The sequence below is a fragment of the Anguilla anguilla genome, chromosome 1, assembly GCF_013347855.1.
Source record: "Anguilla anguilla isolate fAngAng1 chromosome 1, fAngAng1.pri, whole genome shotgun sequence".
NCBI classification, from domain to species: domain Eukaryota; kingdom Metazoa; phylum Chordata; class Actinopteri; order Anguilliformes; family Anguillidae; genus Anguilla; species Anguilla anguilla.
In genome coordinates, this window is record NC_049201.1 from 8,862,722 (window position 1) to 9,144,521 (window position 281,800).

At 45.7% G+C, this 281,800-nt stretch overlaps 17 protein-coding genes and 1 long non-coding RNA gene across 37 annotated transcripts in view; 6 read left to right on the forward strand and 12 right to left on the reverse strand.

Moving 5' to 3' along the window:
* Positions 1-4,635: 4,635 nt before the first annotated feature.
* Positions 4,636-10,880, reverse strand: srsf5a (serine and arginine rich splicing factor 5a). The gene is made up of 8 exons (XM_035403374.1): positions 10,781-10,880; positions 9,534-9,689; positions 9,370-9,440; positions 9,082-9,213; positions 8,713-8,782; positions 6,782-6,855; positions 6,471-6,578; positions 4,636-6,325 (listed from the first exon to the last, which is right to left on the reverse strand). Exons 2-8 carry the CDS (start codon positions 9,657-9,659, stop codon positions 6,034-6,036), a joined length of 873 nt encoding a protein of 290 aa, XP_035259265.1. The 5' UTR covers positions 9,660-9,689; positions 10,781-10,880; the 3' UTR covers positions 4,636-6,033.
* Positions 10,881-13,508: 2,628 nt separating this feature from the next.
* Positions 13,509-31,635, reverse strand: LOC118219877 (deubiquitinase DESI2). Its single transcript, XM_035403383.1, has 5 exons — positions 29,930-31,635; positions 18,880-18,952; positions 17,360-17,453; positions 16,738-16,879; positions 13,509-14,878 (listed from the first exon to the last, which is right to left on the reverse strand). Exons 1-5 carry the CDS (start codon positions 29,966-29,968, stop codon positions 14,630-14,632), a joined length of 597 nt encoding a protein of 198 aa, XP_035259274.1. The 5' UTR covers positions 29,969-31,635; the 3' UTR covers positions 13,509-14,629.
* Positions 19,901-21,808, forward strand: LOC118219910. Its single transcript, XR_004763884.1, has 3 exons — positions 19,901-19,987; positions 20,385-20,468; positions 21,528-21,808. It is a non-coding gene; the product is annotated as an uncharacterized LOC118219910 (long non-coding RNA).
* A 4,052-nt stretch (positions 31,636-35,687) lies between the features above and the next one.
* synj2bp (synaptojanin 2 binding protein) lies at positions 35,688-41,462 on the reverse strand. The gene is made up of 4 exons (XM_035403384.1): positions 40,908-41,462; positions 38,684-38,820; positions 37,567-37,659; positions 35,688-36,752 (listed from the first exon to the last, which is right to left on the reverse strand). The coding sequence occupies exons 1-4, from the start codon at positions 40,969-40,971 to the stop codon at positions 36,609-36,611; spliced, it is 438 nt and encodes a 145-aa protein (XP_035259275.1). The 5' UTR covers positions 40,972-41,462; the 3' UTR covers positions 35,688-36,608.
* Positions 41,463-42,260: 798 nt separating this feature from the next.
* On the reverse strand, positions 42,261-52,304 carry lgals3a (lectin, galactoside binding soluble 3a). Of its 4 annotated transcripts, none has more exons than XM_035407607.1 (6): positions 52,172-52,304; positions 51,163-51,180; positions 50,122-51,000; positions 44,503-44,591; positions 44,007-44,163; positions 42,261-43,323 (listed from the first exon to the last, which is right to left on the reverse strand). In XM_035407607.1, exons 2-6 carry the CDS (start codon positions 51,175-51,177, stop codon positions 43,159-43,161), a joined length of 1,305 nt encoding a protein of 434 aa, XP_035263498.1. In that variant the 5' UTR covers positions 51,178-51,180; positions 52,172-52,304; the 3' UTR covers positions 42,261-43,158. The 4 variants fall into 4 exon arrangements, with proteins under 4 accessions (XP_035263498.1, XP_035263490.1, XP_035263514.1 ...); XM_035407599.1 differs by lacking the exon at positions 52,172-52,304 and adding an exon at positions 51,827-52,053; XM_035407623.1 differs by lacking the exons at positions 42,261-43,323; positions 44,007-44,163; positions 44,503-44,591 and adding an exon at positions 49,134-49,664 and having other exon boundaries at positions 52,172-52,303.
* On the forward strand, positions 51,952-61,542 carry gmfb (glia maturation factor, beta). 2 transcript variants are annotated; one of them, XM_035407644.1, is made up of 7 exons: positions 51,952-52,062; positions 55,268-55,364; positions 55,716-55,765; positions 56,059-56,108; positions 56,275-56,357; positions 57,243-57,316; positions 57,417-61,542. In XM_035407644.1, exons 1-7 carry the CDS (start codon positions 52,060-52,062, stop codon positions 57,486-57,488), a joined length of 429 nt encoding a protein of 142 aa, XP_035263535.1. In that variant the 5' UTR covers positions 51,952-52,059; the 3' UTR covers positions 57,489-61,542. The 2 variants fall into 2 exon arrangements, with proteins under 2 accessions (XP_035263535.1, XP_035263527.1); XM_035407636.1 differs by lacking the exon at positions 51,952-52,062 and adding an exon at positions 53,509-53,652.
* Positions 61,543-62,062: 520 nt separating this feature from the next.
* Positions 62,063-73,060, forward strand: cnih1 (cornichon family AMPA receptor auxiliary protein 1). 2 transcript variants are annotated; one of them, XM_035380001.1, is made up of 6 exons: positions 62,063-62,264; positions 64,083-64,151; positions 64,383-64,430; positions 70,292-70,404; positions 70,815-70,958; positions 71,356-73,060. In XM_035380001.1, the coding sequence occupies exons 1-6, from the start codon at positions 62,184-62,186 to the stop codon at positions 71,381-71,383; spliced, it is 483 nt and encodes a 160-aa protein (XP_035235892.1). In that variant the 5' UTR covers positions 62,063-62,183; the 3' UTR covers positions 71,384-73,060. The 2 variants fall into 2 exon arrangements, with proteins under 2 accessions (XP_035235892.1, XP_035235899.1); XM_035380008.1 differs by lacking the exon at positions 64,383-64,430 and having other exon boundaries at positions 62,069-62,264.
* Positions 73,061-73,410: 350 nt separating this feature from the next.
* On the reverse strand, positions 73,411-77,664 carry cdkn3 (cyclin-dependent kinase inhibitor 3). Of its 2 annotated transcripts, none has more exons than XM_035415852.1 (8): positions 77,543-77,664; positions 76,090-76,175; positions 75,614-75,669; positions 75,479-75,523; positions 74,913-75,135; positions 74,692-74,723; positions 74,366-74,469; positions 73,411-74,213 (listed from the first exon to the last, which is right to left on the reverse strand). In XM_035415852.1, the coding sequence occupies exons 1-8, from the start codon at positions 77,570-77,572 to the stop codon at positions 74,124-74,126; spliced, it is 666 nt and encodes a 221-aa protein (XP_035271743.1). In that variant the 5' UTR covers positions 77,573-77,664; the 3' UTR covers positions 73,411-74,123. The 2 variants fall into 2 exon arrangements, with proteins under 2 accessions (XP_035271743.1, XP_035271747.1); XM_035415856.1 differs by lacking the exon at positions 77,543-77,664 and adding an exon at positions 76,763-76,893 and having other exon boundaries at positions 73,415-74,213.
* A 6-nt stretch (positions 77,665-77,670) lies between these two features.
* On the forward strand, positions 77,671-85,990 carry LOC118226292. 4 transcript variants are annotated; one of them, XM_035415826.1, is made up of 17 exons: positions 77,671-77,783; positions 78,171-78,345; positions 78,462-78,524; positions 78,904-78,953; positions 79,489-79,653; positions 80,050-80,162; positions 80,300-80,424; positions 80,882-80,983; positions 81,554-81,674; positions 81,817-81,955; positions 82,072-82,167; positions 82,794-82,880; positions 83,357-83,502; positions 83,801-83,908; positions 84,301-85,030; positions 85,472-85,551; positions 85,663-85,990. In XM_035415826.1, exons 2-17 carry the CDS (start codon positions 78,255-78,257, stop codon positions 85,775-85,777), a joined length of 2,331 nt encoding a protein of 776 aa, XP_035271717.1. In that variant the 5' UTR covers positions 77,671-77,783; positions 78,171-78,254; the 3' UTR covers positions 85,778-85,990. The 4 variants fall into 4 exon arrangements, with proteins under 4 accessions (XP_035271717.1, XP_035271711.1, XP_035271732.1 ...); XM_035415820.1 differs by having other exon boundaries at positions 77,686-77,794; XM_035415841.1 differs by having other exon boundaries at positions 77,686-77,794; positions 84,304-85,030.
* Positions 85,991-86,060: 70 nt separating this feature from the next.
* Positions 86,061-129,630, reverse strand: sos2 (son of sevenless homolog 2 (Drosophila)). 2 transcript variants are annotated; one of them, XR_004765009.1, is made up of 24 exons: positions 128,510-128,593; positions 113,560-113,685; positions 112,823-112,954; positions 111,556-111,720; positions 110,160-110,366; positions 106,753-106,896; positions 105,789-105,899; positions 101,620-101,718; positions 99,068-99,195; positions 97,895-98,547; positions 97,292-97,373; positions 96,879-97,001; positions 96,298-96,410; positions 95,563-95,785; positions 95,035-95,154; positions 94,788-94,950; positions 94,545-94,662; positions 94,222-94,394; positions 94,010-94,126; positions 91,403-91,658; positions 90,979-91,017; positions 90,739-90,842; positions 89,198-90,129; positions 86,061-88,180 (listed from the first exon to the last, which is right to left on the reverse strand). XR_004765009.1 is itself a non-coding variant. In XM_035415804.1 (23 exons), exons 1-23 carry the CDS (start codon positions 128,591-128,593, stop codon positions 89,632-89,634), a joined length of 3,978 nt encoding a protein of 1,325 aa, XP_035271695.1. In that variant the 5' UTR covers positions 128,594-129,630; the 3' UTR covers positions 89,321-89,631. The 2 variants fall into 2 exon arrangements, 1 of the variants encoding a protein (XP_035271695.1); XM_035415804.1 differs by lacking the exon at positions 86,061-88,180 and having other exon boundaries at positions 89,321-90,129; positions 128,510-129,630.
* Positions 129,631-131,188: 1,558 nt separating this feature from the next.
* l2hgdh (L-2-hydroxyglutarate dehydrogenase) lies at positions 131,189-138,621 on the reverse strand. The gene is made up of 10 exons (XM_035428514.1): positions 138,489-138,621; positions 136,913-137,028; positions 136,307-136,458; positions 135,588-135,719; positions 134,789-134,951; positions 134,599-134,633; positions 133,984-134,151; positions 133,526-133,683; positions 133,050-133,181; positions 131,189-132,640 (listed from the first exon to the last, which is right to left on the reverse strand). Exons 1-10 carry the CDS (start codon positions 138,590-138,592, stop codon positions 132,445-132,447), a joined length of 1,356 nt encoding a protein of 451 aa, XP_035284405.1. The 5' UTR covers positions 138,593-138,621; the 3' UTR covers positions 131,189-132,444.
* On the forward strand, positions 136,956-141,608 carry dmac2l (distal membrane arm assembly complex 2 like). Of its 5 annotated transcripts, none has more exons than XM_035428558.1 (5): positions 136,956-137,142; positions 139,529-139,644; positions 140,024-140,232; positions 140,888-141,059; positions 141,193-141,525. In XM_035428558.1, the coding sequence occupies exons 2-5, from the start codon at positions 139,538-139,540 to the stop codon at positions 141,305-141,307; spliced, it is 603 nt and encodes a 200-aa protein (XP_035284449.1). In that variant the 5' UTR covers positions 136,956-137,142; positions 139,529-139,537; the 3' UTR covers positions 141,308-141,525. The 5 variants fall into 5 exon arrangements, with proteins under 5 accessions (XP_035284449.1, XP_035284435.1, XP_035284441.1 ...); XM_035428544.1 differs by lacking the exon at positions 136,956-137,142 and adding an exon at positions 138,732-138,867; XM_035428550.1 differs by lacking the exon at positions 136,956-137,142 and adding an exon at positions 138,926-138,947.
* A 471-nt stretch (positions 141,609-142,079) lies between these two features.
* On the reverse strand, positions 142,080-154,299 carry cdkl1 (cyclin-dependent kinase-like 1 (CDC2-related kinase)). The gene is made up of 10 exons (XM_035428520.1): positions 154,045-154,299; positions 152,280-152,514; positions 149,035-149,156; positions 146,410-146,482; positions 145,700-145,790; positions 144,971-145,171; positions 144,341-144,423; positions 143,746-143,802; positions 143,404-143,565; positions 142,080-142,843 (listed from the first exon to the last, which is right to left on the reverse strand). The coding sequence occupies exons 2-10, from the start codon at positions 152,478-152,480 to the stop codon at positions 142,742-142,744; spliced, it is 1,092 nt and encodes a 363-aa protein (XP_035284411.1). The 5' UTR covers positions 152,481-152,514; positions 154,045-154,299; the 3' UTR covers positions 142,080-142,741.
* A 2,942-nt stretch (positions 154,300-157,241) lies between these two features.
* map4k5 (mitogen-activated protein kinase kinase kinase kinase 5) lies at positions 157,242-209,133 on the reverse strand. 3 transcript variants are annotated; one of them, XM_035428573.1, is made up of 34 exons: positions 208,596-209,133; positions 207,285-207,533; positions 199,613-199,670; positions 188,045-188,135; positions 186,634-186,698; positions 185,849-185,904; positions 185,704-185,751; positions 184,648-184,690; positions 184,469-184,541; positions 183,254-183,385; positions 182,863-182,925; positions 182,188-182,269; positions 180,460-180,576; positions 177,805-177,883; positions 175,014-175,072; positions 174,537-174,604; positions 172,048-172,092; positions 171,924-171,966; positions 171,544-171,754; positions 169,701-169,789; positions 169,120-169,161; positions 168,763-168,847; positions 168,496-168,575; positions 168,147-168,207; positions 167,358-167,360; positions 166,737-166,851; positions 165,579-165,637; positions 165,316-165,419; positions 164,318-164,495; positions 164,146-164,214; positions 163,239-163,331; positions 162,644-162,714; positions 160,385-160,440; positions 157,242-158,549 (listed from the first exon to the last, which is right to left on the reverse strand). In XM_035428573.1, the coding sequence occupies exons 2-34, from the start codon at positions 207,390-207,392 to the stop codon at positions 158,462-158,464; spliced, it is 2,634 nt and encodes an 877-aa protein (XP_035284464.1). In that variant the 5' UTR covers positions 207,393-207,533; positions 208,596-209,133; the 3' UTR covers positions 157,242-158,461. The 3 variants fall into 3 exon arrangements, with proteins under 3 accessions (XP_035284464.1, XP_035284470.1, XP_035284480.1); XM_035428579.1 differs by having other exon boundaries at positions 207,285-207,536; XM_035428589.1 differs by lacking the exon at positions 167,358-167,360.
* A 351-nt stretch (positions 209,134-209,484) lies between these two features.
* atl1 (atlastin GTPase 1) lies at positions 209,485-223,414 on the forward strand. Of its 2 annotated transcripts, none has more exons than XM_035420997.1 (14): positions 209,485-209,686; positions 214,745-214,989; positions 215,318-215,452; positions 215,593-215,697; positions 215,901-215,951; positions 216,075-216,131; positions 216,305-216,397; positions 216,721-216,859; positions 217,473-217,600; positions 218,255-218,311; positions 218,598-218,669; positions 218,973-219,404; positions 220,259-220,273; positions 221,132-223,414. In XM_035420997.1, the coding sequence occupies exons 1-14, from the start codon at positions 209,653-209,655 to the stop codon at positions 221,258-221,260; spliced, it is 1,692 nt and encodes a 563-aa protein (XP_035276888.1). In that variant the 5' UTR covers positions 209,485-209,652; the 3' UTR covers positions 221,261-223,414. The 2 variants fall into 2 exon arrangements, with proteins under 2 accessions (XP_035276888.1, XP_035276964.1); XM_035421073.1 differs by having other exon boundaries at positions 209,486-209,686; positions 221,150-223,414.
* Positions 223,415-226,503: 3,089 nt separating this feature from the next.
* sav1 (salvador family WW domain containing protein 1) lies at positions 226,504-240,404 on the reverse strand. Its single transcript, XM_035406487.1, has 5 exons — positions 239,875-240,404; positions 235,875-236,360; positions 228,616-228,886; positions 228,211-228,366; positions 226,504-227,275 (listed from the first exon to the last, which is right to left on the reverse strand). Exons 1-5 carry the CDS (start codon positions 239,966-239,968, stop codon positions 227,062-227,064), a joined length of 1,221 nt encoding a protein of 406 aa, XP_035262378.1. The 5' UTR covers positions 239,969-240,404; the 3' UTR covers positions 226,504-227,061.
* Positions 240,405-241,575: 1,171 nt separating this feature from the next.
* Positions 241,576-276,370, reverse strand: nin (ninein (GSK3B interacting protein)). Of its 3 annotated transcripts, XM_035380169.1 has the most exons (30): positions 276,011-276,370; positions 270,803-271,011; positions 268,959-269,052; positions 266,577-266,749; positions 262,185-262,230; positions 261,650-261,825; positions 261,087-261,233; positions 260,682-260,849; positions 260,408-260,544; positions 259,984-260,124; positions 259,721-259,895; positions 259,070-259,180; positions 258,605-258,694; positions 257,774-257,912; positions 257,319-257,440; positions 256,022-257,136; positions 253,841-255,640; positions 253,170-253,268; positions 252,994-253,063; positions 252,590-252,808; positions 252,123-252,239; positions 251,736-251,849; positions 251,259-251,372; positions 250,926-251,072; positions 250,649-250,828; positions 250,189-250,338; positions 249,880-249,981; positions 249,490-249,609; positions 244,266-244,379; positions 241,576-243,678 (listed from the first exon to the last, which is right to left on the reverse strand). In XM_035380169.1, the coding sequence occupies exons 2-30, from the start codon at positions 270,989-270,991 to the stop codon at positions 243,463-243,465; spliced, it is 6,585 nt and encodes a 2,194-aa protein (XP_035236060.1). In that variant the 5' UTR covers positions 270,992-271,011; positions 276,011-276,370; the 3' UTR covers positions 241,576-243,462. The 3 variants fall into 3 exon arrangements, with proteins under 3 accessions (XP_035236060.1, XP_035236079.1, XP_035236068.1); XM_035380188.1 differs by lacking the exon at positions 253,841-255,640 and having other exon boundaries at positions 276,011-276,366; XM_035380177.1 differs by lacking the exons at positions 241,576-243,678; positions 244,266-244,379 and adding an exon at positions 247,400-247,478.
* A 3,293-nt stretch (positions 276,371-279,663) lies between these two features.
* pygl (phosphorylase, glycogen, liver) overlaps positions 279,664-281,800 on the reverse strand; it is an 11,023-nt gene continuing 8,886 nt past the window's right edge. The window contains exons 18-20 of the mRNA XM_035415018.1: positions 281,382-281,516; positions 281,196-281,262; positions 279,664-281,073 (exon numbers count right to left, since the gene is read on the reverse strand). Of these exons, the coding sequence (XP_035270909.1) occupies positions 280,885-281,073; positions 281,196-281,262; positions 281,382-281,516 (391 nt within the window). The 3' untranslated portion in view covers positions 279,664-280,884. The remainder of the gene's footprint in view (positions 281,074-281,195; positions 281,263-281,381; positions 281,517-281,800) is intronic.

Below are 281,800 nucleotides of genomic sequence, written 5' to 3' on the forward strand. Positions count from 1 at the left end.
AAAACTAATTTGTAAAATACTTAACAGCCTATGTATATCCCATGTTTGGGTGATTTTTTTCTCTGAAACAAATCTGAAAAATGGTCCGAGAGAAGCAGCACATTAATTTCCTGGTTTGTCATTGAAAAACAGATGTGGTTTCATAACTATGCTTTATGAATTTCATGAAAGAATAAGAAACGGCTTGTCCTTGAGGAGATAGACAAAAGAGTGAAGGCAGCTTTTTCATCTTATTGGAAGTGCTATGCTGTTGTCAAGGGGAACATAATTGCAACTCAAATCTGATAATGCTTGCGGCCCAAAAACATTACATCAGATGTTACATATATGAAGGTGTTCCTCTGTCAGTATCCCAGTGAACATCTTTGTGTTGAGAAGTCGGTGCTAAGTCGATAAAATGCCATCCAAGTGTTCAGGTGAAAATCCGGCTACATCTGGCTGAAAAATGAAAGTTTTCTAACCGAGTAGGACACAGCCAGGCTACATCCGGGTGAAACCTGAGCTATACTGGGGTTGACCTAGTCTGTTTACATCAAAACTTCTCTCAGCCTAGATTTCCTAGAAGTCTAGATTCTGGCCTTGCTTACTCGGGATATACCATTGTTCCTTCTTTTTATCTTCTGTTTTGCTTTTCCCCCATTATTGTTGCTGCTGATGGTTCTTTCAGAAAACCCACGGAGGTCATCTGACAATGGTTAACCTGTAGCTCCTCCTACACTAATACAGTGCTCATGCAGGGATAGTTATACAGATACTCACAAATAAAAGATTAACCTTTCCCACAAATTACTAGATGGAATAGGAAGTTATTGTTCCCTCTGAAAACCTTCCAAAGACCAAAGTGCAGCATTCACTAATTGCATTGTCAGCAGTTTGGCTTTTACTACCCTTGTGCCCCAGTTTAAGGATTTACATGCAAATTCTAAATTTAAAGCAGTGATCTTACCTAAAAAGAATTGACTACATTAACATTAATATGGAATATATGTATATACTTTTCTGCAATTATATCCAGGAATTTCCTAATCAATCCAGGGACACATCTACAACAATGGGGCCTCTAATATATGCAACAAAATTACAAAGCTGTGCAAAAAGCAAATTAGTTCATTTGGTGAAGAGACAAAATATCTTGCAGAAGCGAGGGAAGATGCATTGATCATGAAAACAAGTTAATCAGCTACAAGACAAGTCACAAATGAGCATTCTAACACATTTGAAGAAACCCAGTTCCTTTGTATACAATATTGTATACAATACATTGATCCTAGCATACCAGACAGTCAAGAGATCAGCCCCAGCATACCTCCACAAGATCTTCAAACCCTACATGCCAGCCAGACCCCTCTGTTCTGCTACCTCAGGACGCCTGGCACCTCCCCCTCTTCGCACCTGCGTTTCCCAAACACGTCTCCTGTCTGTTCTGGCCCCACGATGGTGGAATGACCTCCCCGTGGAGGTCAGAACAGCTGAGACACTGACCCACTTCAAGCGACGACTGAAGACTCACCTCTTCAGGCTGCACCTCCCCCCATCCCTCCCTACCTCCCTGTAATCTCTTAATTGACTAAGTTTAGGGTTGTAACTAGGTAGCTGTTTCGTAGGTGACTTAGTTAATGCACTTGTCTTAACGACTGCTTGTATTTGTGCATAGACTGTGTTGTTAATGTTCTCGTTTGTGTTAGTGTTAATCAGTTTAACCTTCAGGGTCCAAGTTGAACTATGCGGTTGTTCCCTGCCCTGAACGGTACTTCTCTCTAGGGTTTTCGACATACTTGTTCCTGGTTATGGTTATACACTTTGTTGTACGTCGCTCTGTATAAGAGCGTCTGCCAAATGCCTGTAATGTAATGTAATGTAATATATTCATTTTTGTTTTTGTTTGGTGGACAATCGTTCCCTAGCAAATACCAGATACCATAACCAGAATTTTACATAGACATCTGTGATTGACTGATGTCACTGAGGGAATATTTTGCATAAAAAAATAAATCCATGCAAATGCATCTCCTCATCACCTGTATAGGCAGAAACAAGTTCATAGATCGTGTCTGGACTGTGGCTGAATTGAGGAATGTTTGAAATAACGTGAAAAACAAATCTGCAGCATTAATCAAAATGTGAAGCATTGCCACTCAGAGCATACCTTTAATTAGTCCTCTAGTTTTATTTTCCTCTCAAATGTGTACAACGTGAAATGCTAAGAGATTATTTACTCACACATTAAAGAATATTTAAGGTTCTCCCACAAATTGTGCATTGAATCCAATAACATACATTCTGAGGCTCAACTTCCCACAAAAGCACACCACTTACATCCACATCACGTGGCATCGTATTTAAAAGGTAGTTTTAACATACTTATTTTGCAAAGTAAGACAAAATGGACCAAAGTGTCACTGCTCACAGTACACAAGTAGCGAAATCACTTGGACTTCCGAGTGGTGGAGCTGATTAAAGCGCCCGACATGAAAGACAAGCCCTATAGCACAGCCCCCACAGGTCTGAGCCTGGACCATGATGTCATCGGCCAAGAACGAGTGGGAGCTCGCAGTAACGCAACAGAACTGGCGCCATCCCACCAGGTTTCAGTTGGCCAGGGCTGCTGAATGCACTCCTGCATTAGCGGCTCCTAACTGCACGCCGGACTCTGACAGGCTTACAGTTGTATCCAATAAGAAACGCTCCTCTCCTTCAATTCTCTCTCTCTCTCCCCCATATGACAGCAGACATCGAGGGATTATTGAAAAGGCAGAATGTTCTTACGTTTCAAACATTCCGTTTATTGGACAGAACGTTTGCACTTGAACGGTTGGCTGTGTTTTGTAACACTCCCACGGGGAGATGTCTTTGGGCACGGCGTAGGGGTGGGAATGTTGGCTCCATTAGGTTGGTAGCAGGGTAATGTATAGCGGGGAGCTGACGTGTGCAATTGGCCACAGTAATCGCCCTCTCATTGGTCATACCTGGAACATTCCTCAACGACAGTGCACCCATTTTGTGGGTGCGCTAACTGTAGATATCGTTTAGGAGCACGTCTAATTGTGATGCATTAACGTGCTTTTGAATTTTTTCGACTTCAGAGCACATGTGCCCCTTGGTAGAAATGTTGGCACAGAGCCCTGGGATGTTCAGTTTAGTACTTTTTTTTTTTTTTTTTGGACGCTACTGAGAAAGCCCTGGTGCGGAACAGTACGAGCGCACAGGAGAACAGTGGGAGTGCAACGCTTCCGCTGCAGGGCTCCACACGCAGCTGCCAGCAGCACGGAGGTAATTACATTCCCATCTGAGGAGTCAATGTCTCACCCTTTAAATAGGTTTCTTCAAACGAAGGACGAACCCACTGCTACCCGACAGCCAAAGGTCTGGACTGGAGTATTATCTGCAGACACTGAGCAGAAACCACTGTAGCCTAGCCATCCATTCTATCTCAGAAAAATCCTGCAATCCAGCTAAACCCAGAAATAGCGCTTTGTGATACAGGCCTATGGAGGAGACGAGCTGTTTTCAGCCATGTCAAACTCAAAATGGAGGAAAGAATACACGTAGATGGATCAGTGGCACGGTGTAAGCAATAGACGCTGTAATATTAAAGTAAAAATTCAAATTGTGGGACTTTAATACAACACAAGACATTGCTGCCTGAAGTACCGTTTCAGGCTCATGTGATGTTCAGATTATCTTCTGTACAATAGGTGGAATTCAATCAACATTTGCTAAAGGCAAGAATTTTTTTTTTGGCAAGTTCAGCAATCACTAAAATAAACTTACCAAAGTTCGTGAAGAAGTTTCAGAGTCACATTTAGAAGTCAAAGCCAAGACAAAGATATATGTTGATTGAATACAGACCAATGTGTTTGGAATAAGTTTTCTTCAATTTTGCAAGAACTATTCATACAAAAAAAATTCAGTTCATGTATGTGAAACAGACTTGAGTGTTGTGTAATAAACCCTTTAATACTTGTTTATTGAAAGGTAGTTTGTTCATCTAGATTTGGACCACATCCAAACAATTAGATTCTGATTAAAGGTCAGACACCATCAAACTTGCCTGGTCAGCTAAATGGAATATATAGTCTGGGAAGCTGCAAAACAGATTATTTCACTGCATGGAGAGGGATCTAGACTCATCCTATACAGAGTATGCACAGGGGTGTAGGCCCATATTAAAGCCGAGTGTGGGATATGGTAGAGAGAGTATTTTACTATAAAGCCTTACCACTGCTACCCACAAGCATTCAACAGTTGTTCAAAAGTTAATATTTGATGTGCATCAACCTCGTATCAAAGGTGTTAACTGACCGTAGGCAGATAAGGATTGTGCAGAATTGCTACATTATTTATACGCGTCGGGGGAACAGTGGCTCCATCTTATGGCATCATGCAGAGTCCGGTGAAAGTAACCATGAACAGATTGAGACAGACAATGGTTTAAAAAGTACCCAAGCTCAGTATTTTCTCCTGAGGGAAACGCAAACCCTTTAATATAGTACACACGAATCGGTAAAAGCCACCAAGACCCAGTCTTCAGCTGTCGTCGTTGGCTGACAAATCAAGCGAGTCTGGATTGCGCTACATTTCAAAGCACAGAGCGCCACCTACAGGACACTACAAAAAGAAAAAAGGCAACAAAACTTCTGTAGGATCAGTTTTAATTTTCTGTAGCAAATCGCCTCCACAATCGACAGTTTTAACATCTGACATTTCACTCGCCGTTACCCACACTCGCAAGGCTCCCCCAGTCGAGCGTCTCCGTAAACACAGACGGACTGTTCCTGAAACCGAGCTGCACGGGAGAGGACAGCGCAGATGGCATTCTTGCTTTGGTGCAGGGGTGGGGGTGGGGGGTGGGGGGCAGTCGTTGCCAGGCTGTGGAAACGGCGTAGAACTCTGCTCGGGCCACCAAACGGGTCCTAAACATGGGCCACGAGTGCCCCCCCCCCCCACCCCCTGCTGCGACTACAGGGCACAGAAGCATGTTGCACTCCTTGCACCAAACCAGGTCAGAATCTGCAAACAAGTCCATCTCCAAATAAAAAAATTCAGAAAAAAATCAACAAACAAAACTGGAACCACATGCACATTACAACCATGTCCTAGACCTCTGTGTGTGTAAAACAGCACACAAAAAGTTGAGGTGAGGGACTAAACAGAACACTATGTACACGCACCCACTTTAAAGATTAATCAAGTGCATAATCGCCCATCTCACTTTGCCCTATTCGCTCTCATTCTCTAACATATTTATGCTTCCAGAGGAAGAGGGGAGAAAAACAAAACAAAAAAAACAATGACCAAGCAGTAGAGCTCGGTCTGCAAATCAGCCATTAAATATTAAATAGTCATGTGCTTTTGTTGCCAAGGCTCTCTGTACTCTGGAACAATGAAAGCCATGACAAAATAAACACCCTTTTTAAAAAAAAAAAAAAAAATGGGCAGAAACTAGGGGGAGGAGTCAACACTTGTGAGATTATGGCCAGAGAATACTAGTCGCATACACAGGATCCACATCAGTCCGACAGTCTGGGAAAGCGACCGTTTTTCCGGTCACTCTCCCCTGCCTCTACGCTTGAAACTAAATTTGATTACGATCAAACTATCACCAACATGGAAAGCTGCATTAACAAGACATCTGGACACTGTATACGTTTCAGTGAGTTCAATAAAAAGCTTACGTTTTTCTTAATAAAAATTAATAGAAGCCCAGGGGAAAATGGGCTACTTCATTTTCTTTTTTTTCCTTTTTTTTTTTTTAAAATGAAGAATCCCCCAATCCAGGCATACAAAAGAACAAAAAGCTAAATCTAACTGCAGGGATAGAAAACAGTTCTGGACTGTAGCTGGCGCAATTACATGCCAGCAGAGGCAAAAGGAATAGTTTTAAAAGGTTCTCAGATTTCTCTGAGCATCCCACCCCAACAGTCTTCAAACAACCAATGGCAGCAAGGTTGTCTCGAGCCCTACGCTGGCGGCCACACCCACATCAGTGGTCATGGCAGTCGTGACTCCGCCTCTTTTCTTTTAAGCCCGCCCTCAGTGCTGACTCTCAGCAGAGGGGGAGCGGGAGCGGGACTGGGACTGCTTCCTCTGGGGGGGCGGGGTCGGGGAACGGGACCGGGACCTAGAGCGGGACGGGGAGCGGGACGGCGAGCGCGGGGCGGGCCTGCCGGGGACCTTTTTCTCCGGGGTTCGGCTCACGGAGCGGGACCGGCTCCTGGAGTTGTTGCGGCTGCGGCTGCGGCTCAGGGACTTGGAGCGGGACCGGGAGCGGGAGCGGCTGCGGGAGCGGGAATAGCTGCGGGACCGGGAGCGGCTCCTGCTGCGGCTAGAGGAGGGAGAGAGAGGACGCCGCCATTTTAAAACATCAAACAGACGGCAACAACAAACCTCACCCCCCAAAATGTCAGCTTCTCCTGTATACCAAGACTTTAACCAGAACAACCCCTAGGCAATGCGACAAGTATACGTACTTCCTCTTGCGATCTTCAAACAACTTCAGCTTGCGTCCATTCAGTTCGGTCCCATCCAGTTTATCAATAGCATTCTTCACGTCCCCGTGGGATGCAAACTCAACCACCCTGGGAGAAGGGAAAGGGGGGGGCAAAAAGCATAAAGAACCTGGAAGTACAGTAAAGGTCCAAGCAAAGAACTACATGTCAGGTCTGGGAAACAAGCCAAGGGCAGATAAATCTACCCAGGCTCCCACGCCACGTACACTCCATTCACGGCAAATTTCCCCAAAAGCATCGCCAAGCTGGGAAACGCAGGAAGAGCAACCTACCCTTCGTTCTTGTTGGTTCTGTGGGCGTCCACAAAAGTGACCTCGCCAACTTTCCTCATCAGATCTTTCAGATCCTGCGTCATAAATTAAACACGGAGTAAGTCCGCAGGTAGCATCGCAGCAGTTCATAAAAACAAAAAACGTTCACAACCTAGAACAAGAGAAGCACTGCACAGAGCAAGACATCAAATATAAAACGCTAATATTAATTCTAAAAATACATTCTAGAATTCTGCAAGAAAAAGTCACTGGAAAGGGAATGGCTCAAATGGTTAAGGGGTGAAAATATTAGTGGCCCTGCAGATTGGCTTCACAAGGCATGTTGGGCGAAGTGTCGTCTCACCCAGTGGACAGAGGGTTGGGGTTCTTTGTCCTATCAGAACCAATTTGCTCCTGTGGCCACTAACTGGGCTAATCAGTTGGCTAGATCTTGAGACGAGACTGGGTCAATGTCCAATCACAAATTGCGGAAGCCCTGTGGCACTGATTAATATACAGAGCCCCGCCTTCCTGCCAAAGTACATGCAGGAGAAAGGGGCGGGGACAAAGTTTGTGTTCCTTGGAATAGCAACTGATTTCAGACGGGAGAGCTTCATGGGCAAAATTTTGCGTTTTGAATTTAACCAAATGAAACTCCGCAAATATTTTAGATTACCTTGCAAGGACTGTTGAGGTGCCTTAAATCCTTTTGGATTTAGACAGCACCTTCGTCAAAAAGGTGGCCATTTCATGCAATTACACAGGAGGACACCAAGAGGTGTTCATTCTGGATGCATGAAAAATTTAATTTATTATGGAATGCATTCATTCTGTAAAACTCTGTGTACTTTTATCATCTACAATCTGTAGTATGTTCTTTAAAGGTGTTCCTTCTCAGTTTGAAAATGTGCCAGTCACTGAATGATCCTAATTCTCACACTAGAAAGGAATCTAGATTTGTGAAAACTAGAATGCAGTCCCCATTAAAGCTACCCCTTCCCCATCTCTCCTACATAAACCCTCTTTTCCTCCCATCCCTTTACAAAAACCCAATCACGTGAGTGATGTACTACTTACCGTTCCATACCCAGGAAGACATTAGCAAAGAGCCACTTGTCCAAATAGCAAATCGGAACCAATGCAGTGTTAAGCCCTCGAGAAACGACCTTGGCCTTGTCTCGGAATCCGACCTCCACAAGTAAGGAACCACCAGAGAGCAAGTAGGGGGGGGTTGCGCCCAACTGTCAACACCCCCGCTCCGTCAGCAACAGAAAATGACCCAAACGGTAGAGTGTGGGGGACGTGGGGTAAACAGCAGGCGGGGATGCCAGACCACAGACCCTCCAGACTGTGGCTACAGCCCTCCTAAGGCTATCCTGTGCTAGACCACTTTCACCCGCTATGGGGCCCAGCCAAGATATAGACCACCGGCAACTGCGTGTAGGGAGAGGCACCAAATGGACACTATTCAGAACACAACCAGGAGGAGGCGCTGTGCACATCAGACACCGCCCCTCCCCTGCCAGTGCCTGGCCTCAGCAGGAGAGGGGGGGCTGTGCAAGCAACTCCGTAACAAGAAACCACACAAGAGCAGCTGTTTAAAAAAAAAAAAGGTTTAAGATGTTCTTGATTAGCCTTTAATACATAATCAACTTTTTGTATTTTTGCATTCAAATATGGTACATATGAAAATAGAAAAGGCTATCTATGCCAAAGATAAAACATTTTGAAAGTTGATACAATTTCAATTAAGTAATAAAAGGGGCTTACCATATTGACTATTAAAAATGCTTGAAAAAAACAGACAATGAAAACAGACCACTCTTGAAAAAGAAAATATTTTCACATTAAACAAGGCTGGCTTTAACATTCATATTTAATGGCATAATGTCCTTTATACAAACACACTTAAGAGGGACAGTTCTGATATCTAGAGTTGGCACATCGCTCACCTGCCAGCTGATCCGGGACGACAGATTTTCCACAATGATTCTGTGTTCTGTGCGTACAGGTGGGCCATATCTGGAGCACAGCACAACCATTCAGGTTATTAACGTACATGGTACTGCGTGTACAAGCACCTAATGAGAAGTACATACCACTCAAAAACCAAATAAAATACCATCAGAACTGACAACTTGGATGTGCTACTTAACAAATGCAACCTGATACTTTGTGCTTACTCATTTACTCTTGTTCTGGTACTATGCAAAACAACTCATTTTCCACTGACAAACGGCCCACAAATTTGCTTTAAGGGTATTCTGTGTTGTACAGCAGTTCTCAGATTATCAGCAACTGTGCAGGTATTCATTTCCTACCTGGAACTTCCACTGCGAGACTGGCGGTAGCCACTGAAACGAGGAGAGAATCGTCCACCACCACCACCGCCGCCGGCTCCTCCAGGTCCACCACCCCTTCCTCTACGTGAGCGAGCATGCTCAATAGTCACCCTGCAAGCAAACAAGTGCACTGTACTGTGAACCACAGCCCGGGACCCAGTCTTAGGCCCACCACGTTAAACCTTCAACGACCATTTTAAAACTAGCTATCAGAAGAACGCATTGTGTGCACTGCCGTACACGTTCAAATGTTCAGCGTATGAATACCTTTCACTGCAGAGCTCCTTGCCGTTCAGCTCATAAACCGCATCGTCGGCATCCCTATGGTCATCAAACTCCTGAAAAAAATAACAGCAAAATTACACATTTTCAGTCAATAAATCCACTCCACAACGCCTGTTTGACGTTCACCGTATGACTTCCAGACTTACCACGAAACCAAACCCGTTTTTCAGGTTTATCTCCCGAATCCGTCCATATCCCTTGAAGAATTTCTCCACATCCCTCTCGCGAGCATGGGGGCTCAGGCGACCGATGAAAACCCGGCATCCACTCATGGTTTCTTTCTTGCTGAAGAAAAGCACGACCTAAGTAGAGAAGGTTTGTTACAAGGGTTATTTTTTAACCCGACCAACATGACGTACGTGGGTGAATGTTTAAAGAGAGTCCTCGCTAACGGCAAAACAATACTGACCTCAAGGACAAACAATAGATTACGAATTAACAGGTCTGGTAGATCATAGCGAGCCAAAAGAACACCAAAGCGCCTGCTTGTTGCGACTATCTAGCGAAATATTTAGATAAAATATTTTAATAGTACATAATCGATTTCATATTAGGCATCTTAGCTGCTTGGAGTCTGTGAATCAAAACTGATTAAATCAAATCAAAATATATGTATATATCGCATTTCACAAACTATTGTCACAATATGCTTCACAGACAAACCCCCACAAGAGCAAGCCTGAAGCAACAAGTTTTAATGATCACCCACTTTAGCAAAGTCAGCAAACTAGCTAATCAAACGCCCAAAACAAGGCCTCGGTTCCAGTCCAGAGTTCATTCGGTCAAACTGGTCTAACGTTACAGAGTTTCCTTCCGGATTAAAATTGAACAGACGTCGTTTAAATTAGATTGTACAGCTACTGCAGTGTATATTAAAACATAACGCACGTTAACCAATTAAATACTCCGACATCGCCGCAACGGACTAGATAATAAATTACGTTAGGAGGCGAATTTAGCTACGATAGGCCTCGTTACAGGCCTACGCCACCGAAACTAGACCATTTATCGGGTAATCACAGCTGGAGATACGACGTTCATGTATAAACCGTCGCATGTACATTCAAATACCTCATATATCGTCAGGTTGTAGAGAGAAAAAAATCGTATAAATACGAAAGCATGGACTTGCTAGTTTATTGCTAATTTAAGAAGCTAGCAAGCATGTGTGGCTTCATTTTGTAGCTTTACCATTAGCTACCTAGCAGAAACACGTCGCTTATTAGTGAACTTTCTTACCATCGGCATCACATCACTTAGCAAAGGAATAATGTTTAGCTAATTAGTGAGAAAACTCAGCTTTAACGTACATACAAAAACTTGTTAATGTGGCGACGGATACTAACGGAATACGCTCGAATATGTATGCGCAAAATGGGCCCATTACTCTTACCTGCTTCTTGTTAGACGTCTGCTGGAAAATGGCGACCACAGCAGCGAGGCTTGCTTAAAACCGGAAATGTGGAGTAGGGAAATGCATGCTGTTTTATCCTCCCCGATTCTCTATGGCCGAACCACTGATCGTCAGTTCATCGAGCCAATGACACAGCTTTCTTTTTTTACAATTTGGTATGTCTAGTAGTGATAGGTGCAGCCGATGCCGCTCCAACAAAAAGTAATCCCACAATAATCTATATTTCTTGATCGTGAAGTGCAAGTAACGCATCTCAGTTTTAACAAAAATAAGGAAGAGGCAATACACAGTTTAATTCTAAGTGATTCGAATGCAGTCACATCATTATTACTTCATTAACAAAGAAAAATATCTTTGCTAGCGTTCTCTATAGACAAGCTTACAACCTCGATTTCTTTATGCATTAGGCCTATAAATTTGTATTGCCGTGTAAACATATTTCACCTCAATTTTTTTACTCACGACCCCGTTTTATTAATGGTAGGGAGTGAGGAAGTCATACAAGAAGAAATATCTCTTTTAGACCAGAAGTAATGGTGTCACTGTTACAGGAGTTACGAGTTATTTTACGCGACTTAAATTCTGTATATACCCAGTTTCTGAGTAAGGGCGAATATCAATCAAAATAAATAGCAGTTGTAATAAACGGGGTAATGGCAAATGTGTTCTTCTTCCACTTCCTTACTTCCTTAGTATGTGTAGCGGTAGCCAAGAGAAAGAGGAAAACCTGCAACAGTTTACGATCTTCGTGAAAGATGGCTGTGTACTGTCACGGAGTTTTGTAAATGGATTCGTAGGTCAAGCAAACTAGACACCATCTAATATGGGGACTCATAGAATAGTGTTACACAGCGTTTTTTATGCTTGATATCAAATGCATCAGAAAGATACCTTTGCAACTGAATTAGGGGTGAGGTTAGGTTTAAGTGTAAATTAACGTGTGGCAGTGGAGGTGAGTGTGGAACAGCAGACACAGGGCAAGGATATGCAAGTTGTTTTATTACTGTCCTTATAATGTTCAAAAAGATATGTCAGACAAAACCCAACAGGCACAAATAAGTCAGGAATAGTGGTACAAATCCTGTATTTCATCACACCAGACTCATAGGAAATGCCTTTCTAGATAACTTGGTAGGAAAATCTGTGAAGAGGCTTTATAATGAAAATACTTCTGGCTCCGATAGCTCATCGAAACAGACAGGGTGCATTTGGTGGTTGGGAGCATCTGATAAACAGAAGTTTTTAGTTATTGTAGTCACCAACCCCATTACATGAAAATTTAGATAGACTGTCATTTCAGATATATGCAGGTATCTGTTAATATTTCACTGGAATTACAGTAGTCCCGCAGTTATGAGCCACCATTTAATGTAATAAAAAATAACTGAGGGCAACTGTTATGGGACTCGGTCTTTCTACCAAGAAAAGGCACAAAATTCAGGCTGCACTAAGATATGAACAGAACACAGAAAAGAATGTACCCATACCCTCGGTACCAGAATACTATAACATTTGTGACCTTCACATGCGGAGTTATTTGCAGAGGGCAAAAAAATCCATACATCATGATGTCTTTAGGAGTAGAAATCCCACTGGCTTGGTTTGTGGCGTACCTTAGAGTCCTTTAGTTTATCAGTGGTCATGTACCAGCAGCAACAGAAACGAACAAAATCAGACTGTAATTCTGACTTCTAACTTAGCGACAATGGGGATTGTATTCACAATGAATATGTGCGTTTGTGTAGCACATTTCACTATTTGATCTGCTGATACTGTAACAAAGCTTAAGACAAAATTAACACATCATCATAGTTTTCATTTTTATTCTGGATCCATTCTTAAAACTTGGTGCCATTGTCTTTTAACTCAGAAAAGGATACCAATTACGGTAAAATTGACACATTACAATAGAAAAAGTCATCTTACTGAAATCAGCAGTAGAAAGTGCCAACATTTTTCAGTAGTGAACATGGAGCACTGGCCTTCATCCATCATCAACAAATAAAAAAAATAATAAATAATTTAAATAATCACAACAGCAGTGATACTGTCAGTAACCCTGTTAGATAATACAGCACATAAAAACTAAATAAATTGTACACACAGAAAGAAAAAAAACCCCGCAATACCCTTGAACAACTTCCATTCCTTCACCAGAGAGAAGGACGGCACGTCACTCAATTTAGTATGAGTTTTTAAAAGTATGATATTTTAAAAGGTAAGACAAAATGGAGGTAAACAGCATAGAAGTATGTGGTCGTGTGAAATTCTAAGCAGGAAATTCAGATTGCTGTATTCCAGAAGCAACATTTTAAAAAGGCAACTTACTGCACACATTTTGGTTAAAAAAAACAAACAAAAAAAAACAAAACAATACAAAGGATACAAAGAAAATTAGATTAGCACATCTGCTATGTCACGGAGGGCAAGGCAAGATGAATACTTAACACCCCTATGGGCCACAGCAAAACAGTAACAGTGTAGTACGTTTGGATGGATTCACGGTTCAAAGGCAAGTCATTGTTGGCTGACATTCCCTTCCCCTCCTCCCCACGACATAACTGAAAATCCACAGCAAAATAGGAGGCGTTCCAGGGCCACGGGAAATACGACATACGTCCCCCCCCCCCCCAAACTCAAAGACGTTTCTGCACAAACCTTTCATTAAGCCTTCCCCCCCCTCCCACCCTCCCATCCCCACCCACACATCAATTCAATCATTGTGTTCAAGGAGAGAGAAAAAAAAAAAAAAAACACAAAGGCATTGTTATCTCTAAAGCCCATTAGTCCAAAGCTCAGGGGAAATTTGAAAGTGGTTTGGTGGGTGTATGCTCATCAGTATTCCCCCCTGAATTACTATACTCAGGAGCAGATACCAACTGTACACTTCTCGTAGTTTCACCCTGTACAGATACCTGATCGACGCACACCTGTAGCTACCTGTTGACGTGCCTTTGCTCAAGCTGTGTTCGGATTTGAACGATAAAAGCTCAAATCCCACAACAAACAGCAACAAGAGTAGAGGGGGAAAAAAATACTGCACAATTCTGAAGGACTTGAAACGTGAACGGAGGGTTTCATTTGGAACACAATTAAATGCATTCCAATATAAAAGTAAGTCACTGTTAAGATAAGCTTGGCACATTTGTTTTTAGTTCTGCAAATTGAGAAAACAATAAAAGCCTTGCTAAAAACAACCCCTCCCACAAAACCTAAAGTCCAAAATACTAGCCTGCCCAATTAAAAGACAAGGCACAGCCATGACAATGTTCATTATTCTGTAGTTTTTATAATGTAGTTCTTTGTTGAACGTGTACTTCTAAACAGAAACAAATACAGTCTCTGTCTATCTTCACTACCAGGGGCATCAGACGTCCAGCTAAACTACACTGACAACTTTGAAAAATGGGGAGAGGGAAGGCTGACTGAGGTTACAAAGAAGTTCCATGACAAAAAAAAACAAAATCCAAGAAGAGGGACTCAACAGTGGTCAGTCTGTGCTGTCCATCACTCGCTTGGCAACTCTTTTAAAAAACAGAAAATGAAAAATGACTTTGAAACTTTCCTCTGCAGGTAGGAGGAAGATCAAAAGTCTAAACACTTCTGTGAAGTTTTTTTATTTATGTTTTCATAAGTAGAGATAGAGCAGAAGTTTTAAAGGGCGGTGTGGAGGGTGTCCCTGGGATATTCTGAGGTGCCTGTTCCTGCCTCTTCATTTTCGGGCACAAGGTTTCATCCAAGGGGTCATCCAAGCCTAGCGGTGGCGCTGTGTCCCCTGAAAGGTGTCTGGGTCCGGAAGGCGGGGGGGGGAGTCCGCGGCGCGGCGGCTCAGACCCGCGTGTGGCGGCAGCTGTGCGAGGATCCCGGGCCGCCGGTGGCTCCCGCAGCGGCGGAGGAGGGGGACTCCTCGTCGCTGGACTCCTCCTGCTCCTCCTTGTGGAGGCCCAGGCTGATGTGGCTCTGCAGGGCCGCGGGGGTGAGCCACTCCTTGGGCAGGCAGCTCTGCAGGAAGGGGATGCAGGAGCTGAAGTAGGCCAGCCGGTTCACCCAGCGCGGGATCTCCCGCCCGCACAGCAGCTGGAAGCCAAAAAAAAGACAAACGGTTACGAAAAAAGAACGCCCCTGTGACTGTTTTTTGTAAACACTGGATGATAAGGTGTATTTTTACAGGGGGGGGGGGGGTTGGGCAGACACCAAAGTGCACAAATTTGAAATCTGCACCCGTCCATTTGCGGATGCGAGTCAATGTCGGAAACTGACGAAATATTGTGCACAGTGGGGTTCTTGTCCAGACAATTTAATTACCAGATATGGCTGTACACCTCTCAGGACACGCCGTGAAATTTCGGTGCAGGGAGAGAATTAATTAATCAATCCACAATATCGCAGTCCAGAAATCCCAAATCACAGACATGGCTCGGGACGGCAGTGTAGCACAGTGGGTAAGGATCTGGGCTTGTAACCAAAAGGTCATATGTTCGATTCCTGGATAGGACACTGCGGTTGTACCCTTGAGCAAGGTACTTAACCTGAGTTGCTTCAGTATATATCCAGCTGTATAAATGGATGCAATGTAAATGCTATGTAAAAAATTGTGTAAGTCGCTCTGGATAAGAGCGTCTGCTAAATGCCTGTAATGTAATGTAATGGGACGGAGCATGCAGAAGTTGGAAAATGCAGATGTTCACAAGAGAAATTACCGTTCATGACCGACACACCCCAAATTTCACTGAAATTTAACAGGTTGGATAACTTCCAGAACCTTTTCATGCAGTTTAAGTTTCTGCGACGTGAATGGAAAAGTGAAATCACTGCGATAAATGATTTAGACTCGAATAGATTTAGATTCAAATTTTCTAGAATTCTGAAGCAGAGAATTTAACTGAAACCAACAGAAACCATTCTATGGCGTTTAGCAGATGATTGAGCTTGCGTTAGCGGCCCAATTAGCACCTGAAATGGGTTGACGACTCCACCCCATACACAGCAACACTAATGGCCCTCTGTTTTCCAAACTGAAAGCAGTACTTTGGATCAATGAGTATGTACGCTTCTTACTTAAGTTTTTCAGATTCATTTATAGGACAGGATGAAAGAAGATCTAAATTCAAAAGAAAAATCAATCCGCTACTTAATTCTAAAGTAACACTGCCAAATATTGTGACTTTGCAGCAGTAATTACGTCCGAGTCCATTCCCGTGTATAAACACTGTCTGGCCACAATAACTCTGTTTGCCAGTGTGTGTAAACAGAACAGAGAGAGAGAGTTCCTTCATCCTAAAGTTGTCCTGCTCACTAATGACAGATGACGGTTTCTGCAGGAACTGACACTAAAACTCTTAACAAATAATAATGTCAGAGGTGAAGAATACACAGTATTTTTATAAATGTAATGTACATTTATGTATTGATTTAATAAAAGCAGAGCTGCATTCAGTGTATATACATTTCCTTCTTTATGTACTTGCCTCCCCATACTGCCTACTTACTATTATTAGATATAGTTACATTTAGATATGTTGCTATTAGGATATTCAAAGACAGCAGTCGATGCCAGTATTTATGCAGATGCCATGTATTTGCAATTTAATCTGAACAAACAAACTGAAAGCGCTCTTGTGCCTTTAAAGCACGGTGAAATGATGCTTTAATATACAAAGCAGAAATGTCAGGCTACAGCACAGCTTTAATACAGCCCATATCAGGGCTGCGTAACCTTGTTCCTGTAGATCTACTGTCCTGTGGGTTTTCACTCCACCCCTAACAAAGCACAGCTCATTCAATGGCTAGAAACCTCGCCGAGCTGATACTTAATAGCGCCGAATCGGGTGTGCCAAATTAGGGCTGAAATGAAAACCCTGTTCCAGGGGAGTAGATCTCCAGGAACAGGGTAGGGAAGCCCCCCGGCCCGTATCACCACCCGTGTGCACACTGACCTCGGAGAGCGAGGAGGAGAAGTGGTTGCAGTTCTTGTGCATCAGGTGATAGGCGTTTCCCTTGAACTCCTTCCCCAGCTCCTCCATGATTTTGTCCACGTCTTCCTCCGTGAAGTCTGTGGTGCCCAAGGCGATGGCCTCCCTGCACGGGGCAGAGAGAGAAAGCTCAGCCCCGTCCCGTCCACGCTCACAGATCACAGCTCAGCTCAATTCAGTTCACACCCCAGCTGCCTGATACTCCACACAGCGCCTCATCACAAAAAAACTCCAAATCTTACACACACTCCAGTGGCCAGCATGCATTTGATTACATTTACACATTTAGGCCTATTCTGTATGTACAAATTTATATATATTTATTAAGAAAAAATGTGAGAAAAAAAGTGAGTTTTTCCTGCCTCCCTTTCAGCTTGTTAGTTATCAACAGCTGAAGTCACATTCACACACAGAGGGGAGAGTGCACAGAGACGGCGATAGAGGGAGAGGCTTTACCGAAGAATGAAAGAGGAGAGTGAATGTACGAGGAAGAGTTTCCTCACTTTTCTCTGATAACTTCTGACCCCTGACCCCTGACCCTTGGCCAAGGTGAACAGCATTGCTCTGGGAGGGATGTGACACTCACTTGAATTTGAAGGTTTCCCCCAGCTCAGCGGCGTTGCCAGGGGTGATCTCGAAGATTCCACTGAAAGGGTACGGATGACCCCCGTATGCAAACTCTGAAGAGAGAGGAGTGGGCATACGTTCAGTGAAACAGACTTTTAAGATTCACCTTAAAGACACAAAAAGTAGCTGAAACTTTTGCTAGAAACATTTTAACACTGAGTGTTCTCAAAACAAAAACAGTTCTTCAAGGCTGAAATAACTGAAAGGTCATTCTTTTTTTTTTTTTTTTTTTTTTTAAATCAAAGCATCTGAAGATAAGTTTTTGAGTCGAAGGGGGAGTCATTTCCATTTTATTCCAGTCTCGGTTTGTGGATTGTTACTCCCAGCTCTGGGTTCAAGGTGGTGTGGCAGATGGTGCATTTTGCTTTTCATTTCATTCAACTACATTTCAAAAGGGAAGAACACCAGCAGCATCCACAATCCCACAAGAGACGCATTGAAACATACTACAGTGGAAATTGTTTGCCAAAGGAAACCTAACATACTGAAAAATACTACAATGGAAATGGTTAGCTACTAACCTTTCATGTGCCCCGATTAGGATCTTACACACATTTCCTTGCATAAATGTTTGCCTTACAGAATAAGAATAATGAGTGAATCATGGCATTTATCTAGGTAAGTGGCAATTGTACACCATATAACACTAAAGAGAATCTATCATTTATTCTTGCTGCAAACATTGATGTGTACATTTTTTAGATAAAGAGATTCAGTTATGTATTATTAAAGTATGTTCACATTTTTCATCCAGTTTGGTTAGCTGTGATCACTTCACAGCCCATTCTCACTGCTTGTCTCCAACGACCGCATGACATCACCGTATGACATATCCCACATGCACACCATACTGTGACATGGGCATGAAAGGCATGGATGTGTGATTGTCTTTTTTAAATTTCTTATTCAAGAGAGCGAGAGCACCGTATGACTCAAAGAAGGCGGCAGAGTGACAGATGAACTGCTGCTAGCTGCTTGTGTCAGACATCTGCTGATCGGGGGGGTAAGGGAGGGTGGGGGGGGGGGGGGGGGGAGAGAGCTGTGGAGCTGTGCCTGTGCCAGGCACACGAAGCAGGACTGTAATCCCTGGCAGGCAGACCGTGCCGCTGTCACGGTGCCGATGAGCACATTCTGATGACTCAAACGATGACTCAGTGCTGAGGGAGGGAGGGAGGAAGGAATGTGTAGGGTAGCACAACTGAGCACCAACAGCCACTGGATGACAGGAACGAGGCAAGCACATTCCCCCCCACTATTCCGCCAGTGTTGAGGTTGTATGCAAGGGTCATCACTTGGAGGGGGGGGGGGGGGCAGGCTGTGGGTTTTAATTTGTGGCAGGATGCTTACTCTTCCTTCTGTTCAATCAGGGTCTTCGCTAAAATCCAGCACAGGAGCAGAGAGCCTGCAGAACATGCACTTTCATTTGAATAACCCCAGATTATAAATTATAATTGCACAGCGACACCGAGTGGTCCGTACCTCTGCCGTAGATCTCGATGCCTGAGTGGAAGACTCCAATACCCAGAGTGGAGGTGTACTCGTTGATCCAGTACTGCAAAAAGAGAGAGAGAGAGAGAGAGAGAGGGGGCGTGTTCAGCAGATGAGTACCACCAAGACGTTGCACAGCAACAGAAAAAATTAACCTGTGAAACAGTAGGTACTGATGCAAATTCACCAACATCTATGTTTCGGTCAATTTTTTATTAATATATATACACACTTTTGTTATTTTTACCCCCTGAAACCATTCTGAACAGGTATAGGTTAGGGTAAATTTGTTTAGCTAGGGTTGACCAGGGATATGCCTTTTCCTGTACGGTGTGGCAGCAAACCTCACAACCCGCACTGCACTGTAAATATATTTACACTCCAGCACACAACGGACAAAACCTGAATGTTGCAGGAAATGCATTGGTTTCTCTCATAATCAATAATCAGCTCATACATTCTCACACACGTGTGGGCTACACACAAAATCAATTAGCCTCTCCATTTACACCAGACGGATAACGCATTAATGTTTTTCATGCAAACGCAGCAAATGAAAGAGGGAAAGGAACAGCAACAAGCTTTTAAGAAAAGAAAAAAGAACCAATCAGGACAGATGAGATGAATCTCACCAGGCAGAAACACAGACACCCTCTCCAGAAGGATAAGGGGAGGGTGAAATTAATGCAAGTTAGCTCGCCTCAAAGAAGAAAAAATAGCAGATATTGATCGAGTTGAATGTAAATGGACCGGTGCCGGGGAGGAGAGTGCTGAATGGAAATCCAGCACCAGGCTTAATAACTGCCGGCAGCTACAGTGAACACCCGGGGAATCTAATGGCCACGATAATGATGTACTCTGGGCGGAAATAATCACGGATTCTCGGGGGAACAGCCTCAGAAAAGAGGCTACGCAATCCTCGGATCACACGAGGACATGACGGAAGAACGAGGGAGCGCTTTCAAAGTCGCGCGTGCCGCTCTTTCATAAACCCGCTTCTCCGGGAATCATCGCAGCTGAGACGAACGCAAGCCGCGATTGTCTGCGCAGATCTCCACGAAGGGCCCTGTTCCCGCGGACGCGCCGTTCAGCAGCACCGGTAATGCAACGCCGAATGCTTTCCACAGTCAGCATCTCGCGCAGGCATTTGACAAATGTACTTTTCCCCCTCTCAACGAGATATTGATGTTGTCAGGGATGGAGACGATAATGGGGAGCCGGGCCACCAATCTCTCTCTGCCGCCGAATGAAATACGTTAAGTATGACACGTGTTTGCCAGAAAACCTAAGTGCAAAGATGAAAAAAAACGATTGAATTTGTGATGAGAAATGAATACTAGCACGTCCCAGGGTTGCTACAAAAAGGCTCTGACTGTAATTTATAGGCCGTCTCACTAGTAGCGTTTGTTGTAATCTGTGTTTTCTTTTTTTCTCCCCTCCGCTATTGATTCAGTACCTTCCATGTTTCACATAAAACCCCGCCATTTGCATTTCAGCAAATGATCCCAGCTTTGATTACCACGTGGATCCCTTAACGAGCGGCTGGTTGCCAGAGCCACGCTTATAAATCAAAGCAGAAGGTGAGCGAATTCCCCGCACAGCTTGAGAGAAACCAGCTGGGCAGAGACCCTGCGTGGATATCAAGGCTACCGAGCGAAAGCACATAAAATAATACTGCAGATATCAATGGCGCTGACAGAAAATAAAAAAAACACTCTTTCATCACTGATGCTGTATTAACAGAGTTACAACACAGGGGTGGTAAATTCAACCTGTAGGATAAAGAGACTTCCCTTCTCGCTTTTAACTGCACAGACGTGTCCCATAAAAATAAAAATAAAAACAATGGGTCAATGCGGGCATGTGAGGCCTACAACACAAGCACAAGCCACAAAGCAGGTTTTCAGATGGGGTACATTCGGTGATGCTCAACAGACAGGTGGACTATCTGCTCTGCTTTTAAAAGTAGACAAGGTCAACTTTATGTGGTTTTTTAACAATGTGAAGGTAAATAATATACACTGACACACCTGGAAAGCCGTTCCATGTTCATTGTACCCTTTCCTTCCTGTCAAGACCGTCAGACATTTTCAGACACTGACTAAGATTCCTTTAAGGTTTAAATATAAGCTTGAGTTCAAATCACACAACACGCAGATTGGAAATGATAAAAAATGTCAAACAACATGCTGCCGTTTTCACTCACAAATGTTCTCTTTAATCACCCAATCCACTGTTTCCATATCACCATATTTTTATTCCACACTGTTTTATTCACATTTCAGGTACACCCATTCAGACTGACTTGCGCCGCTCACACTTTTGGGTTTTGAAAAAGGTGTTTGAGAATTCAGGTAACTGGTTCAGCTGGTTTGCAACTGGTTCAAGCTGGCAACAAGATGGTTGAGATTGCAACCATGCTGGCAAGACCATGTCCAGCTGGTGGGCCATCTTGGTACAGACAACAGACCAACAGCAAATTCCAGACGGTATCCTGCTGGAGCAGAAGCTGGTTCCAGCTCGATTCCCTCTTGGGCTGGGAGCTGGAATTTCCACAACGAAACCCACGGCTCTGACAGCACTTCTTAGATTTATCACTCCTTTCATTACAATTATGAAAATAAAATTTATTTTTCCAGGTTCTCTAATAACGGAGGAAACCCAGGAGCACAGGACTGTGCTACCAGCACACCATGGAGTAGTGTGGAGTAGTCCTATATCCAGATTTTCCTTTTTTCATCCTTTTTCTGGAGTCCTGCACTTTTTCTGAGTTCTTTCTGATCAGGTGTCAGGTAACAGAAACATTTTCTTAGGGTTTCTTTCATTGGCATAGTATATTGATCCTAATATACTATGGCTTGTGGAGGGGAAAATACATGAAAAAAAATGTACTACACCAAATAAATATTACACCAATCACTGAGTTTAAAATCTAACACGATACATAACATATGTAACATAAGAGGAAAATACTATTTGTAAGAGATGGTCTGCGCAGACTGAGTACGAACCATGCATTCATCGGTTGAAGTCTTTAAAATGCGACCACGCAACCATCTGCAATCACCTGCTCAAATCCAGCCGGGTTTGCAGCCGCTGAGCTGGGGATCAGAGCAGAGCAGTGAAGCCAGGCAGGCTGGAGGCTGGGGCCTGCTGTGTCTGATCATTCAGCAGCAGTGGGAACCGTGACCCTGGCTATGGATCACTACGGGAAAATCATTTCTTAAGCACTGGAATGGTCTGACAGAGCGGTCTGAAAGGCTTCCATACAGAGAACGTGTGATCAGAGCCCTCTTATCTGCGTAAAGGCAATTAACTAGTGGTGTGCACACACACACACTATCACACACACTCACACACTCACGCATGCGGGCACGTACACGCACGTGCGCTCGCACACACACTATCACACACACACACACATTATCACACACACACATTACATTCATTTGGCAGACCCTTTTATCCAAAGCGACGTACAATAAGTGCATACCGAAGGTCATTGGAACAACTACAGAACACAGGTCCGATAAGGTACAATACTCACTTTGTAACAGTTATTCATAGCCATGAACACGTTCCAGGTCCAGTTCACACAGTTACTCTCTGACCTAACCTATGCTAAGACAAACTAGGAGGCATGACAAGCTACAACATCAAGATAATGATACAAAGTACAATACAAGTGCTGGATGGAGGTACATGAAAAACGCAAGCATGCGCACACGCACACACACGTTATTTTTGTAATCAAATGTCAGTGCGGCACAAGCAGAAGGGAAACACCTGCATTCATAGCAGTGTTATTATTAATCTGAGGTCATGCAAACCTCTCGACTCAACAGAGCTTCAGCTGCCTTTCCGCAGGCTACAGCACTCTAGAGTTACTTAGTCATTACTGTCATTACCGAAATTGACCTACCATCCAGCAGATCAATAAGCAGCTCTTGAGTTTATTATATATAGCTTCTTGATTCGTTTTGCCTCGACAAACCTTTTTGACACAGGGAAACACACCAGTTTCAAGTTCAAGTCAAGCAACTACAAAAAGTGGACCCTCAGAAACACTGGAAGCAAGATTAATTCAATATTTCAATATTAATTCAATATTTAATTCAATAAGACATTCTAGACCCTTCAATCAACAGTATACAAAATCACTACATGGATACTTTTCTGAATAAGTAATAAGGTAAATTTAAGAATGAGGGAAAACTGAATAAAGAGACAGGTCTATATTTTTGGTAACCTCTGTGAGTATTTGCCTGTACTCATGTGTCGTCACCTTGGACAAACTGGCAAATTCATCGGATCCATTAAGCTCTTTTTATTCTTGGAAGAAACACAGTGGAGGAGGGGACAAAGCTAATCTCCCAACACACACACACACTCCACCCAACTCCCCACACCCACAATCAGGTCTAAAACACAGTCTTGAGAGAGTGTTTTAGAGGCCATTCCGACCAGACCAGCCCAGCTGTCCCTCATTAATATTTGAGCATGTTTCCCGATGCACTGATGTTGTACAATGAGCATTGTGGGGGTATTCTTTTACACAAGAAATGCACACTGTGTAATAATTTTTATTGCGAATCACCTAAAAAACCTATTAAGAATATATAGCCTATACATACACACATATACACATAGGCCTACTTGTCATACAATGTCGCAAGAATGGATTTAAACAATATTCAAATCATTGGACTCATCCTCATGGTGAGCCGATATAATCAAAAGGCTCAACTGCCCTATGAAGCACCATAAAAAAAATTCAAATGGATTCAAATGTGATCTTTTTGCATATTGTATTGCTCAAGTCGTACAGTGTACACAGTAGAGATGGGAAACGCTGGCAGAGGTCAGTATTTCCCCCACTCCCAACCACTCAGGCTCAGGCTCCATGTCATGCTCGGTCACATTTAGTATCAGGATCAAAACTCCGGTGACCCTAAAATGGACGACTCCTTTCCACTTACCCCACTACCCTCAACTGGACCCCCGCACACGCGGAGCAGGAAACAGGACACCGACGTGTGGCCGAACAGCAGCTGCTCAAGCAACTGATATCCCCAGCATAAAGCCAAGGGCTGTGTATCAGGCGAACAGCGCTACGCCCACGCGTGTCACAGAAAAGCGCCCGTCTGCACCAAACGGACAGCGACACAAGTGGAAAGAATCGGCCTTTGTGGGCTCTCGCCCCGCTGCATGCTGGGTAATGTACAACAGCCATGCAAGCGGGCGGTGTAGCGGCGGTTCGCGAACACTGCGGCATCGGCCAGGGCGACCGATTTAAAGAGACCCCTGGCCATACTTCGAGAGCCACCCAAAACAGGTCAGAAGCTGAACAGTTCGGGACAAATGTCATGATTTATTAATTTGGCACACTCTTATCTCGAGGAAGGCTGTCACAGCAAGACACATTAAGTGCACATCACAGGAGCTGCAGAAACAAAGGCAGGGGTACACATTAACGAACACATAAAGCATCAAGCTGAAAAAAACAACTGGCAGGAATGAGGATTTGCATACGACCACAGTGGTACAGGGTAAACACAGGCCTTAAATCCATTATAAATGCTCGTTGTATCATGGCATACAAAATGGCAGACAAATCACTGTAAGGGAAGCCATCTCAGCTATAGCTGAGTTACATGTGTAGGGCTACCTTACATAGGCTAGCACAGCACTCAACCGCAGATAACGGTTTAGAATGTTTAGAGAGCGAGTACTGGAAAACAATCAAACTCTTAACACGTCGCTTTACAGGATACAGTAGGATGCCACATCTTATTGCTAGCTAGTCCATCAGCTAAATAGCTAAATAGCTAGCCAGACATTTTGAAAATGCTCTTGTCCATATAATACTGCCAAGTGTTCACTTTAGATTACATTACAGGTATTTAGCAGACACTCTTATCCAGAGCGACTTACACAACTTTTTACACTGCATTTACATTGCATCCATTTATACAGCTGGATATATACTGAAGCAATGCAGGTTAAGTACCCTGCTCAAGGCTACAAGGGTACAGTGTCCAACCCAGGAATCGAACCCGTGACCTTTCCGTTACAAGCCCAGGTCCTTCCCCATTATACTACACTTTGTCCAGAGTGTATACAACACACAACCGAGGGTAAAAAAAAAATAAAATAAAAAAAAACTGTAAGCTACCAAACCGTGAAGTCAAAAATTTCTGTACCATTACACCCCTAGTCCTGATCACACTATTTTCATCCCTCAAAATGAGAAGCGATGGTCTGAGTCTGGAGGGTACTAGCTGCTGTCACAGACCACTTACGTTATAACCATCCGTCCCTGTATCTTCATGCTGAAACCCACACCCTGGTGTGTGCATTTGCTGCTGAGGATCACTGGCTGGCCAGAGGTTACAGAGTCTGGCCCTTTGAGTGGGGTCTGATAATGACCTGAAAGCTGAGAGAGGCTGCATTTCCAAAATGCAAGTCCATACAGCATCTTCACACACAATTTTGCTGATAAATTGGGCCACACGGAATTGCCCAGCACTGCTCTTAATCCCAGAATGCCACTGTTCAATGGACCCACTCCAGTTACTGCAGCTCTTCCCTAAGAAAATGAACAGACCAAGCACCTGCATCCTCAGTCGCATTTACTGCGCTTCCGCGCCTTCAAAGAGACACGTTACCGCCCCCCTGTCAGCGTTTCGGACTCGGGCCGCTCGCCCCGGCCGGCTATTCTGGAGCCTTAATAGAATTTTGGATTTTAGTGCAATCGGCCCCCCAGGAGCCCCGAGGCCTCGTTGGTCACGGCACCGACCGTTTGTGACCGAGAGCTCTCCGCAGGCTAGGAGCGGCGCAGAGGGACGAGCAGAACAATAATTCAGCTCCCTCTCTCTCGCTCTCCCTCTCTCTCTCTCTCTCTGCTGGACGCGCCGCCACAGAGGCAATGATTGCTTTGCCACTGGCAAAAAAAAAACGCAAGATGTGAAATAAGACCTGGAGTCCTTTGCTGAAGTCAGGAAGGGTTCACGAGCTAATTAATAAACTTATGACATCCCGCTGTAGTCAAAGGTTCATAAGTGATGGAAAAACAACAGCGAACTGCAACTCGTGCCGATAATGAGCAGTGCACAGCTCTAATAAATGTAGTGAGAGCATCCACTTGAGAGGGCGCGTGTACACTGTGTACGAGACCCATTTATTGAATTCATAACATTATGCTCTATTGTTATTTTGTACTGTGCAGAAATCGTTCCCGGAGCCTTTCAGACAATGCCGCTGCTCTGCAGCCGTTATGTAACTCAGGCTGCATGCTGTTGTTCCAGCAATGCTGTCGGGCTCAGACAGGTCTCCCTCTACCTGCTGCAGTTCAGACAGCAGTCCCGCAAATGAAGCCACAGGCACACAGCGGAGGATGCGCTATTTTCAGTTATTTAGCGCCCATTGTGATGTCACTGAAAGCACACAAACCCACAGGGACCTGAAGGACATCACATTTGTGAGAGTTCATATAGAGGTCATACCACAAAGAAGCCATCTTTGTGTCATCTAATCGTACAGACTGACTAGGCTCAGTCCAAATTTCCAGAGCAGTTCCTTATTTTTCACACCATTTCATCGATTTTTCCGTTATTGTTGCGAAGTTGTTTTTTCTTCCCTTCGACAAAGGAGAATCGTGCCTTTTCATTCCTTACAAATCCATAGGGGCGTGGGTTCATTTTCTACCCCCCCCCCCCCCGCCCTTTTGTGTAGGTGACAGCCACCACTTACTGAGTGAGTTGGGCAGAACGTGGCAGAGCTCAGCGAGAGCTCTGTCCATAGCAGAAATAGTACCAGCACGCCCCCAACCCCCCTCCCCTCCCCCTCCCCACGCTTGGGCATTCAAAAAAAGAAAAAAAAAGTGTTGATGAGGCCCAGCGGGTGACGAGAAACACTTAGCTTTGAAAGCATTCTGCCGTTCTGCGCTGAAGTACGCTACGCTAAGAGCCCAAATTATTCTCCCCGTTATTCTGCCCGTGCTAAACACATCCTCTCACCCAGACATGCCTTTCATTCCCATCACATAGCGCTGACATGGCGGAGACAGCACCGCACCTTGTGCCCAGGAGATAAGGCAGGTGAACCGGGGCCCGGCAAGTGAACAGGTATGTGGAAGCAGGTGACACACACGAATAGAGACGATCACCCCCATAAGGCCTTGAACGCAACACTATTCATCCATCCAGGTACAGCCCTGGGCGTCGGCAGATGGAAGGAGAAGGTTTTAGCTTTTAATCCCCCTCAAGGCCATCCTTAATGTGCGCGATTTCTCTTTCTTTTGCTTCACCAAAACACCCTCAGCATTTCTGATGGTCTTTAATCCTTTAATGCTGGTACAGGACAAACTGCATAATGCATGAAGCAAAAATAAACAAATAAATAAATAAATAAACACGGCCATGCTTTCACCAGTGTAAATCACCTGACTGCGTTCGGTGTACCAGAAGACTGAGAGTTCCTAGAGATGCCCGAGAGCTTGCTATACCCACCATTCTTTCCGCAAACCAATTTAAGTTTTAGACAGCAGCAGCGTTTAAAGCTGCCCTAGACTGCCACTATAAAACCCACGACCCTGCTGAAAAATACCAAACCCGAGAGCAGTTTGGTTGGACCGCGGGTCACACGGTAATGTATTTAAACTTCAGATTTTGTCCCTCAATTCCGCAAATACCCACCCTGCCAGAAAGAGACACTTGTGTTTACGCTCCAAGAGAACTCTTTTGAGTTTGCTACTCAAACAACTACTTCATAAGACAGCTCCCTGTGGGTCTGGCTCTTACATTGTGAATGGTCTTGTATTTTCCAAAATATCAGAGGTTGCAGGACACCTGAGGTCATTACAGGTTTATTCAACTTGACAACATGTGAATAAGTGAGCCACAGACCTGGTTGGTTGTATCGTCCTATCATTTAAGCCCATAATAGCGCTGTTTCTCTGTTCATAAAATAACAATTAACAGTTTGTTCAAAGATCTACAATGACACACAGAAACAAAATGTAAGTTACATTTAGATTATTTGTCTGCAGTTAAAGCAAAAGTAACACACACACACACATTTCCCCTCAGGATGAAGGTGATGGACAACTGCTTAAAATAATGTCAGCAAGCTAGATACTTTGCCTGATGAAGACTACAAGGATGAACTTTGTTTCTCTGTAGTTCTGAAAAATAATATTTAATCAGCATTGGGAACTATGTTAGTGTACTACCACGGATACTATCATTATTTTACCTGATTTGTCAACAGAACATCCCAGAGGATAGGAAAAAACACTAATGAGAGCACTGCTATATTTTGTACTGTTGCAACTGCTTTGCACTGGCCCAAGATATATGACAGTGTCTCGTGTTTCACAGGTATATCTCTGGGGAAATTACAATGGAAATCTCAGTTTGGACTCTCACTGGGATCTAAATAAGAGTCCTCTACAGTGTCTTTCAAACAACTCACTCCATCAATGGTGTAAATACCAGCCTTCTCACAATCCAAGAAGAAAACAAGTGCTGAAAAAATCTGAACGTACCATTTAATGAGCACTAAAAGACAAGGATTCCATCTGTCCAATTCTCATTTGTTTCAAAGGCATCTCACTGATTTTTTTTTTCTTCCATCATTTCTTTTTGTATTGATCCTGTGTGGATTTTCAGAGGATCAATCTAGACACTGATGAGCCTTCTATGATAATACGAGAAATAATAATAATTCTAAAGCATTGAGAAACACATTTTCCCTTTGGGTTTCCACTTTATGCAGTCTGAAATTATCAGCAATCATGGTGAGGAAACAAAAAAAAAAAAACTCTCCTCTCAAGCCACTTCAAGTCCAATTACTTTGCGGGAATACACTAGCATTCTATATACCCAGAGCTCTACAGAGCTCCCATTTTGGGAGCATTTGCTCCTGGCAACTGATGTGTGCTAACTGGAAAAGTCATTTAGGAGCACATCTGCTAATTGGGATGCATTAGTGAGCTCCTAAATTTTTCAACTTCAGATCAAATGGATCTGGAAAAGCATGGAGCCCTGACATACCTACCTATTTAATACAAATCAACATTCATCTGTATTATTATCTTCACTGGTTTTAGGTCAATCTGACCTTCATGATAGCCACACATGGAATAAACTAATTAACCAACAGGATGCTTGCTGCTTTTTTCGTCACTGGTATGGCCGTGTGGGCGTGAACCTGTTTGCTGGTTCACCTTTCAAGGCACCTGCCTATAGCCCCTCACAAATACTAAATTATCTGTCTGAATTATAAATATTCAAAGAACACTATAGCCAGCCCCCAACTAATAAATCAATTAAGAAAAACATTTGGGTGAAATCAAACATTTTTATTTTATTTTATTCTTTTATTTTATGTTACGTACTTATTTGTATATTTGTGCTGTTTGCGGTTTGCCAAAAGCATCAAAATTTCGGCCAACAGCTCCGGGCCCACCAACCTGCTTGGAACTTGTTGTTTCAAGTTTCACTGAAATTTCAATAATAGTTCGACTATAGCATGACTTCTGCCAATTACATTTTTATTTTCTTTCATATGTTGCACAGTTATGAGAGCTACAAGTTAATATAAAAAATTATTGATTATTCGCTTGAAAATCTGAAGCACCTCAGAAAACCTCAGAATGTCGGGGAAGTTTTCAGAGCTGAAAGTATACTATCTGGTAGTGTGTAAGGGTAAATGGCTTTACACCCAAGTGCACATACGTTGCGTTAGTGATATAAATATGGTCGTGGGGCACATTTATCACCATTGGATCAAAGATCAAATCAAGTTAAGTTAGTCACCACACATAATTTTACACAAACCAGCAATATTTCGCATTTTATGGTTGCGTATAAATAACCACCGTGGTGGACAAATCGGACAGTGTTGGACATTTACAACACATATGTGGGATACCGTATAAAGTCCACGAGGAATGATACAACCACCACCTGAGTACAATTCCAAATTATGCATGGACTAGAGGAAAGATAAGAGATAAGATTAGATGGACGTCTCTTACCATATCATAAACGTTAAGGATGACAGGTTCATTGGCCATGGTTTTAGTCCTGAGATCGAAAGGCCAGTGTCCAGTCCCTTCTATTGCCCTTATTGCTCTGGGAATAGCAGCACTTCGAGCTCTCGTGCTCCAGGAGCGCACGCAGAGTGGTATTCTGTTTGAAGTCCGTAATAAATAAACATAGAAGACTGATTTCAGCTCTGCTTTTCCAGGTTTACTCCGCCGATTTGATACAGCACTCAAAGGGTACGGTGGGAGTTCTTCCACATTCCCCTCAATGTATAATCAACGTGGGTTCACGAATGAGAAAAAAATATAATGCAACTTAATCCTCCGTTTTGTCATTCTCCCGTAACATGAAACAAGTAAGTCGACGATCTTGGTCATTCACCGTGAAAGGCTTTCTACGGTTGAAAAAGCAACAAAATTCCAGAGGTAGATCATTCAAGGGGAGGCAGTAGGACATCGATTCAGTAGCTAGCCATCCAGCTAGCAGGCTAGATAGTCTAAATAATTGGTTTCCTAGCAGACAACAGGCACATATTGGCCTCCATATATTAACAGTATATAAGCTAGCAAGTTGACGTTGAAGATGAAATTAAGTACAAAACACCACTGTAGTTATTTAAGTTAGTTATGTTGTTCAGCTAGTTTAGGATGCCGGCTAACGAACACGTCGCGATTCGTTTTATCAAACAGAGGTTCGAATTCACCTGTTCCCGTTACAGCGCATCCCATATCGGACAGTGTTAACGTGTTGGTATGTTAGCTAGATAGCTACTCTACCGTTAACTAAGTGGCTAACCAGCGGACAATACAACAGTAATGTTCGACTGCTAGCAAAATAAGAAGAGGTTTGAATGATAAGCGGAAACTAGCTATTGTTTTGCAGAGCGCAAAGAAAACTGCCTTGCTTGCAAGCTAACAACGGCCATGAGATGCGTATAAAGAAAATCATTGAAATGTCACTCGCATGGATACTTCACGACCCGAGGACACGCGGAACCACTCGTACAACCGTCGTATACGGTTGACTGCAGGCACTTAGCTCAGGCAAGCAAGCTCGTTATTACTAGCTAGGATTCCAGCGAGTTCGCTATCAATATGAGTACATGTGGAGAAAATGAACAGATATTGCTATCTAGCGAATATATCAATATCTAATAGATTACATCTAGAAAGGCAGCTGGCTAACTAACGGCACCCTCCTCAGTTAACGGGTTCAACAGCGGATGCCCTCTGCTAAACGTCAACATGAAATATAGCTAGCTAAATAACTCGCATAGATAGCTGACAAGCCAGAAAACTAGCAAGGTAAAGGTCGGTTTGAAAATGGTTGATGCTGGTGCAATCGGTTCTTCCCGCATCAGTTTGTGTGTAATCCTCAACTGAAGAAGGAGAGAAGGACGACAGGTCAGTTCCTCTTGTTTCCTCACACAGCAGCCCCGGCAGAAGCGCCGAGTCGGGCTTCCTGGGACTCGCGTCTGATTGCCTCCAAAACTCTTATCACGGAACGACGGATGACATCACCCAAACCAATGGCGCTCTCTTGCTGCTTAAAGCTCCGTCCACCAGCTCTGAATGAGAGTGAGTGCGGAGAGATTTGATTACATCATCAGGCAGCCTGCTAGCATCCCCCTCGGGTGTGGGGGTAGATGGAAGTAGTATGTTGAAGCCTTTATCATCACTGCTTAAAGCTGTATACATTCGTTGTCTAATTATGAATAAACGTTCATTGTTGTTGTTGTTGTTGTTATAATTATTATACAACAATGACGCGAAGAAGGATACAGGTTCCTCATAAACAGGTTTCTGTTCCAAGAATAGAGCTATGAGGACTGTGTGTGTGACCGTGTGTGTGTGTATGCATGCAAGTTCTAATGTCAGTTTCATTGTGTCCTAGCTAACTGTGCTATAATGGGAACTGATTGCTTTGACCTCACTGCGAGCCGCAGAAACTGCCGTTAGCAAGCAAATAGAAAGTAGAAGGGAAAAAATACTCTAAATCAGACATTAATAACCTGTGATTCTTGCTTTAGGATATGACAGTTATCTATAAAACACTTTCATGTCAAGTAAGTCTAGTAAGTCTTTTAAAAGATCAGTTTATTTGAGGTGATTTTGTTTCTACTGCTTCATTTAGTGGTACCGAGCTTCTTGTTTATCTCTAAAAACTTAATACCCCCAGAGTGCTCATTGAGAGGTCTCGTTGGGACTCTAAATTTGGCTAAAGGATTTCCCCATGTCCTTATCTTGTACCCAGTGTGTGAAATACTGTATTTTCTGCTTCAATACTTGGAGTGCATAGTCATGAGTGTTGCCCACTGATGTCCACAGACAAAAGGCACAATTTTTGTCCTGATTTTTAGAACATCATTTACTCCCCACCTGCTGTGATGCGATTGCTTTTATTGTTTGGAAATTACTCATGTTTTTAAAAAAGTAATTAAATTAACTGGAGAGAGAGACATGTGCATTCTTGTGCCTGACTCTTAAGGTTTAAGAATATAAAGCTGTCACCATGTCCTCAATGGAAATATGATGGCAGCTTTAAAGCTGTCATATAACAATAGGTCAGGCAAGCAATACTGCTTTGCTTGATTTTACATCCCAGGGAACACTTCTTGTCATTTACAATGCATTCCTGTGATGAGCTGATAAAATGTTTAGGGAACCAATGGGAGACTAGTATCATAATAATGGAATGTATGTATCTCCTCATTCCATAACAAATTAAATTACATAACAGTCGTCAAAAACAAAAAGTATCCTCTGTTGTCCATCAAAAGAAATTTAAATTACATTTTGATCTCAAAGAACAACTCAATTTGACACAGTCACTCCAAAAGCTTTCAGTGAATTAAGTCTTCCATCTTTTTTTTCTCCATGTGACCTTCAAACGGCATCCCTCTGTACAGATGGACTGCATCATTGACTGGATGTATTGATTTTTATAAGACACTGGAGCGCACACATCTGCTTGCAGAGCAGATTGCCTCCAGAGGACTGGAGGGAGAAAGGACCCACGGTTCTGCATGGCCTCATTACAAACACCCCTGCACCTCGGTGAGCTCATAAATCTATTAAGAAGTCTGATCAGAGGCTACGCGGCTTGACGTATTTCACAGGTATCAACTTTCACCAGGCAAGCCAAGACTTAAGGGTCAGGATCATTGCCCAAGCGTTGAGCCACCGTGGGCCACCTATGTGTTGAACTCAAGATGTAGCAAAGTTACGTAACTCAATGTTTCCCTTAGCGAGAGGCTGTTGTTCTGGCATTGGGCTACAGGGAGAAGACTTTCACAGCTATGGTTTCGGTCATGCTCATCGGAACATTGGAAATGACAAGCACCAGTGCCACTTCAGTGCCAGCAAGGAGAGAAGCATTAGTTGCCCATTAAAAGCCATCTTAAGAGACCAACACCAGTGGTGTGGGAAATGCTAATAACCGATCGATTCCTACTCTTTTTTTAATGCGTAGGAAATATAGTCTAAGAATAGAATCTTTATTAAGCAGCTACAGATTTTCCACTGTAAATTGTTTTTGGCATTGTGCTAGCATTCTGGACATGTTCTGGAAGGACAATGGGGGGAATTGTGAGCCAGTTGTCATAGGGGGTAGAGTACATACAGCCTTCATTCATGCCACCATAGTAAAATTATATATTTGTTTATTTACATATTATTACTCTCCTCATGTTTAGTTGATACAAAAGGTGAGTTCATATTATGATGTCATATCACGTCATTATGATGTCAGAATGATGTCATTTAAATGCTAACACCTAAGGAGTGTGGAAGTTATCAGTTTATGCAAAACACACCTGCTTGTATTGAAGAACACTATTTGAAGAGCCAAAACACCCAGCCACTGATAGTATAAGAGTAAAAGTGTTGGAAACATGGAAACCTTTTGATCAAGCATTTGTTTTCAGTCTGGTAGGACTGAACTGGCATGTCAGGATGTAGATGAGGTCCACACTTTTTAAGAAAGTGTGCCAAATCACATCAAGAAGTTTCTCACAAAGCAAAAACACAGGAACACGTTTTTGTTTTCAACATTGTCAGGTTTATTGTTGATTGCTTTTTAAGTTTGTAAAAATAACTTCATTTTAAGGCAAGAATTTACACATATTTCTCATACTAATATTTAGGACACAGACAGACATAAAAGCTGTATACACAACAGTTACATAGACTTGGTTTCCTTTTGTGTGTTTATATTTTATGTAATTTGATAGAAGACTAGTTTTCCATTGTTTAAGAGTCTGACATTCTTACCTCACTGGCTCTCTCTTTCTTTGGCATATGCACAGCGTAACGTTTCCATCTACTTAACAGAATAACAAACCCTGCTCCATCTTCAGGCTTTGTCCTGTCCACACAGTGAACCAGAACTGGAAACTGTGTGCAATAATTTCAGTTATATCAGAGAACGTAAATCACCCTCTTCCTGTGTGACAGGCCTGAATGTAAAACGGCTAACTGCTTGTTTCCCCGGTACCTTCCCATCCTCAGAAATGGCATCATTGGCCTTCACTTCAATCAGCTACTGCACCTCTCTGAATATCCAATGCTGTTGAAGAGCTGATTTAATGAAGCTTTTTGAGGTTGAAGAAATCACACATATTTATATGTATATGCAAATTAAGGCAACACCAACGCCACATGGATTACAATTCCAATTTAAGGCTCTCATTTTATTGAATGTGATCGAGCCACAGTGCATATTACCGTGGATAATGTCTTCTTGTCCCTTTCTTTATGGTCCAACAAGGACAACACACATTAAAGACAAACATTACAATGCCGCACTTAGAATTGAAGTTGTTTAGGTGGAAAATATGTTTTAAAAAAAGAAGAAAAAAATCAACAACTTCACACATGCAATTTTATAATTTCAACTGTTAGTGACAACTTGCCATTCCCTTTCACAACCCAACCGACTAACGTGCTTATGCACGCATGCATGCACACACACACACATTCCATTTTTATTTGCATGGGCAAACTACAAACACATGTCAGCATCCTGTGCCTATCTCCACTTTCAAGATTACCATTTTACAGTTCATTGCACATTTTAATTGAACTGAAAATCCTGCTAGAAATTCACAGTAAAGCTCAACAGACCAACAAGCTTTAATAATGGTAGTTATTACAGTGCCGTGATTTAACAGTTAATCTCCGATATGTCCAAAATATCATTACATCAACCCCAGTGTAATTCCTTAGATTCTTTGGGATGTCAACCACATGTCTACAAACTCCGACAAGCCAATCAGGCACATTGATGGAGGAAGACAAATCACGGAGTATCAGATTGTGTGAATTTATCTACAATTACCTAAATTGAGAACAGTGATTTGTGCATAAGGCATAGAATTTCAACCTGAATCTGACCCAAAAAATACACTGGTCACATTGCATACACACTGATTATTATCAAGTGTTAAAAACTCTATGATGATATGTCTCATATCAAGACATCGCTTAATGACAACAGACAAAACTATACAGGATGACTTATTTCTAGATACATGCAGAGAGAGAAAAACCTTCCAACAGGGAAACCTAAATCCAACGCAAATTTGTTGTGCAAAGTGTTGACTTAAAAAAACCTGTGGACTGTTAAAGGCCTTCGCCTTCGCCCCCCCCCCCCCCCCCCCCCCCCGACCCCCCCAGAGTGCATCTCGGCAAACAAATCACCAGGTAGCAAGGACAGGTGATCAAGACAAGGACTCAAACAGCTTACCGGTCATGCATATTTAGAATTTTTTTTCCCACTTGCCTGAAATCAGTTCAGTTTTACTTGTCAAGTACATATATGCATTTCGTTTCCAAAGCCTGCTGTCACTGATATGGTTGGAAAAAATAAAATGTATAAACTAGGTTTTTATAATATATTAGAAGTTGTAATGCAAGCACAAAAACAACAACAAAAAAAAAAAAAACACTGAGAAACTACTAAGCCAATCTCTACATAACGTTAAAATCCCCTTTATCTTTACCCAGGTGTCTAATGAACCCCTTCAAAACAACCGTTCACACTGACCCTTGCAGAAAGCAACACAACGGGCAAAGTTTTTGACTGTTTGCACATAATTTTACACCTTTTCATGGGGAAATACAGCACTAGAAACAAAAATAAACACAAAATGTAAAGAGCTTCTGTGCAGAACACCAGACAAAAAGCTGCAAGTTCAAAACTCACCACGGAACACATCTGCTGAGGAGAATTCGAACTGAGTTCCAGAACACACTCCAACTGACACAGAAAACTGGAGTGGAAATGCTGAGTCCTGATTTTCTGAGCCCCTTTTCCTGTTGACCCCGCTCCAAATATTCCCCAGAGACACACAACTACCCAGCCTGTATAAAGACCTTTCACGGAAAGAGGACATGTGTTGTCTCTCTTATTTTCTCAAATCTTTAACCTTACTCCTACCATTTGCAAGGTAAAATAAACACTTTAAAAAAAAATATGAGTTAAGCAGCTATGATTATCACAACATTATTAATTATATAATAATAATAATAATAATAATATGAACAACAGTGACGTAAGGAAAAATGGCTTGGTTTGTTTCAACTCTCTTTTTTTTGGCCCTAAGCAAAATTATTCTGCCTTTTTTTTTTGTCCATAAAAAAAAGGGAATGAAGAGGGAGGGGATATGTACTAACGCTTCCACATAGAGTGTCGGAAGCGTATGTAGATCGCCGCGATCACGGCGGTTGCCAGGACGAAACCCACTCCAATGGCGAAGGCAGATGATTCGTTGTCAGGCCGGGGTTTCGAGGGACTGATCATGGGCGCCATGCCCTGTACAAGAGAAAGACACGGGAGGAGGCTGAATGGGAGATGCCTTCTACCTCACTCCCCAAATATTTCCAATGTCTCTGTACCCTAGATGACCAGTGCTTTCAACAGGGTGACCTGAAGTGCCCCATAGGTCACACACTAACATGTCCCTGGGAATAAGGCCAACAATAAGGCTTCTAGAACCAAAATCATTGGCTGCACTATTTTTTATTGCGTCATGTTTGTTTTTTTATTATTTTTTAGTTTTATCTGACCTTTCATATATCCGCTTCCCCTCTGGTTCCATTAAGGCAGATTACGCTGAATTTAACTGTACAGGCACGAATTGTTTTGCACATCATTTACTGAATATAACATCAGGAAAAAGGTGTGCAGTGTTTTTCCACTGTGAAATTATTATTAAATTCTTGTTACTATTTCATCATCCACGACTCTGTAATTGCCTGGTACGCTCACATTATACACTCAAGACACTGGGCCAAACCTTGGGACCTATGGACAACTCCTAAGTAAATGTATTAAATTCTACTAAATAAATCTTAGAAGCCTTCCTGAACCCTTACACTGGCGCTCTTCCCCAATTATTGTGCTGCACACTTAACCCTTTAAAAATTAGTGTTTTTCAAAATTCAGTGTTCTAGAACTCCATTGCTTCCAATTACCGGTAGTGATCGTTACATCAGCATTAGAATGTTCAGTTGCGAACATTCTAAATCACATATTTACATATATTACATCTTCAAGATTGTGATGTCATGCCCGAGGTCCGGGCCCCCAGTTCTAACACGCCCATAGCCGCTGCAGACACACCCACCTTCAGCACTAGGAGCCGCACGTCTTCACCAGCCGTTCGGAAGAGGTCCACCGCGTCGCTGTGCGACAGGTTCTCCAGCTTATGCCCATTAATCTGTGCAACAGAATGGCCGCTTTATTTATCATGCAAATTTACAGCTGGTACAGAGGAGAAAAAAAAAACCAAACTCACAAATCTGCTCAGACATGACAGAGAACAGTTCTGAGACCCCGTGGAGCACACATTGAAGAAACCTGTATCTCCATCTACAGGAAATTAGTTATTCCTTTTCCATTATTTTGTTCCATTAATAGGGAAGCCTTCCATTTCCCAAAGTCCTCAGTATAATGCAATCAAAGTTAATTTCCCCCTAAATCTGTCACCTATTAAATGATCTCCACAAACCCACCCCTCCCCTTGTATTTCCCAGTGGTCCTGTAACTGTCCTTCCTCCTCCTCCTCCTCCTCCTCCTCCTACTCTTAGCTGTAGTTGGTGGGTGACAAGGCCCTTGCTTGTTACACGCGTACACAATGAAAAAGCCTCCCATCTCAGCTTAGAAGTAAGCAGTCATTACCAATTTTGAATCTAAAGCTTTTTGAGGGAGCACGCAACGAAAGTGAAGTCTTGCTATAGGAAAAATGGCAATAACAGCTGTCTACTGGCTAGCACAGGACTATCTCTGATGAGGTTCCATATACACCCATGTCACAAGAAAAACATTTTAAATGAGAAAATCCAGTAAATTAACAATGAAGTATTGCACCTAAAACCTTATTTTCTACAAGGCATGAATGATCCTTGTGTTGCTCAATATCAATATCAATTTAGTCGTTAAAATCCAACTGAATGAAACGGAATCCTTAAATGAAATCAAGTATGAAACTTCACAGTATTGTTGGAACCTGTGGGTGGTATGTGCCAATTTCTATGCCAATATATCAAATGACTCCTTAGACTCTGGGTTTAGCAGCTTGCAACTACTAAGATTATTACCTTGTTGACACTTCCTGCGCTAACTATGTTCACCAGACACGAAAGTGCTCTTGCCAATTTTCCCGAAACGCCATATTGTAAATTTGCTACTGTTTTCAAGCACCTTATAATTTCCAAAAAAAGCAAACCCTGACAGCCCCTTACCTCCAGGATCTTGTCACCCTCTTGCAGTCTTCCATCCAGTGCAGCTGCTCCATTCTCCTTAATTTTGGCTACATAGATCCCAGTGTCATTCAGCACGCACTGCTGGTCTGCACCTCCCACAATGTTGAACCCTAGGCCTTAAAACGCAGATGCAGAGCTTGTTATGGCTGTAAACGACTAATTATTGTAACTTATTGAATTAACTTAATTAGTTGTTGGGTGTACTGGATGTCTTACAAATATTCACACAGAATGAATAAATTAAAAAGGCACAACTCAATTCATGTACAATCCAAATTTTTCATGAAAAAATATTATAGAATCACATACAGTATTAAAAATAACACAAGAGACTCAAACCGGAGACTCTTGTTGATCCTTTCTTGTAAAGCACCTGGTAATACTGGTAATTTCCCTGTAGAAGGTATCGAAAGATACAACCATTACTATCCAAATGCACTATCTGATTTACTTTACTCAATATTTAACTAGATGAAGAAACTTTGACCTCTGCTCTCTGTGAAATGTTTCCAGGGTGACATCAAAACTGGGTGCTCATAACATCAGTCAGGTATTCATTGCACTTCTGAAATGTCTGTAGACCCACAGGCCAAGCATCAGCTGATGGCTAGCCTTATGGGGCCACAATACCAGCATTCAAGGTACTCAGCCCCCTGTTAGCTTGTACAACCCTGCATATATAATCACTTGCAGGCTCAGTCCTAGTGCAAGAACTGTAGAACAAGCAGGTTTTGCTAGGGTATCAGAATAACACGGACGAGAACCCTGTGCCCGAGGGTCTACTGACATGCCATACTGCTATCATATGTCTATTACTGTATGTGTCAACCAGTCAGCCAGGTCTATCATTGTTGATACAGGAGCAATCGCGTGTTTGTGGCGATTACATCATACTGTAGCGCCAGCAGATCGTCAGAACCATATGCAAATATCTAAAATATCTGCCATGGCAAACATAGCTATTTTGGCCCATCGATAACAAGCATAAAAACTGAAACAATATTTTAAAACCACGAAAAGTGAACAATCCATTTAACTGCAAAAGCGAAGTCAGCAATCTGCAACTAACAAACCAGACTAAACAGCGACATCAGATTTAGACGCATCATATTTTGAGAACTCATATTTCTAACGTTAAAACCAGCTGCCAGATAAATCGGAGAGCAGCACTCCCGTATCATCATGACTAATCCAATAATTCGGAGCCATTATATCGGGTAGCGCTGAGTTCAAAGGTTGCACATACTGTAACACTAACAGTGGTTGGGCAGTAACAACGTATTTGAAAAGGACTCATCCACAGTAGTTCGTCGCGAGCTAGTTAGTTAATTCCAGCACCATGCCCACATGCATTCGACCTAGAATTAGTCATCATCAAGTATCAAGTACAACCGAGCAATGTGAATTGCCCACGAGAGTGACTGGCTGACCGTGTTAACGAATTACAAGTTACTTATCAGCACAGCGTTAGCCTATCTGGCAAACACTCGTAACACAAATTACTTTCACTTTCATAGTGTGTCGGCTGACAAACTATGTGCTATACACAGTAAGCTTGCAAACATGAAAATACATTTAACTATTCGTCACAATATTCATCATCTGGCAACACTGCCCTCAAGCTCAGTAGTACTTTGCACTAAAATTACTATCCTATTTAACGGAACATTTTGTTAAAGAAATATGTTCCGCCTTAAGTTACAAAATGCAGCTAGCTAGCTTGGTGATGACGTTAATAGGCTACGAGGACAACCTGACATTGCAAAATTTTGAATGAAGAGAAATGTTCACTTTTCATATTCCACTCAGTGTGAAAACATACAACGTTGGCTAGTCTGCTAAAAGTGAAGATTCTATTCAGAAGTGAAGTGGTTAGCAAACTAGTAAGCAACATACAGCATGAGGTTCAATGCACTCCCAAATATGGGTAGCTAACATAAGCATATGTCTATCATTACAAAGACGTCGCGTTATGTCGTTGTTTCCCTACCCTGAAATATTAATGGTGTCTTGCCAGCTAACAAGTTTTCCAGCCATTTACGCAGATAATCACTGCGGGAGGTCCGATCAGCAAGTTCGCAGGCCCCATGGTGGCAGTAGCTCCTAGCTAGTTGGTAACGTTAAGTTCAACGCGGATGAGCTATATATATCTAGCTCGTCGTGTGGTTGTACAGAGTAGGCTAAAAAAATCATATCGTCTTACCTGCTGGTCCTCTTTTCAATGTGATCTCTGTTGCAGTGGGTGCGCCGTGTATAATCCCGTTCATAATGACCAAGAAATTAACTCTATACACAAATAATGTTTTCAGAAAACTGAGCTGAAGGTGAATTACTTGTGCAGCTTCTTGTCCCGCATCCCGCAGTAGCCCATGGGAAATGTCGTTTTACTGCCCTCTAATGGGACAAAAGTTTTCCCCAGAATGCTCTTGACTCGCGATCCAACGTGACACGTCACGTAGTCACACGGTATACTGCAAACAAATATAGGGATTTTGTTGGGTTTAAAACATTCAATCGAGGTTCATTGTTGCAACTGATGTCTTCCGTTCTAGACCATCCGATTTTCCATCTGTGCGCTAAATCTGGTCTTTTCTTGCTTTGCCAATGTCTACCTTGCCAAAAAAGGAATCCATTTGGCAACAAAACAGATCAACTCCTGTTCCAAGAGTGCATGCTGCAATCCAACTGTGGAAGCACAAAGCCACAGTCTCAGCTATTATAATGCAATTATGGCCCGCAAAACTGTAACTTCTGAGACAAACGGGTAATATTAGACCACTTTAGGTTGATAGGCGGGCCTGTGTTGACCAATCTCCGCTCAGATCTACATCATGTGTTCTAAACTGAAACCATCATATGACTAATCTTGATCCTCATGATTATTGAAACATCTGTTAAGAGTCACTGTGGAAACTTTTAATTACGTTTTAACATTTTCAGTAAAATATTATTTTCATAATGGAAACTATATGTCCCTGAATTTGGCTGTTGTTCAAACAAAGGTGAGATTATTAACAGAAAAGCACACCACTGTTGCAAAAAAGAGCTAATTTTACCAGGTGCTTTCAGTTTCTATTCAAGGGGAGGGGAATAATCTTGTCAATACAGAGAATCTACGGGTTCTGTATAACATATTTTATAAAATGTGGGCAAAATTACCTTTCATTTTGTTTTAAAAGATGGGTATTTTGTACACACCGACCACCACCCCTTGTTCAAAACAAGATGACAGCATCAGAACAATCATCCTGAGAACAATTCTATTTTTCACCTGTAGAGGGCAGAAGTGAAAGTGTAACAATAATTTTGAGCAGAGGTTCATTTTATGAGATGGATATTTTAGAATTATTCAATTTACTTCACACATGTATTTTTATGTTTAAATGTGGGTTTGGGTTATTATTATTTTGTACATTATGATAATGTACTTCCCAAAAATTGTGATCTCCTTCACCCTCCAGTACAGTATTAGCCCAATAGTTAAACAAAATCAGGCAGCATTTTCCAAAAAGTGTTATTACATGTGGACTGTTATTTATTATTAAAAAATACACAATTACACAAACTCTTCAGTTTTTTATTATCTTTGAAAAAAAGGGCATTACACTGACTCCAGATGGAGATCAACATAATTGCTCCACTCTTTCCATATTAGTATGATACCCATTTCATGCTAAATAAAAGCACAAGAGCTCCCATTTGCATCCCCGATGGGGGGTGGGGGGTTAGGGGTGTCATCAACAACCCACACCTTTATCTAGGCTTCTGATATTGTTATACACCACTGAGAAACAATTGCAGCCATTTATGGATCAAGAAAGCTACAGCATTAGATTTTCTGGGTCAGAGGGCAATCGGTCTCACAGATAACAAGACTCCGTGGGTGCAGGGGGTGGTGACAGCATTACACACTGCAAGTAGAGAGAAGCCCATCTGACCCAAGTTCCTGGTGCCTGGTTATGTCAAGTCATGTTTCAGTCATACAGCAACAAAAAATAAAACAGTATTCTGTGGTTTTTCCAGTCGTATCCTGTCCGGTATACTGAAATGAGACCCCATTATCTGTTTTGCTACGTTACACATCTGTCATATGCTAAGGAATATGCTAGACAGTGTAAATATACTATTTGATAAGTGAAAGTAGGGCACAGCACACTGACAGAAAGGGAGAAAAAAAAACAAACGCAGTGGACAATGTATACACGTCCACTGCTATTTTCATGCAGTCAGATATGAACATAATGAATGGATTTATTATGCCCTCCCCCCAACCCTCTGATTGCCATATGACACATGCAGCATTTGAAGGTCATATGACACATAATCTAAAGCTGGGAACCCAGAGAACACCGTTGTGGTGGAAGCTATGCAGTGTTTGTACGTCGAGTGCTCTGTTGAGTCCAGGGGAGGAGTAGGTGGGTGACCGTAGCATCAAGGGGAGGTAGGCTCTCTGGCTATTGGTTAGTGACCATGGTGGGGGCCACACTGTAGAGGATGATGTCACCCATGATACGGAGCAGGTTCACCTGTTCTAGCCCTCCAACCCGATAATCGTATTCCAGGAGATGGACATCATTCAGTGCTACTTTAAAAAAGTCTTCCTCGACCAGGATCTTGAGCTGCAGGGAACCAGGAGAGATTACTGAAGGCACTTTTGATGCTACACATATTTACAGCAGTTAAAATGACACTGGAAACATAGAAACCTCCCAACAGCCAACATTAAGGAGCAGTAATAGGAAGCAATGGGATTGGAATCTGACACCGAGGGTTGTGGCTTGGGATGTGGTGAACAATGTAAATTTAGCCAGGCAGTAAATGGGCTAAACAAATGTGTGACCCAATCAGTGTACTCCGAACAATGCAATATGAAATAAACACAAACCAATGGTCATTCATGTTGGTGTAGTTTGCTGTGAATACATAATGCTTACTCAAGGCTAATGGTTATTTGTGATGCTTGACAGAAAATCCTGAAGGGATGTTTCTAGAAGTTTGAATGGAACAACAAATCCTCATATACTGTATGACCTTTCCAACGAGAGAGGTCGGACATAACGGAAACACACACAGAGCAACCACGGGCTAAGAATAATTGAGAACGCTAAATCCACTGCACGATTTAGTACACAATAAACTTGTCAAAAAATGACATCCTGTTATAAACACCAATAACACCCGAAATACAGAGAGTCAGATGAGTGCACGGAATGCGCCACATTTAAATCTTGACCCTGACAGCACAGGCCCTGGGACAGGAGGTTGAAATAAGTCGCACCACTCCCTCTCCTCCGCACCGTACCTCAAAACGGTTCCCGTAAACGAAGGGGAACCCTCCGTCCCGTTCCTCAGGACCCCAGCATCCCCCCAGGCAGGAGTTACGGATGATGGCCTGCTCGTGGAAGCGAGGGTTCAAGTGGAAAACGACATCTGGGCCTTTAATCAAATCAACTTCAAACCTGAAAAGAGCACAAAGGGGGACGAAAAGGTGAAGGGGCTAACGCCAGGTGCTTATTGGACGCCACTTCTTAAAAGAAAAATAAATAGATAGACAGTCACACTGAAAATAGCGTGGGAATGGAATAGTGTTCAAGATCTGTATATTTCTCTCAGGGTGAAGTGCACAGAAGGCAGACACGCTGCTCCAGCAGAGCAGCTTGCTTCCATACTGCTCCTCATTCACACTACCTGTGCAGCACCATAATTAATGTTGCGTGACCTTGACCAGTTTAAAAATGATTTTTGGCATTTCCAGTACTCCAGATCTCAGAAACATTCACAGGTTTGTTGTGAATTACCTGTCTGCTCCTGGCGTGGGTTCACCCACAATGGTAATCAGGAGCCCTGGCATCATCCCAGAATGTAAGGGAAGGTCATATGGCACAGGCTGAAAAGCACACAAGACGTTTCCCATTAAAGAGAGACGTCTGCTTACCTCTTAAATAATAATTATAACGTTTAAAGAAGACAAATGTGATAACAGGACGAAGTAACATCAATAAAAAAGGGACAGCACAATTGTTAAGTTCTTTCTTTCCCCTTTCACTTTACAAAATATGCTGCATCCAAACCTTTTTAGTAAACATTTATGTTTTTCCATCTCCTTGAAGGTTCTGTATGAACATACTTCTTCATTTACAGTTCACCATCAGCACATTAAAAAATTATGTATCACCAAGCCTTGGCCATATTCATAAAATCTCTCAGATTAAAAGTGCTGATCTAGGATCAGCTTTACCTGGTCCCAAAAAAAAGAAATCCATTATTAGCTAAAAGGAAAAACTTATCTCCGATCAGCTACTGTACTCAGAAAATGTTTTATGACCATAGGCCCTTTTACAAAGATCATGCAAATGAAACATTTCTCATATTTTATTGTATGGGTGAATAAAAGTAACTTCCAACAGTCAGTTGCTATACGAGCAGATACACAATTTGGAAAAGACAAAAAAGGATATTGAAGAACACAAAGCTGCTTCATTAATATAATACAGAGAATTTAATGCAGTAAGTCAGGTACGTATACATTTATTTGCATCAAAGTCACAGACATGGTATGTTACCATCCATACTGCAAAAAAATTGAAAGCATGAAGTACAAAATATCAGTTGAAGGAGAACTATAATTAAACAAGCAAAAACCTTTTATTTGAAAAAATATATATAATGAGTATCTGTGACCTTGTGCTTGAAATTTGGAACTTTAACCTGAGGATCAATAGCTTCAGGAAACAAAGAACATCACTATGTAAAGCTAATAATACAAGTGCCAGAGGCTGGAAACTGCATCAGGAACCTTTGTAATCTTGTTCACACACTACGTAATTGAAAACTTGAAAGGCTTTTTTTGTACGTCGCTTTGGATAAAAGCGTCTGCCAAACGAATGTAATGTAATGTAATGTAATGCTTCAAGAAGAAACAATAATAACATTTGTCTCATGCTTGGGGAAAAAGGTAGAGACCAGAAACGACTTTCCTGACAGGAGGGCACAGAATTACCTCATAAAATGACAACCCAAAAACAATGCGCCTCTTGACAACTGACAACTTTCTCCTCTTGAGGTTCATACAACCAGGAGAAAGACCTGACAGTAATGTTTAAGTAAAATATAACAAAAAAAGTATTGAAAATAATCTGAAAAAAAAACAGCAAAAGTCATTATTTTAATAATCAAATAGTCATTATTTAAATAATCAAATACGATCATATGATCTCCCATTATGGTTAGGTAATTGTGTTTAAACTGAACATTAAAGAAAAGCTTCAACCTGCACATCCTCTCTGATGTTCATTTGTATATCAGTATAATTGATCAATGAGGAAAATAATGGAATAACGATTTGATATATAGGGTAAATATATACAAATTGTTTCTTTTAAACTATGGATATGATGTGAGCACAACTTTGAAGTGTTATTTACCATCTAGTGAGTTCAAGTTGAACTAGCAATATATATATATACACTGCCTGGCCAAAAAAAAAGTCACCGTTTGGATTTTTTTGGACAGTGCCCACTGTACAAGCCTCTGGAGGCAGTGTTATGATCTGGGGTTGCTTCAATTGGTCAGGTCTAGGCTCAGCAACGTTATGCACCAATAAAATGAAGTCAGCTGAGTACCTGAATGTACTGAATGACCAGGTTATCCCATCAATGGATTTTTTCTTCCCTGACGGCACAGGCATATTCCAGGACGACAATGCCAAGATTCATTGGGCTCAAATTGTGAAAGAGTGGTTCTGGGAACATGAGGAATCATTTTCACACATGAATTGGCCACCACAGAGTCCTGACCTTAACCCGATTGAAAGTCTTTGGGATGTGCTGGAAAAGACTTTACTGGGTGGTTCGACTTTCCCGTCGTCAATACAAGATGCAATTCTGGACGGAAAAAAATGTTCTGACGTTGCATAAGGTTATCAAAACAATGTCACGACGAATGCGCCCCGTAATCAAAGCTAAAGGCGGTCCAACAAAAAATTAGAGTGTGCGACTTTTTTTTTTGGCCAGGCAGCGTATATATAAATTTTTCTTTGTCCTACTAAACAAAACATTTTGCACCCTAATGACATCACTGTAATAATCCGTCAAGCATTTCTGTGTGAATTACAACATGGCGGTAACTGCTGAAGGCCGGCCTCGCCCAGATTCCAATCTCCAGCCTTGCCCAATGACTCAGCTCCACAAGGCTCTGCTGAAGTGGCCAAGTTCAAAATTAACTCATGGAAATGAAACAACTGCCATACAGTTATTTTAGATTTTAGTTTGAATGACATGACACTAGCTGTTACTTTTGAAATATAAACTTGAAATAGATTTTAGTGAACAACAGGAAAAATTCAGAAAATGAAAGCTCATAGAATAGTTCTTCACAAATTATTCTACGAGCTCTGACTGAGCTAAAATGTACTGATTAGACAAATAAGATATTTATATCTTTAGGATGGCATTGAGCAAACATTTCTAAACAATGACTAGTAAAACCAGCTTATTTGAATGAAACTCATAGTTTAGCAAAAATGGAGAGAACATGACGATAGAAAATGGAGGACATGATGTCCCAGGATGCCCAAAATGCACCCTGGTTGTGACTGTACATTTTCAAAGAGAGGGACATACTGAAAATAACTTTCCGCTCACTTCTCTTTCCAGTTTGGCTGTTGTGTGGGGTTAGAACCAGGCCTGACCAGCAACACAGGCACAGCTAAGAGTTTCCACTGCACAAGTGACAGTGGGGAAACACCCATGGAAGGGAACACAAAATGGCAGCCCAGAAACGTGTCTGAATTCTGCTTTGTTCCCATCCAGCCCCATTTAACCAACACAAACACAGAGAAGGCTCGACGTTTTAAAAGCTTTTTTTTATATAGACCAGAGCAGAAATAATATCATTTACTGTAAAATAAAAAGGCTTTAGTGAATAATGTAAACTGTGCTAATGTTTGGTCACATGATAATCAGTTTCAACTATATACTAACAATATCAAAAAACCCATGGACGTGATCTATACCTTTAAAGATCATTGCACTTAAGTGTATTTTTCGTACACGAGAGCACATGTTCATATACGTCTTGTAAATCGCTGCAATACCTCCTGTCAAGCAATGTCTCAGACCGCACCGGCTGAAATGACAAGATCTGCAGCGCAGAGAAGATCCCGGGCTCACGGACTCACAGAGACGGGTTGCATTTCCCCTGTAAAATGGCATGACATCTTCACAAAGATAGACACGTCATTCAACGCGAGTTAAAAGTAAAGGAGATGCCATGTTTAAAAATACCTCCCCATCTTTTCAAATCACTGAGTGGGTGTACTGAGTGAGTGACCCTCCTACAAGTTACGAGTGAACTACTGCAAAATTTGGGAGAGTTGATCGCATACACAGATTAATAGTTTATTATTTTGGAGCCACATAGTGCTGCCCATGGTTCATGTTTTCTGTCCTATAAACGGCAGAAATGCTCTTAATATGTCTACAGGGTCACACAAAGGCACAAATTGATTCCTCAGGAATTTCACTTATCGCGCTTTCGTTGTTTGCGTTGGTAGTAGTTTGCCAACAGGTTAAATAAACCTTCAGGCGCTTGGCAGAGCAACACTGTGTATTATGAACTCTGCTTGGACCCCACTAGTTTTCCTTTGCCGCTTTCTTAATGCGTAGCTCTCAGGTTGCTTTTTGCAGTGGTTCCATCAGAGACCCTAATGGTTTACAGCAGGGATCTCTAACTGAAATCCTGGAGGGCCACTGCGTCTTCTGGTGTTTGATGGGGTCCTGCACTTAAATTCTTAACTCATTGATTGGCTAAAGAGTCTGTACACCTCATTTCCACAGGCTGCTGATTTAAAGGAAATCACAAAAACCAGCAGACTACGGCTCTCCAGACTGGAGTTTGAAACCACTGGTTCGCAGAAAACTGTTGTTTGTTCTTGGCAGATGCATTGCTGGTCTTTTTTTTTTTGTTTTATTGGCCTTTGGCATTCACTCATTGCCTGCGACAGCAGACACTGAACAGAAACCAGTCAACAGTGTAAGAACAGCTCGATTCCCCCCAACTGCACCGGTGCTGACTGCAGCTGGGAGCCCTACACTACCGCTAACACAAGGGGGGGGGGGGGGGCGCGGGGGGGAGGAAGTGCTTCCGCCAGCTTCCTGCAATAACGGTTCCTCGGGCCAGCCCTGCACCTGCAGTCTGCCTACAGACGCGTCGCAGGAAATGCAGCGCTGCAGCGCGCCAACTGCGGAGCCCGGCAGCGGGACAGGGGCGCGGCTGCCTGCGCACACTTCAGAGGACACTAGACTGCGCTCTCCCAAATTGGCACAAGGACCCTGTAGTGATGAGACAGGCCTGCGGTCTCTACAAAAATTCACTAAAACCGAATAGATCCAAACCACATTACTTGTAACACAGAAGCATTCACAGCAAATAAGACAACAGTGATCAGGCAGTGTATTTGATATATATATCAACAATCAACATAATTACGGATTTGAAAACAGCATTTAAGAGCATTTGTGTACAACATGTACATGGGGAAAAAAATAATAAAAATCAAAACCAAAACGTTATGGCACAGAGAGCATTGGATATATAAAACTTAAGATTCATAACACAAACACATGGTCACCGGCAAAATGTTTGGCTTTCTCAAAGAAATCAATACATAGCAGTGTGCCAATATATTAGAATGTGTCTTTCACTATAACAGCAGTGGAGTAACATAAATGCAAATATGGCTAAATAATGCAAGATTGAAATTGAAAGCAAATGTTCCCAGTTATTATGGGCCATGATTGTGTGAGAGCTTGGCTATACTTTCCAGCTTGCTCAGTTCATTATTAGATTTAACTGAATATAATGCGCTTCAATATATAGCAACGGCAGTGAAGTGATGTCGTCATCCAACAAAAATCTGAAGATACCACTGCGCTCAAAAGTATGGTGGGTTATTTCTGGGCTGAAAGACAAGAATACACATTTTTTTTTATTTGTTACAGTTCAAGTGTAATTCCTTCACCAATAAAAAAAAAAACAGATCGGTAGACCCCAAACGCAACCAACATCCAAAAACTTCCCTGCAATAACGCCCAGCCCCTCTCCACAGAACACCCTTCAAAAGCCCTGAAGCAAGCTCCGAAAGACTGCAGATGCGTGAAATCGGCCCAGAACCAACCAGACTGAAAGCAGGGATGTATAAGCGACAGTCCCATTCGGCAGCCGTCTGCTCCATTCCAGGTTTTACAAGATACTTGAAAGAGAAGTGGCTGGAACCGGCCTAGCAATGGTTTCCAACCAGTACACTAGCATTTTTACAGTAAAACCTAGAATGGCTCAGTGTTTCATACATTGGGACTGGAGTGCAGTTTACATCGCTGGAAAGTGTGAAGAATTGAGCAGGATCTCGGCGTACTCACCAGTGAACCTCCAGGAGCGGCGGGTCCCCCAAATGGCGGGTTGGGGTACGGTCCCATGGGATTCATGCCGAAGGAGCCTGGCTGGCCGGGCTGACCGGGGAAGGCGCCACCGGCGGGTGGCCCCCAGCCACCAGAGGGGATTGGGGGGTAGCCTCCACCGGGGAACCCTGAATAGCTGCCGGAGTTTGAGGGAGGAGGAAAGGCACCGGGAGCTCCTGGTCCATAGGGGCCTGGGGCAGGCTGTCCCCCAGGGTATGGCATGTTAGGGTACTGTCCTGGTGGAGCATTGGGACCAGAGGGAAACTGTCCAGGGACTCCAGATGGGAAGGGTTGGGGGGCACCTCCTCCAGGAGGATACGGTCCTGGTGCAGAGGGAAACTGACCAGGGCCTCCAGGTCCCCCTGGAAACTGCCCGGGGGCTCCAGGTCCCCCTGGAAACTGCCCGGGGGCTCCAGGTCCCCCTGGAAACTGCCCGGGGGCTCCAGGTCCCCCTGGAAACTGCCCTGGGGCTCCAGGTCCCCCTGGAAACTGTCCCGGTGCTCCAGGTCCTCCTGGAAACTGCCCAGGGGCTCCCTGCCCTGGGGGAAAGGGCCCAGGGACTCCCGGAGCAGAAGGAAACCCCCCAGGAGCAGAAGGTGCACCAGGATATTGCCCAGGTGCCCCAGGGCCTGATGGGAACTGTCCAGGACCAGCAGGACCTCCGGGGTAAGGGCCAGGTGCCCCTGGACCAGAAGGCTGGGCTGGACTGGAGGAAGGGGGAAAGCCAGGAGCTCCAGGGGCTGCTCCAGGCCAGCCGGGGTTAGTGGCAGGAGGAGCAGGGTTGGTGTTCCCAATTTTGGGAGCTTTGCCAGGGACATCGTCCGCTATGGCATCAGCAAGCTAAGCGCAAAACAGAGGTACATGTTACAACCAGGAGAATGACTCAATGATTTTAATCACATACAAATAAGTGCTCTAGCAATCTTGCTTTTGTCATCACAACTATATGAACTTTTGTAACCTAGAATAGAATCAAGGCTAAAGTCAGCAGAGAATACTCACAGAAAAGTCATCCATATCCTGGAAGACAAATTGAAAGAAAGTTGAGTTAATCACCATTAATGCCCTTTACAAAGCTGAGTCATAGTGACTGAAAAATATCAGAAACAGAAAGGATAGCTCACAGATCGAATAGAGTTTGATTATTCTTATTCAAGAATATAATTTGTTGCTAGCTACTAAGCAAAAGCAAATTATACGCCACCTCTAGCTGTCTAACAGCTATCTAAAGTCCGAATGAATAAGTGAGAAAATATTACATGAACGATCATTATGAATAAAATACTTACAATTCTACTGGGCTTATTCAATTTAGATTGTAACCAATAGCAATGTAGTTAGCATACCTCTCACACAATGCAACGTTACATTTGCTAGCATGATAACAAGTCAGGTTTTAGACTTCCCAATGATTCCTGGGCAGTTAGGTAAGATAGCCGCCACTTGGTGGGACATTTTGTCGTATACACATACACATTCACAGTAGCTAACGCCAGATATCTGGCTGGCTTGAACTTGAGCAAGTTATGCACTTGAATTAGAAATTAGCCAATACATTTCCAGCATTTAGGCAGCTATGTAGCTACCAAACCAGCAAACTGCTTCCAAACCATATATTAGGTAAATATCCATGATGCCGTCAGTTGGGTAACGATAGCTACATTACCTAGTAAAAAAGTGATCCGCCTTTAAAAATGCAAAGTCCTGTACAAACTCCCCCAAGACAAAAATGACAGCAAGTTGGGTAACGTTCTGTCTATGTAGCTAACAGGAAGTGTTAGCCTCACTGCGTCACGCAAGTGGCGTTCTTTCCTGGTCCGGTTACGAGGTCCGCGATAGCTAATGAAACTGTTCAACACTAAAAAGTTCCGATAAAGACAAACCACCATCTTCGATGAAATGATGAGTAACTTTATCACGCCTCAAGAAAACCTCATAACTTGTCTAATCCCTTCCAGTAAAAGATAAACAAACACAATAATATCTGAATAAACCAAACTGTGTCGCATACCTGTTACCTGATGTCGTCAAGTCTCGAAAACGTGGTCAAATTTAAAACAGTAGATATGTTTGGGCGTCAATTTTTCAGATTTATCAATCTATATAGCATATGGATTGGCTAATGTACGAGGTGAACCAATCAGATGATTTTTAATACTGTTGAATCAGTGCAGAACACTTCGGTCCCTAGTGCCCCACCCACTTATTCACACCATGCTACACGAAGTTGACTCTATAATGGACCGTTCACAATATGTATGATATAGCATTATTATTTGAGTATGGGTTACGACCAGGTTACGACAGAATATTTCATCTTGCAGCAGATGACAGGTGGGCAAATGACCCAATATTTACTACGCGTACTGGTCTAAGGAATTAGGAGAAATATTTACCGCTGGCGCCATCTTGAGGGGAAATTATTTTCCTGCATATATACAAAATTATATCAGATGTGGTCGAGAAAACCCCAAAGTGAATGCGACCATTTAAAATTATGCGGTTTTTTGCCTTGCTAAACTTTCTACCGAGGTAGTGGGTTTTATGTTTGATTGAATAATTAATATTTTGTGCATAAGGTAGGCCTACATAAAAGGTACTATCAATATGACATTAAACCTCATTGTGTTGCATAACACAGGTTAGATTGAGATTGGTTGAAATACAAGCACGTCAGTATAATTGGCGTATTTTAAATGAATACATTTTATTTTTTGTAATAAAATCTGATATCTCTCCTACATTTTCGGGAAAAGTGGCACTTTCACACTTACTTCACATGGATTGATCAGTTGTCCACACTTCACTGGTGTGTGTGTCCAGTTGTACAAGTTAATACAATTGTGTTAGTAGTTCTGGATAATAGTGTTAACTAAATGCCAGTAATGTCTCATCATCAAGGTATAAATATTAATATTTCAGTGGTACAGGACAGCATGGCAAGTGCAAACCTATAGCGAATCAGTTTTATTAAACCAATTCAAAAGGAAAAACACATTTCTATAAGTATTTAAAGTGGTTCTACTATTGATGAAATCCCCAGCAAACCTTTTTAAACCTTCGTTATATGTAAACTTCTGACAGTTTGTGAAGGCGTAAACTAGAATTGTCTCTAGGTGCAACAAAACACTTTTTACCTACGATAAGTGTATAAGCAAAACGTTTATTAAGCTTAATCAAATATCCACATGCAGGCATATTTAGCAAACCAAAGCGTCCGTAATGCATTTTATTTGAGTGAATATTGGATAAGAACGGGAAGTTGTAAACTGGGAAAACACCTCAGTGCGGCTAATAGGCTCAATTGAAAAATGTTCCTGTTTCTAAGGAGGAGCCAGTTCCGATCCTTTCATTTATGTTGCACTTGGTGGTGCTTCCAAGGGATGGGGGTAGGTCGAGTGATTGGATTGGGCAGATTAGAGTCACAAGACCGAAGGGAAAATAAACTGTACAGCTGTACAGACAATCTGAGTCTGCGCTTCGGAGAAAATGGTGAGTTTGGTATGAGGCGGGGTAGCAAAATGCAACAAAAGTGAAATTATTTTGGTCATATTTTCAAAGAGAATATTTATAATGCATTTAGTGTAACAAACCTACGGGTCTGTATCTTTTTAGGGGCAGATTCTTCCATCGAACATTGTATTGTTCAGTGCAGTGCAAAAGGCAAAAATGCAGTTCCACCCATTCCATTGTGATGTGCTGCAACATGTCAATACATAGTACGGGGCAATCTACCTAGCTAGCTCGGTAGCTGACTAGCCAATGGAACAATTTTAGGTTATACAAATGTCCCATTAAAATACAACTGTATGGTATTAAACCCATCAGTAATACAACGCATGCCAAGTTGTGTACTGCGTTGTCATTTATTAAGCTAACCAGCTGACTTGTATTTTACTGTATGGTAGGGCTATGTCACCCAGGTACTGTAGCTAACTGTTAGCTTACTAGCATTCAATAGCTAGCAAGCTAGCTAAGGAATTCGCATTTCCTGTGTAGCCAGCTGGCTGTCTCATCCAAAAATATCTAGCTAGCTTGCATGCTGGCTTATCCTATTTAACAGCTATGTTGCCAGGCTACTTTGATCTTGCTAGGCTAACTTATTGTTTATGTCCAGAGGTTTGTTCTAATCAGCCATAGCTTGTCAGTTAGGTTGAGGATAATCAAAGAAAATGAATCCCTAGGACACGAATAATTCTGTTTCAGTATCCTCAGCTTTCAACAGCATGAGTTCAAATTTTTTTAATTTAACTTTACAAGCTGTTCACCTATGTCGTACGGTTGGTCACTCATTGTACTTTGCTATTCCATTTTCGAAAGCAACAGAAGTTTTGTGTATTAAGTTAAGAGGCTAATGCATTGAATTAAAACCGGTGTTCAGGAGCCCGATGTAATTTAGCCTGTGTTTTTTATGCGCTTAATTACTATAACAATTTATTACATAAACCATTTGGCTTTTGCCCCTGTAGGTATAGTATTTCAGTGTATATGGATTAATAAGATCAGTGTTGGATAGCTTAGACATAAACTTCATGGCCAAAAGTATGTGGACACCTGACATTCAACATCTCACCCAAAATTATGGGCAATAATATGGAGTTGGTCCACCCTTTGCAGCTACAACAACCTCCACTCTTCTGGGAAGGCTTTATACTAGATGTTGGAGCGTTGCTGCAGGGATTTTCTTCCATTCAGTCAGAAGAGCATTAGTGAGGTTGGGAAATTAAGGCCTGGGTCTCAGTTGACTTTCCAATTGATCCCAAAGGTGTTGGATGGGGTTGAGGCTAGGGCTCTGTGCAGGCCAATCAAGTTCTTCCACACCATTCTCGACAAAAGTATTTCTATATGGACCTCGCTGCATGCCTGGGGGCACTGTCATGCTGTAACAGGAAGGGGCCTTCCCCAAACTGTTGGGAGAAGCACAGAATCGTCAAGAATGTGCTTGTATGCTGTAACACTAAGATTAGCCTTCACTGGAACTAAGGGGCCTAGCCCAAACCATGAAAAACACCCCCAGACCAAAGAGTGTCGAGATACTTTTGGTCATATTGTGTAAGTGCACATTTCTGCATGTATTGAAATGTTTTTTTTTCTTCTCCTGTTGCAGAGTGAATCATTAGTAGTATGTGAGGTCGATGAGGATTTGGTCAAAAGGTTACGAGAGTTCCGATTCCGGAAGGAAACCAACAATGCGGCCATTATCAGTAAGTGGAGTATTCAGCATTCAGTCAGATTCCATGTGTCTGTGTTGTCGATGGAAATTGTTTTGAGGGTCTTGTAGTTAATACTTTTGATTACATTTTTTGGAAGTGACCGTATCTAATAAAACCGTATTGTACGCTTGCCCGGGTGGCGGAGAGAGGCATTTTAGAACGTCTCCCCGATGGTGCCTTCAACTAAAGCACAACAATACTTAATTGGTGGTGTAACAGTAAGATCTAATCACGAGGGTTCTAGCGCGGACTGTGAGCGAGTATGGCAAGCTCATTCTGCCGCTTGGCTGTAGTCGTCCATGAAGTGAAGTTCTAAGCCGGCTATTCTCTCTCCCCATTCAGTGAAAATTGACATGAAGCGACAGCTTGTGGTCCTTGATGAGGAACATGAGGCAAGTAGTCAATGTGGCTTATTTATTTGTTATTTTATGAATATATTTATTAATGGAGAGCATGGTGGAGTAATGATTGGGTAAGCAATATTATTTGCATTCATTGTGGAGAAAGAGCTGTTGTCAATATTTGTATTTAATTACCACTAAATAGATTCAGGAGGGAATAGAAATAGGCTTGTGAAGTGCTGAAACATGTTGAAATCTAAAACTATTGTGGGAGATCCCAGATTTAGAACTAACTGTTTATGATACGTATTTAATCATGTTTACACTTATTTTTCTTCTCTTAGGATATATCTCCTGATAATCTGAAAGATGAATTGCCTGAATGTCAACCAAGATATCCTTTTACCAATTTTACCTTTCACGCAGTGGACCAACACGGATTGATTTGGAATTGTTGGACTGGATTATTTCAACCTCAAATTGTTTGTCTGAAGTGCATTTATTTATAATGAATTGTTTTGCTTATTCACATGGACCCAGTTATCCTTAACCAGAGACACATTTTTGGTCTATAGTTATAAGTACCTGCATGATGACGGCCGAGTTTCCTACCCACTGTGCTTCATCTTCTCTAGCCCACTCGGTAAACACCATCACCATTTAATTGCCCTAAAAAACACAAGAATGAAACTGTTCTTTGACTGATACTTTTTTGTGCGTGCTGGTGCAGTATTACAACTTAAGGTTAAATTAGCATTAGATGGCAAACAAATGGGGTTCGAAAGCATATAACCTGATTGAAACTAGAATGTGTAAATATCCATTTTGAGCATTAGTCCTTGGTGCGGCATAGCACCTCAGATTAAATCATGACTGTGCCGGTGGCATCTGTGTGGTCCAGCGTGGCATAGCGTGATTGGTGTTGCCCTGGGAGACAGGGTTTCAGTTGGCACGGTCAAACCTGCATCATTTCCCTAGAGCAGGGGTGGACAGTTCCAGTTCTGGAGGTCTGGTGTGTATGCAGGTTTTTGTTTCCACCAGTTACCCTGGCTAAATGAGCTAATTGTGTGCACCAACACTGGTTCACTCGTAGATTCAATCAGTTCAACATTTATTTGACTGTCGTTCAAGCGCTTATCAAGAAAAAGTGTCAGATGCCGTAGATGTTAGGGCTAATTAAGTAATGAAAACCAAAAATGGATGCGGCCCTCGATGCCCACCTCTGCACAATAGGGGTTTCTCCTTCTCATCAGGTACCTGAAGTCTGCTTGTACAAACTGCTGTAATATACGCTCTTCTGAATTGACAAAGGATATTGTAACAATATGTATATGAATAAGAAAATAGAAGAATAAAAAAAAATGTAAAAATACAAATTCTTTTTCGTCACATATAGTGACTGCCACAGACTGATAAATGGTGTAAGGCCATTTCATTCATAACCCTTGTGATATCTAAAGGTAATTTCACGGTTGTTCTTATGTGCAGTGTACGATGGAGTGAAGTTCTAGACTGTGGTCTTTTTCAGGGTGCAAACCTGAGCAGCAGATGATGTATGCAGGCAGTAAAAACAAGCTTGTGCATACTGTGGAAGTGAGCAAGGTTTGTGTTGTTTATTTACTAAAAATGTTTGCACTGTTACTGTTTCATTGTAAAAAAAAAAAAATTTAAAAAAGACATAAAAAATACCCTTCACCCTCAGGTGTTTGAGGTCAGGAATACTGAGGACTTGACAGAGGAGTGGCTTCGGGAGAAACTGGGATTCTTCCGTTAGGCGCCTCTAGTCTGACTGGATGAAGATGTTGGGGAGATGACCAAGACAGCATGTGATGTTAATTAGGGGAGAAAATGCCATGGTCTGGCTGTGTCTTTTCCATTGTCTGTGTCTAACCAAGGCTGTCACCCCACCCCCTCACCCCCAGGCCCCCAGCCCTTTCCCCATATGATAGCTTTCCAGAAAGTATGTTTGTACTCCCAAGAGTTAAGTGAGAGGGAAAAAAAACACTAAGCTTTGTTTTATTATTCTTATAAAAGAGCACATTTTTCAACAAACTGAAGAGTTATGTTAGGAATCAATGACTAAGGCACATTCCAAATATTTTTATTAGTAAGGCACTGCCGATTGCCTATGTAGATGTACCTAACCAAATGTGCTTAAAATACTATTTCCACAGCATTTGTGCTGTTTCACCTCATCTTAACTTGTGGTGTTGACATACGAAATTCACTGGCGTGGTTGTACTTCTCTAGTTTTTTTTTTAATTTTTCCCCCCTGTTCTACATGATACTCAACTACTTTGTTTTTTTTATTTTTTAAACTTGTGACTCAAACCACTTAATATGTAGTCTTAACAATTTATTACATTTTTTTCCATGATCAAGTACTAGTTACATTATGAATAAAGTGTTTCCGTCAAAGCCTTTGGGAGAAAAGTGCAGCTAAAATACCCTTTTTGCCATTTCCAGGAATTTTTTTGGTTTCACAGTTTTTGGATGGCTTTTGTATTTTTGATAATTGGTTGGGCCTGGGAATGGGCCCACTCCCTTGTCCATCTGATTGGGATCACCAGAATATGAGGTTTACACAAAGGATCCAAAGATCTAATGAAATAGGTACATACGTATGTGCACATACTTAATGGAAATATCGACCCTGGTTTTCATACAATTGATCACAGATTTAATGTAATTGACCTTTCTCTTCCAAAGATTGATCAGCTAATTAAAAATTCACTGACACAGAATCCAGTATCCATTATATATAGTTTAAAAAAATCAAATTTATATTTGATAGTAGTCTGTGATGGGCATGGAGATTTTATTGTACTCTGTCTTTTGATTGGAAACAAAATGTATAAATAAACAATATTTGTCGCACCATCTGCACTCTTATTAAGTAACTGTGAGACCATGAAAATTTCAGTACTGAGTTTGCATTTTAATTTTGTATTTAATAAAACACTCCATTGCTGTCCATATATCTGTCAAAACTGCTGGTAATTACAGTAAGGTGTATTGGGATGATGTTTAGCAAATCACTCTTTTACAACCACATAGCTGCAGCATCCCAGATTTCCTCAGTTAAACATTTGTTATTGCTTATCCATCTCAATCTGGTAAACACTGGATAACTGTTCTACTGCCTCATAATCATAAACATCAAAATGACTCATGCCAGTTTAAGTGATTAATACAGAATTTTTCAGTTCAAATTTATTCAAATTTACATGTAATATATTTTCTGAGTTTCTGTCAAACTTAATAGTATGAAGGGAAACGTCTCAGTATTTTTTGGAACGCTCCTTTTATTTTGTTTTGTTCTTGTTAAAATGGATAGATATGAATAAATACCGTTTGTCTTTTTAATTCTATACTAATGCCTAATAATTGTTGGGATCTAAAATAATGTGGGAGTAGAAAATAATAATTTTATAGCCATTTCCAGCAAAATGTATATTTTACTTCCTTTTTCATTTATTCCCTTTTTGAAGTCTCATACTTCATCAGTTTGCATTACTGGAAATAATGGTTCTGTGCCTGAGGTTGTAATTTTAATGGGAGGAGAATTTAAATGTGATACTGTTTCAGAAAATATGCTTTATCATCAGCGATGCTGAGTTTACTTTGACAATCTTGGTTTGTTTGACAAATCAACCTAATGTCCTAATGTGAACTACTACAATAAAAGGCTTATTTGGTTGTTGATCATCAAAAACACTGGAAGCACCAATTTAGGCCTAAAGTACTTTCATTACAGTGCTACATGGGACAAATGCCCATTAGCTGACAGATGCTAATGCATTTTATAAAAGTGGGACCAATTTACCAAACAAGGAACAAGCACTTTTAAACGGTACTTAATATCTCTTTTTTACTAATTCCATAACCAAGATTCAACAGAACAGAGTTTCTGGTTTGTTGTTTATACTGTAAATTAACATCCTAAACTTGTTTGCTATTGCTTTGATGGGCTAGATAAGCAAAGCTTTTTATATGGCCATGTATACATATATACACGTTTCATGGGGGGAGAAAACGCTTTAAATCAGATTGAAATAAACATAATGTTGAGGTAATGTGTCCATCTATATCTGAAAATACTAAATATCTACTTTTGTGTGGTGTTCAAAACAATTAATTCTTTGCACAAAATTTTAACTTTGTCCATATAAGACAATTTTATGAGTTTGCTAGAACTCTTCTGAATGGTAAAAGTTCCTCTCCTCTGTTTGATGCCCAGGACTATCCAGTGCATTTATATGTGAATTTTTGAGCATCACAAAACTTTGCTTCATATATTCTTCTGAACATTTTACTTATGTTCAGATTATTTTGGTATAACTGGGAGAAAATGAAAAAAACCATAGTTTTACACTGTGCAGAGTGGTGGAATGCATGTATGAAAGCATGCTGTTTATTTTGAGGGTAAAACTGTGACCTTTTACTTGGTTTCTGTTTTCTACTGAAAATAAACAGCAAATGTCTCAATGCTTGATATTTGATCAGAGATATGTTTCTTTGATAAAAGAGACAGTATGGACCAAATGATAATTGCTCTCAGAAATTTTGAATCCAAATTACAGTCTAAAAAACTAAAATGGGAGTTCCAGGAACTTTAAAACTTCATAAACAAGAATGTATATTTTGAGTAGAAATAAGTTAGGCATTGAGGTTCAGTCAGTTGGCAAGCATGAATATTTTAAGGTAATTATGGGTGGGTGATAACATCTTGACAATAAAACTGTTATTTTGAAATAATGTTGGAGATTCTTGTTCATCATATTAATAATATTTGTAAAGCTTTGAACGATCACATTAACTAATGACAGTGAATTTCAAGTAATTTGAAACCTGTTTCTTTGTGGACTTACTCTTTTCAGTCAGCATGAATTATAGCCATGATTTTGTTTTATTCTGCCTTGTACAACTAACAGGTCTAAATGTGAGATCCAGTTAACATTTTTGCTAATGTCCTGTGGATTATCTGAAAGCTATACTTAATAAATATATTTTGTTTTGCAGTAATTTGTGTGTGTGTGTGTGCGTGCGCACGTGCCTGTGTTTTCGCTTTCCCAGCTGTACTGTACTTCATTGACTAAAAATTCACGACATAGGTAATGTATGAGCTTTGACAGTCAGTTCTTGTTACGCATTTACACAGCAAATGCATTTACGGTATACTTCCAAAAAATCTTAATGTTTTTGTTTTTATTGATACAAGCAATAATTTGCTAAATATGTTGGGTGTTTATGAAATCAATGTGTTTCTTCTAGTATATTTAGTTGCATTGGATCTAAACACTGTTTTTACTGAAGTCATTTTTGAGGGCATGGGTCACTGGTTTGTGCGGATTTCTTTTTTTCCCCTTTTCTTTTATCTAGTTTGATTTCAGATTTCCTCCAGAAGAATGAATAGAATGACATTGCCAATATAATGTCCTGTTATTAAATTTGCCTGAAAGGAAATAATTGAAAATGAAACTGAATTACCTTATTGTGTGGTTATACCTTCAACAGTGAATTCCTGAAATGGCATCATCTACATTCATTATAAACTGAGCAGCTTTCTTACCTTTGTGGTATTGTACTAATGCGTGGCCTATTGAGTCTGTGTTTTAATATCTCTTTCTGAATATTTTTCTTACATTAGAGGAGTTACTTCCAAAATCAAATGCTAAATTACTTTTTTAAAAGTAGCATTATATCAGACACCCTTCCTTTGACCTTTGAACTTTCAGTCTGTGAATTGATTGTGAAATATCTGTACTTAGTCTTGTTCTGTACAATGTAACTGAATGCAGAAATTCCAATAAAAGTGAGAAAATGTCTGCCTCTTGTGTATTGTGTAGTCAATATTTATTTTGTGTTTACGTGGACATACTCTGTTACTTTGTGCTTGGAATTCCATGTGCTGAAGAGAAAACATATGGCAACTACCCTCCCGCCCCCCCCACCCCAGCCCCACACATGGTCATGTCTATGGGTCACAGACTTCAAGCAGTAATTGCATTCAAAGAATATGCGACTAAGTACTACATGGCTACTTTCATGTACATAACATTAATATGTCCCAAACATGATGTTGCCCTGAAATGGGGACTACATATAAAAAGTAATAATTTCTGTAATTTCTGCATGGTGAAACCAAAAGTCCTACGGATTTTACTGTTCTCCAGTACAGGAATCGCCCAGCATATAGTTCATAGAGCTGCCAGAAATTAAAACTAAGGCCATTGGTTGGAACGAAAACCAGCACGCAGATTATCCCTCCAGGATCGGAGTTGTGCGCCACTGCTTTTTTTGCGGACAACAGACATGACAGTGCGCATGCTCAAATACCCTCTTCCTAACCAGCACCAGTTTACAGCGTTTAGCATTGCTCAGTGATTCCCTCATTTGCCTGGCGAGCTGTGAGTCGCGCTTCCCTTATCGGGTGACGGGTCTCTAGGCTACATTAGCAAAATAAAAAATGGCGTTCACATTCGCGGCCTTTTGTTATATGCTAGCATTGCTCCTAACTGCAGCTCTCATTTTCTTCGCTATTTGGCACGTAAGTGAAAATCTATGTTTTTGCACTGCAAATTTTTTATTTTTATTTGGGTAGATTATGGATAAAGATGCCAACTAGGTTGGTTTTAGCGACATAACTAACCGTACATGATGTAATGAAGTCCCGTGAACCGAATACTGGAATGAATGGAAAGCACCTACACGCATCACGATTGCCATCGTGGTTTGTAGATGTGTCAGCCAGACAAATGTTTTGATTAACTTGTGTTTGTGTTGCTGTATGTATGACATGAACAGATCTCGCAAGGCTAGAGTTTCTGGTACGCATGTGAGCATGTCCTTTCTCGTCAGGATTAGCTAGCTTAGCAGGGAGCAAGCTAAATTGGCTAGCGCTGTCGTTGCCACGCTCGGGTTGGCTTGACAAGAGGCCTTGTGTCGCTAGCTACTGAATGAACAGTCAGAAGCAGCTGATGTTTGTGGTTCCCTTAGACAGAGGGTTGCTGCGATGTCAGTCACAGGTCTCTAGCCAAGACAGATCGTACTGGACGCAAAATACAAGGTATTCAGACAGCAACTAAGTTATTTAACATTTTTAGTGCTCGTTAGCTAGCCTAGCTACGCCCATTCGTCAAAGTCTGGTTCAACGGGCAGCCACACGGCCTGGCCGGTACATCAGACGTTAGTTAGCGCCAACAACGCCAAGTTGGCTTCTCAGTTAGCTAGTAAGTTAGGCCCTATATTGCTTGACACGATTTCAGCCAACCAGCTAATATAAAAGCTTTATAAGAAAGCCTCGTGTTCGTTTATGCAAGTGCAGACCAGATCGTTGATATTAAAGTTATCTTTACCTGGAGAAAAAAATAAGGTGTTTGACAGTTGGCGCTAGCTAGCTCATGTTCGCCTTTGACGTAACGATGGATAACGTTAGATCTCTGCACTACCCAGTTAGACTAGCGGTGATGTGTTATGATCGGTTGGGCTGTTGACAAAGCTTTCATCGAGCTGGACGTACGGTTTTCATCTAGCTAGCTACTCAGTCGTTGTATACATTGTAAACGGGAAGATATCAAACTATCAAGTATGTGAGAACAAAAAGCTAGCTAACGGAATCCTGTGGTATCGACGACAGGTAGACAGGTTATATCGGTAGCTGTAGTTAGCCAAAGTTAGAGCAAGATGTATGGGACGAGCCTGAAATATTAAACTGGTTCGTTTTAGCTAGAAGCTTCAAGGAATACACCATCAGATTAAGCTGTGTGCGGGATGCTGCGGTATGTTCAGCAACTGTAACTGAATATTTGGTGCCTGAAATCAGGCCCAATTCTGTCTATTTTGTAATTTATATGAAGGCACATGCCTCCTTGACTCCAATTTCCATCCACAGAAATGACTTTCATTGCAAGAAATTCTGTTTAGGCAGTGCTTTACACTTAGCTCATTAAACGGTTAGTATGGAAATGTATTGGTTTACAAATAGAAAATCCAGCAAAATGTCCATTACATAAAAAGTTATCCTGAATTGATAACTGAAGTCAGCGTTCCTGATAGTGATAGTTTCTCACAGGTATGTTGGGGAAAAATTATCTAAATCCACCTTATGTTTGTATCCAGTAACCCAATGGTTATTGAGGTAAACCTCAAAAGCAGTTGTTGAACATTTGCAAAATAAGAAGTGCAGATGGTGCTTGTTGGCACCAAATTTTCAAGCCTTAGCCTGTTCATTCAAATTTATTAATCTTTAAGTGTCTTTACAAACAAGTTACTTGTTAAGTGGGAACAAAAAATGTATTTATCTGGAATGAATATATATCACATAAAAACGTAAACATATGTATGTATGTAAACATTTTATTTACAGATAATTGCATTTGATGAACTGAAGACAGACTACAAGAATCCGATAGATCAGTGTAACACATTGAATCCGGTAAGCTATTGCAATGGAGTGTGTGTTTTTTAAAAGCATGCTGATTTGCTGTTTTATTTCTCAAGACTGTTTCTCTGTCCTTTTGCCCTCCTTTTAGTTGCATTTTGGACTTCTCTGCACTGTAATGCTTGATATTCGGACTGTTATTAATCTAATGTGATCTTGTCAGCTGTCCAACACTAACTGTTCTTCCTCAATCTGCTTTTTACATCTTTGTTTTACGGCACAAAGACAGTTGAAAAGTTCAAAAAGATTAAAAGAGTCAAAATTGCATTAAAGGTTTGTACCAGTTTTTAGTTAAATGCCCGTTCAGTTCAGTTCAGTCTCCAGTCTGTCATTTGCACGGGGGAGTGTTTGCAACTGTTTTTTCAGTTAACTAATCAGAAAAAAATTATTTCCGTGAAATCCTTTGGCATGCTTCATACAGTTATGTACTAGGGCTGTGGGCTTTAGAAAACTTAAAGTGTAGTGTTTGCACCAATCAGCTGCTACAGAGCAGAACCTGTCCACACAGAGTACTACCTCGGTTTGTGCAGGGCTGACCCGAAGTCTTCGAACCTTCACTTGGTAGCTATTCCTCTGTAGTAGTTTCAAAAATACAGTATTTGATTTTCACAAGGCAGTTAACCTTATGCTGCTTTAGTTTTAACATTTAATGCAGTGGGACAAATGCATTTTCATGTGTGTGGTAACTAGAAGCTCAGTCCATTTGTGTGATCATCTCCTGCATTGCTACATGGAATTAGGCTCGTGCAGCTCAGTGGAACTTGCATGAAAGTTCTTGCATGTTCTTGCATGTCTGCAGAGTAGGTTTTAGTATTCAGCGGCCAGTCCAAACGCTGATTTATTTATTTTTTTGCCATGTGGTCAGTGCTTTCTCTCCTCTTGGAACACCAGGCAAACATTAATAGCTTTTAACTTCAATGCATCAGTCATCAGCTTGTCACATGCATTTATTCTCTCTGCATAACTGGGCTTCTTTGTCTCAGTTGCATTTAGTTATGATTGAGAGGAGCTTCTACTGTAGTTTTATAGTCTGTGATGTCCACTGCTTGTAATTATTATTGAACAGCCATTTAAGTGTTTTTCATAATTATTTTTGTTTGTTTGGGGGGCAGGGGGATGGGTAGAGAAGTGAGGTTCATTTATCTGCACATTAATGCAATTGTCTTGGAAAACTGTTAGACCTGAGTCTTTTCTAATTTAGGAAGGTTCGAAGCTCGGTTCAAATGAAAGAAGTGTTAGAAGTGTTAAAATTTTCCCTTTGGAACTGCCCTATTTTTGTTCATGAAGCTCTTGGAATTAAGTTCAAGATTTAAATTAAATAAGCAGTGTTTGAACGCTTAAGAAACTTGATGAAAGCTGACTTGTGTTTTCTTGGGGCAGGACATTGATAGAGTTTGTTTTTAGGATTCTCCTAAAGTGTGCTGCACCCTTCTGCAATTTTTTCATACCATTTTTCTATTTGTGGTAATGTAGTTTCCAGAATGAATGACTGTTAACTGAAAAGACTTGCAAATGCTCGGAGCATGCATGATTTCTAATAACCTCCCCTTTGTTTGTATACAGTGTTATCTTACGGTCCACATACAAAATTTTAGCCCTGTCAAGCTAGGTGTTTCAGGATTCTGTAAGGCAATTAGTACAAATCTTTTGGACATGTTATAGGTCTGCACATGAAGAGCCTATATACTATAATTCTCATAATCAGATATAGCTGAATAGTGCACATGTTATCAACCACAATAGTGACATGTAATTATCACTTTTCCTGACAAACAGAAGCCTAGCTGCAGATGTGCAGCAAGGAAGTATTTTGACATTGCTGATAAGAACTGCAGTAGGATCTTTCAAACTAAAGCAAAGTTTCACAAGCTTAGCGTCAGATGACCCAGTGGACGCTGCTTAGCTGGACAAAAGCACTGAGAAAAATGCGCAATGAGCATTTGCACAGGAACACTAACAGAGTTATGTGGAGTTTATATACATTAACTCGCACCACAAAACACAGAATTGATAAATGAACTTGAAAAGTATGTGCAATGTTTAAACTAGACCATGGCTTAGTTTAGGTTATTTTATGAAAGAGAGAAAAGCTAAGCTAAAAGAAACTTTTGAATATATGCTTGTGGGCTGGGGGCAAGAACCCATAACTCAGCTGGGAGGAACATAAGGATATGGCAGTAGATGTATTTTAGAAAAATGAGCATTGTTCTCCCCTCAAAAAAAAAGGATTATTAACGTGTGGCAAATATAGGATATCGGTAATATAAAGTGTGTATTCAAATGTTCAGTCACATTTATAAAATGCAACTGCTCTTTAAAACATAGGCTAGTTTTAGAGACAAGTCGTGCTGGTTACCACAGCATTTAAAGAGGAATTGTTATTTCAGGGGAATCTCTTAACCTAGATTTAGAAGTGTAGGCCTACTGGATTACATGGTTGTGCTTACACTGTCTGAACTGTGGTGCAATCATTGCTTAATCCTGAATTGTAAGCCTGTTTCACCACTTGGGATCGCCATAGAAATAAGTGTTTACAAGGGCAGGCTGGAGGGTTGTTTATATTATCCCCCAAATGTACATAGTTAGACCAGTATTGTTGCTTTCAGGTGTTTTGCATATAGGATGTGTGTAGGGAAATTAGGCCGAGAGCCTTCACTCTCTCTGAGATGTGCAAACCTTAGAAAATCTGATGATCAGCACCATCAGGGACGCATGAATTGCAGCCGCAAGATGCTTACACAGGTGAATACTTTATGTCCACGTTTCATAACGTTTGAAACGGACGCGGTGTGTGTCTTTTGAAATGAATAGTTTTGACGTTTAGTTTGTCCTAAACATGCTAACAACACGGTGGATTTAGCGGTAAGGAAAGGCTCTGAATGTAAAGCCGGGCCTCAGCTTAAATCTGTATCAGCGAGGGGCTCGGGACAGATGGCTGGGCTACACTTCGGTGCTCAGTGCTCTTAAAGGGGCCACCTGATCGGATGGCAAAGATGAGGAGGGACAGCCTGGCTGCGTATCAGTGGCTGAAAAGGTTTCCTAAACCTACTTCCGCTTTAAAATATTTGCATATGAGGAATTAGATTTTGAGACATGGGTTTACAAAATAATAATAATAATAATAATACAATAATTATAATAATAATTGTGCATAGAACTGCCCTGATTCACTCGAATTGAAGGAGTTGATCTCTTTGTCCTTGGGGTGTTTTATATGAAGTTTAAAAAAAAACTATTGTATTTGTCCAAAAATGTTTCAGTATAAATATAAATGCTGTAAATATAAAATTCTGAACTTGTTTGATGAAAACAGAATAGCTCTTCATTTCTAATGGGTTTTTAAGGTCAAAATTTCCCAGGCTCAATACATATAATGATAAACGTTCTTTTTCTTCTGTTATTCTCAGTAGTGGCAGTAGTTAAATTTACTTAAAAATTATTTATTTTTCAGGAGTGTAAACTACGTTTTATAACTAGAAATACATTCGACACTTGCATTCCCAATGTGTACCTTTCCCCTCAGATTGTGATCTGGAGTGATGTGTTCAACCCCCTTTTAGAAACTGCAGAGCAGGGCTGTAGAATCCCCCCCCCCCCCCCCACGCCCTCCCCTCCGACCCCCCCACGAGTCCCACACATTTCCCATGTAGAGCTGCATCCAGGGCTGCCGGTGGTCCTCACTGTTCAGTGCATGGCTTTCACATGGTGACTCCATCTGCCGCCGAAACACCGTCCCAGTCTCCATGCCGACGGTCCGAGCTTCTCGCCCAGTCTGAACATCGCACATAGCATGGCGTCCCCCTGAGTGTGTGCTCCGTGCGTCGCCCATCTCTCACACTGTGGGCGGGGGGGGTGGGGTCGTTTTTCTAATTCTGACTGTTAAAACCCGCCTTACCTGCTGGGGGGAGGGAGGACGGCTGTGTCTCTGATGCTTTCTGATATATTGTGCGTTTTTATGCATCAGATATGTGCTGAGAGGTCCTGCCAGTGCACAGTAAGCTTCAGAATTTAGTCACACCGGTTTGCTTTTTAAACCTCAACAACACATTTTATTCATCTAGAGCAGAGCTGCCCCACTGTCCTGTAGGTTTTCATTTCAATCCTAATTTGGCACCCCTGATTCTACTGATTAGCAGCTCGATGAGATCTCCAGCTGTGGAATGAGGTGTGCTTTGTTAGGGTTTTCGTGGAAACCTACAGGACGGTAGATCTCCTGGAACAGGACTGGTCAGTCCTGATCTAGAGTACTCTGCTGTTGTGGTGGTTACATGGGGGAAGGGTTCACCACCAAAGCTCTTTAGACCTTTGCTTTTTATTGGTTTCTGGAGCTTACTGCATTACTGGTCTGCCACAGTTGTAGACTAAATGTCTAAAGTTAACATTGGGTAAGACTTTTTAAAGTAGTTTTTAAATAATATTGTAATTCCAGTAGATATATATTTTTGAAATTACTAAATGATAATCAGACTAACTGTTGCAGTACAATCATTCCATAGCTTTGATGTTATTGTCCAAATGTACTTTTCTCTCCTGACTAGTGGTGGGAGGGTTGGTGGATTGGTTATTATAATGGAATGTAAAATAACTGAAACGGTGAGGTTCTGCCTGGTCTATGGCTACCAGCGATGTTTATTCCGATAAAATGTATGTAATACCCAGTACTAATAGAATTTATGTCAAGTCATTTTACGGTATAAATATTTTATTAATGAATTAAAATGGCCGCGCTCTTTTAAATTGAGGCCATGATTGACGATCAGTGGCATTACTAAATTAATTATCTGAGATAGGGAAAATGCTGCCTTTGTGTAATGGCTAGAAGCCAGACAGGTGCATATTACCTGCATCTATGATTTGTTTTTTATCTACTTTTACTACTGTGGATTACACCATTGAACCATGGCTTTTTAGCATGGTTTGCCATGATTTTAGCTGTTGGGAGTCATAAGCAAATAGGACATGCATGAAACACAGAAGTTGGGAGTTGAGTTATTCTAAACTAAAAATAATGATGAAAAATGACAAGTGGATATTCTCATCTCGGAAGTAAAGTTAAAAACTGTTCCGTAGTCATGTCTATCATGGTAACGACCATTACCAGCATTACCAATAAAGAGAACACCCCTGTGTTCAGTGATGAGAGTGGAGATGTAGTAATATTTTACTCCTTTTTGTTGATTGTTGCTTAGATTTCTGCCCAATAAAGTAGCATCATTCTTAGTCAAACTGTTTTGAACAGCTAATAAATATAAATCTGCCCCTCTGTTGCATCACCTTGTACTTTATTGCACCTGCTTACATTTTTAAAGTACATGGACAAGTTTTAACAGTGAACAGCTTGATATACGTGCCCAAACCAAGCTTTTAATTTAGGTATCTTGGTATATACGTATACCTCAAAAATATGTGGAGCTCTTTGGTCAGAACTTTTTATTTTTCCTATATACAGTGGCAGTTCAAGGACGATTAACAGCAGCATTACAACAAAGCATTTTATTTATTTATTTATTTTCTTTAAAGCACGCTGATTGACAGTACAGTGCTACCATTTTCTAGTGCAAGCCTGTTGTACTACAAAGTACTGTTCCACAGCAGGTGGTGTACTTGTGTACGTGCACACATTATAATTGGCTTGTAAGATGTACTGTTAGATACAGCAGTGGTCTCAAACAAGAGCTAGACAATGAAGAACATTTGAAATAGGAAATTGGTTGCGAGCGATTTAAACAGACAGCTGATAATGAATTTTCCTGCACATGCATCTACACTGAATTTCAATGTAGCTTGTGTCTAATGGAAACAGTGCTGCTGTTAGTGGTGTGTAATTAATAATGGTCACAGGACTTATTGGAATACAGAAAATATACATGTAGGCATAGTATATCCATCTAAATTATATTTCTCATAATAAAATAATACATTTTAAAAATATGATGCGTAGAATCTTAATTTGTCATAATTTGCACCTGACATTTAAAATAATTTTTCCCCTCAGTTTGGCTTTGGAAATTGAGTGGCTTGGCTGAGAGTGAGCCAGATTAATTTCTAAGTGCACATGCACTTGAGGGAGGGGCTCTGGTGGGACCTCATGTTCTGGGTGTGACACACTAATGTATGCGGGCTGGATTTTTCAGCTGGTGCTCCCGGAGTACCTCATCCACGTGTTCTTCTGCGTGATGTTCCTGTGTGCGGCCGAGTGGCTCACCCTGGGGCTCAACATGCCGCTGCTGGCCTATCACGTGTGGAGGTAGGTGTCGTGCTCGGCCAATCAGCCTGCCGATATCAGACCCCGCCCACTCCAGCTGCCACCTGTCACCGTGTCGGTGTGTGCTGATTGGTGGAGGCGGTTGTCTGGTACCACTGCTCTGTACCACACTGTTGCTCTCGACTTAAATCTACCTTAGCATACCTATACAAGTATATTTTCAAAAGCCTGTCACTAAAATAATTTGGGGGTACATTTGCAGATGCAAGTCCAAAGGGGGGGGAGGGGAGGGGTTACAAAACAATTACATTTGTTCCAACACATTTAGAAAATTATATTTTTCAACAAAGTTAGAATGATGCTGTCACTTATCTGGCATTTGATAAAGTTGTGAAACCATCCAAATCCAAAATCTTGACTTTTAAAAAAATTTAAATGTGTTGCCCACTCAGATACACGAGCAGGCCTGTGATGAGTGGTCCGGGACTCTACGACCCAACTACGATCATGAACGCCGACATCCTGGCATACTGTCAAAAAGAGGGCTGGTGCAAGCTGGCTTTCTACCTCCTTTCCTTCTTCTATTATCTCTATGGGTAAGTCTGGTTTCGCACGTCTGTCTTAAGAAGGCAGTCCACTCAGGCACCTGGCGCGTTAAAGAACCTCCATGCACTCCGTAGAACAGCTGTGTTTTGTGTCTTTCTTAATCTCAAATCGTATGGTATTAATGCGAGAATTTCAGTGCAACCAGGACTCCCCAGTCATGCAGACCTGTACCGTTAGCCTTAGGAACTTAAATCAGTTTAAGCAAAGCCTCACAAACTGTCTGCAGCTAACTGAGAAGTGCTTTCATCATTTGCCCCTTCCTGTCACATTGGTTAAACTGGCTGTAGACAATTTTTTTTGAACCTTTGTTTAAACTGATGTATTGTAAATTTTAATCTTAACACTGATGATGCAGGCATGACTCTTTTTTTTTCATTTTTATTTTAGGATGATCTACGTTCTGGTGAGCTCCTAAACGGAACTGACTGTTGACAGGGGAGGACAGGACTGCATGTAGGGAAGAAAGTCTACGACTTTAACTCGGAGATGGAACCACAGCTGTGGAAGACTTCCCCTCAGTGGCATACGATAAACGGATAATGAACTCAACCCCACGTACATCCCGAGCATCAATCACAGAAACTTAAAAAAAATAAAAAATGTCCATTCAAATATTTTTTGCCACAACCACCTTTTTATTGCAGCTCTCTCTTACTCTATTTAAAGGACAGAAGATTACCAACAATAGGCCTGGGCATCTTCTGTGTGTTTGAATTCAGTAAATTTGACTTCACAAAGTTTTCTCTTTTTTCTTTTTGGACTTTATGAAGCAGGTGAAGTGTTATGTTTAAACTCACATTGGCAATTTGTTGTTGAGCATTTAAAAAAAAAAAAAAGATGTTTTATAGTCAATTTCTTTTTATATTGTCTGAATTGACTGTATCATTATGAAGCAAATGTCTTTAAAAAAAAAAAAAGAACTGTTCCCAAGCGGTTTTGCAAGCGTCACACCCCCCTTCCCCCCTTGAGAAATTACTGTGTAGTAATTATGTAATGCTTATTTTGTTGTCCAGGAGTGTTTGAATTAAGCTCTTTTACGTGATAACTTGTGCTTGGACCTCATTTTATCTGACTTCAGCTGTTTTTCTAAGTTAATAAAAGCAACACCCAATTAAAATGCATTTTGTAATGATTATCGCCTGATAAACTACGTAATGCATGGTGACAGTATAATTTACAGGTTTTCTTGGGTCAAGAATGTAAGAATTTTAATTTAAACCCTCCTGGATGAACCTGCTGAAAATCTGAATAAGCTTTCAAATATGACGAACCAAAAATCAAGACCTTGTGTTAGAAAGTTAACGTTTCAAAACGCCCACGTACTAACATCCTTCTGAATGGTTATCCAGGAATTAAATGTTTTATGATACGGGTGACCTTGATGCTATTGTGTATCACACCATACTGAATTATTTTATTATATACTCAATAGATATGTTACGGACTGCCTAGGGGCCAGAATTTCTACTTGTAAATTTTAAAGTAAGGGACACCTTGCTGTCACAAGGAAATGAGTCTCCTGGGACTCAAACCAAAGCTTATAAAATGACCATTAAGATCCAGTAAAGTACTTTGGTGCTCTAGTAATCAATGGCAGGAGAACTATCCCATAACTAAAACAAGCCTACGCTTTGGAATGGAGGGTGTACAGTCACTTAATTTTACAGCATTCTTGAATGCAATTATATTTGTTTACAATTTTATCGGTACCTTAACACTCCCTCGAATGCCTCTCATGAAAGACATTTGTATAATGACATTCTGAATTGTTCTTTCTGGAATGTTTGGCAGTGGTGTATATCCTCAGACATAAGAGATAAGTTTTCCAGGGTCACAAGGGAACTATACAGAATTTGCCAATGACTGTGTCATCCCTGAACTTTTTGCCATTAAAGTGAAATTTCCTAGTCACCTGAAAATAATGGAAACCGTTGTGTTAGACCACATGAATCTTGTATTCTGTAAATGTGAAAATAGTTATTTGAATCACTACTGAAATGTAGATTGGATACAGACGTTATTGAATAGATACGGTAGAGGATTGGAAGTTGAAATGAATCAATTAAAATGCAAATAAATCCCAGTACAGCCATGGTGTTGACTTCCTTTATCCCGTTTAACCTCATTTTAAAAACTTCTGATTTTAAATTTTAACAGATCATTGTTCCTGACCATTTAAAGGTCGTTTTTTTGTCATTACTTTGGCATTCTGTTTGGAAATGTCTATGGACATCATGTGTGGGTGTATGGACATGTGAATTTTTAATGTTTTGGAGGGACCCCCCAGAAGTCTAGGGATAGCTCAAATGAACTACATAAGAACTTATACAGTTCAGAGGGTAGCTCTGGTAGTCCTAAAGTCAGAAGTGAGTTAACATTTTTTGAGCCATGGGTTCCCTTGACAAAATTCCAATTTGTGCATACATTTCACAAAAATATCCATAAGATTAACCAACAGTTTTATTTTCATTTAATTCAGAAACCTGATCACACGTACAATCACTTTTATATGCTTCCATTCAAATGTATCCATTATCACAAAATGCACATGCATTCATTGTCAGGTACCCAGATAAAAATATACATACACATTTAAAACATCTTCAAGCAAGTAAACTAGTACCTGCATGTTGATTTAACATCTTTGCAGTCCTGAAGAAAACCACATTTTGCCAGTTGAAAAATGCCATTACAGGCCATACACAAACGTGTAAGGTAGCTCAAACCCAACGTCTGTACTTCTCTTAAATGTATTATACATTTTATTTTAAGCATGTATAGATTACATCATGCAGGAGAAAATAAAAGTGTCACATCATAAATGCTTGGGAGTTTTGTCAGTTCTGCATGAAGTATTCAAATCAAAAATATATGTGAAAAAAGGTGGCGATTTACATTTTTTTATAGGAAAATATATTAAATTATTTTAAAAGTAACACCATTTTTTTTTTTTTTGGTAAAGTGCTAGAAGAGAAAATACCATGGAAACAAGAAAAAAGCATTACATTGCAGAGAAAGCCCAAAAAAATATTCAAGAAGGAAATAAATTACCCCCGTCATACACACAAATACCTATTAAATTTGCTTTTGCATTAGAGATTATTATGAAATCCACAACAGCCGTCAGACCGGTTGAACTCCTGGTGCAGGTGAACTCATCGAGACAGGCATCGCTCGCACGGCACCTCTTTGGATTCCTGGTGGGCAGCATATTTCTCCCGGAACTCGTGCAGGAAGTTGTATTGCTTCAATGCAGAAAGACAAAGATAATAAAAACCTGAAGATTGCTTTTGAAGTGCCCAAGTAATACATTTTTTTTTTTTTTTTTTTTTTTTTTAAACACTGAATGAGAAGACAACCCTCACAGTGTGCAAGACAAAAGTGGCACACAAGTCACCTTGACCGTCTGTATCGCCCCGCCCCCTCTCAACTGTCGAAGGATCTCAATGGCTTTGTCGGGCGTCATGGTGACGGACAGCTTTTGCAGAAGGCATGCAGCGACTGTAAGGAGATGGCATGCGAATGAGAGAAACTTCAAGGGGATCATTATGAAGTCAAAGGATGAGGCTGCATTCACACAGTTTACTTGAAATTGTTCCTACCCATGCATCCATGTTTCAGACTAGAACAATTAAAATTTGGTGACTCTACTTAGTATTACACATCTACCAGATTTCTACAGGTTTTGCTTTACATCAGCTTTAGGTAAGAAAATATCCTTACTTAATGCAGAGCGACCCAGGCCTCCATAGCAACTGAAAGAAAAAAAAATTGCCCCAGCATGATAAACATTTTGACAAGTTACCAAATACAGACTAAATGGACGACTACCATAATCAGGCAAAAAAAAAAAAAGGATTTGCCAAACCATCCACAACTTATTACAGAACTGTACAGAATGACAGCAGAAAAGCTGCTAAGGCAAACTGTGAGAAGGAACTCACTGGATGATGGTCTTCCTGTTGTTCTCGATGCTCAGCAGCAGCTCCTCCAGGATCTGGCAGCATTGCTCCAGCTCAGGGACGCCCCCGTCTGGGAAAGGCAGGTGGTGCACCCTGAGGCCGCGCTGCTGGTAGGCGTCCAGGAGGCAGGGGACGCGGTACTTGTGGAGTTCCCCCCGGGTGCAGAGCACAAACACATCTTGCACACCCTGGGCCTGCAGCTCTCCTGACGGGGGCGAAGGGACACACCGTGTCATCCAAAAACACGGGCACAACCACCGACCCACCCAGCCGCTCTCTGCCCCGGAGCTGACGGCAGCACCGTTACCAACCGTCCAGCACCCTATCAGGCCGCACCGGTCTTTCACTTTTAAGCCCTCAGGTGAAATATTATTATTAATCTAAATTGTGTAAAGCTCAGAATCGTAACTCCTGTGATTCAATGCAACAGATTTGGGTTTTGAAGTACAGGGCAGGAAAAGCTGCCATTCGGAAAGCCTACACTTCTTTTGTCAACATTAAACTGGGTTTTAATGAAGTCAATATTTATGAAAACAAAGACAACATACCCATGTCCCGCTGCAGGTTCCTTCTGACATCTTTGTATCTGCATCCTGTTCAGATTAAAAGGAATTGTACTTTACTGATCACTGGGAAAACTGTGGTAATTTTTTTTTTATGAAAGCATTTACTGGTCTTCTTACCTGGCAAAGCACAGATTCCAAGAAACTGGGAGCACTCCACAACAGACAGGGGTAGCCTTTAAATATATCCACAAATTATGGTTTAATACTTCTGCTAGCAAAGCACTGATAGGCATCCAAGCATTCAATGCAATTTCCAACTGTTCTAAACTTGAGTCAGTATTTTTTCTTGTTTTATTTTCCTCCCACAAAACGATCAATATTAACCAAAATGTCTGTTCCTATAAACATTTTGCACATTTTCAAAGGAAAGAGGTTCTAGAGAATTAAAAACATGTCTGTATAATCAGCTATGAATGTCATTAAACAAATCCAGATATATTATTATTATTATTATTATATTGTTTAATTGGTTGCAGGGTGTGAAATTTAACCAGGCAGTTGATTAATTTTGGTTCAGAGAAATTCAGAGGATTATAAAAATGACTGCTGATTGAAACAGTCGCAGCCCTCAGTACACAAATTTGTTACATTACCAGGAAATTTCCAGTGGAGTTTGCTGCTCTTCCCCAACCTCCTCTTCATCAGACGAATCAAACTCGGTGGTTTTCATTGAATCTGGCTGAGGATTACAAATGGGACATGGTACATTTTAGATTCTACATCAAAACGCAAATCCTGGATCAATATTCAACTTTTACACAGCTGTCACTAGACACGTTAGGTAAACTGGCTAACTAGAAAAGGAAAACAATGTAGCTACCTACATTCTTATCGAGAGGTTCCAACCGAATGCTATCTCACCCGATGAAACGACTGTTGCATTACAGTATTCTTTGATAACGCACTGCCCATCATAAGATAATAACGTCAGTCTAATGTTGTAGCTAAATTCTCAAAACAGTCTAGATCAGGCAAAACTGTCGTGCTAGCAAACGTAGCTAGATTGCTGGCTAAGTAACACCACTTACAAGCTATACAAGTTCGGTAAATTTAGCTAACTATTTAGTCTAGCTAGCTAGTGAGCCAGTTAAAACAAGATTATGTAAATTAAATATTATTGCATCGTAGTCTAATGCTAAAACACACATAGTTATTTATATGAACCAAATTTAAACTGTGGAATATCAGCAAGTGTATTTTCAACTATGACTCGCTATTTGGTTACATAAAACAACAATCAAAATGAATTAAGAATGACATGCTTACCAAATACACCATTTATCCAGGTATCCAGCTCAAGCAGTGGCGTGAAAACGAATTTAAAAACTCACACTGAACATTCTAGCCAATCATAATGCATTAGCATGTTAGACACGCCCAATCAGGAAAAGAAACGAAGACGACACGTAACCTCAGTCAAAGACAGTGTATAAAACCAAGACATTTAATTGAATGTGTGGTATAATTATGCCCCGCATAGAATTCTTTAGCGAAATCAGAATACGGCGCAGGATGAATATTAATATTAATATTAACGGTAACAGTTTCTATATCCATGGACTGGAGGCCTAAATATACAGACATATAGGATAAATAAATAATTTTAAATATTCTGCTATTGCCGATAATGTCCGCGCGGGCCTCTCCGCCCTCCACTTGACCTCGTTAGCAGGATATAAGACAGGGATACACAACAAGGACCGATCCATTTCAGGATTTTGTGGCAACGCGTGCTCATAATTATTTAATTATTTCGATCATCTCTTGATCTGACATTTGTCCACCAGCTTCAGCCGCAGAGTTAAAAACCTCTGGTAAAAACTAACGGGTTCTGTGTACCACGCTGTATCTACTGCAAGAGTCGTTCTCCACAGTCCATCTACCAACATAGCTCATTTCCACAGTTTGGCTATATAATAAGAACCAAGCTTTTCCAAAATATTTAGCCATGGGGTCTACATTATAAATGTTACAGATACAGGAAATACATTTACATTTAGTCAAATTTGTAATAACATTCAGACATTCGCAAATAAAAATGTATACCTGCTCGGATGCTTTGGGAAATAGACGCATTCATCATCGTGGGAATTAGGCTACGCAACCGACCATTCCCCTTGTGCTGATGTGCTTGGGAAAGAAGCTGTACCTGTATCAGGTGTCTGTCCCCATGCAATTCACTCATTCAAACACATCGTGTCTCGAGTGGAGTCAGTGCGCTTCTGCAAGCCTAGCACCGGGATCATACTGAACAATGGAGAAGCTCAAGATTTGGATTAAGCCAGAAGTACGAAGATGGTACTGTTAATAACGGCATCAACCCAGAACTGGGCCACTTGAGGGAAAACAGTTTTAATAAGATTTATACTGATAAATTGTGTTTACTGAAGGGTCTCAACTGGATGCCATGGTTAGCAATTGGTGTCATTCATCATTGAAGACACACATCTTTATAATAGCTCTATTTATTTTTTACATTACATCGTGTAATATATTTTGTATTCAGATTTTTATTGCCATAAATATCAACAGTATACATTTTGTGAATATTTATTTGGTAACAATGCATCATAAAGGTTGTTTGATAACGATGCCATTATTGGTTTAATCAAATGTTTACCTTAAATTTTTTGCGTTCTTTTTCATACATTGCCAACCTTTGTTTGTCCTTCAGGTTGAGAAAAGAGATTGCCGGCTTGCCCTGCCAGCTACCCTGATGTATTGAGTTCCCTGGCTGACCCCCCCAGTACCTGGGGAGATGCTGGCATTGGCAACCCCTGCTCGAGAGTTACAAACAGAGAGTCATCAGAAAGCTGCATGTTCAGAAAAGGACTTCACTTCTTTTAAACGTATCGGACTCAACAAGTTTATAGGGTTTTACCACGGCTACTCTGCGGTGGTCAGACCGGTAAACATGCTTGACTTTCTCCCTCTGTTGTCATTGTCTCCTTGACATTTGATCCAGCGCCTTTCTGGAAGAAGAGAAGAGGAGACGGATCTTTTCCCCGGGGGAGTCACTTTTGTCAAGGTACAGAGCTTTGCTTTGGTCTAAGTCAGGGAACAAGGGTTCGCCTGTATAGCACAGATATGAGCTCCTTTGGATGACAGAGTCTCAGGCCCAGGGAGTTAATTGTCTAAATATTGTTACTGTTGAGTTTCTATATAGCGCAAAGTTTTGGAGCTACTGTACACACAAAATTTTATTTTTCAAGTGTTTCTTTATATTTGAGAGAAGACAGGCAGGACTGTGGAACTGGGAAGTGTTTGTGTGTGTGTGTGTGTGTGTGTGTCTGTGTGCGTGTGTGTGTGTGTGTGTGTGTGTGTGTATGTTAGTGTGTGTTTGTACACAGTGTGTGGGTACACTGCATGTTTCTGTAAACAGCACTAATCTCTTGCTCTTTTCCCAGTGGTGAAAATGAAGCCTCTGGAAACACAGCTGATCAGTGAGATCTCTGAGGTACTCACAACCGGTACAGACCGGTTTCAGAGGCAGCCAATGAACTGCACCTAGGGGAGGCGGGGACATTATTTTTAATATTATCTAAAAAGGTTGACTTTTACTTTATTAAAAATCTGACATCCATTTCCTTTGAGCAGTTCTGCATTTCTGAATCTCATGGAAAATCATTTTAAATATAGTGAACTATAAAAACCCACAAAAACATTCTTGTTAAGATAAAATTATTGCCCAGCTCTTATGGTTTAATCACAAATGTATAATGTAAACACATCTCTTTGTTGTATTTTCTCACGTTCCACTCCAGTGAGACACCATTAGTGGAATTGCAACAAAAACTGGAATACAGATACAAAAAGACTTGGTTAATGATACAGCCTTTCTGCTTCATCAGTTTTTTACCAAAATACTGAGATCGACTTTTTCACAGAAATGTTAGCACATTTTTAGAATAGAGCACACGTGTATACTTTAAAATCAGAGTTCTGATTGGTTGTTCAGGAGCCTCTTCACCAGACAGAATGTGTGTCCCCAGCTGCAGAGCATGGTGTCAGAGCTAAAGGTGGGATTCTCCAGCGCCCTGCTGGAGCTGAGCCACATCCAGCAGGAAGACGCCCGCCTTCGGGAAGACCTGGAGCACGCCAAGCAGCACTGTGACCGGGAGGCCCTCCAGCTCCGGGCCCTGGTGGACTCTCTGAAGGTATGTGGGCTCATATCTCAAGGATGGGGAACTATGGCTAATAAATAGTTATTATTATTATTATTATTAGTAGTAGTAGTAGTAATTGTTGTAGTAGTAGAAATGTGCTCTGACTGATGCTAGTGACATGAATGAAATCGTGCATAGAATCTCTATTCTGGGGTAACTTACACAATATGATGAAGCACAAAACTTTAATCACTTCAGAATAAAAATTCCACCTTGCAGCCCGCACTCAGTGCAAGTAAGAACTGTAAGAACAGTCACCTTGGCTAAATAGCCATCCGAATCAAGATGATGCAGTTGATTTTCATCTACTAATCATGAAGCTTTAGATTTAATTTTAAATATAATTTAGGAGATTTATAATTAAAATGTCTGTTTGACACCCTGCAGACAGACTTGCAAGAGGTGCGCTACCAGATTTGCGAACTCCACAAGGACCAGCGGAAGCCACAGCAAGCAGATGGGGGGACAGTCTCGGGGTCGACACAAACACAGAGAAGCAGGTGGGAGCACAGAGCGTGAGCGCCACTGTTGCCTGTGTTATGATGGCGATTACACAGTTGAGTCATTTCACCATCATATTACCGGGAGGAGATTCCAGTCTCTGACCCCTGTGCTGCTGCTGCCGTGTTTTTCGCAGCTGTGCTTGCCAAGCCTGTGGAGGGTCACAGATTGACAGCCCAGCCCCGCCCCTCTCACAGCCCGCCAGCCTCCTCCTCCACTGCTACCTGCAGGGGCTCCGGGCGGGGCTGATCCCAGGCACAGGTGCGCTCCCTGTGTGGAGAAACCACGCCTTTCCTTTTATTATGACATGGTAATGTGGCATCAGGCTGATTCCATAACAAAACAAAGGGCTATGGGTAAATACAAATGATAGGGTGAATATGAAAGAATTATAGAAAGTTATAGCACAAAAATGACACAAAAAAACTAAACATCATGCAATAATGGTAATAGACAATTTCAGCTGCAACACTGCAGCACGAGACCTAACTAATGTAACAAAATTATTCAACAGGGTTATTCAGGCTGCCTCTAATTTAAATTTAAAGCTCAGAGGGGCTGAGTTGATGTGCCAGGCCACATCAACTGTGAAACTGTGTGTCCTGTTTTTCAGAATGTCAAGAGCCTTTCCCAAGGCCCACCTGAGTCCCTGTTGAAATAAATGCATTCTGTACGTCCTTCTGAAGTGGGCCCGTATTGTACCTCTCCTTCTCTCCAGAAACTCCTGTAAGCACTCAGGCATCGCCCAGACAGGCTGGAGCGCCTCATGTCCTCATGACCCCCTGTAACACTAACCTCCTGCAGGACTCCCCTTTTGAGGGTATGGCTAATAGACTCATTACTTTTACATAATTTTTCTTCTCAAATAAAAGAAAATCTTCAATTATATTTCATACCTGATACAGATCAGCTCAGAGATAGCTGTTACATGGGTACAGTAACTAGATTTAGCTGTGCTTATGGAATTTTCCTGTTAATATTGCATCCGGCAGCAAACTGGTCACATTGCTAAAGGTATTTAGTGAGATATACTTGCTTTTTTATCACACTACTGTTGAAGATGCAGTTATGCTCTGTAGCTGGCTAAACAATTCTAACACATTTTGATGCACAATTTTTTCTGTTTGAGAAAGATCAGAATCATCACCAATTCTACATTTTCGAAACTCAGCCAAGGACACAGTACATTTCATAAACTGCATGATAGCTGGTTATATCGCACTGCTGATTGACTAGCTAATAAGTTCTTCCAACAATTATTTATCAATCTGTGAGGAGATGGAGAGGAAGTCTCATGGTCTGTACCCCTCCTGGAACTACCTTACATGTGTGTAGACCACCGCAGTAGGATAAAGGGGCCGGTCTCTCACCGTGCTCTCCTTTCTCCAAGGCCAGAGGCAACAGGTGGTCTTGAACCTGTTCCACTCCGAGCAGGAATACCTGTCAACCCTCTTCCAGCTTTGCGACAAGTACAAAATGCTGTCTGCTCTGCCAAAGAACCAAGGGACGTGGTAAGACATGTGCCAGAAACAATCATAACAAAAGCATCGAAACCGTTTACAACTGTACTCGCGACATGAACATCGTCCCTGTGCAAAAACATAATCACCGCCAGTGATGTTATCTCGTCTGTGTCTTTTTTTTGCGTTTCAGTCAGATGTTTGTTAATTACCTGGAGCAGCTGTCACAGCACAGCTTGCTGTTCAGAAATGCCCTGGAGGACCGTCTGCACTGCAAACACTGGCAGGGCCTCGTGGGCGACGTGTTTGCCAGGCTCACTTGCCAAAATGAGGTAAATCGATCAACACTTGGACCTGGAACTGACCGCTTTTTACCTCCGAACAAAAACAAATAAACAAAAAAAAAGAACGATACGGACACAAACCTGATTTTCCTTTTTTCTCTCAGGGTACATTTATGGGTATATACCTTGGATATGTGAGGATGCTCCCTATGGCGCTTTCACATTTTCACCAATCAAATGGTATAGTACGTAGCCCCCAGGTATGGCTTCAAGTTAACTCATTCACTGTGTCGGCATTACCGAGGCATGCCAGTTGTTGTGATGCTATTTGTGCATATTCATCCCGTTTATGTGGTGTATCCAGTCACTTTTGTAGTGTAGTGTAGGTGTAATCAATGTCATCATGCAGCGTACAAAGCCATTTTGTCAGTGTATTGTATATAATCAGTGTGATTCTGCAGTGCACATGGTCAGTTTAACAGTTTATGTGGTTCTACTGTGTTCATCTACAGTATACACAGTCCATTTCAGAGTGCAGAGTGTTGGAGTGGAGCGTATATATCACCAGGCAAAATCCGCACAGTTATCAGGAAGTATGTCTTCACACAGAGAGTAGTCGCTGTATGGAATAGCCTGCCAGGTCATGTAGTAGAGGTAGAAACTCCTGGTATTTTCATGACCAGGCTTGATACGGTGCTAGATACCATCTAGCTTGTAGGTGAACAGTGACCACTTGTTACCCTTTAGTAGAAAGAAAAATGGCAAGCATTGTTGGACTGAATGGCCTGTTCTCCTCATTATGTTATGTGATGCTATGTTGTGCAGTGTGCATGCTCAGTGATGCAGCGTAGTGTACGTGATCAGTGTTGTTCTGTGGAATTAACAGGACGGTCCACAGGAGAGAGAGGCACTGCAGGTTACACAGCTCCTGGCACCCGTGACTCGGATCCACAGCTACCTGACTCATATGCAGGTGAGTGCCTCAGATGGCTCACCTGAACACACAGGACAGGATCTCTCTCCAGCATCACTAGTCCCAGTTACTCTGGGGAGGTGATCAGTAACCCTTGACATAAATAGCTGATATATTTAATTTAAAAAACCCATGTCTTACTACAGGAACATTTATGATTCTCCACAGGGATTAAAACCTACAGAAGGGTTTTAGTCACAGAAGAGACTTCTACATTGCTTAGTTGATGATGTACAAGTGATATATGGCATTCTGTAGAGTATTTTGTTTGTTTGGCAATATAAATGTCTTGCATAATAATAATAATAATAATAGATATTTAATTTTTTATTGTTATGTAGATTTGTGTTGTACCCAGTGCTTACAGCGATAGGCTCCAGCCCCCCACAACCCTGAATTGGATAAGCGGGTATAGATAATGGGTGGATAGGTTTGTGTTCAGATACGTTCTTCTACCTGAGATCATTTTCATGCAGGATCTGCTTCAGTGGACGGGCAGAGACCACCCTGACCACTATTTGCTCCAAGTGAGCAAAAGAGCGCTACGCAACTTCCTGAACCAGTGTCATGTGATCCTGGAGCAGGGAGGCCTGCAGGGCGACAGGGAGGAGGCCCCATGCAGGTGGGTTTCGGTCACATGACATGGCAATGCCTTTGCAATGAACAACCTCCAAAGTCCAATTAGTGCCAAATAGCCCAAAATTAATATTTCACAGGATTAGTCCATTTACACATGCATGCCACCATTTCATTTGATTTTTTATAATACTTTACTTTGTTATTCAAAGGTCCATACAATATCTTGGAGTTTCCGGCCAGGTGTTATTAAGTTGGTCTGCAAAAGACCCAAAAGCCATGATTTGCATTTATTAAATGTAAATACGGATCACACGCTCGTGATTTTGTTCTCGTTTCGACAGCAGCCCTGCCCCTCCCTTGAGTACTCTCTCCCCCTCCTGTCAGCACAATACCGGAAGCAAAACCCTCACTCCCAGTGAGCACTGCGAGCCAGCCGGCGCAACAAACAGGTGAACACTCCCCTCTGTTGGTGGTTTTGTGCACTACACAGCGCATCTGTACAAAATTCAGTGACTGTATTGCTCTTGCGGGTGACCACTCGGCCTCCACTGACCAGGCCAAAAAAATTGATTTATTGGCGTGCCGTTCATCAGACTAAATTAAACTGCTTTTAGACACTGAGACTGGAGGTAGATTTGCTGATGTGTGTGGTGTGTTATTAAAAATGACACATTTTATCCAATTGGATGGTTTAACATTGTAGTTAAGCATGGCTAAGTCATAATAGAATTCAAATTGTAAAGCAGTATATGTTTAAATAATAGTTTAAATAGTATTATTGCTTGGGATACTGTCCTCAGGATCATACACTCTCAACAACAAATCATTTTTTCCCCCACAGAAGTGAGCCAGAGAAAAATTATCTTGGTGCAAACATCTTCCCAGCCTCGAATCACCCAGGGAGCCGCTGTCCAACCCTGCAGGTCTCAGCGAGGAGGAGCCGTCGCCAAGGCCGGGCTCCAAACCCCGTTCCCTCTCTGCACCTCCTCCTGGGTTCCGGCTGCCATGGAGACGGGAGGGTCCTCCGGGGCGCGGCAGACCCGGGCGGGGAGGAGAGAGGGAGCAGCCCGGCACGGGCCCCTCCTCCTCCTGGAGCCGGAGCCCGGGGCCCTGGAGCTCACCACACCAGGGGGAGCTTCGAGGACTGCGACACAGACCTGGACGATTTGGGAGACACCTCCGTCTTCGACTACTCCTCGGTGACGTCGTGCAGCCCCGACGGCACCCTGCAGATGAGGGAACGGGAGGCTGCGGAGGAGGACGAAGAGGAGGAAGAGGACGAAGAAGAGGAAGAGGAGGACAGCCAGGTGCCTGTGCTTCTAAAGCCCACGGAAGTGGATGCTCAGCCGGCTCAAAGGACTGTGCTGGGAGAGGGCTCTGTGTGTCTGGGGGTGCAGGTCCCAAGGGCGCCCCCTCACCCCCCTCCTGGGAAGCCCTGGACCCCCCACGCAGGCCACCCTGGGACAGGAACCACACAGGGGAACGGGGTCAGCGCCTCACCGAACATCTTCCCACCACAGCCACCACCCCCCCGGCCTTTCAGACCAGCCTGCCCATCCTCCTTCGAGCAGGTCTGTCCCCGGTCACTCTACAGTGTTAGCTAATGCAGCTATCCAGCACCCTAACTCAACTGACTTACTTTCATTTATTAATTACTTTCACTGGTACTTTTTGTAGGTTATCGTCATTACCATGGTTATCGATTTATTATTAAGAAAAATTTGTCATCAAATATTTGGATACTGGTTGTTTGGTCATTGTTCCTGAATGCTAAGCAGAGCTGAAAAGTCCAGGGGTCAGAAAGTAAATTTATTTCTTCCACCCATGAACTCAGCCAGCTGATTTCACCAACTGGTGCTGCCTCCCAGCTGAAGAATTGTGCTAATTAGCAAATCCATGTGCTTGAAATGAAGCACTGGGAAGGATTTTTACTTTCTGAACCAGGATTTTCTACCTCTGATACTAAGAAAGCCATTAACGTCATGGAAATTGATCTTTCCCGTTTCACACAGAGAGAAACTACTTCAAGAGAACACAAAGTGGCCCATAGCATAACTGCAAACCCTGGAAGACTAGACAGAGGTGGCCTGAGGTAAGGTAGCACCAATGACCCTAAAATCGAGAGTATTACAAGCTCTGCAGTTACCCGGTGGGGACAGAGGGGGGCGTGATGGTTCATTAATGCATGCTCCTCTCCTGTCAGGTCGTTGCTGGGCGTGGCATTCATCAGAGCGCGACGTAGCAGCCCACAGGTAACAGGTAACACAGGTGCGTGGGAGGACAGTGAGGACAGTGATGGTCCCTGCAGCACTGTGTGACTGTATGGCCTGCCCCACAGTGGCACTCTGCTGCCCCCTACAGACTCATCAGTGCCTGCAATGCAGGCAGAACACAGATGCTACTGATGTTCCAGTGAGTTGCTGTGTCAGCACTGCCCCCCTGGCACCCATTCAAGATGGACTCGGATCTGTTAAATACTCCAAATGCCTAAACTCCAGATGTTTTAAAAAAAAAAAAAAAATGAAAAAAAACCTGAGCTGCAATAAGGGAGAAAGAGGAACATTGGAAATAAAGGAAAACAAATCCATCATTAGTACAAAATAAGACTGGGGTGATTTATTAATCTCATTAAGAACATTAATACAAAGCACAGTTAAAAGGTCAAAGACCATCAAATGAATCATGTGTGACATCTGCTGCAGGACAACAAAAGGCTGCTACAGTCCGACCAGGGTTCGGATCCGGAAAGTTCCGCGGGGAGGCAGGCACGTACGTCTGTATTGGGTTCATGTCAGGTCATACCGTGGGGGTTTCGGAGCTGGAGGCCCCGTCTGAAACCCTTGACGTACAGTAAACTGTGGAGCTGCATCACGGATTCAGCTGAAGAAAAGGCATCGCTTCCTGAAGGCCACCGTGTGAGGCGTGATGCTGAGTGATGTCATAACAGCGGTCACTGGAGGAGGTCCTGGGGGTGGGAGGAGCCTCTGCTCCCCAACACTGGCATATCTGAGCAGCCCAGGAGTACACGCCAGCGGGTTCTAGAACATCCCCTCACTCAGAATGTTGGGGAATACATACCAGCGGGTTCTAGAACATCCCCCCACTCAGAATGTTGGGGAATACACAGGAATACAAGCCGGCGAGTTCTAGAACATCCCCCACTCAGAATGTTGGGGAATACACAGGAATACACGCCAGTGGGTTCTAGAACATCCCCCCACTCAGAATGTTGGGGAATACACAGGAATACACGCCAGCGGGTTCTAGAACATCCCCCACCCAGAATGTTGGGGGAATACACAGGAACACACGCCGATGGGTTCTAGAACATCCCCCCACTCAGAATGTTGGGGAATACACAGGAATACATGCCAGCGGGTTCTAGAACATTCCCCACCTAGAATGTTGGGGAATACACAAAAATGCACACCGTTGGGTTCTAGAACATTCCCAACACTGAATGTTGGGCCACAGTGTCAAATCGGTTCGGTTCTGTACCTCCCACAAAAACACAGAAACCCTGCCCCCTTAAACAGAAGGACTGATGAAAGTGTTGGGGGAAACGGGACAGTCTTTTCCCACACTGCTCGGCCACCTGCTTGGTAACATCATCTGTAGCGGGGATTGTCAATAGAGGAATTTGTGACACACAGTACTGTGCTCCTAACACTGTAGCAGCATTGGATTGCTAAATAGGAAACATCTTTGAAATATCAAGAGGCAGATGGGGAGGGGGGGAGGCATTATACAACAGACATAGAAGCCACTTTATACAGATTACTTAGTTAGTGTATAGATGCTATATACACATTATCCACAAACCTGTACATTTGTATGTGTAGCTTTGTTCTCAGCATTTATATAGGCAACTGATTTCTTTTCTTAAGCATTTTGGAGACCTTTCACACTTACTCTGTAAAATAGAAAACAAAATAAAAAGGCACATCTGAATATGATGCATGAGTTCTCTGTCCATTAAAATAAAAATCCCCTTATTTCATTGAGGAAAACCACACTCGGGTTAGAAGATTCCCCTTCTTCCAAAAATCCAGTCTTCAGAACTAGTGATTTGTTCCATATTCCTTTTTATATCACAGGGGGTGGGGTGGGGGCTGGGGGGGAGGGTGTAGTGTTCAGTGATCGCCAGGAGTGATACTGAGACATCTGTAGTGTTAGACAGCAGCAGACAATGTGTGTGTGTGTGTGTGTGTGTGTGTGTTTAAGACATCATCATCTTGGCTTTAAGGAGTCTGTGAGCTGTCGCGGCCTGGTCTGAGAGATCATCCTCGCCGGGTCTCTGGCATCCATTACAATGCCCCGGGCGCTCAGTGTTTCTCTGACAGTCGTCATGGTGCACTGGCTCAGGGTTCAAAGGTCACTGCTGTGGGTTAAAGGCCACTACTGCAGAGGGGCAGGCGGTACAGGCAGGGTCCCACCCGAGCGCTGTCCCGTCGCCGGGGGCTTGGCGGAGCACGGCAACGTGCGAGTGTCCGTCCGCTGACGCAGTCTGAATGTGCAAAATCAGAAATGAAACCGGGGAACGCCTCAATAAAACCTACTGTCTGTTCCTCAGTTCCTCAGGGAGTTTCAGTAAGACTTTGGCCACCTCTCGCCGGGGACGCTGGCTCATCAAGTAGAAAACGGACCGCGTGGTGAGAAACGCACAGCCGGTGGCGATGGCCTCAATGCAGGGGTTCGGGTTAACAGTGAAGTTTCTCCTCCTGTAAAAAAAAACCTCTCAGGCTTCATTCTGTGGTTCAGAAGTGTGTGCCTGTGCCAAAGCCTATAATCATGTGTGGGAGCCACACTCACTGTGTACAGCCTACACAATACCTGCACTGTCCATGTACAGCCTACACAATACCTGCACTGTCCATGTACAGCCTACACAATACCTGCACTGTCCATGTACAGCCTACACAATACCTGCACTGTCCATGTACAGCCTACACAATACCTTCACTGTCCATGTACAGCCTACACAATACCTGCACTGTCCATGTACAGCCTACACAATACCTTCACTGTCCATGTACAGCCTACACAATACCTGCACTGTCCATGTACAGCCTACACAATACCTTCACTGTCCATGTACAGCCTACACAATACCTGCACTGTCCATGTACAGCCTACACAATACCTGCACTGTCCATGTACAGCCTACACAATACCTGCACTGTCCATGTACAGCCTACACACTACCTGCACTGTCCATGTACAGCCTACACAATACCTGCACTGTCCATGTACAGCCTACGCAATACCTGCACTGTCCATGTACAGCCTACACAATACCTGCACTGTCCAAGTACAGCCTACATAATCCCTACAGAGTCTGTGTACAGCCTACATGATCCCTACACAGTCTGTGTACAGCCTACACAATACCTGCACTGTCCATGTACAGCCTACATGATCCCTACACAGTCTGTGTACAGTCTACATGATCCCTACACAGTCTGTGTACAGTCTACATGATCCCTACACAGTCTGTGTACAGTCTACATGATCCCTACACAGTCTGTGTGTACAGTCTACATGATCCCTGCACTGTTCATGTACAACCTACACAATCAGCACCCCTTCCACTTCTCTCAAATACTGCACAGCAAGCCTGAACACTAGCACAGTGGTTGGGATTCAACACACGCATGCGTTCCGTACACCTGAACAGTGTGCGTGCACACACACACACACACACACACACACACAGACAGACACACGGTCACACTCACACACAGTGAACTGCACGTCGTCTTGGCAACGGCCCGGTATCTCGGAGCTCCCAACGCGATGCGCAGCGGTGACTGGCACACAGGTGTGGTGCTATTGGCACAGAGGGCTTAAAGTGAAGGCGGAGCTACTGATCCCCTGAGAGGCCAGCCGTGATTGGTCAATGCTGCAGATGGACAGGTGGAGTGCAGAGTGGAGCACAGTCTTATTTCTGATCAGTAGCTTTAAAAAAAAAAAAAAAAAAAAAAGGGTCTCCATACTTCTGTGACTAAGAGCTTTAAAAGGCCATCGTTTACAGTAAAAGTTTTATTTCTAATTCAATCCACGTGGTCACTGGAGTGCCAGAGAGCAGTGGGAAGGGGTGGAGCTTGTTCATGAGGAGGGAGAAAAAAAAAAAAAAACCAAGATAAAAGAAATGAGTTCATTGGCTGGGGTCTCAGTGGTTGCCGTCCATGTTGACCAATGAGAGGCTATGTGGTGGTGGTGGCGGCTGTGAAAGCTCCCTCTTGTAGGTCTTTGGCGGGAGTTTGGGGAGCTGGGAGCTGGAGTTGTGGCGGGGCGGGACGGGGGGTGCGGCGGTGAGGGCGGGGAGCTGGCAGAGGCTGTTCTGGCTGGCGCTGGAGGGGCAGCGGCGGGTCACCCGGGGCGACGGCGTGCCCGGCGGTGTGTTGGGGGAGTTGGGCGAGCTCCCGAAATCCCAGTGGTGCCGGTTTCCGGGGGAGGCCTGCAGGGGATAGTTGATGAAGATCTCGGGCGGGCGCTGGGGCACGGGGGGCGGGGTGTCCGGCACCGGGTCCCGGGGCGGCGGGGGCGGGGGGCTCGGGAGGGGACCCTCGGGAGGCCCGTTGTAGACGGGCACTCGGGGCTGGATCCTGGGCTGGGACGGGGGCAGTCTGGGGGGGACTGCTGGAGGACTGTCCGACCTGCAGCTCAACTGAGACACACAGACACATACGGCTTAGCTGACCTTCCCAAAGCCTTATCACAATACACATGAGAGAGAGGGGGAGAGAGAGAAAGAGAGTAAGAGAGAGAGAGAGGTAATGTGTGTGAGAAAAGAAAGAATGAATGAGGCCCAGTGAGTAAGTATGATCATATCTGTGCATGATTAAGTGAGTGTGTGACCGTGTGAGTGAGTGAGTGAGTGAGTGAGTAAGGACGTGTGAGTGAGTGAGTGAGTAAGGACATGTGAGTGTGTGAGTGAGTGAGTGAGTAAAGACGTGTGAGTGAGTGAGTGAGTAAGGACGTGTGAGTGAGTGAGTGTGTGAGTGAGTGAGTGAGTAAGGACGTGTGAGTGAGTGAGTGAGTAAGGACGTGTGAGTGTGTGAGTGAGTGAGTGAGTAAGGACGTGTGAGTGTGTGAGTGTGTGAGTGAGTGAGTGAGTAAGGACGTGTGAGTGAGTGAGTGAGTAAGGACGTGTGAGTGTGTGAGTGAGTGAGTGAGTAAGGACGTGTGAGTGAGTGAGTGAGTAAGGACGTGTGAGTGAGTGAGTAAGGACGTGTGAGTGAGTGAGTGAGTGAGTGCGCTCGCGTGCGTGTGTTACCTTGCATTCAGACATGGCGTCTTTCCTGCGTGGGGGGAGTGGGGGGGGTTTGAGGAGCTCCTCGCCCAGATGGTGGAGACTCCCACACGAGATGGACTGGAACTCTGAGACACACAGAGCGGCGAGTTCACAGACCTGTCTGTACTGCGCACCCACAGCCAGCTCGCATACACATTCATACGTAGGTCAACACTAATCACACAGCAACACTGATCACACGTAGGGCTTGATCTCACTTACTCGAATGCGGCAGCAGAACTGTGGCGAAGGCGGAGCTACCTGTAATAAACAGAAGTTTAGGGCTGACAGGTGTGCTCCCGTTCAGCAGGGCCAGTTAGAGCAATGACACAGACCGGGGGTCGTTCCGGGGGAAAATCTCTCTGATCTTTCTGATATTCGACACCTGTGTCAAACGTAACCACGGAGCACTGACCATTGGTATGCTTTTGAGGGGGGAAAAAAACAAACAGTCATTGAGAATATTAGGGACAAAATGGTCCATAAAAAGGGTAATTTTTCCCCTGAATGACCCAGGAGACGAAACAACCCGAGAGTTTCTCATTCATTGAACAACATGGGGGGAAGGTTAAGAATGAGGGGAGAGAGAGAGGGAGAAAGAGAGAAACCGAGATAGAGAGACTGACAGACAGAGAGCAGGGCTCACCGTAGGAGCTGTTGAGATCAGGCTCCATGAACACGGAGAGGTCGGAGGAGGCGGACGGGGGCGGGGTGGGCGTGTTTGGGGAGGTGGGCACAGAGGGGGCCATGTCCGGCTCGGTCTCGGCGATGCTGCGGAAGGTTATCTTGTGGGGGGGCTCCCTCTCCAGCGGGACGGGGTGGCCTTTCAGGGTGCCTGAGGTAGAGGTGTGTCGCACCGGCCGGATCCCCGGCGACTTCAGGGGGAACGGAGTCTTCCGGGGCTGCGGAACAGAGCAGGACAAACAATCAATGGCAACCGCAAACTAGTGCAAACCAGCACAAACAAGTATAAACCAGCACAAACCTGTGCAAACCAGCACAAACCAGCACAAACCACTGCAAACCTGCACAAACTTGTGCAAACCAGCACAAACTAGTGCAAACAAGCACAAACAAGTATAAACCAGCACAAACCTGTGCAAACCAGCACAAACCACTGCAAACCAGCACAAACAAGTATAAACCAGCACAAACCACTGCAAACCTGCACAAACCACTGCAAACCAGCACAAACCACTGCAAACCTGCACAAACCACTGCAAACCAGCACAAACCACTGCAAACCTGCACAAACCACTGCAAACCTGCACAAACAAGTATAAATTAGCACAAACCAGTGCAAACCAGCACAAACAACTATAAACCAGCACAAACCACTGCAAACCTGCACAAACAAGTATAAACCAGCACAAACCAGCACAAACAACTATAAACCAGCACAAACCACTGCAAACCTGCACAAACCACTGCAAACCTGCACAAACAAGTATAAACCAGCACAAACCAGTGCAAACCAGCACAAACAAGTATAAACCAGCACAAACCACTGCAAACCTGCACAAACCACTGCAAACCAGCACAAACCACTGCAAACCTGCACAAACCACTGCAAACCAGCACAAACCACTGCAAACCTGCACAAACCACTGCAAACCTGCACAAACAAGTATAAATTAGCACAAACCAGTGCAAACCAGCACAAACAACTATAAACCAGCACAAACCACTGCAAACCTGCACAAACAAGTATAAACCAGCACAAACCTGTGCAAACCAGCACAAACCACTGCAAACCTGCACAAACCTGTGCAAACCAGCACAAACTAGTGCAAACAAGCACAAACAAGTATAAACCAGCACAAACCTGTGCAAACCAGCACAAACCACTGCAAACCAGCACAAACAAGTATAAACCAGCACAAACCACTGCAAACCTGCACAAACCACTGCAAACCAGCACAAACCACTGCAAACCTGCACAAACCACTGCAAACCAGCACAAACCACTGCAAACCTGCACAAACCACTGCAAACCTGCACAAACAAGTATAAATTAGCACAAACCAGTGCAAACCAGCACAAACAACTATAAACCAGCACAAACCACTGCAAACCTGCACAAACAAGTATAAACCAGCACAAACCAGTGCAAACCAGCACAAACAACTATAAACCAGCACAAACCACTGCAAACCTGCACAAACAAGTATAAACCAGCACAAACCAGTGCAAACCAGCACAAACAACTATAAACCAGCACAAACCACTGCAAACCTGCACAAACAAGTATAAACCAGCACAAACCAGTGCAAACCTGCACAAACAAGTATAAACCACTTCAAACCAGTGCAAACCGACACAAACCAGTACAAATGAATATAAACCAGTACAAACCACTGAAAACTGTTATAAACCAGCAAAAACCAGTGCAAAACAGCACAAACCAACGCAAACCAGCCAAAACCAGTATAAACCATCACAAACTAGTATAATCAGCATAAACCAGTGCACACCAGCTTATAGATACTCCACAGAGAAACATAACTGCCTCCTATCCGTCCATAAATTTTGGGAACACATTAACAATGCGGTAATGGAGATGTCCAAGATGGAGACTTAATAATGTCCATTATGAAATAATGCACGTTTTACTGGCGCAGTATGCAGACTGTGTTTATAGCCCTGCTCAGATGAGCTTGGCTTGTTCAGTTTCAGATGCTCTGATACAGGAGGGGACTGATGAGCAGCCAGCGATGAAGTCACTTCTGGGCCAGAACCCTTCTACCACACAAGCTACATTAATAACATACGCACTATTAGTGATGCAATGCACCATTAATTAATACATGAATAACATATGCAGCATTAATTAATACATTAATAACATATGCACTATTAATGATACAATGTGACATTAATTAATACATGAATAACATATGCAGCATTAATTAATAATAACATATGTACCATTAATAACAACAAGACCAGGTTATAACCTAGTATATGGCTGGACCGAACCGGCCGACGTCACAGACATGCGAGGTGTAACTTTATCACTCAGTCAGTCCGTCAGTCAGTCCGTCAGTCCGTCAGTCCGTCAGTCAGTCCGTCAGTCCGTCAGTCCGTCAGTCAGTCCGTCAGTCCATCAGTCCGACAGTCCGTCATTCAGTCAGTCACAGACATTCGCGTTTATAGGGCTGGCCCCGTTGTGGCAGTCCAGCCAAAAATGCACCATTAATACATGAATAAAATATGCCCCAATCTACAGTCTACAGTTCACCCTGTCACTCACAAATCTGGGAGGCTGCTTGCAGTTCCGAGGCTCGATCTCCAGGGACTTGTTGAACAGGTAGTCGGAGAACTCCTTCTCGCTCATGTTACCCATGGGGTTCAGGTTTTCGAAGAACCTCTGTGGGGTAGAGGACACAGCCAGGGCCGTTAGAGACACTCCCTCCTCCCTCCAGGCGGCGGTGTGTGTGTGGGGGGGCGGGGGTCGTGACCCACCTTGATGTCGGGCTCGGTCCGCAGGCAGTAGGGCTGGTTCTGGTACTGCTGGATCTCGCCCGTGATCTCGGCCACTTTCCGCCGCTTGCTGAAGTTGATCAGCTCCTTCCCGTGGCGCTTGAGGAAGTCGGGGTTCCCCTCCTCCGTCTTCAGGATGTTGGTGAGATAGATACCTGAGAACGGAGGGATGGAGGGAGTGAGGGGAGGGAGGGAGAGAGAGCGAGAGAGAGAGAGAGATCAGGATGGACTGCTTGTAATGATGCACAAGCACATGGTCGCTGGGTCAGGTGGCACACCCATTCCATCGCAGTGAGGGGTCTTACCAAAGAAAGGCACACAAGGTGGGTTTATGGACTTGAGCTTCGCCAAGTACTTCTTAAAGTGGTCCTGGCTGAGCTCCACGGCTTCTTCCAGAACTTTCCTCCTCCTCTCCGGCACGGCCTGCAGAAGGAACGATTGGGCTCTTACTTCAGGGCGCGCACAGGAAACCGGAGGCACGGAACAGGAAGTGGCCCAGAGCGCGCGGCGCGCCCCGAGGCGCAGACAGCGGGAGCGCCCTCGCTCACCTCGATGGTGTGATCGAGCCTGTAGACGGGCACGGAGTTGATGGCGCTGACGATCTCCAGCACGCCGTTGAAGTTGTTGAGCTCCTGGAACACCTGCAGGATCTCGATGATGCGGCCCAGCACCGCCACCCTCTCCTCCAGGTTCTGCGCCTCCACGATGCACCTGGGACAGAGAGAGGGAGCGTTAGACGCTGAGCGCTGGGAGGGGGGGGGCACCACGGGGCGGCGAGGCGGCGGGGGCGCTCACTTCTCGAACCACAGCGTCAGGTTGGTGGTGTGGCGGATCATGCGGAGCAGGTTGGGCGAGTTCTTCTCCTTGTCCTCCTTCGTCCAGACGCTCCCCACCAGCTCAGAGGGCCTGACCGCCCTGTGGGGGAGGGAGGGAGGGGGGGAGGGGGGAGAGGGAGAGAGGAGGAGGAAGGGAGTGAGAGAGAGGGAGGGAGGGAGAGGGGGAGAAAAAAAGACGGGCAAGAGAAAGAGGGAAAGAGAGAGAACAATCAATACACATCTAAAGGGGGGGAATAGAGATTGCAAATGGGGGGTAGGGGGATGGGGTGGATGGATTTCAGCAACTGTCAATTTTTTCCCTCCATTGTTTGCCTAGATTTTGCAGACAGTGCTTCATTATGTGTGAATAACTTGCCATTTTTGTCTGTTTAAAAAACATGTTTTCTTCAGATACACACAACAGGAGGACGTTCCTGAGGCTTTTCGGGACGAGGGGTGCGAGCGCTCAAACCTTCCGAACCGAACCCGAACGCGAACTCGAACGCACCTGTAGAGCTCCGACTCCAGCAGCGTGAGCTGGCGGGCGATCTCGATGGGGTGAAGGGTCATGAGGTCGAAGGTGTTGACCTGCCCCGCCCGGCTGATGTGCCACTCTATCGGCGGGGGCGGGCTCTCGAAGGTGATGTTGTGGCTCACGCCGTTCGACTGCGTCTGCATCTTGCGCTTGATGATCTTGTTGATGGACTCCACCCACTTCCTCATCGACTTGCCTGTCCGGATCAAACGGCCGCCTCAATATCGATCGCACGAACTCAACGGAACGTTCAACGCCACGATACGGATTACGGACTGCAGGCTGGACCAAATCAAGATCGTATACAAAGTACAGGTCTGGTAATGCAAGTGTCCAGCGCAATAATGTACTGCACTGTATTTTTCACTTAATCTGGTCAGTATTCCTTTTAACATAACACAACACAACAGAATGACGAGAACAGGTCGTTCAGCCCAACAATGCTCGCCATTTTCCTGACTGAATTAGTGCTCTACATACCTACAGACTAGATAGTATCTAACACCGTATCAAGCCTAGTCTTGAAAATCCCCAGTTTCTGCCTCTACTACTGCACTACGTGCCCTGTAGTGTTCTGCAGCGATCCAGCTCATTGAAGTCTGAATCTCACTGCGGTTCAGATCCACGCATTGGATAAAAGCTGAATAAAAGGGGAGCTCGCTGTAAATGGATGGCATGATAAGGGTTCTGGTTGGCATGGAAACAGACCTCTCAGCTGGATGATGCCGGTGATGTACTCCTCCAGCCTGATGCGCAGCTCGGGGTCGTTCTCAAAGTCGTAGAAATGATGTTCGACCCACTGCCGGAACACGTTGAGCACCCTGTGGGGGAGACGCCACCATTAGACCACACTGAGCACTCAGTGAGAGAGACCCCACAGTTAGGGCACATTGAGAACTGTATGAGGATGACCCCACAGTTAGACCACATTGAGAACTGTATGAGGGAGACCCCACAGTTAGGGCACATTGAGAACTGTATGAGGGAGACCCCACAGTTAGGGCACATTGAGAACTGTATGACGGTGACCCCACAGTTAGACCACATTGAGAACTGTATTAGGGTGACCCCACAGTTAGACCACATTGAGAACTGTATGAGGGAGACCCCACAGTTAGGGCACATTGTGAACTGTATGAGGATGACCCCACAGTTAGGGCACATTGAGAACTGTATGAGGATGACCCCACAGTTAGACCACATTGTGAACTGTATGAGGGTGACCCCACAGTTAGGGCACATTGAGAACTGTACGACAGAGACCCAGCCATCGCCGTGGTGTTCAGTACCTGAGCTGGACTGGCTGCACGTACTCCCTGCGGAACCTCTGGAGCTCCGCTGCCATTGGCTGATCCCCGTTCCACAGGGCCTGCTGGTCCGCCTCCGTGGGCTCAGGCTCGGGGATCTCAATCCTGCGTTACCATGGTTACACAAGGGCCATTACATCACTCTCCATGTGAAAAACACCAAGGAAACAAAACAGCGAGGCAGCCGACAAAGACAACAGAACTCATGGAACTCACCGATGAGCACAGACTGCTCATTTCTACACAGAAGTTTTCCCTGGAACTGAAAGTGTAGCTAAGACATGATCAAGTTACCTTCTCAGTTCAGTGCCAGTATGGGAAAGATGAGTCAGAGTTATTCTGACATAAGGGTTTAACGGTGATTCTGTAGAACTGTTGTGTGAGGATTCACATACCTGTCGATCAGCAGGCTCAGGAGTTCTTGTGGCTTACAGAAGGAGCGATACGTGGTCAGAAAAGTGCGTACGAAGTTGGGATCTGGAGGACAACAAGCGGTAGTAAGAGTAAACAAAATGACAACAGTACTGCTTCACAGTCACAGGTTTGCCAAAGGTATATATATATATCTGTTAGGGTCTTCTACACACAGAGGTAATGAAAGACGGGATAGAAAGTCATGATTCTATGTCTTGAACTACAAATGGGCCCAGGTGAGAGGAGGGAGGGCGGGGCCCAGGTGAGAGGAGGGAGGGTGGGGCCCAGGTGAGAGGAGGGCGGGTGGGGTTCAGGTGAGTGGAGGGAGGGCGGGCCCCAGGTGAGAGGTGGGAGGGCGGGGCCCAGGTGAGAGGTGGGAGGGCGGGGCCCAGGTGAGAGGAGGGAGGGCGGGGCCCAGGTGAGCGGAGGGAGGGCGGGGCCCAGGTGAGAGGAGGGAGGGCGGGGCTCAGGTGAGAGGAGGGAGGGCGGGGCCCAGGTGAGAGGAGGGAGGGCGGGGCCCAGGTGAGCGGAGGGAGGGCGGGGCCCAGGTGAGAGCAGGGAGGGCGGGGCCCAGGCGAACTCACCTGCATACATGTGGTAGGTGAGCCTCTCGATGAGCTTGGCCACGGTGCCGGCCTTGATGATGGGGATGCCGGTCTTGCTCTGCACGCGGTCCTCGAAGACGATGTTCTCCTCGGAGTCCTGCACGGCGAAGCGGTAGACCTCCGGCGCGGGCAGCCGCAGCGGCTGCGCCTGCTCCTCGTGCTGCAGCACCGTGTCCAGCATGCGGTCCAGCGTGGAGCGGTACTGCAGCGTCACCAGCGCCGCCATCCACGCGCTCTTCTCCTCCGCCGACTTGGCGTAGAAGACGCAGGTCTCCTCCCGCTCCGCCACCTCGAAGGCGTGCCGCAGCTCCGGCGTGTCCTCGCGGTCCGAGATGCGCACCTTGCGCAGGACGAACTTCTCCTTGAGCCGGAACTCCGCCCCGCTGCCCGCCCCCGGCAGCCGCGAGCTCTGGTTGGCCTTGCAGCTGATCATCAGCCCGTCGAACAGGAAGTTGTGGCGCTCGTGCTTGGCGCCGGCCCGGCACAGCGCCCCCTCCAGGATGAACTCGCTGCAGCACTGGCCGATGTCCTTGCCCTCCCAGCCGTCGATGCTCTTCTGGATCTCGTTCATGCGCTTGATTGCCAGCTGCTTGCTCCGCACCTGCCGGCTGTACAGGCGGTACATGGGCTCCCTGCAAGGGGCGTGGACAAAACGTAAGGCCAAAACACACAGATTCCTGTTCATCTCATAACATGACCCTGGTCTACAGCCATGTTTTTACAGAACAATGACAACTCAGGTGAGTGAGGGGAGACAGGCAGTGTACCTGGGCAGGTAGGTGTGTGAGGCAGTGTACCTGGGCAGGTGAGTGAGGTGTGAGACAGGCAGTGTACCTGGGCAGGTGTGTGAGGTGTGAGACAGACAGTGTACCTGGGCAGGTGAGTGAGGTGTGAGACAGGCAGTGTACCTGGGCAGGTGAGTGAGGTGTGAGACTGGCAGTGTACCTGGGCAGGTGAGTGAGGTGTGTGGCAGTGTACCTGGGCAGGTGAGTGAGGTGTGAGACAGGCAGTGTACCTGGGCAGGTGAGTGAGGTGTGAGGCAGGCAGTGTACCTGGGCAGGTGAGTGTGGTGTGACAGTGTGTGTCAGTGAGACAGTCAGCATATCAGTGCAGTTCAGCGAGGGGCCACCAGAGGGCGCTGTGGGGACTCACCCTGGCTTGCGGCGTGGCAGGTGCTTGCAGTAGATGCGTTCCACGCTGCACTGCAGGTTCAGCAGGGCTGTGATGGCCTGTTTCAGACACTCCCGGTCGTCCTCGTCCTGGCTGCGCTCCTGCAGTTGCTGCAGAAGAGGAGGGATGATTTAAACAGGGTTAACCCCTGGAACACACGCTGTAAGGGTGCACAGTACAGAGGCACAGACAGCAGGGTAGAGGCTAGACTCACAGAGATGTAGACTATAGGCCAGGGGTGTCCAATCTTATCCCAAAAGGGCCGGTGTGGGTGCAGGTTTTTGCCTTAGCCCAGCACTAAAACACCTGATTCAACTGATTCACTAATAATTGTCTGCAGTAAAGAAAATACAAAACAAAAAACCTGCACCCACACTAGCCCTTTTCGGATAGGATTAGACACGCCTGCTACAGGTACATTGCACGGTTCACTACAATACACTCACGCACACACACACACACACACACACACACACACACACACACAGAGTACAGGTGGTACTCCGTGTTCTGCTGATTAATACCGCTTCGGTCGCACAGAGAGGGATCAATAGGCAAAGTTAATTAGAGTGTTCAGCACCTGCTCGGTGAAAGCGAGGTAATGAGTACAGTCTGTAACACGGTAATTCCCCTCTGAAGCCAGCGCCTCGGGGGGCGAGGGGAAAGGGGGGGGGGGCACGGGGAGATGGGTAGCGGGGGAACAGCCCGCAGCTGAGCACCGCGCGCGTCACGCTGCTGATTAACCCCGCGCGCGGTCCCTGTGAAAGTTAGCGCTGACGCTAACCCCGTGCGCGGTCCCTGTGAAAGTCAGCGCTGACGCTAGCTCCCTCGCGGCCCCGTCGTACCGCCACGGCCGAGCCGGAGTTTCACTTCGCCTCCGTCCACCAGCTGGGTGCGGCGGCGAGGGGAGAGAGACGGCCGCACGCGCAGAAACAGCTCCGCACGAGCTTCCCTTCTGCTGACATCAGCGAGCGCCGTTACCATGGTTACACACGACTGTATCAACCGTGCATCACTGTGAGCTGACAGTGGCTGGAGTCCCTCTGTACGTTTGTACATTTGATGTACATTAGTGGCAATAAAAATTAAAAGTCGACCACAGCTGAACAGATGATGGGATATTTTGTAAGGTTTTAGAGGCCAATGGGATAGCTGTGTGCCTTGAAATTGTTTGATTATAAAAAGTGTGCCATCACAAAAAAAAGGGTTGGGCAACACTGCCCTAGAGTCTGCTCTACAAATACACAGAGAGACATTAAATATGCAGCAAACCGTTTTTGGCTCCAAAAGAAGTGCCCATTAACAGTCGATCAATAAAAATGATCTGATCTGTTGCCATGGTGATGTGCGCTGGTGGCGCAGGCCGACTGCTGGAGCTCCATCGAGCAGGAGTTCCTCCAGAGCGCGGAGGCGGGGATTCCCCGCCCCCCCCCCCATACTGAGCCAACCCTCCGCCGTGCGGGGGCGGAGTTACGGCCAATCACAGCCTGACCCTGCCCACATTCCCGGGCCTGCTTGGCACTGGAACAGTCAGGACTTAATCCGGACCATTAAGTGCTTCAGTCGCTGCTGGGGAGCGTCCTGGCTCTACTGACATGCATATGGACGTACTCCACCCTTCAGAGTACATTACATCACACCAGCAGACTTTACCGGGCAATTACCACAATTACAAAGACATCTGTATTTCACACATCTCTGTTAGTTCCTATATCTTAGGAACATAATTTTAACAGAGAATTGTATATTTGTATACAATATATATTTCAGTAAATTCTGGAGCCAGACTTGGTTGTTGTATTTAATGGCGGTATGTGCACATCACCTGAAAATAGCAATAGTGCACGTGATAATAAAAACAAATATCTTAATGAAGCAATGCACAGGCACACTCGCTTGCACAGATGAACAATCAAGATACGTTGGTCAAACTACACTCTTTCATAATAAAATACATGTTCCATCCATTGGACCTCATTTGGTTAAAAGATTCCAGCTCTTGAAATATTCTGGACCTTTGACAAAGGCATGTCGAGGCAAATTAAAAAGAAATAAACAAAAAGTTCCATTTTCAGCCTGAAGATGGTGCTGTAATGTGAATGACAGAAAGCAGCGTTACTGTGCAGAACTGACAGGAAGGGACACAGGCAGTCTGCTCTGTGTGTGTTACAGACAGGGGAATATCTCAGGCAGGGGGAGGTGAGTGAGGAGGGGGAACTGATGGGGGAGATGATCCTCTGTCCTGGCTAAGTACAGGTCTGAGATTAAACACGGGGGTCCTAAAGGCACCTTAAAGACGCACTACAATCGAACACACACACACACAAACGCACACACACAAACACACGCGCGCACGCACACAGGTACACATTACACCTTTGTGTATATCATTAGTGGGAGGGTGGGACAGAGAAATGTGGGGGTGTTGGCACTTAATATACTCAAAGTGTATGTAGATATAAGGCTGAGAGTGGGTCTGGGAGTGTGTGTGTGTGTGTGTGTGTGCATGTGAGTGAGTAAGAGGCATTACTCACCTGCAGCAGGTCAAAGTAGTGCAAGCAGTGGTAGACAGGAACCATCATGAGCTGTGGCAGGACGTACTGTACAGCCTCCATGAAGCCTTCAGCGAAGGACTGGGGGGGCAGAGGGGAGAGAGGGGTCAGGCCTGGGGCTAAGAGAGCCGCAGATACACACAAGGGGGGGGGGGGGGGGCACACAATGGCTGAGCATCCCCACACTAGACTCCCATATTGCTCAGAATATTCTGGAGCGACAAAAGTTCCAGGGACATTGAAGCTGCTTACACAAACACAACATTCAGTCCGAATCTGGCAGAATCATGAATTCGATCACGTCAGAAGAGAGGGGCAGGCCACCGCCAACATGTGTAAGCAGTGATGTTCCTGCGCTCTGTCCACACGCCCTCCTCTCGCTGCGGTTTTACGCATCCGTCTGCCGCGACAGCGCCATCACTAACGGCACATTAAACTCCATGTACATCTAAAGAGCACGTCTGGAAAGGGTAATCTGAAATCTGAAATTCCAGTCTGATGCTCCCTGTAAATGTGGTCAGTGGTGCAGGGAAAGCTTGTGCGGGTGCTGGAGACGGAGGGGAAACATGAGAAGAGGGGGTCACTGGATCTCTTAAAAACTCCCCGCCCTCCCCTCTTACTCAGACAGCCGACACATAATCAATACCCTCCTGCACAGACTCCACACTACAGTCTGCATGTCTGTGCAGGGAGACACATGCAGGCTCACACACACACACTGACACACACACACACACACACACACCCAGGCACGAGTGCACGCATAGACGCACGCACGCACACAAAACCACACACGCACGCACACTAACACACAGACACATACACACTGTGTGTGAGAGAGAGATTAGGACTGAGATAATGAGTGTGCGTGCGCGTGTGTGAGTGCATGTGTGTGTTCGCCGTGGGGACAGGAGACCCGTGGTAGAGACAGACAGTCTTCTCTGAGCTTTACGCGATACATTATTGATGGATGAGGGCTTTAAGGCAGGGATGCTATCCAGAAAGGATCCGACAGGGGAAATCTTTTCACACAAGACTTTTCAGAAGGATTTAAAAAAAAATAATTTATTTCAATACGCTACATGTATTTATAATGAAACACACGTAACATGCAAGTAGCACTTGTAAGAAGAGGGAACACACATTGTGTAGTACTGACTGACTTGGGGCTATGCTCCATAGCCATCTTAAATGAATTTATAGCTTATTTTCATGGTGAAACACACTTCCAACCAAGGCCCTCCTCTCTGGGAGAAAAAAAGGCCGCCCTGTTCTATTTTTAAAAAGCAATGCAATTTACTCACAATACCAGACACTGAACAAAGCACAACAGCCAAGCAGTGCAGACAAATTCATCAAAGAGAGAGAGGGTGAGGGAGGGAGGGGAGAGAGAGAAAGAGAGAGGGAGAGAAGAGAAAGGGAGAGAGTGGAGGGGGGAGGAGAAAAAGAGAGGGAGGGAGGAGAGAGAGATAGAGGGCTTGGCTTGTTGGTAAGAGAATGTGATGGGGGAAGGTGAAGCTGAAGAAAAGAGGAATGATGAAAATGGTGTACCAGTTCCTCCACTTCTCTCTCCCTCTCCCTCTCCTCCTCCATCTCTACATCTCACAGTGCAGACAGACGCCATCTCACTGTGTCGTACCCACTGGCACACACCTCTTGGGGGGCAAAGCCATGCCAGTCTTCCACTGACAGCAGTGCACTGCCCCGTGTACTCGTGGAACGCTCAATAAAAGCCACGCCCACAATGCAATGCCAGTGTAGTCCCACCAGGGGTGGGGGCCTGGGAATCAGAGTTTCTACAGTTGCCCAGGGCTGTAGCAAATGGAAGGATCTCCTCCTTCAGCGCTGTAAGCAGGCTACATCTCCATCCCTTCACAATGAACTGCAGATCCACTCTGATATTGTGTACCCCCACGGCTGCAGACTGCCAGTCACAGTGGGTTAATGACACGGCACGCAGTCATCTTTACGGGATGGGCCAAGCCGTTTCTCAGCTGATTAATGAGGCTCTCAAAGCCTCCTGTGTGCACTTGGAAAAGCTCTGTGGTGAAGATGTCCGATGACATCAGTCCGTCAGTAATAACTGTTCCTACCGAGACACAACGCTGTCCGGATTGGCATTCAAATATCTACGCTTTTCTTTTTTAGACCTCCGTGTTCTGTGTGCTCTGACATGCATTCGGGACGCTTGGTCCTTGTCTTACGGTATGAATGCTATATTCCATCAATGCGTCTTTGCTAGTGTTAGCATAGAGAAAATATAGCCTTCACAGACAATGCAAACCACAGCAACAGCACAGACGTAACCCAAGAAACCACGCAAAAATATAAAAAAATGATTTAGATATATCAGAATATTTAACTAAATATATATCGTATACAGTATATGCAGATGTATTATATCTATATATATAAAAAGTTATCTACATTGAAACAAAAGCTTTGCAATGCGTGACAGTGATCTAAAAAAAAGAAAAGAAAAGAAAAAGAAAAGAAAAGCACTAAACTGACCTGGGACATCACATCAGGGTTTACTGCAAATTATGATAAATGACTGTGTATGGTGTAGGGAGGAGCCGGCCTTCCCGCCACTTCCGCCGTTCAGAACAGAACGAAATCGCGTTTCATCTACCTACGTGCAATCAGCCGGGAAAAGCTACGGTGAAACAGTTTACTTTTTTTACGGTGGCGGGGGAGGAGCGCACAAAAATAAACAAATCAGCACTGGGCGAGACCAAGCTAACGATGCTAACCGCGGGAGAAATCAGCGCACACAATTAGCTCTCTGACAGGCTCCTCAAGCTAAAAAAATACAACAACAACACGGACGAACCGAACACAAGCCAGTAAAACCCAACCCAAGAGCTCTGATTAAATGCTGACCACCGGGGTCATGTGAAAATCAGATGTGTTCCAGCGGTTCTGGCTAGTGTCTAGATATGTACGCAGCAGGATTTCACAAAGGAATTTCTGTTTACTACACCTTACAGCAGAATAGTCTTCCACATAATCATTTTTCATAATTAGTAGCTATCATTTCTGACAGTGTCTTACAAGCACAAATTAAACACGTACATTTTACGTCACTCACAACCAGAAACATTGTTTGAAATGTTATATATGTTTTGGGCGGGCAGTTCAACATGCACACCCTGACACAAAGATATGAACCTGCGTGCCTCTTAATGATGCTCACTGGAGACCGTTTCCAAAATAAAAAGACAAGCATGCAAACTGGATCAGTGTCAGAAGGAAAAAGGCACTCATTAGTGCACACATTACTGTACAGCGTGTCTGTAATTCTGAGCAGACTCAACCTTGCGTGCCCGGGCCTAGCCCAGAAATAAAGGCAGCTATGCACCTGGAAACCAGAGCCAACCAATCAGACATGCAGAAACTGCAAAAAAAAAAAAAAAAAGGTTGGATATTGTGTCACGGTGACCTGTGCTAGCTAAACCAACCCAGCCAGGCACCGGGGAGGAAATGTGTGCTAATTTGGGAGACCACGTGGCACCGTCTGTAAGGCGGCCCGACACTAAACCCACAAACTAACCCCCGCTGTGGAGCCAGGAGTTTGACTCCTCAGGTCAGCCTCAACAGTGGCACTTATTTAATTGAACTTAACCTATCACTAGCTCAAGTGGTATTGCTTACCATGTTAATCGCACGTCCGTAAGTCACTTTGGTTAGGTTTTGACCAAACGACTGAACAGTAAATAATACATAAATAAATAGATATATAAATAAATAAGTAAGAATTGCAGATGCAAATGGGTCCATGTATTTTTAGCAATCACCTTTGTTGGTTCATCTGCTAATGTACAGTGTTATAGGCCTTGCGGTTCCCCAACAGGGTGATGGGTAGAAACGCGATCACGGTGATTTTTGCAGTACGCTTCTTCCGAATCTCTGTGTCCTCAACTCACCTGCTTTAATCACTTACTGTAACAAATATTGATCCAAACAGGTCGGCGTATCCCGTCTAAAAGCACACTTTGGGAGGTTCAGGAGGGGGGGAAAAAATGCTGTCTAGCTGAATGGAGCAAATGTGTATCGGTTGCAACTGAATACCTGCAGAAGCCCACACAGGCCCTCCTGACCCTTAATGACTGCGAATCCATGAGCTGGAAAGCGAGGAGACAGACCAGTACCTGGAAGTGCAGGGCCACGGAGGGACGGGCCATTAGGCTGTTGAAATGCTCCTGGAACTGCCGGGAGAGGATGTCCTGGGACAGGGTCTCGTAGGGGTCGAAGGCTTGCTCCTGCAGACAGGCAAGCGGTAAGCGAGGAAGCCATCCGAGCACAGGACCATTAACCCCTATTTTTGGAATGTTTTTTCACCCCCAAAATTTTAAGCCAGTGTTCTAGAACTCCAGTGCTTTCAGTGACCAGTATTGATTGTGACATCAGCATTGGAATGTTTAGTTGAGAACATTCTAATCACACAGTTGTGATCTTACACCTTAAAGGGTTAAAGGCGCTGCATGAGGTCACACAAACCCATGTTCCAACTTCTGTCTTGGATACAGAAGATGCTTACTCTTCACAGATCTGTGGATCTGTAGTTTCCTGCGCAGGCCTGCTCCCAGAATGCAATGCACCATGTTTTATATTGATGTTTTATATTAAACGCATTCATTGTATTATTACTTTTCAAAGAAAATGTTTTTTATTTTATATCAGGACTAAATCCTTGTAAAGCAATAAAGAGGAGCGATAAACAGTACTGGATATGAACATCTGTAAATCATGAGATGTAATTATTAAGAATCTCAGTAAGTAATCATGTCCCTGCAAAAGGCCAAATGAAACCAATTACTCTTAATGAGTGTACAAAACCAACTTAGGGATTTGTGCATGCGTCTTGGCACGTACATTCTTGTGTGTTTCCGTGTCTGTGTCTGTGTGTGCTTGTGTAAGTGCATGTGCGTGCGCGCGCATGTGTGTGTGTAGTACGGTATGTCTGTCTGTGTGAGTGTTTGTGTGTGTGTGTGTGTACGCGAGCACGCGTGTGTGGTTTCTGCACCGTGCTGCTTTTCCTCACCCTGGTGTGAAATGTGCGGCTCCAGACAGACGGTGAGGCAGACGGTTTGCACCCCTGACCCCGGGCCCTACCTCGGCCAGGTCCTCGAAGCAGCTGCCCACCAGCGGGTGAGGACTCCCGTCCGCCGTCATCTCCACCGCGTCCTCGATCAGCCCCAGCAGCTTCACCGTCAGCTCGTGAATGTCCAGGATGTTGCTGAAGATCACCTCCACGTCCTGCAAGACACGCCAACGACGACGCGCTCACACTTTAACTGCGAAGCCACGGCACGACCGCACGCTTTCGCACTTCAGCTGAAATCCACACCACAACCTCTAGCGCTTCTGACACCACATCCCCTGTAACTGAGCCCAACACGCTCTCCTTAACACTGTTACTCAGCAGTCATTAAAGACCACTGGACAGTGCTTTAGGGCTGAGAGATTGGGAGTGTGATAGAAAGGACTAGTGTACAGCTCTACACAGTGTGACATGTCAGAGGCGACTGGTGTATCAGTATGAGGAAGAGTTCTATGGTCCCGCTGTACACAGTGTGATGCGGCAGAGGGGACTGGTGTACGAGCGTGAGGAAGAGTTCTATGGTCCCGCTGTACACAGTGTGATGCGGCAGAGGGGACTGGTGTACGAGTGTGAGGAAGAGTTCTATGGTCCCGCTGTACACAGTGTGATGCGGCAGAGGGGACTGGTGTACGAGTGTGAGGAAGAGTTCTATGGTCCCGCTGCACGCACAGCTGGAGGAAGTGGGAGCCGCGCGGTGACATCACTCCCACGCCGACGGGGGCGGCCAGGTGTGCTGCTTCCTGTGCGTCTGCCTTTAGAGGCCCCGGGGCCCGTTACCACACGCGCAAACGCGCTCGGCTCCAAGTCTCATTACCATTAAAGGGAGCGTATTACCCCACACGCTACGCTACAAGTTTCAGGCTAGTGCTGCTCTGAGACTCGGTGAGCTGCTCTGAGACTCGGTGAGCTGCTCTGAGACTCGCTGTGCAGGGTGGTGCTGCTCTGAGACTGACTGTGCAGGTTAATGCTGCTCTGAGACTGACTGTGCAGGGTGGTTCTGCTGAGACTCACTGAGCTGCTGTGAGACTCGCTGTGCAGGGTGGTGCTGCTCTGAGACTCGTTGAGCTGCTCTGAGATACGTCGAGCAGGGCGGTGTTCCTCTGAGACTCCACCCACACAGCGACCTGCCCTACACACTGCACCTGCAGCAGTCTTGGCCACGACTGGGCGACATTTTAACACCCACAAAACTATCAACACAAAAGGGACAAGCATCTACACGCACCTACCCACCTTTGTGTCTGTATAAACACTGAGCAGTTCGGAGAAGAACAGACGAGCAGACAGCCTAAGAACAATGGATTACAAAGAGCCAACAATCCAGCTGAGTTTTCTTTTCTCACACCTTCAAGTACTGACACAGCCGCAAGTGCGACATTGAGACAAAAAAATTATTAATAAAAAGTCACACTCGAAAGTGTGCGCTACAGCTCTTTGGAGTCGGTCATAATTTACATAGAACGCGGAGCTTCACAAAGCGCCCGTGGAACAATACGCTGGATCAGACCCGACCCACTCGCTCCCGGTCGAGAGGATTTGAATGTGAAATCCGGCGAGCCGCCCAGCCTCACACCAGCGAGCGAGTCTCGGCAGGGGAGGGACGGCCTGGCTTCTCCTCCCCGTGAATATTTCATGAAGCCGTTTCCACGCGAGCACCGGCAGCGGCGCCCCCCCAGGGCCCCAGTGCCCCCCCCACCCACCCCGGCTCCATTAGTCTATTTCGGGGTCTGTGGTGAAAGTCGCGGGCCCGCGCCCCACAGCGGACCCGCGGAGGAACGCCCTCCGCCTCTCTAAGTGCCCGACGCCGCCTCGTTCAGAGCTCGTAAAAACTCACTCGCCTTTTCCTAGAGATTCTGCGTGTGGCGCGTACAAACCTGAGAGGAAGAGATAATGGCGGTCACACGGAGAACGAGGGGGAACGAACCCGCTGGGTAAATGCTTAGACGCGAACGGTAAATCAAGGAGATGCATATCGGGGAATACAGATACATTTGCCTGCAAAGACAAAAGGTACTTTGGCACGACAGTATAACATATTCATATTTAACACGAGGGAGGCGGCAGATATTGCGCAACTCAGCCGAAACTCTGAGGCTCCATTGTGGACGCAGGCCTGCTAATTAACCGCCCAGCTCGTCTCCGGGATTAATTGCGTGCCTCTCTCTTTAACGCTCGTGCTTCCATGACAGCTTCAGCTGCATCGGCGGTCTAATGAAATGCTCTCTGGCACACGCAGCCAAGCGGCGTCGTTTCCATCAGCCCACACCCGTGATTACGAGTTACAGCTTCTGAGGGGGCTCCAATGCTATTAGTATGTACCCAAATCACTCATAGAATAACCGCCAGTCAGCCGGGCTAAAATACACAAAGCCCCGCCCACCAACGTAACAACACACACACACACACACACACACAACTCATTTCTGCTCGCTGACTCACTCACTTGACGCTTCTTAAATGCTAAGAAAACCGTCACTGGCGCAGCTGATATGCACTTCTCCTCTATTGTGGGCAGTGACATCAGAGCGATCTGCTGGCAAGCGCTCGCTTCCCCGCGCCTAACGCTCGGAGATACCCAGAAGCGTGTCGCCGTAACGACAGGAAACCACCGCGTCTCCGTATCTAAACTTACCGCGGCGGTGGAACTGGTTCAAACTTTCGCTCGGTGTTCATGCCAGGGCGTCTTAATTTGGCCCAGATCACGCGCAAGTAAGACGTCTGATCTTCCATTACTTGGAATCATAACAATGAGCCACCCATTCAAGGTCACTAACCTCTCCTCCACAGTCATGAACTGAAACTATGGAAAGCTGGTGCTTTCCCACTGTCATTGTTTGGGCTGAATTAGGACAAACGTGACCCAGATCCAAGCTACCGCAAAGCCGGAGGTAACCAGCGGGAACCAGGGCTGGGTTACCGCCGGGTTTGAAGGTGTCGTGCTATATAACCCCCGCCTTGCAACAGCAGCAAAATGCACCGTGAGATTGCAAAGCAACACAAATGCATCACTAGCATGGAACATATCAAAAAGTAGAGCTCGATACACAAGAAATCCCCTCGAATACTGGCCTGTAGAGGACGTGTGGGAGCAGATCCCAGGGGTTCTATTGGGGGAAAATGCACAGGAAATCCAGAACAGATCTGCACAGCCTTTTATTTCTGCTACCACTCAGTTCTAACAGTGAGAAATGGGTAACTGGCTACCATGCAGAGCAGCTGAGAGCATCACACTGCAGTTTACAGAGCACAGTAGCGCAGTGTGCAGTGAGCAGTAGTGCAGTTGTGCAGTGTTCAGTTGTGCAGTTGAGCAGTTGTACAGTGTGCAGTTGTGTAGTAGTGCAGGGCAGCTGCGAGCATCACGCCACAGTCGCGCAGTCACGCAGTCGCGCAGCGCAGACGGGCGCCGTCCCGCACTCACGTGGGCGGTGAAGAGCTTGCCGTTGAACAGGAAGGCCTCGCGGAACACTTTGATGATGAGGTCCAGCTCCCGCAGGTACTGCCGCTCCTCGGCGATCTCCAGACGCACCAGGTCGTCGTAGGTCAGCTCCCCGGAGGCCGACGGCTCGTCCCCGCACTGGGACACCAGGCCGATGTCCTCGTCCTGGTCGAACATGTCCATCAGCACCTGGGACACAGACGGGACACAGACGGACCCTCGATGGACACGCCCCTCAAAGCATCGCTGGCCTGTCAGTCACGAGCCGGTCCAGAAGCGCACTCGCCTCCGGGCACGTCGCTAACCACCGAAACAATAACAGAATGGTCTAGAAGGATCACATTCCATTCCCCTGCGTAGTGCACGCTCGGCAGGATGTACGGACCGCGGGGCTGGAGCCCCAAACAGACTGAGTACCACACCCGCACACAGCCGCACACGCACACACACACACACACACCCGTACACACACCCGTACACAACCGCAAACACACACACACTCACTCACACCAGCAAACACGCACACTCACAGCATACACAACCACACACGCACACACACTCACACCTATACACAACCGCACACGCACACACACTCACACCCGTACACAACCGCACACAACCACACACACACACACCAGCAAACACGCACACTCACACCCGTACACAACCACACACGCACACTCACAGCGTACACAACCACACACACTCACACCAGCAAACACGCACACTCACACCCGTACACAACCGCGCATGCACACACGCACGCGCAAACACCCACACACACCTCTGCATGTCCACAAGCATACGCAAACATGCACGGTACACACACATGCGCAAACACAGAGGGCAAACACCCACGCATGTACACACACATTATCCTAAGCAAACACATGCGCACACACATTAACATAAAAAAACGTATGTGCACACAAACACGAATGGTGGACACACACACAGTTGCATACGCATTACCATAAGCAAACGCACATGCACACTCACGTTAATATAAACAAAGGCACGTGAACGCAAACACACATTGTAGACACACACACTTGTGCAGACAGTACCATAAACAAACGCACGTGCACAAACACATACACACACACACTGGGTGGACACACACACACTTGCACCCGCACACACACACACTCGCACCCACACATACATTACCATAAACAAACGCATGCACATAAACACACATGGCAGGCACTCACTCTCACACTCTCACACTCTCACACTCTCACACTCTCACACTCTCACACTCTCACACTCACACACTCACACACTCACACACTCACACACTCACACACTCACACTCACACTCACGCACGCACACACACACACACAAACGCACGTGCACACAGCCCACATGCCCCACCTTGTCGGCGCACATGGACACTTTGATGTCCTGCTGGGTGATCTCGTAGTGGCGGATGTTCCCCACGTAGTTCCCCGCCAGTTTGAGGATGTCGGCCGAGATGTACTCCAGCACGGCCACGATGTACAGGGACACGTGGTAGTCAATCTTATAACCCAGGACCTCCTGGGGGGGGCGAGGGGAACAAGGGCAAGTCTCACTGCTTAAGGAAATTCAACTCCAGTTCAGTCTTAATCATGAGCTGATGAACATTAAGCACCATTCTGTCCTGGAGCGAAGCTGCAGTCCAATCAGAAGAGCATCATGTGCTCTGCTTACAGTGCTGAAATTGGCTGAACTACATGAGTGGATGAACACATTTACCAACGAATACAAACTAGAGAGAAATGAGGCTTTGTGTCTGAAAAAGTAGGCCTGTATAAGGATTGTTTCCATAGGATGTGACGATTAAAAAGAAGCACAGAACGGCTAGCAGAGTTTAACACCTGCTGCACAGGTTTGTTAAATGACCTTGTGGTGTCACATGGAGCAGTGTTTGTACAAAACAGGACTGCAGGGGGACACGTCCCACTTCACAACGTAATGACCAACGTTCCTTCAGCCAACCAATCGCCTCTGTCAAAATGCAGTTCCACCGCACGGGGCGGAGCGGTCTTAAAACGAGCGTCTGACGTACTGGAAAAAGTAGCTCATACAGAAACTCAACAAAAGTAGCTCATACAGAAACTCAACAAAAGTAGCTCATACAGAAAAACATCGAGCACTCAGGCAACAAAATTATTCCCCTTGGATTTATTCCCCTCGATACCAAACACATCTCTCACATCCGGGTGAAAAGGTGGCAGGCCAGCAAATCAGAATCAGAAAGTGAAAGTGTCCCAGATCTATTTTGGAGATGTTTTGCCGTCCCGCATTACCCTGAGGGTGCACTGAGACAGACTGAGCCTATGAAATCCTAAGGATCTGTGGAAGAGGAACACAAGCTAGTTTTCACATCCGTGGACTAAGCAGTGGTTCCCAGCCCTGTTCCTGGAGATCTACCATCCTGTAGGCTTTCATTTCAACCTTAATTCGGCACACCTGATTCTGATGACTGGCAGCTCAATGAGATCTCCAGCTCCTGAATGAGGTGTGCTTTATTAGGGTTGGTTGATATCCTAGAGAACTGCTACAAAGGTACAGAATCTCCACACCGGCTTGCTGTGGTGGGCGTCCTCCCATAGGGGGCGCCACAGTTTTTTTGAAGGGGGGGGGGGGGGGCTCGCACCTTCAGCAGTGGGTGAATCTTATCCACGGGCAGGAGGAGGGGGTTCCTCCTCTTGCGTTTCTCTATGGCAGACTGGGCGTCGGCGATGGCCCACTTGTCGATGGGGTGGGGAAAGGTCTTCTGCACACGCTCCTGGGGAACACGGAGAAGCATGAGCAACCGCACAAAACCCCAGGGAATTATGGGAATAGGGCAGAGGAAGTGGTGAGAGAGAGAAAGATAGAGAGAACCTTTATAGAGTCCTGCCATTCAGATACCAAACACCACTAATTAGCCAATTACACAGTCAGCCTAAATCAGTGGTGCCCAATCTTGTGCCATGGAGGGCCGAGAGTATGGAGGGATTCATTCCAACCAATCACTTCGCCTGCTGATTTCACCAATTAGTTCCCTCCTCTCTGCAGGTTGAAGGAGTGTTAATGAGAGAAATAAGCAGGTGTAGTGATTGGCTGAAACCTGTATACTCTCAGGTCTCCATGGCACACGCTTGGGCACCACTGGTCTAAACCATTCACACCCTTTTCAAATAAGCTGTGATAGGCACTGCATGGCAGTACATAGCATCACACATCTTTACAGGCTTCTGAGGGTTCCTGTGGGAAAACACTAGCACCATTGTGACATGTGGAGAACAAAAATGGGCCAAAACAGGAGATAAAATAAAAATGACTGGAAATGAAAGAGAAAACACAGGAAAGGGCGAGGAAGCGGGGGAAGAGAGGGAGGAGGAGTGTTACCTCCACGTCCTGCACGGTGCGCGGCTGTGCCACGCACAGCATGTTGAGGAGCTGCAGGATCAGCTCCTCGATGTGCTGCAGAGCGTCCTCCTTGGCCGAGAGGTTCGGGTGGACCTGGAGCTGCACCTGAGGAGACACGCCGAGCAGCAGCGTTACCCACAGTCCCGCGCCGCGCTGCAGTCCTGCGCCGCTGCGGCCGCGCCAGTCACACGGGCGCAACACGCCTGGACACACGCCCTGCACTGAACCACGCTGTGAGCTTCAGATAAGCACCATGAGGGGAAAGGGACTGTTTTTGCAGTCTCATAACTCTAACATGAAGTATACTCTCATAACTAACATTAAGCACAGTCTCATAACTCTAAAATTAAGCACAGTCTCATAACTAACATGAAGCACAGTCTCATAACTGTAACATAAAGTACATTCTCATAACTAACATGAAGCACAGTCTCATAACTGTAACATGAAGTACATTCTCATAACTAACATTAAGCAGTCTTATAACTGTAACATGAAGTAGATTCTCATAACTAACATTAAGCACAGTCTCATAACTCTAACATGGAGCAGTCTCATAACTAACATTAAGCACAGTCTCATAACTCTAACATGAAGCACAATCTCATAACTATAACATGAAGCAGTCTCATAACTAACATTAAGCATAGTCTCATAACTCGAACATGAAGCACAGTCTCATAACTCTAACATGAAGCAGTCTCATAACTAACATTAAGCATAGTCTCATAACTCAAACATGAAGCACAGTCTCACAAATGTAACGTGACATACAGTCTCATAACCGTAATGAAGTACAATCTCATAGCTATAACATGAAGAACAAACATGAAGCGCAGTCTCATAACTGTAACATGAAGTACAATCTCATAGCTATTCTGATGCTGCACACCACATCTCAGAGGGTCACACTCCAGAAAGAATTTAAGCAATGATTCCTTGCCCCTAGGGCTCTATCTTACAGGTCAGCTGGGGCCATTTTGGAAGGCAGTCAAAGAGTTTTCATTTCCACTTATTCACTGGAACTCAAAATGCACTTATTGTTGTGTACAAATTGTACATAAGCATTTTAAAATGTACTTAACAGTTATACCACCAAGTGCACACTGCGCCTAACTGTGTGGTAAATCCAAAGAAACATTTTCAGTGAGGTTTATTGAGTTACAGAGCCAGCCAATGCATCTTTTAAATGTGAGCATTATGACCAATTTAGCCCGATAAAATCCTCTACAAATCTGTGCTTCTCTGCATATTGGTACTCTCAGACACAGTCTCCCACGGCCTTAGAGACAGCCTTCCCCAGTCTCAGAGAGACAGTCTGCATGTTTAGATTAAGATTAGAATTCAAATTGATTTAATCTGCCATTAACACAAGGTATATCTGCTAGATACACACATACACAGTCCTCCCTATATTCATAATAGCCTACCCCTACATACAGTACATGCATGATATTATCACAGAGGCCAGAGACAGCAAAGAGACAGTTCACCCCAGCATGTGAAGACAGTCTGCCCCAGACTTAGAAACACAGACAACCCCCGACTCAGAGAGAGTCTGCCCCAGACTCAGGGAGAGACAGTCCGCCCCAGACTTAGAGACAGCCTTCCTCAGAATTGGAGACAGTCTGCCTCAGAATTAAAAAGACAGACTGCCCCAGAACTAGAGAGACAGTCTTCCCCAGATCTAGAGACAGTCAGCCCCAGAATTAAAGAGACAGTCTCCCCCAGACTTAGAGAGACAGTCTGCCCCAGACTCAGAGAGAGACAGTCTTCTCCAGACTTAGAGAGAAACAGTCCACCCCAGACTCAGGGAGAGACAGTCCGCCCCAGACTTAGAGACAGTCTCCCCCAGACTCAGAGAGACAGTCTTCCCAAGACTAATAGACACAGTCTTCCTCAGACTAATGGACCGTCTCCTGTAGCCGGAGAGGCTCGGTACAGCCTGACAGCGAACAAAGCCAATTCAACACATTCCAAATGAACTGAGGTGATGGGTGTCTCTGTGAAACACCAACTGCGTTGAGGGAAAAAAAAAAAAACACAGACATGACATCATAGCCTAACGACAGACACACAAACAGCACCCCCCCCCCCCACCCCCCAGAGCTTAGTGCCGTTGTTTAAAAATATAACACAAACTATTCCAAGGATAACACTTAATATTGCATTTCCAGAGGCTATTTTGAACAGCCCCTGTCTGCCCCACACAGTGAGGGCACAGGGAGGGTTACTGCGAGAGGAGCAGAGAGGTGGGGGGGGGGGGGTGGAGGAAGGGGGGTGTGATTTTCGGGGGAAAGTGAAAGGGGTTGGCGCTCCCAGGTCTGGTGCTCTGCGGGGCTGGAATGCGGTCCGTTGAGATGCTATTGTGAGGCTGGCCACGCTGGAGCAACAGGCAGCGACGCCGGGAGAGACCGCGTGTCACACAAAGCCGGGCTGTTCGCACGGCTGCACTGGAATTACCCCTGCGCCATGCCAACGCTCGCTCGCCCCCCGCCCCCCCCAAACCCCCCCGGGACAATACATCGCCCCCCGCCGGCGGAATGCCCGACCAAAGGTCAGAGGTCGGCTGACCCGCTCGTTGGCATTCTGGCGGTCCGGGCACAAAAATAAATGGGCCGCGTTAACTCTCCTCAAACGACTGGTCAGACACCATCAAAAGTTTTCAACTTCTCCCGCAAATAACTCTGTTTGTTTTTGCAGCAATTCACATTTTTCCGGTTATTTTTTTACTTTTTTTTTTACTTGAGGTTTCCTGGCAAGATTTAAAATGATTTCCTTCAGGAGAGAGCAGCTGTTTTACCAGAAGGACACAGAAAAACGTGGTGTTTATTCACACTAAAACGCTGCTGCCGGCATGGCGGATGCTACTTCGGTAGCAGGAGCAGAGAAAGAGACATCACTACTGGACCGCAATTCTATCAAGATAACATGAAAACGGGGACTGACATTCACATATTGCTAATTTTAAAAACCAATGACATATTGTACATACTGTATAAATATGACAACCAATTTAACTGCATTTTGTTACCACTATGTGACTGAGTGAGAGCCGAATCACCAATGATGGGCGCTGATCCGAATGACATCATCACAGTGCGACCACAACCTCAAATCAGCCTTTTAAAATCTCAAGATGGTGAGACTCCTGCGCTGCATTTTATATGAAGTCAAAAAGGGGCTATTGACGATGTCTACGACATGACTGTTGGTTTTAGTCTTTATTTAAACCAGCGCTGAACACTCTGACCATAGGGGCGGGGCCAAAACAGTGACCCTTCTCACGCAGCCAATGAGAGGTCAGCAGTTTCAAAGGCACGCGTGAGGCTGCTGTACACGGTCAGCTCAGCTGAGCACAAGGGTTAAAATTTTTTTTTTTTTTTAAATAAAAAAATACAACATTTGCAGAAATAACCTGGGCTGCACGTGCTCCACCACCGCACACAAATGTGGCTTTCTGAATCTAGGTCAGCTATTAAACAGCCAATTACTTCCCCTTTCTCTCTCTCTCTCCGAGTAAAATTCTGCAGCTGATTGGGTCTCTGTCCACCAATCCCATGACATTGGTTTGAGGCAGAGTCGAACTCTTGGGGATACTGAAGCCATATCTGTGCTACAGACGTTAAGCACAGTGACCGGACACATACAGCACAGTATAAATCTGACACCTGAAGTGATAAGGGGCTGGCGGTCTCTGACCCCTCTACCAGGTCACATGCATCTGCTGAGACACGCATGCACCCAGCCACAAGGGAATGGCCTGCATTCGATGGATTCGGTGAAGATCTGACATCTGCAGTGAGGACCGGTACTTTATGCAGGTCACTGACAAAGCCAAACCTATTCGTTACAATGGAAAAAAACCAACAAAAAAAAACCAACTTGCACTTTTAAATCCACCCAACTGAGTCACTGTGACAACTAAAACATGCACACAAAAAAAAGCATGCACAAAAGACTACTGCCCAGCATTTTTCAGTTCTGCCTTTGAAGTGGTCTTTAAATAAATTTTAATATTCCTAAGAAATTCTGGAGATATCAGATAAGCATCTACAGCAGATTTTCTACTGGAAGCAAGCAGAGGAAATCAGACCCTCCATCATTTTCCGTGCTCTGTACTCTGTCCTATTGGGCTTGGGGAACTCCAGCACACACATGGGTGTAATTTCTCCCTGCTGGGGGGGGGCTGGATTAGACAGAGGTGGTGATCTACTGCTGAAACGCTATTAGCTTTCTGCCAGACAGAAAACAGCAGAGCAGAGGGGTGGGGGGTTGGTGGAGGATGGGGGGGGGGGGGTTTGGCTGGAGGTAGCAGGCAGGACAAGGATGTCTGGCGCCACAACAGCTACAAATGGAGAGAGCGAGGAGAGCGGGAGGGAGGATGTACAGAGTCAGATGAAAGACAGATAGTGAAGAGGAGGCACATAAGGAGGGGAAAAGAGAGAGGGATGAAGATGGCAGAAGAGTAAACAGAAGCAGGCATAAATATGGTAGAGTATGCCTGGGGGGAGAGGGAGAGAGAGAGTGAGAGAAGGAATGAGGGACAGTGCTCTATATAAATATAGATGGGAGGAGAGGGAGAGAGTGAGAGAGACAGAGAGAGAGAGAGAGAGAGGAGCTGCAGACCCTGCTGGCATGTTACCCTCCTACCCCTCTGGGTGTAGAGTTTCCCTCCATTAAGGAACAAGATCAGGCACAGAGGGATTTCCAGTGCATGCTCTCTCTTCTTCCTCCTCCCTCTCCCTCTATCTCCCCCCCCCCCTCTCAGCGTAGCTCCGTCCCCTGAGAGGGCAGGCTGTAGAAGCCGAGCGGTATTGATGTGGAACTCTAGCCCGAGTCCCAGCGCTGGGCCGGGCTGCAGAGGACCCTGGGATCGACTGGCAGACCTCAGCCAGAGCTGCTCCGCTCCATCAGCCAGCTGGCACAGGTGGCGCGGGGTACGCTGTGCTGGGTACCTGTGCGGTGCAGGGTATGCAAGGCAGGGGGTACAGGCTACGCGGTGCGGGGTACGCTGTGCGAGTCGCCCGTCTAAGACCCAGGGTTTCCGACAGGAACAGCTACTCAACACTCCCAACCCAACACTCAATCTTTCACCCCTCTCTCCCACAGTTCACTTGTGCGAGTAGTTCTAGGTACTTTTTGGTTTGAAGAGAATGTTTGACATTTGAGATTTATTAGCTTGGCACACGGCGGGATACGAAAGCATTACTGTTACTAACAAATAAACCTCCTGTTTGCTAGAAACTGAGAGCGCACACAGATCACCTGCCGCAGTGACAGAACGAATGCTCCCTGACTTCATCCTCTCACTTCCTACAGTCAGACCAGCTGCTGCTGGAGGTCCACAGCAGGGCAGGGCTCTGTGGAACACCCGCACCGGGCAGTAACCGGTGCCGTCGGGCCCAGTCAAACGGGCCCCGATCTGGATCAGTCAGAACTCCGAACCACCAGATCGGAACAGCCCCGCCACCCCCCCCCACCCCCATCACACGCTGCCACTGACTGTACATGGGGCGAGCGTGTGCAGTTTTACCTACCCAGTCAACATCCACTGGAGATGGCAGTAAGCATGTGATTTATGAGCGCTGCCCCGGCCGCGTGCTTGTGTTCAGATTAGAACATGTCTCTATCTGTCCCGAGAGAAGGGGCTGGCTCGGCGCATTTTTTATTTTATTATTTTTTGTGAAACAGCGGACCGCTTCTTCCCACGACATGTTGAGAGTGAACGCCAAAACTCGTTCCAGTGCAGTCGCTGCCACGATGTTTACCTCGCGCTGAAGCTCAAAACGGTCCAGCAGCCGCCACCGGCCTTCTGATTGGCTCTGCCATTAACGGCCGTTTGCTGACTGCTGAGCAACATTCTACATGTAGTATTGAGAGGGGGGAGGTATGGGGGGGGGGATGTGTGTGGGAGGGGGGAACAGTCCCAGGCTACATCTCCTCCCCCAGCCAAAGTGTACAGCAGACTGGGTAGGATTTTCCCAGCTGACCTACTGTCTGGTCACCTAGAGCTGGCTGCAGCGGCTCTGGTATAAAATTTGGGGGTCAGGACTGGAGAGGAGCATTAGATCATGTATCTCAATGCAGCTGATCATGTTCCCAGGACGGGGGGGTGGGGGGGGGGGCACAAAGGCTCTGGTTACAGGTAATATGTGGCTGCATGGGGGTGGGAGGGGATGGGAGGGGGCAGCCTCTAGGATGTGTCACTCGCTGTGTTTCAGAGGATTACATCACCGAGCCATTAGGGCCAGGACAATCACAGGGGAGAGTATACAGGGAAAAACACACACACACACACACACACACACACACACACACAAAGACACCCACACACACACACACACACCAATTGTATGAAATATGACTTCATAGCGACAGTGACAAGTTCACATGCAGCTAGGCCGTTACTGAAAACGACTGGCCTGATGGTCCTGACCCCTGACCCCTGACCCTGATCTGACCCGCCGACCCCAGCAGTGGCGTTCTATTTGGAGGAGGAAAGGGTCACCCTGGGTTTCGCGGAGGCCGGTGGGGCAAGCGCAGCCCTCGGAGGACGATCTCTGGCAGGTGCACAGGAAGGAGGGACGGGGAAGTGCATGACTACTGAGCACATCCTGAGTCATCCACCGCAGAGAAGGCATAAAAAAAAGATAAATATGGCCACTGAACCTGTGTGTGTGTGTGTGTGTGTGTGTGTGTGTGTCTGTGTGTGTGTGTGCATGAGTTTGTGTGTGTTTCATCCCACAGGGAGCTGCTATGGAATAAAGTCAGCTCACACAAGCCGCCGTATGGGTGGTTTCTGTAAACACTGCCCATTACATGAGCGCAAGCAGAGGCACCTGACAGATTCCAAGACCTGAGATCTGAGACCCAATCATATCACACACACAAACCTGAGACCCAATCACAGCCCACACACGGACCTGAGATCCAATCAGAACACACACACAGACCTGAGACACAATCACAGCACATTCACAGACCTGAGACACAATCACAGCCCACACGCGGACCTGAGACGCAAAAAATCACAAAATTAAATACTACGAAATACTATTACAGTCATATAAAATAGCCCACTATCAAATAAGATTTATCAAATATGATACAATTAACATGTGAATAGTGTGTTTACAAGCAAATTAACCAAGAACTCCAGTGGAAAAGGTTCAGCATTAGTGAGCTGGACATGTGGCCTAAAAATATGCAGCTAAGCTGACTGCTGCCAATTCCGTTGCCGACAGAACGTCGTCCGCTTTTTTTTTGGCTCGCCGATCTGACGCGTGTCCAACAAATGGGAGAAGCGACTGTGACCCAGTAAGCTCGCCGGCTTCCAGGGGATGAAATTAAAACCCATTAACGGTTTCCACGGTGAAACAGCAGCGCGGAGGAATGCTCAGTTATTATTAACGGCAGCGCATCGGTGTCTCCCGCCGCGGTTCAAAGCCGCCGTCCACGAGCCGGCGAGTCAGAAATAGACGGGAGACGCATTCCCGCCTCCTCCGACACGTAGAATGTCAGAGAGCGCGCGAATATCCCTCTGCCGCGTAGACGGGGGCGATCTGGAATACCTGCTCGCGCTACGCAGCTCGGTCAGGGGAAACTCCACAGGTGCTCTCCAGTTTCGCTGAACGGGTCTGCTCGCGCTCAGTGACTCAGGTCTCCCGTTTCCTTAGCCAAAGGGTTTTATTAATTTTATTAACTCTTAAAATTTTTTTACAATATGCCTTTTAAGGTCGAGCATTTCGGCATGTGCCAAATATTATCTAATCAGTGCGCGGTTTCGTTGAGCGGTTGGCGTCCCTCTTGCGGACAGGTTGTTACATGGCTCAGGACATAAATAAACAGGGAGAGGGAAGTGTGATGTGGCGATGAGGAGGGAGTTAGAGAGGGGGGGGTCTCACTCTCTCTGTCTCTCTAGTGAGCGAGGTGCGCAGCAGCGCAGGTGAACGACAGAGGGACTCGTGCCAGCGCTGGTCCAACAGAAAACCCCCTCCAGACAGCAGTAAAAGCCGTGATTCACACTTAGTCAGGAAAACAGCCCCATCTGACAACACAATGTACGTCTTTCCCAGTGTTACCGAGTAACACACAAAAACAAAAATCATCGCACTCGTCCTCTCACCTGTTTTTTTTTACATTTTTATATTTTTTTTAAATAGCTGTGAAAAATCACCTATACTCCCATGACCTGTAGGGTAATTCACTTCGAAAATAAAGCTTTGTTTCTTGTCCTGAAAGATTTAATGATTTGAATAATTAGCTTCTTTTAAATTCAGTTTGTACCTTGGCAGAAAGTCTTTCTTTTAAAGAGGGACATTGATGTTTCAATAAAAAAAGATCGATTACCATAAACAGTATAGATAAGATGATCATAGAGAAAGCCAATAGGTAAGAATGGAGATTTATGGGGGGGGGTTGTGCCTGATCTTAGCCCATGCAAGAGGCTGCCTTGTCTGACTTCATACAGACCATGCGACATGCGACACATTTACTCCTAAATAAGGCATGACAGTGAGGGAGCCGTGGCAACCGCATCATGCAAGCGACCGACGTGGCCTTCCCCAAAAACCTCAATACCCAACATACTGACCCCACAGAAACTAGAGACCCGTGCCTAAGTCTTCCCCCGCTTCGCCTCTCCCTGTTTCTAAAAAAAGATCACTAGCCTTTTTGTTAATTTACTTTAAGGTGGCCGCCATTAAGCGTGTTTATTTATAAATAAAAAATGCGCTAGCTACGTGAAGCCTAGCGCCAGGGCCCCTCCGTCCACCTTAGCCGTTCACACGTTCTGTCTGTCGGCAGAGACAATAAAACTCGGCAAGGTCACACCAGGACAGTGTGCAGGGCCACAAATAACAGCAAACGTGCGGAACACCCACAAACCCAGGCAGAGAAAAGGTGTGGGCTTCGTTGGGGCGGTTGGGGTCACCCGTTTACAGGCTCTCTGACCACACGACCCCATTTAACCTGATGTGAAATCAGACGCATTTCCACTGGATAAGACAAACCGTGCTGCTAAGTAGGCAAAGGGCAACGACGAGCTTTGGGCTAGTGAGGAATTTGAATCATCTACTTCAGTTAAGTTTGTAAGGCGATGGTTGTCTCTCGTGTGTAAGGCGATGCCTGTATGTAAATTAATATCGTGTAATTGTGTGGAACAGAGCTGCCAATGATATAAGAACACATTCCTGAAAAACAAAACAATCTAATACCATCTGCATGCAAGGATGCTCCAGCTAGCTCAGTACCCAGACAGGAAAACCCCTGGTAATGCTGGGTGGCGAAACAGCCGGGGACCGATACCGGGTACCGCTGCGGAACCAGTTCCCATGCGACCGGTACCTACAGGACCCAATCGCAGGTTTCGGTGCCTCGATTCAGTTCCACACGCCTTCACTGGCTAACGTTACAGTCGCTCTGCCCACTCAGTCAGGGACACCATTAGCAAGCTAGCTAATGTTAAAAAGCAAAATGGGGTATAAATTATAAGCATAAAGTATAAAGAAACAAATACATCTAAATTAAACAAATAACACTTTATTGCCATTAAAAAATACATTCTTTAATGACGTCGTCTGCTCTGTTTCAAAGAAGGTATCGGTTCAGGCACCGGTGCGGTATCGTTTCTGCTTGGGTATCAGCTGAATCTAAGCGATACCCATATCCCGCGGTGTGACTGTGAGCGCACGGGCAGGTGATGAATGATGCACTTGGGCACATGGCCCGGGATGCCGTACCCATGCCTCAGAACAGCACAAGAGACCAGAGCACAGGAGACTCTCAGCTGAGGGGGGTTCTGCGGGACACGCCCCTGAAACACTGATCCTCCTCGCGTACCACCTGTGAGTGAATCAGGGATGGGTGTGCCCGTCCCGCTCTGATAACAATCCTCTCGCCGTCCTGTTCCCTGCGTGGGGGGGCATGGGGGGGGGGGCTACCGGTAAAAACAGGACTTCTCAAAAGGGCACCAACAGCAAACTGGAGATGGTGTGATTCATATACCAGCTATGGAGCTCCTTAAATTTCTCACTTCAAAACAATCAACATGTAGACCAGCATGACCTAATCACACCCCCCATCCCCAACTGAAAATCAGCCTTGGAGGACTGAAAATGGGTCCTTAAACCAGGCCAAGAAGTGCAGCGTTTACCTGCGATACGTGGAAGAGTAGACAAGCATAATTTTGACAAGGGCTTAACTATCAATTCATTCATTCCCAAAACATCAACATGATAATGTATCATCATAAAAGCAAGGAACAGTAACCAGACACTGACACAAAAGGCTGTGCTTTGATCAAACAGAAAATTGTGTCATTTAATCCATTAACACACTGCAGCCACAGAACGGGTCCAGATGTGACATCGCCACACCGCCCTGTGTGTGATGTCATGCAGTAGTGGTTACACACACACCGTGTGGACAGAAGCAGAGCGGTAAGATGACAGAATGGGGGGGGGGGGGGGGGGGGGGGGGGAGCGAGTCCCTGTTGTGACACACACACCTGCATCACCATGCCCCGAAGCCGAGAACACGGCTCGTCAACACACAAACAAGCGCAACAACTGGTCGCACGGGCCAATTCCATTGGCCGAGGGCAAACGACATCACGCCACTTGCCCAGGTTCACTTCTGACTTGCACAAAGAGGAAAACTCCAGAACGGTGAATAAAGCAAGTGAGCCGACGACGTCGCAAGGTGTGCACTTTAGTACACACAGCAGCCCCCCCAAAGACCGCAGCCAAGAGCCACTTAAATCCATTTCGACGCACGTAAGGAGCCTTTTGTTGCTAGTAACCAAAATTGCCATTTTAGCCCGCATACCGTGTGGAGGACATTTTAAAAAGAGAATGTGACAAGTTCATTGAAAGCAGCATGCAAATAACTTAAGATGAACTCTAGATGTACGTTAGAACCCTACTGACTGCATATTTTCTCCTCCAGAAAAAAAAAAACTATGGTTGTATAACTGTAGACAAATGCAGGTTACGATAATATTATTAAGCAATCCAAAAAAAAAAAAAAAACTACAAACCACTGTAACAGAGGAGCTACCGCCTTCCTAAAAATAAACTTGGACGAATAAATAAAAAATGAAAGTGGCTACAGACTACAGTGGACCCAGTGTTTACTCAGCTGGTCTGCGAGCTCTCGCAGGTCACAGGTTCAAGGGGAGAGAAGGGGGGGGGGGGCCCTGTAACGCTGCTGACAGCCAACCTGCGACTGTCCCACTACTGCGACTGTGCCAAGACACCATGGCAACCCAACAGTGCGACTGACAAACATCTCTAAATAATACTGATGATAATCTTTTTTTCTTTTTTCTAAGAATCTTGAGAGTGCAGCTAACCCTCGGCTATCCACGTGTGAAAAGCGCCCGGCCCGGCCCCGACCTTGACACCCGGGTGCGACTCCACGGGCGGGAGAGAAGCCGCATCGTCTGCCTTGAACTGCACGCCCCCCCAAGAGCTTCCCTCCCTCCCCCCCCGCCCACCCACAAGGCCTGAATTAGGCCGGGAGAAAATCAAGTTTGCCCTTTTCTTTTTATTGAGAAAAAGGGGGGAAACCCGGCATAATTTCTCAGTCAAGACAGCTGCCGCTTCCTGTTCAATTAAGGGGGAGGACCGAGGGCAGGCAACCCAGCTGGAGGCCAAACCGTGGCCTGGAGCTCAACTCGGCTAAAACCGAGATGCTACGTTTCCCGACCAAGTCCCCCCTTCCCCCTCCGCTGACCTTTCTGTCACCCTGGATGGTCATGACACCACCATGTTTGACCTCTTCGCCGGCTAGGAATCTCAGAGCGGTACTCGATAAGAAACCGTCCCACCCTCTCTGTGAACATCACGGCGATGCAGATTCTTTCTTTACAACATTAGGAGAATCTGCCCCTTCCTCACCACCTATTCAAACCAGCCCGTAGGCCAGGCGCTGGTCTTCTCCCACCTGGACTACTGTAACTCTCTTCATGCAGGTCTCCCTGCCCCTGCCATAGACCTCTGCAGCTCCTCCGGAACGCTGCTGCTCCTCTGATCTACAGCCTCCCCCGGCTCAGCCATGTCAGTCCCCTCCTCACCTCCCTCCACTGGCTACCGACGGGCTGATGGGCAACCCTGTCCTTCTTTAGCTACCCTTGGTTTGTTTGGTTAACTTTACACTTATCGATGATCAATGGGCTTTCTATGCCCTCTTGGAGACATCTCACTTTTGGAATCCTGAGAACAGCACTGATGTTCTCTGCTTTTTTTAAGTCGCTCCGGATCAGATCGTCCACTAAGAGACCCTGACTTGAACAGCAATGAGAGAGAGGCAAAATAAAAGCTGTATCTTCCGGTTGAGAATACAAAAAAATAAAAATATTAAAAAGTTTGAGACTTGAACCTGATGAACTTCCAAGCCCTGCACTTGTCTAGCAATGTTTGAGGTATTTGACAGTGAGCTTTATGCTGTCGTAAAAGGACAACAAAAAGGCTGCTGCTTAATCTGACTCCAGTCATGGCAATATCCCCTCAGATTTAAAAACCGTTTGAAGACAGACTGCCAACAGGAACTGTGGCGAAATAACATGCATTTTAAAACCACAGGCGCAGAGAAAGAGAAAGAGAAAGAGACAGAAAGAAAGAGACAGAGAGAGAGCGTGAGAGAGAGACAGACAGACAGACAGACAGACAGCTCAAAGCCTCTGAAAGATTTTGGCAGTAAAAGAAGTCTCTCTCAAATTAAGTAGGTGTGTCACTTGCGGCGGGGGGGCGGGGGGGTTGAAATGGAATGCTCTTTGCGACGGTCTGACCGAGGATGTTAATAAGTGCAGGGATCATAACCTTAAGAACCCATAATCCCACCCATCTCACCTGTTATTCCCCGGGAAAACTGTAGCTGAGCCACTCTGGGTTACATAAATACAGTATGCTGTACTATCAGTAAATGCACACAGTACGATATAGCAATCAAACTTCTTTCCAACTTCCTCAATAAACGCCAGAAGATATCTGTGCAAAAAGCATTTCTCCATTTCTCGCACTGTGGGCTGTTTAAAAGCTCCAGCATCATTTATGCAGAATAATAAATCACAACTCCCCTAATCTACGTGGTCCTCGACTTCATGACTGAACATCACAGTCTGGCAAAATGACTCACGTTATCGTCACCAACACAGTGCGAGGAGTACGTCCTAAGACCTTAAAACGTACACCTGTCAAAGCCCCAGCCCCATAACATCGCATCCTAAACCTTGAGATGTCCGTGGTGTATTCTTGCTCTTCTTCTCGAAAGAAGAGCACTTCCGGTTCTTGAACACTCAATCTGACATGCGGTGCAATCCGACAGTTTCTGAAAACACAACCTATCCAAAACCAGCATCTGGTGACTGCTTACAGATTCATGGCTATGTTTTATGGTTCAATTGCAATGAGGCAAGCTGTTAAATTACGAATTTCCTTTAAATTATGATGAACTGACGAGTCACAAGATAATATTCAAGTTCAGAAGACCATTCCTTTTGTTTGGTTTGAAATTCAAGCTCCCCTCTCAGTGAAACTCTGTTCCCGCTACAATAACGTAGTGTGACTCCTGTCTCCATGTACATATTACCACGCTGTTTGCATCTGACCGACATAAATTTTTTTTTTTTTTTTTTTTTTTTTTTACTGTGCATCAGACAACATTACTGCCTACCCCAGACATGCACGATCTAAATATTGGTATCTGCCGTAAAGCCAATAATTATAGTTTGCGATTTGCAACATCCGTTAGACTGTCATTTTGAAATAAATCTCTAGTCAACGCGTCCAGGCAGCGAGTTACAGTACAGTTTTATGATGCCCATCGCCATAAACGACGCAACGTTTACTGTACTAAAACTCTTCAGTGGTGTCTGCCACCATTGAACCTACGCACTTGAGGACAATAAAATCGAATCTAATCTCATCTCCAGTCGTACTGGGTCCGCACACATGGAAAAGACCGTTGCTGTCAGGACACAGTAGCTGATGCAGACAATTATTTACGTAGTAAACACATTGCAATGTAAAAAAAAAAAACGCCAGTCGTATCTGTTGATGTATCATCGTCATTTTGGCTGTAAAAGGTGAATCAAAAAACCACCCTCCACTTTGACAAATTTATTATTTCCGTGTTCTTTTAATTTAGTTGATAAGAATGTCAGTCTACATTGATAAAAATGGTCTAATATCATCAAATGCGAGTTGAATCATTTTAAACTGTTAAGAGTTATACATGTTTTAATGGACATTACCGAAACCCAGAAAATGGGAACTACTGAGATATTAGGCTGACTTGTCAAGATCGTTACCTCAAAAATAGATGTGATTCAGTGGGATACATGCTACTCTTAAAACCATGTCCAACTAACTACTGATTACAATGCAACCGATTTCGATACACAGTGGAACTAGGTAACGAAACGTGACAAACAACAAGACTGTGGCAATTTATTTATAACAAACTAAAATCGTGAAAGGCGCTATAAAAAAGAGAATACAGCACAATACATGACTGGTGTCTGCTTGCGGGTGTACTGTACAGTAGACACGACCTCCCAAAGCTATTCCCAGTCCGCCTCATATCAGTGCAAGTTATCTAGGACGGCGGTCGTGTGTGTGAATTAAAAAACACATAAAAGATCGTGTTTGGAACGAAGACTCCACAAACGTGTCATCCTACAAACTCAGCATTCGAAATATAAAAACGGTAGCTCACTCAAAATTTAATATTAAGCTGAACAGCGTAACATGTATACCTATGATTCATTTGCCAATTAGCCGACCAAAAAGATGACTTGGATTTCATATCCAAATCTACCCTGTTAGCTAACGTTAAAAATAATGTAATTTAATACAGCCATGGGTTATTTAAGTTTTCCCCTGAAGTCTCATTGTACACGACATTGTATGTCGTTTTATTTTACCTTTCGCAGCGCTTGTACGAAGAGGCCTCTCCATTTGTGACTGTTTTCGTCGCTGGAAAAGTCGTATATTTGTTGCGGCTGCATGGCTGCGGCGGCTCCTCGCGTTGCCGTGAACCGGGCTGGATTGTCCGCATCGGCCCCGAATAGTCCTTGTGGGTGGGTCAATCAGTCCCCGCACTCTGCTAAAAAGACCTGGAACTCCACGAATACGACACCCGGGCGAATGAAGTCGTAGTCCAATCCAAGCACTAATTTCTCTATTTAAAAAAATGGCAAAGACAACGATATTCGGGTTTCCCCCCCAAATATTACACAGTCTTTCTTAGACCTGTGTGAACTTCGGGTTTAGTTTCCTAGCTATTCCGAACTTGTTAACAGCCAGCTAGCCAGTTAGCAGAAATGAGCTAACCTTAGCTAGCTCTCGTTTTGCTTCTTCACTCGCGACCACTAGCTAGTTACCTAGCTGGCAAGACAACAATTCAAAAATGGATTTGATTTAAACAGCATGCCATGCTTTTAAACAAAAAAGCAAATTTTTATTTGGGTCAAAACTGGTACCCGTCTATATAGCTAGCTAGCACACTCTCACGCGCAACTATTCTCCTGCGCGTCGATTACGATACACACATAGCCTATCATATGTGTACAGTAGCAAGCTAGCTATGTAGCTAGTTGTTTCTGTGGCCTTGGTGTTCACCAAGATGTAATGTGGCAGAAAATTCTTCATTCAATTCCAGAGGAATAGTTTCTTCGGCTCTGTTTATGTAAGCGACAGTCATCTTTTCCGCGTCCGACGATTGCGCACTCCAAGGAAACATCCAAGAACGTACTATGTATAATTTCTGTGGAGGTCCCCACCAATCAAGTGTGCGTTGTTTTTGTTGTCGTTTGCTCCTGCACTGTTCAGCCGCTTTTCTTCTTCTACTAGAAATTTATTTATTTGAATCTTGGCTCAAATGAAAGATACGTTACTGCCACCTACTGTGGTGGAGCGCACAGTTTATATACCGCCGGTGTTATTCAATGTTCTATGAAAATTAAACAAAACAGACAACATTAGCGCTGGCAAAACGGCACTGTTCACCGCGTTTCACTTATGGGTGTCCATGTCTGAAATAATCCCGACCCCTTATTGCGTCCCGGTGTCGCCACTTCGAACGCCTGCGTAACACGCATGGGTTGATCGGGGGAGGGACCACAGTGGCAAGAGGGTGAAAGGATTCCAGTATATAATAAATTCATACACAACTCGATTCTGCTTTGGCGTGCTTAGATCGCCGGAAATGATCGCCCACGAGATTATTTATAAACCATTAACAAAATATTTATGCCAAATGGTAATTGCAACTGACTGGAAACAAAGAAGTGTAATACTACCGATATATAAGGAGAAGATTGTACTGATCTATGACATCAAGTTAAACCGAAATCTCAAAATTGTGTAGTCTTTTATAGGCGACAGGTTAGAATTATTTCTGGAGAAAAAAATCCGTACAAAAGACATTCAATCTACCGAGTGAGACTGAGTTTAATGGGTCTCATGACCACCATTCAGCAAAATCAGATGAGGTTTATAATATATTCTGAGGTTCAGCAATCAAGAATCAAGTGGGATAATACCTGAGCAAGGGGTTGTGGGAAACTGAGTTCCTTTTTGGATTTTTGTTAGGTTCTCTGGGGTTCTGTATTTATATCAATGTCCTTGAAATGCAAATTCGTAACCGATGTCACAAAACCTGAGGGTGAAGCGAACGGTCATATCACAATGTAGCCTTCTTCAGTCATGTAGTGAATTAGGTATGGACCACAGACTATATAAAAGATATGGACCTGGACAGTGCCTGCATGGGGAAATGTTGGAAGTGGTGCTGGTGGGCCAGTAGGGGGTAGTCTTCCCTTTGGTTCAAGTGGAAAAGCAATGCTCCCGATCAGTAATCAGGACACAGTGCTACAGGAGAGGAACTTTTTCTTACAATATATTGACAGAATGACCCTTGGACTCATGCTGCAAAAAGCAAGGAGTGGTAGGTGGGTACTACGCACCAGGAGTATTTGAGATGTCCTCTATTATTATAAAAACCTTTTCTTTACAGGGTTTAAAAGAGAGCACATGCACAAGTCAGCTTTAGGTACATTTCGTATTGATATTAATTACACACCTCACTGTGGGAATTGCGCTGAATATATACGGTGTCATAAAGGAATGCACACATTAATAATTTTATGCTGGTGCTTGGCAAAAACAAAACATTACAAAAGAAGAATAAAGTACCAGCACACAGCAGTCATGCTTCCAAGTGGTCAGTCTTTGTCAGGTAAACACTTGACTGGTTGGAGACCCAATGTTGTTACTGCTCACAGGTTATGTTTAGTAAATTTATATATGCTTCTTAGCCGATGCTTTTATCCAAAGCGACACACAGTACATGAATTCATATATTTCTCAGTATGTGTGGTCCCCGGGGATCAAACCCACAACATTTGCATCGTTAGTGTTCTCACTGCTCTACCATCTGAGCCATAAGATTAACTCAATCACTTGTCATAATAACTGCAGTAGACTGGCACTCTATTCTTTTGCCCTAAATATAACCATAACATCTCATATGCAATTATGCAAAATTCTAATTTGAATTAGAAGTAGAGCTCTGTTAAAATAATCAAATTCTCAGAAAAACCTTGTTTTTCATGTAAATGAAGTTGTACTTATTTATTCATATCAAGGAACAGTTTGTGAACAACTGTACATGTTTTTAAAAAAAAAGATAATTTCCAGACAGTAGATGGACGTTTCTACAAAACAGGTCAAACCATGTTACATGGTGTATGGTACAGTTAAGGCAGTGCTGGTAGGGACTCCATCTGTACATAGACAATTTCAAAAGATTCACTCAGTCTGGTGTCTCTGTAAAATTATAACTGTATACAAATGAAATGCAAGATTTTCCATAAGAAATTAGTTCACACATTTCGTACATTTTAGCAGCTTGATTCAGCGAAGAATCGTACTCCGATTTAGCTCAGGAGGTAAGACCGATTGTCTGGCAGTCGGAGGGTTGCCGGTTCAAACCCCGCCCTGGGCGTGTTGAAGTATCCTTGAGCAAGACACCTAACCCCTAACTGCTCTGGCGAATGAGAGGCATCAATTGTAAAGCGCTTTGGATAAAAGCGCTATATAAATGCAGTCCATTTTACCATTTACTCCATTTTGAGGTATTTTAATGGCATTTCAAAACAGCAAACTGTGTCTATGTGCTTGGTTATGAATCCCCAAAAATGTGCTGCACAGTCATTTTCATGACATGGAAATATGGAAAACACTAAATGAACTTGATAGATATTTCTCATTTAAAAAAAGAAATAATTATTGCTCCTCCTAAAGCATACTATGGTTTTTTGAATATGTTGCAAAAACAACATTATTTACAAACTACTTTCATTCTGTTTACACACGAACAACAATTAATTCAGAATAACCAAGATTCAGATAAAATCAGAAATGCATATGGTCACACAGCACCAAATCAGACTGAAATGCATGACAAGCATTATTCAAAGTGCTATTTAAGAAAGGGGAATGGCAACTGAACATAATTATGAAGTACCACACAAAAACAGTAATGCTTATAACTGCTTACTTTTAGTGTCAATATTTACTCACTTAAGTACCCATTTTCTTCGACATCGACAAGTAAATGATAGAAGTGCGATTATGACTTGAATTAAGAGCAACGATTCTTACAGACTGGACAACCTGAGTAGTGTTCCCTATACTTTTTTAACAGTGCTGTATAAAATGACACCCCACCAATCACATACTGTCCAATGATGCCAGCACTGGGGTGTTGCCAGCCGTGTTGTGCGCACAAGGGTCAATTTGTTGGGGCTCTTTGGTGATAAGAAGCTGCACAAGAAAAGACCACCAGTATTGACCTCTACAGAGAGAAGCGGCTTTCCACCTCGTTGGCGATCATTTCCGCGATGGCCAACGAGGAAGTAGCCGCGGGCGAGGGGGCGTTGCGGACGTGGAGAACCCGGCTGGCCACCTCCCCCACGCCCCCGTCAAACACAAAGTCGTCCACCAAGTTCCCGTCCCGGTCCAGGGCCTGTGCTCTTACCCCCGCAGGACCCCTGAAACACCACAGCACATTAGCACAAATCACACGGGGCTAGGGTTCCCCCCCCCCCCCCCCCCCCTCTAAATACCAGTGTCAAACTCAGGTTCAAGCACAGAGGTAAAAGCTGTTCTATCTCAGAGCAAGCTATTCCACTCGCATACAAGCCCAGCTCTATTAAAGCCACCAGGAATGCATTTACTGTAACAGGTTAAAAGGCCATCTTCTTGTATTTCTCCAAACAAAATAAGTCCTAAAGCAGATATAAATCTCAGCAGTTTGACATCATCACCACAAACATTTTACTTATTTCGGAAAGAAAGGGCAACGGACAGATAAATTCTTGTTCAAAATGATGCACGAAAGCTAAAATGAAAAGACACGAGCGTGAAGCAGGTGCACAGCAGATCACACCTGTGGCTTACCTGAGCACATCGCTGAAAGTCAGCTCTGGGATGTACTTCTGAAGGATTTTCACCTGAGCTTGGATGAAGACTCCTCTGTACATCTCCCCCATTCCAAAAACAACATGCTTCAGCACCAGCTTCTGAAGACCCCTGTCAGGTGAAGGGAGTATAATATCATACCACATATTCAACTAACCCTCACCATCGGGGTCCTGATAACCTATGCTCTATTGGGTCTTTGGCATCTTGGAACCTGCAAAATATCACTAGCCAGTCTTGTCCAATTCCAAACAGATAAACTCTAACCCTTTAAGATCGCAAAAAATACTGGTAAGTGAAAGCTATGGAGTTCGAGAACCCTTCGAATTTTGAAAAAACATTCCAAAAAACCTACTCTTGATAGGGTTAATACCAAACAGGTACTGTATTTGAGGGACTGCATTCATCTGAAAAACAGTAACTGACTGTTGTGGGAGAGGAACGGGCGCGTGTACCTGAAGGACATCGCGTCTGCAAAGTCCCGGGCGTTGAAGTCGAACACCCGATACCCCTCGCGCTTGAAGGCGAGGACAGCATTGGGACCCAGCCACACACTGCCATCCATTCGGGGGGTGAAGTGGACCCCAAGGAAGGGGAAACGTGGGTCAGGCACCTAAAAATAGCAGTGTCAGGGCATGTTGTATGACATACATACCGAAATCTGGACCTCAAATCCAAATTCGGCCCTGGTTTTCTTTTATCCCAGGTAATTAACTGAACAAGTAGTGCTACCAATTGGGCAGACTGTCTTCACACCCAACTCCCAGGTAAAAGGGAGGGTGGAAGTAGTTCTTGCCCCTCGAGGTCCGTGATTTGAGTAGCAAGGTTGTATGGGAATCTCACAAACCAGCTGTGGAGTACAGTAAACGGCAGATATTACCCTTCTGCTAGAGATGAGGGCGCGGGGACTCACCGGGTAGATGTTTCCCTTCACCAGGTAGTGTTTCTCGGGCTTCAGGACCAGGTAGTCCCCTCGGAAGGGTACGATACGAGGTTCGGGGCTGCAGCCGGACATTTGGGACAGCCGGTCGGAGTACAGTCCCCCGCAGGTCAGGACATAGCGACAGTGCACCTCCTCCCCCTACAGGTGACAGAAAAAAAAGACACTCGCCTTTTAAAAACTTCATTAATCCCATCTGTAACCATCATAATATTACAGAGATAGGGCAGGATAAGTGGAGATGGGGGCAGGGCAAGTTGCGCTGCCACCTTAAGTACAGATTAAGGTGGTATGGTATATTTATGGTTTTAGACTACATTCTTATGTTATTATGTTTCTCTTCTTGAGGCCTGTAATGAATGTAGTCTGTATGCATTTTGAATAAGTACTTTTGTTCTCGGTTAGCATAGTTAACATGCACTAGAGCAGGTCTGGGAATGCTGTTAGTCAGGTCTGGTATTATTGCTCTCATTAATCAGATAAATGCACTAGTTTCTCCTCTTGTAAGTCACTCTGGACTGAAAACAGGGGCTTCTCTCGTAATCTATACATATCCAACAAAGAGAGGTCTAAGTAAATATGTCTCACCTTAGAACTTCGGATTGCAATAGGAAATTTCAGTCCTGAAAGTGTAAGGAAAGTATAACGTAACTCCAAAGGAACAAAATAATGAGCTAGAGACCCCCGTTTCACACATTATGCCACAAGATCAAATACGGAAATGTGAAATCTATCAGGAAATACACAAAAAAAGAAAAAAAACTGCCTGGTACCATACCATCAGTAGAGTCAGCAGGGCTCTCCGTCACCATGGCAATGTCGTTGGCTTCGAACTCTGTGGTCACAGTGCCACCTGCTTCCTGGAAATCCTTGGCATACGTGAGGGATACGAGGCGCCAGTCCACAATTCCAGTGTAGGGCGAGTCCAGCGCCATCAGGCCCTGAGAGAGGAACCGCGCGGCTCAGACCAGTGTGCGGAACCCTCAGCCGAAACCTTCACTTAACATTCTCATAAACCAGGACCCCACTAAAATAACACCAATCATTCATTTAAAAAAGTATATATATTGTTCCACCTGCATCTGTTTAAATGTGTTCTTGTTTCTATTTGTTGTTTAACTCTTAGAATTCGCACTGATTCGTTATTTTAAATTAGCATTTTATCGGCTCTGTTTGCTGCTCAATTATTTCATAATTTATAACCGTTTTATTATATCATAGTTACTTATATTATTGTGTGTTTATTAGTTGTTTTTCTCTCTATGCACACTAGGTTATAAATCATTGTATGAAAGGTGCTGTACAAATAAAGTTATTATTAGTATTATTATTTTAGCCGTTGAAAATTCCTCAGTGAAATAACTGCATTCTGGAGAATGGCATGTAAAACATATTTTGCTGTGTAAAAAGCTGTGTAAGTCACTCTGGATGAGAGCGTCTGCTAAATGCCTGTAATGCAATGTAATGTAATGTAACGTAATGTAACGTAATGTAATGTAATGTAATGTAACGTAATGCAATGTAATGAATGCTGATTTAAAGCGGAGGGCCACACATAAGGGCCGTTTCTCCTTTACCCTGCAGTAAGGTTCCCGCTCCCGTATCCCTTTGGCATCGACGATGCTGAGGTCGCGCACGTTGTTCTTCAGACCGCGCTCGTAAAGCGCATTCAGCCTGGGAATCTCCTCCCTCTCCACGGCGACGATCAGCTAGCCAACGCAAACACACACAGCCTGGTTAGCACTGCACACGAGCACATGAAGGACATGAACCACAAGAAGAGACAGCCTAATGCATTGTTCATATCATTTGAAGATGCTGGGCAAGCTGACTGCTTTCCACAGGCGGAAAGTCCAGGGGTCAGAAAGTAAAAGTCCTGCCATGTGTTTCTTCCACCCACGAGCACAGCCAGGTGATTTCACTAATTAGTTCCACCTCCTGGCTGAAAATCCAGGTGACTGGAACGAAATACTGGGCAGGACTTTTACTCCCTGAACCTGGATTTTCCACCTCTGCTGCTTTCAGAGAGCCCTTTGAAGCTCCCAGGTCCAATGTTTTCAGTGTACTCTTTTCAGGTTATACATAAACAGACTATTTGGACACTCAATTGGGGTGTGTGAGCTTACTTTTCTCTATCACACTCAACAGTAGAAAACACAGGTCCACCGGCACGTAAACGTGTGGACCGGACCGATCCAGATGGTCCAATCAGCACCCTTATAAGACTGCTCCTCTGGGATAGACAACATGGTGGCACACTCCGAGAGCGGATCACTTCCTTGTCGATGGGGCTCACCTTGCCACACCTCTTGTAGGGGAGTCCCTTCTTCTCCAAGTAGTCGTAAGCCAGAGTTGCGCCCCGTACACAGAGCCGAGCTTTCAGGGACCCCGGGGTGTAGTAGATCCCACTGTGGATCACCCCGCTGTTGTGTCCACTCTGGTGGACAGCTGATGGTAAGGCACAATCACATTGCCGGCAGGTGTAAAGACAAAGTTTATATAGTAAAGCATTAGTGCTACAAAAAAATATGTCAACACTTACAACTGGAAGTGTTCTCTTAAAACAATAATGCACACTGAACATTTGAGATCACTGCACAAGTGATGATCATCCTCCCACTTATCCTAAATCCGCCCACACATAAAATTCATAATTTTTAAAAAAATTTCTACCAATTACTCCATTTGGACACATCTACATTGGTATCTTTGGCTGCGAACACAACACATGCTCTTCATTTCTATGATTTCAAACTACTACTTGACACATTAATTCAAAAAAAGGCATGAAGTTGCTGCTGACCCCCCCCCCCCCCCCCCCCCACCCCCCCACCCCCCCCCCCCCACCCACCCCCCCACCCCCCACCCCACCCACCCCCCCCACCCCTCCACCCGTTCGCACCGAGCTCTTTCTCCTTCTCAAGCACGGCGAAGCTGAGCGTGGGGTGCCTCAGGACCAGCTCTCTAGCTGTGGCCAGGCCCACGATGCCTCCACCAACAATGGCAACATCGTATGAGCTGAAAAGATAAACAAGCCGCAGCGTCACTGAAAACCGAGCCGGAGCTGTCCGGAAAGCACAAACAAATCGCGCGGTCATAAGAGCTGCCCATGCTCCTCGCGTGTAAAACCAGGTATGCAAGTGGAAACTTCTCGATAGTTTCGCAGAAATTACGAGAAAGCCGCAGCGCGTTGGCTCAAATTCAGCGTCTGCTATAGCTTTAAGCAACATTTATAGTCGTTATGCACATTGTCAAGGCCTTGGCAACGCCTAAACTAATCCGGCAATTATTTTTGGAGTTCTGGAAAGAGAAGGCAACTCTACACCAGAACTGCCAAACCAGAAATGTTACTATTGTCTCCGTGTGTCCTTTTTAGTACATCAACAAGCATGATTATTCCAGCAGTCAAAAGTTTATTTTCACTATTTACACGTCAAATTCCGTTGGATGCAGCAGAGGCAGAAACTCTCGGGGCTTTCAAGACCAGGCTTGATACGGTAGTAGATCTATCGAGTTTGTAGTTAAACGGTGAACACTATGTAGCCTACCCTTTAGTGGTAGGAAAACCGCAAGCATTGCTGGGCTGAATAACCCGTTCTCATCATTGTTATATAATTTTGTGTTATGCAGCCAGGGATACTGCCATCCCCTCGAGTATTCAAAACTGGTTACGGAGGCAAGCATTCTTTCATAGATTGACCTTCCCTTGGAGAGAACTTGGCATGCAGAGAACATCTTGTTAAAGCATGTGAAAACGTGCCATAAACCTTTAAAATGTAAGATTATTACTTTGTGATTTGCATTTGCATTTGCGTTACTGAACATTCTAAAGCTAATGTAAAAACCACTACTGGTAATAAAAATAAATAGAGTTCTAGAAAACTGAATTTTGAAGAAAAAAAAAACATTTAAAAAAATCTGACTAAAACTGTGATGTAAAAATCTGATTAAACTGTGCGACACTAAAGCTGCTATCTTTAATATAAGATCGGATGAAAATGCATCTATGCATTCTAATCTTTCACACACAGCTCACTTTTTGCCTTTAATTCGAAATAATTCGGACTGAAAAACAACGATCCTAAAATCAGTTACACCACCAATGATTATGTAACATTAAACACACGGTGTGGCAAAACTATAACAAAACATCAGAATGGCTTTCAAACAGTTAATAACTTCAAAAATAACAAACATACTTATCGATCTGTCAGACATTCAGCCAACTTTAATCCGCAATGATACCAAAGGGATAGACCAAATGACCACTGAAACTAAAGCAACTGCCGAGTTATTACTAATTGTAAAATGGATCGACCTCTTCAATGAACTGGTAGCTAAACTAGCTAGTTAGCTTAGCGTTTTATAAGAAAACTGACAATGTGTAAAAGAAAAACCACATAGACTACTAAAGTTGGTTTTATGTTAACTCAAAGCAATGAACGATAGAGTCAGATTGTCTGGTCATGTAATCTCACCTGTGTTTGTGTCTTGAAGTTATATTGACAAACCAGGAAGACCCCGAAGTACATCTCAATAATAGCGCTGCACAGCTTGAACCGTTATTTATCGTTCGTATCATTATCACACTTAGACGATACTTGGCCTTTTCAAGGGTCCCACGCAATGTCACGAAAACATACCGCAGAAGGCTGTTATTTCCTTTCACGTGGGGGAAAAAATAAGGCTAGGTAGCTAGCCTGAATACAATTCTCCGCCTTCCCGAACTCTCACCCACTGTGTAGCGCTTTGGAGACCAATGGCACAAGAGGATAGTCAGGCGTTGTCGGGTGAAAGGTCATAAAGGAAGCATACCACATTAATGAAAAACATCTTTGCTCTGGTGCGAAAGCGAAGGTGAGTGCATTAGACTACTTGAAGCAAACTAGCACGGAAGCTACGTTTGTCTGTCCGCTCAGTCCCTGCTAAAATGACAGGCCAGTGCACATATAATAAATTACATAAATGGTCATTTTGTTTATTTAACGTGAAAATGTATAAGTTACATCTTTTGTTTAGGTAGCGATGACAGCGATGGCAGGTTAGTCTAATCCACGTGACAGTATAAGGTAAACAATATAAGGTAAACATTCAAATGTACAGTAGGCTAGGCTTATTTAGTTACGCCTCCTCAATGACACCAGGCCGGTTTGCTTGGTAGCTAGCTTGCTGGCTAGTAAGAAACGAATGTCATTCAAACCCCCCTTTAATGTGCAAGTAAAACTAATTTGACTGACATTTCGGGGAAATTACTATGCTATATAGATAGTATAACTGATAGAGGATAAAACGACGTCCCGACATCACAGCGACGGTCACCCTAATCCCTGTTAAAGTGCAGTCTGCAATGGTCCAGTTGTGCCATTCAAGTCGTTCATAAGTGCCCGTTGTGTACGCGGAAAGACACAACTCAAACTGATTTAACCCACGTGAACATTCAAAATTTCCATATTTAGTGCAAGTTTAAACTTGGCTCTTAAACCGGTTTGTTAAGTGCTTGGTGCTGTAACACCTTCAGGGCGAAACTATGACGACGCTGTTAACGACGGCCCACAGCGTGAGCGCCTTATGGAAAGCTCCGCCACTAGGAGGCAGCAGACAATTCTGGGGATGGCTCAATGCTGTGTTCAACAAGTAAGCTGTTTATATTTTACATTGAATTGTTTTTAAGTCATGCCTGGTGAAATGCTAGTAGAAACTTGTCTCAATTACCAGAACAATAAAGGCTTTTCTGCTTTCAAACGGTAGTGTCATTGAAATTCGGCTTTGTAGGATCGCAATATAAAGTCTGAATGAATGATGTAGTTCTGCACCACAGGCGACCAACTGCCCTCCTCTTGGGCAGGCTAGATAATCATCTTAGTGGATGGTTCTTTTAGGAAATAATACACTGCGTTACTTTCACTGTTCGTGATTGAAATGCTCCGTTATAATTCTGCAACGATGGCAATGGTAATGGCAGTGGTGCTGGCCTATGTAGCATTTATGATGTTTGAGGCGTCTTGCTCTCCAGGGTGGACTATGAACGGATAAAAACGGTGGGCCCAGACCGTGCAGCCTCTGAGTGGCTGCTGCGCTGTGGGGCCAAGGTGCGGTACCAGGGCTTTGATCGCTGGCAGCAGGACTACAACGGGCTTCCCACCGGTCCCTTAGGAAGGTACAAGATCCAAGCCATCGACGCCACGGAGTCCTGTATCATGTACCGGGGGTTTGACCACTTGGGTGAGCGGCACTTTGGCTGACAAAATGCTTCATCCAACCTGAATAAAATAATATCTACAGATGTTTTTGTTGAGTTAGGATTTGACAAAAATGCCCCACTTCAAGAATTATATATTTGAAGACAGTCCTGCTATGGTTGATTTTATTTGTACCCTTATGCAATGTTTGCCAGTGCTGTTGTCCTCAGCATGTAAATGAAAGTCTGCTGTGAGCTTAAATACACAGAGGTGACTTAACTCAGGAGAGTGTCTTATGGAAGGGTGCGCTGTGGTCTGTTCAATTTTGAATATGAACAGGATGTACAGCCAGCTGGCTGCTGCTAAGTCTGATGTTCCAGAAGTGCTGTTACTCAGTTAGTCGCCCTTACACAAAATAACATGAGTCGAAAATATAGAGTGTTGCCAAAAGAAAATGTGGAATTCCAATGTACATATGTGCAATACCAAGTTTGTATTTGTACACCTTTCATTAACCTGAGGTGGCCTGAGTCTGATCAACTTTGGACTAAATATCTAGTGACGTATTCTCAATTTTGTGTTTGTCATTACCATTTATTTATGTGCACTTGATGTTGTTCACCATAGTGGCCTTGAAAGTTGCTTTGGACAAAAGTATTTGCCAAGTGAGTAAATGTAATATTCTATTTTCTCTTCAGATGGTCTGAAACATTTAGAAGAGATAAAGTTCAACAGGTGCATGTACATAGAGGACACATGCATGGAGAGGCTGAGCCAGATCGAGAACCTACAGGCCAGTCTGCGTAGGGTGGAACTGGTGTCCTGTGGCAACGTGACAGACAAGGGAATCATTTTCCTCCACCATCTCAGGTGAGCGTGTCCTGCCTTGGTGCTGCAGCTGGCTTTGACAGGGCAACCAACCAGCTTAAAATATGCTTTAATGATGAAAAGAAGATGGAATTCATTTTTTTTTAAAAGACGCTGCCTGTGTCTTTGGCTGTAGGAATCTGGAGCACCTGTTTCTCAGCGACCTGCCGGGAATAAAGGAGAAGGAGAAAACGGTGGAGAGACTGCAGACAGCCCTGCCAAAGCTGGCCATTGAGCTAGACCTGCCATGACTGGGTCACTCGTCAAGACTTGACAAGGTGGCCTCCGTGGCAACGAGAGCATTCGGACCGAAGTAACTGTTGTGCTCTCACATAAAGAATTTCATTTATGTGTGCATGGAGCTCAGGAAAATTAGTTTTTCCTACAACAACTGGGTTACCTGGGGTTCAGAAATTCTATAAGCTGAGGACAGCAACATTTGGAAGACTCATACAAAACACTCCCAAAAACAATTTCCTCTTACCGGCACTTTATTCGAACAATTTCCAAAAAAAACAAAAAAAAAAACTGACCGACTTGCCTCCCCTACCATTTATTTTCCAGCATTCTAGGTATTAAATATTACTCCATAGAAAAGTACAACAAAATACAGACACACTATGTTTGCTTTATATACACTTGTGCACACAAAGACAGTGGAGATTTTCAGTGGTTCATTGGTTAAGTTTTCAAATTATTATTTTTTTGTAATAATTTGGCATTTGGTATAAGTCAAAGAGGGAGATGGAATGACCACAAGCACCAGTCTCCAGGAAATAAGATGTGATGATGTATATATGGTAATTCTATAACATTGCTTCTGTTGTTATTGTTAACATTGTACTGCTGCCATCTTTCATGTGAAATTCTTTTTCTGGTGTCAAACCTGTTTTGTTTTTTTTGCACGCCGAGTAACAGTATGGTGGCTTACAATAAAATTTGGGGAAAACAATGTAAACGGACCACAGTGACAGAAAATAGAAAATAACTACGGCTATGTAGTGCTGCACACATCTTTTGGTACTACTCATTATGCCAGAACTGGCATTCTCCAGTTCCTCCTCTTGGGCCAATTGGAACTATTGCTACACATTAACAAGGGGGGGAGGGGGGGAGGGGGGGGGGACTGTGCATAAGGTCCACATACAACAAACAGGCAAGTTACGTTCTGGATTAATCATTTCTCACATTGTGCACCACCCTTTATTTGGATTGACTAATGGAGATTAGACCTTTCACCTACATCTTCCAAACCTTAACAACGAGGCTACCAACAGTGAACATCGAGATGACAGACCAATGCATATATCTTTCACTATTAAAAACATATTTGGCAAGTTGGGTAAGGCAGTTACGCTATCATGTTCCCCCATACTGCACGTGGGTCTATCAGCAGAGCTGCGAGCTGCTCCTTGTCATTTACATGAAAAAAAGTGAACAAAATAGATATACGTGAAACCCAAGACCAAAAGAGGTCTCTTCCGAAAAGCTGCCAGAGTGCATATGATTGGCTCACACTGGGGTCATGTGACCAAAGCCTTGGTTCAGCTAATCTGCGCACTCAGGAAATCTTGCACTCTCCACAAACGGCTGCTTTTCCTGGATTTTGTACTTGGAAACGCGAGATTACCGAAGTATTTTAATTTATTCTCTGCTGTTCCCCGATTGGTTAGAAAGCAGGGAATTTAGATATTGGGGAAGTGGTAGTTGAACTTTCGCAGGTTGTTGTAGTACTTCTTGTTCTCCAGGGCCGGGAGGATGTTGCTGCTGGTGAGTTGAGGCAGATACTGCGGGAGAGAACGCCAAAAAGAGAACATTTACACAGAAGGCCGGGTACAGACCTGACCAAAGCAGCCAAATTCAACACACCGCTGTTACCAATATTTAATATAGACAAAAGTCTGGACAAAAAATTGTACCATTAACCCGAATGCATTAACCATTAACCATTTGACTGGGGCTAGCACTGAGTAGAATTATGATTACATTGGCCCACACAGTGTAGCTTGGGAAAAATTCTAAATAACAAATCTTCATTAAGTCTAACATAAAAGTAAGTATTTAAAATGATTGAACCCACATCTATCTGTAAAATGTGAGGATTGCTCACAATGCCCTGTCCTTGATACTGTCGTCGTAGATGTTTTGTGTACGACCGGGAATGACTGTTTTTTTGTGGGGTTTTTTGAGCGCACTCAAGGTAAATTTGCTTCAGTATTTTAACAGAAACGAACCATGTGACTGGTGTGGGTTTTAATGATGCGCTCCGCTTCCTGGGGGGGGGTCAGGTTTTAGGAGGTGCTGTGTGGTGTGCACCGGGGGGGGGGGGGGGGTTAGGATATCTCACCCCGGGCGGCAGGTGCTTGCGCGGCAGGCGGGACCGCCTCTTGGTGGCGCGGTCGTGTTCGCGGGTGGCGCTCTCCGTCTCCTCTCTCTGGCTGTCGAAGTAGGGGTGCTCCAGCAGCTGCTCGCACGTCAGCCGCTCTGACGGGTCCATGCGCAGGCAGCCCTGGGGTCAAAGGTCAGGGAAGCGGACAGCTTATGCACTCGCAGGAAAACACCACGCAACCTGGACCAATGAGCAGCACCAGTCCACAGACAGGCACTCTCGCTACACTGTGGAGCATGGCGGTAGCACTGCTTCAGTTAAATATCTTTTAAAAATATCAGAAGCTGAGGAGGGGCTTACCTTCATCAGCCCCAGTGCTAGATGTGACAGGTTTGGGTACCTCTGTTCCAGGGGTTCCTGCATGGAGACACAGGGGAATGCATCCGAGTCAATAAAGAGGAACAGAAGATGCACCTGCTGTGTGTATGTGCAATTCAAAACTAAGTTCAACTAATAATCACTTAGTCGTGAGGAAAACAGTCTCATGCCTGATTTCAGCCATTTTAGCACATAAATATGTTCAAGCTTTTTCTACTACTTTCACATGGTGTGTGTTTTCATTAGCTGGTATTTTTTCGTTGAATCCTTCTACGTATGCGATGTCAACAAATCACCTATACCAGGGCTGCCCAATCCTGTTCCTGGAAAACTGTGCTGTAGGTTTTCACTCCACCCCAATTAAAGCACAGAGCTACAGATCTCGTTGAGCAGCTAATCAGTAGAATCAGGTGTGCGAAATTAGGGTTGAAATGAAAACCTGCAGGGCGGTAAGAGCTCCAGGAACAGGGTTTGGGCAGGCCTGGCCTGTACCACGCAGAGCCAGGCAGCCCGCAGCAGTCTCTCGGTGAGGGGACGCAGGGCGGCGGCGAGCGCGGACGCGCTCGAGCTCGCTCACCATCTCCTGCGGCTCGGGGATGCTCACTCCGCTGAAGAACTGGTTGTTGCTGAAGACTTGCTGGTGCCGGGGAATGAGGTCTCCTGCGAACGACAGACAGAACCAGCTTTCCCGTCAGCGCAGAACGACAGACAGAACGAGCTCTCCCGCCAGCGCGAACGACAGACAGAACCAGCTTTCCCGTCAGCGCAGAGCTCCGCTCAGGAAAGGCAATACCAACAGAACACGCGCTTATCGTTCCCAAGGCTACATTTTTACATGAACCACGCCTAAACCATCAAATAACAGAAAATATTTTTTATCATGAATTGGAATACTGCAGTATCAATACCAGGGCTGCCCAACCCTGTTCCTGGAGATCTACCATCCTGTTGGTTTTCATTTAAACCCTAATTTAGCGCACCTGATTCCATTTCTTAGAAGGTAAACAAGGTAAACATACAGGACGGTAGAACTCCAGGAACAGGGAGGGGCGGTTTGGATCTATACCTACTTCAGCAGGTAACGTAACATACTTTACGTTGTTGTGATAAATTAGGCTTAATTATCCCTGGGGGGGGGGGGTAGGGGTGGGACTGCTGGGTTTTTGGACTGGAAACCCAGTCCCGTTTACAGGCTGCTGCTCCTCACCCAGTGTTTTTCTGATGAGGTAGAGCTGATCCACGTCTGATTTCCCTGGCCACAGGGGGGCGCCGCAGAGCAGCTCGGCGAAGACGCAGCCGATGGCCCAGACGTCCACGGGCGGGCCGTACTGCGTGTCCCCCACCAGCAGCTCCGGGGCCCGGTACCAGCGCGTGGCCACGTAGTCCGTGTAGTAATCGCAGGGTCCAGCTGCCGGGAAAAACAGAACGAGTCCGGTTTCATCCTTCTCTCCAAGGCCCGCCTCATCCATTACATCATCTCTGTATATGTGTGTTCACGCGGGGCTACTGCAGCACCACTGCATCAGCTGTCAGTCTGGATATGTCCATGCCAACAGAACGTGCAGTTCTAAAAATCTAATTTGAATGTGTTGTTATAGAATTCATATAGAGAAAGCAATTCCCACAGTACAGTGTGCAAAATAAAAAGAAGCAACACAGACATGCATAATGCATAATAAATGTGACATGACGGTTATTTATGAGCACTATGGAGTGTAGTTTTTATATGTACAATACATCTCTGTCCAAGTCATGTACTATTCTTCCTTTTAATGAATGCATTCTTCATGCTTTCTGTACAAAATGCACTGTGCAAGACCGCAGTCTTTTAAAATGAAAGCATTAAAGACAGTTACTCATTAAATACAAAGTGTAATGGCAGTTGGTGACCAGCTGATGGCAGGAGTGAGTGAGTGAATCGCACAGAGACACCTACTGAGGATCCTGGCGAATCCGAAGTCGCACAGCTTTATGACCTGGTGCTTGGTGATGAGGATGTTCTCCGGCTTCACGTCCCTGTGAATGCACTGGAGGGACCGACAAGAGCATTAGTGTTTTAACAGCTGGCTCGCAGGCAAGCACCAACGCTCAAAAGCAGATTCCCCATTATGTAAGAGGGCGAGAGGGAGTCATCTTTTTACTGCTTAAAGGTCTGCTTCTTTAACAGAGCTGGCGATGTTGAACGTGTGCGTGAGAGGTTAGGGGGGCCATCGACTGTAATTCTTACACACCAGGCAGTTAAAGAGGCCCTGAGGCATTGTGTCACCGTCTGCTATTAACCGTGCAGGAGGAATGCCAGTAAAAGAAACCTATTAACCAGGGGGCAGGTGGGAGGAGAGGGCAAGGGACAGTGTTGGAGACGCAGGGCAGAGGGAAGAGGGGGTGGGGCAGATGGGAGGAGGGGGCAAGGGACAGTGAGGAGGGGGCAGGGCAGAGGGAGGAGGGGGCCGGGTCAGTGCGGAATGGACAGGGCAGAGGAAGGAGGGGTCGGGAACAGTGAAAAGGAGGTGGGGCAGCGGGGGGGGGGAGGGAGTGGGGTCAGTGAGGAGTGGGAGGGGCAGGGGGGGGGGGAGAGAGCACAGAGGGACTACAGGAGCAAAGGTGCATGGAAAAAGGACTATTCAGGACGGGGAAAAATAGACTCACGTTCTGTTTGTGGCAGAAGTTGACGGCCTGCAGTGTCTGCCAGGTTATGCTCTTCACCAGGTGCTCCGGGACCCTGAGGAGGGGAACAGACTCTGAGCCTCAGGGGTCAGGAGAGGGGTGCTCTCCACCAAAAAAACAAACATCTTTTCACAAGATCCCCAGTCAACTGCACCCCAGACAGAGCAGCCCAGCCGTCCAATGGCAGCGCGGCCGTGATTGCAAACAGGCCCCCTCCACCTCGCTCAAACGCAGGAAATAAGAACAGTTTCAAGGTCATTAACATTTATACGTTCCTTTCTTCTGGGAAGAGAGGCGCGCTCAAAGGCTGTCTGACAAAGGAGTCATTTCCAGCTCTCTCTCCTGCTCTCTCTCAGCCAGGCCTTGTAAAAAGCTTCCAGGGCGCCGTCTCTGCCCTACCGGCTGGGGTTCAGCGAGCAGACATCTTAAAACAAGGCACCGCACAGCCAGGTACGAACCCCACACAGGCACAGGTACGCAGACCCACACCCACACTCACTGTGTGCCCGAACACACCACACCCACACTCACTGTGTCCCCGAACACACCACACCCACACTTACTGTGTCCCCGAACACACACACACACACACACACAACTACACGTGCATGGGAACTGATTAACCCTTTAAGGCCTCAGATCACAAATTATGTGATTAGAATGTTCTTAACTGAAAATTCTAATGCTGATGTAACAATCATTAGTGGTAACTGAAAGCAATGGAGTTCTAGAACACTGACTTCGAATTGAAATAAAAAATTTTTTTAAACTTCAAAGGGTTAAACTTTCACTGGAGTGGAAGATTTCTCTTGTGTTCCACTGTTTCCCACCATTAGTGTAATACTGTTCCGTCAGCCATTTTCTTTGCAGGTGTGTATACGGGGAGCTAGCGAGTCCGCCCTGGCCAGCTCTACATGTTTTCCACGTGTCATTATTTGTAAGAGGAGATTTAATGTAACTGCTTTCTTATTGTGGCGTGCCACTCCCCAGGTCCACAGCCTGAAATACAATATCAGCAATCTGTTTTCAGACACACTATAGCTCACAATACATTTGCTTCCAAATATTCAAATGATTATGCTCACGTACCTCTCTCCTCATGTGAGTTACAGTGAATGACTAAGTGCTGTATTGTTTTTGTCATTCATGCACTGTGTGTGCGTGTGTGTGTTGTATAACAACAATAATACTTAGAGGTAGAAGGAAACACTATGTGTACGAGTCTTGGAGACGGCTAAGTTGTCAGTCATTTTGTGAATTACTGAATTTGGAGAGAAGCTGTGGAGTTGAGGATGGAAAAATCTCCTTTTTATTCCCTCTCTGTTTGGAGTTTGTTTCTCCCAGCTTCAAGGTAGATCGGCAAAGAATGTGTTTACCTCGTTCTTTCAGTACTTTGTATTCAAAACCTTCCCTCGGAGAGAAGGATCAGCGGCACATTTTCGAGAGAGGGAGACGCTGGAAGCGAAATTTAAATCGATGTCTCCTTTTTGTGCTCCTGTCCTCTCCTCCTTTTTCTGGAGTGTTATCAGGAGACAAAGGCCCGGACTGATATATCCACCCTAAACGGTGCGGCCCAACACTATGGCTTTGTTGACTCAGGGCCCATCTGTCAGTGTTGCCCGGGAAACGGCTAAATTGGGTCACGTGACCGGCGATTTACAGCGATTGGCTGCCAGGAGAGAGCGCGCTGGAGAGAGGGAGGAGGTCGGCAGGATCCCGGCTCCTGACAGCCAGCTCTGCATTCTGGGAGAGCATCACTGTAAACATTCCACAACAAACAGGTCCCAACTCCACGGAAACCGTCAAACAATACAGCCGTCAGCGCTGGACGGCGAGAGGGCACACACACACGCACACACACACACATCACGCACGACAGGGAAAACACACTGGCCGCTCGCTCACGACCGGTGTTCTTTAGTGTGCGTGCGTGCGTGTGTGTGCTATACATGTGTTGTTTGTCACTACCCAAGTGTCACTGGTGGAAACAAGATGTCTTGTTCCTAGCTGTTGAATAGTCCCTTTCAGAACCACTGTGAGGGGCCCCTCCTGGTCCACCAAACCACTTTATTAACTTGACAATTTCCCAGCGACTTCATTCCCACTCATTATAACTTTGAAAATACATTATTGTATGAAAATACAAATTGTGTTTAAATGAAGGGTTTGAAATGCCTGCTGAGCCCCTGGGGAAATAAGACAGGCAGATTTGAGGACAGCTGAAATCTCAGTTCAGGGTCCTTCAGCTGAAGGACAGCTGAATTCTCAGTGCACGGTCCTTCGGCTGAAGGCCAGCTGAATTCTCTGTGCAGGGTCTTTCAGCTGAAGGACAGCTGAATTCTCAGTGCAGGGTCTTTTAGCTGAAGGACAGTTGAATTCTCAGTGCAGGGTCTTTTAGCTGAAGGACAGCTGAATTCTCAGTTTAGGGTCCTTCAGCTGAAGGACAGCTGAATTCTCTGTGCAGGGTCCTTCAGCTGAAGGACAGCTGAATTCTCAGTGCAGGGTCTTTCAGCTGAAGGACAGCTGAATTCTCTGCCTAGGGTCCTTCAGCTGAAGGACAGCTGAATTCTCAGTGCAGGGTGTGCGCTGTAGACGGCCGTGGCTCACCCCCGGGGGTAGCGGTCCAGCTCGTTGAGGACTGTGTGGTCGCAGTACTCGAACACCAGGTGTAGCTTGCGCTTCCGTCGAAAAACCTCAATCAGGTTCACCAGGTTTGCGTGCTTCAGTTGCTGTGTGGGAAACAGAATGCGGTCTGTTATTGAAAAACATGGAGACCTGGAGCGTCTCACACAAAAGATGTGTCTACCTGCAACAAAAAAAAAAAAACTAACTCTAAAAGTCAGCAGCCAGGAATAGAGTGCTGTACCAACACTGAAAGAACACTGTGAAAAGGCTTTTCTTTACACTTGTCATTTTGGTTATAAAAATAGACACTGCTCTCTCAAGAGACACACACACACACACACACAAACACGCACACACAATTTAGACTGAATGCAAGCCACCCGGTGTGAAAATTGATTTGTTTGATGTCTTTCGTTTGCGCATCATCAGAAGGGCAAGCTGCCACACGTCTAATCAAACATACGGCGCAAACAAACAGTGGCAAACACGCGCGCTCATCTCCAGGGACGACCTGTCACTGCCCAGCCCTGTTTACAGCCTTTTCACAGAAAAGGACACCCCGCGGCGGCCATCTTAACCTCCGAACTTCCCATCAGTTCAGGGCGATAAACAAAAACAGGTTAAAAATACAAACGTTGTTTTCCTGCAGGTTATTTATGAATGTAAAGCCTCTGAGGAAACAGCCACCTGGGTAAAGACAAAGAGACAGAGCTCAATAAAGAGCGCAACCTACTCCAGTGTTCATCAGTTCTGCTCCCCTGAACACTGGACACCTGCATACGTCTATGGTGGATCTGTGCCCTGTTGCACTGGCACCGCCTTCCACCTTCATCTATCTCTCCTCTTCTATTCTGCTTTTAAATGTATTATCCCATTATCAACAATGAGCACATATTCATCATTATGAATACTATGGACGTGATAACTTTGGCCAGCGAAGTCTCCCTTCCGCAGTCGAGCCAAATATGGGACTAGAGCAAGTGTTGAGGACAGGTGTAAAATTAAACTGTCCTCCTCACTCACTCTGGTCACCACAGGTCCCACAGTACTAGTGCCGAGGAGCAACAGTGTTGGCTCAGAGGCCAAAGCCAAATTCCTAATCTCCCTCTTTCAGTCTGATCATCAAATTACTCTTCCTCTTCATCAGCCTAAAATACTCGTCCTCTTCCTCTGAAATGATTGTTGGTAAATGTTCTGGTGCAAAATGGCTGCCCTGCCACGGCTAGCTGGGTGCTACAGCTAGGGCTAGGGCTAGGGAAACACGCTTACCCTAACTGAGAGGCATGCTGTGATTCTTAATCCTAATGCTGCATCTCCCAAAATTACAGGCTATGATAATGCCATTGTCAGGCGGATCACAGCGTTCACACAGTTCTCACACAGTGTAACAAGAGTCACAGCACATGAGAACCTCGACACATCCCATGCCAAAAGACCTGCCCCTGGGGGACGACTTTCCCTTTGTCTGACAGTGCTTACTGTCTGGGAACACAGAAGCTCTCTATTGTATTTACCCACAACCTGTCAGAGGTCTTCACCTTGAGTGAGTGGAACGAATTTTTGAGCGTGAGAGACATGTCACAGCATTTACCCTTGTACTGCATCTACAGAGTAACACCGATGCTCGAAACCACTCGAAACAACACTTAAATCCCCTGTTAGCAGCCTATATGTATAGCATAAGAAACCAAGAATCTAAAAAAAAAAAACCAACTGACCCAAACCATGGAAAATGCCTCACACAGAGAGGCTGGGAACAGTGCTCCCTCCACAGCTATCAAAGCCTGTACCTCCAGTCTAGAGCACCTGTTGATGGGCTAACTTACCAGCCCCGTGCAAAGTCATACCACTCCTTGACCATTCATTTCCTTAGGAACCCTCCATAGCAGCAGCTACAGGGGCTGGTGTAAACACACGAAAGGTGAGCAAACAGACAGACCATAATGTTTTGATGCTCCCTTTCACATCAATCATTAAGCCGTGAATCACTCAGGACCTTAAAGATCCCTGGGTTCGGTCCATATCGGAAAAAGTAGGGTTTTGCCCGGTCTCCTAGGCAAATTCTCCACCCGCACAATTACACATCTCACTGTTTGATTGGCTAAGCAGGCTTGCACCTTGTGAGCGGCACATTCTCTCTGGAAACAGGCGGTGTTTGTGCGCTACACCTGTCAGGTGACTGAGGTGAGTCACCCCCCGTCTTCGCTGTACAGTGATCCGTGCTCCACCAAAAGGGATAAGAGGGGGCAACATAAAAGACAGCTCATCGATGCTATTGTAAGCTTCTGATGTGGCTCGTGAAAGCACAACCCTTAAGCGAGCGACAGCGTTTTAACTAATTAAACTAATTCGACCAATTTAACTAATGCTGTGAAACAAAAGGACGAGGAAGCGGCACGCAGCTGCAGGTTATTAATGCCACGGTAACCTGCCCAGCGAGGACGGGCTTTCACTGGGGAGTGTTTGAAGCCCTGCGCACGGAGGCCCCTCCCTCACAGATTCAGGGGAGCGCACCTCTTCGGTATTACAGCAGGATGGGCAGAGGGAAAAAAAAGCAAAGCTCGCTGATCCACACACACACACACACACACACACACACACACACACACACACACACACACACACACACACACACACACACACACACACACACACACACACACACACACACACACACACACACACACACACACACACACACACACACACACACAGACTCTGTTGTTGTGCAGGGAGCAGAACTGGGAGACGACCCCAGTGCTCCCGTTTCCCCAGAGCTGTTCTATAGATTCCAACCCCCCCCCGCCATTGTGCCCGATGCGTAATGCTGGGGAGAGATACGTTTGTGCTCGGGACACAGCGAAGGATGTTATCAAGGTGAGAGATAATAAAACGAATGAACCGCACCGAGAGAAAGCTAGAACCGTTTTTTTTTTCCCCACCCTCATGCAGTGTTCCTGCACTGGAATCAATGATAAAGGTGGGGCATCTCATCTGAGCACGGCAGCTAGCAGGGCACTCTAGCAGCTGTAGCACTTGCCTCCAAGCTAGACAATCAGGCTGGAGGACTGCTGCAGAACACACGACTCAAAACAAGACAATGTCCAGAGGTGCCTAGACTGTGGCTTTGATGAACATGAGGGATTAACATATATGACCATTGTACCATGCAGAAACAGCTTTTCACTGTTACATGCAGAAAGCCAAACTGGTGAGACAGTGCCTACCTTCAGCATCCGGATCTCCCTCAGCGCGATCTTCTTTATAATGGGATCATCTTCCGACTCTACAAACTTCTTGATGGCGACTATCTGGCCGGTGTCTTTGTTCCTGCACTTGAAGACAACGCCATACGAGCCCTCCCCAATCTTCCCAATCTTCTCGTACTTCTCCATCCGGATGTGGGACAGGGAGCTGTCGGCATGCATCAAAGAGCCACTCTCCCGATTTTCTTGCGCACCTCTGGAAATTTCAACAGCCAGCATCATCCCACGTGTACCGCAGGGTTTCCAAGCATGAACAAGCCTTTACATTTTCAAAATAATATCTGTTACAGACCCAAGCCTCAGACTTGTTAGCAAACACAAAAATGAATAGCTAGAATAGATGCCAGAAATTGGACACTGCTCAAAATAACCTACTTTCAGAATCCAATATTGTCTTATTGCATGCTCATGCAAAACACTTGTCCTTAGAAACATAGGGCCAATTTCTAATGGGGCTGGATGTATGTAATATTCATGCATGTAATGGGTAGGCAGCCTTTAAGGATGTGAAAGCAATCACACATCTCAGGAGAGACAGCCTAAGGAGATTTGTATATCTGGGGACCAGCAAGACTATTATGATGCACCTCAGAGAGCCTAATGCATGACCTAATTAATCCTTTGAACAAAGACAAAAACAATTCATCTACGGAAAACTACAGCCAAGACACTTATTTTGCCTAAGATTGAGTACAGGTACATAAGTACAGGTTAAATTTAAGATATGAGCATATTTTATATGTCCTTTTAATTTAAAAAATAATTATTTAGGTTTTTCGTTATTACTGCATATGGCATTTGGGATTATTCCACTTTAATGTCTTGGACGGATTTACTGGCAACTCAACTTCAGTGTAATAACCTGAAGTCAAAAGTTACTAGCCAGTTAAATAACCAATTAAAATTAGTTTAATATTACAGTTGAAGTTAAAAAAAAAACATTTAGCTAGCTAACTCTTACATAATCAGACTGAGCTCAAGTACACCCTTAAAGGCACCAGACAATAAATAAATCAGTTTAAGTAAGAATTTTTAAGAATTTAGCAGAAATAGTATTTTATCAAACCATGTGAATAACAAACAAGTTGACAAATGTACTCATGTAGTGCACGTTTCACTTTTTAAAAATAATTATTCCAAGCCGACGAAAAGATTTGTCGCACTATTTCACAATTACACCTGTTAAGCATATGACGAAGATCTATTTGAATTGCAACAACAGGCTACTTCGTGTATGTTATCGATAACTTTATGAATAAACCCATGCAGTAAAGCAGGTGTAGGCTACACATAAACCAAATCACTTCTTCTCGGGTCCAAACGCAAGGACCAGATTTAGGCAATATTTCACCTGTATTGTGATATGTCCGTTGTGTGATAATCTCATTTGCATATTGTACAGTAACTGAGTATGTCCAATATAAATGATAGCCTCTAACATGGCTTATACCACAGTTTCCAACCTTTGCTGAAAGATTGCTGACCGTGCACTTGTCTTAAGTCAATGAAACTCGAAAATATAAGAACAAGCCCATCCAATTACTTAAACACACAACAAAAAGCCCAATACAGCGTCAACGTACAGAGAACGACATCGTTTACGTGTTTCTATAGCGATTTAATCACGGCAGTAGAAAATAAGAAGCAACCAGTTGTTAGTCTTCACTCCCAAAATCAAATTAAACATACAGTATTTGCATTAAAGAAAGGTACATTTGATAGATACCTTTATTTGGTCCTTCTGAACCTATGAAGCAACGTAGTCCCTGGGTCGTCACTGTTTAGTTGGGGAAATGACCGCAGATGCCGAGAATAACAAGAATTACTTGTGCATCTCCTGAGAAGTATGCTCACGCTGGTGGCAATGTTGCAAACCAAGTGCTTCAGCTTTTCCTGGCTCGTCCCCATAGGAACTACAGCCATGGCTCCGCCCCCTCATACAGCAAGAGGAAAAATCTAAACATTCATCGTCATAGTTGGCACGAATAATAACAGGTGGCAAAGAAACGTAGCGCACGTCTTTATCTGAAGCGTTGCATGATGCATACATTTCGACACGATAATGTATAGATTGGTACTTCTTAGTCTAAAAGCTACTGAAATTTACCAGTATTTGAGGTCGCTGTTAGCTACTACATTTTGCCATAGCCAATTGGGTGCTAATAGGCTGTAGTGTTTTCATGTTAACGACCGTAAGAAATTTACAATATCACGTAGATGTAAATAAATACTCCACGCCGTAGGCTTCTGTACGTTCGACGTACATGTTCTTAATCCCATCCGACAAAAATCATGCATTGCACGAAACTGTCGCTGTAGTGTAGAAGCATATTTACGTTATCGGCGTGTTTACTGTACTTGCAATGCACTGTTGACTCTCACAAAATAACCAGAAGTATTTTGAGTCTGGACACACACACACACACACACACATTCCAGATCTACAGAAAATTAACGAAAGACAGACGTGGTGACATCAGCAAAGTAAGCGTTCGCTTTTGTATTAATTCTGCGCACTCCGTGGAGATTCATTGAGCGCGAAAGAGTCGTCCTCTTCAGTGAGGGGTGAGGGTGTAGGAGAGCTTCGGCGTGGAGTGTCATTCTGTACATATCAGGCCAGGAATCACACATCAGGGAAAGCCATGCAATTCAACACTAGTTCCCGTTAGTATAGGGAATCTTTCTGGCTGCAGAGATTTAATTGTAGCCTATGGCGGGAACTGAAGCTTTAAGTAATTTCAGATACACATTATACAAAAAATATGTGCGTCAGATCAAGATCACCGTCCCGTCAAATGGTCCCATTTTGCCCATATGTTTTTGACAGTGTTTTCATTTTTTTTAAATCTGCAAAATGATTGTGATTGTGAGATACCCATGGCATGAGCAGAGCCTGACTCAGCCTGCATTCATGTGCACTTAACTATTTTTGGGGGTGGTCACATAACATCTTTGAATAAGACTGTTTTGGCCCAGACTTATTGGACAGATCTAATCTGCAGCCAAACCTCGCTCTCATTGCAGGAGAAACACGTTTGAGTACGGGCTTTCAAATACAAAAACAATGGACAAAGACCTTTGTGACTGGATGTATCACTCTAAAGTTCCAGATAAAGATTACATAGAACTAAAAACCTTGTTAGTATGTGCAGTTAAAAAAGTTGTAATATACTTCAGTTTAAACCACAATGTGTATTACTTACCAAATCAAACATGGCCCAAACGTATTTCTCTCTTGTTTTGCTTTGTCAAACCCCTGTTTCTAATGACAAACAGGCATCAGAACAACTCCAGACGTTTGACCGCAGTGGTGTGTAAACCAAGCTGGTGTAGCCTTTCCACAGACTGGGTGAACTGCACCTGCCAAGGATGCAATGCTAGAATAAGGCTGTAGCCTACCTATATTAAGCTGGCCCGACTGTGCCTTTCCCGCTTCGGATGCTTTTATAGAAAATTTACCAGGGGTTCAAAAGGATACAGCATAACCACCAGTGCATTTAGGTTCAATAGATTCGGGATACACTAGCCCTACAGAACATCTAATTAACGCAAAGCAGAACATGTAATAAACACGAAACCCTGAGACATGCGTGTGCCATACTTCTCATACCCAATTCAATACATGCATGTAATCTGAGGCCTTCGTGGTGTTAAAAAAAAAAAAAAAAAGCAGTCTTGAATTTCCCTTTAGGAGTGAACTAAGGTGTAGGAAACACCTGCTTCCATGGCCGGTCACACACCATCTGGTCGACGTAGCTCCACGCTCATCATGGAAAGAAAAGCGGAACAGTAAATATGATAATGGCTTCAGGTCTCTGTGAAACCAATTAGTGCCCCCCTCCCCCGCAACACCCCCCCAAAGACTGCGGGCAGACAGCCATGGTGGTTACGTGCCACTTACTGAGAGCTAATTATTTCTCTCCCCCCCCCACCCACCTCACCCCAGCCCCTCCCTTGACTGTGTGCCACAGTGCTTTACATGGTGGCTCACCACCCTGCTAAAATAATACAAGATGGCAGCCTGGGACTACTTTATAAAATGCGATGCGTTATTAGGACGCATTATAAAAATGTACATTAAACCACAGGCAGTTTCTCCCAAAAGAAGGAAAAAAAAAAAAAAGGACGGTGCTCTCTGGCAAGCACTAAAAAACAGGCCTTAGACAAACAGACAAAAATTTTTTTTTATATGCAAAACAATAAAAAGTGGCTCACACTGGAGTTAGCATTCAAATTAGCGTCTGATTTTGTGGTTTGACGAGAACGAGAAAAAAGCCCCCCCCCCACCCCCCCCCCCCACCCCCCCCCACAGTTCTTTGCCGCAGAACTGACGTTGACGCAAGCAGTAAGAATACAGGAGATTTATTCCCCCCCGCCTCCCCCCGTTCTAACATTAATTTCTACACTGCGGGGAAAAATACCTGCAATAACTTTCCCTACTTTCCTTAATTTGGCCGGAGCGCAGAAGCTGTGGTTCGGAGGCCTGGGCGACGCTCCCCCCCCCCCGCGCTGTGGAAACGCGAGCCGTGGCGTGCGCGGGACATCTGGGGCCCCGCACCAGCCGGGCTCCGGGGCCCTCGGGCGACTCGCGTGACACCGGCCCGGGCCAACATGGCAGCGCGCCGGCGCCTCTGCCGCCGAGCCAAAGGCAAAAAAGCAGCCCCCCGATCCAGAAACCTTATCGGGAGTATCAGGCTCACCTTTATCCGGAGTTATGCGCTGGTCCGCGGCCAACACTCAAATGTAAGAGAAACGAGGGGGCGAGTTAAAACGATGGGGAGGTCACTGGGGATAGAGTAACCGCGTGTTTAGATTGCCACCCAGTGTAGCTACGGGCACACTGAAGCGCAAACGTGGGTAAGACACTGAAATGACTGCCGTTAGGTCTCTGAAATTATACACAAACGCACGAGAGAACAAAAGCCTAGCACAACCCTTTTTATTATTAACAGAATAGCTTTTATTACAAAAACTGCATACATTAAAATTTTTTAACCAGGGAATACTGATGTTATGAAAACCGATCTTGTTTTTGTTTTCTTCTCCCCCACATTTTTTTTTCCTGTCGTATTTAAATACAAAACAACAAATAAAATGTACAAAAGTGCTTACATGGTGCAAATATTGAATAAAAGTAACAATTAAAAAAAAAAAAAAAAAAGTTTACCACTTTACATTATATTCAAAATCTAAAAAGAACCAAGCGGAGGAAAAGCAACTCTATATTACAGAGCGATAAAATGACCCGAAGCTGCTCAGCAACCTGCCTGAAGGAGCAGAGTCCCACATGTCGCAGAACTGCGCCTGTCATTGGTTAACACAGCTGAAAGTAAAATACTCCACTACTCGCAGATTAATAAATAACGCTTAAATAGCCCACTTAACCAAAACGCTATGGCAGTTCATATTATTGCTTTCTATATCAGTCGGTAAACTTCTACAGAGATGGAGGAAGGGTGGGGGGGTGGGGGAAATAATTCTCTCCACGAATTCAAGGCTCAGCATATTAGCAACGAATCTCTCCCATTAGTCTTGTGTTCCGTTGGACCATTTCTACGAGAATACAGTCGGTCTTTCCCCTCAGCATCGAGTAAACAGACCAACCTAAATTGTTATTATTATTATCATTACTCATTCTTCCATGGCACATTTCATACAGAAGCTATGAATTCTGACCTAAAGGTGTGTATACATTGCCTTAGCTCACACTGCGGTGTCACTGCTACACATGGGTGGCTGAGTGAGGCTACTGCCTGGGGCCGTCCGCATAGCAGCCCCAGGCTGGACTGTCCGCTGTCCACGCACCGCTCCACAAGCATGGCGTTCCCGCCTCCGCCCCCCACTCTCTAAGCACATTGGGCGTGTGGTGTAAGGCTGTCGCGGAGGGATGCCAGAAAAGGGGAGGGGGGGAGGTGGTTAAGATGGCAGTTGGAGGACCCCCCCCACCCCACCCCAGTGCTAGCCCTCTGCGATGCTCCACAGCCCCTGTGGAAGTCCCGGCTGGCTGCTGTTTGTAATAGTCTGGAGAGCACCAGGAACAGAGTGGCTGCATCCTGCCACCATCTCAGCTACAACAAGGCCGCTTTCCGAGGGGGGGGGGCGGGGGGTCCGGCTCCCTCCTGACCCCGCCCTACGGGCTGGGCCTAGTAGCTGTTCTCGTGCCCGGCCAGGATGTACAGGTTACTCAGGGCTGTGGGGTTGTCTGTCGGCCGGCTCTCCAGAACCACCACCCTGCCAAGCACAGGAAGAGCCGTTAGAAGCAGTTACTCACGTCATCACACACAGAGCAGCGGGCTTCCACAGCGCTGCACACCACACTCTTCCTCTCATTCATAAGGGGGACAGTGCCCATGCCAATAGTACAAAACCTCCTCACAAATGTTACAACACTTGACAGAAACATTCCAGTAACATAGTGAGAACATTTTGTGTTAGCTAGGTAATTTGGAAGTGATGGCATTGCCCAAGACGGTAACTGCAACTAAGTATCTGAACACCAACGCTACGAATACACGGTCATCAACAACAAGGGCAGACAATGAGTAAAGACAGCAGCAGCCATCTTAAAGATGAGTCTGGGGTGGGGCCCATAACTGAGACAGCTGAGCGGGGCACACAGGAGCACTGTTATTCTCCACTCTCTCCAGTCCCAGATGAAATTACAGAGGCTTGCAGCAAGGACACCCAAGCCAGGCTGGCAGTGCCCAACGCCGGTTGAATAAAACATGCGATTGGGCAGAGGGAGAGGGCGTTCCGGGCCTGTGGCGGGGGGCGGGGGCCCCGGAGGGCCCCGGGGGCCTGGGAGAATGCTCCCCGCCTCTCTCTGGATTGCTAGGAGATCTCTGCGGGGCGTGCAACGCCCCGGTGGCGGGGGGGGGGCGGGGGGGTGGGAGGTAAATCAAGAGCCGCCACCTCTGGGGCGGTGATTTATCGCCGCGGCTGCCAGGCTGCCTGACGACGGCGACCGGCGCAGCGGTGCTAGGCACCGGCGGAGCGGCGGTTTTAACACCCCCACCCCCCACAGCGCCTGCGCTCAGCTCTGACGAGCGCCGCCTCCCATCCCGGAGCAGCGGCCAGAAACGGCAGCCCGTGACCGCGGGGTTTCCACTCAGGACCGGTGACGTCACCGCCGGCAAACTCTCCGCAGGGCCCAGCTTTCCAAATCCCCCAACGCTACACAGTGAGCTCACGGCTTAACCTAGTTCACAGAGAGTCCTAACAAACAAGCCAATTACGCAGCGTTAAAGGAAACAAACAAAACTAAATCAGGCCCGTAATGACCTGACACCCGTTTGAAGTACGAGCTCGGTTTAGGTCCGCATCACGGAGGTGCGTCTGAGCCTGTGTGGGGAAACACCCAGGTCGGCCATGTCAGGCCTGGCTTCTCCCACACAGGAAAACACATTAATCAGGCTGAAGCAGAGCTGCCCAGCCTTTACCAGCCCCCCCCCCCGGCCCACATTTATCAGACTGAAGCAGGGCTGCCACCGCCCCCCCCGGCCCAGGTGCCTGATGGCCCATTCTGTCAGACCTCCTGGGTCAGGCCCGCCTCCTAGGGGAGGGCTGCTGGAGGCGTTGCCAGGCAGTGTGAAAATATTGGGCCGCGTGGGAGTACTCCTTCCTCCGCCATGACACTGTTTACAGGGCCCCGAGAAGCCTCCAGACTACACTACACCGAGCCGGGGGGGCGGGGGGGGGCGCGGCGCGGCGCGGTCTGTGATCAACAGGCCGACAAATTTCATTTAGACAAGCCGACCTGAACACATACCAAACGTGTGTGTGTGTGTGTGTGTGTATGTATGTACTCTGTGTGTATGCGTGTGTGTATATGCATGTACTGTGTGTGTGTGTGTGTGTGTGTGTATGTGTGTGTGTATATGTATGTACTCTGTGTGTGTGTGTGTGTGTGTGTGTGTGTATGTGAATACTTAATCCAAAGTATTTAATTCTGGTTTGTATCATGTTTTTTGCATTATTTGTGGACATGCTTGCTATACTTGGACAACAGAATTCCCAGGATTTTGTCCCGTGAGAGAGAGGGGGAGAGAATCTGTCCCGTTCCCTACCTGTCGGATCCCAGCAGACGGAAAACCCGGCTTGGGTCGCAAATCTCCTGAGTTACCTGCCGGGGAAGAGGTGAAAGGTTCATCACTTCATGAATGGACGTTTTAACAGTCCGCACCCACTGACATGTAAACTGCAGGTAAAAGGCAAGACGATGGACATATAGGGTATTTAATAATTGAGCCAGTCTAGTCTGGCGTTTTGCATAGAGACTGTCATACAACACCATTAGGAGGCCATGCCATTTGGCCAACCCCGAGGGCTTTGCATTTTACAGAGACAGAGCAGGGAGTTTTACTAATTGAGCAAACAAAGGCAGATGACAGGTTTACAACTTCAGCAGTTACCTCAGGTTTCCTGTGACACACAGAAAGGGAGAGCACGGAGAATAGGATAGTCAAGAGCGAAAAACAAAGCAAGGAAGAGAGAAAGAGAGAGAGAGAGACAGAGCAAGGGTGAGAGGGAGAGAGCGGGGGAGGGAGAAAAGGAGAGGTAGAGAGAGGGAAAGAAAGGGAGAGCACTGAGAATAGGATAGTCGAGAGTGAAAAACAACAAGGAAGAGCAAGAGAGAGAGAGGGTGAGAGAGAAAAGGAGAGGTAGAAAGAGGGAGAAAGGGAGGGGAAGAAGGAGAGCGAGAGGGAGAGAGCAATTGTTTCAGAAAGACAGCACAAGAGAGACAGAGAGAGAGAGAGACAGAGAGAGAGAGAGCACTCAAGACGAAACGAGTGGGCTGCTTTCATTCATATGGCTGAAAACGCTCACGGAAATGGAACCGGGCCAAGCGGCAGCGCTCAGCTTGGGGGCAGAGCCTTCTGCACATCAGTAATCCAGCGTGCGCCGAAAGCAGCCTCAGCGGCACGATCAGAGCCTCGCCTTCGCATCGCACGCCCCGCCACGATGAAGGTAAAGGGGAAGTCCACTTTTCTGGGAAATTCGCTTTTTCGCCATCTTACCCACTGTTTGAGGATAAGATCGGTACCAGTTTCATCCCCGTGCTTCCAGTTCAAAAACGCTAGACGATGCCCACGGGCTGCATGTGCAATGCCTGCTCTGCTCCAGTAAGCGATTTACCCCGCCAATCAAGATACGATCACAGACATCAGTAGATTTGGACCGTATTTCTGTGGCACACTGAATCCTGAGTCAAAAAAAAAAAAAACCCCCCATTCCCCACACGCTGGTATCCTGAATCCTGGTTGCTAGGACACAGTGAATGGACTCAGTCAGTCAGTGGCTGAAGAGCTGGGAGAACAGGGGGACCGCAGGGATCAGCGGCAGCACTACTGCTCCCTTTCAGAGCCTGTGCAGGTACAGTGTGTGTAGAGCAGCGTTATCTGTGGAAGGCCCCAACAACACACCCTGTGGCCTCGCATCACACCCCGCCAGCATGTACCGCGATGGGCGTGGCCTCATCCCCGGGCCACAGGACACCACGCGTGGCGTGTGGTGAGAGAGCACACACGGCTCGTGTGGTAGAACAAACCAGAGAGCCAGGTGACCTGGCTGTGACACACACTCCATGTAAACCAGGTGAACTCTGACACACGCTCCGTGTAAACACTTGACCTGAAGAGAGAGAGCCGACCCCGGGCTGAGGGGGGGGGGGAGGAGGCCCAAGGCTCCCAAGGGGGGGGGGGGCGCACGCGTACGCACACGTGCCAGCGGGGGCCCCTCCCCCCGCAGAGCTTTCACTGACAGCCTTTCAAAAGGCATCATATGAAAAAAAAAAAAAAAAAACCCCTGAATAATTGAGGGCCTCGCTTCACTTCTGATTGAGCATCAATATTGCATGTGCCTCTGACAGCCCGTCATCCGCGACGCGGCCGCGGCGGGCCCGTCACGCCGGGGGGGGGCGAGGGGGGGGGCGGCCAGGGACCCCGGCCAGCGCGCTTCTGTTTCACCCTGTCTGTCCTTCAGGGCTTCATCTCACGGGCCGACAACTCAAAAAGGGCCGGGCGGTGTCGCCTTTCCCGGGCCAGAATGCTTCACCCCGCCGTGATCCCCGGGCCCTTTGTGTGCGCCCCTGTGATCGCGCTCACGCTAATCGCGCCGCGAAAGGCTGACACCTCCCCCCCTGCGGCTGAGGGGCTGCCCTCGGGGGCGTGTCCTCGTCTGCGGGGTTCAGCCGAGCGCGCGGGCTGATCTTTAGCGGGCGGGCGTGTTGGGCAACAATGGTGGCGGTGTTAGCGCCGAGCGCGGGTCCTGATAGCAGCGAGTAGCTGCGCGCGGTTAGCGCAGAGCGCCGCCGCCGCTGCACTTGCCTCGTTGGACTTGAAGCTCTTTCCTTGCATGCCGTGCTTCCAGAAGGCCAACACGCTGTCCTGAAGGCACACTGAGAGAGAGAGAGAGAGGGAGAGGGAGAGAGAGAGAGAGAGAGAGAGAGGGAGAGAGAGAGAGAGAGAGAGAGAGACACAGAAGGGGAGAGAGAGAGAGAGGGAGAGAGAGGGGGGAGAGAGAGAGAGAGAGAGAGAGGGAGAGGGAGAGAGAGGGAGGGAGAGAGAGAGAGAGGGAGAGGGAGAGGGAGAGGGAGAGAGAGAGAGGGAGAGTGAGAGGGAGAGGGAGAGGGAGAGGGAGAGAGAGAGAGAGGGAGGGAGAGAGAGAGAGAGAGAGGGGGAGAAAGAGAGGGAGGGAGAGGGAGAGGGAGAGAGAGGGGAGGAGAGGGAGGGAAAGAGAGAGGGATAGAGAGAAAAATAGAGGGAGAGAGAAGGGGGGAGAGAGAGAAAGAGAAAGAGGGGGGAGAGAGAGAGAGGTCAGTCTCAGCCACGTCACAAAGGCGCACACATTAAAAACACAGTTCTGTCTCCCGGCTTTTCAAGATCAAAAGGGAACATGAATGAACAGCGGGCCGAGACCTACCCACAGACCCGATGCAGAACTCAAAGCTCAGCTCGGAGGCCAGCTTTTTGTTCGACTTCAATCTGCCCTGGAGATTGACAATTTTCAAATTCTCTGTAAAAGCAAAAAAGAGTCTTTAAATCACTGCAAATGGACGAGAGGAGACCAATGTGAACATTTCAAGATGTCATAATCGCTGAGTAAAGATCACTTTTGTTCAAATATTCTGGCATAGGGAATCAACGTGTATTTGTACAGTTTTATGTTTTAATCTAGATCAAACATTTGATCTGTAGTCATGCACTGAGACCACAATTGGCCGATAGCACGTTTGAGCTCTATTAATCTGGCACGAATTCACGATATGATATGGCCTTGCACCTCTAGCCACAAAAAATAAATCTGCCAGCCAAAATAACACCAGTGCATTCATTTGAGGATCTTATTAAAAACCAGATGTGAGAACTAATGTATTCAGTCTGACACCCTTAATCCATCATGGTGAAGTGGGTGTATTTTAACAGTACAGGGTTACCGCTCCAGTGTGAGTCAGTGTTACACGCTAGGCCGACTGCGCCTTTGAGTTAGCTGGTCTGTTTGCGTTCGCTCAAGATCAACTTTTCACAGCCAAAGGTGCAGTAACACTTTATCAAAAGGTGTGGCATTGCCAGACAACCGCTACACAGACCGCACATCCAGAAACAGACCGTTAAGAGCAGCATCAACAAGCACTGCGCAACACTGAACACCGATGAGCCACTTCCTGCACGTGAGCAGTTCCTGTGCCAGCGCTCGTTTGATGGCGACAGGAGGACCACCGTGAGGAGCAGCGTAATGAAACGGTGAAACGCGTTTGGGAGCGACCCGCACGCAGTGCGGTGGGGGTGTGCGGCGTCAGACGCCGGCGGCGTTCAGCGGTTTCACTCACTGTCCAGGCACACCAGCACCGTGTCTCTCTCCAGCTGGGTCACGTGGATGGCGTCCACCTGATTCGCGCCTGCGGAGGAAAGAGCGAGACGTTCATCAGGCGGTCCCCCTCTTTTCGACGGGCGCGAGCGCGCGTGCCCCGCGTCGGGCGCTACCCGTCCCTCCCTCCTTACTTGAGCCGATCTCGGTGAACCAGGACGAGCAGGAGTTGAGGTTGATGGTCTCGAAGCGCACCACCTGGCCCGGCTCGCTGCCCTGGCTGATGGCCACGCACACCATGGGGTACTCCTGCTCCGGCACCACCAGCATCTCAAACACCTTCAGCGGGCTGGGCAGCGGGAAGTCAAAGTGCTGCGGGGGGTAACAGAGAGCAGGGCAGGGAGCGGTCAGCGTGCTGGACCCTCACCAGGAGAAGCAGGAATCTGGTGTCACACAGGCACCTCACTGGAGGAGCGAGCTCCTCGGCTTGAGTGACTCATCTGCATTAAGCGCTAGCGAAGCCGCAGACGTGCTCCTCCTTTCACCCCTCTGAGGAGTAGGTTCTTCTGAAATGTTTTTTCAACATTCTAAGTCAGTGTTCTAGAACTCCATGGCTTTCGGTTACCGGCAGCGATTGTTACATCAGCATTAGAATGTTCAGCTAAGAACATTCTAAATCAGGTATTGGTAACCTTACCCCCTAAAGGGCCAAAATAAACCTGTGCCCATGCCTTTCATTTTTCACTTTCTGAATACTATGTAGCTATAGCAACGTAGCAAGTCAGCACTCAAATATGGGCCACTCAGAAATGAGCGCTGTTCCTGCTCTAAACACAGCTGTTGCTGACAGCCTCCACTCCACACACACATGAATGAACTGGCTCTACTTTCAAACGTTGCTTCTTTCTGAGGAGAATTAATTTAAAAAGAGAATCGGAGTCTGTTAAATCAGACGTCAGTGAAACAAGATCATGTTTTTGATCCATTTAATTGGGCCTGGTTTTCATTTAAGAACGGAAAAAGGAACGGAAATTCAAAGTTTTATAGCATTAAAAAAATTTCAGGTAATAGTGTCTAGGTTTAGAGCGAGTACACAACACAGACATTCCAGTGCAGTGATATTGAAAGACAGACCCACAGGAAATGCTTTACTGCTTTCAGACCAGACAGACAGACAGACAGACAGGCTTACCTTTATGAGCATGAACCTCTGCATGGGCTCGTACCACTGGAGCAGGACAATGCCAGACTGCAGCGCCCCGCACAGGTACTTATGTCCCGTATAGGGGTTCCTCACTGTGGAGAAACAGCGGAGGCCCAAATCAGCATGGAGTACAAGCCTGTGCAATGTGCAGCACTGACATCACATCCTGTTAGATCACTAAACATGCACCCGGCTGGAAGAGCAATAGGCCCTGATCTTAAGACCGCTCCACAAGGCCCACACACACTCACCGATGCAGCACTTGTGACAGCCCTTTGTGTCCGGGATCTTGGTGGTCAGAGCAAACCTCCTGTAAGAGAGGAGAGTGTGAGTGGGGAGAGGAGGTGCACTCGGGGAGGTGAAGGAGAGGGTCGGGGGGTTAGAGGAGGTGCACTCGGGGAGGTGAAGGAGAGGGTCGGGGGGTTAGAGGAGGTGCACTCGGGGAGGTGAAGGAGAGGGTCGGGGGTTTAGAGGAGGTGCACTCGGGGAGGTGAAGGAGAGGGTCGGGGGGTTAGAGGAGGTGCACTCGGGGAGGTGAAGGAGAGGATCAGGGGGTTAGAGGAGGTGCACTCAGGGAGGTGAAGGAGAGGGTCGGGGGGTTGGAGGAGGTGCACTCGGGGAGGTGAAGGAGAGGGTCGGGGGGTTAGAGGAGGTGCACTCGGGGAGGTGAAGGAGAGGGTCGGGGGGTTAGAGGAGGTGCACTCGGGGAGGTGAAGGAGAGGGTCGGGGGGTTAGAGGAGGTGCACTCGGGGAGGTGAAGGAGAGGATCAGGGGGTTAGAGGAGGTGCACTCGGGGTGGTGAAGGAGAGGGTCGGGGGGTTAGAGGAGGTGCACTCGGGGAGGTGAAGGAGAGGGTCGGGGGGTTAGAGGAGGTGCACTCGGGGAGGTGAAGGAGAGGATCGGGATGTGAGTCTGTGAGAGGAGGTGCACTCAGGGAGGTGAAGGAGAGGGTCGGGGGGTTAGAGGAGGCACACTCAGGGAGGTGAAGGAGAGGGTCTGGGGTTAGAGGAGGTGCACTCAGGGAGGTGAAGGAGAGGGTCGGGGGGTTAGAGGAGGTGCACTCGGGGAGGTGAAGGAGAGGGTCGGGGGGTTAGAGGAGGTGCACTCGGGGAGGTGAAGGAGAGGGTCGGGGGGTTAGAGGAGGTGCACTCGGGGAGGTGAAGGAGAGGGTCGGGGGTTAGAGGAGGTGCACTCGGGGAGGTGAAGGAGAGGGTCGGGGTTAGAGGAGGTGCACTCGGGGAGGTGAAGGAGAGGGTCGGGGTTAGAGGAGGTGCACTCGGGGAGGTGAAGGAGAGGGTCGGGGGGTTAGAGGAGGTGCACTCGGGGAGGTGAAGGAGAGGGTCGGGATGTGAGTCTGTGAGAGGAGGTGATCTCAGGGCTCGGAGGCGGGGCCTCTGTCCCTCTCTCACCTGGGCAGGATCTTGTCTGGGAAGCGGTGGGTCTGGAACTGGGCGGCCAGGCCTGGCTTCCTCAGCTGCTCGAACAGGCCAATCAGGTTGTGGGAATACAGCTGGAAGGACTTCCCTGGAACAGCCATAGGGGAGCGGGAGATTATGCACTGCGCTGCAGTACCGAAAGGCCTCAGCCAATCAAACGCTCAATTCTTCAGGCTTTCATTGCTCATGGCAATGCTGATGCAACCCAGATCAACGGCCAATTAATCAGTGAGCTTTTCATTACAGCAAGAAATGTGGACAGGACTTTAGAAAGGACAGGAGCAGATTGCAACACCAGTGATGAAGGACAGAAGAAATTGCCTAGCCAGAGACCAGCTTTCATATGCACGCACAGGTCAGCTAAAAATCTACCCTTAGTAAAAAAAAAAAAAAACATACAGCACTATACAAACCAATTCAGACTCTACAGATTACTTTGAGTGTTGCCAGGGTTCAATGGCACATTAATACAGTAACTAAAATTGGGGTTCCACCTTTCATTTGATGCTGGGACTCTGAGGATTAAGGCTGCCTGGTTGACTGCTTAAGAGAGGATGACAGAGAAACGCAAGGAAAAGGAAAAAGCACATTTACCTTCTATTGTGTCAGAAGAGACAGAAAGGATCAGCACATCGATTGGAGTCGGATCAGGACAGGAGGGACACGCGTCACACAGAGGAAAAGATTAATCAGGCCTTGCATTCGAAAGGTTGACAGAAGTATTTGTGTGTTTCAGTGGATTACAAACTGTGCTTAACTTCCTACTTTAAAAAGAGAAAAAACAAGCAAATACTCACTGTGCAACCTCTCTATTATTATAAGCAAATTAATGAAAAATTAATGTAGACTGATTAAAAGGAAAAAACCAAAAAGAACGATATAGATATTTTCCCAGAATGGGCACAGGTCACAGTTACAGAATCTTGACTGGGGAGATACCCCACCTACTGGCCACCAGTGAAATGACACCCAGTGAATTTTAGGGGTCACTTTAAAACACGGGACCGGGTGCTTTTTCATGAAAGCAGAAGGGGCAATGTAGACGCAGTTATATTACTTTACAGCACGCGCATCTCGGAAATGAAAAAATCCTTCTGCACTGCTCCCGTATCCATGACTTTGCAGGGCCAATGGCCTGTAATTTCATGAGATTGTACGGCACAAGTGCACCTCATAAACAGACCCCCCACGTACCGGACAGAAAGCCATTTATGGACGCTGCGTTTCTAACAGGTTTTCCCCAAGCTATTTATGAGCCACAGATAAAGGAGATTACTTTACGGTCATTATAGACTGATAGAAAAGCAAGCTGCAATAAACTACAGGAGGAACATAGCAACAGCTACAGTGAAGCAGATGGCACCGTTATCTTAGCTCACGTACCTGATAACGACATTAGGTTATTGTTGATAATGTACAGCCAGGTACACCTCCTTGGAAACAGCTAAAAGGAAGCATAAAACACACACAAACACACTTATGAGGACACATCAGACACATAGCTGTGTTTCTACACGTCTGTTTAAAACACAGCTGCACAGTGAATTCTGCTCTTAGGGGGCGCAGAGAATGGGTCTACTGCCTAAAATTCATGCGAGAGAGAGATGTGCGTTAAAAATGGCTTCAGACTTTTCTTTGAGAACTTCTGAAATACCAGTGAGGTATTTCTCCAGCATTTATGAAAATTTACTGGACGGTGCCAGAAAATGCCCCCTCCCTCTTCCCCCCTTACCTGCTCCATCGTGGCCTCGTGCAGCTCGTTCAAGTTCAGAGTGTAAATTCCGTCCTCTGTCCCAAAAATGAGGTACTGGTCTGGAAAGGACAGGACAGAGTTCAGAGTTACTGTCAAGTCATACCTGTCCCAGAGCTCTCTCACACATACATACACACGCACACGCGTACGCACACACACACATACGGCTTCACAAATCATCCACATACCGGCAGGCCTGTGTGTTCTCTTTGCCCACACCCACGCCCTACAGAACCGGGGTGTTACCTTTCGTATCCGGGTGTATCCACGATGTGGCACAGTTGATCTTCAGGGGACACCCGTCAAAGACCTTGGAGAAACAGGCACCCATCTGGAGTAAAAACAGAGCAGGTCAGGGGTCATGGTGAGGACAGGAATGACGCAGCATTTCCCAAAGTGAGGACGTCATCTACTGAATATCATATTTCATCATCCCCCAACCTGTTCAAGAAGAGAGTAGTTTTCCTTAAACTCAGAAACGGTTACACGCCAGTCAAGTAAAGTATAATTACGGCATTTTGATCAAAAGGAAAACCCCAGGAATGCGAGAAGAGGGGTGGGAAAATGGTGGAATGAGAGAGACAAAAAAAAGGGAAGACTCACCAGGACTTTGGGGGTTGGAGGCAGACCATTGATGGCAGGCTTCTGCAGGAAGTGTGTGGAAAACAGAACACACTGTCAGAGCGTTCAGTCCCCAGCAGTGTCTAGCGTATTAAACCTAGCAGTGTTCTGTAAAATCCCAACAGTGTTCAGTATGATAAACCTAGCAGTGTTCAGTATGAAAACCTAGCAGTATTCAGTATAACGCCAGCAGTATAACCCCAGCAGTATACTGTATGATAATCCCCGCAATGTTCAGTAGATAACCCCAGCCGTGTTCAGAATGATAAACCCAGCTGTGTTCAGTAAATAATCCCAGCTGTGTTCATTGGATAACCCCAGCCGTGTTCAGAATGATAAACCCAGCTGTGTTCAGTAAATAATCCCAGCTGTGTTCATTGGATAATCCCAGCTGTGTTCAGTATGAAAACCTAGCAGTATTCAATATGATAACGCCAGCAGTATAACCCCAGCAGTATACTGTATGATAACCCCAGCCGTATTCAGAATGATAAACCCAGCTGTGTTCAGTAAATAATCCCAGCTGTGTTCATTGGATAATCCCAGCTGCAGGACACACTCACCGGGAACTCCTTCTTCTCCTTTCTCTGAGGTGTGGGTGGGGCGTGCTTGGACCCGTCCCCATTCAGACCGCTCTCTGCATCGTCATGTTCTGAAGGGTGAAGCACCGGAGCAGACAGGTCATTCTCTCTCACCAACTACACTCTGCATTAAAAGCCCTGAGTACACTGGTCATTCTCTCTTACCAACTACACTCTGCATTAAAAGCCCTGAGTACACAGGTCATTCTCCTTTACCAACTACACTCTGCATTAAAAGCCCTGAGTACACTGGTCATTCTCCTTTACCAACTACACTCTGCATTAAAAGCCCTGAGTACACAGGTCATTCTCCTTTACCAACTACACTCTGCGTTAAAAGCCCTGAGTACACTGGTCATTCTCTCTTACCAACTACACTCTGCATTAAAAGCCCTGAGTACACTGGTCATTCTCCTTACCAACTACACTCTGCATTAAAAGCCCTGAGTACACTGGTCATTCTCTCTTACCAACTACACTCTGCATTAAAAGCCCTGAGTACACTGGTCATTCTCCTTTACCAACTACACTCTGCATTAAAAGTCCTGAGTACACTGGTCATTCTCCTTTACCAACTACACTCTGCATTAAAAGCCCTGAGTACACTGGTCATTCTCCTTACCAACTACACTCTGCATTAAAAGCCCTGAGTACACAGGTCATTCTCTCTTACCAACTACACTCTGCATTAAAAGCCCTGAGTACACTGGTCATTCTCCTTTACCAACTACACTCTGCATTAAAAGCCCTGAGTACACTGGTCATTCTCTCTTACCAACTACACTCTGCATTAAAAGCCCTGAGTACACTGGTCATTCTCCTTTACCAACTACACTCTGCATTAAAAGCCCTGAGTACACAGGTCATTCTCTCTTACCAACTACACTCTGCATTAAAAGCCCTGAGTACACAGGTCATTCTCTCTTACCAACTATACTCAGCATTAAAAGCCCTGAGTACACAGGTCATTCTCTCTTACCAACTACACTCTGCATTAAAAGCCCTGAGTACACAGGTCATTCTCTCTCACCAACTACACTCTGCATTAAAAGCCCTGAGTACACTGGTCATTCTCTCTTACCAACTACACTCTGCATTAAAAGCCCTGAGTACACTGGTCATTCTCTCTTACCAACTACACTCTGCATTAAAAGCCCTGAGTACACTGGTCATTCTCTCTTACCAACTACACTCTGCATTAAAAGCCCTGAGTACACTGGTCATTCTCCTTTACCAACTACACTCTGCATTAAAAGCCCTGAGTACACAGGTCATTCTCTCTTACCAACTACACTCTGCATTAAAAGCCCTGAGTACACAGGTCATTCTCTCTTACCAACTACACTCTGCATTAAAAGCCCTGAGTACACAGGTCATTCTCTCTTACCAACTACACTCTGCATTAAAAGCCCTGAGTACACAGGTCATTCTCTCTTACCAACTACACTCTGCATTAAAAGCCCTGAGTACACAGGTCATTCTCTCTTACCAACTACACTCTGCGTTAAAAGCCCTGAGTACACTGGTCATTCTCCTTTACCAACTACACTCCGCGTTAGTAAAGATCCCTTCAGAGTTGATTCAACATGACTTGTGATACACAAGGAAATGTTTCAGATTTTTAATTGCATATAGAATTATGAAGTAAAAAATTTGTTTTGTTTGAGGATAAAGGAAATGGAGAAGCGATCATTTAAAATCAGATCAGACGAGCTCTATTCTTCAGGACTGTGTGAGTGCGCTGGTGATGATGTCACACGGTGATGCGTATCTGCGGCGGGGAGAGGACGCAGGGGGTTTTCGGGGGCACGGGGGAGCAGCTCACCCTCCTCCACGGCGTGGGACAGCAGGCCGGGGCTGCTGACGCTGACGGTCAGGTAGTCGGGGAGAACGTGCTCGGCCCCGCTGCCCTGCTCGGGCGTGCTCTGCCGGCGCGGGCCGGTGGACGGGCCGTTCTCCGCGCTGGGGAAGCGCCGCACCGTCACGCACCGCTCGTCACTCAGGCCCACCTCATCCGAGCAGCTGCTCAAACGCGGCTGTGGGGGGGTGGGGGACAGAGAGGGGGGGGGGGGTGACAGAGAGTGATGTGGGGAGAGAGGGAGAGAGAGAGAGTGAAAAAGAGAATGAGAGAGAAACGCTATTATCTCCTCCTGAGGAGGAGCCCTCGGTGCATTTCACAGGCAGGTCAGAGCCGGGGGGCCTCACCTTCGGGGGCAGCGGGGGAGGGGCTCCGGGCCTGAGAGTGGAGCTGAAAGGGAGACGGAGTTAAACAGGAAACGAACGGCGGAGAACATTTCAAAGTTCCCTTTGAGTCTGGGGTAGTACTTACAGCTCCACGTCTTCAAAAGCGTCCTCCAGATGGGCGATGTGTCCCCTGGGGGGGGGGGGGGGGAGAATGAGGAAGGGGAGGGGGGGCACACGGGGGGGGGAGAGAGAGAGAGGACGGGCAGGATTAGGTATGCTCATGATGGGGGGGCTTTCCACTGAAAGAGCTAAACATGCTCCAACAATCATTAAAGACAGCTGCATTAAATTTAGGAAGTGACACGTGACTCCAATTACCCAGAAATCTCCCTTTATCTTTAAAGGTGGGTGGCCTGGCCAGATTTCTTAAATGCAGAGGACTTGTTGACGAATTGAGATCAATTTCAAACAGAAGTAATATCAGGTAGTCCGCAACTAGCTTGTCAAAAAACCACTGAATAGCAACTGCTATTCTGCTATATTTCCTGCGTTTGTCTGGGAATGAGCCGCTTGCATGGAATAGTCATGTATAATAACACACATACACAGTACGCAAATCAAAAATGACTGCACAATAAAGACAATGGGCCTCATTCACACAACTTTTCTTCAAATCTTCTTACTTTCGTTCTTAAGAAAATTAAGAAGTACGAAAAACCAACGAGGGATTCATGTAGCATGCACAGGCGTTTGATTTTATTCGTATCTCGCGTGAATCAGAAGATGAATGCCAACTGTTCGTAAAACTGGACGCGCGTCTCTTCATGTGATTAGCATAAGAAAACACCCTAGCAATCCCATAAGAGGCATTCCAACTTCAGGGTCATGTGCAAACATCAGCCACTAGCCCTTAGCCATTCATCGGCCTGTGCAGACATATCTGCGTGGTCCCTAAAGATGCCCTCCCACCCCCCCCCCCCCCCAAGGCTCGGTTAGCCAGGTAATCCTAAAGCAGCTAACGAGCCATTGCTAAGTGTGTGGGGTTCGACTGAGCGCTTGTGGGTCTTTATATATCTACACCAATCATGACCATCATATCACTAAATTAAATTATTTACATGTGCTCGCAACAGGTTATCGCAAACAAGAACTTAGACTAAGTGTGGAAAAATACCTTGTAAACTGAGGAAAAAGAAAAAAAAAACAAGTTTTTGAAAAAATGGATACTAAATTGTGAAAAGCATGTTTCGTGAGGCCCAATGTCAATGAAGTCCTCAGCTACATGAACGGACTCTAATGGGTTTATGCCCTAATGCTTCTCCATGGCAGTACCCCGACCTCTAATGCCAGTAAATGAACATAATGAGTAAGCGAGTATAAACAAAAACAAAAAGGATTTAAAAAAACCACAAAGTTAAAACCATCAGGGCTGCCTAATGCCTGCCCCGTCAGCAATATTTACAGCGCTGTGACTCACTGTAAGGGCTGCTTGTCTGGTGTTCTCAATTAGGCAGAGACCTACAGCTGCTGGTCACCACCAGCGCGTTTCTGGTAAGAGTAATCAGAGCGGAGACGCAGTTAAACCTGCTGTGCTGAGCTGCAGCCTGGTGTCTGGGCCCTTTTGTTTTACCTTGTTTATGGCTGCCTTTAAGGCCTGCAGGAACAGGCCGACGGGCCCTTCAGAATGGGGGGGGGGGCGGACAGCCTGTCTGACTTACCACCTAGCCGCTCTGCTTGCATATAAACAAGCACACAGCCACTGCTAATGCAGTGCTGAAGAGCTTCAGCTACACTCACGTCACATGACACGGGTCACGTTTTTTTTTTTGGGGGGGGGGGGGGGGTCTGACAGCCTGTCTGACCTACCGCCTAGCTGCTCTGCTTACATGTAAATAAGTGCACAGTATTGATGCAGTCACCTTCTAGTGCTGAAGAGATTCAGCTACACTCACGTCACATGACACGGGTCACATGTCACATGTTGGGGGTGGGGGTCGGGGGAGAGAGGTTGCAATGGTTATTGACTGGAGCACATGACATGACACGTCACGGAACGGGCACAGCCTCACGACCACCACACGAGCGTTAGTGGGGATGGAGGGGAATGGCGAGCGGAGAGGAGCGGAGGACACACAGCGTTACCGTTGGAACAACTCCTCCTCAACGCTTTTGAGAAGGCTCCTTCGCAAGGACAGTGCGGAAGGAAGACAGTCAGAAAAAGAAAGGATAAAATGAAGAGAGGGGGAGAGAAGAAGAAGAAGAATGAAGAAGACACAAGGATATATAAACTCTTTCCCAGCACGGATGCAAAAACAGTCAAGCATTCCCAAGCTAGACGGGAGAGACAGGGTCCATGCTCAAGACACCAGACAGCTCCTAGACATAGTCAGGACGTTAAAGGCGGGAAAAACAAACATTTTCGTTAGCCAGTCAGAAGCCCAAGCAGGTGTGCTCCAGGGTTACTGACGTGGGTTAATAAAACAGCTCCTGGAAGCCACACACAAAATGGCCGACCGCACAGCCTCGCACATTCCCCGGGCCTGGAGGTTTTTCCACCACCGGTGCGCGAGGCCGGCAGGAAGCTCGCTAATGAGAAGGGGCAGAGTTTCCACGGCGATGGTTTCCATGACTTACTTGGTGGAGATTCCTCCCTCAGAGAAGGGGCTCCAGGGGGAGGGGAAGTCGTTCTCTTTGGTCACGTCCTGGAAAGTAGAAGCAGACATGGAGTCACGGTAACCCCCCAACCGACACACTGCCGTCACTCAACAAAGTCAGTTAAAAAAAACAGCCCAGAATCAGAGTAAATATCAACAAATAGACCCTTACTATTCATTAACTGCTTTGTGAACACTGGGATTTGCTGAGCAAACCTTTACATTTCCCAGTGAATAGTACCACTCCAAAAATAATGAAAAACCATCTGATTTTTTATATTTTCCATTGAATGTAGGAAATAAAATCTGTATTCCATCAAATGTCTGCCCTTGAATGAACTGTGCCGTCAGGTTCACAGAAGAATGGTACGGCTTTTGAAACAAAATGGCATTATTCCAAGTAACATGGATCAACGGCCATTAACTCTCGTGCAGAGTGTAAAGAATATATCGTTACCATTTCAGAGTGAGCCTCAGTTTCCTTCCGGAGTGGAGGTTCAAACTGCACCTTATCAACTGCAAAAGGGGGACAAAACAGGAGAGAATGAACGCTTCAGCTTTCTGCTGCCTTAACACCCCGCTGCCACTAGAGGGCGCCAAGCCCTCACAGTAGCAAAGCCACAGGAACCCTTCTCCATAGACCACAATCACTTCCTCCTGCTGTCAAGAGCAGGCCATTCAACACAATTTATATTATGACTTCCAGGGAGGAAAACTGGAAAGCACAGTTTGAAATCTCCTTCTTGGTGAATGTTGTGAGCATTCTGAGGCCTCAGACAGGGCAGTGACTACGTGAGCGTGTCTCTAGGGACAGGTAACGGCCTTGAACACTGCAGTGGCCTACAGTCCGGCCCCGTCGCTGCGGTGGAGACAGGTATCACCAGAAAAAAATGACAAATTCACTTTCATTTCTTCCAGGCACACAGAGCCAGCTAGTGATTTTCCACAGCTATGACTCAAGAAATACAGCTCAACTGTGTAAACATGTTCAGTTACCAATGGGGTTTATACTTTTTTTTTTGGTTTGTTTTTTTACTTGCAGATTGTTCATAGTAGTGCTCAAAAGCTAAAAAAATTTTTACGAATAAAATAACGAATCTGGACAATAACAGAACCACAGTAACCAAAAGATGATCGTTTCTTATTTTAGACAATGCTGTTGATCACGGACAACGGATCTGCAAAGTTTTAGCCAAGCATCTAAACCGTTTAACCAAAGGGAACGCAGCACATGAATCAAGTACAATGTTTGGGAAGCTGTACTGAGTGGAGCTCAGACATTAAACAGGGAATTAGAGAGAATTAGAGTGGCACTCTCGTACACAACATTGCCCCTCCACACGAGGGCTCTACACACACATCAGGCCATTCGACTGGACCAACTGCCCTTCATCACAGTATAAGAGGACTCAGGACAAACTGGACCGATTCTTTACTGAACTGGTGGGAGTCCTGAAGATTAACTGAATACAACGGAAAGGCCGGGAGGCAGAATTTTGTGATCTCACTTTGAAATGCAGGAGAATTTGAATTTACCATACTTCACTCTCGAAAATTTCAGCATAATCATCTGCCCGTTTCCACTTGATTTACTTGATTAGTTGTTTAAATACATTTCTAATGTATTAATTTTTAGAATCGTTAATGTCTGCTTGACTGCTTATTTTTGGACAGTGAGCTTTCACTGAAGCCGAAATGATGCTCTGGTCACACCCTCCTGCTCACTGATTGGTTCAGGGGCAGAAGGACCCTTGTTGATGGCCAACCAACATGCAGTGAGTAGAACTGGGGCCTACGGCTCAACTGTGACAAAGTGTGATGGCACCCCTGAGCCGGCCATCTCATCTCTTACAGGCTGCTCAATGTGCGGAAGGCTTCAGCAGTCGTCATAGCAACCTCAGAACTGAAAAATTCCTTCCTTGCCAAAAAGTAAATTTTCATGCTTTTTTTTTTAGTCCTTACATGACATCTTCACCAGATTAATGTCCAAAGTTTGTTACATAACTTCTGCATTTCTAACCCGAGGGCTACAAACTTTAACTAGGCTTCTTTTTTTTTTTTTTTTTTTTTTTTTTTTAACAAAAAAAACTTTACTTTATGCATATCATTCCAATTGATCACACACATAAACAAATGAGCTCTTACTGTGTCTATAGCAAATATAATTTTAAGGCAAAATCTAGGGGGTGGAACTATTCTGGTTTTAAACTAAATTTATCAGTGGATTTCTCTAGTTCCAAAGCAACAGCCACAAAATGAATTACCAATTCATTACTGAAGGACATTCAAACTGGAAACTACCACATTTAGCTTTAATGTGCCCCTGGATGTGCTGTGAATGAAATCCTCTTGTAAAGCCAGGTGCTCATTTTCACACGGCAGGTCCAGGGTCCCTTCGCAAAGTCAACCCACCAATCAGGTGTGTGGTAGACCAGCGGTAGTCAGACGGAACACCCGAAAACCAAGTTCTTCCACCTTGGTCAAACCGCCGCTTGTAGGCTGGTCGTGAGACCAGCTCATCCAATGAGAAGAGACCACAGTCTGAGGAGTGCCACAGGACCCCGAGCTGGCCACGCCGCCGACGCTCACGGCAGGTTTGTAAGAGTGCGGCGCCTCCGCACAGCCAACTGCCGGCTTCACGCTTTTCCTCTGTGAGCTCTGCTCTGGAGCAGTGCCCCCCCTCCCCCGAACTGGGCCCGCAGTCAGACACGGGACGGCCCACACAGCGAGGACACGCTTCTGAGAGGGCTGTCCCGCTCTGAGCCAGTTCCCTCTGCTGTGGGACCACAAGGGGGGGGTGGGGGGGGCGGGGTCTTCTCCTCAATCTTTAATTCACACCCAGGAAAAGGCAGAGACGGACAGCAGACATCAGATCCTGACGTGTGTGTATAGTGAGGGACACACAGCACCGTTACACAGTAACAGTGTGGAAGGCCAGTGTAAGGATATTGGATCCTCACATGAGCACAAGCCTGAACTGCAGACCGTCCCTGCAGGTCGTCTCCGCTTGATCCCGGTCTATTTATACCGCCGCCCATACCGGGCTTTGGGAGTTACACCAACTCCGCTGGCTTAGTGACTGAGCCGCTGTCCCACACAGTGGATCTGAAGCAGGGATCAGCCGGGGGGGGGGGCGGGGGGGTCTGGGAGGCCCGGGGGCAGCACAATAGGCTCGGACCACAGGATGACCTCAAGAGGCGTGCGTCTGGGGAAGGCCGGCCAATCAGGGGAGCCCCTGCGGTACTCACAGTTGATCTCGGAGCGCGTCCTCTCTGCCCTGGAGCTCTTGTTGGTGGAGCGGATGGTGTGTCTCACTGCAGCAAGGGGCTACAGGAAGGAAGAGTAAAGAGGACATCTCGTCATTTATAATATCTTTGCAGAAAATAAACAGTAAGTGCAGTCTGACCCGTGTGTCTTACAGTAATTTCACAAACACAACACTACAGGTACATAAGCTGCCACTTCTGAAATATTCAACCAACTGTTGAGACAATCACAAATGTCAGCCAGGCTAATTTAATACACTTTATCCGCTGTCCATAAAGGCAAACAGAACAATCCCATCTAGGCAAAGGGATGATTATTTTTCAACTGCACTGCCTTCATCAAGCAGGAAATCAAAATAATAACCAAAATAATGAACAGTAATGAATAGTACAAAAGGGCACAACCACACTCATACTCATGAAGCAAGAAGTATTAAACAAAATCAGACAGGCTCCAATACGTCCCCAGGTGTAAAGGTTTGAAGGCTTGAAGCTTCGTGCAGAATAACTGACACAGGAAAACGCACCGGGCACAGAAACTGCCACAATCGTGTTCAAATAGTAACCGCAAAAACACTACTCGCCACAACCTGTTTGGCAACGTTATATTTGTCTGACGCTCTCCTGTGAACGGTGAAGTATGAGTCAGCAGAAGAAGGGAGCGGTACAATTCAAGCAGCAGAGTGTTACAGGGCTGTTTCTGACTCTACGGCCTGCTAGCACCGTATGAACGGAGGTCCCAGTCAGTGCTAATCGACGGCTGCTTGACTAGCGCTACACAACAAAGCTGCTGTTCCCCCCCCGCCCCCGCCCCCCCCACACTTTGCAACCTGTAACATCTAAGATGTAAAGTAATGTAAATAAACACACTCATTTTATGTAAGGTGACTCAGCACATTCTTTCACATGGAACAAGGGACCGGTGTCGGAAATGAGCTTTGGCTAGAAGCACATGCCCAGTACATCGGACAGTGCGTTTGCAGTTGTGAATGTTTCCTCTGCTTGTCCCTAACAAAAAAGGCAATAAACAAAATTGACAGCATGTACTGATCACCTGCGATGAACCCAGTACTGCAGCTCGGGGAGACGGCCCTGAGGTCTGGGACCAGGTCCAAACCCTGCACTACGCACAACGGCATTCCCAGGATTACACTCTCTTGTGACGCTAATGCCAAGACAGGTGCGGGCAGCATCTCGGGCAGCAAATCAAGGGCTCAAATCATAACTTGTCCAGTGAAAAAAAAAAAAGGGGGCTCTGTTGACATTTCACTGAAAGTTACTGTAAAATTGATAGCGGGTTTGAATATCCTTGTTTTACGCGCTTGGCAATATGTGCAAAACAGCTATTTTCATCCCCAAAAAAATAAATCGTTCTGTATTTTGTTCTTGTTAACTAATTGGAAACAAAAATCATTTGCTAAATTTTTAATGCCGGCTTAGTTCAGAGCTTGATATGTAGGGTCAATATTGACATAAAAATGCACTTCATATGCCAACAGTTAAGTGGTTCTGACAAATGATTTACACTTTTGAAATAGCACATGGCAGTACAGCTAGCAGAGAAGCCCGTAGGCTGAATGGCTGTGTTCAGCTCAGGTCTGCGAGAGCTATTCCAGCGGTAATGCCCTAAACGGACAGTTTATCTGCGGGATATCAGGGTCAAAATGGAGTCATTTCCACTGCAGCTCACACAGTGCGGCCTGTCTCAGCGCTGCAGAGGGAGAGAGAGAGAGAGAGAGAGAGAGAGAGAGAGAGAGAGAGAGAGAGAGAGAGAGAGAGAGGGCGAGAGGGAGAGAGAGAGAGAGAGAGAGAGAGAGACAATACGCCTCTTTAAGGCCTCCGGTGCCATCTCTCTCTCTCTCTCTCTCTCCCGCGCTGGCCGACAGGCCGGGGCGAGATCTCGCGCGCTGACACCGGGTCGCACACTGGAGCAGCCCGGCAGACGCAGGGCAACAATGCACAAGAGACAGGCCAGGAGCGCTGCGGCCCGGGCGCCTCAACGCTGGAGTGATACATCTGTCACCGAGCGGCAGGGCGCTGGGGAGGCCAGGGAGGGACCCCCACGTGGACCTAAAGAGCTGGGGGGGGGGGGGGACCTCTTGGGAAAACCACATTGCTGCGGGAAGTGGTGTTGGTGGGCCAGCGGGGGGTCCTGACTCACTGAGGTCATTAAAGATCCTGTGACATTCTTCGTAAAAAGTAGGGGGTGTCCCGGCTAAATCCAAACCTGGCTCTCTCAACTTTTCACCTAATCATCCCCTGATGTGATTGGCTAAAAAAAATGTTCTCTCTCTCTCTCCACATCAGCTGATGGTGTGGTGAGCATTCTGGTGCAAACTGGCTGCCGTGCATCATCCAGGTGGGAGCTACACTGGTGGAGGTTGAGGTGAGTTTACCCCTGATCACTGTAAAGCACTTTGAGCGTCTGAAAAAGTGCCGTCTCTTTCTTCTTCCTTCTCTCCTCTAGTGAAGGTGAAGTGCCATGCAGCCCGTGTGACGGAATACGGTGGTTAGAGAGGTTCTGTCTCAGAGCACTGGGGGGGAACAGCAGGGGGGACTGAGAGGGCACGGGTGGTTCTGTCTCAGAGCATTGGGGGGGGGGGGGGGCAGCAGGGGGGACTGAGAGGGCACAGGTACCTCCAGATCGTCATCGTCCACCTCGCTGAAGTGGCTATGGTTGTCAGGGTTGTTCATCTTGTCCAGGAGCTCCACAGCCAGCCTCCTGGTCAGACTACCATTGGCTACAAACACGTGCTGGGGAGAGACAGACAGAAGACGGAGAGAGAGACAGAAAGAGAGAGAGTGACAGCCAGAGTAAGAGAGAGAGAGAGACAGAGAAAGAGAAACAGACAGAAAGAGAGAGACAGACAGAGAAAGAGAGACAGAAAGAGAGTGTGACAGCGAGAGACACAGAGAGAGAGAGAGAGAGAGACAGAAAGAGAGTGTGACAGTGAGAGACAGAGAGAGAGACAGAAAGAGAGAGTGACAGCGAGAGACAGAGAGAGAGAGAGACAGAAACAGAGAGTGACAGCGAGAGAGAGTGACAGCGAGAGAGAGAGAGAGAGAGAGAGAGCTCAGTTTGTGGGCTGCGGGGGGGCTGAGTTTAGATCTGGCAGATCAGAGGCACAGCAGAACTGAAAGAGAGGTGTTCCAAACCACAAGGGAGCGACGCTGATGACGCCCACATATAGAAAGTCTAATTTTAACACACACTTAATAATTCAAGTGACGTTAGTCTCAAACCCATTTTCTCAGGGAAATGATTCACAGTTGAAATAGGTTCTCCTGGGAGCTTTAATGATGTCATTGAAACACGAGTCCCTCTCGTTCCACAATCACAGCACCCTCTCCCCCCCTGACAGACCTGCAGTTACTCAGGGTTAACAGCATGTGGGGTGTGAGCAGAACTGGTATCTGCAGTTACTCAGGGTTAACAGCATGTGGGGTGTGAGCAGAACTGGTATCTGCAGTTACTCAGGGTTAACAGCATGTGGGGTGTGAGCAGAACTGGTATCTGCAGTTACTCAGGGTTAACAGCATGTGGGGTGTGAGCAGAACTGGTATCTGCAGCTACTCAGGGTTAACAGCATGTGGGGTGTGAGCAGAACTGGTATCTGCAGTTACTCAGGGTTAACAGCATGTGGGGTGTGAGCAGAACTGGTATCTGCAGCTACTCAGGGTTAACAGCATGTGGGGTGTGAGCAGAACTGGTATCTGCAGTTACTCAGGGTTAACAGCATGTGGGGTGTGAGCAGAACTGGTATCTACAGTTACTCAGGGTTAACAGCATGTGGGGTGTGAGCAGAACTGGTATCAGCAGTTACTCAGGGTTAACAGCATGTGGGGTGTGAGCAGAACTGGTATCAGCAGTTACTCAGGGTTAACAGCATGTGGGGTGTGAGCAGAACTGGTATCTGCAGTTACTCAGGGTTAACAGCATGTGGGGTGTGAGCAGAACTGGTATCTGCAGTTACTCAGGGTTAACAGCATGTGAGGTGTGAGCAGAACTGGTATCTGCAGTTACTCAGGGTTAACAGCATGTGGGGTGTGAGCAGAACTGGTATCTGCAGTTACTCAGGGTTAACAGCGTGTGGGGTGTGAGCAGAACTGGTATCTGCAGTTACTCAGGGTTAACAGCATGTGGGGTGTGAGCAGAACTGGTATCTGCAGCTACTCAGGGTTAACAGCATGTGGGGTGTGAGCAGAACTGATATCTGCAGTTACTCAGGGTTAACAGCATGTGGGGTGTGAGCAGAACTGGTATCTGCAGTTACTCAGGGTTAACAGCATGTGGGGTGTGAGCAGAACTGGTATCAGCAGTTACTCAGGGTTAACAGCATGTGGGGTGTGAGCAGAACTGGTTACCAAGAGGAGCTTCTCTGCTGTGGGCCTCTTCTTGGGGTTCTTGGTCAGAGACACTTTGACAAAGTTGTGGAAAGCCGTGCTCCTGTGAGAGAAGCAAACCTGTTGTTAAAGACTGGATGACACGCAGAGCGCCTGGTACGATGCCAGCAGTACCGCCACCCCCCCCCCCCGACCCCCCCACCCCTCCAGAAGCCTTTCGCGTAGCAGGCCCATGCGGAGATAAAGCTCCATTCACAGCTGAAAAAACCCCACCCAGGCGAGCATGCTGCTCAGCAGGAAGCTCCGGTCTGACTGCAACACAGAGTTTAATCCTGCAGCCAGCCGCCTCTGCCTCAACCCATCCTAACACAGCCTTCCCAACACAGCCTAACACAGCCATCCCAAACCCATCCTAACACAGCCATCCCAACACAGCCTAACACAGCCATCCCAATACAGCCTAACACAGCCTTCCCAACACAGCCTAACACAGCCTTCCCAACACAGCCTAACACAGCCCAACACAGTCATCCCAAACCCATCCCTACAAGGCTAGTGTGCTCTGAGGCTAATACCAAGACAGAGGAGGGCACTCAGATTCCAGCACAAGATTCCAGTATAATCCATCAGGCTGGCCAGCTGCTCCTTTCAAGTCTAACATGCACACACCCTCGGGTCCGCTGTGGACACACTCACCATTTTGTTTTGTCTTTAAGCTTCGGAGGCTGAAAACTGTTCTTTGACATTAAAAATAAAGCCCTGCAAAAAGAGAAATGCACATTCAAACGTCACTCAAAGGGGAGACGACGATCAGCTCAATCAGCCGCTCACCTTCAGGCAACAAATACAAATTTCACCACACAAACTCGCAGAACAAGAGAATTACAACACATTGTACATTTATTTAAAAAAAAAAAATGAACATATTTAAATGCCTCTGAGTAGTGATCAACCAAGAACAGAACATCTTAAGAAAACAGGAAGTGAATGAAACCCTAGAATGCCTCAACAGGAAGTTGCCCCGGGGACACAGTGTGAGGTGTGAGCTGGTGTGCGTTCAGGCGTGGCGGGGGACGGGGGGAGGTACCTCATTGGGTGCAGGTCGAACATGGGGGGCTGCAGCTCGGCCAGCTCGATGGACGTAATGCCCACGGCCCAGATGTCGCACAGCTGGTTGTAGCCTCCGTTCTTCTCCACCGCAGCCACCTCAGGAGCCATCCTGCACACACAGGCCAGTCAACGCTCGCGCCCACACGCCGCTCAACACACGCATGATGCAATTTCCTCTCCAGAGCACACCAGACACCAGCGGCGTTCGCCAGACGAAGCATCGCCCTTCACAGGCGCACGCGTTCCCCTCGCTACCTCGTCTGTGTCGGGGACCGTCGGAGAATCAGCGAGCTCGCAATGGGACTGACATTCCATGGGAGTGGTGTAATGAAGCCAATGAAAGCATAAATACCAGCACCTCCTAATGCACAACCAAACACACGTTTGGAGTTCGATGTGATTAGCTGAAGTACAGGCTGTGTTGCCATAAACTGGAAGTTGAGCTGGGCGGTCAGAAGCCAGCCACTGGTCTGCTGACCGCTGCTCGCTGTCCTTTATGACATCGCAGAACCACTTCTCACTACACACTCACAGTCTAGACAGGCGATGGACCATTCGCAAAAGCACTGTGTACTTTCTATTTTATCAATAATTTTTAATTTAATAATGTTAAAATACATTTTAAATTTACTTTTTAATTTATCTGGTCACAAATTATCGTGGGGTGAGCAGCTGAAATAGTCTAAAAGACAATGTATAATGTATACATCTATATAAAATTCTACTGACAGAAATGTAATGTAAAAAACGAACATTTTTAAGAAGCCGAATACTACATTATAGTATACTACAATATGCATTATGAAAGTATTTTATGTATAACTGCACGCCTTAGATTCCCAGAGTCATTTACTAGTGACCAATTGAGACCAACTGAAATGAACAAAAGAAACTTTCCAACATTTCATGCGCATAGCATCCTGCTGGGCAGAAAGTTTCCAATCCCACCATGTGAACCTGTACACACACAGACTCACACAGACTCATACACACAGGCTCACACAAACTCATACACACAGACTCACACACACAGACACACACACAGACTCATACACACAGACACACACACAGACTCACACAAAGAGACTCATACACACAGACTCACACACACCCACACATGCGCGCACACACACACACACACACACACAATCATACACACAAACGCACACAGGCAGAGACTCGCGATACTCACCAGTAAGGAGTCCCGATGAAAGACTTCCTCTTGGCAATTGTAGCCGTTATTTTGGCGGCGACTCCAAAATCAGCTGGAACGAAAGACAACAAACGCTTTCATATTTTACTTCTCACGCTCGCGCAGGGAAGAACGGCGAGGCCACTGCGTTTCAGAGAAGCTACGGTTCAGTAACTCACCTAGCTTCACATCCCCATTATCTGTTAGCAGGATATTGGCGCCCTGCAGGAGATAACAGACAACACACAGCGCTGTGGGCCTGTTTGTACACACTGCACGTCACAAAACAATGTCACACCTCTCAAATCGAGCACGCGTGGATGAATCAAGTACATTTACATACATGCACAGCCATTTCACCCTTAAAGAACAATTCCTGGATTAATCCACATGTTAGAGCAGGCACACATATATTCTATCTAAAGGAGCCTCAGCGTTGGGACAGGGGGTTGGGGGTTGGGGGGGGTGTTCTGACTGACAGGCCTGGCTGTGCGCATCCTGCAGCCACAGAGAAGAAGAAACAGGAAGTGGTCTCAGCGTACGGCGCTGTAGAGATAGGACCGCGCCGACCAACACTGAGCAACTGTGATAAACGCCTCCAAGGACCACGGCGTTCTGCTCTGAGCGTTCACACATGCGAGAGAGAGAGGGGGGAAAAACTCACACAATGGCCACAGAGCCAAGTCGCACGCTCAACCCCCCCCCGCCCCTCAGCTCTATAACTCTTTAAACTGAGATGATAGATGTGCCAGAAGTAACACAGGGGGCCAAATAATTCCCCTTAAATGGTCAATCGTTAAAATGAAGAAAAACAAGAAGCACCAAAATAGACCTAGACTGTCTTTTCCCCACTCAGTCGAAACCCCCACCATCTTTAAGCCACGTCCTGACCTGAATGACATTGCACTACCGTCATCTCAGCAGGCGCTCTTACCCACAGTGACTTACAATTCAAGAGAACGTGAGTGCATCTACTCAAATTACATTTCGACCTGCCTTTGACAGTTGCATGAGTACAGACAGCATCCATAACATAAGTCATAAGTCATAAAAACTATTTAAAGATACCCCAATGACCTGAATTAATTACACATGATTAGTGTGCTAGAGGACGGATACTGAAGTAGAGGCCAGACACAGTCTGAAGTGGCCGCCCTTCAGTTTGCATCAGAGGAGGGGCCAGTGATTCTGCAGTGCTGTATTCCCAGTGCAGATTACAGTCAGTGCTGTGGTACCTTAATGTCGCGATGCATCTTGCCCTTGGAGTGGAGATAGCCCAGGCCCTGTGAATGCAGACAGAATCATCAACCGGGTGTTAGCTGCAGACTACAAAACAACGCGATTTCCAACGAAACCTGGAAGTTCGGGGATCCCGGTTACCTGCAAGGTCTCCCTGCAGACGTAGGCGATCTGGATCTCGGAGAGGGGGCCAGTCACTGGAGAAAAAAAAAATCCAATAAACACACCGTGAACGAACAGGGCCCCGGTGTCTAAGCTACGGACATCACTGAGGCAGGAGCTCCATGTCAGAGTTCAGCGATAAGAAGCCCCAGAGAAAACAAACGCATGAAGCTCATAAACATGTGACCGTGGGGGGGGGGGGGGGGGGACTCAGGCTCGGTGCGTTCAGTTAAGCGCCAGTTAAGTGCACTGATCTGCGGGGGGGGGGGGGGGGCGCATAACGGGCCGTCGCCATGGTGAGGGAGGCTGGTTTCACTTTGCAGGACACTTCCCGCCTCGTTGCACAAGATCGGTTCCTCTGGTGGAAAAAACTGTCTGCACTGCCTGCCTGCTCCAACCGAGCAATCCCACAATGCCTCAGCCCACCGACGGGCGTGCAGACACCACTGTGCATCGCAAACGGCAGTAAAACTACAATAATAATCATAATAATAACCGTCAGAATGGATGCCCTAGAGCTCCTGGAGATCTAACATCCTGTATGTTTCCATTTTAACCCTAATTTGGCACACCTGATTCTACTGTTAAGCAGCTCAGTGAGATCTCTAGCTGTTGACTGAGGAGTGCTTTGTTAGGGCTGGAGTGAAAACATACAGGACGCCAGATCTCACAGGATCAGGGATGGGCAGCCCTTGCATTAGGCAACACGCTAACGCTAAAAGCTTCCCAAACCAGCGGGGTGCGGCGGGCGGGAGCTGCGTTACCATGGTAAATGTCCTGGAGGGATCCCCCGCCGCAGTACTCCATGCAGATCCATAGCTTCTCCCGGCTGGTGTGGGGACAGAGGAAGAAACCGGCGTTAGAGGCGGTGACACCGCACCTTACACAAGACCAAAGCCCTGTGCCAAAACCTGCAGTCACATGACCAACCTCCATACCAAATCTACCTTTCCAAGCAGCTGGGAGGTGGTGACATCCAAACAGTGCCAGTATCTGACAGACACTTAGAAACTTTTATCTAGAGCTAAATTATGCAAGAATGAGAACAGTCCAGACGAATACTATCATAAAGGTCATAAAACTTAATGCATTTAAACCTTCAAAGTGACGCAAACTGAGAAAACCCCATTGGCGAACTATAAATATGCTACCAGCATGCCAAAAAAAGGAGAACTTGAACGTTTGCATACACATCGTTTCCCTGCTAAACAGGGAAATATGCGCTCTGCCATGCAAGAAACCGACTCTGACGCGGAAAAGCTGGAGTACCTGTTTGAGCTGAGCGGGGCATAAATATGCAGGCTAATGGAACGGCCTGTCAGCACGATCAGGGGAGGGCGATTTAAAAGGCCAGTTATCCACACTCGTTAAAAACAGCGATCGCACACGGCGAAGAGAAGAGCAAAAAAAAACTACCGTCTGTGTGCAAGTTCCAAGAAAAGCATGAGCACACATATTTCATTCAACATGGTCAGGCCTAACAGAAAACTATGTTGAGCGCCTGCAAACAATAATACTTGCATCCATTTTACTCTGCTACTTCGACATCGGAATTGTTTTTGCATTAAATATCGGCTCTTTTTGCACACCAATAAACCATAAACAGAGGGGTCTGTTAAAATGAAGCCCTGCTGCAGTTCAACGTGGCAAATGTGAGAGCTTATGTAAGCATGACTCCTTGGCAGTTTGCTGGCAGCGCACAACAGGGGCAGCACAGTAACACAGAGATGCACAGCACAGTAACACAGAGACACACAGCACAGTAACACAGAGATGCACAGCACAGTAACACAGACACACAGCACAGTAACACAGAGATGCACAGCACAGTAACACAGACACACAGAACAGTAACACAGAGACGCACAGCACAGTAACACAGAGATGCACAGCACAGTAACACAGAGACACACAGCACAGTAACACAGAAATGCACAGCACAGTAACACAGAGACACACAGCACAGCAACACAGACGCACAGCACTGTAACACAGACGCACAGCACTGTAACACACAGCGATGGGACTTGCTGACTAACAGCCTGGCTGTGGCTGGAAGCTCTCACTGGTCCTGGTGCCAAACAACCTTTCCTTTTGTACTGTCTCCAACCCACCCCATGACAGACCCCCCCCCCCCCCCCACCAACCCCCAGCGGTGACAGAACTGCCTCTTACCACAAGTAGCTGCCGAAGTACGCCACAATGTTTTGGTGCGTGCATTCCTTCACCATGAAGATTTCCTGCTGGATGATGGAAAAGTCGTCCCCTGGAAGACAGAGAGAAAGGCAGGCCATGGAGGATAAGGATACTGCACATTAGCCAAGCACACGGCCTCAGTTACTGCACAGCAGCCAATCACACGGCCTCAGTTACTGCACAGCAGCCAATCACACGCCACCAGGCAGCAAGCAGTCATTAATAATTAATGGTTTCAGGCCAAAAATTGTATTTGTTTTGATTTTATTTAATTGAAAAATTGAAATGAACCAAATGTACACTGGAAAATTTGGGGTTCGGTCCCAAACTTCACTTATTGCCTCTCGGTCTGACGCTCAGCAATAAGAGGTTACAGAACTAAGTGATCTGGGGTGCTCGAATGCATCAGCTTCTCCACACCTTAGTAATCACACTAAGCTCTGATCCTGAACATTGCTATAGACACTTCAAACCCACTTTTACAAAAATAGCTCCATATTTTTATTGCCAGTACAAAAATTTTTAAACACTGTGCCACGGGGTATATAAAATAAACATCAGAAGTGTGAAATATTCTGGGACCTTTTCCAGCACTGTTCTGAACACATATTTTATGACTTCCTCGAGTGGTCATTAATCACTAACTTTCGGGCCAAAACTTCTTCAAAAAAACAATCTTCCCATTCACCCCAGCGTAACGACTAAATAACCAACACAGCCGGCGCATGCCGCATCCAAGCAAGGGCCGCGACGGTCGGCATTCGTTAAGCACAAGTTCGCAAGTGCGCATTCGTTAAGCACGTGATCTCCACGCCGAGGAGTAAAAACTTAAAGCCTGTTGTACGATGGCCATTTTGTGAGATCAGTAAGTCTTTCCTTTAACTGTGCCAATCTAAACCATCGAACAGACCGCAGTCACGCACTGCGCCGCTAGACGGAAGATTCTGATCCTTCCGCTATCGGTTCACTGACTGAGGATACAAATCAAAGGAAAGGGGGGCGATATGGGAGGCGCGGTACGTGGGCTCGTAGTACATCACTACACGCGCTATACGACCATTCGGTCAAACAGTATGTTCTCAATGCGTCTCCACAGTAGGCAATAAAAGGCAGAAATATGCAGAGCCATCTGCTAGCAATTCAGCAGCGAGACTCTGCCCTGGAATCTATTAGCGCACGAGGCCAGATCAATCAAACCCTGCTTTCCTTCATGGGGTTTAACTCGCACCGCTTTTTCAACAAGGGCCTTATTTTCTGAACGAAGAGCTGACCGTCATAATATTTTAAATGAAAGAACACACAATCGTGAATCGTCCAACACAAAAGTTTTTTCTTTCCTCCCTTCTTTCTAGGAAAGAAAGGGGGAAATGAGGAAAAAGAGGGAGAGAATTCAAAGAAAAGCAAAAAGGAATGTCAACGATTTAAAACACACTCTGATTAACGCACTGTTAAACGAGGCTCTGACGTTCAGCATCTCTCCGATACTAACCGTTTTCGCAAAATAATACCTTTTTTGGGGAGAGGGGGGCTGCATTGGATTCATTCCTGCAGGATTTAAGATAGCAGAAAACCTCCTCTCCCTGCACACTGTGTACCTTGGACAGGAATCCCGAAACTGTGCGCTCCTCCGCCTCACCCCCGCCGAGGGAGCAGCCAAGTGCAGCAGACAGCGGCGTTAGCGCGCGAGCCCGTTAGCCCCTGACGCAGCCCGAGACCGCCCTTAAAACCGCGTCCAAACACAACAGCCGCGGGCTTCCCGCTAATAACGGCCTCCGTCACGACCCGCTGCGTAAAGTGTTGCGTTTGCAGTCACGGGGTCAGGACAAACTCGAACCCCACCACCTGCTCTTCACTGTTATTATGGTGCTACTGGAAAAACGCAGTGGTTTCGGAGCCAGAAATCAGTCTCGCGCACTTTTTCAAACATTAAAACGTGCAGCGTGTCCGTAATGTGTTTGACACACAATAACATCTCATGTGTTTAAATCAACTCTTACAGGGTATATACGGTCTCTACTGGACTTATATGTACTCTTTCAAGAGTTAAAGTAATGCTGATCATTTCACTGTGCACACAACAAGGTGGTAGAGATGCTCTAGGTCACTGTAAGACCACAGCCGCCAGCAGGGTGTCCCTATAGGGACTCTGTGTCCACATGCATAGACGCAAGGGATGGGATCCAGCCTACAGAAGCAGACTGGAACTCAACGAACATTGATCGTCTCTGTTTAATGTCTCCCCACTTCAATTTACTAGTTTACTTTCCATTTGCATAATGCATTTGAAGTCTTATCCTTTAACACATTTAAACCTGTATCTGTACCATCGCTGCCGTGTGCAGACACACCAGTGTGAGGAAAACGGACTCATGACATGATTAAGATCCTTGTATACTTGGTCCTGTGTACGTGTGTCAGAGCCTGCAGTTCCAACCATTCTTTACACTGAGCAGAGCGAGGACAGCGTGGGGAAGAAAAAGAAAAAAAAAACACCTCCAGGATAAACACACGGAAGCATAGCCGTTTGTTCCAGGAACCCTGTTCTCACAGCCCACGAGAAAGCACAGCGCACACACGACAGCCGTGTGTCATCGACCCATCTGTCAGTGTGACCCGGCCTCTGTTTCCATGGTCACGTCACCCAGCCAATCACCGAATCCCATAGCAGAGCAGAGAGAAACTCCACCCTCCTGTAAAATAACGGCAGGTAGAGGTAACCTGAGTCACTCGCGCAGTTTCACCCGGCGCCGGTTAATGACACATTCCAGGTGACACACGGGGGACAGGGCGCGGCTGCAGACGCACTGTTATAAACCTGACAGCACACCCCCAAGCCAGGTGAGGAGAGGCGCGCTCAGCCGCCCGCTATTGGCCGCCTGGCCTGCTCCCGGCTGCGTGACTCGGAGTTCCGCATACTTCGCTCGCCCGAGCCGTTTCAGCCCCGCCACCACTTACGTAAAAGGAAAACAACCGCCGTCATCGCACGACGACAGACTCTGTGACGAGGAGGAATAACCTTCAGTCACAGCAGCATCTCCACATTCCTGCTGTTTTTTTTCTTCTCTCTGGAAAGGGTAACGCGGAGCGCCGCCCGATTAGCACAGCTAGCGCGCCGCCGCTCAGCTCGCTCCCGGCCGCGCGGAGCCAGCCCGCCACGAGGGGCGCGGAGCGTGCCCTGCTGAGCGACGGGGCCCGCCGGAAGGCCGCAGGCACGCGGGGGTCACCGGCGCGCGGCGGCCTCGGAGCGCGGCGCTAACGGCGGGGGTCGCGGGGGTATGAGGTAACGGGTCTATTTTGGAAAGGGCAAATGTGGAGGATTAAGGGGAGGCGCTGAGCGGGTGGGGGGGGGGGGGGGGCGCTGAGCCGGGGGTGTGTGGAGGGCAGGGGGGGGGGGGGGCCCGGGTCCCCTGAGAGAGACCCGACTCTGGTGTCCCCACGGCACTGCCAGCCACGCGGTGACATCTCCTGAATGGACTGCGCGCCATCATCTCATTTTCCGCGCGGTTAGACTGATGAGCGCAGTGCATGCGCCAGGAGCGCCGCATGGATTTACTGGAGCCCTGGAGCAGCCAGATTTGTAACAGAAATCCGTACACAAATTAATCTTTTCCCCGTTGTCTCGTTACATAATTACAACTGTTGTACGTTGTTTCATTACATAATTAGGCCAGGTCATTTATGGTGGCCCTGTTGTTTTTATCCAGGTCAAAAGCCCTGTGATCCTGAGTGATCCTAAACTTTACCCGTGCATTCTGACAGACTCTGCCTGCTCTGACCCGATGCCGTCCTCAGAGAGCGAGAAGCGCACTTTGCCTGGCCTGGGCATGGGAAGGAGACGGAATTAATGACCTTCTAAAAATAACTCCATCGAAGTCACCTGGAGAAGCTCGATTTAACTCTGGAAAATCTGCTTAGCTTTCCATCTCCCTGCTGGGAGCCTCCCCAGAACTGCCAACCCCCCCCCCCCCGGCCCCAGAACCATTAAACCCCTCACCCCCCAAGAACTGCCACACCCCTCGCCCCACCAGAACTTCCAAACCCCCCCTGAGATAAAAAGAGGACAGCTTCCAATGCACAGTTTACTACATTAGAGTTGCCTCCTAGTTCCTGCAAGGTGAGTGAACTGTAGTCTAGAAGGTTCTTTGCTTTCACTTCATTAATGAAAACAGGAGGCCCTAATACCAGAGAGTAAGACAGACCTCAGTTAGAGGAAACGGGGAACTGTTGGGAATGCTTATATGTCCGAGTTCACAAGACCAGTCACAATTACGGCGTTTGCCACGGTGGTCTCAGCGCAGATGCGCGGTCAACGGCACGCAACGAACGAACCAAAATAAACAACGACGAGTGTGAACTACCGTGGGACGAGCTGCAACAACAAAACAGACCGTATAAATTTTTTTTCTCAAGAAGAGAAGCCTCACCACTTCCTGTCTGAATCGACAGCTCCCCTCCCTCCCCCCCCCCCCCCACCTACAGAGACGCTGTTTGTGCAAGGGGAGGGGGGAAGTGTCTGGCGTTCTGCAGGACACACGCACAGTGCAAACCACATCAGCGAGCTTTTTGCATTCACTCACTCACAGTGGAGGCCTGAGGACTGAGCGGCACGCAGCAAGTCTTGTGTCTTGACATCGCTTTATCACAAAAGACGCCACTGCCACGGTGGCCAGCGTGACCATCGACTCCGCACATAAATCCAAGGAGACTCCCAAATGCGGTCTTGTGCACGGTCTTCTGTGCACTCCCGTACATTGTTGAAAATTGTTAGGCAGCACAAATGTAGTGTTGAGGACTATGGAGGATGAAAAACGGTAGGCAGCACAAATATAGTGTTGAGCACTATGAAGGGTGAAGTGTTAGGAAGCAGAAATGTAGTGTTGAGGACTATGAAGGGTGAATAGGACCTTAAGAACAAAGAGGCTTCAGCTGCAGCCGAGAAAGGAAGCCCAGCCCTTTGATAAAATAACCCCGACCCCATCACTAATCCACACCCAACATTAATACATACCCAACGGTCTAGGACAAGTGAAAATGGCCCTTGGAAAAGCAAGACGTTTCCCTGAGCCCGTCTGGTCGGACAAACGGAAAGGACAGCGGAGCCTCGGTGTCAGCCACGCCCCCCCTGCACCCCCCCCGCGCCCCCCGCAGAGAGCCCAGGGGTAAAAATAGCGGCGATGATAGCGTCGAGCAGCGCCGTGAGAGATGCCAGAGCGGCGGTTGCCAGCCCCGTTCCTGGAGCTCTACCGTCCTCCTGCAGGTCTTCATTTCAACTGTAACTCTGCACACCCGATTCTACTGATCAGCCGCTCAGCGAGATCTCCAGCTGCTGAACGAGGTGCGCTTTGCTAGGGCTGGAGTGAAAACTCACAGGACGGTAGACCCGAAACAGATGGGCTCCAGACCATGAGGGGGGATGGAGAGGACGCCCTTCTTTTAATCTCCCAAAAAAACCAGAAAAGAAAAGATAATGAACCCGCCCTAGCCCTCTTGGGTCAGACAAGCTGATCGAGAGAACAGTTCCAAAACGCTGTGAATAAGGTTCATGTACTTTATGTATTTATGTCACTGCTACAACTGGAGAAGGTGATGATTTCAAAATCAACTACGATGAACAAAAAAAACCTAATTTCCACACATCCAAGGCAATTAGTTGACATTTTCAGCGTTCATAAGGAATGCTCACGCTTTGCTAAGCTACACAAGTCAGATTTGGGGCCGTATTTACCAGACTTGCATTTGAAAAACGTGTGTTTAGTATTGCTTACTAAAGATCTGGAGGGAGGACGCAGCTGAACACGCTCTTTGGGAGAATGCGATGTTGTAACAGTGGTCATTTCGCTGAATGGAACCTCTCTGCCCTAATTAGAGGCTACAGTCTCTGCACACTTCCATTTCAATGACAGAAAGTGCTTCCTCTGTACTTACTCGCATGTAAACACTTAATAGCGGGGATGTTGCAGAGCTCAACCTCTGCATTCCATTTACACTCAGCGACACCAAGTAATCACGGTGTCATCTGGAGTTACGCCTGGCCAGCGTCGACCGTGAAACCCTGCTTCCCAGCACTAAATTTTGCCAGAAGTGTACAGAACAAAGAGACCTGTATTAATCAAAACTTTGCAAAGACAGGGCGTGTTTCTCATAAATCCTCCCAGCGGCTAAACAGTAAGCAAAGTCACACTATTTTGACTCTGGCAACACTCCCCTCTCACACTGTTAAAATGAGGCCTGTGTTCTCCCATTTGGCGTGGAGTGTTTTATATAAGCCGGTGCGGCTTCAGAGCAGAGGTGGGCGATCCCGGAGTGAGAGTCTCTAATCCCGGAGTTTCACCGCGCTCCATTATATCCCGTCTTAAGATCCCCGCTGACAAATCCGGAGCGGAGATCAAGAAGCGGGGGGATTTCTTTGTCATCTGTCCATGTGATACGTGCGAGTGCTTAAGACACAAGCACCGTCTAAACACGTCGCACCACAAAATGCAATTAATCCATTTTGTCTGACTGTGCCCTCTGGATGGGTGGCTGTGGAAGCCAAACCGCTCAAACTAGATCAGGCTTGAGCCTGACGATAGCAGGCCGCACGGAGGGCGCAGTGTAACAGATATCGAACAGGAATGCTGCGCTGAACGCAGGAAAAGCAGCAGCGGCAGAAACTCTGAATGAGACCTGATGAGCGGTGCTTTGTGAGGGCTGCTGGGAGCACAAAGCCCCCTGCTAATCCCACTAATCTGGAGCGCATAACTCTGTCACTGGGTCACCCAGCGAACAGACCGACCCGAGCCCTGCGTCCTGCATGGGCCCTACGTCCTGCACCCCACCCACTAACCCCCACACACCCCCTCTGCACCCCACCCACTAACCCCCACACACCCCCTCTGCACCCCACCCACTAACCCCCACACACCCCCTCTGCACCCCACCCACTAACCCCCACACACCCCTTCTGCACCCCACCCACTAACCCCCACACACCCCCTCTGCACCCCACCCACTAAGCCCCACACACCCCTTCTGCACCCCACCCACTAACCCCCACAAACCCCCTCTGCACCCCACCCACTAACCCCCACACACCCCCTCTGCACCCCACCCACTAACCCCCACACACCCCTTCTGCACCCCACCCACTAACCCCCACACACCCCCTCTGCACCCCACCCACTAACCCCCACACACCCCCTCTGCACTCCACCCACTAACCCCCACACACCCCCTCTGCACTCCACCCACTAACCCCCACACACCCCATCTGCACCCCAGCCACTAACCCCCACACACCCCCTCTGCACCCCACCCACTAACCCCCACACCTTCTCCTAGACCCCCAGTATTCTCTTATCAGATTAATCACCATCACCCTTTGTGACTCTGAATGTCACAACCCCTAACCCACCCCCCCCCCCCCCCACCCCAAGGTAAATTATACCCTGGGCAACACAAACCCCTGAGGGAGTTTTAACCCAGTGTGATACATTCTTCTCATACCATAGCAGGGCTCAATCTAAGGCCACAACGCACACGCACTTCACAGGCAAGCCACAGTCCTACTAGAGGACCTAAAGCACCAAAAAAGTGTATCAGCGAATATATAATCATTTTACACACACACACACACACACACATCGTACAGCTGCATGTGCAATGGTTGCGCTAGCCCATGGGATGCTGCGTCTTGGAACGCAGGACATTCCTAAATCTGTGTACTGATTCACTTGCGTTCGGTAAAAAAAAAACAACAACTATTTTTGCCATAATATGCCAGCTCACAATAATGACACAATTAATGCATGTCATTCATAATTTTATTACAACATTTGTAACAGAATCGGGATGAAATAAACCACAGATAATGTATGACATAATGAAAAATCATTTTTTCCACACAGGCTGATTGGTGCCACAGGAGAGCTGGCACCAATCAGAGAAGAGGCAGCTTGTTCTTTAGCGCTAACGTAGAGGCAGCTTGTTCATTAGCGCTAACACAGAGGCAGCTTGTTCTTTAGCGCTAACGCAGAGGCAGCTTGTTCTTTAGCGCTAACGCAGAGGCAGCTTGTTCATTAGCGCTAACGCAGAGGCAGCTTGTTCATTAGCGCTAACGCAGAGGCAGCTTGTTCATTAGCGCTAACGCAGAGGCAGCTTGTTCATTAGCGCTAACGCAGAGCCAGCTTGTTCATTAGCGCTAACACAGACGTTCATTAGCGCTAACGCAGAGCCAGCTTGTTCATTAGCGCCAACGCAGAGCCAGCTTGTTCATTAGCGCCAACGCAGAGCCAGCTTGTTCATTAGCGCTAACGCAGAGGCAGCTTGTTCATTAGCGCTAACGCAGAGCCAGCTTGTTCATTAGCGCCAACGCAGAGCCAGCTTGTTCATTAGCGCTAACACAGAGCCAGCTTGCTCGTTAGCGCTAACGCAGAGCCAGCTTGTTCATTAGCGCCAACGCAGAGGCAGCTTGTTCATTAGCGCCAACGCAGAGCCAGCTTGTTCATTAGCGCTAACACAGAGCCAGCTTGCTCGTTAGCGCTAACGCAGAGGCAGCTTGTTCATTAGCGCTAACACAGAGCCAGCTTGTTCGTTAGCGCTAACGCAGAGCCAGCTTGTTCATTAGCGCTAACGCAGAGGCAGCTTGTTCATTAGCGCTAACGCAGAGGCAGCTTGTTCATTAGCGCTAACGCAGAGGCAGCTTGTTCATTAGCGCTAACGCAGAGGCAGCTTGTTCATTAGCGCTAACGCAGAGGCAGCTTGTTCATTAGCACTAACGCAGAGGCAGCTTGTTCATTAGCACTAACGCAGAGGCAGCTTGTTCATTAGCGCTAACGCAGAGCCAGCTTGTTCATTAGCGCTAACGCAGAGCCAGCTTGTTCATTAGCGCTAACGCAGAGGCAGCTTGTTCATTAGCACTAACGCAGAGGCAGCTTGTTCATTAGCGCTAACACAGACGTTCATTCGCGCCAGCGCAGTCGTAACCTGAGCATTCCTGGCTGACAGCTGGAATAGGGCCATGTGTGTCCAGTCGCTGCACGTTCCCGCTCAATATGCCGCAGTTACGCGGCCGAAGTTGGAACATGTGACTACAGGCCCCGGCCGGCTCTGTGGGACTGACTGAGCCGCTCAGGAAACAATGTCACAATATTTCTTCCTGCCTCTGCCAAACCAAGAGAGTCAAGAATCAAGCGATTCAATTCAAGTGTGAAAACAAACATGCATTGCACTTCATATCGAACCGATACGAGACAAGACGAGCGCAACTGAACAAAACTGGCAAGTAGATTGGCAACAGCAGTAAATGTGCCTCATGTGAATGCCAATGAACATACCACAGTATGCATGAGTTCACTAGAACACAACTGTACATAAACTAATTAGTAGGGCTATGTTGGGGATAAACAACCCATTACAGTGCATCGTATAGACTATATGTCATCCCACTGCTAGATAACAGCATGCAATACAGAAGCAGAAAATTACATCCAAATTCAGGGAATGTGCAAAGTTCATCAGAATTTTTTGTTTTTAAAATACCTGACACAACAGAAAAATGTAAAAAATATGAGAAACTAGTTCATGCAAAGTACACCATGTTATCTCCGAAGCAGCAAGCAAATAGTCGGTCATGGTGAATTAGCATGAGCTTTTATTTGCGAGTGAATTGCCTCTGAAATTAACACGCACATTCCCGAAGGTAGTTGCGCTCTATTTAATAAAAGGAACGTTAATATTTTCACTAGGTATGCCAGAACGTGTCTGAACACACATCTCTCTCAATGCAATCAGCCAGAGCTGAATGGCTGAAGGTACGTGCCCGCCAAGAATGTTCAAAAATAAACAGCGCTTGGCCAAGGCCGGGAACCTTCCGCAGATTTAACAGGATACATCTGAACAAATACACAAACGTATCTCTGTTGGAGTAGGTTTAACGTGCAAAAAATAAGAAGAGAAATACCCTAAACAAGATGCTCCTTTTTAACAGAATCTTAGGCTATGTTTAAGTGCCTATTTTAACACTTCATAATAAAAAGCTATGGAATTGTCTTTCATGAGACCACCGAAAACCTTAATGCCGGCAATAAACATTTACCAGAAATAGTAACTGCATGCAAACTTGTCACAAAATTGTTGAGTTGAAAACTGTGGTCACTGCTATACGTGAAAGGAATAACACATGAAGATTTACCAAATTGTGCACGGATGACAGAACTGTGGCATTATGGTCATTCACATGACTGCAGTTGGTACATGAATGACATCAGCAACTGACAAAGAATTTCAAAATCTCACACCACAATTTAGCTAGACACGATGCGTGGGGACTAACTCATCTCCTCATATGATGAGACAAGACTGCAAGCGTACAGTAAACCACAGCCAACCACACAAGCGTGAGTCCAAACACACAAAAATTGAAAATATTCCACTCTCTGTAACGGGTCTTTCTTAACTGAAGCAATGTTACACCCGTGCCCTTTGAACAGGCAGGAAGTAAGAAGTCCAAAAAGTACGTTCTGAGCACACAAGTTGGCGACAAGCTTTAAAAAGGTGTCAGAATGCAGGTCATACATTATTTATTCAAAGAAAATGACATTTCATACAGTAAATCATCTTGAGGCAAAACAGATAAAGCAGTTGATTTGGGTTGAGGCCACTGACAGTTCGATTTGAAATATGGCTCGTCATGATTTCCCAATAATACTATATTTCACACATTTGTAATTAAAAATAAATAAATAAATCTACGACCCAAAAGAGCAGTCTTATGGGTCTTAAAAGCTAAAACACTGCACTAAAATGAATTTCCTCTTGATGTTCCTGCACTTTATCTAAAGGTTTTTTTAAATTTTACAGCATAAAATTAAAGATTAACCAACTGAAGATAACTTAGAAGAATCGAAGGTTGGGGTTCCCAATATTCCCTTAAAAGGGAAGCTAGCAGGTTATAAAGATTATATATCTACTTTGCCTAACAGGAAATTACCTGGCCAGTTAAAACATTGACTTCCTTTTCTTGCTGGACCTGCCATACTCTACAAACATGTTGTGTGCATTTTGTACTATTAGCACAGCTAACTAGCTACTGGCTGTGAATGCAGCTCAAATGGCAAGGTAATATATTCATATTGTTCAATACAGGCAAAGCCAATTCACAGAGGTTTTCTGTTTGGAGCAGATAAAAGCTGAAAGTTAACTACAGTTGGCACCTGACTAGCTATCTATCTGGGCAGCAAATCATATATTTTCAAGACTTTCTTGTCTTAACAGTATATCATATTTTCATGCTGTAACAGAAAATAAAATTTTTCTGAACACTGTGAAGCAGAATGTACCCATTCTGCCTGTTAGGAGGTGGCTAGAGCTCTGCTAAAACTGATATTAACTCCCAATCCATACATTAAGACATAAATCGGCTTAGAGACCAAGAACAGTAGTCCACATTAAGCGCAAGAGAGATTAGTTTGAACTGATTGCTTTCATGCTTAAATGACCCAAACAACAGAAAGAAACACTGGGTAAAAACGGCATGTCCACAGGAGAGAGCAGGAGAGAGCAACTCACCTGGTTCCAGCTTGATTATTTTCACAGCAGCAAGCTCTCCCGTCTGTATGTTCCTGGCCTGTGGAACAAGCACGTGGGGGGGGGGGGGGGAGGGGGAGAAGAGAAGAGCAGGATGTCACAATCATTTCACTCCGTGCAGGATTCTGTGCTGAGATGAAACACGAAACGTCACATGCACAAAAGAGGTGGCCACTAGAAACACAGCAGCAGTCTTTTTTGGAAACCCACTGAAAGGCAAGTCAAGGTGACAAATCCCAGCATTGTTCTACAGTAGATCACAGGTGCACCTGACGTGACTTCTGAGAGTTACCTTTCGATTTAAAGAAAATGCATTGATCACCGTACCTTGACTACAGCTACAGTAGTTTCATTGTCATGTTTAGATTAATCAAACATTACAGCCAAACCATTAAAAAAGGACTTTCAAAGTACAAGGCTCATATATTCATCTCAAATATACTAATTCAGCCAGAAATTCCACCATCAGGTAGCGAAATGTAGGTCAGCAGCATCAACCGCCAATCCAGCTCAAGACTGTGTACCACACATAAGCCAAGGACCTACAAGCTTGTGCTCAATCAACCTTAAACCCCCGACACGACCGCCTTTCAACACTGGAAATACCACAGAGATAAGACAGACCTAATCTCATGCAGGACAGAGGAAAACACACACAGAAAAAATAACACATTCTACTCAAAACATGAGCGATCTGATGACCTCTATGACCCCTCATTTTGGGGCATCTGGTTTCCACGCCAAATGAACTGGGACACTGTGCACCTGCACAATGTGTTTTGGATCTTTCAGTGGGCCAGTGCAAACCTCATTTTTTTGCCCACTGTAGTTTATCACAGATTTATCAATGAAATGCAACCACTACATTGCTGGCAGATCAAAGACGTGTTTTACTTTGTCTCTGAAGGCTTTATTCTGAATCACCACACGTCAAGCCTGCAGCAGGACAAGTACTTTTCTCTGCATTATTGTGTAGACAAAAACTTAAATTTGTAGGATGAAACCAAAATTCAACACACATGCAGACAAACTACTTCCTTAATGTAGAAATGAATAATTAAATGCTCAAACACATATGTAAACTCATGTATTTCCTGATACATTCTGCCAATCAAAGCCAGCAGACTGGACACAAGTGCAGTGTAGCTCCTCTGGTACAGCCAGAGTCTCCTGGTTAACAGGAGAGATAGCTTGCTTAATCTTGCATTCAAGTACATTCAATTAATCTTTTTCACATTTAATAGAGTTTATTAATTTATTCATTTCGTTTCTATGTTTCCTCCTCCACAGAAGCAACCTTGGTGGCAAAAACTTTTCAAGAGATGAGAAAAGGGGAATTGGGAAGGCAACTGCCGAAGCCATTTTCATTTTATTGTCAGTCAATAAACGAGTGGCAGAATTAGTCATAGTTCCTTCGTAGGCAATATCGAAAGAAAGTTCCGGTAACAGCCCGAGACAGGCTGGCATTTACACACAGACGAGGGCAGGTGCGTGTCGGGCGGCTACGTGCGTTTCATAACAGAGTAAACACAGCCCTTTTCCACACCTCAAACGAGGATGCGCCCCTGCGCTCTGAGAAAGGGGATTAATGCTTGTCCTTCAAACAGGCCTTCCTGCTTAAACCGGTTCACTTTCTACTCAAAATTACTGCCCATTGTTTTGGGAACCCTCAGCTGTGTCTGCTTTCTGATTGGACGAGATAAAAGAGAAGTGAGCACCGGCACAAGGCACAAGGTCAGTTCAATGAAAATGCACCAGCAACGGCCGTGCAGATCAAGAGCGTCGGCTGGATAAAACTGTCCCTGACACTGGTCTTATTAGTCAAAACTGTAAGGGAAAGAGAAAAAAATAATTGTAATTCTCTCTGGGAGCATCTGATGGTGAATTTGGGCCTCCAACATGTTAATAAAATCAACTTTAAGCCCACGCCCAGACCAAGTATTGCGGCACATGAAAACATCTTAAACAAAGCCACTGCATTTTGATTGCTTTCTTGTTCTCTTAAATTCAAATAGCACAAAAGGGACTCAAAGCCATCGTCAATGGTGCGGGCATTCATGTCACAGTAGCACAGCTGAAGGAGGACACATGACGTTGTGCAATACACCACAGCTGGCCTAGATCAACGTTCAGCTTCAAGTCTGATGACTGGAACCCCAGCCTGTACACCATCACTAAACAGGGCCACGCACTGACAATGCAGCCGACTAAACAAATCACTGCAAGAAACCAACAAAAAAAAATTCAGTGCGGCAACTCACCTCAAACATAACATCAAAGTTATGTTTACATCATTTAAGCACATGTTTATTCCTGCTCCCAATCTAAAATGCCAAACTAAAACTGTGAGCCTGTATCATCAGTACTTCCTAATCTGTATATTCAGGAAGGACGGACTAGCATTAACGTCTTCTGTGGTACGAGCTGCTCCGTGCGGACATGTTTGAGAAGCCTCCATTGCTAGCTTAACTGTCCCAGGCAGTCCTGCAGACACCGAATCAACCTGAAGAGCCATTATGGGGCAATGAAACAGGGAAAAAAAAAAACACAAATTGTGTTAATACCAAGTGACATGTCAAGTTTCAGAGACGATGGTCTCAATCAAATTTGTAAAACAACTTTTGCCCAAGATGATGACTTTTATCAGCCAGTAACCTTCAGCTGTGGGCCCTATATGTGGGCCTTGCTGATGTAGCTAGCTAGCGTTTTGTGCCAGAATGAAGAGCAATGGCAGCAATAAAGAGAATGGCCTTCTTGTTGACTGTGGTCTGGGACTACATGAAGGCGGGGTTTCAAAGCCATTATGACAGGCAGGGAGTAGCAGCATTATGTGACATTTAAGGATCCATTTGGGAACACCAGACTCCTGGACTCCTTGAAACAACATAAGCCGTTTTGCTTGTTTGACTTGACATCAGTTTTTTTTCATTTTTTTTTAAAGCTTGCTAAATGGGACAGGATGATTTCCCTTGTAAATATCGACTGTCAGCAGGTCTATTCAATCTAACTCCTGTTTGCTAAGGTAAAACATAGTAGGAGACAGACTGACAGGTACATCTTCAATTGTGTACATCAACCCAAAATGTGAGATCAATTCACGTATAACCTGTAGCTGCAGGTGCCAAATTTGGCCAACCCTCTCAATTTTATGTACTCTTCTATTTAAACTGTACTTTGAAACCATTAGGCGCGACACTTTGAAATTAACTGCGAGTCACAATCGACAAGGCGGTGTAATTTCAGAGAGATGAAAGATAAGAGCTTCATACTATTTGCAACCCGTGCCAGATATTTCACTGCAGCTGGCTAAATGTATTATTTTACGGAGTGAGTGCCGTCTCTCCCCTGATTGGCTGGCCCCTCAGGGCTGGTGGCGGCGGCGGCGGCTCTGTGAAAGGAAATGCAGTGGAAACGCGACCCGGCACTTCTCCCAGCACTCCGGCCGCGAGCCCAGAGATCGCGCTTCCAGTCCCTCCTGGCTCAGGCTCCGAATGTGGAAAAGCGCGCGCCACAACTACAAAAAAAAGAACTCCCCCCCCCACCCCACAACAGGAAAAAAAAATCCGAACTATTTCCGATGTCAGCTGGGCTGAGAGCTCACGCACGGGAGTGCGTGTTTAGACAAGGGCCTGATGGTATTTCAGTGTGCCACGGCCCTCGGCAGCACTGTGTGGGGAACGCGGTGCCTTCTGTAGGTCGTCTGCCTGGGCTAGGCCTCGGAGTTTCGCTCGCACTTCACACAATGGGTAACGGCTCACAGAAACACACACTGCAGGGACGGGAGGCTACACCCCTCTTAACAACGCCTATAGTCAGTACAACAGTGAATTCATTTATTCCCGTAGGTTTGTAAAATTCTGACGAGCACTATGTTCACACTGGCCACAAAAAAAGTGAAGTTTTTCCATGATACGAGACACAGTTGCATTTTAAATTTCTTTCTGTTACTCTGAAGTTTAAAATGAGCAGTAATGTTTCAAACACCTTTCATAACTTTTGACCTGTTATTAGAGGACATACAGATCCTGCTGCACAAAGACATTCACTCCATTAAAACCAAGTTAAAGTCAACCGGTTCTTCCAGAGAAGAAAAAAAGGATATTGGACTAAAAGTATTTCTGAACACAAATACAACCAGTATTGCCCCCTTACCCATGATGCAAAGCTCAAACCCCACATTCTGACCACAGAACATCTTCCTGTGTTGTCACATGTTGAGAATTGGCTTCCTGATAGAGACAAAATGCCTCGGCTTTTCGGGCTTGGATTGTGAACTGGCATAACTGTTCAACCCAGCTTCTGCTACCAAGTGTGAAAGGGCCTCATAGTAGCCCTGGACCTACTACACTAGAGTAGGAGATAAGAGCTGCAGCTTAATCTTCCCATGCGATTGTAGAGCATCCAGGAGCATGGCAGGGATTGCGGTCTATCTGCACTTTCAAATAACTTTCAGCACTTCCTGTATGTGACCTCATCGCTATATAAACACAGACGCACGTACTGCCTGAACTTAAAACCTGCTGCGTGTTATCTTATCATGATCTCTTCCACTACAAATCGGGTGCCAGTTAGACTTGTGTACACAACACATAGATATGAGCTTAGCCATCAGTTTCTAGAAGATACAAAAACCTTCAGAAAAATTCCACTTTAATTTGCAAAACTCAATAGAAAATCGATGCATTTCTCAAAATCGCATAATGAACTTTTAAAAAATGCTTACTTAAAAATTCTGTTATTTGTGACAAAGACCTTGGGCTACTTGATAGTTTTCCTGCTACAATCCTATTTTCCTTCTAAATGTGACCCTTAGTGATGCTTGAAGATAACAGGGTTTCTTCCAGGCCTGCTGTCTACACAATTCAACATCAACAGAAAATGCCCTGCACAACAGGGTTTCCTAACCTTTTTTCTGTGACATAACACTTTTCATAACCAAAATAAATTCCACGGCACACCACTATCCCATTAACCACTAAAACATTACACACACACGTTCAATTGTGGTGGAATTTGAAATTTTTCCACAGCACACCGGTTGAAATACACTTCTGTAGAGCACGGCAGGGCTGCAGTGACTGGCTGAATCAGTCACAGAATAGGACCAATATGTGCACTTCTGACAGTAATCCTTATGCAAGTCTGCTTCTGCTCATTTTACACTACAGAAAATGCTGAACTACAGACTAGCATTTTACCCGACTGCCTCAGTCTGAGCTCTTCACATACACAAAAATATAAACAATGCACAGAGGATAACAGTTATTCCTAGCACGAACACAACACAAAGCAATACAGTTACATCAGTGAAGACCTAGCTTGGAATAGCCCTTTTGGAAAGGGATAAATTATGCCTTAATGTATAATAAAAACAGAAAAGTATTGGTTCTGCTAACTTTAGGCAGTTCTGGCATACCTACCCTACACCTTGTCAGCTACAGTGCGATGCAAAACGGCTCTTAGCCTTTCTGTTAAATTCTCAAAGATGAAATCAATAGTGGATCACTTAAACCATCCCAAGTTCCATCCCAAATGACAATGGGTCAGTTTTTATTATGCGTCACAGCAGTGGTTACACGTTACTAAGCATTACTTACAATTATTACTTGAATTGGCAGCAGTCACAAATAGCTTGACCACAACTTCAAGTTATCTGGAAACAGACAAGCCGAAGTTGCATTTGCATGATCAGAAATTGAGTTTACGGCTTCACTCGGCCAATAAATAACTTAATGCATCAGCGCTGCGCTGTGCGAGAGAACACACACTGTGGTCTGCTGCAGAACTAAGCAGAACCTTGTGTCTGCAGCTCGGCTCTCCGTCTGCACGGCCAGCAGCTCGCCCACAGAACAGATCGCTTAATCAGTGCATCTGCTGAATGCCACTCTTAAGGGGCTCTTTGCATTCTCCAGGAGTTGGCGGATCATCACATCAGCGCAGCCCAAAGAAAACAGCAGTCATTCAGTTCGCTTTCTATCCCTCCCCTCTGCTCTGCAGCTAATGCCCTATTGAAGAAAAGCAGCTGAACGTTTCGGCGCTGCTAAATCGTGAGGAAGCGTTTTGAGACGCTTACGATTCCTCGTAGAACAACAACAAAATAAACGCTCTTCCACTGCGCTGGGCCTCGCCAGGTTGCGTACGTACAGGGTTGGGAAAGATCAGCAGAAACTCACGATTACAGCCCAGGATTAGTTACACTGGGATAAGCTATGTAAACTCTGGGGTTTAAGTGAAGCTAGGCAAGTGTACAAATGGCATTAGGTTTCATCTAACGATGATGCGTTATAGCGGGGACTGACAAAACGTTTTAAACAATGATTGAAGTGTAGGAGTTCAGTTTATTTGTTTACACGGTCAATGATTTTTACATATTGGTCAACTCAAATTAGCAAGGCGGGGTCACACATATAGCCATTCAAATGATCTGATGGTGCAACCGTTTTGCAGAGATTTGGGTACTGGAGGAAACACTTGATTGTTCGATTGCCTGAGCGAACACTTGCCTTTGCTCTGCAACAGCTGGAAACAAGGGAGAATCTTTTCAACAGATGCTCAATAATTTGTCCCTTTCATGTTTTGAAACATTATTGAACTCTTAAACAAATCCTCTTAAAATGCATAGCCACCGCTGTAGTCTATAAGGACAACACAAACCAGACTGTCCACCATTACAAAGGTCCCATTAGGAAGCAGTAGACACCTGAAATATGACCCTGAACTGAGCTCTCCACAGTTCATACACATCTTTTGTTGCTCTGAATGATTAATCAAACCACATAAAGACTTTACCCCACTTTTCAAAAACACACTGTACAAATAACAGCAAATATGCATCATGCAAAGGGCATCTGCTCATCACAATCATTCTGTATGAAAACCAATCGTCTTGCACAATCATGTATATCTAATAGTTTTTAAAAAATGACTATATGGTTATAAAAAATGGTTATATTAGTGATACAGCTAGAAACCCTCATATTGAGAACATGTAACCACCACCATTTTCCTAGCTTTGTTCACATTATATGAGACCCGTGATAGGCTTTCAGCCGTTAATACATTACAGTGGAAATGTATCTTTGAAACTGTATGCACGCACGTCATAGACAGCGTGCAGTGAAGACTCTCTTGTTTATAGCCACTGTGCCGGAACTTGCAATATACGGGCAAACACTGTGATAATACCTCCATGGCCACAGGTGACAAAGTTTCACGCTGGAACAGAAGCAGCCGATATTACCGCTTACTGAAGTGCCATCGGAAATGAACAGGTTATGTAATACTAAACAACACGTGAAGAAAACCAAATGCAAAGACTCGATGAAAGACTGTAGCTAGGACCTGGAAAATAAATTTAATAATGACATTTTAACGCTCTCATTCGCAGTCGTTGTTTCCTTTTAGAATTAAACAGTTTTTCCCCGTTAACTTGTCTGAATGCAGAATATCCAACCGCACTTCGTGAACTCACTAACTTCGCTGGCTGAACTGTCAGTGCAAACGCAACAGCTGTGTAGGTGCTCGATGCATTGTGAACGATGTGTGAAATTCTTAAGAGGTGTGAGCAAAACTGAACACGTGCATTATCGACACATATAACATATAATTAACGATTAACTTGCCAATTTCCACAATGAAATTAAAGGATAAATACCTTGTACACGTCTCCATATGTACCGCTTCCAACTCGCTGAATAAGCTCAAAATCCTGTTGTGGATTTTTCCTTTGAATTTCCCCGCTGGGCCGGGAGAAAACATCCATGATGGTCTCGTCCTGCGCTTTACATTAACCAGACAGACTGTAAGGAAACGACAATCTTCTGCTCCAGCAATGTATGACTGGTTTTCTCGGTTTCTAAAGTAACACAGCTTCTGTTTCCAAATATGGCTTCTGGTCCATTTCCTGCTGGGGGGAAAGAAAAGGGAGTGTGAAGTACAAACAGCTAACTAGCTACAATCCCAGCTAATGTTACCTTACTAGCTTACATTACACACTGGTAGATAGCGAGCGTTAGTGGCATGCCAAAGGCGAAAGGGCGTTATCTGAAATGTCACGGGAGTCACCACTTCTTTGTAGCCAATGAGTACACTGGAACAAACTACCCAAATAACGTTAAGGTTACTGCATGGCAAAAATAAACATGCGTTAATTAGGCTAGCAAGCCAGCAGACAGTCTGGTTTAACGCTAGCAAGCACAACCTATTGTCTTTATTATTTTCTTTGTTTGTATATCAGCTTGCACAGCACTATTGGACGTTCACAACTTGCCATATTCAGTCGTGGCAATACTACTTGCATGTTGACTAGCGGTTGCCATACCCGGCTTTAAATTAATGATTCAGTAGTCAAACGTTAGTTTATAAAGTGGGTATCTTGCTTGTTATCGTTAGACTAGATAACGTTATCTTGCACAGCTAATGTGTACCGTTAATTTGCCAGCTAGTTAGATAGCACTACTAGTCTATCGCTATAATTTCATAGATACACTGGCAATTTAGTTGTCACAATAATCAAATAAGTTAATTAGACTATAGCTAAACAATAAGAAAGCTAATCCCACAGGTAGTCCGCTAGAGCTAGCGAGCTAACACTAACTCAATATGCTAACCAACACATGCACACTAGCTAGTCTAGCGTTTACTTTAAACTTGATTTTAAACGATTAGACAAGTCTGCAAACATCAAACGCGGTACTTGTAAGTGCCAAGCTCATTTCTAGTTAGCTTACTAGACTGTATCCAGTAGCTGAATAATGTTTCGGACATCTGTTTACTAACTTGCTAGCAACAAGTAAAGTTCTGGAGCCAAGCACCGAATGCTAGCAGATGGATTTGTATCCGATGTAGCCAGTTGCTACAAGGCAAGCACAGCAATGTTAGCTACACGTAGCTAGCTCGCTATCTTGCTTGACTTATTACTACAGTTTATAGCTCGCTATCTTTAAAAAAAGCAATCCATGCTCACGGGTAAAATCGTCCTTTCGGATAATTTCCAAAATGTTTTGAAATCACCGGCGTCGAATTTTTAAATCCAATGAAGTATTTGAGCCAACAATAAAAAAACTTATTCCGCAGCAAACGTTAGCTATCTCGCATAGTCTATTTAGCTGACGCTTCATCGGCGCTCTCAGCGAGCTAAGCTCTCTACCCCGCCTCGCTTTCGACGTTGACAAGCAGGTCACTTCCTCCTGTTGACAAGTCTTCTCACTCTCAATTGAGTCTGAAAAAAATTGATTGAAGGTACTAGTCTACTACTAGTGCTAGCCTGCGTTCTCAATGTCAATGGTCGAATTTTTTTTTACGAAGGGGAAATAATCATGACCGCAGACATTTTCACAGCCTTATGGATAACTAGCTACACACTTTTATTTTAACTTTCTATGAAACTCATAAAATAAAAACATTCGTAAGCTAGCTGACGAAACGAGGTAGTTCAGCGAAATTAACGATTTTCTCTCCTCTCCTCAGTTGACAAAGCAGTGCGTTCAAATACCAGGCTGCATTCCTTTTAAAGGAACGTCTTGTTATTCTAATCGCGGATACATTACAACAAAGCATCGTAAAGAGACTTACACTGCCATCTAGAGTCACTTTTACAAAAATGCAAAAACGCAAGGCTTCTGAAAATGTCTAAAAATAAGTTAACGCTATCTGAGTTACCAAATTAACGATAAACTAAAATATGCATGTATGGTATAAAATGCATAATTATTAACACAAATACAATTCAACAAGTATGGTTATCTAAACGTGAAACCTTACATTTTTAAATATTTATTTTATGTGTTTGTTTTTAAGGCCCCTTTTTAATATTAGTCCAAGAACACCCCCTGGCGGGAGTTAGTAGATGCTGCGGCTATGTTTGGGATGAGAATGAGGCTCCATCATCCTCCCAGAGCTGCGAGCATCTTCTCTGCCGAGTGAAAAAAAAGAACCTCCTACGTCTACATGTTAACTGACTAGGATAGGATCTCCAAAGCAACACAGAAAATCAGAGGATTAGAACAACAGCCTCCATCATCATGGCCAGAAACCGCAAAGACAGGGATAGCTGGGGTGAGTTGCCGTTTTTTAACGAGCACATTAGAATTGCCATGGACGAAACACAATTTTAATTTATTGTCATCTCTGATATTTCTGTCTGTGCATGTGCGTGTTGTTACATCCGTGTAGCTTGTAGATCATTGACCATAAATAATGTGAAAGACGTTCGTTAGCCTCTGCTGTATTACGCGTACTATTTCTCATTGTGTAAATTGCTTCGTCATAATAATAATAATCTTAAATGAGCGTATATGTTCACATTATTGTCGTTGACAAGACTTGCCCCGACCACAGCCCTGTGTATCTGACGTGACAACAATACTCCATCGTAAATACACAGTATAGGCCAGTCTATAATCTAGTTTTTTATTCAACGCCTTTAAATACCAGTGTCAGTGTTATGCGAAGTGTAATGACAATGCTATGTACGAACGCCTTTATGTATTACTAGATTCGTGGATGTGAAATAGTCAACGTGAAATCAGATTATTAGATCATGCACAGTTCCAGTAATAGACGAACGACATGGGTTTAAAAATAATGGTCTGCACCAATGGTTGACATCTCACCTTAAGATTTGCTTCTGCGTTTGACTGCTTGTCATAAATTAAGATACTTACTACCTGTACTTATTGCATTTGTGCTACTGGTCTTTTCATAATTCGTAATAGCATTAGTATGACAAGTACGGAACTGTGTGTATATCGCACATTTGTGAATTAAGTCCTCTTTGTGTAAAATGCAGCATCACACAGTCCCAATAAAAAATCTGTGAGATTAGAAAGGACGGGGCAAAATTGAACTTTTATGATTTCTATTTACAGGTTTTGAGCACTGACCTACATACAGAAAAGTAGCCCCTGTGCCATTTTGCAGTTATCTTCATGCCAGCTTCAGTTTTCAGGCAGTGACAGTGAACAGATATGATAGGATTGTGATAACACTTAAAGCTTCTGTGCTTCTGCATTTGGAGTCTGACCAGCCCAGGCCCACAAATAATCACCCTGACCAGGCCCAAGAAATCTGGGAGGGTTTTGTCTTAAATAATTGACGTTATTCTTGCACATTGCATTAATTTTAATGCCTCCCATTTCTGCTTTCCGGCATTCTGTATGTTGTAATGGCGTACACATCACTCTGTTTCTTTTAAAATGAGACAGAAGCGGATGTAAAGTCCTACAGATTTGCACGGTCGGGTGTGGGGGGAGGATCTTGACCCTTAAATGGGGATTACTCAGGGCCCAGAGGCAGAATGCAAGTTTCACACGATAAATCAAATTGACTGTTGGATGTTTTAAAACTGAAAATGTGTGAACGTGTGCCTTTCCATTTAGGAGGTGCTTGTGCTTTTTGTCTGCAATGCTGGGGTTTTGTTTTATGCCCCTGGCCCTTTTACATCTTGCTCGAGCTATAGCCTTTTGCAATATCACAATATACGCTTTTATGTTGATATTTATTGAAAGCCTGGGTTATCATTTTCAATAGGGGATCTGCAGGCCCCTGGGGGTTCTTGAAGATACTGTAGGGGCTCCCTGGCCAGACTCTATATGCAATGATTATATACAGATTTGGGAAAATATTAAAAAATATAAAACCAATTAATATTTAAAAAAAAAAAAAAAAAAAAAAAAATATATATATATATATATATATATATATATGCATATAACCCTTTTTAACTTATGATGGGGCATCCCCTGGACGCCTTTGAGCCTGGGTGGGGGTCCCTAGATCGGAGAAGGTTGAAAACCGCTGATTCAAGTTGTTCAAGTATATAATTTATTGCCAGTTCTTACTTTGCCAAAAATATACCTTTACAAGGTGAGTAGTGCTACATTCTGAACAGATCAGCTAAATTCAAGGGACCAGCTATTAGCACGTGATTGCTGAGGACACTCCTTTAATTGATAGCATCCATGTTGAGGCACACAGTTGAAGTTGTCGTACATTGTCTCTGCTGGTTATGTAATGGTACAAATAGTTGATTTAATCTTTAATGCATTGGCCAAAATGTCCTTGAACTTGATGTATAAACATACCTATAGGCATGCCGTGGGCAGGAGTGTCAGAATCAAAGACTATTTGCTTTAGCCTGGGGGACTATTTCAGGTCTACAAGGGCCCAATGTATAACCAACGTTAACCTGGGATATTCTGGATCAGTGCATATGTCATAGTGTACCTGTCTCCGACACCTGCTGGAATACACAAAGCCCTTTCTAAGAATGGAAAATGATTCACTGGCAGAAGCAAGTCAGCATCTTCTGTGAGATCAGCACTCAGAGGGGTGCAGTCATTACTGGATGCTGCTGGCGGGAGCACGTGCTTTTGACAATGTGGAGAGGTTCAAAAACAGAAGAAGTGGAAGGAAGGTTGTTCCGTTGATACTGATTGCAGCTCTCCCTATGTGCCCATCAAAAAAAGCATAATTTCAAAATTTATAAATACAGACCCATTTATGGTTATATTATGAAATTTTGGGCATTATTCGCATGCAGGTTTTTTTGTCCTGCATTGAAATATAATGTATCTGTACTGTTATGCATTTTCAAATTTCCACAGACATTCTGGAGTTTTGGATGCCTTTCTGTGTATTTTTTCAATTTGAAACTGGAGTAAAAGACACACCAAATGAGCCTGAAAGGCAAAACAACAGGATGGAAGTCCTGTCCAGTTTAAGAAGGAGTATATGCCTTTTTAAAATATATAAAAATATGCCTTGTGCAACTGCAGTTTTATAAGCCAAAATTTCTTCCTCTTCCAGTGAGTATTTTGGTTACACCTCCACGTCATCATTTCCTTTACATTATAAGTTTAGTGGCACGGCAACCAGTGCTAAAAAAAAAAAAATCCCTTTGACAATTCAGCATCCTCTGCTGTGTTTAATTTGGCATGGCTGCTTTGCCATTGTTTTCCGCGTGTCAGATGTTTACAACCAGATTTGCTGACTCTGGCAGCTACAGTCAAAAGCCTTTTAGTTCTCTCAGTCTCTTTCCTCTCTGAGTTGTCATTTGTCAACTCACGCATATGTCATCGCCCAGGATAACACCTCTCATAACAGCCTGTTCGCTATTTGGGGTTTTGTTTTGAAGTTGGCAGCGTTTAATGACATTTTGGATGATGTTTTACCTTCTGAATAAAGAAAGCCTTGTGTTTTCACAGAGCCATAAATTACCATCATACACCGACCCTGTCTAAACCATTCCAAGACAATAATTTCTGGAAAATGTACTCTCCAAACTCACTGCACTTTTCCTGTCCTGCTCCGCTCAGCATGAGCTGCCTGGCTCTCCATGAACATTCCAGAAGTTTGACCCAGTGTAGAGCAGCCAGAGGGAGCGGCTTTCATTATATATCTGGTTCCACGGTTGCTTTTAGCATTCAGTTGGCTTTGTTGTTGTTTTATAAAGGAATTAAAATGGTCAAATAATGTCTATATATATATATATATATGTATATAGGTCATTCAGGCACTGCCCTGCCTATCTTACATCTTACATTGAAGATAGCATGGCAGCCATGTTTACCAGAGTGCTGAGAATGCCTGATATGTGGACTCTCCTCACAGTTGAGGAGTGGCAGGGCCTCTACACAGTGCTGCCTCTGCCAGTGACACAGCACGGTGGGGGGGGGGGGGGGGGGGGAGAGGAGCAACAGGACAGCCACTCTGAGTCCTTGCCTGGAAGCCTCTCCCATAAACGCGTGCTCTTGCAATGTGAAAAGACGATTAGCCCGTGTGGTCACGTGACTCGATGTGCCGGGTACCCCGCTGACCACTTAGCTGTGTTCTGGGATCTATCGATCCGTATCCGTGTGATGTCAGCGCCGTCTTTATGTGCCCCCGAATGATCCTTAGGCAGTGGTGCATGATGAAGCATTTCAGGCTTTCGTTAGCCATGACCCGGGAAAAGGTTTTTTCACAGATTCTTTCCACTTAATTCACTAATTAAGAATTTTAAATGGCCTTTGTTTCACTCTCTGGAGTAAAAATATCATGACACAAGACTGGAGATGACCTCGATCTCTGCCAATCCAAGAAGTGAAGATCACACAAAATTGCTGTTGAAAGCACCAGTGTGTTTGCGGGCTTTTCCTTCAAACTGTAAATCTAACCAAAAGATTCAAAATGAGAATTTAAATCTGGTGGTGATTAACGGTTATCACTGAAGCAGTTAAATATGACCTTGTTTTCCCAATTAAACAGTGCACACCAAGGCAGTGCTTCCCATTGAGTCAGCTGGTGGGAACTGATCCAGTAATGTAATTGTCTGTTTGGAAGCGGAAGAGATTCTGGAACATGCCTGCCAAAATTCTACATGTACAATCCTGAAAACTCACTGGGGATCCCTGAGCCAATCAGAGATGCATTTGCCTCATTAAGTCATTAGCTTGACTCTTGTCTTTTGTGAGAAAGACACACATTTGGATGGATGATGAGGAACAGGAGTTAAAAAGAAAAGGTCTGATTGAGGAAGCCCCCCCCCTGCATAACAGCATAATTCACAATAAGTTAATTAAGCCAATCAACCAATTAAGTCCAGTGCCTGGCTTGAGGCAATTTTTGGTAATTGAATTAGCCTTTGACTATAATTTGAAAATGAAATGATAATATGAGCAAAATTAAATGCCCTTCTAATGTAAGGTTTGGGAACCCCTGACATCCTGTCTGATTGCTTAGTCAGTTCTGCTTAGTCAGTTCTCTTTCCCCCTGATGTTCAGTTGATGATTCTAGTCACAGCAGTCCCTCTGTCGCCTCCAGCTTGTTGATTTCACAATACAAAACTACACAATCCATCCATATTATTTGACCCTCTTCTTCCTGGTCAGGGTTGTGGAGGGGCTAGAGCCTATCTCAGCATGCATTGGGTGAGAGGCAGAAATACACCCTGGACAGATTGCCAGTCATTCACAGGGCACGCACACAATTCACTCACACACTCAAACTACACAATTAACATTAATATTAATATTGACAGAGGACCTACATTTGGTAATTGAATCTACAGTATTCCAGGATGATGGCATTAGACCTGTGCAATCAGGACCATTTGTGTGGTTTATCCTGCGACAGGGACCTTCCCTGACAAGTACGACTGGAGCTCGGAGGAGGAGGAGCCCGACGGACGGGCGCGGCCCGTGCAGGTGCTGGTCGTCAAGGACGACCACTCCTTCGAGCTGGACGAGGCGGCGCTCAGCCGCATCCTGCTGTCTGAGGAGGTCCGGGACCGGGAGGTGGTGGCCATCTCTGTGGCCGGAGCGTTCCGGAAGGGAAAGTCCTTCCTCATGGACTTCATGCTGCGCTACATGTACAATCAGGTGAGGCGGGCCTCCTCCGCCCCATCACTGTAACACAGTACAGCGAGGCCTGTGATGGCCGTGCAGGGGATCTCTCTTTCCTCTGGGGGGGATATGGGCCCCAGGAGTCGGGCGCAGGAGTGACAGAGATGAATGAATGATTTAGCCTTGTGAGTGTATGTGTGTGTGTGTGTGTGTTTGTCATGTGTGCGTGCGTGTGTGATTTTGTGTGTTTTTGTGTGTTTGATCGTGTGTGCACGTGTGTGTGTGTGCACATATGTGAGAAGGTTTCTCGTGGCTGACCACTGAACGCAGCAGATTTAATACAGGCTTGTGTGTAAATGCGCAGGCCTCAGACGGTTGGCTGGGGGAACCCGACGAGCCGCTCACCGGCTTCTCTTGGAGGGGCGGGTCCGAGCGGGAGACCACTGGCATCCAGATCTGGAGTGAAGTCTTCCTGGTGGACAAGCCAGATGGCCGGAAGGTGAACGCGACCTAAAATTACCTTTCGGTCACACACTGCCCTGTCAGATAAGGACATCTGCTTAACTGCTTCGTTATTTGCAACTGCAAAAGAAATGATGGGCAATCAACCCTGCCTGTGGTTCTTTCTCTGTCCTGTAGGTGGCGGTGTTGCTAATGGATACGCAGGGCACCTTTGATAGCCAGTCAACACTGAGGGACTCTGCCACCGTGTTTGCTCTCAGCACCATGATAAGTTCCATGCAGGTACTGCTGCTTTACTTGATCGCTGCACTCTCCCCATGTGCTTTGGTACATAAATATGCACACCAACCAGTATAGTTGTAAAATATAAATACTTGATAGCCTACTGACACACGGCCCTTTCGAGATTTATACATTTAGAAATTGCGTTATTTCTGCTGTTTCTGTATTATCCTCTTTAATGCGTGGTGGATGTGTGTCTCCAGGTGTACAACATCTCTCAGAACGTACAGGAAGATGATCTTCAGCACTTACAGGTAGATTCTATGGCTCTATGGCAGGTGCTCTTTCAGAAAGCCGCACAGATTGAAACACTCATATATACATTTTTACCAATGCCTTCTTCTTTCTTCTCCTGATCGTGCTGTTTTTTGTTTTAGCTCTTCACTGAGTATGGCAGACTAGCCATGGAAGAAACATTCCTGAAACCTTTCCAGGTATTTCATCTCTCTTGTCATGATTTGGGTTATATGTGGACTTGCCTACTTTCATTGTGGGTATTTCTCACCTATATATATATTATATTTTCTTTGATATTGAAAATTCAGCGGAACTGTGTGAGTGTTCAGGAGGAACGTGATTTGAATTGAGTTTTGTTTATTTTTTTCAGTCGATGATTTTCCTGGTTCGAGACTGGAGCTTTCCCTACGAATTCTCCTACGGACAGGAGGGAGGCATGCAGTTTCTGGAAAAGAGGCTCAAGGTCAGCAGTTGTTTTTGCAGAGTGGCAGCTGAGGTATCATAACAAATAAGGGAATGGACTGACAAGAGTGCCAGCTCAATCACCTCATCCATCAGGCTGTTAACAGATTTGAATGGCACCAGGCCAGCTAATGTAAACTGCAAGTCACTGGGGATTGATGCAGACTGTTTGCAAGTCTGTCGGGCCTCCAGAGATACTGCTGTCTTGCTTGATTTGATTTTGTGATAATAACCTAAGGAAGGCAGCTTTTCATCGTCACTAAGTGAAGAGGTCTGATGATGACTGTAATGAATGAATCTTGTCTGGGCGTGGTCCCGCTGCAGATTTCCGAGAACCAGCACGAGGAGCTGCAGAACGTCCGCAAGCACATCCACTCCTGCTTCACAAACATATCCTGCTTCCTCATGCCCCACCCTGGCCTCAAGGTGGCCACCAACCCAAACTTTGACGGACGGCTCAAAGGTACGCCCCCAAAAAGACACTGCATGCTGCTGAACCTCTTGATCGCTGAATACAGAACATTAGCACGGACATACCACCAGTTTTCAGCATCTCCCACTGAGCAAATTCAGTTAGCAATCAACAAATTGTATTTCAGAAATGTACCCACAATTACAGTTCACTAAATGATTTTCGTTCATATTTTTAAATGTATTATTTACAGTTTAAATAATGATGTATTGCATTTGATTTCACACAGTGGTCTATAAATCAGACAGAGAACTGAGCTTATTATGTATTTGTCTCCAGATTTGTACTTGATTAACCCCTTAAGGTGTAAGGTCACAAATATGTGAATGGAATGTTCTTAACTGAACATTCTAATGCTGATGTAACAATCACTGCTGTTAATGAAATGGAGGGGAGTTCTAGAACACTGACTTAAAAATCTGGAGAGAAAAAAATATTCCAAAAAACCTACTCTTCAAAGGGTTAATGCAAGTACCACAAGTTCCATCCAGGTACTGTTGATCACCGGTAACAGTCACGACAGGATGCTGTGGGAGTTCATTGCATCTGCCTGACTCTGCCTGACTCTGCCTGTCTCTCCCTCCCCCCCTGCCTGTGTGTGCAGAGATAGACCAGGAGTTCATCAACAACCTGCTGGTGCTGGTTCCCTGGCTGCTCAGCCCACGCAACCTGGACGTGAAGGAGATCAACGGCAACAACATCACCTGCCGCGGCCTGGTGGAGTACTTCAAAGTAAGCCTGTCACTCTGGGCCAGCGCGGAGTTAGCGCTAGCTAACACACCTGTGAAGAGGCTCTCTTCAAAGGCTACGGCAGTCATACTGAGCTAATGTCAAATGTTACTTTCTGAGTCTTTCACAAATCATGTTTCTAAATCCCACTTTCAGGAAAGGACAGATATGGGCTTGTCTGAACTGCCAGCAATGTCAAGTATATAGTTATACCTAAACACAGTGATTCCAAGCTGGATATATTATGTCTGAATTATTTTATCAGTATTTTATCATACATTGCAAGCAAGACATGGTTATATTGTTGTATTATTGACTATCTTCAAGCTTTTTTATTTTTCCAGGAATGAAAATAAGGGCAAAAAAAACTGAATACAGCACAACTTAATCACAGATGACAAGCTCAGAAGGCAATATTATGTGACATTTTTTGATCATCAAAAGTACCGCACAATTTCTCAAAATAAAACACTGCCATTTATTCTTTCAAACTGCTCATTAACACTTTCCTGTATAGTGTTTTATGTATAGGTATGGGGCATGCCCCCGCCAAGGCGTAACTTGGCGGGATGGCATACCTGCCATCCCAATTACAAGAACTTGACCTCTACGCACAAATTGACTTTTCAGTAGGGATTAATCCTCTGCTTTTTACAGGCTTACATTAAGATTTACCAGGGAGAGGAGCTGCCTCATCCAAAATCCATGCTGCAGGTATTCACTTTTCTCATCAGAACAATAACTACTCTGTATAATAAAGGGGGATTAAAATGTAAGCCCACGTGTAATTATTCAAAGGAGATATCTTTGGCCAGTAATACAGACATTGCAGAGCACGTTCTTCTCCTCATCCCAGGTTATGGCGTTTATTAACATAGTGTGTGGGTTTCACCATGTGATCACTTTTATTTGCTTTTGACCTTCCCCCCCCAGTCCAGTTCTTCAGTAAGTCAGTACACCTATTTCACCTTTGACCTGTGACCCCTTCCCTGTCCTTCAGGCTACAGCAGAGGCCAATAACCTCGCAGCGGTGGCAGCAGCAAGGGACTTGTACAACAAGAAGATGGAGGGGGTGAGGGAGGCAGGACACCACAATCCCACTACACAATTCAATTACAATAAACAGCATTAATAAATAAAGAATGGAATGTCCTTAAGACAACTAGCTACGCTAAAACATACCTTACAATCACAGATAGAATAGCTTGAAAGCTACAGTAGTTATGGCTAGTGAAACAGTGTGGCTCTATGTTTTCCAGGTACAGTTACTCTGCTGCTGGTTGAGTCTGCGACTGCACAGGTGGATGAGGGTATTTGAGGTGCAGACGTTTGGGTGTTCAGATGTTCTCTGCTCCTCTCTCTCTTTCTCCTCCAGGTGTGCGGGGGCGACCGGCCCTTCCTGGCCCCCAGCGAGCTGCAGGCGAGGCACGGGGAGATCCGGGAGGAGGCGCTTCAGCTGTTCCGGGGGGTGAAGAAGATGGGCGGGGAGGAGTTCAGCCGCCGCTACCTGCAGCAGCTGGAGGCGGAGATCGACGAGGTCTTCGTCCAGTACATCAAACACAACGACTCCAAGAACATCTTCCACGCCGCCAGGACCCCCGCCACGCTCTTCGTCGTCATCTTCGTCATGTACGTGGTGGCCGGGGTGACGGGCTTCGTGGGCGTGGACATCATCGCCAGCGTGTGCAACATGATCCTGGGCCTGGCGCTCATCACGCTCTGCACCTGGGCCTACATCCGCTACTCCGGGGAGTACCGCGAGCTCGGGGCCGTCATCGACCAGGTGGCCGGAGCGCTGTGGGACCAGGTAACGCCCCCCTTTCTGATCCGACGGTCCCCGATATCAGCGAAATGTACACCCCCGTACTGAGTCCAGCGGTCCAGCCTCTCTCCTAATCACCCTGCAGGGTCATTGTACTGTATGCACTCCTAGTCACAGCTTCATATGCAGTGGAGTTCTCTATGATTCACCACAGCTGAGTCAATATGGCTCTCAATCCTGGAGCGAAATTATAGTGTGGCTGCTAATGCAACTAAAGACTTTATGAGCCGTTAACGATTACACCACTGGAGGGCGACTGTCTCGCGGTTCTCCCCAGGGTCTGAGCGGTTCCTTTTTTTGCCAGGCCACATGAAAGGTGTGGGAAGCCTCAATTAATGGTTCGTCAAGTCCCGGAGAATAAATAAAGAAATCCGGTTTTGTAGCTGCACACTTTCCCACGGTGAAGACATACATACATCCCGCTCACATGCGGCAGTTGTCTTAATTCCCATTAACCCGCGTTTATCATAAATCCTACATCAGCCCTCTCATCACTCCTGTAGCCACGCCCCCTGTCTGTAGCTTGTTAGAGAGGACCACAGTTTAAGAGCCGTCGCTCTGGCTTATCCTAGCGACAGCCTTCCATCGTAAGCAACACGTTCAGCTAGGCGTTTTCCAGACAAGTGTTCCGCTCTTAGCTCAGCTGAAGTCCTTTGTAAATTGCTGGTGCCACTCGAAGGTAAATCGGGGCCTTGCTGTGACGAATCCCAAGCAGGGATTCTGCAGTCGACTCTGCGGGGTCTCTAATGTGCACACTCTGACTCAGGCTTGTTATCGACCAATTCTGAGGCTTCTCTTTCTTCTCTTTCTCTCCTGCCCCCCCCCCCCCCCCCCCACAGGGAAGCACAAACGAGGTAAGGAAAGGCTTGCCACCATCTCTGGTATTGCCAAGGATGTATTTTTGCCTCACTGTGTTTGAATCTTGGCACAATCATTTCCTCTTACTTTTATTCTGTTTCATTTATTTCCTGGTTACTGCATTGTTAAGCCGCGGGTGTTCAAAGGAGCATCGAGTCTTCTTACGCAAGTTTTCCAGTTCCAGTGCTGTATTTTTATCTGGTTGCGATTTCCCTGGGAAACTGCAATATTGCCAGGCAGGAAGTAGAAACATTAACCTATTACTGATGTTAAAGTGCACATGGATATGAAAGAGAGAAGCATTTAATGATTAGTTTCCTATGAAATTCCTGCCAAAACAACCAAGAGAAAATTGCACAGAGAGTGACACCTGGTGGGCAAAAGCAAACCACAAAAGATTTATAGACAGATCTAAATTACTCCAATATTCTCCAAGCAATTTTATTTTTGTAATCTGCTATAATTAAAATATCTGTGTATAGCAAGTGACTAAAAAAAACATTTTTTTTCGACTTTGTGAAATCAGTTATGTGTACAGCAAGGCTGCCCTTTTCCTGGATAATTACCGTCCTGTAGGTTTTAACTCCAACCCCAGTCTGGCACGCCTGCTTCTATTAATTAGCAGCACAGGAAGATCTCTAGCTGCTGAATGAGGTTTGCTTCGCTTCATTAGAGTTGGAGTCAAATCCTACAAGACGGCAGAATCTCCAGGAACAGGGTTGGGCAGCCCCAGTCTTATTTTAGCATCGAGTGGGCTGTGTCCTGCCACTCGTCTCGCGTCCAGTTTAAAATGAGCGTGTAAAGATGGCCGTCTCCCAGAGTGCCCTCGTTTTTAAAAAGTCTTACTGTTGCAGCCGTCTCCCCCCTGGCAGGCTCTCTACAAGCTGTACAGCGCGGCCGCCAGCCACAGGCCCCTGTACCACCACGCCTTCCCCGGCCCCCAGGCCGACCCCCCCGAGGAGCAGGACAGGAAGAGGAACTGAAGCGCGCCCCCCAAATGCCTGGGCAGTGCACCGCAGGGGCTTCTGGGTCACCACGACGTAGCATGACGGACAGAGAGAGGGAGGGGCGGAGCATCCTCAACCCACTGGGCACTCTTTTATTATTCTCTGATTGACAGGACAAGTCTAGTAACGCATTCACTACTATATAGCTAAAATGGGAACAAAGTGGGATCCACTACACTACAAGCTGAATCCCCTACTGATGGGGCAAGGCTTCAAAACAATGGAAATCACGCGTCATTGTTATTTTTCAAACTTAATTTATCCAGTGTTTTTTTCTCTCTCCTTTGTTTCAAGGTAAAAAAACAAACAAAAAAAAACAACCCCATATGTACATAATCATTTTAAAGGATAAGGGGTGAGACTGTACAAAATACAGGGCTGCACAGGTGAATATTTGCTGTTGTCTTTCCAAGTAGATAAGCTGCCATTAAAAAAAGGCACTGAGCTGTTCACTCAACTGAGTTGAAGTAGAGTTGCTTGATCACACGGGTTCATTTCATTTGTATTCAATGCAATGTTTAAGTTAAGTGCTGTTAAAAAATCTGTAATGTTTAGAATCCAGCATCTGAAGTATGCAACTTTAAAAAAAAAAAAAAAAAAGCCTAGGGATAATAACTATTTATTCTGTTATCTTCATTATAGGTTCTCCATTGAATCTCTGGTAAGGTAGGAGTTCTTAAAATTAAAATATACTTTAAGGCTTTTGTTTCTGAAAATTTTGCATTTAAATGTTTCCACATAATCAGGCACTGTGTGCACAGCATATTTACTGATAAACGCAACTGCAGTACCGCTGACAGCTCCTGGCACCTGTACACCCGTTTGGCGCGTTTCTATATCCAAGGCTGCATTTCCCCCTATGAAGGAGTGCTTTGGTAATGGGGTGCCGTATCTTTGTGCCGTACGCTCAGCTGCTGTAACCCTCTGACATCACCGGGTGACCGCGAGGCTTGTGCTCGTCCCAGTGCGCGCGTCAGACCAGACACGCGCACGCGCACGCGCTTGTGGAACAGAGCCGACCTCACACCTCGTTATCGCATCTGACTGGCGATCCGCATTCACACCGTTGATGTTCGCGGGAGTTGAGCACAGATAGAGGACCGATCGGCTGGTGATAACAGGACGGCGGAAGAGGCTGGGATCACGGCTGAAAAAAATCATTTCCTGCGGCAAACTCATAAAAGCGTCCTTAAATAAACTTCCCATCCGAGTCGTTTCTTTGCACGTTTTCTGCTGTAAACATGTACACAAAAATAAACAGAGAGTTGAACCAGTGAAGGATTTTGTAAATGTGCAAGCTGGGGGGGGGGGGGGGGGCATACTTGTTTACTGCCCTACAGGTGAGCCGGGCTATTGGAAGCCCACCACCCCCCCCAACCCCTACCCCCTCCCTTTCCCCCAGCGATGTTCCACAGTGAAGGTTCCAGCAGAGTTCTAAAGCACACACACACGCTGTTCTGTGGTTACCGTGGCGACAGTTCTAGATTGCATGCTATTAGAGATCGTTGTAAATGGAAGGAGACCCTTTGACCTGTTTGGTGGCAGGGGAAAGATGAGTCGCTCTCGAACGCCTCGCAGAATCCCCCGTTTTACATGCCGGATGTTTACCTGAGGACTTCTCTCTGCCTACTGCTGCATGGTAAATACACCTAAAGAGTAGAGTTCTGCTCCAAACAGCTTCTATTCGTAAAACAGTGGCTTGTGATGTAAGAGCGCTTACGTGTTTTAAAAAAAATAATAAAATAAATTGTGGACTTGGTGGACTGTTACATTTGTAGAATGTACTAATTGAACTTTAAGGAGCTCCATCCGCATTTAGTCGTTGGAACGTTCATGTAAATTTGATTTTGCTGTATAAACCAGTCTAAAGAAATCATGTTTTTTTTTTGTATTTTTATTTTCCATGTCAATGTTCTGTATAGGTTTTCCGCACAGTTGACCAAGGAGTTGGTCCTATCTGGGTCTGACCAAAGAGATTTCTATTGTAACATTTTGTTGCTAATTCAAGTTGTGAAAAAAGGGCAGAACACAGCAACACAATTCCAAACTTCCATTAACTGTCTTCCATATTCTGTTATGTCACCATTTGTGAAGCACTATTGAGTTTTTATTAAATGGGGGAAGAACATCTGACTGTGATCTTTTAAGTTTAAGAAATAATCAAGATTTTTCAACAACAAAAAAAGTGAATGAGAAATGTAATAAATACGTCTCAGTGATATCTATCCATGATCAGTATCTATCAGTGATCATAAAAAATATTGTAATACTTCACCACTGGTTTTTTTTTTTTAACGTGAAGTCTCACCTAAGGAGATAAAGTCACTTTAATTTCAGTGAGACAATTGAGACAGAAATGAAATGGCACTGAACTCGATTATAAAACTACACCCACAGCACCACACAACGCTGACACATTACGTTACTGTGTACACATCTAGGTTAGAGGCAGCCCGCGTAACGATGAACTTTTTTTTGCACGACCTCCATCTGAAGAGCACCGACCCGAAGATCTGTGTGGTGAAAACTGAACCGAACGGCCTGGATCGCGGTGTACCCTTACGTCATGGCCTTCCCCCCTTTCCCAGCCGTGATGTTTAACAGGTGGTGCCTGAAACGAAAGTAAAGCGTACGGATATTAAAAACTCTCGCCCGTGCCAAGAAAAGTTCTTGCTGGGAAAATTGCAGAGTACTGCACGGAATGATTTTTAAGCCGTTTTCAGAACCAGCGGGCCCGGGTCCACTTTGGGCTGAGGCTACACCGTGGAAAACCCAGACATCTCATCTCAAGACAGGCGTTAAGTCATTTCATAGTGAGAAGTTTATTGTAATGAAAGGTACCTGTACTGGAGAAACCTGATTTATTATATTAAAATTCATAAATAACGGTCCTGTAACAAAAACGTAACCTGCCCCGCATTTTCACTCTTAGTATTTTCTCAATACTGAGAATACAATTTTTTTTAACAAAGAAATGCTACACTGCGTTTCCATCTAGTGATGCGATTAGGCACGTTAGGAAGTTGCATATGAAGACGAACAGTTAAATGAATGCAAACATTGATCACACACCCTATCCGTTCTTGATGCGGTCATGGCTTCTCGTGGTAAAATGCCATTGCTGTACTGTTCTGGGCAAACGGACTTAAACCAAACTGATCCAAATGAAATGCTCTCCAGGTGAAGGTTATGAATTCTCAGCTCATTTTCAGTCTGCACACGATAAGCCGTACATGCTGTATAACACAAAGCTTTCTGGCACAATGCTGCTGACCTAATGAGCACCCGAAAAGAGTGAGTTTTTCCCCCACTTCCTGAAATGTCCCATTGTCTACATGATGAGGCATAACTTCACACAACCATTTTCAATGAGGAAATCAGAAACTTTTTTATAGAGAACTTCTTTATTCTCAAAAAAAAAAAAAACTGAACTGGGTTGTGACCGACGCAAGTCCCACGCAAATCATTATCACGTCTGCATAAATGCTGATGGCCAAGAAATGAAAGACGGTGGCTCAGATAATTTATTGATAGCTGCTTTTCAGAACTCGATACTGTTAACAGTAATGAACATGAAATCGTATCCCCTTGGATACGTGTCTGACCATCGGGTCGAAGAGCAAGCCCTCTTCCATTCTGAAAGAAAAGCAAGCGTTCAAACGGAACCTTCGCAAGGAGCCGTAGAAACAGCCGCTTGCTGGGGAGCAATTTGCGTGAACACAACACCACGGCCAATCAGCACAAAGCGGGAGTGTGCTCCTCTTCATTTTGAACATGGGGAACAGGACCAAGTGGTAGAAAGCGGAAACTGAAAGCAGGCTCTGGGTCAGTTGCACTTCAGTTCCTTTGGGTGACTTGAACCTGCGACGAAGGAACCCAGCAAGTTTTGTTTTTTCATAATTACAGATAGATTTAGTTATTTTTTAAGCCAATGAAGGGACTGCTGGGTGGCTCACATGGGTAAGGCTCCATTCTCATTCTAGCTGTAAAGTGTGCCAGTGCCAACACCATTGGGGTTTGGGACTCCTGGCTGTTGGCTTTGCTGAACCGAGCGCTGAGGAGTTTCTGATTGGCTGGAACTCGAGACCGGTAGCCCTGCTGGGCGATGCACATTTGGTTTTTAGCAAAACCTAGAGTTGAGGAGGGTTCAGTCAGCGGGGACCCATGTCTCATTGCTCTCTAGCGACACCCACTGGTGGGCCAGGTACCTGCGGTTCCGCCTGTTGAGCTGCACATGAAAAGCGTCTTAGCGAGCGTGAGCTGGGGTTTGGTAAGAAGCGGCGCTTGGCAACGTGCACTCAGAGAAGGGCACAGGCTTGTGTGCACTTTCCCAAATCTCTGGCTGAGGCTCCATGTATGAGGGCTGATATGCTATAGGAAGAAAAGTGGTAAAAAGCACAAAAAAAAGCCAATGCTGGGATTTTAACTCGTATCTTCAATCTCCTTTTTGAAGTTCAGATTGTACTGTATCCTCAAAAGGGAGGGATTGATATTGTACACACCATGCAATAAAGTATAAATAACATAGGCAAAGCTAAGGCATCTTCAGGCATCTGTGCTTTTAGTGTATTGCAATGATATTTCCAGTAGCTTATGTATACCATATTATATACAGCATAATAATAATAAAGATAACAATTACATACAATAATGCCGAGAGCTAAGAGTTGCTCAGACCACACACTGCATCAAATGTGATGCTTTCTGCCTATGAATTTACAGTCTTTAAATAAAGACATATTCCATATCGAAAATTAACTCTTATGCGGGACAATCAGAATAGGGCAGATTGTCAGAGACCAAAATTGTCAACAATACAAAATGAAAAATTCGTAAACACACGCGCACACACACAACAACACATATTTCACCCTCTCTCACGGACAGCTTAGTGTCGCTTAGTTGGGCTACGGCCGCCAATTAAAAGTGAAAAAATAATTAAATGATTATAAAAATATTCATGTAGCGGTCGATACGTTAAAAACACAAGGGGGGTGAAACTGCAGAATCTGTAAGGAACGGCAGAACAGCTCAGCCACTGAAGAGAAACGGGTATGAGAGAGGGAGGGAGGGAGGGAGAGAAAAAGAGTGAGAGAGAGAGAGGGAGAGAGGGGAGAGAGAGGGAGGGAGGGAGAGAAAAAGAGTGCGAGAGAGAGGGGAGAGAAAGAAGGGGGGAGAGAGAGGGAGGGAGGGAGAGAAAAAGAATGATAGAAAGAGTGAGAGAAAGAGAAGAAGAGAGTGAGAGAGAAAACGGTTCCTGTAAAAAAAAAATGTAAAAAAATAAAAAGGCACAGTTTTTGGGCACTCTTACAGACCGTAAGCTGGAATCACAGACCCTTTGCACCCCTGTAAAAGTGTCCAGGCGCCAGATTCATCAGAGCCGTTCACTTACTGAGTGACTTACAGCTCTCTGAGCAGAGCTGCTGCCACCGTTCTCCTCCCCCCAACGTTTTGAAAGGGGGGGGGGGGGGGGGGCGGGAGTTCCCGGCATGCCAGATCGCTTCTAGTGAACCCACATCTTAGGCCGAGCAGACCTCCAGCCCTATCATTTGCCTGCTAATTTGGATCCAGCAGAGGCACAGATGCGTTTGGTACGAAGGCGACCGTTTAAAAAAAAAAAAAAAAAGAAATAAAATAAGAAAACTGGGATGGGAGTGTGTGCAGCCACGCCGCGCTGCACTGACAACCCCCCCTCCCCCCCCCGCGGGGAACGGGGGCCCGCGCGAGGCTCACACACGCGCGGCGCTAACACACGCGCGACGCTAACACACGCGTGCTCACATGTTCCCGCCAAAGTTCTTGCTGTGCTGCTGGGCGTACCACTGCTGGCGCTGCTTGCGCGTGTCCACCTCGGACAGCAGGGCCTGCCGGTAGGCCTCGTACGACTTGACGATGCGCTCCAGCTCCTTCATGAAGAGCAGCTTCAGCATGCCCTGGTACGTGTCCAGGTCCACCAGCTGGAACAGCTCCCACTTCAGGATGTGGTCGTACCTGCGAGGAGACCAGGCACAGGGGCGCAGTCAGGGGGCATGCTCTCGCCATTACCAGCACAGGCTGGGCCATAAGGCCTAGATATTAGATGGATATTCCTACAGTCAAGTACATTCTAACCACACAGTTGTGATTAGAACGTTTCTAGCTGAACATTCTAATGCTGATGTAACAATCACTACTGGTAAATGAAAGCAATGGAGTTCTAGAACACTGACTTATAATGAAGAAACCTGCTCTTCAAAGGGCAAAGTCAGCCAGGGCTCCTTGGGTATTGCATTGCTGTGCCCAAGGGCGCACAGTGGACCGCACAGGTAAGCAGCTATCGTCAGCGAGCGATACGCCTCTCCTCTGGCCGCTAGCTAGCTCTCCTGCAGTACTCTGTGGCCTCTAGTGTGAAATCTAGCCACAGGCAAGCAGAAGTTCCTGGAAATACAATAATACGCTTGCTTGCTTGCATTTCATTTAGGCACTGAAGTTTGACGCTCTGAGATTCTCCTCTAGAAAATGACTCATCTGTACAGCAGAGGCTCAGCTAGAGAGAGAGAGAGGTTAAGCGGAGGCTCAGGAGGGCACTGAGAAAGCTGGCTTTGTTCACGGTACGGAACGGCATGGCTGGGGTCGCAGGGTCTGCAGTGAGTGAGCGCAGGAGAGTCAGGGGTCAGCACATAAACCAGCATGCAGCCCCGGTGCAGAGCCCAGACACTGCTACACTCACTCTTCACATGGAGCCTTGTGGCCAGATGCTCACATTTGACTGTACAGTATGTATGTTCTTACATACGCACGCACATACGTGTGCACATATTTATGCAGATATGTATACATGCACATATGTACGCATGCTCGTATGTATGCATGCACACATATGCTCAAGCATGTATGCATGTATGCATTGTACACTATCATACAGGTATGCATTTTAGGGGCCTTACTTGAGGGGTGCGCGGGCGTACACCTGCAGCCAGTCTGGGATCTCAGCGGTGTGGTAGGGGTTCGCTGGCACCAGGACGGGCTGATTTCGGTCGGTCTGGCGGGGCTGATACGTGACTGGCGGTGGGAGGGGTGGGGGCTGGTCATAGCGAGGAACGCTGCGGGAGGGGAGAATTTCAGGAAAGTCACATGACTGGGGCTATGGGGCAGGCAAGTCACATGAAGGGTTTACTTTTCTATTCAGCTTCATCCTTTATAAAAAAAACATCATCACACAAACATCTCAGTTATTCCACCAGAATATCAATGCTGAATAATGAGTAACAGCCAAAACAAGTGAATCTGATGACATTACACTGTGACTCTGAGCCTGTGGTTAAACAAACTGAATGTCCCGTCTGCGTTACCTCGGTGCACATGGGTGTCGGTACTGCGCCCTTTTGTTGATGTGGTCCACGTAGTAGACCCCGAATTCGGCCGACTCCACTTTCTCCCAGCCGGGGGGGAGCCCCTCCCTCTCCAGAGGGTGGCTCCAGTGGGTGGTGTTGGTGTTGTGGTCGATGTAGTACTTCCTCCCCCGGATGGTCCAGTCCACCGTCCACCCCGCCGGCAGGGGCAGGTCCTCCCCGCTGGGGCTGGACAGGTTCCCCAGAGACTTGGCCTGAATCCGCCCTATCCCTGAAGAGACACCCACAAGAGGTCGAAGGTCAGAGGCAGTAAACGCAGGGCACTGTATCACAGCGGGTTGGAGCACCAGCTGGTCCCACTCTGGGCAGGGGGGTCACTGGGAGGGGGTCTACAGTAGTGAGACACGGGACAGGCGGGTTCATCCAGAGCGTTCCCATGGTTACCGTGGCATTAGTGAACCATAGACGAGGTCTCAGTCAACCTGGACCGGGAGGACTACAGGAAGAGGTGTTTTTACCGTTTCCCAAACAGTTAAAACAGAAGATTGCACAGTAATCTGAGCCCACCTGGCTTCCTCACCCCTCTCCAGGGCCAGGAGTCACACACACCTGCGAGGTGCCTGCGGTCTGCAGGTGTTATCAGCGAGTGATGTCACTCGCCATTCAGCAAATTGCAGGTTGCCAAGCAGTGGCTCACAGAGTACAAGAGAACAACAAATTTATGAGCTAAACAAAAATGTCCTTTCAGTTTCATGTTGAGAAATTTCTTGGAGAAAAAAAAGGTGGATCTACGCTGTATCTACACAGACACTGGAGAAACGGGTGGGCGGGCAGTGAGTTATCACAGCTGTCGTGTAGTAAAGTGCGATGTCCCTGCAGATGAGAGGAAGCCGGCAGACAGACGTGTTCCTTTCACACTGACAGTGCAAGCAAAGGCGACAGAAACAGGCTGTACATGTGCAAGATGTAGGTCTCACCAGTTAGCAAGCTCTATGGAACACCCATGGATAACTGCATTTCCAAATTAACATGTTAGATAAAGATCCCCCTCTGAGATCCCCATTCTTTTCTGTATGGGTTGCTTGGAATTCTCAGCTGAAATTATTCACAACACACTCAAAGCAAACTAGTGCGCTCCATGCAAAACGCAGAGCACTGTGAATGTGCACTCCCAGCACTAAGTCAAAGGAATTTATTTACTGCCTAACATTCGATTCCTGTGCTGGACAGATCCAGCATCGCACAATTAGCCAAGCAACTGAGCCCCCAGGCTTCAGTCCCCAGGCAGAGAGAACTGGTCTGGAGAGCGGAGCGTCTGACTGGCCTCCGCCCAAGCCCCCGCTGCTGAAGAGGCACAGGCTCCAGGGACCAGCGCAGGCATCCAGCACACTCTGGCCCTCCCGGCGCTCCCACCCAGCGGCGACCGAGCTGCGCGTGTCACAACGGCGGGCCGCAGAACGACGGCGCGGAGCACGAGTGCTTTCCACGCATTCCAGACGACTGGACCCAAACCAGAAAATTCCTACAGCGAGCGAGTGCATTGACAAAACAAACACATTAGGCCCGCTCAAGAAGGGGAAACACAGAGTCCAGAGCTTATCCTCCCTGTGGACCATCACTGCACCTGCTCTCACCTTTCTTCACGATGGCACACAATACTTTGGCTAAGCTTAGCCCTTTGGGTGTGAGATCACAAATATGAGATCAGAATGTTCTTAACTGAACATTCTAATGCTGATGTAACAATCACTACTGGAAACACCGGAGTTCTAGAACACAGACGCAGAATTTTGAAAAAACATTCCAAAAAAACCGACCAGCAAAAAAGTTAAATACTCGACTACAATCCGCAGCACTCATCTGGGCATTTCCTCAAAGGACTGGTGGCTTTTAATTACCCCAAATGGTAAAATGATTGCACCAATATGCCATTCAATAAAACCAAGTTATGTAATATAACCTATTTAATAATTTTTTTAAATATAGGGGGGGGGGGAAAACAGTATATCATTTTAAACTCGTTACACTTTAATGAGCAAGGTTTCATTTACGGACAAACCTGCTGTAAGAATTATGGGTTACACGCAGTCCCATGGCAACTTTGGTCACTTTCTGGGCTTCTGACTGCACTTAAAACCACAAGGTCAACTGGAACACGGAGGTCGTGAATCGATCATCTCGAGAAATTACATGCTTGCATTTGGGGCGGGGGGGAGGCGGGGCAAGGCGCTGGTGCTTCCCTGGAGCCGGGCTGGCCGGCTTTGCACCGCGGGCTGCGAAGCGCTTTTAAAATAGCCGGAGCCAGACCAGGGAGACGGTGCAGTCTGAACTAGCGCTGCTTCTGAGAGGAAACGGTGTAAATCAGGAAGGCTGAGATCTCCACACACACCCACTCCCACAGCACTGACCCTCACCCACTCCCACAGCACTGACCCTCACCCACGCCCACAGCACTGACCCTCACCCAGTCCCCATTCAGTGATAGACTGCAGAGAATGGCTCCGCTACCATCAAGGTCAGCTGTTTGTAAACCCCGGCAAAAAACAATAATATGCACAGCGAACGCCCTGGACTAAAAATGCGTCTGTCGACAAGAGGAAACACCCAAGCACTGGACGCTCAGACTCCCCACACGTCAGCAGAACACTGTGTAAGGGTTTTGGCCATGGAAATTGAATGAAAGTTCCGCACACTCCAAAGTTGGCACATTAAAAATATTATTTATTGATATCCAAGATAACCCCATGCCACACTCGACAGCAGCAGGTCTGCTGCTTTGTGTTCAGGGTGGACTGTGGCACAGGGGCTCTGACTGATGGGGTTGACGTTAGGACAGCATACAGAATGAGCCGCGTGCAGCAGGAGTGTGATATATAACCAGCAGCATATACAGTAATAGCACAGCTGTCTCAACTCCCCACACACTCCCACTTCTCATAAAAGTCTGCTGTAGAAAAATGAAAACGACATTTTTTTTCACCCAACAGACAGCAGCTGCACTCTCATTCTTACACAGACCACAACAGTGCTAGGCCCGTACTGTATTTAACTTTAAATATGAAAATAAATTTAACAGACATTTATTAGATATGTACGTTTGGAGATCATGTAAGCACCTCTATTAAACATGGTGCCATTACAGCAGGCACAAAGGAGTATTTTCTAAAAAAGAAAAAAAAAAAAAGGGCAAAAATAAAGAAGCTGAGAAGCAGCAGCCAGAGCCGGTATATTCTGTACGTGAATGAGAGTCCCCCCCCCCGGGCCAGCGGGCGAGCGCGGCGCTGGAATGTCAGAGCGTTCCACCAAAACGCATCCCCCTCCCTCCTCCATCCCAAAAATATTCCCTCCCCCGGCAATTTAAGCACGTCGACGTTTATCCAAGGCCTTTCCGTCAACGAGACGCCGACGCGAGGCAGAGGGAACACAGTTCAGCGGGCCGCACTTTGAGCCCGGGGGCCAAAGCAGAAGGAGAAGAGGAGCTGGTGATGGCTGCAGGACAGACACAGACTGAAATAAAGGCGAGGATCAGTTTCTTTAACTCCAGACTGAGAGGTCTGGGCGCTCCAAACCCATTTTCCAAACGCGGACCTCAGTCCTGAGATCAGTTCAGGGTTCTAAGCTGGCTGCCCGTGTGTGAGAGAGCTCCACAGTGAGGAGAGAGAACTGCAGCGGACGCCAGGGGCAACCGTCACCCCAAAGGCTACGAGCAGTGCCAGGGGCAACCGTCATCCAAACAGCTACGGGCAGCGCCAGGGGCAGCAGTCACCCAAACAGCTACGGGCAGCGCCAGGGGCAGCAGTCACCCAAACAGCTACGGGCAGCGCCAGGGGCAACAGTCACCCAAACAGCTACAGGCAGCGCCAGGGGCACCAGTCACCCAAACAGCTACAGGCAGCGCCAGGGGCAACAGTCACCCAAACAGCTACAGGCAGCGCCAGGGGCAACAGTCACCCAAACAGCTACAGGCAGCGCCAGGGGCACCAGTCACCCAAACAGCTACGGGCAGCGCCAGGGGCAACCGTCACCCAAACAGCTACGGGCAGCGCCAGGGGCAACCGTCACCCAAACAGCTACGGGCAGCGCCAGGGGCAACAGTCACCCAAACAGCTACAGGCAGCGCCAGGGGCAACAGTCACCCAAACAGCTACAGGCAGCGCCAGGGGCAACAGTCACCCAAACAGCTACAGGCAGCGCCAGGGGCACCAGTCACCCAAACAGCTACGGGCAGCGCCAGGGGCAACCGTCACCCAAACAGCTACGGGCAGCGCCAGGGGCAACCGTCACCCAAACAGCTACGGGCAGCGCCAGGGGCAACAGTCACCCAAACAGCTACGGGCAGCGCCAGGGGCAACAGTCACCCAAACAGCTACAGGCAGCGCCAGGGGCAACCGTCACCCAAACAGCTACGGGCAGCGCCAGGGGCAACAGTCACCCAAACAGCTACGGGCAGCGCCAGGGGCAACCGTCACCCAAACAGCTACGGGCAGCGCATGGAATGTGGAAATGTGAGCGATGCCTCTGTGCCTAAAGCGCACAGTATTACAAAAACACTTCTCAGCAGAAGAGCGTTGCGGGTAACACTGCTGAGTGAATTAAACACTCCTCAAGAGAATGAATATCTAAACCCCTGTATTTACATTCAATAAACCTCTGGTGGAGGTGGGGGGAGGGGGGGGGTGTGGCTAGGGGTGGAACGCAGTGGGCGGGGCACAGAGAGGCCCACATCAAAGCCAGAGCGCCTGGGACGGGACCTCCTCCTGCCCCGCAGGCCCGATCCAGCCCCGAAACGATGCCAAACCCCACGCCACGCAGCCGCCCGTCCAAGACAAACCCGAGCGCTGGAAACGAGCGGGCAGAACAGACCAATCACTGACAAACGCTCCCACAGCGCGCACTTAACTCCCTCATTTCCACACTAAGCACTCGGGCACATTCTCTACAGCACTTTCAACAGAAGTAACATCAGGCCAATATAGGCACCAGCCCAGGAGCAGCCTACATTCGCTAAACTTTCACCACATGGAGAAGAAGAAAAAAAAAAAAGCATCCTCCTCAAGAGCGATTGTGATTACTGGCACATTCTTTCACATGACACAACTTCCTCTCCGGGATCGCGCTCCTGGATGCGAGCGCTGCGTTGCTGTTTTTAATATTCGGCTCCTCCGTACGGTCCTGTATAATTTCCGAAAGGCCGTGAGTCACCCGGAGATAAACGCTCTTATGCAACCCGAAAACACTTCCTCAGCAGAGCGCCGTTAAAAACCGGCCTCAGTACCCCCCCCCCCCCCCCGCTACCTCGGCCTCAGTACGAGGACGGCGGTTTTTATTCTAGTGGAAAACACTCGGAGGTAGCGGCCTGCCGTTGGACAGTCCGCTCCATCACCAGGAGAGGCCTGTGACCGTGAGGTTATTATGGGTGAGAGAGGAGAGTGATGTAAACTGCACCAAAACCACAGGTTTTTGGGGGGGAGGAGGGCACATAAATCTACTTTGCAGCACTGCACAAACACTAGTACAGGTTAGTACGCTAGTAAAACGCACAGGATAACACTCACTGTAAAAATGTGTGCTAGGTAACCACTTGATGAAATCTGCTTCAACTAAATGCCAGTATAAAGATTATCACAAAGGAATCATGTTAGACTGTTACAGGAGGGTCCTACAGAGAATAAGTCTGCATAAGACAATAGGAATAAAAGGCTTATAATCTTGTTTTCTTAATACCGAGTGTAACTACAGCATTATTTGCTGACTTAAAGGCAGAAAGTATTACACCGGTTGTTGGCCACAATGCTCTTCGTGAAAACAAACAGGCAAGTTTACTTTGAAAGCACTACTAGTGCATTCAAGGCACTATCCCTGAAAGTCAACACCCAAAAAACTATTTAGAAGTTGGACAGTCCCCATGTTTCAGTGGCTGAACTGTTTTTCTAACACAGCGACAGCAACGGCACACAGAAAAACAATAACTCATTACCTACAGAATCAGCACTCTCGTCATCCTGGGGACAAATAATTGCAGTACAAGCCTACAGAAAATTGAGGGAACCTGTAATTAAGAGTGGCTGTTTGTAAAGGTGTATTTGTCCAAAGGTTAACGTTGCAGTAACTGCAGCCCTGGTGATAAAGAATGTGCAAAAAGAAACTCCACAATCCAATAGCAAGCTTTCAGTTCTGCACACTGTACAAACAGGAAACGCTAGAACATCAGAATACATGAGTGCCACAGTGATGGGAACATGGGAAAATACTGTCAGAGCCAGAGAGAGAGAGAGAGGGAGGGAGGGAGGGAAAGAGAGAGAGGGGACTAGTATGAGGGAGGGACAGAAAGAAAGAGGGGGAGAGAGAAAGTGGGGGACAGAATGAGAGCAAGAAAGAGAGAGACAGAGAAAGAGAGAGTGAGAAAGAAAACAGGAGACAGGGAGCAAGAAATAGAGACGGAGTGAGAAAGAGAGTGAGAGAGAGAAAGAGACACGGAGAGAGGAAGGGGGTGGGGGGAGAGGGGGAGGAAAGAGAAAGGGAAAAAGTGAAGAAAAGCCCCCACAGGAGAGGAGCTGAGAGCCGCACAGCTCGCAGGCGAGGGTAAACCGACATTCCAGCCGCGTGCAGAAACGCTGCCGTCACCGCGCCGTGCCAGGACAGCTTCGCCGCTCCCAGGAGCGCGCGGCGATTCGGCAGCCTTCCCCCGGCATCGGCGCGCACGCGGCGCCTGATACGCAGCGCCCATACAGCGTGTCATTAAAACATGTGTGTGTGTGTGTCACATACAGGCTACACTAACTTCAAAAGAGCCCTGCCATCCCATCAATCCAGCTTTCACCTTTTCATATTTCATTGCAGGTATGTCTAGAATAACATCCCAATAATAAAACCCTTCAGCAATTCCAGATTTTATGTGTAGTCATAATGTATGCTAAAGTATCTTCAATGGGAGTGCAATCTACACTGTACGGAGGCCCTGAAACGCCTAAGCAGGACGTTAGAGAGAAAAGCATCCGTTGCTAATGTAATCTTAACACTTCCACTGAGACACCTTGAGCATTTGAGTGCAAGCTCAAATATCCGGCTTCAAATAAGCAAAGCTACGTAGGACTTTTACTGAGGCAGGGATGCATTACATGGTCTTTTGATCGATTGAAATAAGCGAGGCAGGTGTGCCGGAGGAAGAGCTTCGCTGTGCTGCAGTGCCAGGACGAGCAGCTGTCGCCATGGTGAGGCATGCTGTCGCCATGGCGAGGCAGAGGGCGGGCGGGGCTTACCCACTGGGTGTCTGCTCGGGGCCTGTGAGGTGTGCGGCACTCTCTGGAAGTTCTGCTCGCCGTGCTCGTAGTATCGGTAGTCGTCGTGGAAACGGTCGGGCACGTGCCTCTGCCTGGGCCGCCGGGGCGGGTCGTAGTAGGGGTCCGGCGGGAAGTAGTAGCGGGCGCCGCCCCCGCCGCCGTCGCCGTTCTCGGCCAGCGGGTTGACCTCGGACAGGAAGGACTGGGAGGAGCCGCCGTACTCGTGGGGGAGCTCGCCGAGGCCGCGCGGGAGGTACGGCGGCGCCGACAGGCGGTTGCTCTCGCGCCGCGCCACCTCGTGCGGCGGCCGCGCCGGCGGGTTCCGCAGGAAGCTCTTGTTCCGCGACACCGCGGGCTCGCCGGGACCCACGGGGTACGCCAGGGGCCCCGGCCCCGGCTCGGGCAGCGGGATCTCCGTGCGCCGGGGAATGGTGGGCCCGTGCCGGATGAACGAGGGCATCAGATCTGCACCAATCAGATGAGAGCTCTCAGCACCAAGGGGGCGGAGACAAACATGCCAACAGCTATACACCATCACCGTCGCTTCATTTCAACTTAAATACTACCTTTTAGTGCCCTTTCCGATGAAGGGAAGATTATCAATGCACAAAATAAAATACCACAGAAAGACAAGACAATGGACCCATTCAGTTCCCATCTGTAAGCGTTTTGTCACACAGAAACAGCTCAAAAACTCTGAAGGATTAGTGCCGGGAGACAGTGGGAAGGATAATTGGAAACGGACGGACGTTACATTGCGCCGCGCTCGTTCCTATTCACTTATATTGACGATGCTGCCGCTGTAGTGTACACCAAAACCAAAAAAAAGCACAGGTGAGATGAGAGGCGGTGGAGAGGTGGCTTTGTGATGCAGTCAGGCGCACTGCTCTCTCTCACTCTGTTTATTTACACTGCGCTTCATTTGCGTTGCTTGGGCTCGGAGTCATATCCAAGTCCCCCTGCTCTCTGGGGGTCAGGGAGATGACAGAAACTCCCCGAGGGGGGAGCCACACAGCGCCAACAACATTTAAATTTTAATTTGTGTTTGTGGAACTGGCCGTACAGTCAGGTACACGCTGTGTACGGGATGGCGCCGGTGTAGCTATGGGAGGACTGTCCTTTTCACAACCGCTGCTATTAAATTAAACGCTCCTTTCTACCCATGAAAACAGTTGCTCAGGGTCGGCTTCAAAAACGAAAGCTCATTTAATCATTTTATTTTTCTCCTTTGCATCATATAGAAAGTCACAGAGCGGAAAGGGTATTTCAGGGAACCATTTTGTCACAATGGAGGCACTCGGTAACTGCATTTCTGTTACAGTAACTGCATTTCTGTTGAGCAGGTTGCAGAACTGGCAAGCTTGCGGATGAAGGGTTGTGGTCACGCGCTGCACTGGCCAGTTCTAAGCTTTCCGTCTTACGCCCTCTGTATATCGTCCAGAGAGCACCTGACCAACCAGGACCAGTGAATCTCAGGGATTAATCATTGGGCCCAGGGTACACTGTACCGATGATGCTTTTCTGAACAGGGAGAGTAATGTATATACTTCAGAAGCTTAGCATGAGGCTAATTGTACTCTCATCATCACAAATCAAATCTATTTTGTTTGCATAGTGCTATTAACAGTGAACTGCCACAAAGAAAAAGTGGGCAAAAACCAGGCCTGGACCCGAAAAAAGGAAGAAGTTACCCAGTCGGGAGTTTCTTTTTACCTTTGCTTTTATATTTCAGTGCACATCGGCCATATTGTAAAGCAAAATGCCATGGCGGAGGTAACAATTCATCAACGTTGCGCAAGCTTTTTCTAAACAGACTTAATTGAGACAACAGGGAATGCAAAGTAGCACAATGGGTCTTTTTAATTAAACACAAAGAGAGAGATACAGAACTATGCGATTTAAAATACAAGCCAAAACAAGTGTCTGTGTTTCAACTATGCGGCATGCAAGTATGTAAATTTGCTTCATTTAAAAAAAAATACTGGCCTTCACATTTAGAGTACTGAATGCCAAACAAACTGCCAGTGCATTTTCTGACGTGTACAATAAACAGCAGTTTAATTAATGCTGTAGGCACAACATTCAGCTCTGACTGGCTCGCTGACTCAAGGTTGCTGGGTAATAGCCAATGATGACTCTACAAGTAGAACTGGGAAAGAATTGTTCCATGTACCATCTGTTCAAGACAGTGACATCACAGACCAGGTGGACCATCCTTTGTAATGAGCTCAGGGGTTTCACAGTTAAAGCCTTCGAAAAAATTGAATAATTTACTATTTACCATGGAGGCACACACACATCAGACCATAACATACCCTACTACACCAGGGCCTACATTACATATTCAGCAAAATATTTTCAATCATGTTAGACAAAGACCTAATGGACAATCCTAAAATATCTACTGGCCCACCCCACCTACCAGGCCACACCGCACCAAATAACACCGAGCCAGCTGCACATCAGCACAATAATAATACCATCGTAAAACCCACTGCACCCACTGCAAAAATCTTAATTGTAGCCCCACCCTACAATACCTGACTATGAAAACCTGTACTATCATTCTGCTATACAAACCCTCCAATGGCGTACAAAATCACACCACACATAACAAGTCTCTGTACTCTTAAGTCACAGCCTTCTAAAATAACATTATACAGCATGAAGTCATATCACATGCAAACAATGTTTGTTCAACCATCCAGTGTCAACTAGATTTCCTGTTAACATTCGATTTGGCTTGCAGATGTGCATCTTGACATTAGCTTTAAACAGGTATACTAATAAAAGGTGTTCTTGAGGTAAAACTTAATTACCAAATTTGTTCACAATTATATTTTAGCCTTGCAGTATAACAACACATCTCTTTTGGATCAGATCCCATTTAATGATAAGGTATTTGTCAACTCAACAAATATAAATAGTTTGGAAATAATAACAGCGGGACCACTGTTAACTGATTCCGTTAGAAAACTAATGTATTATGAATTAACTGGTTTTTTTTTCAAAATTTTTTTCTGGGTTTTCTACCAAATCTGTGCTGTACACAGCAAACGGTCGGCGAAAACTGAGCCCAAAGCATTTTTCGCATTTCTAAAACTTCACACCCGTCGTGCACTGCAGCTGTGAATAAGTATCATTCTTGCCCTGATGAGATAATTGGACACGGTTTTCATTTAAATTTTAAGACTATGACAGACGACTTTATTCAGTCACTAAGGCAGAAGTCCAGCAACACAATCAGGTAACATGTCATTCAAAGCCTTGCCCTCCGTTTGCAATAGACAAGAAATATACTTCAGTTGAAAGCGCGTGGATGTGGGCATTATACTCGCACAATTGTTTTTACAGTGATTCATAGTTTCAGGGAAATAATTACACCGATATTGAGACTGAAGGACCACTTGGGAACCTTTCTAGACCAGAAATTGCCAAATACATTACGTGAAAATTTACACAATTCATACACATAAATGAAGGGGACAACCCGATGCGAATGTTAACTAAAAAAATTAGGTAAACTGTTTTCCAAAACATTACATAATTTGGCTAGCTAGCTGGCTACACACTCTGACAGCTGTGCTTGATAGTCGAGTAGTTTCCGAGGTATAGCCATTTTAGCATTGTTCGCTAGCTGTATAGTACCACACAAGTTAGGCTTACGCAAATCACACTCAAATGTTAAAATCCAATGAAAGGGGCTCAAATTTCAAACATCCCCAGCAGTTTGGCTGCAGCCTCAGAATTTCGCTTGAGTGCAGTGAATGACATCGCTAGATAGCAGCGTTTCTACTCAGTTAGCTGGCTGCCCATTACATCAATTAAACCCAGGACAGATACCTAACTTCTGAAGCAAATGATAGCTAGGTATGTATAGATAAGGCAAATGAACACCAATTAAATATGTAACAAATTAAAATAACATGAATTACCAGGCAAGCGAGCAATCCAAAATCTCAACATAATAACAACTTACTTCTCAAGAGTGGCGAAGTCTCCTTCTTCACATATTTTCCGTGTACCTCGGCTGGTTTCGACGCTTCGTTTTTACTTTTCTTTCTGGAAAGCATAACTCAAAGAGTGGACACATCAATGCTTTGGAAGAAACTCGACGGCCCTTGGAGAAGTGTGACAACCACGACATTTAAACGGGAATTTTAGGAAATTGAGCATTTTTAACTTCACAGAGAGGCTCGGCCACTACGCAAACTCATCTCCCAAGCAGTGGGCAGCAAAGACCAGAAACTGCTAGCCAGCTAACTTTATGTGCGTAATTATAGAATGGTTTCCCAACGAGATTGTCTAACTTTTGTCTAGTTTTGAAAACTGTTTAAAGCATACAGACGCGTCCTGTGCCTTTCAACACCCACACCCAAAACAAGTTTGTTTTGAGCCTGCCTGTTGCTCTCTGTCCTTTCCCCAGTCCCCACTCCACTCCACGCACTTCCTTGCTCCTCCGCTCATTCCAACCATAGATTCCAACTCGCGAAGGGTTCTGGGAAAGGTGACGCACGCGTTCTGCCCCGGGGCCGATGGTGAGGGTTGGAAGGTCTGACTCTCTGAACCTGAACATAGCAACAGTACCCTCTGGGTGAGGGAGGCGGGGACCACATTTTTGTTGCGACAGCACCAACACAAATAAGGTCCAATATAGGCAATACATAGCAATAACATTGCCAACGTCTTGCATTTATCCAAAGGTTGCTACTTTTCACCGATAATTAAGTAACGTCTTCCATTTTTATATGATCATACCTAATAATTTTGTTTTTTTTCTCCGACAGCACATCACCATACTTTATCAGTCGCTGCACTGATTTTCATTGATGGTTATGTGATCTAATATTGAATAGGTAAGTCCTTCTACAAAGGGTGTTTTGGTGGCTGTACGTTCACTTTATAATTATAATTTAATTTAAATATAATTTAAGTGAGCGTGCTTAGAACGCAGGAACATGTATAAGTATGTACACTAAAATGTTAATTTCTGAACGAATGCTCATTAAATAGGTCTGCTATCAATTTGTAAACATGGATGATTTATATGGTGATTTATGACGGCATTTAGCCATATGGCTAGAATTAGAAATCCTAAACCAGCTGAAATGTGTAGAAAGATATTAGTAATACTTGGAAGTTCCCCTTCATGAAGCCAACTGTCATATTAATGAGATCTGTGTAGAAATCAATGGTGATTATACCTAGTCATACATCCAGATCACATATTAAGGGCAATGACCTTCCTTACATCATAAATATGCCATTCTTATTGACATAGTACAGCTGAATGTTGATTGACACAACACTAAACATAACTGATAAAAACTCTTAATCTACATTTCCACTTTCTCTTGCTGAAATGGTCATTATTATTGTTGCTGAAGACATGACTGATGTTATAAATTACAACCTCAAACTTCTTCACTTAAAAATTGTAATCGTAAAGCTACCCAACAAAATACATAAACAAATAATACCTATGTATAATCATTTTAAACCATATAAACACTACATATGATTTTTCAAACAATGAAATATAAAACAATTCATTCAAATTATGTAAATAATGCATTCAAACAACACCACATGCAACTTTAAGATACAACAATGTCTGTATGTATAAAACACTCATTCTGAGAACCTGGACTGAGGATATGAAAACAAACCCACACACAGAGGATTCACAAAATATCTTTATTTCTGTCTGTGTCACAGGTGATCCTCCATTCAACATTCCTAGTTCGGCACTGTTCGCTTTAAAGAACATCGCTCAAGCCAGGCCTTCAATACAGAAAATTTTTCCTTCTATACACAACAATAACCGCCACTTTACTTCCAAATAGCAGAAATGTCCAGTCCACTTCCCTTTCACTGACAGACTGGACTACTGGGAAATGTAGTTTTTGACTATGGAATTCAATTCAATAAAACTTAATGAATGAGTCTGGGTAGTTTCTAAAAAAGCGTCAGGGCCATTCTGTTGGTGTGTGTAGCCTACAAAACACTTTCCCTTAATTTTGTGGTCACATATTCAATTATATTTCAATAAATATTTTAATAAAAAAAGGACAATTGCATGAAAATTTCCCAATTTTGTTTTTTTTTAGAGAACTCAGGTGCGGTTTCAAAATTGTATCCAATTTCAATGATCAGTTCAAGCATAAATTATGGAATGTTATCGATAACAAGCATTAAATTCATATGCAGGTAGTACATTCGCCTATTCCCCTTCTGTGCAATCTCATATTGCTAAGTGAATCCACCAATCGTACACCTGTTTTCACAGTTTACAGTGAGCAATCTGTACACCATATGGAGTTCTTCAGTGTTTACACATAATGTACAGAGAAAATAAACATAATAAAAGTTATGGTGAGTGACATACAGTACAAAAACACAATATCATACATATTGCTTAAGGTAGTGTTTTCCTTCTCTCCTCGTAGTCTGAGGCAGCTTTCAAACGATTGTTGTAATCAGCCAAGAACACTTTTTAGGCAGTATAAAATACACTTGTCTTAGAACCTTTTTTTCCTGTAAGTAGCACTGAACAAAAATGTGCAATGCAACTTATTTTTTTCACCTTGGTTTCACAGAACATACACAATAAATTGGCTACACTGCCAATTTCACATTTAGCAAGACATTTTCTACAATGTTAAAAAAAATAAAATGCTCACATTTAAAGACCCCCTATTTAATGTTGTGTGACTTTGTTTTCAGAAAAAAATCATTTTAACCACTGTCCACAAGCATATTAGCATAATCGTGCCATATGACCTTAAAGGATAATGGCAGAAATCATAAGCACTCATAGGTCATTGGAAGTGCCCATTCATACAATAGACTAACTTAGTAAAACATTTGCGTTAGTGTACATATCTTCATAAAATAAATATGTACTCAGCCTTAATACACATCCTTCATCAATCGAAAGCGGTCTTGGAAAATGTTTCCACGTGGCCATAGTCACAGATTCTGTTTTACTCCCAATATTCATAACCATGATGTAAATAGTATATTTATATTCTCACATATAAAATATCTGAGAATATCTATGCCCTAATAGGATGGTTAGAAGTACTGTCTAGTTTACCATCAGGGTTTTCTAGTTGAAATATTATTCATGGAAGCAGAGAAGCTTATTGAAAAATAGCAGTGGAGTTTGTAAAAGGTACAACAGACCAAGATGACAAGCGCTTTCCTTTAAATTAATGTCCCAAGTGCAACTTCTTGCATTTTAAACACACCCCCTCGCAAAATGTTTTTAAAACAAACAAAAAAAGTAATCTCAAAGAAAAAAAGAAACCTCCCCCCCCACCCAGCTGGCTGCAGTTGTGCTGATATCAAGGTCCCAGCAACACCAACACAGATACATAATGGTTCCCAAAAAGTAAAAGATTTTTTGGAGGGAGTAGAACATCACATGGCAATGGAAACAGGGGGGTCTGAAAATGTTGATGAGGGTTCAGGTGTAGGCAGCGTTAGCAGGTGTGCAGTGTTAGCAGGCGTGCACTGACAGTGCATGTTCAGGGGCTCATGTGCGGCCCGCTCACACGGATCGTCAGGAGCGGCTGAAGTGGTACGGCATGGCGGTGAGCGGAGAGGGGCTCAGGTCACGGACGATCTTGTTGAGACTGGAAATCTTCTCCTCCAGCAGGTAGTTCTTCTTCTCGGCCACCTTCTGCCGCTGCTCCGTCATCTCCAGGGCCTTGAGCAGCTGGGCGTTCTCCACGTACAGGTCCTTAATCATCATGTCCGCCTTGGTGTTCTTGTGCAGCTAGGGATGGAAGACAAGGCGGAAACGGAGGCTAGGGTCAGCAGGTTACAGCAGTGTGTACCAACATCCCCACAGGTCTCTCTGAACCTATGTAACAGTCATAACTACTGAACGGTAGTTACTTGACTCTGTTTATACATCTCTGTGTGCATACATTTCCACATGCATGTACATTTAGCTTTAACTCAATGTAGAGCAAGGATGCCCAATCATGTTCCTGGAGATCTACTGTCCTGTAGGTTTTGATTTCAACCGCAATTTGGCACACCTGATTCCACCAATTAGCAGCTCAATGATGTCTCCAGCTGCTGAATGAGGTGTGCCATGTTAGGGCTGGAGTGAGAACCTACATGACAGTAGATCTCCAGGAACAAGGCTGTGCAACCCTGATGTAGAGATACAACTCTCGTACCCTTGAGTACGGTACCTTAACTCATGTTAATAAGTCTACGTGAACCCAGATGGGTCTAGGTAAATTTGAAAAGCCATCCTGGTGCTGAGGCATCAGCATATCATGGCGTAAAGGAGCTAGTGGTTTCCTCAGGATCGCAGTGCATGGAGGACAGCCAAGGAGCACAGCGCCGTACCTGATCCTTCAGCTGGGACACCTTCTCCTGCAGGAGCATCTTAACATTCCGCAGCTTCAGCTCCACCTCCTGCATGCGCTCCTCCATCTTAATCAGCTTCACCTCCTGCTCCTCCTGAAACACCCACAAGACAGGCAACCGTGTGAAAAACGGGCCACAGAACCCGAACCACGTCAACCTCCAAACCGAGCTAAAGTGTTACAATTTCAACACCACCACCCTGATTTTGTTAAAAATTATTTTGCCACATCCTTCTCACCTTTGCAGGTAATTCAGGTATGCAGTCTCCATGTCACATATCCTGCCAGTTCATAATTTGGTCTCAGGTTTCATCTCTAAGTAACTCCTCCACCCAACGATGACTTTTGTTTTATGTGGAAAGACGTGCAACACTTAATCTTACTACCTGAGCATTAATATAGAGAAAAACCTGCATGATGCAGACACACTGGTCCTCTATGACATGTTGAGCCAGATTTGGTGACATTCCAAGAAACATGGAAATGTGCTTTATCTTGCACTTTTTAGACTCAGATTCTTCATAGTGCTATTTTTTGGCAAACTGAGTAATAACAGAACTGATTTAAAGTGCACCCCAATGGTTTCCATTTAAAATTCTTCGTAGCAGCAAATTTAAACAGGATTTGGCCTTGTTCATTGTATTAGAACTTGTGTTAAAATGGAATAAATTGGGCATGTTTTTGAATAGAAGTAAAAATGCTCTTTTGCACTCTGTTGCACTCCCTAACAAATGCACTTCTGTATTTTCTTGCTGTGGGATATCTGAATTTACAATATTAAACTTTTCTTTCAGTACAAGCAAGAGCCATTAAACTTGTTCAATAACTTTATTTAAATTCTCAAGAATCTGATATAAACCTTTGAACGCAATACTGTGGGTCAAGAATTAATTCCAAATGTTTTTTTTTCTTTAACCATTTGCAAACATTAATGCAAACTTGAACCATAATAAATACTGTAAGATGGTGAGATCAGAGGATAACATATGGCTTCATGATAAATACAAAGAACACAAAATTCAATAGTAGTCCAAGAGCAGGCTGGTGACAGAATGGACATTGCAGTCAGACTGATGTTATGAATGGATTCAGGATAAAGACAATAACAGCAGAAAAGTTACCAAATAAATGGAAACTATTCAAAGACAAAAATTCAAAGCCTATAATTTCATGTTCAAACCTGACACTTTATTTGTTCATAGTTCCTTACACACATTTAAAAATCATTTTCTGACACACAACACAACACATAAAAACAGCTAAATAAATAAAAACAATAAAAACAAATAAATTAATATAAAATTGAAATTAAATTAAACTATATCTCTTCCAATGTCATAAAGCTTCCAATTGAAATAAGATCTGAAAAAAACACCAACAACAAAATATTGAATAGAATAAATAGCAGTGACAGAATAAACAAAAAAAGTGTCAAAAACAACTTCAAATGGCTACAAAACAAAATGACAAAACAAATACCAAGACAAAGTACAAAGAACAGGCCAGCTCTGCAGAAGAGTTGGATAGAAGTTCACTTTTTGGGTTCAAGTGGCCAATTAAAACCCTTCAGAAAGAGAACATTCATTAAAGTATTACTACTGTCAAGTCAAAATGTAGCCAAGTAGTAGCACAGCTTAATTTGGTGTGTATGGTTGTGGGTGCAATGCTTTGTGTCCTATTTACAGAGTTTCAGCCACAATAAAATACATACATCCCGTTCATACAGTTATTTTGTGGGTTACGAATGCATTGGAAGGAACTGCATTCTTTCATAAGAGGTTTGACTTCCTTTCCAAAAAAATGAGTGCTAAACTAATCCGACGACACACAAAAAAGTGACATAAACCAGTGTTAAACAACATTAGAAGAAACAAGTCCCCAGAATGTTAGGGACCATAAAGCGCATAAAATTAAACTCAATAGTGCTGTCAACTGAACATTGGGTTGCCATTGAAAGGAACTAGGGTAAACGCAAAGTTCTAAAACTCCTTTTTTTGTATGTGTACAAAACTGTGAAACAAATTTAACCAGGGCAGATAAAATTGGAAACAAACAAAAAAAAAAGGAATAATTCACTTCCTCAGATCAAAAGTCTAATATCTCATGTGAGATTATTTTACAGTCCAGACAAGGTGTTCAATGATTAACAGGTGAGCTGACCTGGGCAACAACCATCTTCTATTACAGCAATGTTGACTGCGGACTACTTCAGAGACCTGATACAAGTCCACACAAGTCCATTTCAGTCATAAGTGTCAAAGACGACATAAATAATGCATCCACACAGTACATAAAGTACAGCGCAGTATATTTGGGTCATGTGGGATGAATCCTGTATCGTGGGGAAACACCACTTCAAAGGCAAGAGCTGAGAAACGGTACCACCTGATAGTTTGACAGCAGTAAATTTGAAGATGTTATGCACTGGTGTTTAGGCTCATTGCAGCTTCAGATCCCAGACATTAGATAGCGTTTAAAATCAACTGTTAAAACTAACAAGCCTTCTAAAATGGTACATGGTACCCTGACATGACCTTATTAATCATTTATTTGTTCATAATGGGTCTGATTTGTCATGGTATCAAGTCAAACTTGACAATCATGTACCAGTAAATTTTTATATTTCCCCAAAGGCATTTCTGAAGAGGTTTTCCATGGATATCCAGGATGACTGCCATGATTAAGGAACAGGGGGAAGATCCCCAAAAAAGTAGAGCAGATGGAGATTTTTTTTTTCATTTGGGGTCCGTAGGCTAAATCCACAAGAGACTTCATGAACTCATCTCAAGTATATTCTGTATAATACAGCTCACATTGATCAGTTCATTAAATTAGTTCATTAGTCTCTTCATTAAAAGTAAATTTGCTGCCCAAATACAATGTTATTGGGCTTTCTGCTCCACTGCGCTGAACACCCAAAGTGCAGCTCTCATATTTCTAAAGGAGAGATTAGGAGGGGGGGGGGCAGTGCAGCCTGCTCAGGGGGGCCTATGTTTCCAGTGCTGGGGGCTGGGCAAAGGGCATATCCTATCTCACATTGGGACAGGGAGAAGGGGATGTGGGGGGTGAATCGTTTTGGAGGGAGGGGGTAAAGGGGTGAGAATCTGTGGGGGGGGGGGGGGGGGCGGGGTCACAGTCGGCCGATCCTCCGGTAGGTGTCTGCATGTGCTGCCCGCTGCTCCGCCACCGCGCCCTGGAGAGAGAAGGCAGGGCACACTTGACCCGGGCACAACCACCTGCCAACCAGCACCACCCGCTAGCCACCACCAGCGCAACGCCACCACCAAGTCAACGCTACCAATGGTGCAACCCTACCAACGGCACATCGCTAGTACCACCGCGACGCTACCACCAGCGCAAGGTACCACCAGTTCAATGCTGCCAACCGGCTCAACGCTAGGAGACCAAACCCACGCTGGCCCACCACACCCTGGTCAAAGGGCCACATTACAAGCGCCAGACATTTTGTAGGGAGAAGTGGAGCAGCTAAGAGCCAAACACAGACACAGGACAACAAAATGGCAGAGACAGATGCATTTGTTCCCCACCACAAGGTATGGATTAGCAGGCCCTCAAACGCAGGACACACACTCACACGCACACGCACACGCATACGCATACAGTACATAGCCTCAAGTGAGTTTCAACACAGCATGTCCATAATGTTTCTGCCAAGGTCTGCTTGCCGATTTGAGCAAGAGGAACAGCCCCGCTCCCCAGCAGTCCAGTCAATCAACAGCACAGAGCTACAGTATAGACCCACAGGAGAGGCTGAATACACCCACAGTACAGAAGGGAGGTGAGAAGTGAGACTATGATCTCTGAACCGGACAGGACTTCACAGTGAACACAGACTTCCCAACAGAGCACGAGAGAGAGAGAGAGACACCAGCTTAGATTATGCAGCTTGCCCATTTACAATGACAGGGTGAGACTACAAACGCATGTAATGTCACTAGAGTTCTGACCAGACATTTCAAAGCGCAGCACAGGGAAACCAGTCAGGGTACACAAAATCTACCAATGAGATGTGCCAGCTACAGAGGTGAGGGGTGACCATGATTTAAGGAAATGACTGCATGGAGAACCAGCTTCAGCTACTGATGGCATGACTCATTCAGTTCTACAACAGCAAATACAGGACATGGGGGGGGGGGGGAGCTACCCATGTGACTCAATAACAGCATTTGCAAGGACTGTATGCTTTGAAACATGGCTGAAAAATTAATACGACATAAAGGTTTTTGTTTTGCAGCTGTAATACACTCTTGCACCCTTAAGGTATATCATGTGAATTACAGCATTTTACATGAGTTAAACAAAAGGGGGTAGGGGGTTCGATCAACAGGGTACTGCAAAACCACCAGCTAATTGAGACTGCCTGCACTAACTGCTGGGGTTTTGTTGTCCTCCAGCGCAACAACTTGTGGACTACAGAATGAAAATACGAGGGGGTGGATGCACCCATTTTGGAGTATAAGTGTAACTAATGTGCAACCCCCCCTCCCAATTGATGGAAAATGTTGCAGCAATTACCTAGGCTGACAGTTATAACTGGATTCCATAAAGGGAAAAAATAAAATCTAGATAGGAAAAAAAGGTTTTTTAATACATGTCAATTTGCATGACATGAGATTGTACTGCAATTAGTAATATTAAGCCCATAATTAAGTGTAAAGTTACTTAATTATGAAATTAGTGAGATACCCTGCCTTGCTATCATTCAAATGCATATGCAAATTCGGTTTAAACTAAAACACAAGATCCATACAGACTCGTGAACAGGTACCAAAGAGAAGAAGCACCAGAATTTGAGAGAGTGGAAGTGCTGTAAAGATAATTCAGTGAACAGGCCCCAGATCCCATTACATCCCAGCCAAGTGCAATCCAAGCAAATCAGATCACAGGCTGATGCATTTCTCCATAACCTGATTTAATAAGGAGGACCACTGATGGAAGAGGAGAGCGCGAGAGTGCAGTGGAGGACAATGACAATCTACTTGAGGTGAGATGAAAGACACCTATACCCAGGGTTCAATAACACACAGGGCTGAGCCAATGGACTTGCACCAACAGGACACTAAAAACATTGCATCATAACGCCTGCCGATTCAGGCACAATGGTGCGCTGGACAGAGCTCCCAAGGTGCAAGTTTCCAGTGACTCCCCCCCTAGTGCTTGGGGGTGGTACTGCGCTCTCCTACCTGCAGGTTGAGCTCCAGGCCACGGCCGCCCAGCTCGTCCCCCCGGTGCTGTCCTCGCCGTTCTCCTGGCAACCGCAGTTGTGCTTGTGGTACCATGCCACCCAGCTGGGCCTGGAGAGCCTGCAGAGGAGAGAGGTGGGTCAGAGACAGGAGAGATGAGGTCAGGGTTGAGATGGGGAGGTCCGAGAGAAGAGACAGGGGAGAGGGAGAGCTGAGGTCAGGGGTCAGAGGTCAAAGTCAGGAGATGGGGAAATCAGAGAGAAGCCAGACAGAGAAACAGATACTGCTTCAAAGACTTAAGAGAGATAACTGGGTTTCATGAATGTAGAACATGCAAGATATAAGACAGAGATGGGGCGAACAGAAAGGGTGAGGAGGAACACCACTAACCTCCAACAGCTGCGCCTCCAGATGGGTCTGCCGGCTCTTCAGCCCTTCGTTCTCCTGCCGCAGGTTCTCCAGCTCTCTCTGAACCTCGCCGTGCTCGCTCACCTGTGAAAAGATTCCCCCCATCCCCAGCAGCATAAGAAACAGGAAGCTATAAGTGAACACAGACTTCTGGAACATTCCCTCTAGGAATACTGGGGCCCCTCCAGGCTCCAGACACAGAGCAGGGAGAAATGGACCACTACAAGGAGAGTGAGCGATGTAAACTCCAGTACAGCCACCCCATACAGGTGAGCATGCATGGCCCCTTACCTTCCTGTTAGCACTGACCAGCTCCTTGCGCAGTGAGTCCAGCTCACGCTTCAGACCGGCCTTCTCCTGCTCCACAGCCTTGACCAGGCTGGACTGGCCCTGCTGCTTCTGCTGTTTCAGAGACAGAACCACGGTCTCCAGCTGGCGAGTCTGCAGGAACAAACATCTTTTTAAAACACACGCCCTCTTCCTGTCCGAGGCAAGCAGAGAGAGAGATATTTCTACCACAAATAATAAATGTGTATTTTTTCACACAGTGCCTCCACAAGGGAGCACCACAGCCCTCCAGTTAAGACCTCAGAGATGAACTACAGTACCTTGTAGTCCAGGAGCGGCAAAACAGTTCAAAGCACTCTGCTGGCTGAACCCATATCCATGTTTCATATTTCTGCTAAAGCACCTTCAGGTAGCTTTGACCCTGGGCTCCAGGGACCCCTCAGCTCTGGCCCCACTCTCTCACCTTGTCCCGAGCATGGACAAGGTCCCCCTTGGTGTTCTGGACCTCCCTCTGCAACCGCTCGTTTTCCTGCCGCAGTAACTGCTGCTCCTGTTCCACCAGTCGGGCCAATTCATCCCAGTACAGTTTTTTGTGCTGGGTCTGGTACCCGCTTGTGTGCAACGCCATCTCTAGAACCTGGTTCTGAGCAACACAAGAGCCCCAGTTATACTTCAGCACGTTTTCACTCTCACTCCAGCTTATCCAAACGAACAATGATGTACCTTATCATTAGCGTTACCTTATCGTTAGCATTCTGCAGCTGTTTGTGCAGCGACATCACTTCCTGTTTGAGAGCCTCCTTCTCCTGCTGGGTGACCCGCAGGTCTGATTTCAGCCGCGCGTTCTGCGAGTTGACAGTCTGTAGGGCCTCCTCCTTAGCCTGGACCTGATGGATAAACAGTGATGTCATTATGTACCAACAGCGTCGAGCACCACCAACTAACAACCCCTACATGACAGCAGCGTAACATACGGTTCAGAACCATGAAATTCAGTGCGGAGGCCTGTGCGTTTGGATTCACCACTGAGCAAAGGTGCCGGACCGACAACGCAAAATGAAGCCAGCACCGACCTTCTCTTGTGCTGCAGTGAGCTGGGCACGGAGAGCCTGACTCTGCTTCTCCAGGCTCAGCCTCTCTTCCAGCAGGTGAGAGAGTTGACACTCCACCGTTCCGAGCTTTGCCATCTGAAAGAATGGAAAAGGCAGTGTCATTATCAAGGTTCTGCACAACGGGAGAACTGCAAGTGTTCCTGCAATCAATAAAAACAAAAAACAAAAAACTCTGAACTTGCAGAATACAAAAGTGATGTCAAAAATCATTAATGCGATGATTCATTAATTGCAGAAAGTGCAGGTAAGGCTCAAAACAGACAGCCAATGAGGGCTTGATAGACTAGAATGCATTGTTGGTGTGTGTAAATTTGAGGGTGGACGATCATGAACTGGGGAGAGGGGGGAAGAACCTTCAGATTTTTTCTGTGTATCAATTAAAAACTGGGTGTGACTATGACACCCAGAACACACCAGAGTTCAGTGGACAGCCCTTACCTTGTCCACACAGCGACTCAGTTCCCCACTTAGAGTCTCATTCTCCTTCTGAAGCTTGTCCACTCTGGACATGGCACTGGCTAGGTCCACAGTCAAGTCCCTGCCACCACAGAGCTACAAGGCCAACAACGAGGAGTTATTGCCTCATATACACACACAGCATCACATCTCAGCATTTGACAAAATAACAACCCGAGTAAACAGAATCCTACTCCAAAGGGTTTGGCTACTTGTAAGTGACGATTCACGGGCACAATTATTCTGTCTTGCAGATGTAATGGAGTGAGAGCATTTTACATTACTACTGGCGCTCGCTAATAGTTTCTTCTTATTATTCTACCACTTGAGGGCGTTCCCAGCTCCAGCTTCAGTACTGCCCAAGCTCACCTGCTCCCTGAGCGAGGAGAGCTCCTGTGTCAGCTGGACCTTCTCTTGCTCCAGGAGACTGTTCCCTTCCTGGGCCTTTGACAACTTGGTTTCCAAGGTGAACACACAAGCCTCCATCTGCAAAGACAGAAACCATGCCTCTTGGCTCATATTTTGAACTAACTACCCAATAAAACAAGCACAAGTCTTGTCTAGTTTTATAAGACGTAGATGCAAATGATAGTTGCCTGCAGTTGAAGTGCCACAACACCACAAATATTCATTGTTTCGCAAAAGCTGCAGTTAACATGATCACTTCATCATAACTCACCCTAAGGCTGTTCTACCAACGCTATATAAATAGAACAACACTTTGTGACTCTCCTAAGCCCAGGGTTATTATTAATGTCAACAAGATGATACAGGATGTAAATACGGGACCAGGTGACCTACTCGAAGTTTGGAGCAATCAAAGCATTGCATGTTACCTTTCTTCTTTCCTGTGCAGACTCAGTGGTGAGGTCATCCCTCTCTGGCTCCCCCTGCTGGTTTGGGCATCTGCCTGCCTCCTTCCTCTCACGTTGCCTGAGCATGTCAGACAGCCGGTGGTTCAGCTCCTGCACATCAGCTGCATTCTTGGTATTTTTCTGTGACAGGAGCTCATTCTCCTGCTCCAGCTGTTGTCCCTGAACCCGCAGTTCTGCCACCTAGGCAGAGAGAAAACCAACGTTCCTCAGCGCCAACATCATCCAAGGCATCACTACCCTGAATCACTGAGGCCAACATCACCTTTCACTTGTGCCCATTCACCTGTCAAAATAAGACGGTTACCTTACTCATCAACTGAAATGACTAAATACTGAGAATTATAGTGAGGCAGCTCCTGTAGTACCTGCTTCTTTAGGTTCTCTGCAACCCTTTGAGCAGTCAACTTCTCCTTCTTGTAGTGTTCAAGTTTTCGCCTGTTTGAATAAATAAAAAAACTATTGTTTGTCAGAGCAAATTAGGAATGAGATTATATACTACACGTATTGCCCGCTTTGGTCCATGATGAGCGAGAATCCTTACAGCATTTCTTCTTGGGTGTTGCGGAGGTCCTCTTCCTTCAACGCGGAGATGCTCTGTCTCAGAATGACGTTCTCTTCTGCCAGACGACCAGCTTCGCTCCTACATCCAACAGGGAAAAGCAACAATGACACGTGTGCTTCTCTGCATTCCAATACCAAGTATTGAGTGTTCGGATTCATTTTATGACATAAAAACCAGGCACAGATAATCACAACTGCATTATCTGAACAAATATCCAAATTTTTCAAAAAATATGCACATACAACATAACATAACACAACAATAAGCCATTTGCAACATGAGCAGAAGCAATTTATTGACTCTAGTTTGATATTGTGGGACACGTGCACAAACCATATACATTTCAACAGCAATGCCAAGCAGGTGAGTGGATTAGTTTCACAGGATTCAGCAAAAATATTACATCTAAAAACACGATACAGGCACTGGGTGGTTTCAGGGTACAGGGATACAAGGCCAACAGGTTAACACATCTTCTACATGCAGGTTGGCACTAGTACGTTACTGCAGGGATAAGGACGTCTACATCTGGCACCTAAGTGAGTCAGTTGCACATCAAAGCCAAGCGGGATCGCAGAGTTAGGAGACTTGGGAGCTGATGTAAGGAAGCAGGGTTTTCCAAGGTCAAGCACATTTAGCCTTTACATTACCTATGGACTCGCATCGTTTCTTGTATCTTAAGAGATCTGTCCTGCAAACCAGTGAGAGCTCTCCGGAGTTTGGCGTTCTGCCTCTCAAACTCCGTGCAGCAGTCTTCCAAGTCAGACACAGCCTGGATCTTGGCTTCCAGCTGAGAGCTCAGGTCCTGCAAGGTATCCTCGCTCATGGCCTCAGCCAAAGCAATCTCTGTATCCTGCTGAAGGACCATGAAAATGTCATTGTGTTTCTGCATGTCTTGCAGCTGAGCAATGAGCCTGGAGTTCTCGTCTTTCACCCTGGTCATTTCATCCTGCAGTCTGGCATGCTGGTCTTTGAAGTCCTGGATAAGGTACATCTTGCGGTCAAGGTCCAAAAACTGGTCTTCTAGCTTCCTGTTCTGCTCCCTGAGTCTGGTGTTTTCACAGATGCATTCCTTATACCTGGTCTGGAGATCCTCCATCTCTGAGGTCTTTGCCTCCATCTCTTTAGTATGTTCCGTCATTGCAGAAATTTCATCCCTGAGGTAGCTGTTCTCCTCAAGAGCTTGTGCACCAGCAGCCATCTTCTTGTTGTTGTCCTCCAGGATGTTCTCAAGTTGACTTCCCTTCTGCTGCAGCTGGTATACTTGCTCTTGGAGAACCAGGTTCTTCTCGTTCATAGAATCACATTGGTCCTGAAGCTCAGCAAGGAGACAGACTTGGTTCTGAAGCCTGTCCACTTGGTCTTGTAATGCTGCAATCCTGCAGATGCTGAGGTCTCGTTCCTTTACTGCCTCCTTATAATCTGCCTGCAGCTTTGAAATAATCTTTGTCTCTTTCTTCAGCTGCGACACCCTATCCTGAGAAAGAGCCTCCTCACTATCAGTATCTGCATTTTCACCACATACTTTTCCATCTGGCAAAGGGGATTGTATTGAACGGACAAGATTGTCCCCACTAAATGCCTCAGTTTCTAATGCATTCTCTGAATGCACTTCCTGTTCCTTATCAGATATGGTCAGCACCTGTATTTCAGCCTTCAGATCTTCAATCTCATTTTGTAGAGATGTGATCACTCCAAAAGATTCTTCCCTTCCTCTCTTGATCTCTTCAAAATTTTCTCTCAGCTCCAACAGCTGATTCATTTCAGCCTCCATTTCCTGAATCTTGGACTTCAGATGGTCATTCTCTGCCAGCAGTTTCTCCCGTTCCTCCACCTGTTTCTCTGCTAGACAAAGCGTCTGCTTGTTCCTCTCTTCAAGTTGATTAAGGTTACCCTGTAGCTCCGTCTTCTCCTGCTCAAAGTCCTCTGCTGCCTGTCGAAGGAGCAGTTCAATCTCCTGGGCCTTCTTTTCTGATTGGGCCAAGAGCTCGTCTTTGGCGTCTAGGTTCTCCTGCAATCTGTTGTGCAACTCGTTCAGCTGCCTGCTCAGCTCAATCTCTTTGGACTGTGCAGTGCTGATCAAGTTTTCCAGCTCATTTTGGAGCTCCCTGTTTTTAGCTGCCAAGGCATCAAACTCTTCCCTGTGGCTCTGCTCCAGTCGGTCTCGTTCCTTCAACAGCTCTTGGGTGAGAGATTGTTTCTCTTGCTCCAGAACTTCCTGCAGAGCCCTCTTTTCTTGTTCAGCCACCCGGGCAGCCTCGTCCATCTCAGCCTTCCACTTGGCCTTCTCTTCAGAGTGACGCTCGGAAAGACCCTGTAGCTCACTTTGGTAGTGCTGCTCCAACTTGGATACATCAGTCTGGAAGCGTTCCGAGACAGCTTTCTGGTCCCCCGAGAACCGTGCCTCTACCTCCCTGATCCTCTGTGAGAAGTGGTTCTCCAGTTCTTTCCTGTACATGTTAATCATCAACAGTTATCTACCCACCACCACCAGTGTAGCGTTACCCACATCTACTAAGTGTCGCAAACCCTCACACAATCACAACATTTTCACACATCAATTAAAATCAACGCAGCAAAAAAAGAATGAAGAGGTCATGTTTTCTTAACAGCAATATATAAAATCATGTTTTGCAATGTCAAGCAACACCGTTTACACAGGTCCTGCTTAAAGCTAATGCATGAAGCCCCATGAAACACAGAAATTCCCCTGAAAGATACATTTACATAAAGGCACCTGAAAAACAAGCATTGTAGACACAAAAAGAACCCCATATTTGCTCTCAAGTTGGACCAGCCCCTCCCCCACCCCCCAGGTGCTACCCTCTTACCTCTCTAATGCGATTTCCTCCCGCAGTCTGTCCAGCGCACCACTCAGCCTCTCCCTCTCCTCGCTGTGTCTGGCGCTCAGCTCCTGCATGGCTTCCCTGTGGCTCTCCTCCAGACGGGCTCTTTCCTCCTCCACCTGCTCAAGCAACCTCTTCTCCTGCACCTCCCTCTCCCCCAAGAGTCTGTCCCTCTCCTCCTCTACTCTGCCTTGGAGGACTTCCTCATGATGCTCCTCAATCTGAGCTTTCTCATTCTGCCAAATGTCCATGAAGCTCTTCTCTACCTCATCCTGAATACGGACCCTCTCCTCTGCAAGCCTTGTCTGGAAGAATCTCTCCTGGCTCTCCTCAAGCTGGGCCCTCTCCTTCTCCCACTTCTCCAAAAGGCTCCTCTCCAGCTGCTCCTGATCCTTGAGCAGCCTGAGACGCTCCTCCTCCAGCATCACCTGAAAGGCACCATCCTGCTGCTCCTTAAGCTCTAGCCTCTCCTTTTCCCACTGCTCCATGAGCCTCCTCTCCTGATCTTCACTTTCCCCCAGGTACCTCTGCCTCTCCTCCTCTAGCCTGGCCTGAAGCAGCGCTTCATGGCTCTCCTGCAGTTGGTCCTTCTCCCTCTCCCACTGCTCCACGAGCCGCCTCACTGCCTCCTCCCTATCCGCCAGCATCCTCTCCCTCTCCTCCTCCAGCCTGGCATGCAGGACCGCTCGGTGATGCTCCTCCTGCTGTGTGAGCTGCTCATCATGCAGCCTCCGGAGAACCTCCCACTCCTCAGTCAGGCTCTGCTCACATGTAGCCTGGTGAGCCTCCAGGGTCTTCAGCTGGTCTCCCAGCTTGGTGATCTGGGCCTGGGCCTCCAACAGCTCCTGCCTGAGGGAGTTCATCTCCTCCTGGTGCCGCCTCCCCAACTCTGCCCGCTCCTCCGCCTGGCTCTGCTCCAGCCTCACCCGCTCCAGCTGCACCTGGTCCAGCTGGTTCTGCAGCTCCTGGACTCGGTCCTGGACCCTGGACATCTCCTCCTGCAAGGCCTGCACCTCCCCCTGGCACTGGAGGGACAGCACCCTCTGCTCCTCTTCATGAGCTGCCCGCTGCTCCTCTACCTTCTGTTGGTATTCACAGACCTGCAACACAGACCCATTACCTAGGTTAGAGCAAAGTACAACACAGACACATGCCTACTAATAGGTGCAGTACCAATAATGACATTCACAACACATGGGTGCCTATTCATGAAAATTATATAAATTTAGTTTATGCTGGGATCACATGCAGATGTGAGGCACTGCAAGTTGACTGGCTCCACCTTGGTCTCCATTTGGGCTCTGAGGTTCTCCACCTGCTGGAGGTGCTGTGCTTTCAGCTGCTCCATCAGCATCTCCGCCTCCAGGGTCATGTTGAAGGGCTGGCAGTCTTCTGAGCCGAGACCTGCCATAGAAAACACCACACAGACACAGACAGACACAGATATTAGCTGGAGCTTAGAAGAAGAAACATAAACTTAAGTTTTATTCATCTTTTTTAAAAAAATTAAATTTGGTGCCCAACATGGGACTGAACATGGACAATTCCTGCCCAAATTTGGAATATCTAATTGTCTGCAACCACAGCCACGTGCATGAATGAACCCCACTGCAGATTCGGGAAATTGTAGATATCTACAGGAAGCTAAACAGACTTCTGAGATTATTTGTGGTGGGAAGCAGACAGTGGTTTAACGTTCAGTATGAGTAGCAGTTGCATCGATCATCTCGGGTGTACCTTGGTCAGACTCGATGCCAGGGCTCTTACTGTCAAACTCTTCCGACAACGAAGGCTTGAGGGAGGCATTAGGAGTCCTGCCAAGGGTTTGGTACTCCTCCAGCTCAGCCTGCAGCTCATCGATACGATCCTGCATCTCCTGTATCGCGCACACACACACACACACACGAATGGACGGACGGATGGACACACACACACAAGGACAGACAGACAGACAGACACACACATACATGTGCATGCGTACACGCGCATGCATGCATGCACACACACGCACAAATAACACACATGCACACACATATGGACATACACACACAGACATACACACATTAAACAAACACATTAAGAGAACTAGCTTTTCTACCTCTCCGAGTGCTAAGCTGAGGGAGAACGAGTCCTTACGCAAATATTTTGTAAACGGTTTCAAGTACCTGCCTCTACAGTAAGTCCATTAAAAAAGTTCTGCAGTCAAGAGGATTCACTTGAATTGAAACAGAAAGTCAAGAAAGGCAACAGTAAGTAATGGCAATGTCACGTCCAGTCTACAGCTCTTTACTTACTGTTATATTTCATAAAGAAATGATCTGCAAAGATCTACCAGTTTACTTAAAACTAGTTTAAAAAAAGAAGCTGATTACAGGTCATCATAACTGCATTTTCAGCTTGCTCTATTTGGCCGCATCTCAGTCAAATTCTTATGTTACGATGTGATAATTCAGCTTAAGCAAAGGTGACGGAGGGTGGTCACAGGAAAGGATGCATTTACCGAGAAGAAAGGGTAATCAGTCAAATGTTCTGGATAAAAATGTTTTAGCGAAGGTGTGGCTCTCTTACCCTGCACTGGCCTTCGTAGTGACTACGCAGCTGCCTGAGGCGCTCCTCCTGAAGGAAGAACTCAGCACTGCCTGGGTCCAAATCCCCGAACTGAGAAAACACACCAGCAGGTGGTGCTCAAGAGCATGCACAATACACACGCACACTGACAGCACGGCTAGAAAGATAACATCAAACTCGAACTCATACTTGCAAATGTTTGTATTCTTAGGTTTCAGGCTCCAGAAAAGCAAACAAGGACTGGACATGAAAATGTACACAGACAGACACAATGCTGCTATACCACACATTTGCATCCTCACCGTAACCTATTTGCAAATATAAACTGTGTTCACATATGGCTTTCATTTGCAAATATTTGTATGCTCCAACCATCAGTGCAACAGCTTAAACCACCATCGCCTGCATTAACACATGACTGCTGGTGCACATCTAGGATTAAGAATGCCTCCCAACCACGGTTACCTTCTCCTTGAGGATATTGTCCAGGTTCCTCTGAAGTTTGTTGATAGTGTTCTCTGCCTCTACCAGTTTCTCTGTGCCTTCTAGCAGTTCTAACTCCAGGCGTCCATTCTCCTGTCGAGAAGCACATAATGTACAAAGATTCAGCATAGACCGCACTATCAACCGGACCATCTTGAAGATAAACTTCACACTCTTGCCGGACAAATCAGCTACATCATATTAATACTGATTATATCATAACGCTGTAAAACTTGAGGACAGCACTCTTCTTGGGAGATATTTATTGAATCAAGGGAAAAATAGGAGACTGACACATTTCAGAGACAAGCTCGTTCATCAGATGCCTCTGAAATGCATCAGACCCCCCTTGTCTTCCACTGATTCAATAAATATCGCCCCTGAAATTCTGAAAAATGTGTATTCCTTCTTGTATATTTTTGCAATTGAATTTGTGCAGACATCACCTTCTTTGTGCACACATCACCTTATTTGCCCGATTATATCATATTTTATATACACTCACATTCTCTGCTCCAAAATGGCCAGTCTGGTACAACGTACAAGCACTATAGTTTCATTGTGTCTTTTTAGTCAGTAGCTTTGAAGTCAGAGGCCTTTGAATAAAGAGTTTGAAGTGCCACGCTTGCTTACCTTGATGGTGAGTGAGAGGTGGTCTCTCAGAAAGGCCTCGTCCTCCTTCAACCTCTCCATCTCGCGTTCCTGCTCCTCGCGCTGCTGGCTGGCCTGCTGCTGGATCAGGTCCATTTCTTTGGTCAACTCGGTCCTGACGACCGCCAGCTTCTCCCTGTGTTCCTGTTCCAGTTTCCTGGAGACAGGAGGTGGAGATTGTGAGAGACCATCCAATATGAGCTCTTGCCGTTTTCGGAGCAGGGATTCGGTGGTTCTTGCGTTACCTGAGGTTGAGGTCGTTCATTCGTTCGATGGCCGAGTGGTGCTCGTCCACCTCGGTCGCCATTTGGTTCTTCAGCTTCTCCGTCTTCTCAAAGTCTGAGCGGATCTTCTCCTTCTCCCGAAGTTCGCGGTCCACACACTCCCTAGGAAGTGAGCAGAAAAAACACCTTGTAATTACGACTCAACACCACTTGGTTCTAATCATCTTGGACTTGGATTTAAAAAGCCCCAAGAGCCAAAGGACTATGTATCGTAACCTCCATTGCATTCTACAGGGGGAAAAAAACCTCAAATAACATTGCACGCATTTAATGGTGATCAGTTCCTAAATTAAATGAGAACTGGTCCTTTTTGAGGTATGCTCACCAAACCGAAAAAGAGAAAAAGAAACGAGTCAGATGCAAGGAGGAGCCGGCAAACACTTACAGAAGGTGTCGGATCTCAGCCTTGAAGCTGGCCAGCGCTGCCTGGTGGATGCCGTTCTTGGTAATGAGCAGCTCGTTCTCCAGGGCGATGGTGAGGTCACCGAGGTTCACCTTCCCATCCAGGCTGAAGTCCAAAGCCTACAAACGCGCACACACACACAAGCGCGCGCGCGCACACACACACACGGAAACAGACACCATATTTAAATCCAGAGTAAAAGATCAATGCAGTCCATTTCTGTGGGCTGTGAGAGAGCCAGATAAGCCTGCTGTACCTGCAGGATCTCAGGGCTGTTCTCAATGCCCTCGTCCAGCCAGGCATCCAGAAGGTTCTCCACGGGGGCGAAGCCCGAGCCGTCGTCCAGGCTGGAGAAGAGGCGCAGGCCGATGGTGCCGGTCATGGCGGACGGGGTGGCGATCCTGCGCCCCATTTCGTCAAAAGGCTGAGGAACATGAAAGTGAAAAAGAGGACCCCCAGTTTAACAAAGGCACAAAAATACCACCATATGGGTGGGTTTCACTCATAGCAAATAAATCATCCGACAAACCATTAATACTTGGGAAAAGATATCCACACTCCTCGAAGCAGAGAGCAGACCGTAGATGTGGTGGCCATGCGTAGTGCTTGCACACACTGAGTGTTTTTTATTTTATTTTTTTATTTGGAGATAGGAACACACCTGGGTGGAGTGGTGTCTCTTGAGCTGTCGATAAGGGGTGGAGGCGGAAGGGGTGGGGGGCTTGCAGTGCTCCAGAACCCAGGACACGAAATCCTGCACGCTCATCACCCCATCGCTGCCCAGATTCCCGAGCGCTTCCTCCGTCACCTGGCAACAAACGCACATTCAGTCAGAAATTAAATTGGAAATGCAATGTCCGTAGGTCAAATTCTTAGTATTCATAAAAATAATGACTAAGCACTGAAGGTCTTGTCTCAGCTTACATACATTACTCATAGGGCCACAAAATATGCAAACGAGAATGTAGCTGTTCTATTTTGTGAACTGGTGAGTGCTGCTGAGATTCAGGATAAATCCGAGCAGCGCATGAACTACTGAACCATGGTCCTTTTCAACCACTAAAACACCAAGAACAACAAAAACAGATTCAGTATCTCTCCCTCCTTCCCCCCCCCCTCTCTGCTTCCCACCCCTTCCTCCTCCCTCACTCCTCTCTTACTCCTCCTCCGGCTCTCTCGCCCTCCATCCCTCCCTCGCTCCCCTCGCGGTCCCCAGTCCTTCACCTCCAGTCCCAGGTGTTCGCAGACGGAGAGCAGCTCACTGCGACTGGCCAGGCCGTCCCAGGACAGCGCCAGGTCCTCGCACGCCCCGTACAGCCTCTCCTCCAGCCTCTCCGACAGGGGCATCGCCGCCCCCCTGGGGGTGCCCGGCTCATCGGGGTTCCAAAAGTGCAGCTGACCTGCAAAACGGAGAGAGAGAAAGAGAGAGGAAAGAACTCAGGGGGTCAGGGCAGTTTTAAAGCTGTCAGAGCTTAGCTGCAGAATTTATCACCGTTTGCACTGGTTCCCTGTCACTTCTGCCATGAACATCGTATAACAGAAAGTGAATTGAGACAGAAAGGAAGGCAGTGGCCAGAAGGCCGGATGGATTTTTTTTTCCCGCCACTGAGAAATACCAGAACAGGACAAATAAGTCATGTGGGAGACCATATTCTCAAGCCGGGCAGGTAAAGTGTGTGACACTGGAATTCAGACACACTGGGAATCTTCAAATTTAAAAAATAAAAATAAATAAATAAATAAATAGAAATCAGCTGACCTTCAGCTTCATACTCCTCTGTGCCGTCGGCATGAGTGTTCCAGCGCTGTGAAGAGATATCAGCAAAGGAGACGCGGTCACATTCACAGAACCGGGGCATCAGCTCCACAAAGACTCCATTTTGCACTGAAGCACAAACAATACTTACCATGGTGGTCAGATACGGGACAGTTATTTAGCTCATGCAACTCCTGCACTAAACTAAAAAAAAAAAAAAAACTGCAAAACATCACCCCTATTTTCCTGTAGCCACAGAGTGTTTTGGAGAACTACAGGACATTACAGGAGTTGTCATTTATTCATACACTGCTCCAGTATATCCTGACATTTATACCAAAGGCAGCAAATGACATTATTGTTGTGAGCACAAATATTTCCACCTACCACACATGTGTTTGGTGTGTGTATTTTACTAGTATCTGCTGGTATTTCAGGTTATGGGAGGTAGTAAATAATCTATCATGACACATAAACGACAAGAAGCAAACATGGCTCTCCAAACAGTCGCTCCTCTGTGTGAAACACAAGGGGTAAACACTCCAAACAGGCGCAACCAGGATCACTCAGCGGTGAACACGAGCTTTTGGAATTTCAGGAACTTTGTTGGAAAAAAGGGACGATGTGTGGAAAGAGTGCAGCTTTTCCAATAAAGCCGAGAGTAAAAGATAAAGCAAAGATTACGCTAAAAAGAGTGGTAACCTTTACGATGGCTCCACAGAATTCCAAGCGATAAAATCAGTAATTCCTTCAAGATGCCGTATTTTCTTTAGAAATGTTTTGTGGATGTCTAAGCACTGAAACGTCCAAAATACCAATTCATCAGAAGCCCCAAACTTTGTCCAAAACCCCAGCCTATTTGTCAGCTGTCATTCACTGCACGCCCACATGCATCAGCTGGTGTTTCTAGGTCGGGGGGTGGGGGGGGGGGCAGGGGGTTATGGGATTGAGGAGGACAAGAGCAACAGCAGAGGCATTGTGAGGGCTCGGGACCAACAAAGGGTCAAAGGTCAGTCACCAGGAACTGGGGGAGAATGGCATTTTTAAAGGGTGCAAGAGACGTAGGTCAGCCCTTAAAGGTGTGTGTGATGCTCATTATCTGCAGCCTGCAGGAAGCATGGCACGGATGAGCATGCACACACTATTTAAACCAGCCGAGTGAAGCCCATTGTGCTTTTCTGGAGAGGTTGCCGGAGGGCGGGGGCATGGGGGGGGGGGGGGAGACGCATTATGATCTGCGGGAAGGGGGTGGGGCTTTCGGGGATATTGTTTTGATGGAAGTTCAGGAGAAATCCTCACTACGTCACTTCTGAAGGACTGAGGAGCAGATGGTTCATCTCCCCTCTGACCTCCGTAGAGTCTACAGGCATCTGCAAGGGGTGCTCTTTGTTCCTCTGTCAACCCCTCCCAACGCCAACCCCCCCCCCCCCCCCCCTCCACCACCGCGCTACATCTCCTGGCCCCATCTGCTACCCCTCCCCCTGAGTATTGTTCAGCACCTCAGTAATTAGAATTATTTCAAGATGTTCCATTCTCCACCTAGGAATGTCTGCCTTGGCTTTGCACTTGGGAGTTGCAGGACAAGCCCCTCAAGGGCAACGTCGTGACTGTGCTATACAAAGAACTTAGCGGTATGGCAACGCCGGTACATTTTCTGCCGGCGGGTCAAAGCCATATCTCACGGTGACCTATCAGTAATCACATTTTAGACGATTGGAGATAGCAGAGACAGCGAGGGGGTTTGTGCAGACGAGTGGGAAAAAGAAAAGTGAATCTGTGGCCAAGTTGAGAAAAAGGCTTTGTGAATCTCCTTTAAGCCCACATTTTGAAGAAATCTCACAGGGGCTCCAAGACAACACTGGCCTCTTGGAGCACAAAGAGCAGGATTATCCTGAGACAACAGCCTGGAGATCAAACCCGCTAACTGGAGAACTGTGTAATCCTGTAGAGATGACCGGGTCTCTCCGACCGCAGGACCGGAGAGCAGCCTGCTGAGGGGGACATGTGGGGGGCAGAGGTAGATCTGCATCCACCTGACCTAGAGCAGGGAGGAGACAGCTGCTCCACTGATCACCACTTAACCCTTTAGAATGTTCTTAACTGGACATTCTAATGCTGATGTCACAAACACTACTGGTAATTGAAAGCAATGGAGTTCTAGAACACTGACCTGAATTAAAAAAAAAAAAAAAAAAAACATTCCAGAAAACCTACTCTTCAAAAGGCTAACTGTATTACATTTGGCTGATCCATATGGTGGAAGGTACAGTACAACCTGATGGTCTGTGAGCTCTGAGGTTGCAGTCAGCTAAGTTCAGTAACAACTTAACAGATGCATCATCAGATCTGATACCCTGATATCCTGTCTGATGTCCTCTTTCTGATGAGGATCACAGAGCTGGCTGAAATATCACGTTTTAACACAGTAAATGCCATTCTCTCTGAAAATAGCAATCATGAAATGAGGAATGTACAACAGATAGCAAAAGGGAAACCCCCTGTTATACAAGCTGTCCGATAACTGGCCAGGAACAAGTCACCAACTGCAGCGCAGTGAAATATGAGCACATAATGTAATATAAAAGTGTGCTTGTGTGCATGTAAGGGAGTGTGTGAGATCTACATGGTCAGGGAAGCATGAGGTTTGGCACACCATAAATAACTGATTGCGTTTTGCCCTTCTTGGTGACCCTTCAAAAGTGAACAACATTGGCCTGTCTCAACATGATTGGGGAGGGAAGAAAAAAACAAAACAAAAAAAAACACATACAGTGGTCACCACGGCAACCTTCATGCTGCCAGTGCTCAGACGAAGGCCAAAGTCCCTCTGATTCACACTCCACTTTTCTGAGCAGAGGCAATAGACGACACCGAGACCTTTAACAGACTCCTTACGACAAAAATCCACAAAACTGTGGGCCTGGGCGTGGCAGAACCAGACAGCTCGCATCACAGAAGGTCACCACCAGAGACACGGCTGCCCCATTCTGAGCCCTGACAATCTGTAGGCCCACTAACATGTGCTTGACTACGCTCTCCCAAACTGATGGACAATGATACAGTGATGTGCCAAGCATACAGCATGATGGGCCTTTCCATACAGGGGTAGCCACAAAATAGAGAAGATTAAAATATTTTTTAAGAAGCACTAAGAGTGAAAGTTTGAGTGGGTTAAATACAGTAATTTCACAGCAAAGAAATTCATTAATAATGCATGAGGGCATCCCCCCCACTTATGTATTAACCAAATTCTCAAATGCAAATGAGAAAAACTATTATTATTACAACCGAGATGAAAAGTATTTTGGACAGCTGAGGAAGCGTAGCACGTCAAAGGCTTCATGGAGGCACGATTTACCACCATCACTGCAGCCTGGCAGTGCAGTACGACCACAAACACACGTCCGCATGACAGACTTGCTTCATACTCCCACCCCCCCCCCCGCCCTGCCTTCACTTCTGGCATTTATTAATAGGCAAAAGATGACACGGCAAGGCCATGCGGGGGGGGGGGGGGGGGGGGGGGCGGCATCGGAGCGCGCCGGCGCTGGTGGGAGAGTCTGCGCCGGACTCACATAGCTTTAAGCTGATTAGCCCAGAATAACAGCCCCTCAGCCGGCAGCGGGAACCGCGAGGCACAGAAACACGCAAGGGCGGCTAGAGGAGCTGAAACAGGGGCCCTACCCCGGCTCAGCTAGAAAAGCTCTGCACAGAGGGCCGTCTGGGTGTGTTTCATAGCAACGGGCTCGAGAGAGAGAGAGAGAGAGAGAGAGAGAGAGAGAGACAGAGAGAGAGAGAGAGAGAGAGAGACAGAGAGAGAGAGAGAGAGAGAGAGAGAGACAGAGAGAGACAGAGAGAGAGAGAGAGAGAGAGAGAGAGACAGAGAGAGAGAGAGAGAGAGAGAGAGAGACCGAGGCTTGAGAAACCCAGTGTGAAAGAGAATACCAGGAAGCAGAGCCACTGCCTTTGGCCTGAGAGCCACGATGACTCAGTCACACTCACTGTACGCTGCTGGCTTTCATATCCTCTTAGAAAATGTCAGCCACGTGACCCTATCTCAAAAAGGCACAATCTTAGACAGGCCTTGGCTGCTTCAGTGCATACCGTCTAAGATTCCAGACATTGTTCAGACAGTTGCCATCACAAAGCCACAGACTGGACCACTAATTGGGCCACAACAGCGACAATTAAATTAACTCTCCTTGATCGAAGAGTGGTGCATATCAATCGTTTTGATAAGGAGAGATTCTTAGTGTGTTGTGAGTGAAGTGTCCTGCTGAATACGACCCATAATGGCCTCATAGATAACACAGTGCATTAGACGGTGCTGTTCGTACTCATTTGAGACAGGTGAAAGGTAAGACACGGGGGGGCAGCGTAGGTGACATGCTTTACCTCTCGTTTTCGGGGGGGCACCGTGGGGTTCTCCGCCTCCTCGTGGTCCTGTCCCGCCGGGTCGGAGTCGGGCACCTCGGAGAACCCGGTGACGGAGTCGCGGGACTCCGGGACCGACCTCCGGCCGTAGCGTTTGCCGTCCTTCACGAACTTGGGCCGCGCCTCCGGGGAGTCTGCAAGGAAGGTCGAGCGCCCGTCAACGCTCCCCATACGTTATCCACCGCAAATTCAACTGTGCGATCAGTGCCGTGAAAACAAGGACATGGTCTCAGAGGGGAACAATCTATTTAGTTCATCAGAGGTATGAGACTAATTATGTCCCTGATTCACGTACCACAACGGTCAGGTTTTGCTCTGTGACAGAATGCAACCCAGGTGAAGACTCAGATGAGCATGGCTGAGAAGGTGAAAATACCTCAGTTCTAAACCCTCTTTGATTTACACAGTCTAAACTTCACTGTACCGAGACAATAATCCCTCTTAAGAAAGGGTCTTAACCTCTATCCCATCCCCTGTCATTCTCTTTCTCTCCCCCGCCCTCACCGTTGAGGCTGAGTAACTCCTCTGCCTCGTCTGACCATCGAACCTTAGCCTGCCGCCCCCTCCACAACAGCCTGCCTATTATGCTACCAAAGGCACTGCACGCATCAGTTACACACCCTCTTCTCCAGTCCCCACTGCATACTCCCACACACTGGACTGAGAGACAGGTTTCGGGGTCAGATCAAACACCGCATTTTAACACGCGAGTCACTGCATTGTTCCAGTACCGTTAACAATGCCGGTTTATTCTCAGAGCTAAAATTCACCCGCATTTTAAACTTTTTTAATTAAAAAAGTTTAAAAAAAAATTAAAATTATAAATTATATTTAAAAAGCCTAAACCTCCTTCAGAAAATGTGGGTCATGAACTTATTTAAAGTCATCAAATTAAGAATTAGGGGAATCGCTAACAGCTTCCAAACAGCACCAGTAAGTTTTTGCCCCAAAAAAGAAGGACATGAAGACAGTGTTACTGCATTCTGACAGGTCATTTGTGGAAACCCATGGCAACCGCTCTGTTGACTGACAACATGTACTTTCACAGGAGTCAAACCAGGGGAAGTGAAATATGTGGCCAATAAAGGTGACAGTGGCTTGGGCTACAGGTGCAAACTAAAGCAATTTATTCAATCATCTCTGTCAAAAATGGAACACATTCCTGCATCAGGACAAGATGATGCAAAAGCTGCAAGAAGGGCCACTCAGGACAGGAAGACGGTACTTATTACATCACCTCTCCTTCCCTTAACAGGGTGTCTAGATGACAGTTGATTACAGCAAAATTTTCCTTCGCTAAAATTTATTTAAGAGCATTGCAGAAAACAGGAATTACGGAATAATTACGTGAGGAGTTATTTCAGGAAACATAGGCAATACTGTCACGTGTCCATAGTGAGTATTTCTAGCATTTCAAACAATGCATGCGAGGCGTGCCGTCTTATATGGACAAATGTTTATATTATACAGGTTAATAAAGAGCAGGAAATGTGCGTGTGACTGATCAGTATGCTGTTCACACAGGGCTCCAGCAGTGCGTTTGAGGAAACCAGGGTTTAGTGGGGATACGGAAGCAAATTCCTGGGCTTACGGATGGGGGGGGGGTGGGTGGTAGGGTAACAGAAGCAAGCCAGCAGGGATTCAGACCCACAGCCTGCAAATGCCCAACCATAACCCCACACTAATATCCCTGTGGACCAGTCAGCCTGTGGGAGGCGGCTTTTGCCCACTGGCAATTTGGAGGCTGCCACCGTCAGCACCACGTCTCATTATTCCCCACAGTGTAATGCTGACGCGGCTGTGTGGTAACGATGCACCCATAATGCACCTCTGACAGCCAGGCTGCTGGCTCGGCCTGTCACGGAGCTCGAGCTGTCGCTGCTGATCTCGTCAGGCTGAGGTTCCCGTGCACCAGCGCCCCTGAAGACCGGTATCATCCCCGGATGCCATTTTGGGAACGGCGGACCAACGCGCAATCCAACCGAAAAAAAACTTTCAATCGTCTTCAGGAAAGACTTAAAATGCAAATATTATTTCAGCAATATTTCTGCTCGTGGCAACTCGAAAATTGATGAAGATAATCATCACGGACAAAGCAGTACGCTGTGCCATTCTGAGTGGGATAAACACATTTAGTACATGGCCTGCGGGTGGAGGCACATTTATTTTGCTTGCGTAATGAACACTGGGATGTTTTAATGTGACACTGGAGGGGGTGTGTGTGTGGGGGGGGGGCGGGGGGGGGAGGTGTTATTCCTGGCTGCCATTACAGGGAATCTCAACCACACTTTCCTCACGCACTCAACATTTAACCCTTCGATCGGTGGGTTAGAAACCTCTTACCTGGCGGCGAGGTGGTGTCTTGGCCTGTCACGGGCTCTCCTGCTCCAGACGACAGCACGAGAATAAGCGCGTCCTTAAACTGCTGGAAATCAACCTGGGGAGGAACGGAGAGCGACGCGCGCGTGAAGCTGGAGCCGAGACAGAGACAGCGCGGCTCGTTCAGCAGAAACACACACAATAACCCTTCAGTGTCTCTGCGAGTCGTTCCTTCGGGTGGTGTGGAAACGATGGGGGGGGGGAGAGGGGGGGCTGCGCACGAGCTCCTTTCACACAGCAAAGCAGCAGCGGGATCCACATCAGCAGCGATCGCCGACCTCTGACCCGCAGTCCGCCGTCAGCCGCCACCCCCCCCCCCTTCCCCCCAGCAGCAGCCATGAAGGCACACGCACTCGGGCGTATCCCCAAAGTCCCTCGATGAAAAAGTGGGGGTGCGCGAGCCAGTGACGGACTGACAGGCCTTAAGAAGCAACAGCTGCCAGATCTGGGGACCCGCGCGGGCCCATGGATATGCAGATGCCCTTTGTGGCGCTGAGGGGGGTGGGTGGGGGGGGGGAGCGTGCCCAGCGACTGCTGGGGAATGGCCCCTTACAGCCCCCATTGTGGAGCAGGCCCCCTGAAAGTCCACGGCTCCCCCCTGCCCCCACGTGCTTAAAAAAAAAAAAAAAAAAAAAAAAAACACGGAGCCCCGTCATAACCCAGCACACAAAGGGGGGGGATAGGGGGGGCGCACTGCTGACAACAAGTCGGCTTCTGGGACGGGGGGGGATGGGGGGGTTAAATATTGAGTCTGCAGCATTCTCAGCTGGGAAGCCAGAGGAAGTCATACATGCAATTATTTGCCTCAACATCATCAGAAAGACAAAAAGGCAACACAAGCCAATTCAGCTCTTTCACATCCAATATCTCCATCCACTGGACACACAAGAAACATAAAAACACAGAGATACTGCATTGCTATTTTGATGCAACACGTACCACTGCGAAAGCTAAAACTGTTGACACATTATGCCTGAAGAGAAATCAAATTGATCTGAACTGATCAGTTTCTTAAAAAAAAAGTATCAAATATTGATTTTAAAAGGCCAACGTAGCCAAGGATGTCACTCTCAAGCAATATGGTAGCATATGTGCACATTGACCTGTGCCTTCCAACATGGATACCAACAAAGCAAAGACCATTCTTAATCAAACCTTCCCCCCCTCGCCCCCCCCCCACTTCAGCCGCTGCTTGAGCCACAGTCCGAGGCGGTCGCGCATACTGATCAGCTGGGTTACCACAACAACAGAACAGACACCTGGGAGGTGGTGGGGGGGGGGGCCACTTACGTCCTCAAACGGGAGACGCAGCTGCACCTGCGGCCGCCTGACAAAGACCTGCACCCCGAGAGCCTCTTTCACAAAACCACGCTCAGAACCTGGCGCTAACGCAACAGCCCAGTCTCCATGGTGAACACGGTAATGCCCGCGCAATTAAGCGCCGAGAAGCCAGCTGTGTCCCCTTCATCTAAAGCACCTATTTGTACGAGGCAAATAACCCCCAGCTCAGGTTAGAGGACAATGTAACACAGCTAATAGAGGAACCAAAAAATGCAACAAAAAAAAAAAAAAAGATACATTAGTGTAACAAAACCAGCGAGCATCATCTCCTGTTAGTCAAGATGATGTCAAACACAAACACTGCCTGCACAGCCGTAGTGACCTGGCGTAAAGGCGAAGACTGTGGAGCGGTTAGGGTTAGGGCCTGGGTTTGGGGTTGGGGTTAGGGTTTGGGGTTGGGGCTGAGATTGGGGTTTGGGGTTGGGGTTGGGGTGTGGGTGGGGGGGACTGTGCCCGCGGGCCCTCACCCTGCCGTTGGCACTGTCCCGGTCCTGCAGTAGCGTGTGGAGCAGAGTGGGCGTGGCCTCCTCCAGGTGCAGGGTCTGGCACAGGTCCGAGAGCTCCTGCCGGCACAGGGAGCCCCGCCCGGTGGCATCGAAACTCTGGAAGACTTCTCTCAGCTGCAGCTCATACTGGTCCTGCTGGGCCTCGTCCATCCCATAGCACAGCCCCCAGCCTGCCCAGAGAGGGGGGAGGGGGGTGAGCAGGTACACACACACACACACACGCATTGACGCCCACACGCATACGCACACATACGCAAACGGGCACGCACTGCCCTGCAACCTGCTCAGAGAGGGGGAGGGGCTGAGCAGGTAAAACACACACACATACATGCACTCACGCACACAGGCACCCAAAAAAACACAGAGACTACAGACAAATGCCGCATTATCTACACGTGTAGGTCAAGAGGGTCAGAACAGCCTACACACTAGCCATCACCCACATCTAGATCATAATCACAGTTTTTCCTTTCAGATCAGGAACACAACACAAGACAACCGCAAGCTACGAACATTAAAGCTTACGCACCAGGTGAAATGTACAACAACACTGGCCATATATATTTGTAAAGCTAGCTTGCGGTTATAAAGTTCTCAGAAACGCCTTTACCAAGACGGGGAGAGGGGGCCCAATTCACATCCACTAATGGGTCTCACCCACCTGAGTTACTCTGCATAATATCACACTGCCCACATCAGCGGCTGCAAAAGGCAACAAGGATTCACATTAGTCTATTAGACTGAGGGGGGTTCAGATGGTCGAACTGCTACAGCCTGATCGGAGGCTAAGGCCTTACTGTAACTACAGAGGTGCCTGGGAATCTTTAACAGCCACAGTGATCCAATGACAGGGCCTACGGTCATCACAAGCCTAAAAAAAACACGTGAAACACAGCCACAGTGTGGTTCCATACCGAATATCCAGAGAGGACTATAGTACTGCAAACGGAAACGCACCCAGTGATCCACTGTCAAGCCATCACACAGGGGGTTGGGGGAACACACTGTGGGAGCATTACACAATGTGGACCAAGTAAGCAGACTGTTGATACATTTTTTAAATATACTTATTGATAAATATGAGTGTGGGAAGCCTAAACGCCATTGTAAATGACTTGGATACACAGGCGTGATGTGCTAGTTATTGATTATAGGAGGAGTGTTAGTAAAGCAGATCAGAACACCTGAATAACTGACATTCAGGTTCCCATGTCAGAAAAAAAGGGATCTGTTGAGTAATATGCAAATGTATTTTGCATATACATGTATGAATATGAACTCACACAAATCAACACGCTGCTACTTATTTCTCTAAATGCTCAATCTTTGTTTATACAACATTATTTTCTTTCGTGGGAGTATAACATTAATGTTTTGCATGAAAGATATGATGCAAACAGGGAAAATAAATATGCCCATATCTTCTCATTTAAAACAGGTAGACCTAATTTGTGTATCAAAAAATGGGCCTCATTAATCCTCAAGAATGAAGGACAAATTGCATGCAGAAACATTTTCAGAGCCAGGTTTTTACGCAGTAATGCTTCATTTTTTGTAACTATGGATACACTGCGAAATTGAGGATAGTCAAAACATTACACATTTTAGCTTCCAATGGATCACACCCTCATGGATTAAGATTTACACAGGAACCACACCCACAAACGTGCCTCGTCACAGCTGCATAGACCGAGCCTGTTGTAACGCTTACTGATCGTGACTCTGAGATTAAACAACAGCTGTCCAAAGGTCATGAGTGTACACGTGGTGACACCATTTTGCTACCATAGTGTTTTTTTTTTTTTATAAGCGAATGCAAAATTACATTGGTTATTAATTACAAGAACAGGTTTCTTTAGACACACACACACTCAGTACTTCACAGAATTCAGTGACTCAACAATAGAAAATGGCCATATGCTATTCATGCTCCTCAGATCAGTTACTAGGGCTACTTGCTACAATCCCTGGGATGTTACCACATGTCTTGGTGGAATAGTACCAGTTGGGATGATGTCATCAGGGCTACAGCAAGAGAGGAAAGATACTTCCTCAGGGCCGTCAAATGGACACCCTCCTTCCTCAATGGTTAGATGATGAGCATACAACATCTCCAGTGGGCCCAATGGTGCAACCCGGCATCCCAGATTCACCCCTTGCCATATCTTCCACTCTGCCTGGTTAAATATTTTGGAGACCAAATGGGGTCCTTCCTCTTTAGCCAGAGCCAATAGTTGCTTGTCTGCTTCAGAGAGTGAGTTGATGATGTCCCTCAGAGCTCTTGAGTGCCTTTCTACACAATCATTGGAAGACAATCAAGGTTGCCATGGCTTACACCCTTCCAATTTTCTCCCCCTGGCAACATACTAACGGCCTACCCTTGACTGGCTTTCTGATCACCGATTAGTCAGGTCACCAATGAGGTACTGCTGATTACGCTTTCTTTGAAAATGCATGCTGGTTTTGTTTATCCCTACCACCCCCATTGGAAGACAGCTGAAAGAACAAGAAGTCAGTTGAGCTCTATTAAAAAAACAGAACCTAAAGACTACGACTCAAATAATTAACGTCGGAAAAACTAGGCCTATTCATTTCCCTGTTTTCCCCCCATTTAAACTCAAATATGACTTTAAAAAGAGTTCAGAAGATTCTACTTTGAAGCAGTGAACGGGACTGGACAAAGCCGTCTGAATGTTCGGAATGGATAACGGAATCTCAGAAATATCTCTGTGTTCTCATTGGTCGATATGCAGTCTGGTAGATTACTGCACAAGTTCCAAGGGTGTGCACAAAGGTCAGTGCATGAGTGCATAGAACCTGAACCAGCATGCAACTGACATAGCTGCCTCTTAGCAACAGCCTTCACGGACAGGGATGATGAAACGTTACCACAAATAGAAAAAGTTACTGCATTCTTCACAATAGTAAGATCACTGGCTCTGAATGGCTGCATTTTGTTTAATAAGACTAATTTCCAGACAGACAGCTTGGACGTTTTAGTCTATGGGCATAGTGCCTCCTCCAGATACAGGTAATATAGTACTGAACAAAAGGCCGTGCCACCTGAATCTTAATATGATTTTTTTAAAAGCCTTAAACACCCACAGTGGCCTGGTATAATATCTGGGGAGGTAGGGCAGCTGCAGACAGTGACATCATCATCAATGGCCGTCTGTAGAGTCACCAACAACAGTGGCCAGGTGTCTCCTTGGACCCACTGAGTACAGACAATGGACTGCCTAAATGCAATAAGTGGTCTACACTCTATGGTGGCTAATCAAATTCAAGTGAAGCAGGGCTTTGCTATACAGCTGGCACAAAAGCAGCAGGACAGCTAGCCAAATATGAACCTATTGTCCCCATGTATGAGCCATGTTCAGGCTCAGACTGGTAGGGCAAGACAAAGGAAATCATCCTTTTTATAACAATATTTTAACAATAATACACTTTATATCACAGAAAAAAACATTATGCAGAAAATCTGCCAGTCTGTTCGCCCAAAAACCATTGGTAATTGTGCAAATTATATTTTCTGTGGTGGCTTGCATCTTGAACTGTTCTGAAGTAACTCACAATGTCTAATAAAGAAGAAAAGCTTGCAATGTCAATGTATTCACCGGTTGATTAAATGTACCAAACAAACCAACAGGGTATGAGCCTTGAAAACAATCAAGTCATTTGCTAAATTCAAGTATATCCCCCACTGTTATTCAGATTTACGGAGGATCTTAATGTTATAATTGCCCAAGGTGACGGCTGCAAATGGTTCAAGTTCCACTTCGAGAGACACAAAGTCACGATAATGAGGCTCGCGCTTCTTAAGGGCTTGACCCTCAGAGTAGGCCACTGAGCCGCGTCTTTGACAGCTGCCGTTTCAGAAATCAGATCGCAGCACGGGATCAAGAGAAAAGCTAACGCTAAACACCTGCTTGCCCTCATAGGGGCTGGTGGTACCGATCTTCACAAACGCACACAGACACTGCTGGCATATCAAAGTATTCCACAACACCAGTCAAGGACGCGCCCAGAGGATGGACCCGTAGTCACCAACATCATTGAAAATATTAGAACATGCACACAGCTTTCCTCCTGAATGAATGTAGGTCATGAAAATCGGTTTTAATGTAGGGTTTCATCTGCCATTGTCACATAGAGGGTAGCGCTTCACACGCGCACAGGGCGATTAACTGCCTGTTGATTGTCAGACAGACACCCATGCATCTACATGCACCTAGCAACGCCAAAGTAACACGCCGAATCATGTGCCATAAAAACAAAAAGAAACTTCAAACAGAGAAATACAAGACTGCACTACACAAAAGGCGACAAAACCCACAATTACAGACTATTGATACAATTACAATCAGACTATTTGTTATCAAGCTATAATGACTCTTGCATTATATGCGATATGCACCATTGATAAGTTCTCATCATAAACTGAAGGAGCATGTACATGAGCCTTACTAGGCAACTAAATCTGGGATGCTTAATTAACTACAGGGTACGGACACCCTTTCACATTTTAAAGTAGCTAGTATTGTACTGAATTTAAGTACTAGCAAGCGTGTAATTTAATGAATGAAACATATATCCCACAAAGGAACTAACGCGGTCGGCGTACAAAAGAGCCACACTGCAACCCTAAGGCTACTTGCAATACTGTCCAAGTTCCAAATAAAAGTAACAATGGCTAACGGGACGAAAGTGCTCGGAAGATATGTAACCAAACCTCTAGCAACGTTACTGTGTTAGCAAAAATGTTGCCAGGAAAATTATCAAAGTGTTTTTAAAACCAAAATTTCGGCTTGCAAACCAACACCCTTTAGCCACCAGAACCTAACATTTGAAACACTTGTTCAGCGCCTTCGTTGCACGACTACTTTGAACATGGACCAGTAACATTGAAATCTTATCAAATTCTACAGCTATAGCGACAGACTATTCAACCACAATCTGTTTAAAACATTAAATTTTGCTGTGTTTTACGGACTTGCGGTGAAAATGCGAAACAGATGATATCTGGAAATATCATCGATGACAGTGGAACATGTTTGAATCTAGTTCATTTTGATACATGACACGAGGTGCACTGACAATAAGATAATGCGCGGTGAACACAGCAATCTACGCTCCAGCCTAGCTAACTAGCCGTATCAACAAACTTACCAACAACGTTCCGGACTGTAGAGATGCCCTTCCTCTTTTCACGGGCACAAGAGTGGACTACTCAAGCATTTGGTAAATGCGGCAAAAAGTTTTTTATTTATAGACCAGACTAAATTATTTACTAAGATTTCATATAATTAGCTACACTTTAGCATCCGGACCCCAGTTTACGAATTTCCGCCCTCCTTGAATTTTTAGTTGGGACTCGGCGTGAGCCGTATCCTCTCGGCTCTCTTCAGCTACAAACTGCTCCAGCATAGCTCAGCTGCATCTTGTTTCAGATTTTGAAAAGCTCATGAGAAAGGAGGGGGGGAGGTGACGCCTTTAGACGTAACCAGACATCATCACAAATTCCCTGAGCCGGGAATAAACTAGGCGGACACTTCTGACGACATCACGTGAGCGTTTCTTGACAGCCAATTACGATTATTTTCTGGTAAATCAAACCGCGCTGCTAAATAACGGGTGGGCTACTGAAGGTATTTTATTCGGAACACAATACTTAGTGTTGTTGCGAGGCTAATTTTGTACATGCCGAGTATTGTGAATCTCCAATAATGTAAATATGGTATTTAGACTTTGAATCAAATTTTAGTGTGATGTTAAAATTAGACAGGCCTGCCCCTTTTGACAATAGAGCAAGGTGGGGTGGGCCCATGTTGTGGAACACCCTACCCCAAGGGTCTTCAGCTACTTCGTGGGGTACAGGTTTAAAGAAATTGTACAGCCAGGTCAAACATTTTCCACACACTAGTCGACTACTTATGAAGCAATACACGGCTAAAAAGCATTGTAAATTTGATGTGTGTGTAAGCTAATTAATGTAGGCTAGTTACTTTCTTAAATACACATCTTTATATTGTCTCTGGAGGGAAGCAGTGTTATGCTTAAGTAGTGTATATGTAGACCTGGACATAGTTCATATTTTAAATGCGCCTGAAAGCGAAAATACTTCATTTCCTGTATATAAACAATGGGACAAGAGCCAAGGCAAACCGGACTTGGCCCTCAGGATGCTGATTTGAACGGCCGCTTCATGCCCGTTAGACTCCTTGGACAGTCACATGATTTAATCACAGATGTCCGCTTAATGTCGGTTCCAGAGGTTGGCTGGCTCGCTCGTCGCATTTATATGACAAATATTACCCCCATAAAGTAATTCAGCCGTCAGAAATATGAAATAACTTTTAAATGTGTAGGCCTAATAGCGATTTCATCCTTGCATTTCACTGTCAATACCCGTTTGCCTGTTCGTCTTGAGACTGTGAACTGAAACCACATTCTGAGTTATAAAAAATAAAAAAACGAAACTTAAGCTATGTCGTTTTGGATGGTTTCCGTTAACGTAGCCATGGCCTTCTTTCCAGTCTGAAATTAAAATAAATGAATGGAAAAAAAAAAAAAGTTGCCAAAATATCTGTTGATTAATCTCTGTTAAATTACTCCAGTTTATAATTTTCATTTGTAAGCAGAGTGGGTGTTAACTGTGAAGTTCCTATACGAGCAGGGCGGTATAGCTGGTTGTGACTTAAGTGGTTGTAATAGGCTATTTTGTGTGAAATGGTTGCCTATGAGACAATATTGAAATTATTTGATTTAAGGAGTACTACAATATTTCATGATCATTTATTGAACTGGGAAGAGAACATTCCCAAATTAAACAAAATGACAATTTGTTATTGAGATTTAAGATTTAATAAAAAAATATCTCAAGATAGGCCTAGCACTATGAGGAACTCAATAATTACCTAAGGTGCAAAATCTTTCCCACTTCATACCTTTATACACGAGGGAAGACCACATTTCTCAGTTTCTTTATATTTGCAAATAAATTAAAACTGTTTTATTTCTGTTCGGATTTATAAAGTCGGTGTGATGGTTGTAGGGGATTTACATTTCTTTGCCCTTAGTAGGATCTATGCCTCTTTGCCTTTTACCCTCTACCCGTTTCCTTGGATACTAAATCATGTGATCTGTTCCCATTCTTGACCCAGAATGCCACAGCAGGTTATGTCTTTGTCAGATGTCTTTTTACCCCCCCAGTGAAAAAAGGGCTGGTAAGATAATGCACAAAAGTATGACCAGCATCCTACTTATTATATACTCTCAACGTTAGTGACTGGAAAGTATCCCTTGACCCTCTTTAAGTTGTGTTCACGCTTCTCTGTTGTGAAGGTTGGTACAGCAATCTGCTCCAGCCCTGTCAGTGCATAAATGAGTCAAAGCTGTTATCCAGGGAATCATTTGCAGTGTAAACAAACCTATCCTCTAGTGTTCCTAATTATCACGAGGCACTTACTTTGGTGTGTTCTGTCCCATGTGACACACAGTTACTGATACGCACTGGAAAATGGTGCAGGGCAAGACATGGGGTAGGGCTGAATGAGACTCTTGAGACTGTACTTCTGTCTCTCTGCTCTGATGAGGTATCACCTGTTTCCGTAGCAACATGGAGGGCGATGCGCCAAGGTTCTGTATTCAAGCGATAAATTGTTGGTCATCAAGAGGAGGTAGGTTTACTGTACCATACCTTCACTACTTATTTTATGGAATGAACAGTACACATGTTCCTTTACATGCTGATGCATTTTACTGTTAAAAAAGTACATTTGTCAGAAGATAACAGTATACTGTCTATTCTCAATATATTTAATGTTGACTTATTACAAACCATTAGTTTAAGATCTAAGAGAATTAGTTAATAATAGTTCAGCTTCTTTGCTACAAACAAAAATATTTGTATTCCGTAATATTGTCCCTCATTAAATTTGTGTCCCTTAATATGTCAGAAGCTAGTTTAAATTTTTTAAATTCTGGGGGCCAGCTAGCAAGGTCAGTTTCTCTCGCAGGAAAAAATGGCTTCCTTTGTTGGGCATAATAAGACTGAAGGGGGAATTAGCACAGTAATTATGCAAAATAACCCAGCAAAACAAATATTGTCGGTGAAACGGACTGGTAATGTATTACCGTTTTATTTAAATCTTTTGCGCCATCTAGTGTCTACGTAGCAAATCCGTGTCTCCTGGAAGAGATGGGTGTGTCTTAAATAATAATTGCAGATTATCCCAACGCTGTACACATGGGAGCTTCAGGCCACAGGGATTCTTTTCCCAGTACGGATCTTGATTGCGCAATGGAGAAGACGTTTTGAGCGATTATGTAACGCGAATATTTTTATGCCACTGGCGCGTTGGAGTTAAGAAACTTCGAGGCCCCGTGCACAAACCTCCGCGAGGAGGATTCCAGCACCATAATGCTGCGCGCCGACCGATGACAGACAGGCCCCGGGGTTGCACATAAACCTTCCATTCTGTCGCAAAAAATGCAGAGATCTGCTCATTTCCTTCCAAACCAAGGAATGCCACTACTGAGGTCAAATGGAATGAAGAAGCAGTTTCTGTGTTCTTTGTTTCTGGCAGATGGTCATTTTGCTTTTTTGTGAACAGTACTTGAATGTAGCTATATTGGCTTTAATAGTAATACAGACTGGGCATCTTGTTGGAGAAATGGGATTTAGCCTGGAAATAAGCTCTGTAAAATAATTTTAAAACAAACTTGGTTTATTATGGCCCAGAGCCATAGACAGCATGCATGAACACAAATAAAAATCCAGGGTAAAGTATTTAAACAAGAATAACCCATTAATCCCTTCCAATGCTTAGTAACATGTTTTCTTTATTGAGTGTATCATTGGTCAAACTCAAAACCCAATTTCCCAAAAAGCCACTTAAAGTGGATAATCACGTCAAGTCATGTCATTGGTTTCCTTAAGGCCATTTTGAATCGTTGCAACAACATGCAAAACACTGGAAATAAAAATGAAACCTTAGTCATGGAAAATATTTATTGAAGATAATACAAAGCAGGCCAGTCAATAAAAATAACATCCTGCCAATTTCTCCTGTCAGCACACACAGCTGGACAAAAGTATTCAACAAGCATGTATATGTTCAACTGACTGGCTTAGACTGGTTCAACAGAACATCCGTGCTAAACGGCTAGACATATTGAATTGTGAAATGGAATGTTGCGTTCCAGGATTCCTCCAGTGACACATTTCTCAGTATTTATGCCTGTGAAGACATTTTACAGTCATGCGGTACAGTAGAAATGCCAATACAAACCAAGCGAATAATGTTTAGCTTTGCTTACACTGCAGGGCTTCCCTATACTGGCAAGGTTGGCTCTCACAGCGCTAACACACTATAAAGACGATTTGCCGCCAAAATTGAGCAAACCCGTGACATTTCCTGTTACGCACTTAAATCTTGAGGTTGTAAACCTGAAGAGAACAGCATGCAAACACGCCGCTGGCAGACTGCAAGTGCGAAAGACAGGTTTGCAAGCTGAGGGGAGGCAGCGAGGAAGCGTGTAACAGGCACTCTGTCAGGGCGAAAGAGCAGAAACAAAAGTGCAAATCAGGGGTGAATTTCAGAGGTAGAAAATCCAGGGGGTCAGAAAGTAAAAGTCCTGCCATGAGTTTCCTCCACCCATGAACTCAGCCATCTGATTTCACCTATTAGTTCAACCTCCTGGCTGAAGAACTGTGCTAATTGGCAAATCCAGGTGACTGGAACAAAAAAAAAAAAAAAACTGGGGAGGACTTTTTACTTTCTGAACCTGGATTTTCCACCTCTAGGCGAATTCAGTACACAAAGCTTTTGTTATCAGTGCTGACTGAAGGGAAAGACCACACTAAGCCAGACTTGGCCTCCAGTCAGCACCCAGCACCATTTTTTGTCTGACCTCACCCCCCTTTCTCTCAAAATAGGAATGCCAAGGAGGTCTAAAACCGTGAGCCAGCGGTCTAACTTAGCTGCTCTGCTAATTAAGAGGGGACATTTTCAGCGCAGCCGATCCTATTTTCCAGGCTTTCACATCTTCTTCACCGCGCGGGCCGTCTCCTCGATGGCCTCCCGGGGCTCGTTGGGAGGAGGGATCTTCAGGTTCGTGGGCTCCACGCCCCAGATCTCGGTCGCGTACTCCGTGATCGTGCGGTCGCTGGAGAACTTTCCGGAAGCTGCGATGTTCCTGATCACCATCTTGGTCCACTCCTTTGGGTTCTTTTTTTTTTATGAGGGGAAGAAAAATTTAATTGTGCTGAAGTTGTGCTTCCCAAAAAAAAAAAAACCAATAGCAAGAAAAAACAGAAAACATTTGTAACTAAAAGCTCAATTGTGCTTACTTCATAAAGCTTGCTGACTCTTTCTTGGCACTGGACATAGTCTTCGTAGTCCGCAAAAACTTTGAACCTATAAGGAGGTGGGTGTAAAGCAAAAATCAGCTTGATAGTGGTTGAGAATTTTTGACTGTAACCCTCTCTTGTCCGGTCTTGGACTTGGATACAACAGACAGAACAAACACTACTCACCTATCATGGTTGAAGAGCATGTTTGTGATGTCCAGGAACTGATCTGGATTTTTTGGGGAGTAGAATCCACTTTTAATCTGATCTAGGGCTTGCTTCAGCTCAGGGAGCTCCTTGTAATATTTCATGGCATCATAGCTGAAGAGAAAAGATCACAATCATTCACCCATTGTGCACTTGAAGCGAATAAATTGCTGCACTGTATTAAAACCTCCTGCCAATTACAGTAGTAGAACTGGTTAGGTGAAGAACTTTATTTGCTCCAGTTGTCAATTGCTCATGTTGAGAAAGTGGCAGTTAAACATACTTAAAAAAAAAAAAAAAAAAAAATCAACCTGTATTTTAATTAGCAGGTGTTTTGCTGTGGGCTGAGTAATATTGTGATGGCCTTGATTTGGTCTGCCACTTTTACAGGACAGGAA

What these genes read in the sequence shown, in the direction of transcription:
- srsf5a (XM_035403374.1), bottom strand. Translation starts at nt 9,659, where the DNA reads ATGAGTGGATGCCGGGTTTTCATCGGTCGCCTGAGCCCCCATGCTCGC. An exon ending in AGAACCAACAAGAACGAAGG is followed by an intron (nt 6,579 to 6,781) that starts GTAGGTTGCTCT and finishes CCCTTCTCCCAG; the next exon opens with GGTGGTTGAGTTTGCATCCC. An exon ending in TTTGAAGATCGCAAGAGGAA is followed by an intron (nt 6,326 to 6,470) that starts GTACGTATACTT and finishes TCCCTCCTCTAG; the next exon opens with CCGCAGCAGGAGCCGCTCCC.
- LOC118219877 (XM_035403383.1), bottom strand. Translation starts at nt 29,968, where the DNA reads ATGGCCAATGAACCTGTCATCCTTAACGTTTATGATATG. An exon ending in TCCTTAACGTTTATGATATG is followed by an intron (nt 18,953 to 29,929) that starts GTAAGAGACGTC and finishes CTCTTTTTGCAG; the next exon opens with TACTGGATCAACGAGTACAC. An exon ending in GGGGAAACCTTCAAATTCAA is followed by an intron (nt 16,880 to 17,359) that starts GTGAGTGTCACA and finishes TGCCCCGTGCAG; the next exon opens with GGAGGCCATCGCCTTGGGCA.
- synj2bp (XM_035403384.1), bottom strand. Translation starts at nt 40,971, where the DNA reads ATGAACGGGATTATACACGGCGCACCCACTGCAACAGAGATCACATTG. An exon ending in ATTGAAAAGAGGACCAGCAG is followed by an intron (nt 38,821 to 40,907) that starts GTAAGACGATAT and finishes CTGCGTTTTAAG; the next exon opens with GCCTAGGGTTCAACATTGTG. An exon ending in AGGGTGACAAGATCCTGGAG is followed by an intron (nt 37,660 to 38,683) that starts GTAAGGGGCTGT and finishes TCTGTTGCACAG; the next exon opens with ATTAATGGGCATAAGCTGGA.
- lgals3a (XM_035407607.1), bottom strand. An exon ending in CCGCTCCTGGAGGTTCACTG is followed by an intron (nt 44,592 to 50,121) that starts GTGAGTACGCCG and finishes TGTGCTTTTCAG; the next exon opens with CCTGTGCCATATGACCTTCC. An exon ending in TTTACGGGAACCGTTTTGAG is followed by an intron (nt 43,324 to 44,006) that starts GTACGGTGCGGA and finishes GGTTCCCTGCAG; the next exon opens with CTCAAGATCCTGGTCGAGGA.
- gmfb (XM_035407644.1), top strand. An exon ending in CAACAATGCGGCCATTATCA is followed by an intron (nt 55,365 to 55,715) that starts GTAAGTGGAGTA and finishes CTCCCCATTCAG; the next exon opens with TGAAAATTGACATGAAGCGA. An exon ending in TTGCCTGAATGTCAACCAAG is followed by an intron (nt 56,109 to 56,274) that starts ATATCCTTTTAC and finishes AACCAGAGACAC; the next exon opens with ATTTTTGGTCTATAGTTATA.
- cnih1 (XM_035380001.1), top strand. Translation starts at nt 62,184, where the DNA reads ATGGCGTTCACATTCGCGGCCTTTTGTTATATGCTAGCATTGCTCCTA. An exon ending in CTGGCCTATCACGTGTGGAG is followed by an intron (nt 70,405 to 70,814) that starts GTAGGTGTCGTG and finishes TTGCCCACTCAG; the next exon opens with ATACACGAGCAGGCCTGTGA. An exon ending in TTCTTCTATTATCTCTATGG is followed by an intron (nt 70,959 to 71,355) that starts GTAAGTCTGGTT and finishes TTTTTATTTTAG; the next exon opens with GATGATCTACGTTCTGGTGA.
- cdkn3 (XM_035415852.1), bottom strand. Translation starts at nt 77,572, where the DNA reads ATGCGTCTATTTCCCAAAGCATCCGAGCAG. An exon ending in GAACCTGCAGCGGGACATGG is followed by an intron (nt 75,136 to 75,478) that starts GTATGTTGTCTT and finishes CGCCCCCGTCAG; the next exon opens with GAGAGCTGCAGGCCCAGGGT. An exon ending in GGGCGATACAGACGGTCAAG is followed by an intron (nt 74,214 to 74,365) that starts GTGACTTGTGTG and finishes TCTGCATTGAAG; the next exon opens with CAATACAACTTCCTGCACGA.
- LOC118226292 (XM_035415826.1), top strand. Translation starts at nt 78,255, where the DNA reads ATGCTGGCATTGGCAACCCCTGCTCGAGAGTTACAAACAGAGAGTCAT. An exon ending in CCAAAGAACCAAGGGACGTG is followed by an intron (nt 81,675 to 81,816) that starts GTAAGACATGTG and finishes TTTGCGTTTCAG; the next exon opens with TCAGATGTTTGTTAATTACC. An exon ending in GTATAGTACGTAGCCCCCAG is followed by an intron (nt 82,168 to 82,793) that starts GTATGGCTTCAA and finishes TGGAATTAACAG; the next exon opens with GACGGTCCACAGGAGAGAGA.
- sos2 (XM_035415804.1), bottom strand. Translation starts at nt 128,593, where the DNA reads ATGCAGCCGCAACAAATATACGACTTTTCCAGCGACGAAAACAGTCAC. An exon ending in CTGGAGTCGGAGCTCTACAG is followed by an intron (nt 95,155 to 95,562) that starts GTGCGTTCGAGT and finishes CCTCCCCCACAG; the next exon opens with GGCGGTCAGGCCCTCTGAGC. An exon ending in GCAAGCAGCCTCCCAGATTT is followed by an intron (nt 91,659 to 94,009) that starts GTGAGTGACAGG and finishes TCTGTTCCGCAG; the next exon opens with CCCCGGAAGACTCCGTTCCC.
- l2hgdh (XM_035428514.1), bottom strand. Translation starts at nt 138,592, where the DNA reads ATGATACGAACGATAAATAACGGTTCAAGCTGTGCAGCGCTATTATTG. An exon ending in CCCTGCTGACTCTACTGATG is followed by an intron (nt 134,634 to 134,788) that starts GTATGGTACCAG and finishes TTACACTTTCAG; the next exon opens with GACTGAAATTTCCTATTGCA. An exon ending in GCAGACGCGATGTCCTTCAG is followed by an intron (nt 133,182 to 133,525) that starts GTACACGCGCCC and finishes TTCACCTGACAG; the next exon opens with GGGTCTTCAGAAGCTGGTGC.
- dmac2l (XM_035428534.1), top strand. An exon ending in CTCAATGCTGTGTTCAACAA is followed by an intron (nt 139,645 to 140,023) that starts GTAAGCTGTTTA and finishes CTTGCTCTCCAG; the next exon opens with GGTGGACTATGAACGGATAA. An exon ending in ATTTTCCTCCACCATCTCAG is followed by an intron (nt 141,060 to 141,192) that starts GTGAGCGTGTCC and finishes CTTTGGCTGTAG; the next exon opens with GAATCTGGAGCACCTGTTTC.
- cdkl1 (XM_035428520.1), bottom strand. Translation starts at nt 152,480, where the DNA reads ATGCATGCCGACAGCTCCCTGTCCCACATCCGGATGGAGAAGTACGAG. An exon ending in GGGAGATCCGGATGCTGAAG is followed by an intron (nt 149,157 to 152,279) that starts GTAGGCACTGTC and finishes TTTCCCACACAG; the next exon opens with CAACTGAAGCACGCAAACCT. An exon ending in CGGATTCGCCAGGATCCTCA is followed by an intron (nt 145,172 to 145,699) that starts GTAGGTGTCTCT and finishes TTTTCCCGGCAG; the next exon opens with CTGGACCCTGCGATTACTAC.
- map4k5 (XM_035428573.1), bottom strand. Translation starts at nt 207,392, where the DNA reads ATGGATGTTTTCTCCCGGCCCAGCGGGGAAATTCAAAGGAAAAATCCA. An exon ending in TCTGCAGGGAGACCTTGCAG is followed by an intron (nt 185,752 to 185,848) that starts GTAACCGGGATC and finishes CTGCATTCACAG; the next exon opens with GGCCTGGGCTATCTCCACTC. An exon ending in GCTTTTGAAGACGTGGAGCT is followed by an intron (nt 171,967 to 172,047) that starts GTAAGTACTACC and finishes TCTCCCTTTCAG; the next exon opens with CTCCACTCTCAGGCCCGGAG.
- atl1 (XM_035420997.1), top strand. Translation starts at nt 209,653, where the DNA reads ATGGCCAGAAACCGCAAAGACAGGGATAGCTGGG. An exon ending in CATTCCTGAAACCTTTCCAG is followed by an intron (nt 216,132 to 216,304) that starts GTATTTCATCTC and finishes TATTTTTTTCAG; the next exon opens with TCGATGATTTTCCTGGTTCG. An exon ending in ATCCAAAATCCATGCTGCAG is followed by an intron (nt 218,312 to 218,597) that starts GTATTCACTTTT and finishes CCTGTCCTTCAG; the next exon opens with GCTACAGCAGAGGCCAATAA.
- sav1 (XM_035406487.1), bottom strand. Translation starts at nt 239,968, where the DNA reads ATGCTTTCCAGAAAGAAAAGTAAAAACGAAGCGTCGAAACCAGCCGAG. An exon ending in CCCGAGCAGACACCCAGTGG is followed by an intron (nt 228,887 to 235,874) that starts GTAAGCCCCGCC and finishes GTGTCTCTTCAG; the next exon opens with GGATAGGGCGGATTCAGGCC. An exon ending in CGACACCCATGTGCACCGAG is followed by an intron (nt 228,367 to 228,615) that starts GTAACGCAGACG and finishes CCCCTCCCGCAG; the next exon opens with CGTTCCTCGCTATGACCAGC.
- nin (XM_035380169.1), bottom strand. Translation starts at nt 270,991, where the DNA reads ATGGACGAGGCCCAGCAGGACCAGTATGAGCTGCAGCTGAGAGAAGTC. An exon ending in TGGCATCGAGTCTGACCAAG is followed by an intron (nt 257,441 to 257,773) that starts GTACACCCGAGA and finishes TTTCTATGGCAG; the next exon opens with GTCTCGGCTCAGAAGACTGC. An exon ending in GAGCCCAAATGGAGACCAAG is followed by an intron (nt 257,137 to 257,318) that starts GTGGAGCCAGTC and finishes TCTGTGTTGCAG; the next exon opens with GTCTGTGAATACCAACAGAA.